This window comes from Rhinoraja longicauda, chromosome 10 (assembly GCF_053455715.1).
Source record: "Rhinoraja longicauda isolate Sanriku21f chromosome 10, sRhiLon1.1, whole genome shotgun sequence".
Classification (NCBI taxonomy): Eukaryota; Metazoa; Chordata; class Chondrichthyes; order Rajiformes; family Arhynchobatidae; genus Rhinoraja; species Rhinoraja longicauda.
In genome coordinates, this window is record NC_135962.1 from 1608501 (window position 1) to 1856000 (window position 247500).

At 48.0% G+C, this 247500-nt stretch overlaps 2 protein-coding genes across 6 annotated transcripts in view; both read left to right on the forward strand.

The window, feature by feature from the left end:
* The window catches only part of LOC144597716 (echinoderm microtubule-associated protein-like 1), a 253761-nt gene extending 221680 nt beyond the window's left edge, over window positions 1–32081 (forward strand). Inside the window, exons 10-24 of the mRNA XM_078407248.1 lie at window positions 2–47; window positions 1255–1365; window positions 2814–2909; window positions 4976–5110; window positions 6448–6547; window positions 8107–8261; window positions 9752–9877; window positions 12180–12311; window positions 14776–14843; window positions 18706–18794; window positions 20421–20518; window positions 22153–22240; window positions 24244–24339; window positions 28786–28916; window positions 30946–32081. Coding sequence (XP_078263374.1) covers window positions 2–47; window positions 1255–1365; window positions 2814–2909; window positions 4976–5110; window positions 6448–6547; window positions 8107–8261; window positions 9752–9877; window positions 12180–12311; window positions 14776–14843; window positions 18706–18794; window positions 20421–20518; window positions 22153–22240; window positions 24244–24339; window positions 28786–28916; window positions 30946–31071 — 1597 coding nt within the window. The 3' untranslated portion in view covers window positions 31072–32081. The remainder of the gene's footprint in view (window position 1; window positions 48–1254; window positions 1366–2813; window positions 2910–4975; window positions 5111–6447; window positions 6548–8106; window positions 8262–9751; window positions 9878–12179; window positions 12312–14775; window positions 14844–18705; window positions 18795–20420; window positions 20519–22152; window positions 22241–24243; window positions 24340–28785; window positions 28917–30945) is intronic.
* Window positions 32082–60069: 27988 nt separating this feature from the next.
* Window positions 60070–237496, forward strand: LOC144597118 (ena/VASP-like protein). Of its 5 annotated transcripts, XM_078406020.1 has the most exons (15): window positions 60070–60194; window positions 109638–109770; window positions 111253–111348; window positions 140324–140492; window positions 150257–150434; window positions 182987–183050; window positions 186127–186185; window positions 192376–192614; window positions 197488–197621; window positions 202937–203000; window positions 205382–205442; window positions 215552–215612; window positions 231959–232028; window positions 233202–233259; window positions 236857–237496. In XM_078406020.1, exons 3-15 carry the CDS (start codon window positions 111311–111313, stop codon window positions 236892–236894), a joined length of 1233 nt encoding a protein of 410 aa, XP_078262146.1. In that variant the 5' UTR covers window positions 60070–60194; window positions 109638–109770; window positions 111253–111310; the 3' UTR covers window positions 236895–237496. The 5 variants fall into 5 exon arrangements, with proteins under 5 accessions (XP_078262146.1, XP_078262147.1, XP_078262144.1 ...); XM_078406021.1 differs by lacking the exon at window positions 111253–111348; XM_078406018.1 differs by lacking the exons at window positions 109638–109770; window positions 111253–111348 and adding an exon at window positions 103749–103823 and having other exon boundaries at window positions 60079–60194.
* The last annotated feature ends 10004 nt before the right edge of the window (window positions 237497–247500 follow it).

Genomic DNA, 247500 nt, shown 5'->3' on the forward strand with positions numbered 1-247500 from the left:
TCACCATAGCAACCGGACAGGTCACGGGGATAACCAAGGATGGAAATGTGAGAGACCATTTTGATTCATCTCAGCTACATCTCATATAAAGTGAAATAGAACTTGGAGATCTGCAGTGCATGTCATTTGTGTAGGAGAATAACTGCAGATGCTGGTACAAATCGAAGGTATTTATTCACAAAATGCTGGAGTAACTCAGCAGGTCAGGCAGCATCTCAGGAGAGAAGGAATGGGTGACGTTTCGGGTCGAGACCCTTCTTCAGACTGAGATGCTGCCTGACCTGCTGAGTTACTCCAGCATTTTGTGATACCTTCAATGCATCTCATTTGGTGCTGTAACAATGACATTTCCAACAGCCCGTTATAGTAGAAATGTTGAAAAAAGCTAGGTGTTTCACAGAGTAAAATAACAGAAGCTACTTCAATTCAGTGTCGTTTATTGTCACGTGTATCGAGGTACAGTGAAAAGCTTTTGTTGCGTGCTAACCAGTCAGCGGAAAGACTGTACATGATTACAATCGAGCTGTCCCCAGTGTACAGATACATGGCAAGGGAATAACGTTTAGTGTAAGAAGTGCTGCTGCAAGAGTAGAGATTGAAGAGTGTGGAGCGATTGTAATATGTTATTTTTGGCCGTGCTTCTGCGGCCAGCACGTAAATGGTCACCTGGGTTGGGCGCCATCTTGGAAACAATTGACAGGAAGTTAAGGACAGAAATTTAAGACACAGGTCTACCACCAAATGTCCTCTAATGCGAACACAATCACGAGAGTGCACTTGGAATGCCCCCCCTGGAAACCCCCCTGGAAATGCGGTGCCTGGGCCTGGTGAGGCGGGCAATCTCGACCCCATCGGGACTGCCGCCACCGATCGGCGGGTTGAATTTGCCCCGTGCGGTCGGGGCTCTGGAACTCTGTTCCCACAGCCGACTTCCACGGCCGACTTTGCAGGCCGGTCTCTCGGCCCCTCTGCGGCCTAGGCGGAACGTTCCGGTTCCGTGAAGGCCGAGACCTTCTGTTGGGCCGGCAAAATGGATCGTACGGCAAGGCTGTGGAAGCAAGGATGCGGGACAATGGGCGGGGGACCTGTGTGATGGTGCTTTGTAATTAATATTTCGGACGGTCATTTTAACGGTGATTACACCAAGACCACATTGACGTTTCCAACGAGGGGTTGCTGAAGCCTGTCAGAGGGCCGGGGGGGGGGCAGGCTGGGCTGCAGGAAGGTGAAGCTGTCCGTGTTTTGCCTCCATAGCAAGCAGCTCCTCATGTGCGTATCTGGGACTCGGTCAGTTTGAACACGCTGCACACCATTGGAACAGGGTTTTTCGATCGATCAATATGCTGCATTGCCTTCTCCAAGTCGGTAAGTGTGTGAATGCGTTCATGGTCATAAGCCATTGGAGCAGAATTAGGCCATTTGGCCCATCACGTCTGCTCTGCCGTTCAATCATGGCTGATCTATCTCTCAACCCCATTCTCCGGCCTTCTCCCCATAACCCCTGACACCCGTACTGATCAACAATCTGTAATTCTCTGCCTCAAAAATACCTATTGACTTTTGTTTTGTGTTAGTTTGTGGTTGTGTGTGTAATTGCTTATTTTAGTTTAGTTTAGTTTAGTTTAGTTTAGAGATACAGCGCGGAAAAGGCCCTTCGGCCCACCGGGTCGGCGCCGACCAGCGATCCCCGCACACTAACACTATCCTACACCCACTAGGGACAATTTTTACATTTACCAAGCCGATTTCACCTACAAACCTGCACGTCTTTGGAGTGTGGGAGGAAACCGAAGATCTCGGTGAAATCCCACGCAGGTCACGGGGAGAACGTACAAACTCCGTACAGACGGCACCCGTAGTCGGGATGGAACCTGAGTCTCTGGCGCTGCATTCGCTGTAAGGCAGCAACTCTATCGCTGCACCACCGTGACCCCCCAGTGACTTGGCCTCCACAGCCGTCTGTGGCAAGAAATTCCACAGATTCACCACCCTCTGACTAAAGAAATTCCTCCACATCTCCTTTCTAAAGAAACGTCCAAAATAAATGCTTTCTATCTCCCGGCTGCAGAACATTTTAACTCCCCCTCCCATTCCCACACTGACCTTTCTGTCCTGGGCCTCCTCCATTGTCAGAGTGAGGCCCAGCACAAATTGGAGGAACAGCACCTCAAATTTCACTTGGGCAGTTTACACCCCAGCGGTATGAACATTGACCCCCAATTTTCGGTGACCTCTAACACGCCCTTCCCCCTCCCCTTTCTCCTCCACACCCCCCATGTCTTCCCCTCCCTTCCCCTGTGTGTCCCACCTGGACTTCTCTCCCCCCTACATTCCTCCCTCTGGCTTCACAATTTGCAACTCTTCAATCCTTTTGTCTCAACCTTTTTTTAATCCCTTGCCTTTGGTCCAACCATCTGCCTATCCACCCCCTTCCCTCCCTGGCCTGTGTTCATCTATTACCTGCCACGCTTTGTCCTGCCCCTCCTCTCCTCCAGCTTTCTCTTCCCCCCACCCCCTAGAATGTGTGGGCCAAAGGGCCTATTTCTGCGCAGTACCTCAAAAGTCTCAAGTAAAAACCTGCTGAGTTACTGAACAAAGGATCTGAAGAAGGGTCCCAACCCGAAACGTCACCTATCCATGTTCTCCACGGATGCTGCCTGACCCGCTGAGTTACTCCAGCACTCTGTGAAACGTCACCTATCCATGTTCTCCACAGATGCTGCCTGACCCGCTGAGTTACTCCAGCACTCTGTGTCTTGTTTTCCTGTAAATACTGGTTAATGCCTCTTGCTCCCCTGTTTTCTCTCTCTCAGAACGGAGGGTCCACACTGTGTGCTGTGGACGATTCCAATGACCACGTGCTCTCTGTATGGGACTGGCAAAAGGTGGAGAGACTCGGGGACATTAAGGTATGGCCTTTGATAATACTTCCTATTCCACATTTGAAGAGATTATGTCGTCAGGATTACATTTAAATTCAAGTGACATCAAGAGTTAAGAGTGTTTTACTGTTATGTGTCCCGAAACAGAACAATAACTTTCTTACTTGCAGCAGCTCAATGGAGACAGGGGTGGGGAGAGAGGGGTGGGGAGAGAGGGGTGGGGGGAGAGGGGTGGGGAGAGAGGGGTGGGGGGAGAGGGGTGGGTGGAGAGGGGTGGGGAGAGAGGGGTGGGGGGAGAGGGGTGGGTGGAGAGGGGTGGGGAGAGAGGAGTGGGGATGGAGGGGGTGGGGGAGAGAGGGGTGGGAGAGGAGTGGGTGGAGAGGGGTGGGGAGAGAGGGGTGGGTGGAGAGAGGGGTGGGGGTGGAGAGAGGGGTGGGTGGGGAGAGAGGGGTGGGTGGAGAGGGGAGGGGTGGGGTGGGGAGAGGGGTGGGGGTGGAGAGAGGGGTGGGTGGAGAGGGGAGGGGATGGAGAGAGGGGTGGGTGGAGAGGGGAGGGGTGGAGAGAGTGGTGGGTGGAGAGGGGAGGGGTGGGTGGAGAGAGGTGGGGGTGGAGAGAGGGGTGGGTGGAGAGGGGAGGGGGTGGAGAGAGTGGTGGGTGGAGAGGGGAGGGGTGGGTGGAGAGAGGGGTGGGGGTGGAGAGAGGGGTGGGTGGAGAGGGGAGGGGGTGGAGAGAGGGGTGGGTGGAGAGGGGAGGGGTGGAGAGAGTGGTGGGTGGAGGGGAGGGGTGGGGAGAAAGGTGAGTGGAGAGGGGTAGGGAGAGAGGGGAGGGGTGGGGAGAGAGGGGAGGGGTGGGGAGAGAGGGGAGGGGTGGGGAGAGAGGGGAGGGGTGGGGAGAGAGGGGAGGGGTGGGGAGAGAGGGGAGGGGTGGGTGGAGAGGGGAGGGGGTGGAGAGAGTGGTGGGTGGAGAGGGGAGGGGATGGAGAGAGGGGTGGGTGGAGAGGGGAGGGGTGGGTGGAGAGAGGGGTGGGGGTGGAGAGGGGAGGGGTGGAGAGAGAGGGGAGGGGTGGGGAGAGAGGGGAGGGGTGGGGAGAGAGGGGAGGGGTGGGGAGAGAGGGGAGGGGTGGGGAGAGAGGGGAGGGGTGGGGAGAGAGGGGAGGGGTGGGGGGTGGAGAGGGGTGGGGAGAGAGGGGAGGGGTGGGGAGAGAGGGGAGGGGTGGGGAGAGAGGGGAGGGGTGGGGAGAGAGGGGAGGGGTGGGGAGAGAGGGGAGGGTTGGGGAGAGAGGGGAGGGGTGGGGAGAGAGGGGAGGGTTGGGGAGAGGTGGTTGGGGAGAAAGAGGTGGGGAGGGATAGATGGGTCGGGAATTTAAAGCCACAGACAGCAGTGGAGGCCGTCATTGTATGTTTTTAAAGCTGAAATGGACAGATTCTTGATCCGTGCGGGTGTCAGAGGTTATGGGGAGAAAGCAGGACAATGGGGTTAGGAGGGAGAGATAGATCAGCCATGATTGAATGGGGGGAGTAGCCTTAATGGCCGAATGGCCTAATTCTGCTCCTGTGACATCTAATCTTATGCAGTGTCTTTGGTTGGAACGGCCATGCCATGGCTCCTGCCTGAGTGTAGTCCTCATCACAAGACAGCAGACAATAACGTGGGGACTTGAGGCAAGCTGCCATGGGGGGGAAGGCAAGCTGAATAACTGGCAGAAGCAATGGTGGGTCAAAGCAAGAGGCGGGCAAAGAAAGGACACAGAGTGCTGGAGTAACTCAGCGGGTCAGGCAGCATCTGTGGAGAACATGGATAGGTGACGTTTCACAGAGTGCTGGAGTAACTCAGCGGGTCAGGCAGCATCTCTGGAGAACATGGATAGGTGACGTTTCAGGACCCTTTCGCGATCAAAAAGGCACCTATCCATGTTCTCCAGAGATGCTGCCTGACCCACTGAGTTACTCCAGCACTCTGTGACCTTTTGTGCATTAAAGAGCATCTGCAGTTCCTTGTTTCTAAATGTGGAATAACAAAGTATTGCTCTGATGTAAACTGTATGCGTTGGACAATTAATGGGGACAAATCTTGTTCTTTTGTATCCTTGGCAGTGTTCAAACGAGCCAATTTTTGCAGTGGACTTCCACCCAACAGAGACGAACATCATTGTCACATGTGGGAAATCCCACATCTACTTCTGGACACTCGAAGGAGGCTCCTTCACAAAGAAGCAAGGGCTGTTTGAGGTCGGTTTCCAATACCGAACAGAAATCTGGAACAGCACAAAACTTGCAAATGAAAACAGTTTGAAATGTTTCATTTACTTTAGTTTAGTTTAGAGATACAGCGCGGAAACAGGCCCTTCGGCCCACCGGGTCCACACCGACCAGCGATCCCCACACACTAACACTATCCTACACCCACTAGGGACAATTTTTACATTTACCAAGCCAATTAACCTACAAACCTGTACGTCTTTGGAGTATGGGAGGAAACCGAAGATCTCGGAAAAAACCCACACAGGTCACGGGGAGAACGTACAAACTCCGTACAGACGACACCCGTAGTCGGGATGGAACCCGGGTCTCCAGCGCTGTGAGGCAGCAACTCTACCGCTGCGCCACCCTTTGTGAATTGGGCAGTAAAAAATAAAATGTCTCTCTCAAAAAGTGAAAGATGACAGAGTTTATGGGGAGAAGGCAGGAGAATGGAGTTAGGAGGGAGAGATAGATCAGCCATGATTGAATCAGCCATACTGTGTGCAGTTTTGGTCTCCAAATTTGAGGAAAGATATTCTTGCTATTGAGGGCGTGCAGCGTAGGTTTACTAGGTTAATTCCCAGAATGGTGGGACTGTCATACGTTGAAACACTGGAGCGACTAGGCTTGTATACACTGGAATTTAGAAGGATGAGAGGAGATCTTTATCGAAACGTATAAGATTATTAAGGGATTGGACACGTTAGAAGCAGGAAACATGTTCCCAATGTTGGGGGAGTCCAGAACCAGGGGCCACAGTTTAAGAATAAGGGGTAGGCCATTTAGAATGGAGATAAGGAAAAACTTTTTCACTCAGAGAGTTGTAAATCTGTGAAATTCACTGCCTCAAATGGCAGTGGAGGCCAATTCTCTGGATGCATTCAAGAGAGAGTTAGATAGAGCTCTTAAGGATAGCGGAGTCAGAGGGTATGTGGAGAAGGCAGGAACGGGGTACTGATTGAGAATGATCAGCCATGATCAGGGTGAATGGCGGTGCTGGCTCGAAGGGCCGAATGGCCTCCTCCTGCACCTGTTGTCTATTGAATGGTGGAGTGGACTTAATGGGCTGAATGGCCTCATTCTGCTCCTATTATGATCTTCGTCAAATAATTCCAGCTAGTACTCAGTTTAATAAGGCATTGTGAAATGGCAGGGCAAAGGTGCTAAAAAGATGATGCTAAGTTTGAACAATGTTCTCTGCCTACGCATTTCATCCTGGGCGGATACGTTTACAGACACAATATTCTGGATATTCGTTCTGATCTACTGTTCTAAAAGCAATCGGAACATAATTGTTATTCACATGTGTGTGTGCTTCTTCTTAGAAACATGACAAACCAAAGTTTGTTCTGTGCTCGACGTTTGCTGAGAACGGGGACAGCATTACTGGGGATTCAAGCGGCAATATTCTCATCTGGGGAAAAGGTGAGGATGCGTGGAGATTTGCTTTCCAAGTCACATTTACCTTCTGTCTCTCCTTTACTCCCAGGTTCAATTTCAGCAACTAAATCAGGTGCAAACCACCACAAAAGACAATCATTTATGAATAAACCTACTGTCAGGGAACCTACTGTCAGAATTCAGTGTGTATACTCCAACACTCTGTGAAACGTCACCTATCCATGTTCTCCAAAGATGCTACCTGACCCGCTGAGTTACTCCAGCACTCTGTGAAACGTCACCTATCCATGTTCTCCAGAGATGCTGCCTGACCCGCTGAGTTGCTCCAGCACTTTGTGAAACTTCAGGAGGAGGCCATTCGGCCCTTCGAGCCAGCACCGCCATTCATTGTGATCATGGCTGATCATCCACAATCAGTAACCCGTGCCTGCCTTCTCTCCATATCCTTTGATTCCACTAGCCCCTAGAGCTCTATCTAACTCTCTTTCAAATTCCAGTGAATTGGCCTCCACTGCCCTCTGTGGCAGAGAATTCCACAAATTCACAACTCTCTGGGTGAAAAGGTTTTTCCTCATCTCAGTTTTAAATGGCCTCCCCTTTAAGGAAGCCAGGCATTAGACAGTGGCCTACTGCCAGCATTTACCCTGGTGATTGTTTTCTGTAATGTTTAGAGAGATGCAGCTTGGACCCAGGCCCTTCGGCCCACCGGGTCCGTGCCGACCAGCGATCGCCCGTTCAACGTTATCCCACTTTCCCATCCACTCCCTGCACACTAGGGTCAATTTACAGAGGGCCAATTAAACTACAAACCCGCATGTCTTTGGGATGTGGGAGGAAACCCATGCGGTCACAGGGAGAACGTGCAAACTCCACACAGACAGCACCCGAGGGCAGGATCAAACCCGGGTCCCTGGCACTTTTAAACCTTAAGAAATGAAACAACTATTTTCGAAATATCGTGTCTGACTTGCACAACACAACTATATGCTAACAGTGATAATCCAGTGTAGGATGGGACTGCAGATGCTGGTTTAAACCGGAGAGAGATACAGAGTGCTGGAGTAACTCAGCGGGTCAGGCAGCATCTGTGGAGAGAAGGAACGGGTGGTGTTTCGGGTCGGGACCCTTCTTCAGACTGGGATAATCCTGCCCTGCTGACAATGTAACTTGCTGCACTAAACCCAACCAAGCCCACACACCACCTTCTCCAAATCAGTAGAAAATCACTGGTGTAGTAATGTTCCACTGCCAATTTTAATAAAACTATTGAAGAAACTAGGAACTGCCAATGCTGGTTTACAAAAAAAAATGCAAATTGCTGGAGTAACTCAGCGAGTCAGGCAGCATCTCTGGAGAACTTGGATACACCATGTTTTACTCAATGTCTGCCTACTTCGAAGAAGGTCTCTTCAGTCTGAAGAAGAGTTCCAATCCGAAACATCTCCCATCCATGTTCTCCAGAGATGCTGCCTGACCCGCTGAGTTACTACAGCACTCTGTGAAACGTCACCTATCCATGTTCTCCAGAGATGCTGCCTGACCTGCTTAGTTACTCCAACTCTCTGTGTCTATCTTTGCCTCAGGTACCAACCGCATTAGCTATGCCATATCGGGGGCCCATGAGGGTGGGATATTTGCCCTCTGCATGCTGCGTGATGGCACACTTGTAACGGGAGGCGGGAAGGATCGCAAGCTGATCTCCTGGGATCGCAACTATCATAAGCTGCAGGAGACTGAGGTGAGATGTCGGTGCTGTGATTGTCCATCGGTGCAGTGTTGCCATATGTACCCATTTTTGTGTACAGTTCAGTACAGGTATGACTATACATAATCACGATCATAGTAGCGGCACGGTGGTGCAGCGGTAGAGTTGCTGCCTTACAGCGAATGCAGCGCCGGAGACCCGGGTTCCATCCCGACTACGGGTGCTGTCTGTACGGAGTTTGTACGTTCTCCCCGTGATCTGCGTGGGTTTTCTCCGAGATCTTCGGTTTCCTCCCGCACTTCAAAGACGTACAGGTTTGTAAGTTAATTGGCTTGGTAAATGCAAAAATTGTCCCTATTGGGTGTAGGATAGTGTTAGTGGTCGGCGCGGACCCGGTGGGCCGAAGGGCCTGTTTCCGCGCTGTATCTCTAACCTAAACTAAACTAAAGTGTATAGTGCTTTATTATCACATATAGCCAGGTGCAGTGAAATTCCTTTTTCGCATGCAGTTCAGTAAACGTATGACTGACTATACACACGCACTGTCTTAGTTCAGTACAAGTTCTTAAGTGATAGAAGGAGAATTAGGCCATTCATCCCATCAAGTCTACTCCGCCATTCAATCATGGCTGATCTATCTCTCCCTCCTAACCCCATTCTCCTGCCTTCTCCCCATAACCCCTGACACCCGTACTGATCAAGAATATATCAATCTCCCCTTTAAAACTCCCCACTGACTTGGCCTCCGCTACCGTCTGTGGCAATGAATTCCACAGTTTCACCATCCTCTGGCTAAAGAAATTCCTCCTCATCTCCATTCTAAAGGCACAGTACGTCTGAGGCTGTGTTCTCTGGTCCTAGACTGTCCCACTGTAGTCCACCATTAAATCATTGAATATATTCCCAGCGGCAACTGCAAACTTGTATTAATAGACTCTTTAGAATTGTACAGATAATTTAATCAAGAAAACCAATATTAAATGTTGTACCATAGAACTGATCATCCCCGAGCAGTAATGGCTATCGAAGTGGGACTTTGAGATGGTATAGAGACTGCCATTACAGTGAGAAAGATGTGATGACATAAGACAGCTTTTTCCACACTCAGTACATATGATTTCATTAGAACACATGTGTCACGGTGGCACAGCGGTAGAGTTGCTGCCTTACAACGCCGGAGACCCGGGTTCCATCCCGACTACGGGTGCTGTCTGTACGGAGTTTGTACGTTCTCCCCGTGACCTGCGTGGGTTTTCTCCGGGATCTTCGGTTTCCTCCCACACTCCAAAGACGTACAGATTTGTCGGTTAATTGGCTCGGTATAAATGTAAATTGTCCCTAGTGGGTGTAGGATAGTGTTAGTGTGCGGGGATCGCTGGTCGGCGCGGACTCGGTGGGCCGAAGGGCCTGTTTCCGCGCTGTATCTTTTAATCAGTGAAGAGTGTATGTGATTTCATGCTTCTGCCAGGGAATACCACTGCCTGTGTTGAACTGCTTGTTATCTTCTTGTTGGTATAATCCAGGTCCCTGAGCAGTTTGGCCCAGTAAGGACAGTAGCTGAAGGAAGGGGCGAAGTGTTACTGGTCGGCACAACAAGGAACTTCATCCTACAATGCACTTTATCTGGAGACTTTCACCCAATTACCCAGGTACGGGCAAACGCCCTCAAATTATGTGTAGGAAGGAACTGCAGATGCTGGTTTACACCAAAGAAAGAGAGACAAAGTGCCGGAGTAACTCAGCGGGTCAGGCGGCATCTCTGGAGAAAAAGGATTTGTGACATCGAAACATGGAAACCTAGAAAATAGGTGCAGGAGGAGGCCATTTGGCCCTTCGAGCCAGCACCACCATTCATTGTGATCATGGCTGATCATCCACCATCAGTAACCCGTGCCTGCCTTCTCCCCATACCCCTTGATTCCACTAGCCCCTAGAGCTCTATCTAACTCTATTTTAAATTCACTGAAGGTCACCTCACCATCTGTCTCCTTTCTCTGTTCGTTTATTTATTTACTTATTTATCTATTTATTCATTTCCCTATGTTCTCTAAATCTCTGTAAAGCGTCTTTGAGTATATGAAAAGCGCTATATAAATAAAATACATTATTATTATTATTATCCAGTGAATTGGCCTCCACTGCCCTCTGTGCAGAGAATCCCACAAATTCACAACTCTCTGGGTGAAAAAGTTTCTTCTCACCTCAGTTTTAAATGGCCTCCCCTTTATTCTTAGACTGTGGCCCCTGGTTCTGGACTCCCCCAACATTGGGAACATTTTTGCTGCATCTAGCTTGTCCAGTCCTTTTATAATTGTATATGTCTCTATAAGATCCCCTCTCACCCTTCTAAACTCCAGTGAATATAAGCCCAGTCTTTCCCATCTTTCCTCATATGACAGTCCCGCCATCCCGTGGATTAACCTGGTGAACCTTACCTGGGTCTCTGGCGCTGTAAGGCGGCAACTCTATCGCTGCTCTTCGTAACAAAAGAAAATATTAATTTCTTAGCCAGAGGCAATGTAATTATTATAATACTCAATTCCCAGCTTGAATTTTTTTTTTCTACAGAGACAAAATATATATTTGAAAAATCAGCCTGAGGCTGAAGGGTCTCGACCCGAAACGTCACCTATTCCTGTCTGACCCGCTGAGTTGCTCCAGCTTTTTGTGTCTATCCTAGACAATAGACAATAGGTGCAGGAGGAGGCCATTCAGCCCTTCGAGCGAGCACCGCCATTCAATGTGATCATGGCTGATCATTCTCAATCAGTACCCCGTTCCTGCCTTCTCCCCATACCCCCTGACTCCGCTATCCTTAAGAGCTCCATCTAACTCTCTCTTGAATGCATTCAGAGAATTGGCCTCCACTGCCTTCTGAGGCAGTGAATTCCACAGATTCAGAACTCTCTGACTGAATTTTTTTTTCCTCATCTCCGTTCTAAATGGCCGACCCCTTATTCTTAAACTGTGGCCCCTTGTTCTGGACTCCCCAAACATTGGGAACATGTTTCCTGCCTCTAACGTGTCCAACCCCTTAATAATCTTATATGTTTCGATAAGATCCCCTCTAATCCTTCTAAATTCCAGTGTATACAAGCCTAGTCGCTCCAGTCTTTCAACATATGACAGTCCCACCATTCCGGGAATTAACCTAGTAAACCTACGCTGCACGCCCTCAATAGCAAGAATATCCTTCCTCAAATTTGGAGAGCAAATCTTCCATTGGGGTGTAAGCTGCCCAAGTGGAATACGAGGTGCTGTTCCTCCAATTTGCGCTGGGCCTCACTCTTACAATGGAGGAGGCCCAGGACAGAAAGGTCAGCTTGGGAATGAGAGGGGGTGTTACAATGTTTAGCAACCGGGAGATCCAGCAGGCCTTGGCAGACCGAGTGCAAGTGTTCAGTGAAACGGTGGCTGGATCTACGCTTGGTCTCGCCGATGTACTGGAGGCCCCATCGGGAAGAGTGGGTGCAGTAGATGAGTTTAGAGGAGGTCTACGTGAACCTCTGTCACCTGGAAAGACAGCCGGGGTCCCCAGATGGAGGTGAGGGAGGATGCTTGGTCTCACTCATGTTTCCTGTGTTCTTATGCATGTCCCAGTATATGAAGCACTTTAGGTAGACACCAAATGCTGAAGTAACTCAGCGGGTCAGGCAGCGTCTCTGGAGAGAAGGAATGGGTGACGTTTCGGGTCGAGACCGTTCTTCAGTCTGAAAAAGGGTCTCAACCCGAAACGTCACCCATTCCTTCTCTCCAGAGATGCTGCCTGTCCCGCTGAGTTACTCCAGCGTTTTGTGCCCACCTTCAATGTAAACCAGCACCTGCAGTTCCTTCTTACACGTGTGAAGCACTTTATATTGATCCATGTTTGTTTGTTCCTTATGTGACGTCTGTGTTTTCTTGCTGGACCGCTGTGGTTCTGACCTCTTGTTCCTTCACCAATGTGCGCAGGGTCACACGGATGAACTGTGGGGTCTGACCACCCACCCAAACCAGGAGCTGTTCCTGACCTGTGGATATGACAAACATGTGACTCTGTGGGACGCTGTTGGTCACCAACCCATATGGAGCAAGGTTATCGAGGTACAAACCGGCCACACCTTCTCTCCACAGTACTGCTGTCTCAGATAATCTACTTTAGTTTAATCAATAGCAGTCAATAGTCAAGTTTATTTGTCACATATACATAAATGTGCAGTGAAATGAAAGAGTACCCGCAGTCCAACAATAAGAGCAATAAAAATAAGCAATAACACACACAATCACAAACCAACACCAAACAAAAAGAAACATCCATCACAGTGAGTCTCCTCCAGTCACCTCCTCACTGTGATGGAAGGCCAGAATGTCTTTTTTCTTCCCCTGCTGTCTTCTCCCGCGGTCAGGCTGTTGAAATTGCCACGTTCCAGGCCGCGCCGGACGGTGATAGGTCCGCAGCGGGCCGACCCAAGCCCCGCTAAGTTCATTATTTCAGTTCATTGAGTTCAGGACTCTGTTTGGACTGGAAAGAGTGGTAAAGCAGGAGATTATTTGGAAAGTAGTTGTTTGATTTCTTAAGGTTTAAACGTGTCAGATACACGGGTTCGATCCTGCCTACGGGTGCTGTCTGTACGGAGTTTGTACGTTCTCCCCGTGACCTGGTTTTCTCCGGGTGCTCCGGCTTCCTCCCACACTCCAAAGATGTACAGGTTTGTAGTTAGTTGGGTTCTGTGAATTGCCCCTAGTTTGTTGGATAGAACTAGTGTACAGGTGATTGTTGTCATAGAGTGATACAGTGTGGAAACAGGCCCATCGGCCCAACTTGCCCACACCGGCCAACATGTCCCAGCTACACTAGTCCCACTTGCCTGCATTTGGCACATATCTCTTCAAATCTCTCTGATCCATGTACCTGTCTAACTGTTTCTTAAATGTCTCAACTACAGTACCTCCTCTGGCAGCTTGTTCCATACACCCACCACCCTTTGTGTGAAATAGTTACCCCTCGGAATCCTATTAAATCTTTTCCCCTTTACCTTAAACCGATATCCTCTGGTCCTCGATTCCCCTATTCTGGGCAAGAGACTCTGTGCATCTACCTGATCTATTCCTCTCATGATTTTGTACACCTCTATAAGATCAGCCCTCATCCTCCTGCGCTCCATGGAATAGACACAGCCTACTAAACCTCTCCCTATAGCTCACACCCTCTAGTCCTGGCAACATCCTCGTAAATCTTCTCTGAACCCTTTCAAGCTTGACAATATCTTTCCTTTAACATGGTGCCCAGAACTGAACACAATACTTTAAATGCAGTCTCACCAACGTCTTATACAACTGCAACATGACCTCCCAACATCTATACAATACTCTGACTGATGAAGGCCAATGTGCCAAAAGCCTTCTTGACCACCTTATCTACCTGTGACTCGACCTTCAAGGAACCATGCACCTGTACTCCTAGATCCCTCTGCTCTACATCACTACCCAGAGGCCGGCCATTTACTGTGTAGGTCCTGCCCATATTACATGCCTCCAGTCTGAGAAGCAACCTTCCACCATCACCCTCTGCTTCCTTCCATGGAGCCAATTTACTATCCATTCAGCTCTCCTTGGATCCCATGTGATCTAACCTTCCCGAGCAGCCTACCATGCGGAACCTTGTTGAATGCCCTGAAACGGAGCTATGAAATTCTTAAAACAAAATCAAAACTCACATTTCTGTTGGAAGGCCCTGTGTGGAAGGAGAGAAAACAATATTAATATTTGTTCAGAAATGGAGGAAGTTTAATGAATCTTATTAAGTCTGAAGAAGGGTCTCAACCTAAAACATCGCCCATGCCTTCTGACCAGAGATGCTGCCTGTCCCAATAGACAATAGAAAATAGGTGCAGGAGGAGGCCATTCGGCCCTTTGAGCCAGCACCGCCATTCAATGTGATCATGGCTGATCATTCTCAGTACCCCGTTCCTGCCTTCTCCCCATACCCCCTGACTCCGCTATCCTTAAGAGCTCTATCCAGCTCTCTCTTGAATGCATTCAGAGAATTGGCCTCCACTGCCATCTGAGGCAGAGAATTCCACAGATTCACAACTCTCTGACTGAAAAGGTTTTTCCTCATCTCAGTTCTAAATGGCCTACCCCTTATTCTTAAACTGTGGCCCCTTGTTCTGGACTCCCCCAACATTGGGAACATGTTTCCTGCCTCTAATGTGTCCAACCCCTTAATAATCTTATACGTTTCGATAAGATCCCCTCTCATCCTTCTAACTCCAGCATTTTGTGTCTATCTAGAGTGACAAAAAAATCTGTGCAAATTATATTTGGAGAATTATTAATGATAGAGATTCAGCTGGTCTTAACACAGCAGTGAGTTAAGTTATGGCTGTTGCACAGTTTAATTATCAGAAGACTGTAATTGTAAGGAAATGTTTGTTCAACATAAAATACTCCACCTACATAATTACTGTATATGTTTTAAACAGAGGTGGGAGTTCCAAGCCGAAGGCAATGTGGGATTGAATGAAAGATTGTGTGTGTTTGTGAAGTTGTTATCTCCAACCTGCAGGACCCTGCACAATCGGCCGGCTTTCATCCATCAGGATCTGTTGTTGCCATCGGAACCCAAACTGGAAGGTAAAAGTGAACGAGTGACTATCCTATGAAGAAGGAAGTGTCGCGACCCCAAACGTCACCCATCCTTCCTCTCCAGTCCAGGATGCTGCCTGTCCCCCTGAGTTACTCCAGATTTTAGAGTCTATCTTTTTAGATTTTTTTAGATTTAGAGATACAGCGCGGAAACAGGCCCTTCGGCCCACCGAGTCCGCGCCGCCCAGCGATCCCCGCACATTAACACTATCCTACACACACTAGGGACAATTTTTACATATTACCCAGTCAATTAACCTACAAACCTGTACGTATTTGGAGTGTGGGAGGAAACTGAAGATCTCGGAGAAAACTCACGGGGAGAACGTACAAACTCCGTACAGACGGCGCCCGTAGTCAGGATCGAACCTGTATTCGCTGTAAGGCAGCAACTCTACCGCTGCGCCACCATTATCCTCTCTGTCGGACTGAGCACTGCAAGGAACTGCAGGTGCTGGTTTACAAACATATAGAGACACAGAGTGCCGGGTTGCCTGAGCCACTGAATTACTCCAGCACTTTGTGTCTATTTCAGCATTGCCAATCGTTTTCTTTCAGTGTCTCTTTATTGATATGTTCACACCAAAAGAAAAACTGTAAAATTAAGTCTGCAACAGATTGTTTAGTTTAGTTTATAGAGTTTATACAAAATCATGAGAGGAATAGATCGGGTAGATGCACAGAGTCTCTTGCCCAGAGTAGGGGAACCGAGGACCAGAGAACATAGGTCCAAGGTGAAGGGGAATAGATTTAATAGGAATCCGAGGGGTAACTTTTTCACACAGAGGGTGGTGGGTGCATGGAACAAGCTGCCAGAGGAGATAGTTGAGGCTGGGACTATCCCATCGTTTAAGAAACAGTTGGACAGGTACATGGATAGGACAGGTTTGGAGGGATATGGACCAAGTGCAGGCAGGTGGGACTAGTGTAGCTGGGACATGTTGGCCGGTGTGGGCAAGTTGGGCCGAAGGGCCTGTTTCCACACTGTATCACTCTATGACTCTATTATTATTGTCATGTGTACCTTGTGTCGAGGTACAGTGAAAAGCTTTATGGTGCGTGCCATCCAGTCAGCGGCAAGACTACACACGGTTACAAACAAGCTGTCCACAGTGTACAGGTACAGGGTAAAGGGAATAATGTTTAGTGCAAGGTAAAGTCCGATTAAAGATAGTCTGGGGGTCCCCAGTGAGGTAGATGGGAGGATGTGTAGGAAGGAACTGCAGATGCTGCCTGACCCGCTGAGTTACTCCAGCACTTTGTGAAACGTCACCTATCCATGTTCTCCACAGATGCTGCCTGACCCGCTGAGTTACTCCAGCACTCTGTGTCTGTCTTCGGCATAAACCAGCATCTGCAGTTACTTCCCACACACAATGTTTCATGGCTTTGTCAATGGAAAGTTGCTCTGGAGCCCCATAGCTGAAGAGGAGCAGGCATCACAGGCTGTAAAGTGGGGAGCCAGGAGTTGTGGGATGGATGTCATGGTTGTCTGGGGGGTGCTGGAGTGATGGTGGATGCATTGCAATGGACTGCTGGCACCATTCTCACTAGGTTTCACTCCTCCATCAAGTCATCCCATGTTTTCAGGTAGGCACTTCTCTTGTGGGTGGCCGGGCTCCCAGCTTCCCCCGTCCCCATTGTCTAAGTCCAATTGTTCAAGCTGGAAAGGGCCCAGAAGAGATTTACGAGGACGTTGCCAGGACTCGGGGGTCTGAGCTACAGGGAGAGGTTAAGCAGACCGGGACTCTGCACCTTGGAGCGCAGGTGGGTGAGGGGTGAGCTTATCGAGGTGTATGATGGCAAATATAGAGTCACAGAGTGATACAGTGTGGAAACAGGCCCTTCATAGAGTCACAGAGTGATACAGTGTGGAAACAGGTCCTTCGCCCCGACTTGCCCACACTGACCAACAATGTCCCAGCTACACTAGTCCCACTTGCCTTTGTTTGGTCAATATCCCTCCAAACCTGTCCTATCCATGTACCTGTCCAACCGTTTCTTAAACATTGCGATAGTCCCAGCCTCAACTACCTCCTCTGGCAGCTTGTTCCATACACCCACCACCCTCTGTGTGAAAAAGTTACCCTGGTTCTGGATTCCCCCTGGTTCTGGATTCCCCCTGGTTCTGGATTCTGGTTCTGGTTCTGGATTCCCCTGGTTCTGGATTCCCCCTGGTTCTGGATTCCCCCTGGTTCTGGATTCCCCTGGTTCTGGATTCCCCCTGGTTCTGGATTCCCCCTGGTTCTGGATTCCCCCTGGTTCTGGATTCCCCCTGGTTCTGGATTCCCCATCTCTGGGTGAAAGACTCAGCTTGTCCCCATCTCTTCCTCTCATTGTATCATTTGTGTTGGATGCGATGAGCGTTGGAGGCTGGTACTTTAACTGGGGAGCTGTGTAGCAACAGTGGACCCTGGTGGCGATCCAGGGCATTGCTGACACAACTGAAATGAGAGCTGGGACCAAGGCCCAAGCCATCTCCCAGTTGCCAACCACTGTAACTCCCGTTCCCATTCCCACACTGGCCTGCCTGGCCTGGGCCTCCTCCATTGCCAGAGTGAGGCCACACACAAATAGAAACATAGAAACATAGAAAATAGGTGCAGGAGGAGGCCATTCGGCCCTTCGAGCCTGCACCGCCATTCATTGTGATCATGGCTGATCATCCACAATCAGTAACCCGTGCCTGCCTTCTCCCCATATCCCTTGATTCCACTAGCCCATAGAGCTCTATCTAACACTCTTTTAAATTCATTTTAAATTTTAAATGGAGGAGCAGCACCTCATATTCCACGTGGGTAGCTTACAAACCAATGGTGTGAACATTGAGTTCCCCAATCTTAGGTGACCTCTAACAATCTCTCTCCCCTTTCTCCCCAACACCCCCCTTTCAAACCCCAGTCCTCTGTGCCCCACCTAGACTTGCCGATTTCTCCCCTCCCTCTCCCCCTCCCCTACATTCCTTCCTCTGGCTTCACAATTCACAACTCTTCATTCCTTTTATCTCACACCCATTCTTTCATCCCTGGCCTTTGTCCATCCATCTGCCTATCGAATACCCCCCCTCACATGCCTTACCCTTTACCTGCCATGATTTGTCCTCTTTCTGTCCCCATCCCTCCCCACCCCTCTCCCCCTCCCCACCCCTCTCTCCCTCCCCAACCCTCTCTCCCTACCCACCCCGCTCTCCCTCCCCACCCCTCCCTACCCACCCCTCTCCCCGTCCCCACCCATCTCCCCCTCCCCACCCCTCTCTCCCACTCTCACCCTCCCCACCCCTCTTTCCCCCCTCTCTCCCTCCCCACCCCTCTCCCTCGCCCCACCCCTCTCTCCCTCTCTCCCCACCCCCTCTCCATTCCCACCCTTTCCCCCCCTCCCCACCCGTCTCCCTCCCCACCCGGCTGGGGTTAGGGCTGGGGCTGGTGTTGGGGCTGGGGTTGGGTTGGGGGCTGATGTTGGGGTTGGGGCTAGGTTGGGGTTGGGGCTGGGGCTAGGTTGGGGTTAGGTTGGGGTTGGAGATGGGGCTGGGGTTGGGGCTAGGTTGGGGCTGGGGCTGGGGCTAGGTTGGGGTTGGAGATGGGGCTGGGGTTGGGGCTAGGTTGGGGTTGGGGCTGGGGCTAGGTTGGGGTTGGAGATGGGGCTGGGGTTGGGGCTAGGTTGGGGTTGGGGCTGGGGCTAGGTTGGGGTTGGGTTGGGGCTGGGGCGGGGATGGGGGTGGGGTTGGGGGTGGGGATGGGGGTGGGGATGGGGGCTGGGATGAGGATGGGGTTGGGGATGGGGATGGGGTTGGGGATGGGGATGTTTGTCCAGGGAGGGTGGGCCATCACTGAGCAGTCTGCTTGATCCACAGGTGGCTGGTTCTGGACACGGAGACCAAGGACCTGGTGACGGTTCACACGGACGGGAACGAGCAGCTCTCTGTCATGCGCTACTCCCCAGGTACCCTCGTCCTACCCCTCCCCTCTCCCTCTTCTCACTGCTTCTGTCCATAGTGTGGCGCTGCTTTGCCAGACCAACCCTGAAACATGCCGGCACGGTGGTGCAGCGGTAGAGTTGCTGCCTCACAGCGCCAGAGTTCCGGGTTCCATCCTGGTCACAGGTCCTGCCTGTTGACACGTTCTCCCTGTGACCTGCGTGGGTTTCTCCGGGTGCTCGTGTCCTCCAACACTCCAAAGACGTGCAGGCTTGTAGTTTAATTGGCTCCTGGGAAATTGTCCCTGGCATGCTGGATACAACCAGTGTAGGGGTGACCGTTGGACTTGTGCAGACATGTGCGGACTTGTTTCCACACTGTAACTCTCAAATCTCACGGTTCAATGGTCCGTTAATTGCCACGTGTACCAAGGGGCAGTGAGGTTATTGTTTTGCATACACAACAGTAAGATTATTGTCATTATTGTCATATAGAAAAGCCCACTGAGTCCATCTGCAGGAGTCGCCAGGTTTTGGAGCCATTTTCCCGGTCCCAGTTGTAGTTTAGTTTAGTTTAGTTTAGTTTAGAGATACAGGCCCTTCGGCCCACCAAGTCCGCGCCGACCAGCGATCCCCGCACACTAACACTATCCTACACCCACTAGGGACAATTTTTACATTTACCGAGCCAATTAACCTACAAACCTGTACGTCTTTGGAGTGTGGGAGGAAACCAAAAATCCAGGAGAAAACCCACACAGGTCACGGGGAGAACGTACAAACTCCGTACAGACAGCACCCGTAGTTTGGATGGAACCCGGGTCTCCGGCGCTGCAGTCGCTGTAAGGCAGCAACTCTACCGCTGTGCCCCGTGCTGTAGTTGGCCAGACAGGCCCGTTGCAGCAGTGCCTCTGTCCAGATCGTCCAGTGGGCCGTGGTCCCCCCTCCTCGCCCGGCCACCTTCAGCCTTCCTGTCCCGGGTACGGGGGTCTCCCACAGCCGACAGTGAGGGCCGGAAGACCCCCCTCCCCAGGACAGGGTTCATTGTGATCATGGCTGATCATCCACATTTACAATTTAACTTGTAATGTCTACCTGTACCATGATAACTTAGTTAACCAACCTGATCTCCTGGTGGTTGAGCATTTCAACTCCCCCTCCCACTCCCAGTCTGACCTTTCTGTCATGGGCCTCCTCCAGTGCCATAGTGAGGCCCACCGGAAATTGGAGGAACAGCACCTCATATTTTGCTTGGGCAGCTTGCAGCCCAGTGGTATGAACATTGACTTCTCCAACTTTAGATAGTTCCTCTGTCCCTCTCTTCCCCTCCCCCTTCCCAGATCTCCCTCTATCTTCCTGTCTCCACCTGTATCCTTCCTTTGTCCAGCCCACCTGACATCAGTCTGAAGAAGGGTCTCGACCCGAAACGTCACCCATCCCTTCTCTCCTGAGATGCTGCCTGACCTGCTGAGTTACTCCAGCATTTTGTGAATAAATACCGTCGATTTGTACCAGCATCTGCAGTTATTTTCTTACACTATGATAACTTAGTTGCTCATTTTGAGAAGAATGCAGTATTTTTAATAATCACTAACTTTACTCAATTGATTCTCAGTGGTTTATTATTTCCTTGTGGTTTGCTTTACTCCTTAGAAGGAAATTACTTGGCTATAGGGTCCCATGATAATTATATCTACATCTACACAGTGAGTGAAAACAGCCGGAAGTACAGCCGAGTTGGGAAATGCTCAGTAAGTCATGTTTAATCTAAATACACGTCATGCCCGCTTATCTAATCTTGGAGATCTGCTCAACTATTGGACTTCTTTTATCTTTGCAATTTGCTATAAGAAGAATGCTTGCAAAACTCAGAAACATGTAGAAACAAGAAACTGCAGATGCTGGTTTAGACAGAAGGTCACAAGGTTGCCGGAGTAACTCAGCGGGCAGGGCAGCATCTCTGGAGAACATGGATGGGTGATGTCTGAAGAAGGGTCTCGACCTGAAACGTCACCTATCCATGTTCTCCAGAGATGCTGCCTGCCCCGCTGAGTTACTCCAGCACTCTGTGAAACGTCACCTATCCATGTTCTCCAGAGATGCTGCCTGACCCGCTGAGTTACTCCAGCACTCTGTGAAACGTCACCTATCCATGTTCTCCAGAGATGCTGCCTGACCCGCTGAGTTACTCCAGCACTCTGTGAAACGTCACCTATCCATGTTCTCCAGAGATGCTGCCTGACCCGCTGAGTTACTCCAGCACTCTGTGAAACGTCACCTATCCATGTTCTCCAGAGATGCTGCCTGACCCGCTGAGTTACTCCAGCACTCTGTGAAACGTCACCTATCCATGTTCTCCAGAGATGCTGCCTGACCCGCTGAGTTACTCCAACACTGGGGTTCCTTCAGAAATATGTACCAGGCATCAGCTAAAAGATTAAAATCGCCCCAAATTTCTGCGCAGCCTGACCCTGAGAAAAGCGTAAAAGGCAGTGATAAATGACTGGAACTTTTGTTCTGAAGATAAGGTGTATCAATTTGTTTGGACCGATGCATAATCTTCCCTTGCAGGTGATTGTAGAATCTGTTTCACAGAGGCAGTTAGATGTAAATATAACTGTCTTACAATGTACTCCAGCAGTGGTAAAGTAGCTGCCTCACAGCGCCGGAGACCCGGTTTCCATCCTGAAATACGGGTGCTGTCTGTACGCAGTTTGCACGTTCTCCCCGTGACCTGTGTGGGTTCTCTCCGGGTGCTCCGGTTTCCTCCCACACTCCAAAGACGTGCGGGTTTGTAGGTGAATTAAAGATTGTAAATTGTCCCTAGTGCGTAGGATAGAACTAGTCTGGCCTCTCTCCACTGGCTCCCAGTACAGTACAGTACAGAATCAACTTCAAGCTCCTCCTATTTGCATACAAAGTCCATCTCCAGGTCCCTCAGGTCGGCCGACTTGGGGCTACTCACTATCCCGCGGTCTAGGCTTAAGCTCAGGGGTGACCGCGGTTGCAGCTCCTAGACTGTGGAACAGCATCCCTCTCCCCATCAGAACTGCCCCCTCCATCCACTCCTTTAAGTCCAGGCTCAAAACCTATTTCTACTCCCTAGCGTTTGAGGCCCTCTGAGGGGGCGCTGTGAACTGTTTATGTATGTGCTGTTATGTTTGTGTGCCATTGTATGTTCGTTTCTTAGTACCTGAACTGATGTACAGCACTTTGGTCAACGTGGGTTGTTTTTAAATGTGCTATACAAATAAAATTGACTTGACTTGACTTGACTAGTGTACGGGGTGATCGCTGGTCGGCATGGGCTCGGTGGGCCGAGGGGATTGTTCCCGCGTTGTATCTCACAACTAAAACTACTAACTGTCCTCTGTTCCCCCCCCAGGGCCACTCCAGCTTCATCACTCACCTGGACTGGTCATTCGATTCTCAGTATCTCATCTCCAACTCTGGCGACTATGAGATCCTCTACTGTGAGTGTTACATTTGTGAGACAAAGTAAAATTTCATTCAATTTACAACTGTACATTCAGAAATCACATAACCAATACTGACTGCTCCAGCTGGTTCCTGAAATATTATAAACATCACAACGACCAGGAATGCATGCTATCCACAAATATTACACACACAAACATCCAGAGAGAAAAGCGATTGTCGGCACTGGGCCTGTACTCACTGGAGGTTAGAAGGATGAGGAGGGGACCTCATTGAAACACCGAATAGTGAAAGGCCTGGATAGAGTGGATGTGGAGAGGATGTTTCCACCAGTGGGAGAGTCTAGGACCAGAGGGCACAGCCTCAGAATTAAAAGACATTCCTTGAGGAAGCAGATGAGGAGGAATTTCTTTAGTCAGAGGGTGGTGAATCTGTGGAATTCTTTTCCATTGAAGGCCGTTGAGGCAAGTCAGTAGATATGTTTAAGGCGGAGATAGATAGATTCTTGATTAGTACGGGTGTCAGGGGTTATGGGGAGAAGGCAGGAGAATGGGGTTAGGAGGGAGAGATAGATCAGCCATTATTGAATGGCAGAGTAGGCTTGATGGGCCGAATGGCCTAATTCTGCTCCTGTCACTCATGACCTTATGACATAAGATGGTGTCGGAGTGTGGCAAGTCTTTGTGTGCTGGTCGTAGAAGCAGATCGGCCATCATCCACTGTATCCACAATCCATGTATTGTGGACAGCTTGATGTCATTCATGTACAGCCTTTGTACCTGTCCATGGTCTTTTAAATATTGTTATAGAACTTGCCTCAGCTACCTCTTCAGTTTAGTTTAGTGATACAGCTCGGATACAGGCCGTTCGGCCCAGAGTCCGCACCGACCAGCGATCCCCGCACATTAACAAAGTCCTCCACACTCAGGACAATTAGACCAAAGCCAATTAACCTACAAACCTGTACGTCTTTGGAGTGTGGGAGGATACCGAAGCTCTCGGAGAAAACCCACGCAGGTCACGGGGAGAACGTACAAACTCCGTACAGCCAACACCCGTAGTCAGGATGGAACCCGGGTCTCTGGCGCTGTAAGGCAGCAACTCTACCGCTGCACCACCGTGCGCCCTGGCAACTTGTTCCATACACCCACCACACTCTGTGTGAAAAAGCTGCCCTTCAGCTTCCTATTAAATCATCCCCCTCTCAGATTAGGAAAGGGGGAAGTAAAACGAGACCTGGGTGTCCTTGTACACCAGTCACTGAAAGTAAGCGTGCAGGTACAGCAGGCAGTGAAGAATGATAATGGCACGTTGGCCTTCATAACGAGAGGATTTGAGTATAGGAGCAAAGAGGTCCTTCTGCAGTTGTACAGGGCCCTGGTGATCCAACATCTGGAGTATTGTGTGCAGTCTTGGTCTCCTAATTTGAGGAAGGACGTCCTTGTTATTGAGGCAGTGCAGCGTAGGTTCACCAGGTTAATCCCCGGGATGGCGGGACTGTCATATGAGGAAAGATTGGAAAGACTAGACTTGTATTCACTGGAGTTTAGAAGGATGAGAGGGGATCTAATAGAAACATATAAAATTATAGAAGAACTGGACAAGCAAGATGCAGGAAAAATGTTCCCGATGTTGGGGGAGTCCAGAACCAGGGGCCACAGTCTAAGAATAAAGGGGAGGCCATTTAAAACTGAGATGAGAAAAAATCTCGGGGCTAGTGGAATCAAGGGATATGGGGAGAAGGGAGGCACGGGTTACTGATTGTGGATGATCAGCCATGATCACAATGAATGGCGGTGCTGGCTCGAAGGACCGAATGGCCTCCTCCTGCTATTTTCTATGTTTCACCTTAAACCTCTGTCCTCTGGTTCTTGATTGCCCTACTCTGAGTAAAATACTCTGTGCATCTACCCGATGTATTCCTCGTGGATAAAGATGATGACAAGATGTCTGTGGCGTGGAGATGCCGTGGTGAGGTCCATCTTCTGCTGAGTGCTGATTCCCTGCCCCTCTCTCTCTCTCTCTCTCCTCCCCTCAGGGACACCTTCAGCCTGCAAGCAAGTGGTGAGCGTGGAGAATGTCAGAGATGTGCAGTGGGCCTCCTACACCTGCACTCTGGGCTTCCATGTGTTTGGTACGTGACCCGCATCCCCCCTCCCCCATCCCAGAGCAAAGGGGGTACACGCCCCCGTGCTGGGGTGTGTAATGGTGGGGGGTGTAATGGTGGGGTGTGTAATGGTGGGATGTGGGGTGTAATGGAGGGGGGTGTAATGGTGGGGTGTGGGGTGTAATGGAGGGGGAAGGGTGTGTAATGGTGGGATGTAATGGTGGGGTGTGGGGTGTAATGGTGGGGGGAGGGTGTGTAACGGTGGGATGTAATGGTGGGGTGTAATGGTGGGGGTGTAATGGAGGGGGCAGGGTGTGTAATGGTGGGTTGTAATGGTGGGGGTGTAATGGTGGGATGTGTAATGGTGGGGTGTGTAATGGTAGGATCAGGGTGTGTAATGGTGGGGTGTGTAATGGTGGGGTCAGGGTGTGTAATGGTGGGGTGTGTAATGGTGGGGTCAGGGTGTGTAATGGTGGGGTGTGTAATGGTGGGGTCAGGGTGTGTAATGGTGGGGTGTGTAATGGTGGGGTCAGGGTGTGTAATGGTGGGGTCAGGGTGTGTAATGGTGGGGTCAGGGTGTGTAATGGTGGGGTCAGGGTGTGTAATGGTGGGGTCAGGGTGTGTAATGGTGGGGTCAGGGTGTGTAATGGTGGGGTCAGGGTGTGTAATGGTGGGGTCAGGGTGTGTAATGGTGGGGTCAGGGTGTGTAATGGTGGGGTCAGGGTGTGTAATGGTGGGGTCAGGGTGTGTAATGGTGGGGTCAGGGTGTGTAATGGTGGTGGTGCAGTAGTTCATTACCAGATTAGTAATCTGGACAAAACAGGACAAAATCATGGAAAAACTCCTATTCAACCCACGTCCCGGCTGCTGTGGAATTGAGTGCTCATGTTATCCGTGCCCCTCGTGACCTTGTGCACCTCAGTAAGGTCACCCTGCAGCCTGCTAGGCCCCAAACAAGATAGTCCCAGCCTGTCCAACCTCTCCCTGTAACTCAAGCCCGCACGCCCAGGGGACATCCTGGTCAATCTCGTCTGCACTGTTTCCATCTCAATGACTTCCCTCCCACGTGTGTGTGTGTGTGTGTGTGTGTGTGTGTGTGTGTGTGTGTGTGACCAGAATTACACAAAGTGGTCCGTGTGTGGTCTGACCAACAGCTTGTACAGCTGTACCACGTGGTGCCTACTTTTATACTCAGTCCCCATCCCAATGAGTGCAAGCATGGCAAAGCCTTCTTCACCACCCTGCCCAACTTCATCGCCACGTTTAGACAACCTGTACATACATATACACCGATCAGCCAAAACATTATGACCTGATGAGCCAAAACATTATGCCCACCTGCCTAATATGCTGTTGGTCCTCCGTGTGCAGCCCCATACGCAGCAGGGTGCGATGCACTGTGTATTGTGACACATTCCTCCCGTGACCACCATTAAAATTGTGCCAGTCGACCTTCTGTCAGTTCGGACCAGACGGGATAGCCTTCGTTGCCCTCGCGCATAGATGAGCCTTGGGCGCCCAACACCCTGTCTGTCGCCGGTTTGTGGTTTGTCCCTCCTCGGACCACTGTCGGTAGGTACTCACCACTGCTGACCGGGAGCACCCCACAAGCCTTGCCGTTTCAGAGATGCTCTGACCCAGTCGTCTGGCCATAACAATTTGGCCCTTGTCAAAGTCGCTCAGGTCTTTACTCCTGCCCATTTCTCCTGCATCCAACACATCAACTTCAAGAACTGACTGTTCATTTACTGCCTAATATATCCCATCCCTTGACAGGTGGCATTGTAACAAGATAATCAATGTTATTCACTTTGCCTGTCAGCGGACATAATGTTTTGGGTCATCAGTGTATATGTGTGTATGTGTGAGGATGTGTATATATACACACACTGAACTTTTATTTTCTCGTTTATTATATTGTTTACAGTGTACTATATTTACATTTTCTAATTTCAGTGCAGGAGTAAAGAGGTCTTTCTGCAGTTGTCCAGGGCCCTGGTGAGACCACATCTGGAGTACTGTGTGCAGTTTTGGTCTCCTAATTTGAGGAAGGACATCCTTGCTATTGAGGCAGTGGTTCACCAGGTTAATCCCCGGGATGGCGGGACTGAGATATGAGGAAAGATTGAAAGGACTGGGCTTGTACTCACTGGAGTTTAGAAGGATGAGAGGGGATCTAATAGAAACGTATCAGATTATGAAAGGACTGGACAAGCTAGATGCAGGAAAAAATGTTCCCAATGTTGGGGGAGTCCAGAGCCAGGGGACACAGTCTAAGAATAAAGGGGAGGCCATTTAAAACTGAGATGAGAAAAAACATTTTAGCCCAGAGAGTTGTGAATAGATGACGTTTCACAGAGTGCTGGAGTAACTCAGCGGGTCAGGCAGCATCTCTGGAGAATGTGGATAGGTGACGTTTCAGTTTGAAGAAGGGTCCTGACCATAAACGTCACCTGTCTGAGTTCTGCGGGGATGCTGCCTGACCCGGTTAATTAAACTGTGATCTTTAAAATCAACTCTGCTTTTGAATTTATAAAAGTTCATAAGTGATAGGAGCAGAATTAGGCCATTTGGCCCATCACGTCTACTTCACCATTCAATCATGGCTGATCTATCTCTCCCTCCTAACCCCATTCTCCTGCCTTCTCCCCATAACCCCTAACAGCCGTACTAATCAAGAATCTATCTATCTCTGCCTTAAAAATATCCGTTGACTTGGCCTCCACAGCACTCTGTGGCAAAGAATTCCACAGATTCACCACCGTCTGACTAAAGTACCTAAAAATAAAATCTTGGCTTTATCCAGTTTTTTTTTTAAGCTGCATTTTGTCTTATGAATGTTTTATTGGTTAGCGCTTCACTGCTTTGATTCTGAATTTCTTTCTAGTCCTTCTCTGGAATATCATTGCCTTTCACCAACTGTACCTTTTATCACGTAGTTACTCACTCCATTTAAAATGACCACCATAAACCCAACATGGCTGGTGCAGATCACAGCACAGGTTTGGCTGTGGAAACAAAGTACTGCAGATGCTGGTTTATAGCAGATAAACACAAAGTGCTGGAGTAACTCAGCGGGTGAGGGTTGGTTGTGCCCTGGTGCCAGTCTCTGAGGTGTGGTGTGAAGGTCGGGGAACCATGCACCATCTGAGATGCGGTTTAGAGATACAGCGCGGAAACAGGCCCTTCGGCCCACCGGGTCCGCGCCGCCCAGCGATCCCCGCACATTAACACTATCCTACACCCACTAGGGACCATTTTTACATTTACCAAGCCAATTAACCTACAAATCTGCACGTCTTTGGAGTGTGGGAGGAAACCGAAGATCTCGGAGAAAACCCACGCAGGTCACGGGGAGAACGTACAAACTCCGTACAGACAGCACCCGTAGTTGGAATGGAACCCGGGTCTCCGGCGCTGCATTCGCTGTAAGGCAGCAACTCTACCGCTGCGCCACCGTGATAGGGTCCTCACCAGACTGTGTATGGAGCAAGAAAATCCACCATTTGGAACCCAACCCACCGATACATGTGTCTTTCCAGCTCACAGTATCACTCATCAATAGTCGTGGACACAGCCCAGACCATCACACTAACCAACCTCCCTTCCATTCACTCCAGCTACACTTCACGCTGCCTCAGCAAGGCCAGCAGCACAATCATGGACCAGTCTTTCTTCCCAGCTGTTATCAGGCAACTGAACCATCCTCTCACCAACTAGAAAGTGGTCCTGACCTCCCATCTTCCTCATTGGAGACCTTTGAACTATCTTTGATCAGACTTTATCAGACTTCAATGTTATATCTTGCACCAAATGTTCTACGCTTTATCTGTACAGTGTAGTAATATAATACTTGATTGCAATCTTGTATAGTATTTTCTTTGATTGGATAGCATGCAACAAAAATGCTTTTCACTGTGCCTCAGTATAGGTAAGAATAATAAACTTGTTTAGAGATACAGCACGGAAACAGGCCCTTCGGCCCACTGGGTCCGCGCCGACCAGCGATCCCCGCACATTAACACTATCCTACACACACTAGGGACAATTTACAATTTCACCAAAGCCAATTAACCTACAAACCTGCACGTGTTTGGAGTGTGGGAGGAGGCAGAAGATCTCGAAGTAAACCTACGCAGGTCACGGGGAGAAGGTACAAACTCCGTACAGACAGCACCCGTAGTCGGGATGGAACCCGGGTCTCCGGCGCTGTGAGGCAGCAACTCTACCGCTGCGCCACCGTGACTGCCCAGTGTACCCTTGTTGTACCCTTTATCTGTACACTGTAGACGACTTGTTGTAATTGTGCGTAGTCCTTTCTTTGACTGGGTAGCATACAAACGATAGCTTTTCATTGTGCCTCAGTACAGGTATGAATAATAAACTAAAATACCGTAGATGAAGTTGGACCTTTGCATGGTGTAACTTGCAGTGATTTTCTTCCGCTGAGTAAATGCATGTGTTGTGTTTCAGGAGTTTGGCCAGAGGGCTCGGACGGAACAGACATTAATGCCGTGTGCAGATCAAACGACAAGAAACTTCTATCAACAGGCGATGACTTTGGCAAAGTGCATCTGTTTGCCTGTCCCTGTTCACAGGCCAGGGTATGACAAGTTTGTCCCTATTCAAATGACGGGTTTGTCCCTTGTTTAGATACTAACACACACTCCATCGTCTCTGCCTCAGAAGGCAGTGGAGGCCAATTCTCTGAATGCATTCAAGAGAGAGCTAGATAGAGCTCTTAAGGATAGCGGAGTCAGGGGGTATGGGGAAAAGGCAGGAACGGGGTACTGATTGTGGATGATCAGCCATGATCACATTGAATGGTGGTGCTGGCTCGAGGGGCCGAATGGCCTCCTCCTGCTCCTATTGTCTAAGTCCTTCCCCACCCTCGATAAAACCTTTGTTTAGAGACACAGTGCGGAAACAGGCCCTTCGGCCCATCGGGTCCTCGCTGACCAGCGATCCCCGCACACTAACACTATCCCACACCCACTAGGGACAATTTACATTTATACCAAACCAATTAACCTACAAACCTGCACGTCTTTGGAGTGTGGGAGGAAACCAAAGATCTCGGCGAAAACCCACGTAGGTTATGGGGGGAGCGTACAAACTCCGTACAGACGGCACCCGTAGTCGGGATAGAACCTGGGTCTCCGGCGCTGCATTCGCTGTAAGGCGGCAACTCTACCGCTGCGCCACCGTGCCGCCCTTTGCCACTGTTGTTTGAGTCTTGGCCCGTGACACTCACGCAGGTTGTCAGTGGCCAGAAAAAGATCGAGGTAGAAGCAGGAAGAGTAGTTACAGAATGGGCAAAGTGTAGTGGAGGTGTGTAATGGAGGTGTGTAGTGGTGTGTAATGGAGGTGTGTACTGGAGGTGTGTAAGGGAAGTGTGTACTGGAGGTGTGTAGTGGAGGTGTGGACTGGTGTGTAGTGGTGTGTAATGGAGTTGTGTACTGGTGTGTAATGGAGGTGTGTAATGGAGGTGTGTACTGGAGGTGTGTACTGGAGGTGTGTAATGGAGGTGTGTAATGGAGATGTGTACTGGAGGTGTGTAGTGGAGGTGTGTAAGGGTGTGTACTGGAGGTGTGTACTGGAGGTGTATAAGGGTGTGTAAGGGAAGTGTGTACTGGAGGTGTGTAGTGGAGGTGTGGACTGGTGTGTAATGAAGTGTACTGGTGTGTAATGGAGGTGTGTAATGGAGGTGTGTACTGGAGGTGTGTAGTGGTGGTGTGTACTGGAGGTGTGTAGTGGAGGTGTGTAGTGGAGGTGTGTAATGGAGGTGTGTAATGGAGGTGTGTACTGGAGGTGTGTAAGGGTGTGTACTGGAGGTGTGTACTGGAGGTGTGTACTGGAGGTGTGTAAGGGTGTGTACTGGAGGTGTGTAAGGGAAGTGTGTAGTGGAGGTGTGTAGTGGAGGTGTGCACGTCAGGTTTTTTACACAGGCAGGTGAGTTCCTGGAACACACTGCTGGGGGCGGTGGTGGAAGCACGTGGATATGCAGGGAATGGAGGGATATTCTTGTATTCACTGGAATTTAGAAGGATGAGAGGGGATCTTATAGAGACATACACAATTATAAAAGGACTGGACAAGCTAGATGCAGGAAAAATGTTCCCAATGTTGGGGGAGTCCAGAACCAGGGGCCACATTCTAAGAATAAAGGGGAGATCATTTAAAACTGCACAGTCTTTTACCCAGAGTAGGGGAATCGAGGACCAGAGGACACAGGTTCAAGGTGAAGGGGAAAAGATTTAATAGGAATCTGAGGGGTAACTTTTTCACACAAAGGGTGGTGGGTGTATGGAACAAGCTGCCAGAAGAGGTAGTTGAGGCTGAGACTATCCCATCATTTAAGAAACAGTTGGACAGGTACATGGATAGGGCAGGTTCGGAGGGTTATGGACCAAGTGGGACTAGGGTAGCTAGGACATTGTTGGTCGGTGTGGGCAAGTTGGGCCGAAGGGCCTGTTTCCACACTGTATCACTGTGACTCTATGAAGGGCCTGTTTCCACACTGTATCACTGTGACTCTATGAAGGGCCTGTTTCCACACTGTATCACTCTGTGACTCTATGTTTCCACACTGTATCACTCTGTGACTCTACTCTAACGTTGTTTTCCTTGCAGGCTCCAGGCCACATGTATGTTGGACACAGCAGCCACGTGACCAGCGTGAGCTTCCTGCACAACGACAGGCAGCTGGTGTCCACAGGTGGGAAGGACATGAGTGTGATGCAGTGGAAGGTGATGTAAACCTGACCTCCCCTCAGCAAGGGTGCTTGGGACTCCACAGCAAGAGTGACCTGTGTGGAATAATATTCGGTCAGATGTTCAAACTGCGACTAAACCAAACCCCAGGGAATGCCCGGCCCTTCGACAGGCCGCGAAATTTGGCGTTTCCCTCCAAAATGTCAAAGATCTTATTTAAACCTCAGGAAACCCCATCCTCTGCAAGGTTCCCAGTGCAAGGTGCGATAATGAGTGTGTCACAGCTCCCGAGAACAGACTCGCTCCTGGTCTCCACTCTGTCTCCGTGTTGTAACAGTTCAGGGTACACCGATGCCAAAGTGCAGTGTTGTTTATATTGTTGACTCCAGCACAATATCTGTGAAGACCACCTTTCCTTCTAAATGGTGAGAATAAGCTGTAACCATGCACTATCGATCGGCGCTGTCTGCAGTAAATGTCCTGTATTGATAACCTTTAGCAAACACACTGTCCAAGGTGACTGAAACCCAGGTTGGAGTTTGTACCCGATTGTCCATCTGTTACCACAGTGTGGGGATGCTGAGTGTGTGACTCTCTCATTGCTGCAAGCTGCTTTGCGCATTTACTCCCCTCTTGGCCCGAGTGAAACCACACATGTTGATTTACAGCAGCACTGGCTAACTTCAAGGAGAGAAGCCGCCTGCCTTCCAATGGGCGGCAATCCCCTCCCTTCACCTGCTCCACTCCCAGCTGTAGGTAGGTTGTGTGCATGGAAATGTCCCCGTCTGTAACGAGACTGCCTACACACAAGGAAAAGAAGTGGGAGAGCAGGTAAAGGGACTGGCGAGACGGCCCACACTGTCACCTAACGTTGAAACATACCGTTTACATTTGAAATGTGGAATTTTTTTTAAATTAAATTTATTGGTACATTGTTTTAACACTAAAGTTTCTATGGCTTGTTCTGTGACTCATTATTAATAAATTATAACGGCTGAAAGGTATCATTGTGAGTAGACGTCTGCACTTTTCTAACCTACACAAAAATGAACAAATATTAAGAATAAATTTCATTTTAATAAATTACCGTCTGTGAGTTTATTGGGTGTCTTGCAAATCTTGGCCGACATGGTCACCTTAGTTTATTTTTTAGCTTAGTTTATTGTTATTATTGCCACGTGTACCGAGGTACAGTGAAAAGCTTTTTTGTTGCACGCTATCCAGTCAGCAGATAGTGCGTGATTACAATCACAGTGTAAGAGATACAGGATAAAGGGAATGACATTTGGTGCAAATTAAACTACAGTAATGTCCGATTTCAGGTAGTCCGAGGGTCTCCAATGAGGTAGACGGGAGGTCAGGACCGCTCCCTAGTTCAGTTGCCTGATAACGGCTGGGAAGAAACTGCCCTTGAATCTGGAGGTGTGCGTTCTCACACTTCTGTACCCGTTGCCGGATGAGAGAGGCAAAGGGTGGCACGGTGGCGCAGCGGTAGAGTTGCTGCCTTACAGCGAATGCTCAGGTTCGATCCTGACTACGGGCGCCGTCTATACGGAGTTTGTACGTTCTCCCCGTGACCTGCGTGGGTTTTCTCCGAGATCTTCGGTTTCCTCCCACACTCCAAAGACGTACAGGTATGTAGGTTAATTGGCTTGGTAAATGTAAAAATTGTCCCCAGTGTGTGTAGGATAGTGTTACTGTGCGGGGATGGCTGGGCGGCGTGGACTCGGTGGGCCGAAGGGCCTGTTTCCGCGCTGTATCTCTAAATCTAAAATCAAAGGTCCTCCACAGAAGGGGAGGTGGGGACTTGGCTAGAAAAGCATCTTCCATCGCAGTCTTTCGTGAGTAAAGCTCCTGCCACAAGCTGTGCACAAAACATTGCAGCTGCAGGGTGAGGTTTTCAATGGCAGTGCGGATGTGGACATCATGGCCTCTGGATGCGAGAATCGCTGTTGTTCTGAATGTCGGTGTCCCTCCAGTCACAGTGGCTGAAACGCGCAAGATTGCATTGTTTAGTTCAGTTTAGATTATTGTCACGTGTACCGAGGTACAGTGAAAAGCTTTTGTTGCATGCAACCAGCCAGCACAAAAGGCAATACATGATTACAATCGAGCCGTCCACAGTGTACAGATACATGATAAGGGAATAACGTTTAGTGCAAGGTAATGCCAGTAAAGTCCAATCAAGGATAGTCTGAGGGTCACCAAAGAGGTAGATAGTAGTTCAGCACTGCTCTCTGGTTGTGGTAGGATGGTTCAGTTGCCTGATAACAGCTGGGAAGAAACTGTTCCTGAATCTGGAGGTGTGCGTTTTCACACTTCTATACATTTTGCCTGATGGGAGAGGGGAGAAGAGGGAGTGGCCAGGGTGAGACTGGTCCTTGATTATGCTGCTGGCCTTGCCGAGGCAACGTGAGGTGTAGATGGAGTCAATGGAAGGAAAATTGGTTTGTGTGATGGTCTGGGCTGTGTCCACAATCACTGCAATTTCTTGCGGTCTTGGATGGAGCTGTTCCCAAACCAAGCTGTGATGCATCCTGATAAAATGCTTTCTTTGGTGCTTCTGTAGAAGTTGGTGAGAGTTGTAGGGGACATGCCGAACTTCCTAATCCTTCTAAGGAAATAGAGGAGTTGATGTGCTCTATTGGTCGTTGCTTCAATATGGGCGGTCCAGGAGAAGTTGTTGGCGATATTGACTCCTCGGAATTTGAGGTTTTCAACCATTCTTGCTTCGGCACCGTCAGTGCAGACTGGGGTGTGTGTATCGCGTCACTTCCTGACGTACTCTGGGGCTTGCCCATTTCCAGGAATAGGAGAAGAGAGACTGAAAGTGTAGTTTATTATTATCACGTGTACCGAGGTACAGTGCAAAGCTTTTTTTGTTGCGTGCTAACAAGCCTGAGGAAAGATCAAAGATTTAATGATACTTCAGTAATAGTAGATGATGCTGTAGTAATAGTACTCTGGGACTTATGTGCAGGAACAGGAGGTGAGGGGTGCAAGGAGCGTGGGACCACACTGCACATAACTAGTGTTCATCAACTGTGGATCTTCATCACCAGAACCTACACGTCACAGCAGCTTCCACATGGTTACGTTTTACACGCGTGAAGCCCATATGACTCTTTCACCCACCCAGGGCCTGGCCGCTTTGCTGACTGTCTTCCAGCAACATTTTTTAGTTTAGTTTAGTTTAGAGATACAGCGCGGAAACAGGCCCTTTCGGCCCACCAGGTCCGCACCGACCAGCGATCCCCGCACACTAACACTATCCTACACGCACTAAGGACAATTTTAACATTTACAAGGCCAATTCACCTACAAACCTGCACGTCTTTGGAGTGTGGGAGGAAACTGGAGATCTCGGAGAAAACCCACGCAGGTCACAGGGAGAACGTACAAACTCCGTACAGACAGCACCCGTAGTCGGGATGGAACCCGGGTCTCCGGCGCTGCATTCGCTGTAAGGCAGCAACTCTACCGCTGTTCCACCGTTACTGCCCTTGGGTGAACAGGTGGCTATCAAAGGTGAGGGCTTTGTAAGTGTTTTTATTGCAGGGTCTGGGCATTTTCAGTGCTGCCAACTCTTGAGGTGAATGGACTTCTGACATTGGTGTTGGTGATAGAGTTCCAGAGTTTAGGCCCAGCAACAAACAGGCAAAGAACAGCCATCAAGATATTGTGATGACCATCTGCATCAATAAGGTGTTTTACTCTTGTTCTTAATATTGAAATAGAACAGGATAATACAGCGCAGGAACAGGCCCTTCAGCCCACAATCTCTATGACGTCGTTAAACTGATCTCATCTGCCTGTACATGATCCATTTTCATGTGTCTATGTAAACGAAAGACACAAAATGCTGGAGTAACTCAGTGGGACGGGCAGTATCTTTGGAGAGAAGGAATGGGTGACGTTTTGGGTCGAGACCCTTCTTCAGACAGAGTCATGGGAGAGGGAGACACAGAGATGTAAAAGCCTCTTAAATGCACTATCATAACTGCCTCCATCATCCCAGGCAATCCCTAGACCACTGGAATCTCTTCTGGGTTTGGGGTGACCAGACAAAAGGGACGGTTTACACCTTAACTGGAGGGGGACCAACATTCTGGCAGGCAGGTTTGCTAGTGCTGTAGGTATAGGTTTAAACTAAATAGCAGTGGGGGGGGGGGGGGAGGGGTTGACAAATTGGGAGTATAAAGATGGAGTTAAAGGGGAATTGAGTACAGGAAAAGTTTCAAAAGACTCCCGAATTAATGGGAAGAAATGTTCGAGAAGGAATAAGAGAGTAAGGTCAGGGGCAATAGTGACTGGTGTGAGAGGGGAGGTGAATACCGAAGTGAAAGTGTTGTATATGAATGCGCGAAGTATAAGAAATAAAGTGGATGAGCTTGAGGCTCAGTTAGAAATTGGCAAGTATGAATGTTGGGGGAATTACAGAGACATGGCTGCAAGAGGACCAGGGCTGGGAACTGAATATTCAGGGGTTTACGTCCTATCAAAAGACACACAGGTGGGCAGAGGGGGAGGGGTTGCTCTGTTGGTAAGGAATGAAATTCAGTTCCTTGTGAGGGGTGACATAGAATCAGGAGATGTAGAGTCATTGTGGAGAACTGAGGAATTGTAAGAGTAAAAAGACCCTAATGGGAGTTATCTACAGGCCCCCAAACAGTAGCCTCAATATTGGGTGCAAGTTGAATCAAGAGTTAAAATTGGCATGTCGCAAAGGTAATGCTAAGGTGGTTATGGAAGATTTCAACATGCAGGTAGACTGGGAAAGTCAGGTTGGTACTGGACCCCAAGAAAGGGAGTTTGTGGAGTGCCTCCGAGATGGATTCTTAGAGCAGCATGTTCTGGAGCCTACCAGGGAGAAGACAATCCTGGATTTAGTGTTGTGTAATGAACCGGATTTGATAAGGGAAATCAAGGTAACGGAGCCATTAGGAGGCAGTGATCATAATATGATGTTTTCATCTAAAATTTGAGAGGGAGAAGGGAAAATCGGAAGTGTCACTATTGCAGTTTAACAAGGGGGACTATGGAGGCATGAGGGAGGAGCTGGCCAGAGTTGACTGGAAAGAGACCCTAGCAGGGATGACAGTTGAACAACAATGGCAGGTATTTCTGGGAATAATACAGAAGGTGCAGGATCAGTTCATTCCAAAGAGGAAGAAAGATTCTCAGGGGAGTAAGAGGCAACCGTGCTGACAAGGGAAGTCAAGGACAGTATAAAAATAAAAGAGAAGTATAAAATAGCAAAGATGAGGATTGGGAAACTTTTAAAGAGCAACAGAAGATAACTAAAAAGGCAATACGGGGAGAAAAGATGAGGTACAAAGGTAAGCTAGCCAAATATATAAAGGAGAATAGTAAATACTTCTTTAGGTATGTGAAGAGGAAAAAATTAGTTAAGACAAATGCGGGTTCCATGAAAACAGAAGCAGGTGAATTTATTATGGGGAACAAGAAAATGGCAGACGAGTTGAACAGGTACTTTGGATCTGTCTTCACTAGGGAAGACACAAACAATCTCCCAGATGTACTCGTGGACAGAGGACTTAGGGTGAAAGAGGAACTGAAGAAGATTCACATTAGGCAGGAAATTGTGTTGGGTAGACTGATGGAACTGAAGGCTGATAAATCCCCAGGGCCTGATGGTCTGCATCCCAGGATACTTAAGAAGGTGGCTCTAGAAATCATGGACACATGGGTGATCATTTTCCAATGTTCCATTTCGGGATCAGTTCCTGTGGATTGGAGGGTAGCTGATGTTATCCAACTTTTAAAGAAAGAAGGGAGAGAGAAAACAGGAAATTATAGACCAGTTAGTCTGACATCAGTGGTGGGGAAGATGCTGGGGTCAATTATAAAAGATGAAACAGCGGAACATTTGGATAGTAGTAATGGCCTACTCCTGCACCTATTGTCTATTGCTGTTATTGTATTCCAGGTCCCCACCACCCTCTGTGTAAAAACAACTTGCTCGCTCCATCCATCCATCCATCCATCCATCCATGACTAAAACTCAGATCTTGTATATATATATATGTATATATGTATTTATATCTATTTCGGAAATTTTGAAATTTGAGATTTGGTTGTGGACATGTGGACCTACAGACAAAACTGTAAACCATAGCGCCACCATTTTAGCGCCACCTTAATCACCACTGTCCTGGTAACTGTTTATAACACGTTTTATTTAAATTGGTCTTATATTTGTTAAGTTAGAGAGATTCTAAAGTTTCAAAATGTCATTTCAAACCAAAAATGTCATTTCAAACCACATTTGTCAAAGTGCTGTGCGTATGACGTCACAGTGGGGCACGCACGGCCCGAACAAGATGGACGCCGTTAGTGAGGCCACTGCCCGGGATCAGTGGCTCCTCTCTCCCCCCCCCCCCCCCCCCATCCCCCCTCAGTCTCCCCCCCTCACTTCCCCCTCACTCTTCCCCCACTCTCTCCCCTCTCACTCTCCCCCCCCCCCCCCCCCCACTCTCACCCACACCGGGGGGGGGGGGGGCACGTCTCCGAGCAGGAGAGAGATGGTCGGACTGATGGTCCTCATCCATCCCTTCAACCCACGGCGTCCTCGAGTCCCCCCTCCCTCCCGCCCGGGCCCAGCGCCGTCACCGTTACCGCACACAGGCCGCAGCGCAGCGGGCAGCTTCTTCTTCTCCTCCTCCTCCTCCTCCTTCAGCGGCCGCTTCCACCGTTGGCCCCGTCGCGACTGCAGCAAGATGGCGGCCGCTCTACTCCTCCTCCTCCTCCTCCTCCTCCTCCTCCTCCTCACGCTCCGCCATCTTGTGCCCGCCCCGCCCCGCCGCGCCCCGCCCCGCCCCGCCGCGCCCCGCCGCGCCCCGCCCCGCCCCGCCCCGCCCCGCCGCGCCCCGCCCCGCCCCGCCGCGCCCCGCCGCGCCCCGCCCCGCCCCGCCCCGCCCCGCCGCGCCCCGCCGCGCCCCGCCCCGCCGCGCCCCGCCGCGCCCCGCCCCGCCCCGCCCCGCCCCGCCCCGCCCCGCCGCGCCCCGCCCCGCCCCGCCCCGCCGCGCCCCGCCCCGCCGCGCCCCGCCGCGCCCCGCCCCGCCCCGCCCCGCCCCGCCCCGCCCCGCCCCGCCGCGCCCCGCCCCGCCCCGCCGCGCCCCGCCGCGCCCCGCCCCGCCCCGCCCCGCCGCGCCCCGCCCCGCCCCGCCCCGCCCCGCCCCGCCGCGCCCCGCCCCGCCCCGCCGCGCCCCGCCCCGCCCCGCCGCGCCCCGCCCCGCCCCGCCGCGCCCCGCCGCGCCCCGCCCCGCCCCGCCGCGCCCCGCCCGCCCGCCCCGCCCCGCCCCGCCGCCGCCGCGCCCCCGCCCCGCGCGCCCCGCCGCGCCCGCCGCGCCCCGCCCCGCCCCGCCGCGCCCCGCCCCGCTCGCGCCCCGCCCGCCCCCGCCGCGCCCCGCCGCGCCCGCCCGCCCCGACCCCGCCCGCCCGCCCCGCCCGCCCGCCTCCAGTGGTCCCAGCCCACAGCCGCCCCGCCCCGCCGCGCCGTGCCGCCACCGAGTAGTCCTCCTCCCACCTCTGCCAGCTCTCAGCCGCCGTCCTCGAGTACTCCCAGCACGGCCGGGCCACAGCAACGGCCGCCACACTCCGGAGCTCCCTCACCCTCCTCCCTCATCCCTCCACGCACGGATAGTGGTAAGTGGCTTTCACCGCCAACGGGTTTGCGAAGGGGAGTGGGCGTGGGGGCCGAGTGGGTGGGAGTAGGAGGGGAGAGAGTGGGGGTGGAGGGGAGGGTGGGGGTAGGAGGGGAGAGAGTGGGGGTGGAGGGGAGGGTGGGGGTAGGAGGGGAGAGAGTGGGGAAGGAGGGGAGGGTGGGGGTAGGAGGGAGGAGACTGGGGGTGGAGGGGAGGGTGGGAGTAGGAGGGGAGAGAGTGGGGAAGGAGGGGAGGGTGGGGGTAGGAGGGGAGAGAGTGGGGGTGGAGGGGAGGGTGGGGGTAGGAGGGGAGAGAGTGGGGAAGGAGGGGAGGGTGGGGGTAGGAGGGAGGAGACTGGGGGTGGAGGGGAGGGTGGGAGTAGGAGGGGAGAGAGTGGGGAAGGAGGGGAGGGTGGGGGTAGGAGGGGAGAGAGTGGGGGTGGAGGGGAGGGTGGGGGTAGGAGGGGAGAGGGTGGGGGTAGGAGGGGAGAGGGTGGGGGTGGAGGGAAGGGGGGGAAGAGAGAGTGGGGGTGGGGGAGAGTGAGACTGGGGGTAGGGGAGGAGAGAGGGAGGGTGGGAGTAGGGCTGGGGAGGAGGGTGGGGTGGGGAGGAGGGAAGAATTGGGGTGGGGGTGGTGAGGAGGGAAGAGCGGGGGTGGGGGAAATGGGGTGGGGAGGAGGGAAGAGTGGGGGGAGTGGGGGTGGGGAGGAGGGAAGAGTGGGGGGAGTGGGGGTGGGGAGGAGGGAAGATTGGGGTGGGGGGAGAGGGATGCAGGCAGGGAGAGTGGGGGTGAGTGGAGGGGGAAGGGGGTGGAGGCAGGGCTGGGTGGAGTGGGGTGGGGGCAGGGAGGTGCAAGTGGGGTGGGGTAGGGGGGATGGAGTGGGTCAGTGGGGGGGAGGGGGGATTGAGTGGGGGGTTTGAGGGTGCTACAATACAGGAGAGGCTTTGGGTCCAGGGCTGACTCACTGACACCCTCTCCCCTTCCCTGTCCCCCCTCTACGAGGAATGGGCACAACGGGTCCACGGTCTAGTATATTACTAAAAATCTCATCTTTTATATATATCATAATATATAGATGTGCGGGCAAGTTTTCACCTCACCTGTCAGTGGTCATAATGTTCTGGCTGATCGGTATATATTTTGATATATACACATTTTGATATGCATATATGTATATATACACATTTTGATATATATATATATATCAATATATATACAACAATTTGAATGAAACGTGATACTGCACACTGCAGGTGAATGGTGAAAGATGCCCCTAAAATTGTTGCGCTATCGTTTTGGCTGTATTTCGGGAACATACACACACATATATATATATATATATATATATATATATGTGTGTGTGTGTGCGTGTGTGTATATATATATATATGTATGTTCCGGAAATACAGCCAAAACGGTGCGCGATAGCGCAACTATTTTAGGGGACCTTACTTACCATTCGCCTGTGGTGTGCAGTATCAAGTTTCATTCAAATTGTTGCGCTGTCGTGTACCGTTTTGGCTGCTTTCTGCCCAACCAACTGTTCAGGCGCTTTTGATTGCAACATGCGACTTAATTTAGTTCAACAAAGAAACTGATAAGTTACTAAAGAACCTTTAGTAACAACGGAACCCAACCCAAGGGTGGTCTGGTCTCCATTAAACTTTCCCCCTCTCACCTGATAGCGATGCCCTCCAGTGTTGGACATTTCCACCCTGGGGAAAATGGTTCTGACTGTAACTACTTTATCATTGGCCATTGTGCTGGCAGCACCACTGACCTGAATCTGACCTACACTAGACATACAACCATTGTGTCTGCAATAATATAGTCAGAGACGGCAGACTCTAACCCTTTATTCATGAACGTTGTTCCATTGTCCACTGGCCACATGCCTGAACCCACTGGGGAATTTCTCAAGCTGCAAAGACTCTGAGGAATGTCTCGACTTGTCCCTGTAAATAACATGGGGAAGTGTAGCTACAATGCAGCTTCAAAGGACCCAAGGATCACCAACATTCATCGCAACACCGCGCACATAAGACCACAAGACACATTGGAGCAGAATTAGGCCATTCAGCCCATCGAGTCTGCTCCACCATTCGTTCATGGCTGATCTATTTATCACCCCATTCCCCTGCCTTCTCCCCATAACCTTTCCCTGCCATCTATATACTAAAACTCTAGTTTGTTTGTTTGTTCCTGAACTGCAGCCAAAATGGTACACGATAGAGCGACAAGTTTAGGCCCACCTTACTCACCATCGGCCTTTTGGTGCTAATGGAAGAAGTTTAATTGAAATTGGTGTTATATTTTTTAAGTTATTCACATTTTAAAGTTTAAATCTATCTCCTAGGGAGGGAGGGGGGGAGAGGGAGGGGGGGAGGAAGGAGGATATGGGGGGTTGAGGGAGATGGAGTGGGGGGAGGGGAAGGGGGAGGGAAGAAGGGAGGAGGGAGGGGAGGAGGAGGGAGGTTCTGGTTGATTACTGCGCAAACACCTCATAAGTGGTTATCTTGTGCAGGGGAGGGGAGGAGGGAGGGGGAAGAAGGGGGGAGTGGGGGTGGAGGTGGAGAGGGTGCTGCACCAATGCAGGAGAGGTTTGGGCCCAACGGGTCCACTTGGTCTAGTAAACAATAAAGCAACGCATTCATTCCGATCATTAAATTCTTAAGGGATTGGACAGGCTAGATGCAGGAAATGTGTTCCCAATGTTGGGGGAGTCCAGATCCAGGGGTCACAGTTTAAGAATATGGGTGAGGCCATTTAGGACTGAAATGAGGAAAAAAAATTCACACAGTTGTGAATCTGTGGAATTCTCTGCTACAGAAGGTAGTGAAGGCCAATTCACTGGATGTTTTCAAGAGAGAGTTAGATTTAGCTCTTAGGCCTAAAGGAATCAAGGGATATGGGGAGAAAGCAGGAACGGGGTACTGACTTTAGATGATCAGCCATGATCATTTTGAATAGCGGTGCAGGCTCGAAGGGCCGAATGGCCTACTCCTGCACCTATTTTTCTGTTTCCATGTTTCTATGATATTCACCTGGTGATTTTAAGTTTAGTGGCCTTTTGAAACATGCTTCCTATTAAGAAAATATTCATGCACTTCTCAGGAAATAACAATAGATTTGTTAATAGAAACCGTAAGTGCCAACATCTAATGGAGTTTGACTCAGATGTTTGCAATAATTGAGTCCTTCATCTTACTTCTCCATTAGTGGAAGTCTCAGAAGCAAAGCAAACGCTGGCAATTGTGCAGCCCTTCCATTACTATTACTCTCACCAATATTGTGAGTTAATAAATTAATTTACATGGGATTGTTTGTTCGATAAAAGACCAGTACATTTCCACTTGTCAAGGTTGGCAATTCGTTTGAGTTTTATTTTTGGAAAACCAAGGACCAAAACGGATCTTAATCAAGCTAAGACCATGTCAGAAATTCAATCACCCGGCAAGAGTCAAGAGTGTTTTATAATGTAGGAAAATAACTGCAGATGCTGGTTCAAATCGAAGGTAGACACAAAGCGCTGGAGTAACTCAGCGGGTCAGGCAGCATCTCAGGAGAGAAGGGATGGGTGAGGTTTTCGGGTCGAGACCCTTCTTCAGACTGATGTCAGTGGAGGAGGCAGGACAAAGATAGGATGTAGTCGGAGACAGGAAGACAGTGGGAGAACTGGGAAGGGGGAGGGAAAGAGAGGGACAGAGCTCAACGCGCTGGTCCCCGACGGGGCTGTGGAGCTAACAAACCGTTCACTACATCGTGCTGATAGAACAAAGGACTCCGGTAAGAGCAAGGGCGGTGGGCTCTGCATCTACATTAACAATGACTGGTGCACCAACCACTCCGCAATAGAGAGCTACTGCTCCCCAGACCTGGAGTACTTACTGCTCAAATGTAGGCCATTCTATCTGCCGCGGGAGTTTACGGTGGTCATCATCATGGCCGTATACATTCCCCCACAGGCTAATTCTAACCTAGCACTAGCACAGCTACACTCGGCCATCAGTAAGCAGCAGGATGCCCACCCCAACGGTGCCTTCATTGTTGCAGGGGATTTCAATCAGGTCGACCTACGAGCCACACTCCACAAATTCCATCAGCATGTGCAGTGCCCTACCAGGGGCTCAAACACACTGGACAAGGTGTACACCAATGTAAAGGACGCCTACAGAGCTCTCCCCTGCCCACCCATGGGACAATCCGATCACCTCTCACTGTTTCTACTGCCCGCATACAAACCCCTCATCCGCAAGACCAAACCCACAATAAAGACGGTCAAAATATGGCCCGAGGATGCCACCCTACAACTCCAGGACTGCTTTGAACGCACCGACTGGGACCTGTTTGCACAACAGGCCACCTACGGTTCAGAGGTAGACTTGGAGGAATACACATCCACTGTGCTCTCCTACATCAACTGCTGTGTGGAGAATGTCACGGAGGACAAGGAGATAAAGATGTTCCCAAACCGGAAACCCTGGATGAACAAGGAGGTACAGAACCTGCTGAGGGCATGCAACAATGCCTTTAAATCTGGTGACACTTCAGCATACAGTGTTGCCAGATCACACCTGAGCAAAGGTATTAAAAGGGCCAAAGACACCCATAGGCAACGGGTGGAAGACCACTTCAACACCACGGACACCAGAAGCATGTGGCAGGGTGTCAGGGACATCACTGGCTACAAGAGCAGCCCTGCCTGTCCCCACAGCGATATGGCACTGACCAACGAGCTTAACACCTTCTTTGTCTGCTTTGAAACTGGCAAAACCACCTTGAGTGAAAGAACCCCAGCCGAGGCGGTGGGACAGGTCTTGCAACTGAACACACAGGAGGTACAACGTGCTCTGCAAAGGGTCAACCCACGCAAGGCTGCAGGACCGGATGGAGTTCAAGGAAGGGTACTGAAGGACTGTGCTGAACAGCTGGCTGAGGTATTCACCAGGATCTTTAACCTGTCATTATCTCTAGCTACGGTCCCCAAGTGCCTGAAGTCGGCTATCATAGTTCCGGTGCCGAAAAAAGCAAAGATCTCCAACCTGAACGACTACCGCCCGGTTGCCCTAACGCCGATAGTCATGAAGTGCTTTGAGAGGCTGGTCCTCTCACACATCAAATCCAGCATCCCTGACTCACTGGACCCACATCAATTTGCATACAGGGTAAATAGATCCACAGAGGACGCCATCTCTCTGGCTCTTCACACTGTCCTGACTCACCTAGAGAGACAGGGCACGTACGTGAGGATGCTATTCATAGACTATAGCTCCGCCTTCAACACGGTCATCCCCACCAAGCTCATCACCAAACTCCACCAGCTAGGCCTCAGCTCGTCATTATGTGACTGGATCCTGGACTTCCTGCTGGAACGACCGCAGGCAGTGAGAATGGGCCCGCACCTGTCCTCCACTATCACCCTGAGTACCGGCACACCACAGGGCTGTGTTCTGAGCCCCATGCTCTACTCCCTCTTCACACACGACTGTGTTCCTGCATTTGACACCAACACCATTGTCAAGTTTGCAGACGACACAACGGTGATCGGGCTTATCACCAACGGGGATGAAACAAACTATAGAGCGGAGGTGCAGAACCTGGCGGACTGGTGCTCGGATAACAACCTGTCCCTATATACCACCAAGACCAAGGAGCTGATCATCAACTTCCGTAGGTCACATAACGGGGAATATGCCCCGATCTCTATCAACGGGGACAGTGTGGAGAGAGTGTCCAGCTTCAAGTTTCTGGGCACTCACATTTCGGAGGACCTAACATGGTCCAATAACACTGCTGCGCTGGTCAAGAAGGCACAACAAAGACTGTTCTACTTAAGAACACTGAAAGAGTCTGGTCTACCCCAACAGCTGCTGACGACCTTCTACCGCTGCACCATAGAGAGCATCCTAACGCATGGCATCCCTGTGTGGTACCTCAGCTGCACGGAGGCAGAAAGGAAAGCTCTACAGCGGGTAGTCCATAGAGCTCAGAGGGCCATCGGAACACAGCTACCAGACTTGGAGGGCATCTACAACACACGATGCCTCAGAAAAGCCACCAACATCCACAAAGACTCTTCACACCCCTGCAACAGTCTGTTCGAACTCCTTCCATCGGGCAGACGATACAAGGCCTTCTACGCCCGCACCTCCAGACTCAGGAACAGCTTCATCCCCAGGGCCATAGCTGCTATGAACCGGTCCTGCTGAGCCGGATGGCCACAACGCATAGATCAACTTGCACTTTACCCTGTCTAAAAACTGTTACAATTGTTTCGTTTCGTTGGGTTGCTGTTAATTACTTAAATTATTGCATCGTATGGGAGGCGCATTCCCAATCTCGTTGTACCCCTGGGTACAATGACAATAAAGATATATTGTATTGTATTGTATTGTATTGTATCTGAAGTTAGAGAAGTCAATGTTCATACCGCTGGGGTTGTAAGCTGCCCAAGCGAAATATGAGGTGCTGTTCCTCCAATTTGCGCTGGGCCTCACTCTGACAATGGAGGAGGCCCATGACAGAAAGGTCAGACTGGCAGTGTTTTATTGTTGTGTGTCCCACGCGACAAGATGTGCTACAGTGATGTTTCTGGGCAGACACTGTGGTCCTGCAGTCATGAGCTTCAATGGTTCAATGGCTTCCTCATTTTCACATGTACCAAAGTACAGTCAGTTTCTTTTATCACATACAGATAAGCCCTTCAGTCCGTCGATTCTGCTCCGCCATTCAATCATGGCTGACCTATCTTTCCCTCTCAACCCCATTCTCCAGCCCTCTCCCTGTAACCTTTGATACCTTCACTCATCAACAATCTATCTATCTCCGCTTTTAAAATACCCAATGACTTGGCCTCCACCACCAGCTGTGGCAATGAAATTCCAGCGAATGCAGCGCCGGAGACCCGGGTTCCATCCCGACTACGGGTGCTGTCTATACGGAGTTTGTACGTTCTCCCGTGACCTGCGTGGGTTTTCTCCGAGATCTTCGGTTTCCTCCCACACTCCAAAGACCTACAGGTTTGTAGGTTAATTGGCTTGGTAAATGTAAAAATTGTCCCTAGTGGGTGTAGGATAGTGTTAATATGCGGGGATCGCTGGTCGTCGCGGACCCGGTGGGCAGAAAGGGCCTGTTTCCGCGCTGTATCTCTAAAGGGCCTGTCCCACTTAGGTGATTTTAAGGCGACTGCCAGTGACTAGGCTGTCGTCGACAGTTCGCCGAGGTGTCGTGGGCATGATCGTGAGGAGTCTTCAAAGAATTGTAGTGGATCTCAGTGCGTCGCTGAGAGATTTTCCGGATAGTAATTTCTCGGCGACAGCTGGCTTGTCGCCAGGTATCGTTGCTTATTGCGGGCGCTGTCGCATGCTGTCCCCAGGTTTGCTAGGTTGTCACAGATGCATTTAGAAGCACGTAATATTAAATTAAGTAAAGTCATTTGAAGATACCATAAAATACTTGTGTTTAACCAATTTATTTACCGTCAGGACATTTGACAGGTAGATTGGAGGCGACAGTTTGATGGTCAGGTAAGCGTGGGAATTTTTGCGATGTTTATGGCCATCAACCATTACATTTAAAGTAGGCTCCCAACCCAGATATGCAACCCAGAAACCAGATATGCATCTCCCGTACATTTTCAAAGAATGCCCACACTCCGCACAAAAATCCATTTAACCACTTTTAAAATTAAATTTCTTAATGCTGCTATTAGTAAACTGGAAGCCAATCCAGTTTATGCCTTGTTACCGTGAGGCTTGGTTTTCAAGTAACCCGGGCAAGATGTTATATTTCAAAACTCTCAAGTAATTACAGACTTCAGTGATTTCAGCGAATATCAGGACGCCGGAGAAGCATTGACAGCGTGGGAATTTTGCGATGTTTCCGAAGACGGTGTAATCTCGACCTGACTCGGCATTGTCGTGGTCATTGTCGTCGGGTAAAAGAAAATTTTGGTGATCTGCTACGACTTTGACAGTCGCCGGCAGTCACCAAAAACATCGCCTAAGTGGGACAGGCCCTAAACTAAAACCAAATTACAATCCCTGGTGATGTACATAATGCATGGGATCAGTCCACTGGGTCTCTATGCAAACGTCGCCACGTTTTGGTGCCACTTTGCAGTCGCATACAGGCCCGATGCAGCGGTGGCCTCTGTCCGGATCGTCCAGTGAGCCCTGGTCCCTCTCCTCGCCTGGCCACCTTCAACCTTCCTGCCCCAGGGACGGGCTCCTCCCACAGCCGACATTGAGGGTGCGGAAGGTTAGACCGCTACGCTTCCTTCTCACCGCCCCTCTGCCCAGTGTCTGCGGCCGTGGCCGACCCCCTCCTCTCCTCTCCTCCAGTCCCCAGTCCCCGGCGGCTCCCCTCTCCCGGATCCACGCTGGGCTTGTATAAGAATTGAGAGCTCCTGGGTAATAGAAGGATTGGGCCACAGCTGTGACTTTTTACACGAGTGCACACGACCCATGAGTAATTTCAGGAGTCCTCTGGCCCATCTGAAATGAAGCTGGCCTCATCAACACCAGACCTTCACATAAACTGCAAGTGAAGCCATTAGGTGGAACACGAAGCACTTGTGCTCAGCTTCTAAAGGCAACTTGTCCAGAGTCAAGAGTGGTTTATTGTCTTACGTCCCAGATACAACAATGACATTCTTACTTGCTTCAGCACAATAGAATATGTAAACATCGCACACTGTAAACAATGTAATAATAATAATAATACTACTAATAATAATAATAATAATAATAATACTCCTCTCTGTAGTTCAGAGGTTATTTGAGATTGTCGTGTTTAACAGCCTGATGGCTGTAGGGAAGAAGCTGTTCCTGAACATGGACGTTACAGTTTTCAGGCTCCTGTACCTTCTTCCTGATTGCAGGGGTGAAATGAGAGTGTGGCCAGGGTGGACACAAAGTGCAAGAGTAAAATCGAAGGTAGACACAAAATGCTGGAGTTAAGGTGGTGTGGGTCTCTGTTGCTGGCTGCCTTTTTGAGGCAGCGACTCCAGTAAGTCCCTTCGATGGTGCGGAGGAGCGGAGCTCAGAGCCGGTGATGGACTGGGCAGTGTTCACAGCTTTTTGCAGTTTCACAATGCTTGGGACACCACTGATTGAGTATCATGTTAAACCCAGTGCTCAGATGGTTTACTATATCAGAGGGAACTCCAGATTCTAGGCATGACTACTCTTGGACAATTGTCCCCTTTGAGGGAGTTTTCAGATGGTAAGGCAGACAAACAGTACTCAGTAAAGCAATCTTTACTTCAGACTTTAGAGATATAGCACGGAAACAGGCCCTTCGGCCCCCCCAGTCCACGCCAACCAGCGATCCCCGCACATTAATCCTACACACCAGGGATAATTTGACCATTTTACTGAAGCCAATTAACCTACAAACCTGCACGCCTTTGGAATGTGGGAAACCCGCCTCTCTGGCGCTGTGAGGCAGCAACTCTACCACTGCACCACCGTGACACCTTAATCATAACATGGTCTTACAAATTAGAGATAGGCCACTGCTGAATGATAATGTGCACATTTACCCAGAGGATAGTCGACCTTCTGGTCTCACTCTCACCACAGAGGTTGTGCGTATTGAGGAAGATGAATATTTCTAGATGATGAGTGATAGATTTATACTGGGACATGGGGTACAATCCAAAGTGAGTGGCAGAGCAAACATGGGCAAGCTCACTCCAGTTTATATTTTATGATCAATCGTTGCTTCATTCTGAGCTGGTCTCTTAGATTGATTAAGACCTGCCTGAGACCTGGGTTTTCCAAATAGAGTGGATGTGGAGAGGATGTTTCCACTAGTGGGAGAGTCGAGGACCAGAGTTCATAGCCTCAGAATTAAAGGACTTTCCTTCAGGGGGTTGTGGCTGTATGGAATGGGCTTCCGGTGGAAGTGGTGGAGGCTGGCTCGATTTTATTAGTTAAGAGTAAATTGGATAGGTATATGGATAGGAGGGGATTGGAGGGTTATGGTCTGAGTGCAGGTAGATGAGACTAGGTCAGGGAGAATGGTCGGCGTGGACTGGTAGGGCCGGACAGGCCTGTTTCCATGCTGTAGTTGTTATATGTTAAGATGAGGAGGAATTTCTTTAGTCAGAGGGTGGTGAATCTGTGGAATTCTTTGCCACAGAAGGCTGTGGAGGCCAAGTCAATGGATATTTGTAAGACAGAGATAGATTCTTGATTCAGATTCAAGATCAAGATTCAAGATCAATTTATTGTCACATGTACCAAAGAACAGTGAAATTTGAGTTAACATACAGCCATACTAAGTAGAATGTAACAAGACATAAAGGCACATAAAATAAAATTTAACATAAACATCCACCACTGGATTCCACATCCTCAACTTAGTGCAGGTGTCAGGGGTTATGGGGAGAAGGCAGGAGAATGGGGTTAGGAGGGAGAGATAGATCAGCCATGATTGAATGGCAGAGTAGACTTGATGGGCCGAATGGCTTTATTCTGCTCCTATCACTCATGAACATGAATAATTGGCCAATCTTGACACAGGGAAATGTCTTTTATAGAAAACACAAAAATTAACTTTAGCCAGGTCAGCTCCAATGCATTTTTGTTTATGAGATCACCTCAACCAGCAAATATCAAATACTCAAGATAGACAGAGTGCTGGAGTAACTCAGCGGGTCAGGCAGCATCTGTGGGGAACATGGATAGGTGACGTTTCACAGAGTGCTGGAGTAACTCAGCGGGTCAGGCAGCATCTCTGGAGAACATGGATAGGTGACATTTCACAGAGTGCTGGAGTAACTCAGCGGGTCAATAGACAATAGACAATAGACAATAGGTGCAGGAGTAGGCCATTCAGCCCTTCGAGCCAGCACCGCCATTCAATGCGATCATGGCTGATCACTATCAATCAGTACCCCGTTCCTGCCTTCTCCCCATACCCCCTCACTCCGCTATCCTTAAGAGCTCTATCCAGCTCTCTCTTGAAAGCATCCAACGAACTGGCCTCCACTGCCTTCTGAGGCAGAGAATTCCACACCTTCACCACCCTCTGACTGAAAAAGTTCTTCCTCATCTCCGTTCTAAATGGCCTACCCCTTATTCTCAAACTGTGGCCCCTTGTTCTGGACTCCCCCAACATTGGGAACATGTTATCTGCCTCTAATGTGTCCAATCCCCTAATTATCTTATATGTTTCAATAAGATCCCCCCTCATCCTTCTAAATTCCAGTGTATACAAGCCCAATCGCTCCAGCCTTTCAACATACGACAGTCCCGCCATTCCGGGAATTAATCTAGTGAACCTACGCTGCACGCCCTCCATAGCAAGAATATCCTTCCTCAAATTTGGAGACCAAAACTGCACACAGTACTCCAGGTGCGGTCTCACCAGGGCCCGGTACAACTGTAGAAGGACCTCTTTGCTCCTATACTCAACTCCTCTTGTTAGGCAGCATCTCTGGAGAACATGGATAGGTGACGTTTCACAGAGTGCTGGAGTAACTCAGCGGGTCAGGCAGCATCTCTGGAGAACATGGATAGGTGACGTTTCACAGAGTGGAGTGGGCTCAACTGGGGAGATCTCGAAAGAACCGCCAACAACCGAGTGAGGTGGAGGAAGTAAGAAGAATAATCCAGGAATATGACGTTGATTCTGCAGAAGCTGAATTTTCAATAAACCATTGTAGGGACACAGGGATTGGTCCAGACCATCGAACCCTCCGATTGGTAGAAGAGGTGAGGTGGTGCGCAGGTAAAGGAACTGGGCAGTCTCGTTTAGTCCTCCGAAGGAGACAGTAAGATTTATGGTTGTCTGTCGTTTGGTGCGTTGATTGTCACGGTTGTTAATGTTATAATAAACGTCTACCTCAACGTACTTCGCCTACGACTCGCCATCGTGGTGACCCCGACGTGATCACAGATCACCAACATGTCCCATCGGGAGGCATCGACGCCAAACGCAGTCGGCGTTCATCTGCCCCCGTTCTGGGCCCACCAACCACGCCTGTGGTTCGCCCAAGCGGAGGCACAGTTCCACCTCCGGGGAATACAGGAGGACGCGACCCGGTTCTACCACCTACTGAGCGTCCTGCCGTCGGAAACGTCCGCACGGGTCGCACAGTACGTCACCGACCCGCCAGAAACCGATAAGTATGCGGGCCTCAAGTCGCTGCTGCTGAAAACCTTCGGGCGCAGCCAACAACAGCGGGCCAGCACACTCCTGCACTTACCTGAGCTCGGGGACCGACCGCCGTCGGTCCTCATGACGGAGATGATGACTCTAGCGGGAGAACACACCAAATGCCTCATGTTCGATGAGGCATTCCGCGAAAAGATGCCAGAGGACGTCCGCGTAGTCCTAGCAGACGTTACTTTCGGGGACCCGATGGATTTCGCAGAAAAGGCGGACGCACTGGTCGCGGCAAAGGCGAGGCGCCCCGGGTCAGTAAATCGGGTTTCAACACAGGTGAGCGACCGACCGCGCGGCCAAGATGGCGCCCATCCTCCCGCCACTTTTCAAAAAACCCGCCAAGCTGCTACGTCTACGGCGGCCATTTTGAAACAGGCCCGCGACACAGAAACACACCAGCGCGGCTGGTGTTTCTTTCATAGAAGATGGGGAGCAGCGGCACGCAACTGTAGAAGCCCCTGCACATTCTCGGGAAATGCCTCGGCCGATCAAATGTAGAGGCAATCTCGATCGGCCAGAACCATCGCCTCTACCTGGCGGAGCAACATACGGGTACCGTTTTCCTCGTGGACACCGGGGCGATCGTCAGCATTGTGCCTCCATCCTGCCAAGAAGCGCGATCAGGTAAGACCGGCCCCCCACTCATTGCGGTCAACGGCAGCCCTGTCCGTACCTACGGAACACGGGACATGTCCCTGTCCTTTGGTTCCAGGACCTACAACTGGACTTTCATCATCGCAGATGTAGGCCAGGCAATCCTGGGCGCGGATTTCCTTTGGGCTTTCTCGTTAATCCCTGACGTCCGCGGGAAGACCCTGCAGCCGTCGTCCAGTAGTGTTGAATCCCCGCTCCTTCGGTTTCCGTGTCATCCAGCCCGACCGTCCAGGCCGTTACTACGACCTCCGACCCGGTTGCTGCGATACTCGCCGATTTCCCGGAGCTCCTAGTCCAGCGATTCGACACACCTGCCGCCAAGCACGGAGTCGTGCACTTCATCCCCACGGAGGGACCCCCTGTTTTCGCCCGAGCCCGACGCCTACCCCCTGATAAGCTGGCAGTCGCTCGCGAAGAGTTCCTCACTTTGGAACGGCTGGGTATCATACGCCCGTCAGACAGCCCGTGGGCCTCACCGTTGCACATGGTCCCAAAAGCATCTGGGGGGTGGAGACCATGTGGCGATTACCGACGTCTGAACGCCATCACCACGGCTGACCGATACCCGATCCCGCAAATTCAGGATTTTTCTGCCAGCCTAGAGGGTGCCACGGTTTTCTCAAAACTGGACTTAGTCCGAGGGTATCACCAGATCCCGGTTCGCCCTGCAGACATTCCTAAGACCACCACAATCACCCCGTTCGGGCTTTTCGAGTGGCTGCGGATGCCTTTCGGCCTCAAAAACGCCGCCCAGGCGTTCCAACGCCTCATGGATCATGTGGGTCGGGGTATGCCTTTTGTATTCATATATCTCGACGATATTCTCGTGGCAAGTCGGTCGGCTCACGAACACCGGTCCCACCTGCGCTCCATATTCCAAAGGTTGCAGGACCACGGTCTGATCCTACACCCGTCCAAATGCCAATTCGGACTATCCTCAGTAGATTTCCTGGGCCATCGGATCACACCGGCAGGTGCCGTTCCCTTGCCCGAGAAGGTGGCTGCTATCCGCTCTTTCCCCGCCACGACACTATCAAAGGGTTACAAGAGTTTGTAGGCATGGTGAATTTTTACCACCGCTTCGTCCCGGCGGCAGCTCGGATCATGCGCCCCCTTTTCCAATGCCTCGCGGGTAACCCCACCGAGCTCGTGTGGTCCCCTGCTGCCGACGCGGCTTTTGCAGCAGCCAAGCTGGCCCTCGCGAACGTCACCATGCTCGTCCACCCGCGCGCCTCTGCCCCCACTGCCCTCACCGTCGATGCCTCCGGCGTGGCGGTGGGGGGGCGTCTTAGAACAGCAGGTTAACGGCCTCTGGCACCCTTTGGCCTTTTTCAGCCACCAGCTTACTCGCCCCGAGATAGGTTACAGTGCCTTTGATCGGGAGCTCCTGGCCCTCTACCTGGCGATCCGTCATTTTCGCTATTTTTTAGAGGGTCGCTTTTTCGTGGCTTTCACTGACCACAAGCCACTGACGTTTGCTTTTTCGAAGGTTTCCGATCCGTGGTCGGCCCGCCAGCAGAGACACCTCACTTACGTTTCCGAATTTACCACCGACGTTCGGCACATTGCGGGAAAACTAAACGCCGTGGCGGATGCCCTGTCCAGACCGGCGGTTTCCCCGGTTGCCGAGGTAAGTTCCGGGGTGGATTTCCAGGAGCTCGCGGAGGCTCAGCGCCTGGAAGACACCCCCTCCCTGTACCCCCGCACCACCTCGGGGTTGCGGTTGGCACAGGTAGCCTGTGGTCCCACGCGTACTAAACTCTGGTGCGACGTTTCCCTGCCGCGCACCCGACCGGTAGTACCCACTTCCATGCGGCGCCAGGTTTTTGACACTATTCACGGCCTGACACATCCGTCCATACGGGCCACTTCGGCTCTGATTGCGGCTCGATTTGTCTGGCACGGGCTGCGGAGGCAGGTGGCCGCCTGGGCCCGCTCCTGAATTCCGTGCCAAACCTCCAAAGTCCACCGGCACACTCGGCCCCCCGTCCAGCAGTTCACAGTCCCAGCAGTCCGATTCCTCCACATCCATGTGGATCTCGTCGGCCCGTTACCCCACTCCAGGGGCTACACCCACCTCCTCACGGTAGTCGAGCGATTCACCCGGTGGCCAGAGGCGCTCCCGTTGTCCGACATCTCAGCAGCCTCCTGCGCGCGGGCTCTGGCGCTAAATTGGATTGCTCGTTTCGGCGTCCCGGACGTCATCACTACCGACCGGGGCGCCCAATTCACCTCATCCCTGTGGGTGGCTCTGACTCAGCTGTGCAGGTCCCGATTACAGCAAACCACCGCCTATCACCCCCAGGCCAACGGGACGGTGGAGCGGTTCCACAGGCAGCTTAAAGCCTCACTCACGGCCCGCCTGTCCGGACCCGACTGGGCCGACCAGCTCCCATGGGTTCTCCTGGGTATCCGCACGGCTCCAAAGGACGATCTCGGAGCTTCCTCGGCAGACCTGGTCTATGGCTCGCCCCTGCGGGTACCAGGCGACGTTCTCCCCCAATGTTCCACCCCCCCTCCCTCCATGCCAGCACTCTTAGCCGCACTCCGAGCGCGTGTGGGCTCCCTGGCCCCGGTCCCTGCTTCTCGTCACGGGGATCCCCCTTCACACGTCCCGCCGGCTTTGGGCGACTGCGAGTTCGTTTTCCGGCGCATCGATGCCCACCGCCCCCCTTTTCGGCCAGTTTACCAGGGTCCGTTCAGGGTAGTGAAGAGAGGCACAGTCACCTTCACGTTAGAAGTGGGTACACGACAAGAGGTCGTCTCGGTGTCCCGACTCAAGCCCGCCTATTTGGACCCAGACCAGCCTGTCACAGCGGCTCAACCTCCTCGCCGGGGCCGCCCTCCGGCCGCGGCTCCCGTACAGCAGTTTTCCCCCTCGCTGCCCCCGTTCGGGACCCCGCTTCCCCCGGTCTCTTTGCCACTGCCGCCTCCGGCTCTGGCAATTTCCCCTCCTCCCGCGGTGCCGGTTTCCCCGTCCCCACCCCCGACAGGGCCCTCCTCTCCGCACCCGCTCCGGTCGGGTGGTCCGGGCACCTGCCCGGTACCGCACCGAGGGTTCTGGGGGGGGGGGGTCATGTAGGGACACAGGGATTGGTCCAGACCATCGAACCCTCTGATTGGTAGAAGAGGTGAGGTGGTGCGCAGGTAAAGGAACTGGGCAGTCTCGTTTAGTCCTCCGAAGGAGACAGTAAGATTTATGGTTGTCTGTCGTTTGGTGCGTTGATTGTCACGGTTGTTAATGTTATAATAAACGTCTACCTCAACGTACTTCGCCTACGACTCGCCATACCGTATCCATTCCTCATTGAAATGCAAAGATTATTACTGTTACAATTTTGAATTCCATTTATCTTATTTTACTCTAGATTTTAGTTTAGTTTAAATTAGAGATACAGCGCGGAAACAGGCCCTTTGGCCCACCGTGTCCGCACCGACCAGCGATCCCCACACATTAACACTACCCTACACACACCATTTTTACATTTACACCAAGCCAATTAACCTACAAACCTGTACGTCTTTGGAGTGTGGGACGAAACTGAAGACCTCGGAGAAAACCCACGCAAGTCACGGGGAGAACGTTCAAACTCCGTACAGACAGCACCCGTAGTCGGGATGGAACCCGGGTCTCCGGCGCTGCATTCACTGTAAGGCGGCAACTCTACCGCTGCGCCACTGTGCGTTTCTTCAACGCTTTACATCTTAGGCCATCTTCATAATTAAGCTGCAGATTTTTATAACTTTGAGGATTTACTCTGGCCTTGATCTGTGTTTTAGATGTTGACAACATGCCGGAAAAAAATGCAAAGGATAAATTTGTTGTGAAGTATTTTTAGCCATTGGAATCATTCTAAGTTCCCATTGGACCCCCCTTCAGTTTATAATACTCATTGTGATGTCTGGTCTTGTTTGATTTCAAAATTGCTGAGCACAAATATTTTTAACGGTTACGTGGCTGGAGTTCTTGTTCAAGGTTCAGAATTGCAATTGAACCTGTTCCAGTGGCACAGCAGTGAGTGGTTTAGTTTAGTTTAGAGATACAGCGTGGAACAGGCCATTCGGCCCTCCAAGTCGCTACCTATCAGCGATCACCCCTTACACTAGCACTATTCTACACACTTTACAGAGGCCAAGTCACCTACAACCTGCACATCTTTGGTGTGCGGGAGGAAAGGGGAGCACCCGGAGAGGAATAGATTGGGTAGATGCATAGAGTCTTTTACCCAGAGTAGGGGAATCGAGGACCAAAGGACATAGGTTCAAGGTGAAGGGGAAAGGATTTAATAGGAATCCAAAGGGTAACGTTTTCACACAGAGGGTGGTGGGTGTATGGAACAAGCTGCCAGAGGAGGTAGTTGAGGCTGGGACTATCCCATCGTTTAAGAAACAGTTGGACAGGTACATGGATAGGACATGTTTGGAGGGTTATGGACCAAGCGCAGGCAAGTGGGACTAGTGTAGCTGGGACATGTTGGCCGGTGTGAGTGAGTTGGGCTGGAGGGCCTGTTTCCGCACTGTATCACTCTATGACTCTAAGTAGGTGCTATCCACACGCAGCAAGCCTACTATAATTCTCGTAGATGTCTTCACAACTGACTTTTCACTGATGGATACTCAATTTATTGGTCTCTCTTACCTGTAATTCTTAAATAATGTAATGACATTCGCAAACTTCTTATTTACTGAATAATTCCCAAATCAAGAGAGCTCTAAATTGCTCCTCACAATTTCCTTGTTTAACACCCTGGTGAAAGGAGATATATTTTATTCTAATGTCTACTCTTTTTTCCATCATTATTTTTTGTAACTGGCATCACATTCGATTAATTGTACATCTTGTTTTCAGTTTAATTTCTATCGCTGACAGGTTATGCCTCTTTCTCTACTATAAATCTGGATATAAATCCAGTTATTACATTGGTGCCTTCTACAATAATACCTGCGTGCATCTGTAATGGGGATTCATGGGCCCTCGTCATTTATCATACTCTTATTCTGCCACATGAAACTCTTCTTATTATCCATTATTATCCTTGCAATTGCTTTTTCACAGTTGATGGCATCTATTTGTTGCTTCTCTTCAAAAATATTACCTGGAGTCATACAGCATGGAACCAGGCCCTTCGGCCAAACAACGTTGGCCCACCAAGATGGCCAACTTGCACTTGTCTCACCTGTTTGGCCCATATCCCTCGAAACCTTTCCTATCCATGTGCCTGTCCAAATGTTGCGATAGTACCTGCCTCAACTACCTCCTCTGTCAGCTCATCCCATATACCCACCCAGAGTGCTCGTGTCTTCTCCACCCACTCTCTGCCTCCAACCTTCTGAACTTGTTCATTCGTAACATATGAAAATATTCAATCGACTACATGTTGTCACTTCCACAATACTGTGGCATGGTGGTGCAGCGGTAGAGTTGCTGCCTTGCAGCGCCAGAGACCCGGGTTCAATCCTGACCGCAGGTGCTGTGGGTACAGAGTTTGCACGATCTCCCCGTGACCACGTGGGTTTTCTCCGGGTGCTCCGGTTTCCCCCCACACTCCAAAGATGTGTGGGTTTGTAGATTAATTGGCCCCCTGTAAATTGCCTCTGGTGTGTCGGGAGTGCGTGCAATAGTGGGATATCATAGAGCTAGAGTGAACGGGTGAGTGATGGTCAGCGTTGGGTTGATGGGCTGAAGGGCCTGTTTCCATGCTGTATTGCTAAACTCTCCCATTTGGTGCAGACTGTGTTGGGTTTCTTCCTGAGCCTCCACTATTATTTTTTCATGTCCTTAATTGCCCCAGTCTGACACTCCTGTTGAAAGACACACAATGCTGGAGTAACTCAGTGGGTCAGGCAGCATCTCTGGAGAGAAGGAATAGGTGATGTTCTGACTGAGAGTCTGGGGAGAGGGAAACAAGGGATGTGATCAGTAAAACTAGCAGGACAACTAGGGTCGGGGAGAGATGGAGAGAGAGGGAATGTAAGGGTTATTGAAATTAGAGAAATCAATATTCATACCGCTGGGTTGTAAGCTGCCTAAGAGTCTCAACCCAAAACATCACCTATTCCTTCTCTCCAGAGATGTTGCCTGACTCGTTGAGTTACTCCAGCATTTTGTGTCTATGCTCGGTGTAAACCAGCATCTGCAGTTCCTTCCCACACACTCTATGCTCCTGTTGGTTCTTCTGATGGGGTTTTTTTATGGTTCCACCATCTACTCTTGCCTTTGCTTTCCGAATTTCCCTACCTTTCTGTCTCCTCTTCCCTCGCCAGTCATGTTCTTACTACCTTCATCCTGTGTGCTGCTCCCCCACCAACCCTTCTCTTGGGTGAATGGGCAGTGTAAGAAAGAGTGCTAATGTTTCAGGAAAATTGGAGGAACAGCACCTCATATTTCGCTTGGGCAGCGGTATGAATATTGACTTCTCTAACGTCAAGTAACCCTTGCTCTCCCTCTCTCTCCATCCCTCCCCATCCTAGTTCTCCGACTAGTTTCACGTCCTCCTGATTAATTTACTGATTGTATGCCTCGTTGTCACCTTCCCCTCAGCCAACAATGACCTTGAGCTCCGTCCCCTTTGATCTCTGGTTTTCACACCTTACCCTTCCATCGCTCTAGGTGTCCCTCTCCCCAACTCTCAGTCTGAAGAAGGGTCTCGTCCCAAAACGTCACCTATCCATGTTCTTCACAGATGCTGCCTGACCCGCTGAGTTACTCCAGCACTCTGTGAAACGTCACTTATCCATGTTCTCCACAGATGCTGCCTGACCCGCTGAGTTACTCCAGCATTTTGTGTCTATCTTCGGCGCTAATGTTCTGGAGTCGTGCATATCTGGGGTTGTTTCTTCTTGTATCTGAGGGGGTGGGTGGGGGGGGGGGGGAGCTGAACAAAAACTGCAAAGAATTTTAATTTATGAGATGTCAGAAAAAAACCTGGAGCAATATTTCTTTGATTTCACATTATCATTCCAGTTAAAGGTAGATAGACACAAAATGCTGGAGTAACTCAGCGGGTCAGGCAGCGTCTCTCGAGAGAAGGAATGGGTGACCTGTAGTATAAGAAAATAACTGCAGATGCTGGTACAAATCGATTTATTCACAAAATGCTGGAGTAACTCAGCAGATGGAGGCGCAGGCAAGTCCCAAGGAAGCAGATGTGGCTGTGGTAGCGAGTCTGGGTCAAGATGTGGTCGTAGAGTAGGAGGGCAGGAGAAATCACAGAGGGGGAGCAGCGAGAGAGCATGTTGCTAAACTCTCGTCGAAGAGAGGATGAGAACTTCTTCAAAGTGGACATACCTCGAAGAGAAATCGCAGTGGAGCAACCATGGAGGCGCAGGAATGGGTGACCTTTCGGGTCGAGACCCTTCATCAGACTTCTCGACCCGAAACGTCACCCATTCCTTCTCTCCAGAGACGCTGCCTGACCCGCTGAGTTACTCCAGCATTTTGTGTCTACCTTCAATTTGAACCAGCATCTGCAGTTATTTCCCGACACATCATTCCAGTTAGATTAGCAAAGATGCCAGGATTTGAAGACTTCTCAGCGAAATCTATAAAAATCAAACAGGGAGACCAAGTTATTAGCTAAGGTGGGGAATGGAATCCCCGCCCACTGAAAACCTCCAGGCGAGCCTGAGTTTTCCTCCTTTTCTTGCGTTTCAAGAGGATTTGTTGCTATTTTTGGTCCCCTCTCACTGAGGAAAATCTATTCATCGTGGCAGGGATTTGCTCATCGCCGGCTAGCGACTGAATCCGAGACTGTCGCATCTCCCTCACCGGTGTGTGTGGTGTGTGTGTGTGCGGCGCACCGCTCCCTCCCTCCCTCCCTCCCTCCCTCGCCCCTTGCAGCAAAGCCCCCACTCTCTTCACTCTCCTGCAAGCGGATGTGTCTGAGCTTGGAGGAGGGCGCACTAACTAACATGGCAACGCTGCAGCCCGGGCGCCGTCTGCCCCAGCACAGCAAATAATGCCTGCACACGCTAACAGGGAGAGAGACAGGAGACAGGGGGAGAGAGAGAGACAGGGAGAGATAGGAGAGACAGGAGACTGTGAGAGGGAGAGAGAGAGAGAGAGAGAGACTGGGAGAGGGAGAGACAGGAGACTGGGAGAGGGAGAGAGAGAGAGAGAGAGACTGGGAGAGGGAGAGACAGCAGACTGGGAGAGGGAGAGACAGCAGACTGGGAGAGAGAGGAGACAGAGAGACGGAGAGAGAGACGGAGAGATAGGAGACAGGGGGAGATAGGAGACAGGGGGAGATAGGAGACAGGGGGAGAGAGAGACAGGAGACAGAGGAAATAAAAAGAGCAAAGCATTTTTGAGAGTATGCGGGAGGGAAGGGAAAGCAGCTGAATAAAATCAGGACAAAAATATAGACGAGCAACGCATTTGAGAGAGAGGGGGGGGAGAGGGAGGAGAGAGAAGGGGAGGGAGGGGGAGGGAGAGGGAGGGGGAAGACTGGCGAGTAAAAATAAATTGCGGTGATATTAATTGTAGGCATCCATTGGAGGAGCGTCGGGGGCGCGCGTAGGGCGGTCGGGGGCGCGCGGGGCTGTGAGCCGGTGTCTGTGCTGAGCTGAGCTGAGCAGCGCGGGGGGTGGGGGGGGAGCGGCCACTGTCCGTGTGTCGGGACCGTCAGCCGGACCCGGACCCGGGACACAAGACACACTGCTGGAGATGAGGTGAGCGCCACCGCACAGCACAGCACAGCACGGGGAGGGATGGAGAGAGAGAGAGAGAGAGAGAGAGAGAGAGATAGGGGGGGAGAGGGAGGAGGGGACTGGAGGGGGGACAGGGGGCTGGTGACGAGGGATGGGATGAGAGGAAACCTGAAGCCGGGTTATAATGAGCCGGCAGCTGTCAGAGAGATGGAGGGGAGGGGAGGGAGGGGATGGGAGGGGGGTGGAGATGAGAGGGGGAGTGGGGATAGCTTGTGTCTATACATATAGAGGGGGAGTGGGGAGAGTAGGGGGGGGGGGGGTGCGGGTCGGTCTGCGGTGCGTGTGATGGGGCAGCGGGCCCATTCTGCACAGGGGACCGGCCGCGCTGCAGATGTGGGCAGATGTGCCCCGATGTAGGCTGGTGTGTCCAGGTGCGCCCAGACGCGGGCAGGTGCGGACAGGTGTGTCCAGGTACGGGCAGATGTGTCTAGATGCGAGCAGATGTGTCCGGGTGCGCCCAGACGCGGGCAGATGTGTCCAGATGCGGGCAGATGTGTCCAGGTGCGAGCAGGTGAGTCCAGATGCGGGCAGGTGTGTCCGGATGCGGGCAGATGTGTGCGGGCAGGTGTGTCCAGACGCGAACAGGTGCGGGCAGGTGTGTCCAGGTGCGGGCAGGTGTGTCCGGCAGCTCCCTCTCTGCCCAGATGTTGTGCCTTCAGTTGTGTTAACCTGCACCCAACCAAACCCACCGCAGTGCAACCGGTAGCAGTTTGCATTTTTTTACAACAGCTAAAAGAAAACAAAATGATAACGACTTTAAACGCAATGTGTGAAACAAATGACTTTGCAGAGCAACCGGTGACCTCGTAACTGTCGCGATTTATTTCACCACGACTCATAAACAAATGAAAAACACGGCTTTAAATGAGATGTGGGACACCGCCGACGTTTCCTGGAGAGATGGTCTCTTCCATGGCACGCTTGTATCAAGCTGTGTCCGAGACGCAGCAGTAAACCGGCGCTAACGTGGCCGCAATGACAGGACAGATTTTTGCTTTTGCAAAGGAGTGTGCAGACTGTGGCTCACATACAGTGCCCTGCATAATGTGCAGACTGTGTCTCTCACACACGGGGCCCTCCATAATGTTTGGGACAAAGACCCATCATTTATTTATTTGCCTCTGTACTCCACAATTTGAGATTTGTAATAGAAAAAAATCACATGTGGTTAAAGTGCACATTGAAAGATTTTAATAAAGGCAATTTTTATACATTTTGGTTTCACCATGTAGAAATTATAACAGTGTTTATACATAGTCCCCCCATTTCAGGGCACCATAATGTTTGGGACACAGCAATGTCATGTAAATGAAAGTAGTCATGTTTAGTATTTTGTTGCATATCCTTTGCATGCAATGACTGCTTGAAGTCTGTGATTCATGGACATCACCAGTTGCTGGGTGTCTTCTCTGGTGATGCTCTGCCAGGCCTGTATTGCAGCCATCTTTAGCTTATACTTGTTTTGGGGGCTAGTCCCCTTCAGTTTTCTCTTCAGCATATAAAAGGCATTCTCAATTGGGTTCAGATCGGGTGATTGACTTGGCCACTCATGAATTGACCATTTTTTCGTTTTGAAAAACTCCTTTGTTGCTTTAGCAGTATGTTTGCGATCATTGGCTTGCTGTAGAATGAACTGTCGGCCAATGAGTTTTGAGGCATTTGTTTGAACTTGAGCAGATAGGATGTGTCTATACACTTCAGAATTCATTATACTACTACCATCAGCAGTTGTATGTGAAGATAAGTGAGCCAGTACCTTCAGCAGCCATACATGCCCAGACCATAACACCCCCACCACCGTGTTTCACAGATGAGGTGGTATGCTTTGGATCTTGGGCAGTTCCTTCTCTCCTCCATACTTTGCTCTTACCATCACTCTGATATAAGTTAATCTTCATCTCATCTGTCCACAAGACCTTTTTCCAGAACTGTGGTTGCTCTTTTAAGTACTTCTTGGCAAACTGTAACCTGGCCATCCTATATTTGCAACTAATGAGTGGTTTGCATCTTGCAGTGTATTTCTGTTCATGAAGTCTTCTGCAGACAGTGGTCATTGACAAATCCACACCTGACTCCTGAAGAGTGTTTGATCTGTCGGACAGGCGTTTGGGGATTTTTCTTTATTATAGAGAGAATTCTTCTGCCATCAGCTGTGGAGGTCTTCCTTGGCCTGCCAGTCTCTTTGCGATTAGTAAGCTCACCAGTGCTCTCGTTCTTCTTAATGATGTTCCAAACAGTTGATTTTGGTAAGCCTAAGGTTTGGCTGATGTCTCTAACAGTTTTATTCTTGTTTCTCAGTCTCATAATGGCTTCTTTGACTTTCATTGGCACAACTTTGGTTCTCATGTTGATAAACAGCAATAAAGTTTCCAAAGGTGATGGAAAGACTGGAGGAAAGACTAGATGCTGAGAGCTCTCTTATATCTGCATTAAGGAGGCAATTAAACACCCCTGAGCAATTACAGACACATGTGAAGCCATGTGTCCCAAACATTATGGTGCCCTGAAATGGGAGGACTATGTATAAACACTGCTGTAATTTCTACATGGTGAAACCAAAATGTATAAAAATGGCCTTTAATAAAATCTGACATTGTGCACATTAACCACATGTGATTTTTTTTCTATTACAAATCTCAAATTGTGGAGTACAGAGGCAAATAAATAAATGATGGGTCTTTGTCTCAAACATTATGGAGGGCACTGTAAGTTCAGTCTGCAACAAGCCAGCTAAGGGCGTTGCAGTCTCGTCCCTGCTTTGAAGCAGTGGGTTGCAGTGTTTCAATTGAGTCAATGCCAACAGGTAGAGCAGGAATGCTGTTGGTAGAGGATTGGTGGATGAATCTACTGATGCTGACTGGCAGAGACAATCTGGGCACGAGTACTGTAGGGTCACACAACACGGAAATAGGCCCTTTGATCCAACTTGCCCATGCTGAACACAATGCCCCATCTGCGCTAGTCCCACTGCCTACATTTGGTCCATATCCCACTCAACTTTTCTATCCGTGTACCTAAATGTCTTAAATGTTGATATAGTTCCTGCCTCAACTACCCTCTCTGGCTGCTTGTTCCATATACCACCACCCTCTGTGTGAAATGGTTGTCCCTGAGGTTCTGTTGCCCTCTCACCTTAAACCTGTGTCCCCTGGTTCTTGATTCCCCTTCCCTGGGCAAAAGACTGTGCATTCACCCTGTCTGTTCCCCTTGTGCTCTTTTACACCTCTCCAAAATCACCCCTCATGATCATATACACACCTCTACAAGAACACCCCTCTGTCTCCTGCGCTCCAAGGAATGAAGTCCTCGCCTGCCCAACCTCTCCGTATAGCTCAGGACCTCAGAATTCCTGGCAACATCCTTGTAAATCTTCCCTGCACTCACTCCAGCTTAACGACACCCTTCACCGTACACTCACAATATGCATTGGCGTGAAAATCATTTGCTGTCTTTTTGAAAGAAGTGTTCTTGCTGAGCTGAACTTTTTAATACGAAGAATTGGTTTGATGGTGGAGATATATGAACTAGTAGATATTGTTAGCTGTGGAAGTTGTGTACCTCATAAAAGCTCTTCACTGGAATTCTCCGTGTTAGATTATTTAGAGAAACAGATTATCTAAGAAAAAAATTAGGAGACTAATGTGCTATATTGTTAAATATACTTTTGAACAATGTACTTGAATCTGTTACATTTACGATGTCATAATTGTGAAACCCCATTCATATTGACTGAAGAAGGGTCTCGACCCATGTTCTCCGCTGGGGAACAGGAACACACAGATGGTAACTTCAAGCAGGGAATCTTCCTTTGAGTAATAAGCTGGGAAGAGTACAGAGGAGATTTACGAGGATGTTGCCAGCACTCGAGGGCCTGAGCTATGGGGAGGGGTTGAGCAGGCTGGGACTCTATTCCTTGGAGCGCAGGAGGACGAGGGGTGATCTTATAGAGGTGTACAAGATCATGAGAGGAATAGACATTGTGAATGCAGTCTTTTACCCAGAGTAGGGGAATCGAGAACCAGAGGACATAAGTTTAAGGTGAGAGGGGAAAGATTTAATAGGAATCTGAGGGGCAACTTTATCACACAGAGGGTAGGGTGGTGGGTGTATGGAACGAGCTGCCAGAGGAGGTAGTTGAGGCAGGTACTATCACAACATTTAAAAGACATTTGGACAGGTACATGGAAAGGACAGGTTTAGAGGGATAAGGGCTAAATAGAGAGCTAGATAGAGCTCTTAAGGATAGCGGAGTCAGGGGGTATGGGGAGAAAGCAGGAACGGGGTACTGATTGAGAATGATCAGCCATGATCACATTGAATGGCGGCCCGAATGGCCTACTCCTGCACCTATTGTCTATTGTCTAAATGCAGGCAGGTCGGACAAGTGTAGATGGGGCATGTTGGTCAGCGTGGGTAAGTTGGGCCGAATGGCCTGTGTCCATGCTGTATGACTTTGTGTGTGTGAGTACTTCGTAATAGAAACATAGAAACATCAAATAGGTGCAGGAGGAGGCCATTTAGCCCTTCGAGCCAGCATCGCTATTCATTGTGATCACAGCTGATCATCCACAATCAGTAACCCGTGCCTGCCTTCTCCCCATACCCCTTGATTCCGCTAGCCCCTAGAGCTCTATCTAACTCTTTTAAATTCATCCAGTGAATTGGCCTCCACTGCCTTCTGTGGCAGAGAATTCCACAAATTCACAACTCTCTGGGTGAGAACGTTTTTTCTCACCTCAGTTTTAAATGGCCTTCCCTTTATTCTAAGACTCTGGCCCCTGGTTCTGGACTCCCCCAACATTGGGAACATTTTTCCTGCATCTGGCTTGTCCAGTCCTTTTATAATTTTATACGTGTATGTTAAATAATTGCATTCATTTGTTCAGATACCTGGAAACATATTTAATATATTTTATTATATATTTTAACAGCAATATATTTTATGCTCATTACCATCTTCTCTTTTACATTTTGGTGCTTTTTAGTTAAGTCCGTATGCTATGACCTAAGATGGCAATCTGGTATTTTGTTTACAAACCTGTGCAAGTGCTCCTGTAGCTCCTAATTAGGAAATGCATGGAAATGTTGAGGATTTATTTGCTTTCTAATCTTTCCTTCCTCCTTGGAGAAACGAAATAGTAATTTATCGGGAAAGAGTTATCAGTGCAATCTCCTCCCAGACTGGCAACTGCTCCGTCACCTCAGGCTATTCAAGGACAAACTGGACCAAATGGACCCGTTGGGCCCAAACCTCTCCTGCATTGGTGCAGCACCCTCCCCTCTCCCTCTCCCCCTTCTCCCCTTCCCCCTTCCCCCCTCTCCCCTCCCCTTCTCCCCCTCCCCCTCTCCCCCCTCTTCCCCCTCTCCCCCCTCCATTTCCCCCATTTCCCCTCATCTCCCCCCTCCCCCTCCTCACCCCCCTCACCCCTCATCCCACCCCCTTATCCACCTACACGATTTAGCAGTTTATGGAAATGTACTTTGTCTTTTCGGTCATTATGATTTAATTTGGTCTGTTTAATCCAAGGAATGTGACCACCAATGTAGACAGAGTAAATCCCCATAGACAAGCAATCCTAGTGACACAAATCCCTGTTGAAATAATTTTGAACGTAGTATATTGGTCAGGACATTGCTTTAGGAAGGAGATGAAGAGGGATTTCTCTGACTAGAGGTGGTGAATCTGTGGAATTTATTGCCATAAAAGGCTGTGGAGGCCAAGTCGGTGGATACAACAGCACCAGTAACCCGGGTCCACTCCTGATTAAGGATACAGTCTGTGCGGAGTGTAGAGATACAGGCCCTTCGGCCCACCGGGTCCGCGCCGACCAGCGATCCCCGCACATTAACACTACCTTATACCCACTAGGGACAATTTTAACATTTACCAAGCTAATTAACCTACAAACATGTACGTCTTTGGAGTGTGGGAGGAAACCGAAGATCTCGGAGAAAACCCATGCAGGTCACGGGAAGAACGTACAAACTCCATACAAACAGCACCCGTAGTCGGGATGGAACCCGGGTCTCCGGCGCTGCATTCACTGTAAGGCAGGAACTCTACCGCTGCGCCACCGTGACCGCCCGTGACTGTGTGGGTTTTCTCCAGGTGCTCCGGTTTCTTCCCACATTCCAAAGACATGCTGAGGTTAATTGGCTTCTGTAAATAGCCCCTTGTGTGTCAGGTAGAACTAGTGAACGGGATTGCTGGTTGGTGCGGGCCCGGTGGGCCGAAGGGCTTGTTTACACACTGTATCTCTAAATTAAAACTAAACTAAAATTAATACATTTTATTTTTTAAACTTCAGTCATTTTTTGTAATATTAAAAATGTTTAATTGTGGGAGAGACTAGGACCAATGGTCATAGTCTGAAAATTGAAGGGTGTTCCTTTAGGAAGGAGATGAGGATTTTTTTCTCTAGTCAGAGGGTGGTGAATCTGTGGCATTCTTTGCCACAGAGGGCTGTGGAGGCCACGTCAGTGGATATTTTTAAGGCAGAGATAGATAGATTCTTGATTAGTACGGGCATCATGGGTTATGGGGAGAAGGCAGGAGAATGGGGTTAGGAGGGAGAGATAGATCAGCCTTGATTGAATGGCGGAGTAGACTTAATGGGCCGAATGGCCTAATTATGCTCCTGTCACTTACGAAAAATTGTAAAACTTGGAAAGTGTAATTTTTAACCTTTTTGAGATGCCATCAGGTACTTTTGCAGTAACTGCACTGCCGAAAGATAATGCCTGAGTCTTCTTTGGCATTTTCCCTGCAGCCCTTCTTGAAAAGAGGCACAACATTTGCCACCCTCCAGTCTTCCGGCACCTCTCCTGTATTGAAGAGGGAAAATTCAACCAGGGCTCCCGCAATTTCCACACTAGTTTCCCGCAATGTCCTCGGATATATCTGATCAGGCCCTGGAGATTTTCTACCTTCAAACACGATAGTACCTTCAGTACTTTTTCGACGGTAACCCTGACTGCTCGCTAGATACTTCCAGTGACTGCTCCAATTTCCTCCATCCTACTGTCTTTCTCCTTTGTAAATACCGAGGAGAAATACTCATTTAGTACCTTGCCCATCTTCTGTGACTCCACACAGAGGTGACTGCTTTGATTCCTGAGAGGTCCCATTCTCTCTCTAGTTACCCTTTTCCCCCTTATGTATTTATAAAATCTTTTGGGATTGTCCTCAATGTTACCCGCCAGAGCTATCTCCTGGCACCTTTTTGCCCTTCTGATTTCCTTTTTTAGTTTACTCCTTAGTTCCCGAAACTTTTCCAGGGATGCACTTGATCCCAGCTGCCTATACCTGTCCCATGCACCCTTCTTGCTTTTGATTAATGTCTCAATTTCCCTCGTCAGTCAAGCTTCCTTACGTTTGCCTGCTTTGCCCTTCACTCTAACGGGGACGTACACATCCTGAGCTTTCTTCAGTACACTTTTAAAAACATCCCACTTGGCCGATGTTCCTTTCCCCTTAAATAACCTGCTCCAGTCAACTTGAGTGAGACCATCTCTCATACCCTCAAAGTTGGCCTTTCCCCAGTTGAGCATTTTAACACGTGGACCCTCTCCATCCCTATTCATAACTATCTTAAACCTAATTGCACTGTGGACACTGGTCCCAAAAGGCTCCACACACAATTCATTAACTTGCCCTTCCCAATTTCCCAATACTAGATCCAGCGTTGCCCACTCACGAGTGGGAGCCTCCACATACTGCTTAAGAAAACTCTCCTGAACACTTTTGAGGAATTGCACCTCATCTAAACCCTTCACGCTATGATTTTCCCAGTCTATATTGGGAAAGTTCAAATCCCCTACAACAACAACCTTATTTGACCTACAGCTGTCTGCAATCTCCCGGCACATTTGTTCTTCTAATTCCCGTTGACTATTTGGGGGTCTGTAGTCCACCTCCAACAAGATGATCATCCCTTTCTTGTTCCTCAGCTCCAACCATATAGCCTCACTAGACAAACCGTTGGTAATGTCACTTCTGAACACAGCCGTGACATCCTCCTTAACCAACAATGCAACCCAACAACAACCTCCCCTCCCCCTCACTCCACCCCCTCACTCCACCCCCTCACCCCAGGCCCCTCACCCCAGGCCCCTCACTCTTTTTCCCTCACATGTCTCTCCTGAAGCTCCTGTACCCCGGAACATTGAGCTGCCAGTCCTGCCCGTCCCTTAACCAGGTTTCAGTCATGGCTACAACGTCCCAGTCGCTCGTACCCACCTAAGCTCATATGCCTTACCCATCAGGCCCCTTGCATTAAGATACATGCAGTTTAAACCAACTCTCCTTCCTCACTCTCCGCCTTTCACCTGCCTATTCTGTCCACTAATCTTTCCCTCACCACCCTCCATACCAACTTCTAGCCTCTGTCCTGTACGAGATCCCACCCTCCTGCCGAGATTGTGATGCAGCAGCTTACTGAATGCACAGTTTAATTGTAATGAGGTGGCAGCTTGAAGCACTTCATGATACCACCATGTGACCGCTGTCTCAATACAATGACGCTGAATGTACACCCACACTCAGGCACTAAAAATAAATAGGATTTGTTCTTCATTTAGGGCTATCTTTATGTGAGCACGGTGATTTTAAATACAAGTTGCAATTAATGAGACCATGAAATGGAACTGGTGTCTGCTTTATGGTTTCACGCTCTTCAAGATTCATTTATGCAGTTTAAATAGTTGCAGATAGAAAATTAACAATTTTGTCGGCTTTACTTATGAGTTTAGTTTAGAGATACAGCGCAGGAACAGGCCCTTCAGCCCACCATGACCAGCGATCTCCGCACATTAACACTATCCTACACCCACTAGGGACAATCTTTACATTTTACACCAAGCCAATTAACCTACAAACCTGTATGTCTTTGGAGTGTGGGAGGATACCGAAGATCTCAGAGAAAATCCATGCAGGTCACGGGGAGAAGGTACAAACGCCGTACAGACAGACAGCACCCGTAGTGGGGATGGAACCTGGGTCCCCGGGGCTGTGAAGCAGCAACTCTACCGCTGCACCACTGTGCCACACCAAACATTATGTTGATTTTTTTAGTTTATGGCATCAAAATATTGCAACCATCTCGTTGTCTTCTGTCTTTTCCATGATATTGTGATTTATTTAAACATACATTTGGCAGTGTTTATAATCTGCACAGTTGCATCTATCAATGAAACATAGAAACATAGAAAAATAGATGCAGGAGTAGGCCGTTCGGCCCTTCGGCCATTGGAGCCAGCACCGCCATTCAATGTGATCATGGCTGATCATCTAAAATCAGCACCCCGTTCCTGCTTTCTCCTCACAACCCTTGATTCTTTTAGCCCTAAGAGCTAAGTCTAACTCTCTCTTGAAAACATCCAGTGAATCGGCCTCCACTGCCTTCTGTGGCAGAGAATTCCACAAATTCACAACTCTCTGGGTGAAAAAGTTTTTCCTCATCTCGGTGCTAAATGGCCTCCCCTTTATTCTTTAAATAACTCTAAAGAACTTTGATAGCTGAGAATTTTTTCATTGAAGCTATTTATTACACCGAGTTAAAAAATAACATATGCATGTCAGCAGAATAAGCACTTCAAAAGCACACGGTTTCCACCTTGTTAGACATGCTAATAGTTCATGTGTATAAAAGGGTGGGATATTCTTCAAATGGGCAGCAGAATAAAAGGATCTTTTGCAACATGCATGCAGTCAAACAAACTGCACTCAATCTGAGCCAGTGAACAATCAGAAGCCCATCAACCCACCCATGAGCTGCTGAACAGAACATTCCAGAAATGGGGCAGGATTTGACGAATGGAAAAGGAATGAAACGTTTACTTGATCCCCAGCACCATAAAAGGAACAAAGTCTAAATATCCAAGGCAGTAAAAGTTTGCAGGGGAAGAGCTTTAAATGGAAGTATCTCCTCACTCAGCACACACTGGAGAAGGGTCTCGACCCGAAACATCACCCATTCCTTCTCTCTAGAGATGCTGACTGACCCGCTGAGTTACTCCAGCACTCTGTGAAACGTCACCTATCCATGTTCTCCAGAGATGCTGCCTGACCCGCTGAGTTACTCCAGCATCTTGTGTCTGTCTTCTTTTACCGTAACATTTGCTCTATTCAGCGGCAAATACCTGTACTGTGACAAAAACAAAACTTGCTGCACACTTCACTTGTCTTTTCATCAAAATGGACTGCTTTTGATCATTTACAATAATTTACAGTAGGGTGCAGTATTTATACAATAACACATATTAGATAAAGACTGATATAACATAAACTACAAGTGAACAGATAGAAGCATGAGGGGGGGATCAAATATAAACTTACCGAATAGTTGGTCAGGGCCGTATACATAGAAACATAGAAACATAGAAAATAGGTGCAGGAGGAGGCCATTCCACCCCTCGGGCCAGCACCGCCATTCATTGTGATCATGGCTGATCGTCCACAATCAATAACCCGTGCCTGCCTTCTCCCCATATCCCTTGATTCCACTAGCCCCTAGAGCTCTATCTAACTCTCTCTTAAATCCATCCAGTGACGGCCTCCACTGCCCTCTGTGGCAGAGAATTCCACAAATTCACAACTCTCTGGGTGAAAAAGTCCCTTCTCATCTCAGTTTTAATAGAATAGAAGGGCCGAATGGCCTACTCCTACGCCTATTTTCTATGTTTCTAAGAATAGTGAAAGGCTTTGATAGAGTAGATGTGGAGAGGATATTTCCACTAGTTGGAGAGTCTAGGACCAGAGGCCTCAGAATTAATGGACGTTCCTTTATGAAGGAGATGAGGAGGAATTTCTTTAGACAGAGGGTGGTGAATCTGTGGAATTCTTTGCCACAGAAGGCTGCATTGGATATTTTTATGGCAGAGATAGATAGATTTTTTTATCAGTACAAGTGTCGGGGGTTATAGGGAGAAGGCAGGAGAATGGGGTTGGGAGGGAAAGATAGATCAGTCGTCAATGAATGGTGGAGTAGACTCGATGGGCCAAATGGCCTTATTCTGCTCCTTGAACTTATGAAGCAGGTGAACTTATTATTTAATTGTAGTTCTGAATTGATTGCGTTTGAAAATTTACAATAAAGTACTGCATTTACATCCTTGGTATCGACACTCATTTATAGACTACAAGTGGCCAGACTGAATGTACTGGTGATCAGATCATCAAATGTTATGGATTGTAAAATAATTCCTATGGATAGCAAATGGAATCCTACTATCTAAGAAAGTAGGCACATGGATTCCGATAATGTAAATAATATATATGTTATTCAGGTTAGTTTAGTTTAGAGATACAGCGCAGAAACAGGCCCTTTCGGCCCACCGGGTCCGCGCCGACCAGCGATCCACGCACATTAACACTATCCTACACCCACTACGGACAATATTTACATTGACCAAGCCAATTAACCTACAAACCTGTACGTCTTTGGAATGTGGGAGGAAACCGAAGATCTCGGGGAAAACCCACGCAGGTCACGGGGAGAACGTGCAGACAGCACCCGTAGTCCAGATGGAACCCGGGTCTCCGGCACTGCATTCACTGTCAGGCAGCAGCTCTACCGCTGCACCACCGTGCCGTTATGTTAGAAAAGTGGTCGACGGCAGTTCTGGAGGTGGGCTAGGGTTGTGCGGGTCGGGGGAAGAACCTGATGGTTGTGAGAGAGTCGCTGTTCCTGAGGCTGCTGGTGTAACCTCCTGCCCGACAGCAGCAGTGAGAGGAGGGCACAGTGGGGATGGAGGGGATCCCTGATGATACACGTTGCCTTCTTCAGGTAGCGCCCCGCGTGGATGGTTTCGATGGTGGGGAGTGCTGTACCTGTGGTGGGCCCGGCTGTCCACCATTCTCTGCAACCTCTTGGGTTTCTTGTGCATTGGAATCACCGCACCAGGCCGCGATGCAACCAGTCATGATAACGCCCACACCATCTCCGCACAGGTTTGTCAGTCTCGCACTGAACCTCTGCAAACATCTGAGGAAGTAGAGGCACTGCTTCTTCATGCTGGGCCCAGGACAAGTTATCCGAGATGTTTGATAGAATGGCAGATACACTCAATGGGCCGAATGGCCTAATTCTGCTCCTATGATTTATGAACTGCTAATTACATAGAAACATGAAACATAGTTGCAGGAGGAGGCCATTTGGCCCTTCGAGCCAGCACCACCATTCATTGTGATCATGGCTGATCATCCACAATCACTAACCCGTGCCTGCCTTCTCCCCGTATCCCTTGATTCCGCTAGCCCATAGAGCTCTATCTAACTCTCTCCACCGCTGAACCATCAATGAAATGTGCTGCATGGTCTCCCAATATCCCCATACTGATCAACGATTAGCTCCTTGGTTTTGTAGGAACATAACTGTAGATGCTGGTACAAATCGAAGGTATCACAAAATGCTGGAGTAACTCAGCGGGTCAGGCAGCATCTCAGGAGAGAGGGAATGGGTGACGTTTCGGGTCGAGACCCTTCTTCAGACTGATGTCAGGGGGGCAAAGATATAGGTGGAGACAGAAAGACAGTGGGAGAACTGGGAAGGGGGAGGGGAAGAGAGGGACAGAGGAACTATCTAAAGTTGGAGAAGTCAATGTTTATACCGCTGGGCTGTAAGCTGCCCAGGCGAAATATGAGGTGCTGTTCCTCCAATTTGCAGTGGGCCTCACTATGGCACTGGAGGAGGCCCATGACAGAAAGGTCAGACTGGGAGTGGGAGGGGGAGTTGAAGTGCTCAGCCACCGGGAGATCAGGTTGGTTAAGGCGGACTGAACGAAGGTGTTGAGCAAAACGATCGCCAAGCCTGCGTTTGGTCTCGCCGATGTAGACAAGTTGACATCTAGAGCAGTGGATACAATAGATGAGGTTGGAGGAGGTGCAGATGAACCTCTGTCTCACCTGGAAAGACTGTTTGGGTCTTTGGATGGAGTCGAGGGGGGAGGTAAAGGGACAGGTGTTGCATCTCCTGCGGTTGCAGGGGAAAGTGCCCGGGGATGGGGTGGTTTGGGTAAGAAGGGACGAGTGGACCAGGGAGTTACGGAGGGAACGGTCTCTGCGGAACGCAGAGAGGGGAGGGGATGGGAATATGTGGCCAGTGGTGGGGTCCCGTTGGAGGTGACAGAAATGTTGGAGGATGATTTGTTGGATCCGCTGGCTGGTGGGGTGGAAGGTGAGAACGAGGGGGATTCTGTCCTTGTTACGAATGGGGGGAGGGGGAGCAAGAGCGGAGCTGCGGGATGTAGAAGAGACCCTAGTGAGAGCCTCATCTATAATGGAAGAGGGGAAGCCCCGTTTCCTGAAGAATGAGGACATCTCTGATGCCCTAGTGTGAAAAACCTCATCCTGGGCACAGATGCGGCGTAGACGGAGGAAACCAACCAATGGTTTTGTTGAAATTAAGTTAGAGGGTGTTCTTGTGGTACCTTTCAAACAGTTGTATTTTCTAATATAGTTTCAAATATAGTTGTACCAATTTACAACTGGTTGCAGCTAATTAAAAAAAATTAAAACTACTTTGTAAAGATTTTAAGATTATGTTCAGGTGTCTCAGATAGTTTTGTTTAGTTACAGATACAGCACAGAAACAGGCCCTTAGGCCCACCGGGTCCGCGCCGACCAGCGATCCACTCACATTAACACTCTACACATACTAGGGACAATATTTTCATTTATACATTTATACCAAGCCAATTAACCTACAAACAAGATGCAAGATGCAATGAATTTATTAGGCAAGTATGTAAGAACCTACCTGTACGACTTTGGAGTGTGGGAGGAACCAACGATCTGGGAGAAAACCCACGCAGGTCACGGGGAGAACGTACAAACTCCGTACAGACAGCACCCGTAGTCGGGATCAAACCCGGCTCTCTGGCGCTGTGAGGCAGTGGAGGCCAATTCTCAGAATGCATTCAAGAGAGAGTTAGATAGAGCTCTTAAAGATAGCGGAGTCAGGGGGTATGGGGAGAAGGCAGGAACGGGGTACTGATTGAGAATGATCAGCCGTGATCATATTGAATGGCGGTGCTGGCTCGAAGGGCCGAATGGCCTCCTCCTGCACCTATTGTCTATTGTGCCACCGTGCTACAGTGAAGGCCGCAAAGTATTGACCCAGCAAGACTTGTTCATCCTGATTTCAGAGGGAAGTCAGGGAAAGCTGTCTGCAATCATCGTCCATGCCTGCTTCTGTTTTGCCTTTTGGAAAACGTAGAGAGATTAGACAGAATACACTGTCTCAGGCCCCACTGGTCAGAAAGGAACTGCAGATGCCGGGTTACACCGAAGATAGACACAAAGTGTCTATCAGTACCCTATTCCTGCCTTCTCCCCATATCCCTTGATTCCGCTAGCCCCTAGAGCTCTATCTAACTTGGAAAAAGTCATTGTTAATGCGGCAAATAGCGCAGCGGGTAGAGCTGCTGCCTCTCAGGGCCCAAGACGCAGGTTTGAAACTGAGCTCGGGTGCTGTCTGTGTGGAGTTTGCACCTTCTCCCTGTGACTGCGTTGGTTTACTCCGGGTGCTCCAGTTTCCTCCTACATTCCAACGACGCGCGGGTTTGGTAGGTTAATTGCCCCCTCAGCCAATTTCCCCTCGAGGGTAGGCAGTGGGTGAGAGAGTGGGACAATATTGAATTGGTGGAGGCAGTGATGAGAGAGTGGGACAATATTGAACTGGTGTAGGCAGTGGTTGGGAGAGTGGGACAATATTGAACTGGTGTAGGCAGTGGGTGAGAGAGTGGGACAATATTGAACTGGTGTAGGCAGTGGATGAGAGAGTGGGACAATATTGAACTAGTCTAGGCAGTGGATGAGAGAGTGGGACAATATTGAACTAGTCTAGGCAGTGGATGAGAGAGTGCGACAATATTGAACTAGTGTAGGCAGTGGTTGGGAGAGTGGGACAATATTGAACTGGTGTAGGCAGTGGTTGGGAGAGTGGGACAATATTGAACTGGTGTAGGCAGTGCATGAGAGAGTGGGTCAATATTGAACTGGTGTAGGCAGTGGTTGGGAGAGTGGGACAATATTGAACTGGTGTAGGCAGTGCATGAGAGAGTGGGTCAATATTGAACTGGTGTAGGCAGTGGTTGGGAGAGTGGGACAATATTGAACTGGTGTGATCAGGTGATCGATGGTCGGTGTGGACTCGGTGGGCCGAAGGGCCTGTTTCCATGCTGTATCTTTAAACTAAACTAAATATTTTGTCACATGAAGCAAGCCAACCTCATTTCCTACTGTAATCATACATGCATGTCCTCCACAGGCTGTAGTTAGAAACAATGCAGTTTCATCTGTTTTCTGGCCCAGAGTTGTCAAATGCACCTCATAGTCCAGAATGCACTTCATACTGACAGATTCTTGATTACCAAGGGTTTAGTTTAGTTTAGAGACACAGCGTGGAAACAGGCCCTTTCGGCCCACCGGGTCCGCGCCGACCAGCGATCCCCACACACTAACACTATCCTACACCCACTAGGGACAATTGTTACATTTACCAAGCCAATTAACCTACGAATCTGTACGTCTTTGGAGTGTGGGAGGAAACCGAAGATCTGGGAGAAAACCCACGCAGGTCACGGGCAGAACGTACAAACTCCGTACGGACAGCACCCGTAGTCGGGATGGAACCCGGGTCTCCGGCGCTGCATTCGCTGGAAGGCAGCAACTCTACTGCTGCACCACCAAAGGGTGTCAAAGTTTATGGGGAGAAGGCAGGAGAATGGGGTCGAGAGGGAAATATAGATCAGCCATGATTGAATGGTATGGCAGACTCGATGGGCTGAATGGCCTCCTGCTCCTTGACTTGCGAACCTAAGAGTAACTCAGTGTTCGCGACACTCGGCTGTAACGTACTCAGCTTGTTTCCAACTTCTTTCATCATTGCTTCCAAGCCGCAGAAGCTTTTATCCAGTTTATCACTCAGTTTCGCTATTGCTTCTAAAGTACTGGGATCAGCCTTCACCACAACCTTTTTTTGGAGAGGCTCTTGTCTCCATTCTTTGTAATGTTAAAATGTATAAAAGTATCAACACTTTGTATCAAAATGTATCAACACTTTAAAAAAAGTTATTCCGTGTCTTGAAATCTAGTGAAATCATGCTGCCACTGGAGACACTTGGAGTTCAACAGAGAATGAATCTTCAGTGGAAACAAGGAACTGCAGATGCTGGTTAAAAAAAAAGACACAGAGTGCTGGAGTAACTCAGCGGGTCAGGCAGCATCTCTGGAGAACATGGATAGGTGACGTTTTGGGTCGAGACCCTTTGGACTGAGGAAGGTCTGAAAAAGGGTCTTGATCCTAAAAGTCACCTATCCAGGTTCTCCAGAGATGCTGCCTGGTCACCTATCCATGTTCTCCAGAGATGCTGCCTGACCCGCTGAGTTACTCCAGCACTCTGTCCTTTTCTCATCTCTTCAGATCTCCGTGTATCTGTGAGCTGATCTTGAATTCACCGGCACACTTCCATGGCCTTACATCATCAATGATAAACTTGATCATTTAAGACCAATCGTTTCAAGTACTCCACATATGTTTCCTGTCAATAAGAGATGCCCACAGATAAGTATACGTGCGTTTCCTTTAATGCATTTCTGCATGCTGAGATGTGTGCTTTGCAGGCTGAAGTTACGAGTTTCATTGTTCCGTTCCGGTACATTCGTCAGTAGAACACCAAACTCCTGAGTCATCCTTCTTCAGTCGGTGATTGGGCATTGTAATCTCAAGATTGCACAAAACAATACCTCTCATCCTTTCCCCGAGAACTGAGGGCAGCACAGGAACAGGCCCTTCGGCCCGTCATGTCCATGCCGACCGACCATGATGGCAAGTTAAACTGATCCCATCTGCCTCCACATGATGCCTCTATTCCCCACACTTCCACGTGCCCATCTAAAAGCCTCTTAAACACCATTATGATTATGGTTTCTAAATTGACTGTGCTTTTTTTTCAATGTAGACAAAGATTATTTAATTTATAAATGCATTTAATGCCCATTAAGGCAGATTGCGTTTAATGTCCATGGTTATTATTTACTTCTCTTGTGAAGTGAACTTCTGCTAATTCCACTTCCAGGCAACATTTTAGTAAAGTAGTAAGTATTTTCTTGTGTTCTACTGCTCAGCAAAAAAATGTATGCTCCGTTCGAACTCTGTTCATGATGATCGAATGAATCAAGTAGTCAGGTCCTCTTCATTCAGACTGGGTGACATTTTGGATCTCGGCCTGAAACGTCACCCATTCCGTCTCTCCAGAGATGCTGCCTGTCCCGCTGAGTTAATCCAGCATTTTGTGTCCATCAAGATTTCTTGGTTGCATGCTTGGCATTTCAAATGCTCATTTTATCTAACATAATATCTGGGAAACAATGTGTGGCATCACATGTAATACAGGAGATGGGAGCCACTGGGCAAAGATTGCAGTTAATTAATCTTAACGACAACATTTACTCCAATTGATTTTATAAGCCAAATGAGTTAATAATTAGAACACTAAACTAATTATATTTTTATAATTATGAGCTGCAATATAAGGGCGCATGTGGGCGTTTTGTTTTAGGTGAATATGTGTACGGTAAATGTTTACAATTCAAGGAAGATCATTGCTGAAGAGGTAGAAACCAAGATACACCAAAGGGGGACATAGAGTCATAAAGTCGTGCAGCACGGAAACAGGCCTTTCTTCAGACTGAGAGTCAGGGGAGAGGGGGACACAGAGATAAGGAAGGGTAAGGTGTGATAATGTGATATCAAAGAGGATGAGGTTTAAGGAAAATGTAGAATAGGTTAGTATTAACTGGGGTAAGTTGACCACGAGACATACAATGTAACATTTAATCAGGAGGACAGTCAGACTGGTCGGAGAACTGGGAAGGGGAGGGACGGAGAGAGAGGGAAAGCAAAGGTTACTTGAAGTTAAAGAAATCAATGTTCATACCGCTGGGGTGTAAGCTGCCCAAGCGAAATATGAGGTGCGGTTCCTCCAACTTGCGCTGGGCCTCACTCTGACAATGGAGGAGGCCCAGGACAGAAAGGTCAGTGTGGGAATGGGAGGGGGAGTTAAAGTGTCCAGCAACCGGGAGATCATGTCATCGAGTCATCCAGTGATACAGTGTGGAAACAGGCCCTTCGGCCCAACTTGCCCACACCGGCCAACAATGGCCCAGCTACACAAGTCCCACCTGCCAGCATTCGGTCCATATCCCTCCAAACCTGTCCTAGCCATGTTGGTCTAGGCGCGTTCTACATATTCAAAGTCACTATTGACTCTGCAGAGGAGAGCATAGTAGGGGACTGAGAACAGTCCCTGCGGGATGGGGTGTTGGGGATTATTGTGGAGGCGATGTTGCCACCTATCCTCACTGATTGTGGTCAGTGGGTCAGAACGTCAAGGAGTCAGAGGCAGAGGGGGGAGCTGATTCCTAGATCCCCGAGTTTGGAGATGGCCTGGGCCTCCTCCACTGTCAGAGTGAGACCAAATGCAAATTGGAGGAACAGCACCTCATATGTCACTTGGGCAGCTTACAGCCCAGCGGTATGGATAGTGATTTCTCTAATTTCATGTAACTCCTGTATTCCCCCTCTCTCCATCGCTGCCCAACCCTCGTCTTGCCAGTTCCACTGTTTGCATCCACATATGATACGATTATTCATCTCCGGAGGGAGATTGGTCAGCCAACAGTCACAACACACAGCAAGGTAGACGAAAACTTGAAATTAAAAGTGAAAACAAAAAGAAAAAGACAAGCCACTGTTGTCTGGCTGCCGTGTGCACAGCACCTTCACCGGAACAAACAAACAAACACACAAACGAACACAGACTTATCCCCTGGGCAGAGGATTCTAAACTAGAGTCCCCTCCTTCCCCCACACTGGGTCCCCCTTTGTTATCCCACCGTCCCTCACGGCGATCCCCCCCATGCCGGGTCCTCATTCTCTTCCCGCCCTCCCCCCCTCACGCTCATCGAGGCTCACGCAGCCGCCAAGGCCCCGCCACCGCCAAGGCCCCACCACCACCGCCAAGGCCTCACCACCACCGCCAAGGCCCCACCACCACCGCCAAGGCCCCACCACCACTGCCAGGGCCCCACCACCATCGCCAAGGCCCCACCACCACCGCCAAGGCCCCACCACCGCCAGGGCCCCACCACCACCGCCAAGGCCCCACCACCACCGCCAAGGCCTCACCACCACCGCCAAGGCCTCACCACCACCGCCAAGGCCTCACCACCACCGCCAAGGCCCCACCACCACCGCCTGGGCCCCACCACCGCCACGGCCTCACCACCACCGCCAAGGCCCCACCACCGCCAGGGCCCCACCACCACTGCCAAGGCCCCACCACCACCGCCAAGGCCTCACCACCACCGCCAAGGCCCCACCACCACCGCCTGGGCCCCACCACCACCACCAGGGCCCCACCACCACCGCCAGGGCCCCACCACCACGACCAAGGCCCCACCACCACCGCCAAGGCCCCACCACCGCCAAAGACCCACCACCGTCAAGGCCCCACCACCGCCAAGGCCCCAACACCACCGCCAAGGCCCCACCACCACCGCCAAGGCCCCACCGCCGCCAAGGCCCCACCACCACCGCCAAGGCCCCACCACCACCTGGAACCCACCACCGCCAGGGCCCCACCGCCACCGCCAAGGCCCCTCCACCACCGCCAGGGCCCTACCACCACCGCCAAGGCCCCACCACCACTGCCAGGGCCCCAGCACCACCGCCAAGGCCCCACCACCACTGCCAGGGCCCCACCACCACCGCCAAGGCCGCACCACCACCGCCAGGGCCCCACCACCACCGCCAGGGCCCCACCACCACCGCCAAGGCCCCACCACCACCGCCTGGGCCCCACTACCACCACCTGGGCCCCACCACCACCACCAGGGCCCCACCACCACCGCCAGGGCCCCACCACCACCGCCAAGGCCCCACCACCACAGCCAGGGCCCCACCACCGCCAGGGCCTCACCACCACCGCCAGGGCCCCACCACCACCGCCAAGGCCCCACCACCACCGCCAGGGCCCCACCACCACCACCAAGGCCCCACCACAGCCAGGGCCCCACCACCACCGCCAAGGCCCCACCACCACCGCCAAGGCCCCACCACATCCGGGGCTCCCGTTGCTGTTGAGGCTCACGCTGCCGCCAAGGCTCCCATTGTTGGCACCGCCGAGGCCCCTTCGGTCCAGGCAGGCCTCACCGCCCGGCTTCACCGCGGTCCCCTGGGAGGCATGTGGAGCGAGTCGGGCCTACCGGGGCGTGTTCCGGTCGGCAGTGCGGTTGTTCAGAGGGTGGATCGGGCCTGCGTGGCTTCCCGGCACACCTGGCCACTTCGTTATCACCTCCTCCCCAGCCAACAATGGGCTCCACTTTACCTTGGCCATCTGTGCCGGCTATGATTTGTTTTGAGCCTTTTCGTACCTCTAGTTTCCCACCCCCGACTCGCAGTCTGAAGAAGGGTCCCGACCCGAAACGTCACCTATTCACGTTCTCCAGAGATGCTGCCTGACCCGCTGAGTTACTCCAGCACTTTGTGTGCTTTTGTGTGAACCAGCATCTGCAGTTCCTTGTTTTGTATGCCAGAATATATCTGGGCAGGTTTGCATTGGGTGCTGTGGATGTCAGTATTGTAAATGTACTGGGACAGCACGGCTAGTCATTGCTGAGTTACTCCAGCATCTTGTGTCTCTTCGGTGTAAACCAGCATCTGCAGTTCCTTCCCACACAGTTTGGAGATGGGTTTGGATGGGTTTATGGCATTGAAAGTTGAAATATTGTGGAGAAATAGGTGTCTAACATAGGAGTTTAGTAGGTGCCTAGATGTTCCAGAGATGAGTTTCGGGTCAGGGACCTGTTGCAATGATAAGCACATTGCTGACTTTGGTGGCTGGAGTTAATGTGTACTATCACTAGTCTCTCAAAGCACTTCATGACGGTGGTCATAGAGTCACTGGATGGTAATCATTGAGACACGCTGCCTTACTTTTCTTCAGCATGAAGGTCTATTTGAAGATAGACACAAATGCTGGAGTAACTCAGCGGGTCAGGCAGCATCTCTGGAGAGAATGAATGGTGACATTTCGAGTTCAGACCCTTCTTCATGCTGAGAGTGCTGAGACTGGTCTTTTTGAAGCAGGTGGGGACATTTGGAGCTTGACCACCTGTGTTCAACAGCACCTGTGCACTACATTATTCAGAGGTCTATGATGAGTTGTCCTATTTTTATTAAAGATGGGCACAAAGTGCTGGAGTAACTGAGTGGGTCAGGCACCATCTCTGCAGGAAAAGGATAGGTGATGTTTTGGGTCAGGATCATAGAAATGTAGAAAATAGGTGCAGGAGGAGGCAATTTGGCCCTTCGTGCCAGCACCGCCATTCATTGTGATCATGGCTGATCATCCACAATCAGTAACCCGTGCCTGCCTTCTCCCCATATCCCTTGATTCCGCTAGCCCCTAGAACTCTATCTAACTCTCTCTTAAATTCATCCAGTGAATTGGCCTCCACTGCCCTCTGTGGCAGAGATTCCGACACATTCACAACTCTCTGGGTGAAAAAGTTTTTTCTCACCTCAGTTTTAAATGACCTCCCCTTTATTCTTAGACTGTGGCCCCTGGTTCTGGACTCTCCCAACATTGGGAACATTTTTCCTGCATCTTGCTTGTCCAGTCCTTTTATAGTTTTCATTTTCATTTCATTTCATATATACAGCGCGGAAACAGGCCTTTTCGGCCCACCAAGTCCGCGCCGCCCAGCGATCCCCGCACACTAACACTATTAACACTATCCTACACACACTAGGGACAATTTTTACATTTACCCAGTCAATTAACCTACATAAAAAAGGGGGCGTGGCTGTGTTCTGCAGCTGCAGCTGTGGCTCACCGGCAGTCTCTCCGTTTTTTTTTTGTGTTTTTTTGTCATTGTTGATGTTAAATGTACGTTTTGTTTTATTTTTAATTCTGTGTATTTAGGGGGGTGGTGGGGGGGTTGGGGGAAACCTTTTTTTCAAATCTCCTCCTCAACGGAGATGCGACCTTTACCGTGTCGTATCTCCGTTCGCGCAACGGCCTAACATCGTGGAGTCGGCGGCCTCCAGCTGGGATCGACCTCAAAGACTCCGGTCGCAGGGCCTGGACTTACCATCTCGGAGGCTTCGGCCGTGGGCCCTGCAGACCGCAACATCGGGAGTTCGCAGGTCCCTGGCTGGCGACCGGCTTTTGGGAGCTCCAGCCGTAGCAGCTTCGACTGCCCCGAAGCGCGAGGTACGATCAACCCGCTCGCAGGCCCTTCATCACCCTGCGTGGCCCGGCCGCAGCACTTTACATCGCCCGGTGGGGGCTCAGGACTTTCATCGCCCTGCGTGGCTCGGCCGCAGCACTTTCCATCGCCCGGTGGGGGCTCAGGACTTTCATCGGCCTGCTCGGCTCGGCCCTGGGACTTTCCATCGCCTGGTGGGGGCTTCAAAAAGTTGGGAGCCTAGATCACCTCGTGGCACCGCAGGAGAAAAATGAGGAGGAGATAAGACTTTGCCTTCCATCACAGTGCCTAGAGCAATCACTGTGATGGCTGTTTTGTGTAAAAAATTATATCTGTGTGTCTTGTGCTTTTTAAATGTCTACTGCCGGACCCTGACGTGAGAGGACGCTGGCGTTGAGTATTCGCCGCTTTTCCGTCAGGATAGTTTGTCTGTTTGTTTCTATGTTAATTGTTTTTGTAAAGCGCTTTGAGCATGTGATAAGGCGCTATATAAAATAAATGGATTATTATTATTATTATTATTATACCTGTACGTCTTTGGAGTATTTATACGTCTCTGTAAGATCCCCTCTCATCCTTCTAAATCCAGTGAATACAAGCCCAGTCTTTCCAACCATTCCTCATATGACAGTCCCGCCATCCCAGGAGTTAACCTGGTGAACCTACCTCAATGGCAAGGATGTGCTTCTTAGGCTAGGAATACTGCTGAGGTAAACTGAGGTAAACATGGATTTCAAGTACGTTGTTTGTGTTTATATGTAAAGAGAACTGGGAATAACGTCACAAATTTATTTTTAATTAAAATAAAATGGGAAAATATTCTACGCAGGTGATGAGTAGGAAAGAGATGTGCTAAATATTTAAACAGACTGTGGAATATTTTGGCATGTCAAAATAATCTTGTATTAAAATAAAATGGGCATGTTATTATGAAATAATATTCTCTGATTGCCGGCCCCAATTATATTAAAGATTTTCATAACATGAATCATTATCTCTGACGGGTTTGCTCAAAGATAACCATGAAGACAATTTTGCCCAACCCATGCATAACTCATTGTGTGAATCTCTGTAATGCGGTGGATACGCCTGCAATGATACTGCAGTTGGAGCAAAGTCACTAATGCTGGAATGTGTGGCTGACACACAAGTAAGTTGTCTTTCTTTCATCGGTTCAAACTATCTGCAGCTTTTGGCACGATTGACCTTCTCGACGTCCTACTCCAACACCACCCCATCAACGTCCAGCTAGTTTGGATTGCATCTACTCTTTGGGAAGGCTCCGCTCTTTGAACGTCTGCAGATGTTCTACCAATCGGTGGTGGGCAGTGCCATCTTCTACGTTGTCGTGTGCTGGGACAGCAGGGCGAAGGCCGCAGACGCCATCAGGACTAACAAACTCATTGGGAAGGCTGGCTCTGTCCTGGGGATGGAGTTGGATTCATGGGAGATGGTCTTGGAGGGGAGGATGCTCCTCAAACAGCAGAGCATCCTCGACAATACAGCTCACCCCCTCCATGACACACTGGTCAACCTGAGGAGCACCTTCAGCAACAGACTGGTTCCACCAAGATGCAGCACAGAACGCCACAGGAGATCCTTCTTCCCTGTGGCTATCAAACTGTACAACTCCTCCCCCTTCTGTCGTGGGGTAGACTGTCCCTGCCCCCCCCCCCCCCAATCTTTGCACACCCCCAATCCTTTCCACTCATCACTTTAATTTCATGTTTCATGTATCTTGTGTTTTATGACTGTTGGCAGGTCAACTTTGCTCCAGGGATACCTAACGTTCTATCGTAGCTGCCCTGTTCCATTCTACCGTGGGCACTGAGGCATGACTTTTCTTCTTCTTGGAGTCCTCCAACAATCTGTCTTGGTCACCTTGGAGTACCTCAGTGGGTCAGGCAGCATCTCTGGAGAACATGGATAGGCGACGTTTCACAGAGTGCAGGAGTAACTCAGTGGGCCAGGCAGCATCTCTGGAGAACATGGATATGTGACGTTTCACAGAGTGCTGGAGTAACTCAGCGGGACAGGCAGCATCTGTGGAGAACATGGATAGGTGACGTTTCACAAAGTGCTGGAGTAACTCAGCGGGACAGGCAGCATCTGTGGAGAACATGGATAGGTGACGTTTCACAGAGTGCTGTAGTAACTCAGCGGGTCAGGCAGCATCTCTGGAGAACATGGATAGGTGACATATTTCTTTCTGCAGTTGTACAGGGCCCTGGTGCGACCACATCTGGAGTATTGTGTGCAGTTTTGGTCTCCTAATTTGAGGAAGGACGTCCTTGCTATTGAGGCAGTGCAGCGTAGATTCACCAGGTTAATTCCCGGGATGGCAAGACTGTCATATGAGGAAAGATTGCGAAGACTAGGCTTGTATTCACTGGAGTTTAGAAGGATGAGATGGGATCATAGAAACGTATAAAATTATAAAAGGACTGGACAAGCTAGATGCAGGAAAAATGTTCCCAATGTTGGGGGAGTCCAGAACCAGGGCCAGCACCGCCATTCATTGTGATCATGGCTGATCATCCACAATCAGTAACCCGTGCCTGCCTTCTCCCTATACCCCCTGATACCGCTAGCCCCTTGAGCTCTATCTAACTCTTTTAAATTCATCCAGTGAATTGGCCTCCACTGCCCTCTGTGGCAGAGAATCCCACAAATTCACAACTCTCTGGGTGAAAACATTTTTTCTCACCTAAGTTATTAATGGCCGCCCCTTTATTCTTAGCCTGTGGCAACTTGGTTCTGGACTCCCCCAACATTGGGAACATTTTTCCTGCATCTAGCTTGTCTAGCCCTTTCATAACTGGACAAGCTAGATGCAGGAAAAATCTACTATGACTTGCTGACTCTTGTACAAAATGCCCCAAACATACACCTTCTGTACTGCTCTTGCGGTTCATTCTTGTGTTACCAATCGTCAATTGTTTTAACTATTTTAAGTCATTTGTTTTGAGACTTTACTTTTTTTTTTAAATAACAAACAAGAAATGTTAATAGTTTCAGTATTTGTAATAGTTTTCAAAGATCTTAAAACTAAAGTCATTATCAGTAATCCTCTCTTGCACCTAGCGAGCACCTTGCACTTTACCAGCTGGCATCTAGGCTGGCACGGTGGCACAGCGGTAGAGTTGCTGCCTCACAGCCCCAGAGACTCAGGTTCCATCCCGACTACGGGTGCTGTCTGTACGGAGTTTGTACGCTCTCCCCGTGACCTGCGTGGGTTTTCTCCGGGATCTTCGGTTTCCTCCCACACTCCAAAGATGTACAGGCTTGTAGGTTAATTGGCTTGGTGTAATTTGTAAATTGTCCCTAGTGTGTGTAGGATAGTGTAAGAGCACGGAGATCGTTGGTCGGTGCGGACACGGTGGGTGGAAATGTTTGCTTCCGCGCTGTATCTCTAAACTAAACTGAACACCAAACATCTTTGAGACGTCCACACTCCAGCTCTGCTCTCCTGAACTGTCAAAACCATACAGAGGATAATCTGTTGGAGCTTTCTTTCAGACGTTATTATAAACCTCCTGTGAAGCAGCACGGGGCATAAGTTCTGTCCAAGGTACCATCTAAATTGCGGTATTTCATTGACTGTGAATGTTCCCCCACACACCTGGGGAGATTGCACACATTGCCCAACAACACAATATTGCATCAGGGCTATTAATATTTCACCCGCAGTTGCGAAAGACATGCACAATACCTCAGGAAAATATAGGAACCTATATTTATACAGAACCTTGTCTATCCCTCAACAAAAGAGAGTTTTGCAGAACATTCCTCAAATATCACCCTGAATATTGCAGTTATTATAACCAGATAGTTGTGGTGAAGGAAGTCAATAATCAGCGAGCCAGGTGGGTGTGGGTGCGTGGTTATCTGACTTCATGTGTAGTCATGCTGTTTGAGTGCAGTCAATGCAGCAGTGACTGAAGATATAGAACCAAGTTGCACAACTCAGTACAGAAATGCACGACTTGTGGCAGTAATTAAAGACCTTTGTCCAATGTCATTAAGTTAGAATTTACCGGGTCTGATCGCCCGGCGCGGGGGAGCTGAGATCCCCCCCGATACGGGAGCTTGATCGCCCCGACATGGACGGCCCAAATGCCGCCGGCTACGGGAGCCACGATATATGGAAGGATCGAGGCCCCCGACCGCGGGAGAACAAAGAAGGGAAGAGATGGAACTTTTTTTCGCCTTCCATCACAGTGAGGAATGTGGAGGAGTCACTGTTTTGGATGTTCGTGTTGAAATGTATTTTGTGTTCTGTTGCTTTTTATTGGTATGACTGTATGGCAAAACAAATTCCTTGTATGTTGCAAAACATACTTGGCTAATAAAGCATATTATGATTTTAGGCCAGAATCTAAGAGAATCGCGGCAGAAATAAGGAGGCAGATTATTATCTCAATGGTAAAGGGGGAAGTGCAACGAGACCTGGGTGTCCTTGTACTCCAGTCACTGAAAGTAAGTGTGCAGGTACAGCAGGCAGTGAAGAAAGCTAATGGAATGTTGGCCTTCATAACGAGAGGATTTGAGTATAGAAGCAAAGAAGTCCTTCTGCAGTTGTACAGGGCCCTGGTGATCCAACATCTGGAGTATTGTGTGCAGTTTTGGTCTCCTAATTTGAGGAAGGACGTCCTTGCTATTGAGGCAGTGCAGCGTAGGTTCACGAGGTTAATCCCTGGGATGGAGGGACTGTCATATGAGGAAAGATTGGAAAGGCTAGGCTTGTATTCACTGACATTTAGAAGGATGAGAGGGGATCTTATAGAGACATATAAAATTATAAAAGGACTAGACAAGCTAGATGCAGGAAAAATGTTCCCAATGTTGGGGGAGACCAGAACCAGGGGCCACAGTCGAAGAATAAAGGGGAGGCCATTTAAAACTGAGGGGAGAAGAAACTTTTTCACCCAGAGTTGTGAATCTGTGGGATTCTCTGCCTCAGAGGGCAGTGGAGGCCAATTCACTGGATGAATTTAAAAGAGAGTTAGATAGAGCTCTAGGGGCTAGCGGAATCAAGGGATACGGGGAGAAGGCAGGCACGGGTTACTGATTGTGTATGATCAGCCATGATTACAATGAATGGCAGTGCTGGTTCGAAGGGCCAAAATGGCCTCCTCTGCAGAGAAGGAATGGGTGACGTTTCTTCTGCAGAAGGCTCCGACCTTGGCTTCTGAGTGGCTCCTCTGGAAGGCATCAGAGAAGTGGACTTCTCGGTTCAAGACCCTTCATGTAGACTGATGAGAGGTCATGACCTGAAAGGTCACCTGCCCGTTCCCCTCCATCGATGCTGCTGGACCCACTGAGTTTCTCCAGCAACCCTCGCGCAATTGGAACTGCAGGCAACGACAACCTCTGGCCCCGCCTCTGTACACCACACCACTGGATTTGAAGCACGGGCAGAAGTTGACATTACTCCACCCAACCAAACCACCCCCATCCTCCTTCATATCACAAAGAGTGCGCAAAACTCCAATGGTTTCTTTCAACTTCTCTACATCGGCGAGACCAAACGCAGGCTCGGGGACCGTTTCACTCAACAACTTCGCTCAGTCCGCCTGAACCAACCTGACCTCCCGGTGGCTGAGCACTTCAACTCCCCTTCCCACTCCCAGTCTGACCTTTCTGTCATGGGCCTCCTCCAGTGCCATAGTGAGGCCCCCCGGAAATTGGAGGAACAGCACCTCATATTTCGCCTGGGCAGCTTGCAGCCCAGCAGTATGAACATTGACTTCTCCAACTTTAGATAGTTCTTCCGTCCCTCTCTTCCCCTCCCCCTTCCCAGTTCTCCCACTGCCCCCCCTGACATCAATCCGAAGAAGGGTCTCGACCCGAAACGTCACCCATTCCTTCTCTCCAGAGATGCTGCCTGACCCGCTGAGTTACTCCAGCATTTTGTGATACCTGTGGTTTATTTGAATGTGACTTTGGTTTCATAGTTTAGTGTATTGTCACGTGTGCCGAGGTACAGTGAAAAGCTTTTGTTGCATGCTAACCAGTCAGTGGAAAGGCTACACACGATGACAATGGATAAGGTCCATACATGTCTTTATTAGCACATTTTTGTTTGCAAAAATGGGCGGTCACGGTGGCACAGCGGTAGAGTTGCTGCCTTACAGCGAATGCAGCGCCGGAGACCCGGGTTCCATCCCGACTATGTGTGCTGTCTGTACGGAGTTTGTACGTTCTCCCCGTGACCTGCGTGGGTTTCCTCTGAGATCTTCGGTTTCCTCCCACACTCCAAAGACGTACAGGTTTGTAGGTTAATTGGCTTGGTAAATGTAAAAATTGTCACAAGTGTGTGTGGGATAGTGTTAATGTGCGGGGATCGCTGGTCGGCGCGGACCCGGTGGGCCGAAAGGGCCTGTTTCCGCGCTGTATCTCTAAACTAAAACTAAACGTCTTTTTTAGCACATTTTTGTTTGCAAATATTCTTTCCCCCAGCCTCTTCGTTTCACTCCAGTACATATACGTTACCCATAAATGACATCCAATTATATTTAACAAAGTGTTAATTAAAATATCAGCACAGAATTGCCCAGGAATTGTTCGAGGAAGGATGTGCTGGTGTTGGAGAGGGTCCAGAGGAGGTTTACGAGAATGATTCCAGGGATGACTGGGTTAACATATGATGAGCATTTGACAGCTCTGGGCCTGTACTCACTGGAGTTTTGAAGGATGAAGGGGGATCTCATTGAAACCTACTGAATAATGAAAGGCCTGGATTGAGTGGATGTGGGGAGGATGTTTGCACTAGTGGGAGGGTCTAGGACCAGAGGGCACAGTCGCAGAATAAAAGGACATACCTTTAGAAAGATGAGGAGGAATTTCTTTAGCCCGATGGTGGTGAATCTGTGGAATTCAATGCCACCGAAGGCAGTGGAGGCCAAAACATTGGTTATGTTCAAAGTGGAGATTAATAGATTCTTGATTAGTGAGGGCATCAAAGGTTATAGGGAGAAGGCAGGAGAATGGGGTTGAGAGGGCGAGATAGATCAGCCATGATTGAATGGCGGAGTAGACTCGATGGGCCAAATGGCCTAATTCTGCTCCTATGCCCATGGTCTTGTGATTGATATGTGAACAAGCAAGCAGAGAAATGAAGACAGAAAAGAACAAGCGTCTAAAGAAGGGTCTTGACCTGAAACGTCACCCATTCCTTCTCTCCAGAGATGCTGCCAGTCCCGCTGAGTTACTCCAGCTATGTGTCTATCTTCGGTGTAAATCAGCAGTTCCTTCCTACGCAAGTCTGTCCTCGTCGACTCTGTTTTGCACCTTTGTCGCTGAGCTGCAAGGAATCGTTTTACTGGTTTGATGCAAAAGTATCTCTTCTGTAGCACGATGTAAGACGGTCAAAATAAATGCGTTGCTTTATTGTTTACTAGACCAAGTGGACCCGTTGGGCCCAAACCTCTCCTGTATTGGTGCAGCACCCTCTCCTCCCCCCTCCCCTCCCTCCCCCCTCCCCTCCCCCTCCCCTCCCTCCCTCCCTCCTCTCCTCCCCCCTCCCCTCCCTCCCTCCTCTCCTCCCCCTCCCCTCCCTCCCCCCTCCCCTCCCCCTCCCCTCCCTCCCTCCCTCCTCTCCTCCCCCCTCCCCTCCCTCCCTCCTCTCCTCCCCCCCCCCCTCCCTCCTCTCCTCCCCTCCCTACACCAACTACCCCTCCCCCCCCACCATCTCACTCAACCCCCTTTATCCTCCCTCCTCCCCCCCTCCGCCCTCCCTCCCTAGGAAATAGATTTAAACTTTAAAATGTGAATAACTTTTTAAATATATCACCGATTTCAATGAAACGTCTTCCATTCGCACCAAAGGGACGACGGTGAGTAAGGTGGGCCTAAAGTTGTTGTGCTATCGTGTACCGTTTTGACTGACGGTCAGGAACAAACAAACAAACGAGAGCTTTACTATATAGATGGCACGGACAGCCACCATTTTAAATCTGTACCGAATAGAGTGGGCATTAAAGGTGGACTGGTGAAGGATTGTTTCGGTGAATGAGCAGCTGTCACATTAATGAAACTTGCTCGAGTGGTCACGTGGCGAGCAGCTTTACTCTGTCCACACTGCTGATAAATGCAGCATTCTGCATGAAGGCTGCAGGCATGCACTTGTGTGTCTTCCTGCACAACATCATATTGATGATCTACACACTTATGGATCAAATCACTTCTACATTTTACAGTTGTGCAGTAATTCCGATTGTTTTATGTGCCTCTTTGCTGTAAGATTTATCCTTTTTATTAGGCCATGTATCCAACAGAAGATTTCAGGTAGGAATCATGCTGTCTCAATGGCTTTTTATTACTAAACTGCCAAAGGCAGTAATGTTGTAATATTTATAGAAAGCAAGCAGAATGGCAGATCTTTTTCATTTATTTTTAAACTTGCTGGGTAGAATCAAAACCTCATGACCCGGAATGGATCAAAATTGATTCCACATTGAGCATCTGATTAATTTGCTCAAGTAGGCCTAATAATTTTACATTCAAAAGAACATATATTTTTCTTTGTCTTTCGGTGTGTTTTTCATGTTGCTTTCCATATGTAGCTTCACTGGAGAATGGAATATTTGATGAATTAGAAACAAGGCGAATCTGCTGGATGGCGATGAATGAATTCTTGCCTAAACAATGCAACATATTTTATGTTAGGATTCAATTTTAATAATTCTGTGTTCGGTTATCGGTAGTTCTCAGCTTGGGGGAAAAAGAGAGTAACATGTTTTTCACCATGTCATTATGAAGTTTAGAATATTGACAGCATATACTACACTGCAAATTGCCACCTCCTTTAGATTTAGATTTAGATTTTTTTAGATTTAGAGATTCAGCGCGGAAAGAGGCCCTTCAGCCCACCGGGTCCGCGCCGCCCAGCGATCCCCGCACATTAACACTATCCTACACACACTAGGGACAATTTTTTTTTTTTACATTTGCCCAGCCAATTAACCTACATACCTGTACGTCTTTGGAGTGTGGGAGGAAACCGAAGATCTCGGAGAAAACCCACGCAGGTCACGGGGAGAACGTACAAACTCCGTACAGACGGCACCCGTAGTCAGGATCGAACCTGAGTCTCCGGCGCTGCATTCGCTGTAAGGCAGCAACTCTACCGCTGCACCACCGTACCATAAATACAAACAGTCCTTGTAGTCAGCTGAAGATGCCCATCAGATCTTAAAATATGAGCTGTGATAACCAGAAGATCCTTACTCTCTTTTGGCCTAAATAGCTTCTACTGACTAAGAAATCTTCCATTTACTTTGTTACATCCCGTGCTGTATTTTGTGCCTTCGTTCTTACAGAAAATATTCATGACCTTGTAACATAATGCTTTTTATATTGATAGGAACTTATATTTATATGAATATATCTGTGCCTATTGGTATGTTACCAGTTTCAGACAGAAAAATTAATGATCTCTAGATAGTTGGTGCACAGATGATTCTGTATTAAATTTTCATCAGGAACTTGCAACGTAGGTCATGTTTTATAAATGTAAGGAACTCGGTGTATTTTGAATAAAATCAGTGTGGTGAATATATTCTCTTTTGACACCTGACAGGTCAATGTGCAAAATCCTATCAAAATTCTCAAACGTTAAATTATACTGTCTTTGAGCACTGCTTTCTTTAAAATTAGAGAAGACCTAATAATTTATAAGCAAGAAGATTTCAGTCATAATTAGCCATTTGCAGGTACAACCGTATAGTTACAGTTTCTGAGGGGAAATTACTTAGTTGAAGATAAACATAAAATGCTGGAGTAACTCAGCGGGACAGACAGCATCTCTGGAGAGAAGGAATGGGTGACGTTTCAGGTCGAGACCCTTCTTCAGACTGAGAGTCAGGGGAGAGGGAAACGTGAGGTTTCGACGGTGATGTAGAGAGATATAGAACAAACTAGACCAAGTGGACCCATTGGGCCCAAACCTCTCCTGTATTGGTGCAGCATCCTCTCCTCCCCCTCCCCCCTCCCTTCCTCTCCCCTTCCCTCCACCCCCTCCCTCCCTCCTCCCTCCCTCCCTCCCTCCCTCCCTCCCTCCCAAGGAGATAGATTTAAACTTTAAATTGTGAATAACTTAAAAAATATAACACCAATTTCAATGAAACTTCTTCCATTAGCACCAAAAAAGTGAGTGAGTAAGGTGGGCCTAAAATTGTCGCGCTACCGTGTACTGTTTTGGCTGTAGTTCAGAAACAAACAAGAGTTTTAGTATATAGACTAGAACAAGTGTGCCCGTTCAAAGCGGGCCCGATGGGCCCGTGCCCACACCCAGGGAGTGGTGGAGGGAGGGAGGTGTTGAGGATGGAGGGGGGGAGGGTGATGAGAGATGGGGCGGTGGGGCGGTATTTGTGGAGGGGGGAGAGAGTGAGGGGGGAGGGGGCCCGGGGGGGGGGGGGGATTGCGGGGAGATGTTCTTTCGGGTGTGGGAGAGTGGAGAGAAGCAAGGGGAGAGAGGAGAGGTGAGCCGGTGAAATCGCGTGCTTGCGCCGCTAACGGCGTCCATTGTTTTGGTGCGAGTGAGGAGATTCCGCGCATGCGTACTGAGCACTGCCGGACCGCAGCGCCCCCCTTCTGTCAAAACTTCGATAAATGAGGGGGGGCAGCACCTTTAGACCTCTGTAACTTAAAAAATATGCGTCCGAATTAAATAAAAATATCATTTTCCAGCAGCGAACCGCATGGTGATTAAGGCGGTACAAAAATCGTGGCGCTACGGTTCACCGTTTTGCCGGAATTGCCGTATTCAGCCGACATCAGTGGAATATATATACAACGCTACAAGATCTGAATTTTAGTAGTATATAGATAGATGAATGAAAGATATGCAAAAAAGTAACGATGATAAAGTAAACAGGCCATTGTTGCGTTACTCCTGCCTGTTCTGCCTATCTTTGGTATTAACCAGTATCTGCAGTTTTTTTGTTTCCACAAGAAATAGATTTATTTATTAGTTATCCTAAATGAGTGCCAAACAGTGAGACCATATTCTGAGAGTGTCTGGGAGTAACCAAAGCTGTTACTCCCGGAACATTATGGTCCGAGGAGACACGAGGAACTGCAGGTGTTGGTTTACAAAAAAGACATAATGTGCTGGAGTAACTCAGCGGGTCAGGCAGCATCTCTGGAGAACATGGATAGGTGACGTTTCACAGAGTGCTGGAGTAACTCAGCGGGTCAGGCAGCATCTCTGGAGAACATGGATAGGTGACGTTTCACAGAGTGCTGGAGTAACTCAGCGGGTCAGGCAGCATCTCTGGAGAACATGGATAGGTGACGTTTCACAGAGTGCTGGAGTAACTCAGCGGGTCAGGCAGCATCTCTGGAGAACATGGATAGGTGACGTTTCACAGAGTGCTGGAGTAACTCAGCGGGTCAGGCAGCATCTCTGGAGAACATGGATAGGTGACGTTTCGGGTCTGGACCACTCTCTAGTCTGAACAAGGGTCCTGGACCCACAACATCACCTATCCACGAACTCCAGAGAACCGATGCTGCCTTACAACATCGGAGACCCGGGATCAATCCCAACTACGGGTCCTGTCTGTACGGAGTTTGTACGTCTTCCCTGTTGCATGCCTGTGTTTTCTCCGGGTGCTCTGGTGCCATCCCATACTCCAAAGGCGTGCAGGTTTGTAGGTTCATTTGCTTTTGTAAATTGTCCCTAATGTGTGTAGGATAGTGCTAGTGTACGGGGATCACTGGTTAGGGCAGACTATGTGGGCCAAAGGTATGCAAAAAAAATAACAATGATAAAGGAAACAGGCCATTGTTAGCTGTGAACAAGGTGAAAACGAGCTACAGTTAATGAGACTCAACAAGATAACTTTGAAGCTGGGACAATGATTTGGGTGGGGGTGTGGCAGAGAGGGAGAGGATGCAAGGGTTACTTGAAGTTAGAGAAATCATGTGTCATACCGCTGGGTTGTAAACTGGCCAAGCGAAATATGAGCTGCTGTTCCTCCAATTTGCGTTTGGCCTCACTCTGACAATGGAGGAGGAATTTCTTTAGGCAGAGGGTGGTGAATCTGTGGAATTCAGTGCTCCAGACGGCTGTGGAAGCCAAGTCATTGGGTGTTTTTAACACTGAGATGAACAGATTTTTGATTTGTGCGGTTGTCAGGGATTATGGGGAGGAGGCAGGAAAATGGGGTTGAGAAGGAAAGATAGATCAGTCATGATTGAATGGCGGAGTAGACGATGGGCTTAATTCTGCTCCTAGAATGTAAGAACATTTGACTGACTATTGTATAATACCATTTTTTAAAGAATAAGCTAAAATATAAAAAGAAAGGGGAGAAAGATGAAATTAGTGTAATGGTTGGAGATGGTCTTGGATCATAACATTAGGATGTAGAATCAGGTTAGGAAGAGAAAAAAAATAGAAGGATAGACGTGCCTGGTAGAAGTAGATGCATTGGCCCTTACAGTAGGTGTACAATGGAGCAACATAAACCAAGAATTCTTCTTCTTCTTGGATGTGGCATGCACAGCCTAAAGTTGTAGGCCAAGGGTAGACATGTAGGGCAGGGCAGCAGCAGTTGCTGGGTGGATGGTCTTGATGCCACCAGGGACAAGCCTCAGTGAGCAGTCATTCACGGTGTGTGGGATGGTCTGGTCTGGATATCCGCAGTCACAAGCAGGGCTGTCTGTCTGTCTGTCATCCCCCACTTGTGCAGGTGATGGGCTGTTCTTGCATGGAGGGTGCGGATCTTGTTCAGGGTCAGCCATTGCTTGCGGGGGGAGGTCAAATCCCGATGGTTTCACAGTGGGCTCTGTGATGACCTCTCCGTTGTTGGTGTCGGCATCTTTCCAGTCTCTGCGCCGCTCAGTCTTGGGGTCAAAGTCTTCCAGGGAATTGGCTGAAGGCCAGAAGGGTTTGTGGGATTTCAGGCGCATGTTGGGCAGATTGTTCAAGTCGGCATGGATGGGAAGGTCAGGGTTAGCCTCGATGGTGCACCGATCCTTCAACATCCTCTCCCTTCTGCGTCTGCTGGGAGGGGTGATGTGAGAGAGGACAGGGAGCCACTGCAAAGCCAAGAACTAACGTGGGCTCATGAGAAGGGTTCACACTATGGGTAGCATTAATCGTGTTCTAAATTGGACAAATTAAAGATGGTCCTGAGGACGAGCTTATGGAATAGAGTCAGGACAATGTAATGGTGCTTTTATTGTCACGTGTGCAAAGTGGAAACGCGCAGTGAAATTATTTTCTTACGCACAGTCCAGCAGGGTATTGCCGTACCCAAGCACATCCCCGATTCACCACCCTCTGACTAAAGAAATTTCTCCTCATTTCCTCCCTAAAGGAACGTCCTTTAATTCTGAGGCTATGACCTAGACTCTCCCACTAGTGGAAACATCCTCTCCACATCCACTCTATCCAAGCTTTTCATTATTCAGTATGTTTCAATGAGGTCCCCCCTCATTCTTCTAAACTCCAGCGAGTACAGGCCCAGTGCCGACAAACGCTCATCATATGTTAATCCACTCATTTCTGGGATCATTCTTGTAAACCTCCTCTGAACCCTCCAGAGCCAGCACATCCTTCCTCAGATATTGTGCCCAAAATTACTCACAATACTCCAAATGCGGCCTTACCAGCACCTTATAGAGCCTCAGAATTACCTCAGCATTTCAGCAATTTGTATACAAGCCCTATTGAAATAAATGCTAGCATTGAGTTTGCTTTCTTTACTATTCTCCTACCTAATTTGAGGAAGCACATCCTTGCTATTGAGGCAGTGCAGCGTAGGTTCACGAGGTTAATCCCGGGGATGGTGGGACTGTAATTGGAGGAAAGATTGGAAAGACTGGGTTTGTATTCACTGGAATTTAGAAGGATGAAAGGGGACCTTATAGAAACGTTAAAAATCATAAAAGGACTGGACAAGCTAGATGCAGGAAAAATGTTCCCAATGTTGGGGGAGTCCAGAACCAGGGGCCACAGTCTAAGAATAAAGGGGAGGCCATTTAAAATTGAGGTGAGAAAAAATCTTTTCACCCAGAGAGTTGTGAATTTGTGGAATTCTCTGCCACAGAGGGCAGTGGAGACCAATTCACTGGATGAATTTAAGAGAGAGGTAAATAGAGCTCCGGGGGCTAGTGGAATCAAGGGATATGGGGAGAAGGCAGGCACGGGTTACTGATTGTGGATGATCAGCCATGATCACAATGAATGGTGGTGCTGGCTCGAAGGGCCGAATGGCTTCCTGCTGCACGTATTTTCTACGTGTCTCTGTGTCTCCGTGTCTCTTTATCTCCGTATCTCTCTGTCTCCGTGACTCCGCGACTCCGTGTCTCTGTCTCCTTGTCTCCATGTCTCCGCGTCTCTCAGTCTCCGTGACTCCGTGTCTCTGTCTCCGTGTCTCCGCATCTCTGTGTCTCCGTGTCTCTGTGTCTCCCTGCCTCCCTCCTTGCCCACCGTATCAGTGGTCATGGGCTCCATCCGCCCATTCTCGGGTCTTCAGGGGTTGGTCCAATTGATTGGCAAAGTATGGCGTAGAACTAACAGGGATCTGGTTATTTTAGATTTGTTCCAGTGTGCAACGAGACAGCATTAATTAATGATCTTAGTGAAGGATCCTTTAGGGAGAGCTGATTATAGCATTGTCGAGGTGCAAGGGTGAAGAGTGTTTTTGAGTGTGACTCGCAGTGGGAAAATGACTTTCAATTATATAGTGCACAGATTCAATTACATTTCTAGTCAATTATAAATGCAAGCCTTTTGTTCATTTGACTGGCTCTGTTCTGTGTTACTCTGGTAGTCGAATAGAAAATGTCCATTGGTTATATATCATCAATGTTTAACTCTTTAATTTTAATTATTAACTTGATCAATACCAGTATATGTCCAGTTTTTATTCACATGGCTAACCCTCCCTGAGGTAAAGTTAACTGACTGGTGTTTTACACAGAAAAATAGGTGCAGGAGGAGGCCATTTGGCCCTTTGAGCCAGCACCGCCATTCATTGTGATCATGGCTGATCATCCACAATCAGCCTTCTCCCCATATCCCTTGATTCCACTAGCCCCTAGAGCTCTATCTAACTATCTTTTAAATCCATCCAGTGAATTGGCCTCCACTGCCTTCTGTGGCAGAGAATTCCACAAATTCACAACTCTCAGGGTGAAAACGTTTTTTTCTCATCTCAGTTTTAAATGGCCTCCCCTTTGTTCTTAGACTGTGGCCCCTGGTTCTGGACTCCCTCAACTCTGGGAATTTGTTTCCTGCATCTAGCTTATCCAGTCCTTTTATAATTTTATATGTTTCTATAAGATCCCCTCTCATCCTTTTAAATTCCAGTGAATGCAAGCCCAGTCTTTCAAATCCTTCCTCATATGACAGTCCCTCCATCCCGGGGATTAACCTCATGAACCTACGCTGCACTGCCTCAATAGCAAGGATGTCCTTCCTCAAATTAGGAGACCAAAATTGCACACAGTACTCCAGGTGCGGTCTCACCAGGACCCTGTACAACTGCAGAAGGACCTCTTTGCTCCTCTACTCAAATCCTCTCGTTATGAAGGCCAACATGCCATTAGCTTTCTTCACTGCCTGCTGTACCTGCATGTTTACTTTCAGTGACTGGTGTACATGGACACCCAGGTCTCATTGAACTCCCCTTTTTCCTAATCTGACACCATTGAGATAATAATCTGCCTCCTTTTATACATTTTCATCATTTGTTCAATTCATTATTTTCGGGCCTGAGACCCGGGTTCCATCCCAACTACGGGTGCTGTCTGTACGGAGTTTGTACGTTCTCCCCGTGACCTGCGTGGGTTTTCTCCGAGATCTTCCGTTTCCTCCCACACTCCAAAGACGTACAGGTTTGTAGGTAAATTAGCTTGGTAAATGTAAGAATTGTCCCTAGTGTGCGTAGGGTAGTGTTAATGTGCGGGGATCGCTGGTCGGCGTGGACCCGGTGGGCCGAAGGTCCTGTTTCCGCGCTGTATCTCTAAACTAAATATTACTTCTGGATCACTACTAAGTTCTACATTTATGAAGTTGTCACATTTAATCCTCCAACCAGCACATGGAAACAAAATTGACAAAAAAACAATTAATGCGTATAAATAGGAACACAATTTTAATCAGTAAATATTTTGAACATTAAATACTAACTTGGTAAACTGCAGACAGGAAATCTGAAATTAAAATGGAGAATGTTGGAATGTTCAGCAGGCCGAGCAGCATCCCATGATGAAAGAAATAAAAGAAACTTGAGAAGCTGCTGATGGGTAGCCTGTGACTTTCTCCACAGCTGCTGTTTGTCCTGGTGTGTATCTCTATCTCTTTCTATTTCAGTTCAACTTCTCAGCATCTGCAGTTTGATATTGTCCTTGAACAGTGTATCTCGGTGGTACTGAATCGGTAGTGAGGAAGGCAAACGTAATGCAAGTCCATTTATTTCAAGAGGACTACAACATCACAACTGGGATGTAATGCTGAGGCTGTATAAGGGGCTGGTCAGACCGCAGTTGGAGTACTGTGAGCAATTTTGGGCACCATATCTGAGGGAGGATGTTTACAAGAATGATCCCAGGAATGAGTGGGTTAACCAATGATGAGCTTTTGTCAGCACTGGGCCTGTACTCGCTGAAGTTTAGACGGACGAGGGGGGACCTCATTGAAACATATAGAATAGTGGAAGGCTTGGATAGAGTGGATGTGGAGAGGATGTTTCCACTAGTGGGAGAGTCTAGGACTAGAGACCATAGCCTCAGAATTAAAGGATGCTTTTTTAGAAAGGAGATGAGGAGGAACTTCTTTAGTCAGGGTGGTGAAGCTGTGGAATTTATTGCCACAGTAGGTTGTGGAGACAATAAATATATTAATTGTCAATTAATATATTTAAGGCGGAGATTGACAGATTCTAGATTAGTACGGGTGTCAAGGACAATAGGGAGAAGGCAGGAGAATGGAGTGGGGAGGGAAATAGAGATCAGACAATATTGAATGGCAGAGTAGACTTGATGGGCCAAACTGCTCATAGAACCTATGAATTTACAGCTGCTTGCCAGACTACAGGATACAGCTCCCCATCTGCATCTCCATTTTGTACGTCTCTTTATTGAACTAACTGTCTCTGAAATGTAAACATTTTAAATATAAAGTAATCAAATTCTGATGAGATCTCATCACTCTTTCGTGATTTTAAAATGAACTTTCTGGTTAAGGGAACAAGCAGGCTTGGATGACATGCACACGACATTGCCCTTGAGAATATGAAGAAGAAACCATGACAAAAGAAATTGTGGTAACATAACTGTGAGAAGCATATTTTAGTGACTGTAGTGGGAGGGTTACAGGAAGCCTGCATAGGTCAACCACACTGAAAGATATATTTGTGCTTGCCCTTCTCAGAATAGTGATGTGCATTAAGATGCTGTCTGTGTAAGGACACTGCACAGACACCATGGGAAGCTTCCAAATGAACTCTCCATGAATATTGAAGGTATCACAAAATGCTGGAGTAACTCAGCGGGTCAGGCAGCTATAGAAATATAGAAAGCATAGAAAATAGGTGCAGGAGGAGGCCATTCGGCCCTTCGAGCCAGCACTGCCATTCATTGTGATCATGGCTGATCGTCCCCAATCAATAACCCGTGCCTGCCTTCTCCCCACATCCTTTGATTCCACTAGCCCCTAGAGCTCTATCTAACTCTCTCTTAAATCCATCCAGTGATTTGGCTTCCACTGCCCTCTGTGGCAGACAATTCCACAAATTCACAACTCTGTGCATGAAAAAGTTTTTTCTCACCTCAGTTTTAAATGGCCTCCCCTTTATTCTTAGGCTGTGGCCCCTGGTTCTGAACTCCCCCAACATCTAGAAGAGAGGGAATGGGTGACGTTTCGGGTCGAGACCCTTCTTCAGACTGATGCCTGTTGTGATACCTTCGATTTGTACCAGCATCTGCAGTTATTTTCCCACACATCTCCATGTGCAGTATCGGTGTCCTTGCTACCCAAATGTACCCCAGTAGCATTAGTGCTGCCTCAAACACTAAGGCGTGCAGCTCACAGAAATATCACTTCCAATTGTGAACTTTGCAAATCTGTCAGAAGGTGCAAGCCGAGAGGTAGAGGTAGAACGGTGATGTGTGAAAACCACAGGAGAGTGAGCTCACTCAAGCAAGCATGCATGCACTGCACCAGACTGTGACTGAAACATCCTGGGCTCCACAAAGTGGCTAAAATAGTCATGCTGGAGATCATTTTAACTTTGCGTTCATATTTTACTTTGCCACAATAACATATAGTTTGGGTTCATAGAAGTGGCTAAAATAGTAATGTTTGCGATGATTTAAATTGTGTTGCACTTGCTGCATTGAAAAATGGTGGATGATGCATTTTAATAATAATAATAATAATAAATGGTATTTGTCATATGTAGGTTGGCCCAGGGTCAACGGTACAATGAAATGTATTTGACAAGACAACGGGTCACCTCAGCAGTAATATTCCAAGGATAAATAAGATTAAAATGACATTAGTAAGGTAAAAAGACAATATTAAAAATAGGTAAAAAGACAATATTAAAAATAATCAACATACATGATGTGAAATGTGTTTATGAGTTCAGAAGCCTGATGGCCTGATGGTAGAAACTGTTCTTAAGTCTGGTGGTACGTGCAGCCATACTCCTGTATCGTCTGCCTGACGGTAACAAGGAGAACAGCCTGCGTGCTGGGTGGCTGTGGTCCTTGATGATGCTGCGTGCCTTCCGCAGGCACCGCTGGTAGAGAATGTCCTGAATGGCCAGGAGACAGTTGCCAGTGATGTGCTGTGCCGTCTTCACCACTCTCTGTAGTGATTTGTGGCTGTGGGCAGAACAGTTCCTGTACCAGACTGTAATGCAGCCCGTCAGCAGGCTCTCGATGGTGCATCTGTAGATGTTTGTGAGTATGCTGGCGTTCATGCCAAACTTCCTCAGTCTTCTCAGGAAAAAGAGCCGCTGGTGGGCCTTCTTTGTTATTGTGTCCGTGTGCAGTGTCCAGGAAAGGTCCTCAGTGATGTGCACACCGAGGAACTTAAAGCTGCTGACCCTTTCGACCTCAGCATCACCGATGTGGATGGGGAGGTGTCCACTCCCCTGCTGTCTCCTGTAGTCCACGATTTTAAAAACAAGGATAACTTGTTTGACACAAGGATAAAAGCACAGCTGCTTTTAAATAGTGAGTTGATCATATTGAATAGGGCATTATTTGAAATTGCTAAAACTAATTAGCTCAGTACACATCAACGCTCTCTATTGGTAGGTAAAAAGACTCGAGTGCTTAGTAGTGCACTGTTCATTTGACATTGCATTCTGCTTGGCACTGATATATGTGACTGTGATCAGTAATACATTAATACTACCCGTGGTGTAATGTAGGGGATAACCAAGCATGAGACCCTCACTCAAAAGGGGCATTTGCCTTGCATGGGCAAATGTGACCAGCTTGCATGGTGCATCTTTCACGACATGGAAGAATTTGGCCGAGAGGCCTGTTACTGCGTAGGAAGGAACTGCAGATGCTGGTTTACACCGAAGATAGACACAAAATGCTGGAGTAACTCAGCGGGACAGGCAGCATCTCCGGAGAGAAGGAACGTCAACCATTCCTTCTGTCCAGAGATGCAGGGCTGTTTCTGTGCTGTGTGACTCTAAAGTATGGTGACTCTAAAGGGCAGCACGGTGGTGCAGCGGTAGAGTTGCTGCCCTACAGCGCTTGCAGCGCCGGAGACCCGGGTTCGATCCCGACTACGGGTGCTGTCTGTACGGACAATAGACAATAGGTGCAGGAGTAGGCCATTCGGCCCTTCGAGCCAGCACCGCCATTCAATGTGATCATGGCTGATCATTCTCAATCAGTACCCCGTTCCTGCCTTCTCCCCATACCCCCTGACTCCGCTATCCTTAAGAGCTCTATCTAGCTCTCTCTTGAATGTATTCAGAGAATTGGCCTCCACTGCCTTCTGAGGCAGAGAATTCCACAGATTCACAACTCTCTGACTGAAAAAGTTTTTCCTCATCTCTGTTCTAAATGGCCTACCCCTTATTCTTAAGGGGTACGGAGTTTGTACGTTCTCCCCGTGACCTGCGTGGGTTTTCTCCAAGATCTTCGGTTTCCCCCCACACTCCAAAGACGTGCAGGTTTGTAGGTTAATTGGCTCGGAGTATGTGTAAATTGTCCCTAGTGTGTGTAGGATAGTGTTAATGTGCCGGGATCGCCAGTCAGTGCGGACTCGGTGGGCCGAAGGGCCTATTTCCGCGCTGTATCTCTAAACTAATTATTAAAAGGTATTAAAACTAATTATTAAAAACTATTATTAAAAGGTAGTAATGGTATTAAAAGTCACCCATCATTGAAACCCATTTAAAAAGAAATTTGCAAAAATCTAAGGGTTGAAAATGGCAGTGAGGGGTTTGGTAAACTGTGCATGTCAAACCCAAAATCATAAAATAAGCTGGTGGGAGTGTTGATGTAGGAAACATTTGGCAGCATTCATGCATTCATGTTTCAGTTCAAGTGGCCCTCAAATTTAAACATGTAATCCCGTTTATAGTGAATTTTTAAAGGTGCTAACTTCCGAAAAGGCGTTGGTGCAGCTGGCAGTGGCACTGTCTCACAGCGCCAGAGTCCCAGGTTCGATCCCAACCACTGGTACTGTCTGCGTGGAGTTTGTACATTCTCCTCGTGTGTTTCTTCCGGGTGCTCCGGTTTCCTCCCATGTTCCAAATGCGTGCGGGTTTGCTGGTTAACTGGCCTCCGTAAATTGTTCCCCGTGTGCAGGGAGTGGATGGGAAAGTGGAATAGCATGGAACTTGTGTGAACGGGTGATATTATTTAATAAGCATATTTTTAATATGCTTGTGTAACTGCTGACAAATAAAGTAACTCAGGAGAAAGAGGAAGTAATACTTATAAAAATATAAACTATAATAAAAGGAAGTAATTCTTTGTACCCCACCCTGTCTGAGCTATCTACAGAAAAACTCCTCCAAAGCTGTTATCAGTAAGCCATACTTTATTTTTTTATCACCAATCACCATGTTGACAGACTTTCCCTCTGCGTCTGAACAGCTGCCATCTACTGAACCAGAGTGCAAATGTAAAATTGCCATAAAAGATATGCCAAGCTAAATGTATAAATCACAGCAAAATGCAAACAGAAATTAACAATCACCATTATACATACCCTCTCACAAATTATTCTTGTCATCCAGGGACCCAAATAATTCTTCCAGTGAAGTATCAATTCACCAGCCCTTCCAGCCCAGAATGAACCCAGGAGTGAGTGGGTAAGTGCGTGATGGGCGTTTGACAGCACTGGGCCTGTGCTCGCTGGAGTTTAGAAGGTTAAGGGGGGACCTCATTGAAACTTACAGAATAATGAAAGGCTTGGATAGAGTGGATGTGGAGAGGATGTTTCCACTGGTGCGAGAGTCTGGGACCAGAGGTCACAGCCTCAGAATTAAAGGGCGCTCTTTTAAACAGGAGGTGAGGAGGAACTTCTTTAGTCAGAGCGTTGTTAACCTGTGGAACTTATTGCCACAGACGGCTGTGGAGGCCAAGGCAGTGGATATTTTTAAGGCAGAGATAGACAAATTCTTGATTAAAATGGGTGTCAAGGGTTATGGGGAGATGGCCGGAGAATGGGATTAGGTGGCAGAGATCAGCCATGATTGAATGGCGGAGTAGACTCGATGGGCCGAATGGCCTAATTGTACTCCTACAACTTGTGAACTTGTGAACCTTCCAATTTGGTATCTTGTATTCATCTTGTGCTGTCTCCTACAATAAAGTAAGCAAGTTTGGATGGCATGACTGCTGAGCCTGCCCCATCAGTCTGCATGGGTGACCCTAATTACAGTCATCCATCACTTTTAATTCATGACTTCATAAGTCGTAGGAGCAGAGTTAGGCCATTCGGCCCATCGGGTCTGCTCCACCATTCTATCACGGCTGATCTATCTTTTCCCGTTCTCCTGCGTTATGCCGCTAACCTTTGACACCCTAAGCTGCAGTAACTCAGCGGGTCAGGCAGCATCTCTGGAGAACATGGATAGGTGACGTTTCACAGAGTGCAGGAGTAACTCAGCGGGTCAGGCAGCATCTGTGGAGAACATGGATAGGAGACATTTCACAGAGTGCTGGAGTAACTCAGCGGGTCAGGCAGCATCTCTGGAGAAAAGGAATAGGTGACGTTTCAGTCTGAAGAAGGGTCTCGACCCTCGAAACCTCACCTATTCCTTTTCTCCAGAAATGCTGCCTGCCCCGCTCACCTGAACATCTGAAGAAGGGTCTCGAAGGGTCTTCGGTCTGAAGAAGGGTCTCGATCTGAAACGTCACCCGTTCCTTCTCTCCAGAGATGCTGCCTGTCCCTCTGAGTTACTGCAGCTTTTTGTGTGTATCTTCGGTTTAAACCAGCATCTGCAGTTCCTTCCTTTGATACCCTTCCTTAACCCTCTCAATTCCACCCTCATCACTTTGCTTCGTGCTGTTTGAACAACATCTAATGTAAAGTGGGTGAAGAGTGCGTGACCATCCAACAGCTCAATATGCAGGTGATCAGTTTTACCCCTCTCCTCACGCATTTATGATCGTAGTTTCATGTTGTTCCTCTGTTTCGGGAATAATGTTCAGTGCAAGTGACAGTCCAGTAAAGTCCAATTAAAGATGGTTTAAAGGTTTCCAGTGAGGTCGATGGGAGGTCAGGACCACTCTCTAGTTGTTGATAGGATGGTTCAGTTAACTGATAACAGCGGGGAAGAAACTGTTCCTGAATCGACTTTGACAACTTTACTCCACACCCTGTTACAGTTATCTGAAGAATGGTCTCCACCCAAATCTTCACCTATTCCCTTTCTCCAGAGATGCTGTCTGACCATCTGAGTTACTCCAGCTTTTTGTGTCTGTCTACAGTAATCCCCTTTGTACCATCCAGCCTGAGAAACAAGGAGCTAGTTCACAAAAAAAATAAGAGTGCTGGAGTAACTCAGTGGGTCAGGCAGCATCTGTGGAGAACATGGATAGGTGACGTTTCACAGAGTGCTGGAGTAACTCAGCGGGTCAGGCAGCATCTCTGGAGAACATGGATAGGTGACGTTTCACAGAGTGCTGGAGTAACTCAGTGGGTCAGGCAGCATCTGTGGAGAACATGGATAGGTGACGTTTCACAGAGTGCTGGAGTAACTCAGTGGGTCAGGCAGCATCTGTGGAGAACATGGATAGGTGACGTTTCACAGAGTGCTGGAGTAACTCAGCGGGTCAGGCAGCATCTCTGGAGAACATGGATAGGTGACGTTTCACAGAGTGCTGGAGTAACTCAGCGGGTCAGGCAGCATCTCTGGAGAACATGGATAGGTGACGTTACAGGTCAGGTCTGAAGAATGGTCACAAAGCAAGTTTCCGCATACAACTTGATGTTAATGTTGAGTCTGAAGAAGGGTCCAGACCCAAAACGTCACCTATCCATGTTCTCCAGAGATGCTGCCTGACCTGCTGAGTTACTCCAGCACTCTCTGAAACGTCACCTATCCATGTTCTCCAGAGATGCTGCCTGACCCGCTGAGTTACTCCAGCACTCTGTGAAACGTCACCTATCCATGTTCTCCAGAGTTGCTGCCTGACCCGCTGAGTTACTCCAGCACTCTGTGAAACGTCACCTATCCATGTTCTCCAGAGATGCTGCCTGACCCGCTGAGTTACTCCAGCACTTTGTCTTTTTTTTCTCTCCAACTTGATGAAAACAAAACGTTTAATATGTGCAGTCAAGAGTGTTTTATTGTCACATATATATTTCGGGATGGAACAGTGAAATTCTTGCAGCAGCTGCACATCATGTTTGCAAACGGTAAAGTAAGTAATCTGGAATGGATGCTGATAGAGCGTCATAGAGCGATATGGAGTAGAAACAGGCCCTTCAGCCACACTTGCCCACACCGCCCAACTTGTCCCATCTACACCAGTTCCACCTGCCTGCATTCGGCCCACATCCTTCCAAACCTGTACTATCCATGTACCTGTCTAAATATATATTTTAAACATTGTGATCATACCTGCCACAACTTCCTCCACAGGCAGCTCGTTCCATATGCCCACCACCCTTTGTAAAAAATATATATTGCCTTTGAGTTCCTATTAAATCTTTCCCCCCTCTCACTTAAACCTATGACCTCTGGATCTCGATTTAATGGATAGACTTCACAGTGGCACGATGGCACAGCTACTGCCTTATCCCAACTCTGGGTAAAAGACTATGCATTCACCCTACCCTATTCCCCTCAAAAATGTTCCCAATGTTGGGGGAGTCCAGAACCAGGGGCCACAGTCTAAGAATAAAGGGGAGGCCATTTAAAACCGAGGTGTGAAAAAACTTTTTCACCCAGAGAGTTGTGAATTTGTGGAATTCTCTGCCACAGAGGGCAGTGGAGGCCAATTCACTGGATGAATTTAAAAGAGAGTTAGATAGAGCTCTAGAGGCTAGTGGAATCAAGGGATATGGGGAGAAGGCAGGCACGGGTTACTGATTGTGGATGATCAGCCATGATCACAATGAATGGCGGTGCTGGCTCGAGGGGCCGAATGGCCTCCTCCAGCACCTATTTTCTATGTTTCTATGTTTTTCGATCCCGACTACGGGTGCTGTCTGCACGGAGTTTGTACATTCTCCCTGTGACCACGTGTGTTTTCTCCGAGATCTTTGGTTTCCCCCCACACTCCAAAGATGTACAGGTTTTGTACACCTCTGTAAGATCACCCCTCACCCACCAGCGCTCCAAGGAATGAAGTCCCAGCCTGCCCAGCCTCTCCCTCTAGCTCAAGCCCATCGAGTCCTGACAACATCCTCGTAAACTGTCCCAGTAAAAGCAGATTTCATTGCACATCCAGGGCTGACGGGCCTGGCGTTTGCTGGAGCTCTTTGCTTATGCTCCAGCTGTTTGGCCAACACATCACTTTGTCCGTGTGGGAGATGCAATCCCTTGCCCTGCGTTAAATAAACTCCACTAAACCATCTCCTGCTTTAAGCCTTGGCAGAGGATCAACGATCAACATCATTAGAGAGGCTGGCTATGGCAGTCCTGGATAGAAAAGGCAGTTGGCATTCATGTAGAAGAGAAATATTAAAATAACAGTTGCATGACTCTTTCTTTTTGGCTGAAGTACACAATGCCTACGTTGTTTTCCAGTATAGATTCTCATGATGGAGGCAGTTATTCATGGTTTTCTGTACGGATGCAGATTGAAAGTGGGAACCCCGATCTATCCTTTAGCATTGATCATCATCTACAACACAAATCCATCTGCCCAGCCAATATATTACCATCAGTCCACAACATGCAAAGGATAGAGTTTTGGGCACAGCAGTAGAGTTGCCGCCTTACAGCACCAGAGACCCGGGTTCGATCCTGACTGCGGGCGCTGTCTGTACGGAGTTTGTACGATCTCATCGTGACCAGTGTGGGGTTTTCTCCGGGTGCTCCGGTTTCCTCCCACACTCCAAAGACGTACAGGTCTGTAGGTGGGTAGGCTTCTGTAAAGTGTAAATGGTCCCTAGTGTGTAGGATGGTGCTATTGGTCGCTGGTCGGTGGAGACTCGGTGGGCAGAAGGGCCTGTTTCTACTACGTAAATCTAAAGTCAAGTCTAAAAGCTAAGAAATCCCACAACTAACTGATCAGTTCAGAGCTGTGCCATCTCTGGGCATGAACAATGAGGCATAGTGAAACAAGCAGAAAGAGGATGATATAGAGATAAGGAACTGCAGATGCTGCTTTACGAAAAAGAACACAGAGTGTTGGAGTAACTCAGCGGGTCAGGCAGCATCTCTGGAGAACATGGATAGGTGACGTTTCACAGAGTGCTGGAGTAACTCAGCGGGTCAGGCAGCATCTCTGGAGAGAAGCAATGGGTGACGCTTCAGGTCGAGATCCTTCTTCAGACTGGTTAGGGATGAGGGAAACGAGAGATATAGACGGTGGAGGCCAATTCACTGAATGCATTCAAGAGAGAGCTAGATAGAGCTCATAAAGATAATGGAGTCAGGGGGTATGGGGCGAAGGCAGGAACGGGGTACTGATTGAGAATGATCAGCCATGATCACATTGAATGGTGGTTCTGGCTCGAAGGGCCGAATGGCCTCCTCCTGCACCTATTGTCTATTGATGTGGAGAGATAAAGACTAATGAATGAAAGATATGCAAAAAAAGCAACGATGATAAAGGAAGCAGGCCATAGTAAGCTGTTTGTGAGGTGAAAATTAGAAGCTGGTGTGACTTGGGTGGGGGAGGGATAGAGAGAGAGGGAATGCCAGGGCTACCTGAAGTGAGAGAAATCAATGTTCATACCACTGGGCTGTAAGCTGCCCAAGTTCCTCCAAGTTGCATTTAGCCTCACTCTGACAATGGAGGAGACCGAGGACAGAAAGGTCTGTGTAGGAATGGGAAGGAGAATTAAAGTGTCCAGCAACCGGGAGGTTGGTTTGTGTGATGGTTTGGGCTGTGTCCACATTTCTCTGCAATTCCTCATGATCTTGGATGGAGTTGTTCACAAACCATCCCAATGCATCCCGATGCCTGTGATGCATCCCAATAAAATGCTTTCTATGGTGCATCTGTAGTAGTTGGTGAGAGATGTTGGGGACGTGCTGAACCCCCCTAAGCCTTAGAACATAGAACATAAAACATAGAAAATGTTTGGGCAACGCAATTCACACACATAACTATCGAGGGGTCCTCATTCATTTGATAAAACGGTTCTCTTAAAGTTGAAGGAGCAGATACAGAGTTCCTACAACGTCCCACCTTCTTATATCTGTGCATCCTGGAAACTCTCACGCTGTTTGGGAACTTGCAGTGGGGCAGCAAAGATAACCGTCAATTTTGCAAAAGTTGAAGTAATGTGGGGAACTTCAGCCAAAATGAAATAACACCATGAAGCATATAATAAACGATTCTGTGCATGCTCTGCGTTTGTATTTATAAATAGAAAGTTGCTTAAACCAGCTCAGGGTTTCTGTTCTTTTTCTTTTGCCTCAGTGAGTTTTAGCTCTTTGACATCCTGTTACTTTTTTTTGAACTTCCTTTTCCTGCTTGGTTGTGGGGACCTACTGAAGTTGGACCACCATGTAGACTAGCCCAGTAGCAGATAAGTGAGTGTACTATGTCACTGGAGTGTGTGTGATAATAACTAGCTCCTGGTGACAAAGAGAGGGAAAGGAAAACTTAACCATTCAAGATGCCAGCTGGGTAAGTAAATATTGAATTTACTTTATGAATAAAAATTATTACGTTTTCAGAAAGCAAACCCTTTGTTGTGCCAGATTCAGCATAATTTATAGATTTGATGCTCTGTAATGTTATTTTTTATCCTCAACATCTTCACCTATATCTTTGCTCTATCTGTATCTTTTCTATATCTTCACCTATATCTTTGCACTATCAGTATCTTTTCTCTATATCTTCACCTATATCTTTGCTCTATCTGTATCTTTTCTATATCTTTACCTATATCTTTGTACTACAGAAACATGGAAATATAGAAAATAGGTGCAGGAGGAGGCCATTTGGCCCTTTGAGCCAGCACCGCCATTCATTGTGATCATGGCTGATCATCCACAATCACTAACCCGTGCCTGCCTTCTTCCCATATCCCTTGATTCCACTAGCCCCTAGAGCTCTATCTAACTCTCTTTTAATTGCATCCAGTGAATTGGCCTCCACTGCCCTCTGTGGCAGAGAATTCCACAAATTCACAACTCTCTGGGTGACAAAGTTTCTTCTGTCTCTATCTTTACTTTATATCTTTACCTATATCTTTGCACTATCTATTTCTTTACACCTATATCTAGACTCTATCTTTATATCTTCACCCGCTGGAATTTAGAAGATTGAGGGGGGATCTTATAGAAACTTACAAAATTCTTAAGGGGTTGGACAGGCTAGATGCAGGAAGATTGTTCCCGATGTTGGGGAAGTCCAGAACAAAGGGTCACAGTTTCAGGATAAGGGGGAAGTCTTTTAGGACCGAGATGAGAAAGTTCACACAGAGAGTGGTGAATCTGTGGAATTCTCTGCCACAGAAGGTAGTTGAGGCCAGTTCATTGGCTATATTTAAGAGGGAGTTAGATGTGGCCCTTGTGGCTAAAGGGATCAGGGGGTATGGAGAGAAGGCAGGTACGGGATACTGAGTTGGATGATCAGCCATGATCATATTGAATGGCGGTGCAGGCTCGAAGGGCCGAATGGCCTACTCCTGCACCTATTGTCTATTTTGCTATGCTTCCATGTGTCAGACTGCATGCTGCCAGTTTATCAGCACTGGGTGGGTGTTTGGGATATTGTGATGTCGAGGCACAGACCGATGCTGGGCAACAACATGAATAGAAGTTATGCTCTCACTTAAGTGTGTGTGTGTGTGGGGGGGTATGTATGTTTGGGTGTGTGTATGCAGGTATATTTGTTTTTGTGTTTGGGTGTTTGTGAGTAGGTATGTGTGTGTGTTTGTGGGTAAGTTTGTGTGTATGTCTCTGCAGGTATGTTTGTTTTTGTGTGTGTTTGTTTGTGTGTGTGTGTGCTGGTATGTTTGTGGTTGTGTGTGCGTGTGTGTATGCAGGTATATTTGTGTGTGTGTGTTGTGGGTGTGTTTTTGTGGGGATGTTTGTGAGTGTGTGCAGGTAAGTTTGTTTTGTGCGTGTGCTGGTATGTTTGTTTATGCTTGTGTGTATGCAGGTAGACACAAAATGCTGGAGTAACTCAGCGGGACTGGCAGCATCTCTAGAGAGAAGGAATGGGTGACGTTTCGGGTCGAGACCCTTCTTCAGACAGGTATGTGTGTTTTGTGCGCGTGTGTGTGTATGCAGGCGAGTTTATTTTTGTGCATGTGCGTGTGTGCATGTGTGTGCATGTGTTTGTATATGTAGGTATGTTTGTTTTTGTGTATGCAGGTATGTTTGTGTGTGTGTGCGTGTGCATGTGTTTGCGTGTGTATGCAGGTATGTTTGTTTTTGTGTGTGTGTATGCAGGTATGTTTGTTTTGTGCCTGTGTGTGTGTGTGTGTATGCAAGTATGTTTTTGTGCATGCCTGTTTGTGTGCGTGCGTGTGTGTGCATGTTTGTTTTGTGTGTGTGCAGGCGTGTTTGTTTTGATGCATGTGCGTGTCTGTATGTGCGTGTCTGTATGTGTGTGCATGCAGGTATGTTTGTTTTTGTGTGTGTGCTTATGCAGGTATGTTTGTTTTTGTGCATGTGTGTGTCTGTGCTTGTGCTTGTGTGTGCGCGTGTGTGTGTATGCAGGTATGTCTGTCTTTGTGTGTGTGTGTATGCAGGTATGTTTGTTTTTGTGTGTGTGTATGCAGGTATGTTTGTTTTTGTGCATGCATGTGTCTGTGTGCATGTGCATGTGTGTGCATGTGTGTATGCAGGTATGTTTGTTTTTGTGTGTGTGTGCAGGTATGTTTGTTTTTGTGCATGTGTGTGTTTGTCCATATGTGTGTGTGTGGTGCGTGGTGTGTGTGAGCGTGTATGTGTGAGTGCCCATCGTTTACCTGACTGAGTCTTTGTTGGAGATGTACAACCTGCAGACTGTGTTGATGTGGCTGGAGCTGTTCCCAACCCTCACTCCCATACCAAGTTGATTGTGCACAAAAGGAACACAAATGGAACAGCACAGCGTGAGAGCAGGCCCTTCGCCCACAGTCTGTGGTGAACATGATGCCAAGCCCATCACATCTGCCTGCACATAATCCACATCCCTCCATTCCCTGCATATCCACGTGTCTATCCAAAGGTCACTATCATCACGCCTCAATCACCAACCCTTGCCGCACGTTCCAGGCTGTGGAACTGAGGCCCTCAGTGGATATTTGTAAGGCGGAGAACAATAGATAGATTCTTGATTAGTTCGGATGTCGGGGGTTATGGGGAGAAGGCAGGAGAATGTTGTTGAGAGGGAGAGATAGATCAGCCATGATTGAATGGTCTGGTTTGGCTCAGCCACCAAGCACGACATCCGGAGGCTGCAGCGCATCGTTCGATCGGCCGAGAAGGTTGTTGACTGCAACCTTTCCCCCATCGACAAACTGTACACTGCAAGGGCCAGGAAGCGAGCGGGCAAGAGCATCTCTGACCCCTCTCACCCTGGCCACAAACTCTTTGAACCACTTCCCTCTGGAAGGTGCAGCCACTGTCAAAGCAGCCACAGCCAGACATAAAAACAGCTTTTTCCCACGAGCAGTAGCTCTACTCAACAACCAAAAGTCTGTAGCCTCCTTTTGCTCTGGTATTTTAGATTATTTATAGATTCACATAGATTCACATGGTTAAATTATGTTTTATTCTTAATTGTTTACTATATGTTCGTAGTGTTATCCTTGCGAGCAGAGCACCAAGGCACATTCCTTGTATGTGTACATACTTGGTCAATAACATTTATTCAGTTCAATTCAATTCAGAGTAAACGGGCTGAATGGCCTAATTCTGCTCCTATCACTTATGATCTTATGAACACTGTCCTGCACATCTCCTTTAACTTTGCCCCTCTCACCATGGAGCTATGCTCTCCAGTATTTGATTTGTCCATCCTGTGAAAAAGGTTCTGCCTGTCTACCATATCTAAGCCTCTCATCATTTAAAATACTTCAATCAGGTCTCCCCCTACCCTCTGGCATTCCAGAGACATAATAATTGTGGTTTTAGGGGATGGAATTCATCAAACAGCCAATAAAAGCAGAAAGCATTTTTACATTTTATGGTCATGAATGCTCAATGGAAGATTTTTTTGAAAATAGGTGCAGGAGGAGGCCATTTGGCCCTTCGAGCCAGCACTGCCATTCATTGTGATCATGGCTGATCATCCACAATTAGTAAACCGTGCCTGCCTTCTCCCCATATCCCTTGACCCCGCTAGCCCCTAGAGCTCTATCTAACTCTCTTTTAAATTCATTCAGTGAATCGGCCTCCACTGCCCTCTGTGGCAGAGAATTCCACAAATTCACAACTCTCTGGGTGAAAAAATTTCTTCTCACCTCAGTTTCAAATGGCCTCCCCTTTATTCTTAGACTGTGGCCCCTGGTTCTGGACTCGCCCAACATTGCGAACATTTTTCCAGCATCTTGTTGTCCAGTCCTTTTATAATTTTATACGTTTCTCTCAGATCCCCTCTCATCCTTCTAAACTCCAGTGAATACAAGCCTAGTCTTTCCAGGCTTTCCTCATATGACAGTCCCGCCATCCCGGGGATTATCCTCGTGAACCTACGCTGCACTGCCTCAAATTAGGAGACCAAAACTGCACACAATACTCCAGATATGGTCTCACTAGGGTCCTGTACAACTGCAGAACCATCATTGGAAAATGACAGGAGGGAAATTCAGTCAAATGAATTAGTGCTAAATATCAATGTATCATCTAATTTGACATCCTTAAGGCCAACCTTAAAGTAATAAATTTCATGGTCTAGAAATGTTGTTCAATGTACTGCTCCATGTTAATGTGGTACAAGGTGGGTTATCTTGGTCAGCGTGGGCATGTTGGGCCAAAGGGCCTTTCTCCGTGCTATATGACTCAACGAGGTAGAATTTCATTCATAACAATACTGGCGTACTTTTAAATTACTGGCCCCTTTTAAATTACCCCCAAATCTACGGCTTTGCAGCTATTTATTTTGGTGTCTATGTGGCCTGTGGTCCCTTCAGTTTGAGTTGAAATCTCATCCTGGTGTGTGGCTTTTAGGCCCATACTAGACGACGTGGACCCATTGGGTGCAAACCCCTCCTGCAGGCCCGACAACCCTCTGTCCAAACCTCTCCTGCAACCCTCTGTCCAAACCTTTCCTGCAACCCTCTGTCCAAACCTTTCCTGCAACTTTCTCCGGCAACCTTCTGTCCAAACCTCTCCGGCAACCCTCTGTCCAAACCTCTCCTGCAACCCTCTGTCCAAACCTCTCCTGCAACCCTCTGTCCAAACCTCTCCTGCAACCCTCTGTCCAAACCTCTCCTGCAACCCTCTGTCCAAACCTCTCCTGCAACCCTCTGTCCAAACCTCTCCTGCAACCCTCTGTCCAAACCTCTCCTGCAACCCTCTGTCCAAACCTCTCCTGCAACCCTCTGTCCAAACCTCTCCTGCAACCCTCTGTCCAAACCTCTCCTGCAACCCTCTGTCCAAACCTCTCCTGCAACCCTCTCCAGCAACCCTCCCCCAACTGATGACCTGTGGACCCGTTGCCAGCCGGGGAGTCTCCCCCGGGGGTGGGGGCGGGCGAGGGGGGAGAGGAAAGGGGGAGGGAGCCACTCATCCCGGCCACGGGCGGCCATCGCGGAGTACAGAGTGACCCGTGGTCCCGTTGCTTTGAGCGGGAAGAAGCCCTGGCGGTCAACCAGCGCGCTTTGAGCGGGAAGAGCCGGCGACCAATCAGAGCGGCGGCAGCGCTCCCCCCCCCCAACGTGGGACCTGGAACAGCGACCAATCAGGCGTCGAGCGGGAGGTCGGAGCCAATCAATCGAGCCCACGTGGGGGGGGGGGGGGGAGCGGCAGGCGCCAATCAGGACGCGCCGGACCCCACGTAGGGGGGAGGTGGTAGAGCCAATCAAATGGCGGTCTCAAAATGGCGATCTCAAAATGGCAACCCTCCCCCAAATGCGCATGCGTGGATCCATGGTGACGCAAGATGAACACATAGGTATTACATCAATGGACCCCAGCTACAAAGGTGCGGACCCGTTGGGTTCCCATTGTGACATCAAGCAAGGAGTATTACTGCGCAGGCACGGCTGATGGGCAGGACAAGTGGGAGCGGTTTATTAAAGTTGCGCTATCGAGTACCATATTGGCTGTCTTTCGGGAACATACAAACAAATATACAAGATGAGAGTTTTATAGACAGACAGACAGACAGACAGACAGACAGACAGACAGACAGACAGACAGACAGACAGACAGACAGACAGACAGACAGACAGACAGACAGACAGACAGACAGACAGACAGACAGACAGATAGATAGATAGATAGATGTCGGCGAGAAGTGCATTAAAGAAACATTGTAGCATAACCTTCTGAAGATGGGTCCTGACCCGAAACATCACCTATCCATGTTCTCCAGAGATGCTGCCTGACCCGCTGAGTTACTCCAGCACTCTGTGAAACGTCACCTATCCATGTTCTCCAGAGATGCTGCCTGACCCGCTGAGTTACTCCAGCACTCTATGAAACGTCACCTATCCATGTTCTCCAGAGATGCTGCCTGACCCGCTGAGTTACTCCAGCACTCTGGGAAACGTCACTTATCCATGTTCCACAGATGCTGCCTGACCCGCTGAGTTACTCTAGCACTCTGGGAAACGTCACTTATCCATGTTCTCCACAGATGCTGCCTGACCCGCTGAGTTACTCCAGCACTCTGTGAAACGTCACCTATCCATGTTCCCCAAGGATGCTGCCTCACCCGCTGAGTTACTCCTGCACTCTGTGAAACGTCACCTATCCATGTTCCCCAAGGATGCTGCCTCACCCGCTGAGTTACTCCAGCACTTTGTGTCTTGATTTGTAAACCAGTATCTGCAGTTCCTTGATTTTATATTTTGTGGGCATTTTAATTGGAAAGTAAAGAGGTCATGATTGTCTATATCCAGGTAACATTCAGGACTCCAAAAGACCACTGTGCCTGAAGGTTTTGCTCAAAGTGCCACGCTCAAGGGAGGGTGCTCGGAAACGAGATCCATCAGGCCCGCCCCACATCCATTAGAAGCCCAATATAGGTGGAGATGAGAAAGGTGTTGCTACTTCTAATGTAACTGAGCACACAACTGTTGTCGTGCAGGAAGGAACTGCAGATGCTGGTTTACACCGAAGATACACACAAAATGCTGGAGTAACTGAGGCAGCATCTCTGGAGAGAAGGAAAGAGTAACTTTTCCGGTCGAGACTCTTCTTCAAATGCTATCCTTTGAGTATCACTTTCACTGCCTAGCGACAGAGTAATGTTTGTACTGATTTTTTTTTCTTTGTTGGCATAGCCTTTTCTTTTCTTCGCTCAGTCCATCTTATTGAAACATATAAGATTATTAAGGGGTTGGACACGTTAGAGGCAGGAAACATGTTCCCAATGTTGGGGGAGTCCAGAACCAGGGGCCACAGTTTAAGAATAAGGGGTAGGCCATTTAGAACTGAGATGAAGAAAGACTTTTTCAGTCAGAGAGTTGTAAATCTGTGGAATTCTCTGCCTCAGAAGGCAGTGGAGGCCAGTTCTCTAGATGCTTTCAAGAGAGAGCTAGATAGAGCTCTTAAGGATAGCGGAGTCAGGGGGTATGGGGAGAAGGCAGGAACGGGGTACTGATTGAGAATGATCAGCCATGATCACAGTGAATGGTGGTGCTGGCTCGAAGGGCCGAATGGCCTCCTCCTGCACCTATTGGCTATTGTCTATAGGCCTACGCGATCTCCCAGTTGCTAAACACTTTAACTCCTGCTCCCATTCCCACACTGACCTTTCTGTCATGGGCCTCCTCCATTGTCAGAGTGAGGCCCAGCGCAAATTTAAGGAACAGCACCTCATATTTCCCTTGGGCAGCTTATACCCCAGCGGTATGAACATTGACTTCTCTAACTTCAAGTAACCCTTGCTTTCCCTCTCTCTCCATCCCTCCCCCACCCTAATTCTCCGACTAGTTTCACTGTCTTTCTGATTAATTTTACTGTTTGTGTGCCTTGTTATCACCTTCCCCTCAGCCAATAATGAACCATTCTACATTTCCTTGATCATCGTCTGCTTGGATCTGGCATTTTCACACCTTACCCTTCCATTTCTCCAATCTCCCTCTCCCCTGACTCTCAGTCTGAAGAAGGGTCTTGACCCGAAACGTCACCCGTTGCTTCTCTCCGCAGATGCTGCCTGTCCCGCTGAGTTACTCCTGCATTTTGTGTCTATCTTCAGTGTAAACCAGCATCTGCAGTTCCTACACTTTTCTATCTTTTTACTGCCTTACAGGTTTTAGGTGTAATTTTGTTAAAGTTCGCTTCGGCTTAAAACAGACAACACACAATGGGTTAGGTGGACCAACACAAGCTTTACTCCATCAGCTGGCGGGAGTGTCGGGGGTACATGAGTCAAGTAAGCAGCAAGCACTGGACTCCCCCGACCTATCACTCCAAAGAGCAACGACTGGACCAGATGTTTTATGCTGTATAGATCAAAAAGACACGTTCCTAAAGGCATTAGTCCTGTAGTCAGTTAGCACCTTTCCCACAAGTCTGAGATTGTCTCTCTTATCAGTTAGCACTATGGTGTAGATCAAAAAAGAGCGATGAGTTGATAGGCAGGTACATCAAGTGAAGAACAGGGGAGACACATTCCTAAAGGCATTAGTCCTGGTCCCAATATGCTGTAGTCAGTTAGCGCCTTCCCGACAAGTCTGGGATTGTCTCTCAGTTAGCTCCACATTGTACATCAAAGAGCCAGGTACACCAAGTGAAGGGCAGGGAAGACACATTCCTAAAGGCACTAGTCCTGGTCCCAACATGCTGTAGTCAGTTAGCACCTTCCCACTAGAGAAAGCCTGCTAAAGGAGAAAAAAATACAAAAGTATTTAACCTTTTCAATTTTGATAGAAGTATGTAAACTTTTGAGAGGCATAGATAGGGTAGACAGTCAGAACCTTTCTCCAAGGGTGGAGATGTCCAACACTAGAGGACAGAGCTGTATATGCAGGGTATAGACGGATGTGAATCATTTACAGACAGATGAGATCAGTTTAACCTGGCTTCATACTCGGCACACACATTGTGGGCTGAAGGGCCTATTCCTGCTCTGTTCTATCTTCTATTTGTTATGTATACTTTATGTTTTCATGTGTTGTCAAAGTCTATGTGCCTGTGCTGTTGCTGCTGCGAGCTAGGTTTTCATTGTTCCTTTATCTCACTGTACTTGAGTGGGAAGAAATTTGGGGCGGTCACGGTGGTGCAGCGGTAGAGTTGCTGCCTGACAGTGAATGTAGCGCCGGAGACCCGGGTTCCATCCCGACTACGGGTGCTGCCTGTACGGAGTTTGTACGTTCTCCCCGTGACCTGCGTGGGTTTTCTCCGAGATCTTCGGTTTCCTCCCACGCTCCAAAGACGTGCAGGTTTGTAGGTTAATTGGCTTGGTAAATGTAAAAAATTGTCCCTAGTGGGTGTAGGATAGTGTTAATGTGCGGGGATCGCTGGTCGACACGGACCCGGTGGGCCGAAGGGCCTGTCTCCGCGCTGTATCTCTAAACTAAAAGAAAACTAAACTAAAAGGCATATGGTACGCTTGCCTTTATTGGTCAGGGCCTTGAGAAGAAGAATATAAGAAGATAACTGCAGATACTGGTACAAATCGAAGGTATTTGAGAAGAAGAGTCAGGAAGTCATGATACAGCTTCATAACATAAATGGTTAGACCGCATTTGGAGTGATGCATGCAGTTCTGGTCACCGCATTACAGGAAGGATGTAGGGGCTTTGGAGAGGCTGCAGAGGAGGGTGGCCAGAACAATGCCTGGATTAGGGGGTATGAGCTACAGGGAGAAGTTGGACAGGCTTGGATGGATTTTCTGGAGTGCCAGAGATCGAGAGGAGACCTGATAGAAGTTTATGAAATTCTGAGAGGCATTGATCGGGTACAGAGTCAGAACCATTGACCCAGCATGGCAACGTGAAAGACTAGAGGGTACAGCTTTAAGGTGAAAGAACAGGTTTTTTTACACAGAAAGTGATGGGCGCCTCAAATGCACAGCCAGGGGTGGTGGTGGAGTTGGATACGATAGTGGTTCATAAGGTCATCAGTGATAGGAGCAGAATGAGGCCATTCAGCACATCAAGTCTACTCCGCCATTCAATCATGGCTGGTCTATCTCTCCCTCCTAACCCCATTCTCCTGCCTTCTCCCCATAACCCCTGACACCTGCACTAATTCACAATCTATCTCTCTCTGCCTTAAAAATATCCACTGACTTGGCCTCCACAGCCGTCTGTGGCAAAGAATTCCACAGATTCACCACCCTCTGACTAAAGAAATTCCTCCTCATGTTCCTAAAGGAACGTCCTTTAATTCTGAGGCTGTGCCCTCTGGTCCTAGACTCTCCCACCAGTGGAAACATCCTCTCCACATGCACGCTATCCAAGCCTTTCCCTATACGGTGGTGTTTATATACCTTATTGATAGGCACATGGACATAGCACTACGGGTGCTCCTCAGCTTCCGATGGGGTAACGTTTTCGAGAAGCCCATCGGAAACCGTAAGTCGAAGGTATCGTACGTCGAAATGCATTGAATACGCGTGATCGCGTGGCTGGAAGCGAGTGGCGCCTCGCTACGGGTTGCTGCCGTTTGCACCATCGCAAGCCGAAACATCGTAAACCGGGGAGCATCTGCAAATGGACGGGCATGGATCATATGCAGGCAGAGGAAACATAGAAACATAGACAATAGGTGCAGGAGGGGGCCATTCGGCCCTTCGAGCCAGCACCGCCATTCATTGTGATCATGGCTGATCATCCACAATCACTAACCCGTGCCTGCCTTCTCCCCATATCCCTTGAGTCCACTAGCCCCTAGAGCTCTCTCTAACTCTCTTTTAAATTCATCCAGTGAATTGGCCTTCACTGCCCTCTGTGGCAGATAATCCCACAAATTCACAACTCTCTGGGTGAAAAAGTGTTTTCTTATCTCAGTTTTAAATGGCCTCCCTTTTATTCTTAGCCTGTGGCCCCTGGCTCTGGACTCCCCCAACATTGGGAACATTTTTCCTGCATCTAGCTTGTCCAGTCCTTTTATAATTTTATACGTCTCTATAAGATCCCCTCTCATCCTTCAGAACTCCAGTGAATTTAGGAGATTCCAGGAGATTAGTTTATCCTCGCATCGTGTTCAGCACAGACATTGTGGGCCGAAGGGCCTGGTTCTGTGCTGTTCTACTCTGTTCCATGTTGTGCTTATGACAATAAGCCCGACCTTGCCTACTTGAGTATGTGACCATGCATCAATGCCGTTGCAGAAGTTTGAATTGATAAGAGAGTGTTCTGTTTGAGTGCTGGTGCTTTGCATCTTGGATCAGCGAGTGAGATTGGTGCTTCTTACATTTGTGACATTTCCAGCAATCTTGACACTTTGTTGTTAGATTAGTAAAGTTCTTATTGCACTTCATTCCCCCTTTTTGAATGAATGATACTGTGTTATCACATGTGGCATACACCCAAGGTATGCAAAAAGTTGCCACTTAAAGGGCGCCGACAATGTTACAAAGTATTCCATTTAGTTCCTAATGGCCTGAGTGTAAGCATGCAGGTACAGCAAGCAGTGAAGAAAGCTAATGGCATGTTGGCCTTCATAACGAGAGGAGTTGAGTATAGGAGCAAAGAGGCCCTTCTGCAGTTGTACAGGGCCCTGGTGAGACCACACCTGGAGTATTGTGTCCAGTTTTGGTCTCCAAATTTGAGGAAGGACATTCTTGCTATTGAGGGAGTGCAGCGTAGGTTTACTAGGTTAATTCCCGGGATGGCGAGACTGACATATGATGAAAGAATGGAGCAACTGGGCTTGTAAACACTGGAATTTAGAAGGATGAGAGGGGATCTTATCGAAACATATAAGATTATTAAGCGATTGGACACGCTAGTGGCAGGAACCATATTCCCAATGTTTGGGGAGTCCAGAACCAGGGGCCACAGTTTAAGAATAAGGGGTAGGCCATTTAGTACTGAGATGAGGAAAACCTTTTTCACCCAGAGAGTTGTGAATCTGTGGAATTCTCTGCCTCAGAAGGCATCGGAGGCCGATTCTCTGGATGCTTTCAAGAGAGAGTTAGATGGAGCTCTTAAACATAGCGGCATCAAGGGATAAGGGGAGAAGGCAGGAACGGGGTACTGATTGTGGATGATCAGCTACGATCACAGTGAATGGCGGTGTTGGCTTGATGGGCTGAATGGCCTACTCCTGCACCTATTGTCTATTGTCCCACTTTGTTCACTTGGTGGACCCCCCCACGCTAGGACCCGTTTTGTTACAACCATGCCCAGTGTAAGCTGTAGTTCAGATCTCCTTCCACGACTCCGTGTCAAATGCAGAGCAGGATTGTCACGGAACTAATTACTTCACTGTGACTATAATGTAACATTGAACTATTGGATGCAAGAGAGCATGTTACCACAACCTGGATTGTAAAAAATGAAGAGTTGGCGTTGAGATATTTAGGACTGAGAAAGGGAAAATGTATTTTTTCACTCAATGTCTGGAGGGCCTGCAGAATTATTTACTACAGAAGCAGATGAAGGCTCAATCAGTGAATGTATACAATCTGCAGGTTGGTAGATTTGTAGATCAGGCTGGTGGAACTAGTGTAGATGAGGCATCTTGGATGGCAGGGGCAAGTTGGGCCAAAGGGCCTGTTTCCGTGTGCAGATGCTGGTTTAAACTGAAGATAGACACAAAAAGGATTAGGTGATGTTTCGGTGTCGAGATCCTTCTTCAGAACCGAAACGTCACCCATTCCTTTTCTCTAGAGATGCTGTTTGACCCGCTGAGTTACTCCAGCTTTTTGGGCCTGTTTTCGTGCTCTGCGACTCTATGACCTGTGACTATAAAAATTATCGGGCCTCAGGGAGTGAACGGGAGCATGATTATGCGACACAGGACATGATTGTATTAAATAGTGGAGCTGGGTCTTTCTGCCGCTATTTTCTGTATGTTTCTGTGAGTAATATTGGAAGTGGAAGTTCAAAGTAAGATATTATCGATACAAAGGTAGCCACTTAAGAAATCAGATTTGGTGTTTGGAAAAAGCTTCTTAGCCTGAAAGTGGAGGATGTGTCACGTGCAGGAAATGATGGCGCCAAGAGGAACGCTGTCAGCATCTGAAGGAGAAGAACGCAGAGTGTTGCAGGAAACATGTTCCCCAATGTTGGGGGAGTCCAGAGCCAGGGGTCACAGTTTAAGAATAAGGGAGTTGGCCATTTAGGACTGAGATGAGGAAAAACTTCTTCACCCAGAGAGTTGTGAATCTGTGGAATTCTCTGCCACAGAAGGCAGTGGAGGTCAATTCACTGGGATGTTTTCAAGAGGGAGTTAGATTTAGCTCTTAGGGCTAAAGGAATTAAGGGATATGGGGAGAAAACAGGAACGAGGTACTGATTGTGGATGATCAGCCATGATCACGTTGAATGGCGGTGCTGGCTCGAAGGGCCGAATGGCCTCCTCCTGCACCTATTTTCTATGTTTCTATGTAGAGGAAAGACACAAAATGCTGGACCGTGATGTTTTGGGACGGGACCCTTCTTCAGACTGCAGGGCTTGAGGGGCAGGAGGGGCAGGAGGACGAACCCTGGCAGGTGAACACAGGCAAGGGGGGGGTTGGATGAGGGGGTGATCGGCAGATGGCTGGACAAAGGCCAGAGATGAACACACAACACAAAAGGATGAGGGTGTTGTGAGCTGTGAAGATGGAGGATTGACGGGTGTGAACTGTTTAGGAATGTAGTTGGAGTGGGAGGAGAGGGGGGAGGTAGGTGCAAGGTCAGCCAGGACTCAGGGGAGGGCTAGTGAAGGAAAGGGGAGGGTTATGGGGCAGAAAGGGGTTTGTGTGTTTGTAGAGGTTGGACAATTCATAGATGCAGAATACACTCTGCATCCGGGGGCGGTCACGGTGGTGCAGCGGTAGAGTCGCTGCCTTACAGCAAATGCAGCGCCGGAGACCCGGGTTCCATCCCGACTACGGGTGCTGTCTGTACGGAGTTTGTACGTTCTCCCCGTGACCTGCGTGGGTTTTCTCCGAGATCTTCGGTTTCCTCCCACACTCCAAAGACGTGCAGGTTTGTAGGTTAATTGGATTGGTGTAAATGTATGTGTGAAATGTCCCTAATGGGTGTAGGATAGCGTTAATGTGCGGGGATCGCTGGTTGGTATGAACTCGGAGGGCCGAAGGGCCTGTTTCCACACTGTATCTCTAAACTAAACTAAACTAAACTCACCAAAGATTTTTAAGGGATGAGGTTTAAACAGAATGTGTTGCTAATGCGGGCTGGTTAGAGCTTGTGTCCTTCTTATTTATTCTCTGTAATGTAAGTAACTTCTTTCTGGTAGTTTAGTTTAGAGATAGAGCGTGGAAACAGGTCCTTCAGCCCACTGAGTCCGCACTGGCCAGTGTTCCCCGCACACTACTTTTATCCTACACCCACTAGGGACAATTTATTACCAAAGCCAATGAACCTACAAACCCGCACGTCTTTGGAGTGTGGGAGGAATCCGGAGATCCCGGAGAAAACCCACGCAGGTCACGGGGAGACCGTACAAACTCGGTACAGACAGTACCTGTAGTCGGGATGGAACCCGGGTCTCTGGCGTCGTGAGGCAGCAACTCTACCGCTGCGCCACTGTGCCGCCCATGTAGCTGTTTCAATCTTGCAGCAAAGTCCAGAGTAATTGTTCTGGTGGAGTCATTGATGTTATGCAAGTTTGTTGGTCATATTCAGCACCAGATGAAGATTAGGAAGACAACAAGGACCCATCAGGTCACTGTTCGACCGCTGCTTGGCATGTTGCTACAGATCAAGCGGGCGGTCACGGTGGCACAGCGGTAGAGTTGCTGCCTTACAGCACTTGCAGCGCCGGAGACCTGGGTTCCATCCCGACTACGGGTGCTGTCTGTACGGAGTTTGTACGTTCTCCCCGTGACCTGCGTGGGTTTTATCCGAGATCTTCATTTTCCTCCCACACTCCAAAGACGTGCAGGTTTGTAGGTTAATTGGCTTGTTAAATGTAAAAGTTGTCCCTAGTGGGTGTAGAATGGTGTTAATGGTGTTAATGTGCGGGGATCGCTGGTCGACGCAGACATAGTGGGCCAAAAGGGCCTGTTTCCACACTGTATCTCTAAACTAAACTAAATAGTTGGCCATTCATTGCTTAAAATATCATCGACAAATATTTTTCCACTTCTCTAAAAATAAAACTTTTGCTGATACTGGAAAATAGGATGCAGAAGATTACATTTCACGGAATTATGATTTTTAGAGTTATGTTTCCAGACTAGTTATGAGAGGAGTTATGAGGACACAGTCTCAACATGAAGATAAGAGCTTTCCCCCACAGCCATGTTAAAAATGTTCCTGAACATTGTGTTCAATTTATTATAAGAAACTGAACAAATAGAACAATAGAAAAATGTTATGACCAGTTGGAACAAAGTCTGGCAGACAATCAGGTTGTCAGTGATGTTAATGGAATAAACATTATCCCTGAGAATGGAAGTATTACACTTTAACAGGAATAATGAGGATAGGTGATCGTCCGTCATGTTATTGACACCTGTCAACTGTTCAGTGTGTAACTGCTCAGATTTCCCCACATGATTGAACATGGCACAAACCTTGGTGCCCCCTACATGAGGCTCAGTAGATTATCCCTGTACACTTGCTGCCTGAAGATCGGGGGTATGGGATACTCCACTGGGATACTGGTTGCAAGGAAAAGAATCTCACTGTTAGCAATTGGCATACGTGACAATAAAAAGCAAAGATATGAGAGAAACAAGATGAACCGCTCTGTTGAAATCGCCTATACTGAAGTGTAGTACGCAAAGGAGTGGAACGTCTGCCATTTTAGTAAGCAAAACCCGCCGTTCGCTATGCCTCTCGCAGTGTAATCAGTTTGTGTGATGATACCATAAAAATGAAGAATATATCTCATCTATTCACAGATTTTTGTTATTTTTCTTTTTAAATGTTTCTGCAAGTTTCTGCCAACTAAAATGGCACCATTGCCATACTACAGTTTTTCAGCACATCAGGCAGCATCTGTGGAGGACATGGATAGGTGACATTTCACAGAGTGCTGGAGTAACTCAGCAGGTCAGGCAGCATCTCTGGAGAACATGGATAGGTGACGTTTCTGGTCATGACCCTTCTTCAGACAAGAAGGGTCCCAACACAATATGCCATTAGTCCATATGTATAAGAAAATAACTGCAGATGCTGGTACAAATCGATTTATTCACAAAATGCTGGAGTAACTCAGCAGGTCAGCCAGCATTTTGTGAATAAATCGATGCTGCCTGACCTGTTGAGTTACTCCAGCATTTTGTGAATAAATCGATGCTGCCTGACCTGCTGAGTTACTCCAGCATTTTGTGAATAAATCAATTTGTACCAGCATCTGCAGTTATTTTCTTATACTACTGGTTGCTCCACTGCGATTTCTCTTCGAAGTATGTCCACTTTGAAGAAGTTCTCCTCCTCTCTTCGACGAGAGTTTAGCAACATGCTCTCTCGCTGCTCCCCCTCTGTGATTTCTCCTGCCCTCCTACTCTACGACCACATCTTGACCCAGACTCGCTACCACAATATCCTTCCTTTGTACCACCCCCGACATCAGTCTGAAGAAGGGTCTCGACCCGAAACGTCACCCATTCCTTCTCTCCCGAGATGCTGCCTGACCTGCCTGACCAGCATTTTGTGAATAAATGCCATTAGTCCATGTTCCCTAAGAAAGGAGGGAGAGAGAAAATGGGAAATTATAGACCAGTTAGCCTGACATCAGCGGTGGGGAAGATGCTGGAGTCAATTAGAATGAATGAATGAATGAATAAGTTTATTGGCCAAGTATGCATATACAAGGAATGTGCCTTGGTGCTCCTCTCACAAGTAACAAGACAAACATACAGTTAACAATTAAGAATAAAGCATAACCACATCAAAACAATAAGGATACAACATTATGGTCTAAACATGTGGGTGAAAATAAACCAGAGCAAAAAAGAGACTACAGACTTTTGGTTGTTGAGTAGAACTATCACTCGTGGAAAAAAGCTGTTTTTATGTCTAGCTGTGGCTGCTTTGACAGTCCGGAGTCGCCTTCCAGAGCGATGTGCTTTGAAGAGTTTGTGGCCAGGGTGAGAGGGATCAGAGATGATCTTGCCCGCTCGCTTCCTGGCCCTTGCAGTGTACAGTTCGTCAATGGGGGGGAAGGAAGGTTGCAGCCAACAACCTTCTCAGCTGTGCGAACGGATGTCGTGCTTGGTGGCTGAGCCAAACCAGACCATGATGGAGAAGGTGAGGACAGACTCAATGATGGCAGTATAGAATTGGACCATCATTGCCTGTGGCAGATTGTGTTTCCTCAGTTGCCGCAGGAAGTACATCCTCTGTTGGGCCTTTTTGACTGTGGAGTCGATGGTGGACCCCCATTTAAGGTCCCTGGAGATGATGGCTCCAAGGAACTTAAATGACTCCACAGATGTGACTGTGGTGTTGTTGATGGTGAGTGGGGGGAGGGGAGAGGGAACTCTTCGAAAGTCTACAATTAGTTCCACTGTCTTGAGAGCATTGAGCTCCAGGTTGTTGCGATGGCACCAGGACGCTAGCTGTGTCACTTCCCATCTGTAAGCAGATTCCTCCCCAAATGCAGGCAGGTGGGACTAGTTGGGAGGCACTGGCAAGTTGGGAGGCACTGGCAAGTTGGGCCGAGCGGCCTGTTTCTATCTCTATTCATGCAGAGAAATGGAGGCCAGTTTCCTTGCTGGGAATTGAGATCTGATTCACCGTTTGTTTTCCAGATATTTTGGTCTTATGCAAGCAGAATCAATTCTTGATGGTGTCGTTGCAGAATAAAGTTAAAATATTATTCTACAGATGCAAAATAACATAGATTAAACAGACCTTTTTCTAATTTGACCTGGACACACATAGCCTGTTTAGTTCAGGTCATACAACTATAGTACGATATGTTCTCTGAATGTTGCTGGATCATCAACACACACAACCTCGCAAGAAAGAGCCAATGCAAATTCCTCATGGACTCATTAAAGAAACAACCATCACAAGTAACCTACTTAAAAAGCTGTAAAAGAGAAATATAAATCAAACTGCCGCCTCTGGCTACAGGAGTCCCAATGGCCACAGTGTTGTGTTTCACATGGTAAACCTGCGGCCACATCGATGCTGTGCAGGAAGGAACTGCAGATGCTGGTTTAAACCGAGGATAGACACAAGATGCTGGAGTAACTCAGCGGGACAGGCAGCATCTCTGGAGAGAAGGAATGGGTGACCTTTTGGGTCGAGACCATTCGAGGCTGCTGTCAGATGGAATACAGTGTTCACTTAGAAAATAATTACCATAATTGATATGACATTTTATTCTTTAGTCAGAGGGCCGTGAATCTATGGAATTCATTGCCACACTAGGTGGTGGAGGCCAAGTCAATGGGTATTTGTAAGGTGGAGATTGACAGATTCTTGACTAGTACGGGTGTACTGGCAGGAGAATGGGGTTGAGAGGGAGAGGTAGATCAGCCATGAGTGAATGGCGGAGTAGATTTATTGGGTCGAATGGCCTTATTCTGCTTCTAGACCTTATGAACGTAAGACTGATGCGGTGATAAAATATTATTTTAATTTCTGAAACCTGGGATATAATTTGCAGCAGGGAACATAACACAAAAAACTGATCAGCATTGTGTCCTGAACACTTTTCTGAAGATGAATCCTTGAAGGGTCTCTCCCTCTGTGCCACCGTGCTGCACTGATTATCAGTTGCCTGATAGCAGGTGGGAAGAGACTGTCCCCGAATCTGGAGGTGTGCTTTTCCACACTTGCACCACTTGCTGGAGTAACCCAGTGGGTCAGGCAGCATTTCTGGAGAACACGGATAGGGTATTTTGGATCGGGACCCTTCTTCAGTCTGAAATGTCATGTGTCCATGTTCGCTGGAGATGCTGCCTAACCCGCTGAGTCACTCCAGCACTTTGTTTCTTTTTTTGTAAACCTTTCATCTGCAGTTCCTTTTTTTATCTTGGTTTATCTGTCCTGAGTCCCTCACTGTTCCTTCAAGCCCTGTCCATATTAGATCTGCCAATCCAAGAACTCTTAACAGCTCATTCTGGATCTCTGCCTGCCTATTCTGTCATGTGCCACATTTTTATAATTTGCATCCCTCTTTGCCCCTGTCTTCTTCATTTGTTCTTCTCCTCCACCTATTCTCTGCTTCTGTCTGTTCTTTCTGGACCTAAGTCTGTCTATTATGTCTCATTATGTGCTCTGTTTGTCCACAGTGTACACATGCATGATAAAGGGCACAACGTTTGTGCAAGGTGAAGTCCGAGGGTCTCCAATGAGGTAGATGTTAGCTCAGTTCCCACTCCAGTTGGTGATAAAATGGTCCAGTTGCCTGATAACAGCTGGGAAGAAACTGCCCCTGAATCTGGAGGTGTGCATTTACACGCTTCTATACCTCTTACCTGATGGGAGATGGGAGAAGAGGGAGTGAGCGGGGTGAGACTGGACCTTCATTATAGACACAAAATGCTGGAGTAACTCAGCAGGTCAGGCAGCATCTCTGGATAGAAGGAATGGGTGACGTTTCGGGTCGAGACCCTTCTTCAGATTGAGAGTCAGGGGAGTGGGAGGCACAGAGATATGGAAGGGTAAGGTGTGAAAACGAGACATCAAAGGCGACAAATTTCAAGGAAAATGTAGAATAGATCATTGTTAGCTATTTGAAGGTGACAACAAAGCATACAAAGATAAAACTCAACATTTTATGGTAGATAAGTATATTGATATTTTATTGTAGATCTGTTCTACATTTTCCTTGTCCCACATCCCCTTTGCTGTTTCGTTTACCAAATCTCTCACTGCCATTTTCAACCCTTAGATTTTTGCAAATTCCTTTTTATGTGGTTTTCAATGATGGGTGACTTAATACCGTTACTACCTTTTAATAACAGTCCCTCTCCCCTGACTCTCAGTCTGAAGAAGGGTCTCGACCCGAAACGCCACCCATTCCTTCTATGCAGAGATGCTGCCTGACCTGCTGAAGGTAACACACTGAAACATGAATGCATGAATGCTGCCAAATGTTTCCTACATCAGTACTCTCAGCAGCTAACTTTATGATTTTGGGTTTGACATGCACAGTTTACCAAACCCCTCACTGCCATTTTCAACCCTTAGATTTTTGCAAATTCCTTTTTAAATGGGTTTCAATGATGGGTGACTTTTAATACCGTTACTACCTTTTAATAATAGGTTTTAATAATTAGTTTTAATACCTTTTAATAATTAGTTTAGAGATACAGCGCGGAAACAGGCCCTTCGGCCCACCGAGTCCGCACTGACCAGCGATCCCCGCACATTAACACTATCCTACACACACTAGGGACAATTTACACATACTACCTTTTAATAATAGTTACTTTAGAGAGTCACACAGCACAGAAACAGGCCTGCATCTCTGGATGGAAGGAATGGGTGACGTTCCTTTTCTCCAGAGATGCTGCCTGGCCTGCTGAGTTACTCCAGCGTTTTGTGTCTTATCTTCGGTGTAAATCAGCATCTGCAGTTCCTTCGTTCACACTGGTCACTGATTATGCTGGTGGCCTTGTCGAGGCACAGTGAAGTGTAGATGGAGTCAATGGAGGAATTAAAACTTCGTTTTGTTTAGTGATACAGCATGGAAGCAGACCCTTCTGACACAGCTTGATCACTGAATTTCTCCAGCACTCAGGATGTCAGCATCTGCAGCTGCCTCGTCTATCCATTAGTCTTTTCTCCTTCTGTTACTTTCACTTGTGTTGAAAGACCTTGCAAGATGGAAGCTTACATCTGTGCAATGGTGTTGAAAACAAGCTGTTGTATCAATTTGTTCCCATCAGTCACAGAATGCATAACACAAGACACTAAACAATGTTTGGAATGCAAAGATTTACTGTTATGATATTTCCAGACATCCAGAAGATAAATTGGCCTTGTAGTATCTAGCACTTGTTGCTATTAATAAAAGTTTGTAAAGTCTATTTAAAAAATGTTATTTGTGTACATGTAATGCTAATTTAAACTTCACAGCACAGAATTGGTCCACGCAGTGTATATTTTGGGAGTTGTTCAAACTATGGCTCCAATAACCAGGGCAGAATGTACAGGCATATTTCCCGATATAAGGCACCATCCATAACCAGGGCACTTTCCTCCCGTCTTATGCAATAAGTAAACTTGCATTTACATAAGCGATTCTGTACTCAGTCCATGCAATCAAAACAGTGTGCAATCCCTAACGACCAAGCCGTCAATGGCGGCTCTGTTTACCCAGAAGGCCGTGCACCATAGAAAGTGCTCTGGATGCAGCCGGAAGCCACTGAGACAGTTAATGCAGTGTAAGAAAATAACTGCAGATGCTGGTACAAATCGAAGGTATTTATTCACAAAATGCTGGAGTAACTCAGCAGGTCAGGCAGCATCTCAGGAGATAAGGAATGTCACAAAATGCTGGAGTAACAAGAAGGGTCTCGACCCGAAACGTCACCCATTCCTTCTCTCCTGAGATGCTGCCTGACCTGCTGAGTTACTCCAGCATTTTGTGAATAAATACCTTCGAGACAGTTAATGCCATCAGTCTGAAGAAGGGTCTCGACCCGAAACGTCGCCCATTCCTCCTGTCCAGAGAGTTACTCCAGCATTTTATGTCAATCCTCGGTGTAAACCAGCACAGTTACCTCCTACACAATATTCTCAGTGTGTTTTTTCGGGCAGGGGATTGGGATGGCGATTCCTATCTACGTAAAATCCGACTTGTCTAAGAGTTCACTGAACCTAACACCTTATGTATGTATTTGCCCATCCGTGTACTGGGTATCAACACTATTGGGTATCAAATATCAATACAGATACAAACTTAAAGCTTAAAGAAAGTCTGTACCAGGCTTCCGAGGGGCATCTACTTCCAAAATGCTATCAAGCAGAAAATATGAAGTATGAACATAGGACAATACCGCACAGGAACAGGCCCTTCGGCCCGCAATGTCTGTTCCAAGCATGATGCCAAGTTAAACTACAGAATCTCCTCGACTTACGATGGGGTTACGTTCCGATAAACACATCGTAAATCGAAAATATCTTAAGTCGAAAATGCATTTAATACACCTAACCTACCCAACATCATAGCCACCTAACCTACCCAACATCATAGCCACCTAACCTACCGATCATCATAGCCACCTAACCTACCCAACATCATAGCCACCTAACCTACCGATCATCATAGCCACCTAACCTACCCAACATCATAGCCACCTAACCTATCCAACATCATAGCCACCTAACCTACCCAACATCATAGCCACCTAACCAACATCATAGCCACCTAACCAACATCATAGCCACCTAACCTACCCAACATCATAGCCACCTAACCTATCCAACATCAAAGCCACCTAACCTACCCAACATCATAGTCACCTAACCAACATCATAGCCACCTAACCTACCCAACATCATAGCCACCTAACCTATCCAACATCATAGCCACCTAACCTACCCAACATCATAGCCACCTAACCTACCCATCATCATAGCCACCTAACCTACCGATCATCATAGCCACCTAACCAACATCATAGCCACCTAACCTACCCATCATCATAGCCACCTAACCTACCCATCATCATAGCCACCTAACCTACCCATCATCATAGCCACCTAACCTACCCATCATCATAGCCACCTAACCTACCGATCATCATAGCCACCTAACCAACATCATAGCCACCTCACCTACCCAACATCATAGCCACCTAACCAACATCATAGCCACCTAACCTATCCAACATCATAGCCACCTAACCAACATCATAGCCACCTAACCTACCCAACATCATAGCCACCTAACCAACATCATAGCCACCTAACCTATCCAACATCATAGCCACCTAACCAACATCATAGCCACCTAACCTACCCAACATCATAGCCACCTAACCTACCCATCATCATAGCCACCTAACCTACCCAACATCATAGCCAGAGAGTTTGGTTTGACCTGCCAACCATCAAAATGGTTACTCTGGAAATAAAGAATTCTTAAACGTGGAACATTACATCATGCTGCCCACAGGCCTCCTCCATTTCCAGCGTGAGTCCACACCCAAACTGGTGGAACAGCACCTCGTATTCCACTCAGGTAGCTTACAGCCCAGTGGTATGAACATTGCGTTCTCCAATTTTAGGTGACTAATAGACAATAGACAATAGGTGCAGGAGGAGGCCATTCGACCCTTCGAGCCAACACCGCCATTCAATGTGATCAAGGCTGATCATTCTCAATCAGTACCCCGTTCCTGCCTTCTCCCCATACCCCCTGACTCCGCTATCCTTAAGAGCTCTATCCAGCTCTCTCTTGAATGCATTCAGAAAATTGGCCTCCACTGCCTTCTGAGGCAGAGAATTCCACAGATTCACAACTCTCTGACTGAAAAAGTTTTCCCTCATCTCAGTTCTAAATGGCCTACCCCTTATTCTTAAACTGTGACCCCTGGTTCTGGACTCCCCCAACATTGGGAACATGTTTCCTGCCTCTAACGTGTCCAACCCCTTAATAATCTTATACGTTTCGATAAGATCTCCTATACAAGCCTAGTCACTCCAGTCTTTCAACATATAGTCCCACCATTCTGGGAATTAACCTAGTAAACCTACGCTGCACGCCCTCAATAACCTATAATCAACCCTTCCTTTCTTCTTAAAACTAAAACCACCTCTAACTAAAAGAAGGGTCTCGACCAGAAACGTCACCCATTCCTTCTCTCCAGAGATGCTGCCTGTCCCGCTGAGTTACTCCAGCTTTTTGTATCTATCTTCATCATATCGTATACTCTTTTTACAGAGCCGCAGCGGTAGAGTTGCTGCCTCACAGCGCCAGAGACCCGGGTTCCATCCTGACTACGGGTGCTGTCTGTAGGGAGTTTGTACATTCTCCCCGTGACTGCGTGGGTTTTCTCCAGGTGCTCCCGTTTCCTCCTCTATTCCAAAGATTTGTGGGTTTGCAGGTTAATTGGCTTCTGGAAATTGTGTCCAGGTGTGTAAAATAGAACTCGTGTACAGGTGATCATTGGTGGGCACGGACTTAGAGGGCCGCAGGACCTGTTTCCACACTGCATCTCTAAACTCAACTGAGCCAAAGTATAAAAATAAATCTGAAAAAACGGAAATAAGAGCCAAAGATAATAGTAGATGTTGCAAATTTGAAATTAATGCAAGAAATGCCAATTACAGGCAGCAGGTCAAACAGCATCCTGTAGAACAAAGCTTATGTTTCAGGCATGGAAGGTATTACAAACTTGTAGTTCTCTCCATTTAAAACTGCCTCCACAATCTCTAAAGCCTCCTCTTTCAGAACCCTGGGATGCAGTCCATCCAGTATAGGTGTCTTATCCAGCATCAGCCCTGAAGAAGGGTCTCGACCCGAAAGGCCACCCATTCCTTCTCTCCAGAGATGCTGCCTGACCCGCTGAGTTACTCCAGCACTCTGTGAAACATCACCTATCCATGTTCTCCAGAGATGCTGCCTGACCCGCTGAGTTACTCCAGCACCCTGTGAAACGTCACCTATCCATGTTCTCCAGAGATGCTGCCTGACCCGCTGAGTTACTTCAGTGCTTTATGTCTATTTTCGGTGTAAACCAGCATTGCAGTTGCTTCCTACAGCATCTGATGGTGGATGGATAGTCAACAATATAGGACCTGATGCAGTCTCAACCCAAAACGTTGACTAGCCCTCTGCTTCCATGGATGCTGACTGGTCCGTTGAGTTCCACCAGCAGGTTGAAGAAATCTGGTTGCTTTATTTTGACCCCATGCTAATGTAAAGACATAAGGCTGTATCTCTAAACTAAACTAAACTCTTAGCTATCAGTGTAACCATTAATTACAGGCACACCACTGATTTTCCGGCACCCTTGGTTCCACAGCCTTGCGGGATTAGCTAGTATGCTGGGCCAACACAGGCCACGTAATAATAATTCAACCATACACCTCTGACCCACTAATTATGCACCACCCGTGTCTTTGAAGCAACATGGACTGCTGGAAACATAAATTAAAAACTTCACACTTCACAAAGAAGTAAACGATGAATGATTTCACGACTGGGGCACATGTCCTGAGAGACCGCACGTCACACAACGCTCTCGTGAGTTTGTCCAGACCAAAGAAGGTGCCAGAAAATCATGGTGGACCGGGTTATCATTTAATAGTGTAGGAAGGAACTGCAGGTGCTGGTTTAAACCAAAGATAGACACTAAATGCTGGAGTAACTCAGCGGGACAGGCAGCATCTCTGGAGAGACATTTTGGGTCTAGACCCTTCTTCAGACTGATGTCAGGGGAGAGGGAGATACAGAGATGAGGAAGTGTAAGGTGTGAAAACAGGACAAAGGGGATGCAGTTCAAGAAAAAAGTAGAATAGATCGTTGTTAGCTGGGAGACACCTCCTCCAACCTCATCTACTGTATCCGCTGTTCCAGATGTGGACTCCTGTATAAGGGCCAGACCAAGCGCAGTCTCGACGATCGTTTCACTGAACACCTCTGCTCAGTCCGCCTAAACCTACCTGATCTCGCGGTGGCTAAACACTTTGACTTCCCCTCCCATTCCCACACTGACCTTTCTGTCCTGGGCCTCCTCCATTGTCAGAGTGAGGCCCAGAGCAAATTAGAGGAACAGCACCTCATATTTCGCTTGGGCAGCTTACACCCCAGCGGTATGAACATTGGCTTCTCTAACTTCAAGTAGCCCTTGCTTTCCCTCTCTCTCCATCCCTCTCCCTTCCCAGTTCTCCGACCAGTCTTCCTGTTTCCAACTACATTTTATCTCTGTTTGCTTTGTTGTTACCTTCTCCCAGCTAACAATGATCTATTCTACATTTTCCTTGATCTCCATGCCCTTTGCCCTGTTTTCAAATCTTACACTTCCTTATCTATGTATTACCTTGACGTCAGTCTGAAGAAGGGTCTCGACCCGAAATGTCACCCATTCCTTCTCTCCAGAGATGCTGCCTGCCCGCTGAGTTACTCCACCATTTTGTGTCTCTCTTGAGCAATAGGTGGATAGAACTCATTAAAAGTTTATTTTGGAACCAGTTGGCTATGTTCAAGAAGGGAAGCAATAGCCTGGATGATAATTGATACAGATATGTATGTACATTAATATTTGATTATGGATATAGAGACATACAGCGTGGAAACAGGCCCTCCAGCCCAACGTGCCCACAGCGGCCAACATGTCTCATCCACACTAGTCCCACCTGCGTTTGGCCCATATCCCTCTAAACCTGTCCTGCTCATGTACCTGTCCAAATATTCTTTAAACGTTGCAATAGTACCTGCCTCTACTACTCCCTCCGGCACGTCAGTCCACACACCCACTACCCTTTGTGTGAAAAAATTGCCCCTCAGGTTCCTATTAAATCTTTCCCCCCTCAGCTTGACCCTGTGTCCTGTGGTCCTCGATTCCCCTACTCTGGGCAAGAGACTCTGTGCATCCAACCGATCTAGTCCCCTCATCATGTTGTACACATGATCTTGTACATCCTGTTAACAATGGCTACCAGTGCTAGTTATGTTAATAATAATGTTCGCATTAGAGTTGAGACAAGGAAAAGCTTTCTGGGTAAATGTCCTCTTCCAATCCGTTATCCCCTTCATTAAAATTGTTTTATATGGTTTGTGTTCATGGATGCAGAAGATTCAACCAGTTTCTACCATTCCATTTATGGATAAATAATTTATTTAAATCATTATGTTTGTCCAAGTTCAGTATCTTGGGAAAGTGAGCAAGGTGCACATTGAAGGTATTTATTCACAAAATGCTGGAGTAACTCAGCAGGTCAGACAGCATCTCAGGAGATAAGGAGTGGGTGACGTTTCAGGTCGAGACCCTTCTTCAGACCTCTCGACCCGAAACGTCACCCATGTTTTGCAACATACGAGGAATTTGTTTTGCCATACAGTCATGACAATAAAAAGCAACAGAACACACAAAATACATTTTAACATCAACATCCACCACAGTGACTCCTCCACATTCCTCATGCGTCAGGGCCATTCAAGCTCCCGCATCGGGGGGGGGGGGGGGGATCTCAGCCCCCCCGCGCCGGGCGATCGGACCTGGGTCGGGGCTGGTCGAAACCTTCTGCAGCTGGAGCTTCCCGACATCAGTCTCCACCCGAGACTGCGAGCTCCTCCACGGTGAAATCCGCAGGCCGGATTTCTCTATTCAATCAGAATACCCCCAGGACTCGAAGGCCGGAGCTACAGGGAGAGGTTGAGCAGACTGGGACTCTATTCCTTGGAGCGCAAGAGCATAAGGGATGATCTTATAGAGGTAGGATCCCAGAGAAGGGGAATCGAGGACCAGAGGACATAGGTTTAAGGTGAAGGGGAAAAGATTTAATAGGAATCTGAGGGGTAACTTTTTCACACAAAGAGTGGTGGGTGTATGGAACAAGCTGCCGGAGGAGGTGGTTGAGGCTGGGACAACATTGACAAAACAGGTAAATGGCTAGGACAGGTTTAGAGGGTTATGGAGGCAGGTGGGACCAGTATAGATGGGGCACATTGGTCGGCGTGGGCAAGGTGGGACTGTTCACTTGCTGTCGACTCTATGACTATGTATGCAGGAAGACGTTCATTTATTTTCATTAACCATTTTTTTCTCTGCTCTCACAGCTGCTGATTTTGTGATAGTACTTCCTCAAATGAAAACGTTGGTTAACTCTACATTATTTTGATTTGTTTTCTTCAAGTGGGACTCATCGTTGGTTTCCAGCCCTTTTTCCAGGCGGTGCTTTGAAATTCATTGCCACAATGTGCAGGGAGAACTGCCGAGAAACCGTTTAATTGCACTGACATGTTATCTGAGATATCTGACGTCTTGCGTCTCTTTCAGCTGTTCACATTCCCCCCCTTGTAATCCTAATCTCTGGTAACATTATGTCAGTGATTTGTTCAACACAACCCTTCAGCTTCTGAATCCCAAAATAGCAAACGAGTTATGTGATCCACACCCTATTTTTGTTCCTTATTTTAATAGTGAATAGAGTTAATTTCGTTTATTGTCACGTGTACAGTGAAAAACTTTTAGTGCGTGCTCTCCAGTCAGCGGAAAGACAAATGGACATGTGGACATATAGTGGTCATATTTTTAATTCTGTTAGATCTCAATGGGTCAGGCAGCATCGGTGGAGGTGAATCTCAACCCAAAAAGTCACCTATCCATGTTCTCCAGAGATGCTGCCTGACCCGCTAAGTTACTCCAGCACTCTGTGAAACGTCACCTATCCATGTTCTCTAGAGATGCTGCCTGACCCGCTGAGTTACTCCAGCACTCTGTGAAACGTCACCTATCCATGTTCTCCAGAGTTGCTGCCTGACCCGCTGAGTTACTCCAGCACTCTGTGAAACGTCACCTATCCATGTTCTCCAGAGATGCTGCCTGACCCGCTGAGTTACTCCAGCACGCTGTGTCCTTTTGTAGAGGTTTCTGGTTGGGTGTATCTCTATCCTTCTGCCAATTACCCCTTCCCCCCTTCCCAACCTGTATCCACCTATTGCTCAAGATTGACACAAAATGCTGGAGTAACTCAGCGGGTCAGGCAGCATCTCTGGAGAGAAGGAATGGGTGACGTTTCGGGTCGGGACCCTTCTTCAGACTGACCAGCATGTGCAGTTCTTTGTTTCTATATTCCACCTATCATTCGCCAGGCTTTGTCCTCCTTCCACCTCTCTTTTCCAGCTCCCCCCCCCCCCCCCCCCCCCCACTCTATCAGTCTGAAGAAGGGGCCTGACCCAAAGTGTCATCTGTCCATCTCACTTCACAGGCTATTCCATAGTGGGGGGTGAGGGAGGGGGACGGGGAAATTGTTTTTCAATCTCTTACCTTGCCGGAGATGCGATTGTTTTCCGGACCGTATTTCCGGTCGCTCTGCGGCCTAACATCGTGGAGCTGGAGGCCTTGCTCGACACTGACCTTGAGCCTCACCGCGGGGCTTGGACTTACCATCAGAGCGTGTGATCCCTTGCCTGGGATCGACGCTCCAATCTCGGCCTGCGGACACTAACATCAAGGAGCTCGGGTAGAGACCGAGGTCGGGAAGCTCCAAGAGCCGCACGACGTTCAACCAGTCCCGACCCGGGGTAGATCGCCTGGCGAGGGGGAGCTGAGTTCCCCCCCCCCCCGATGCAGGAGCTTGATCGGCCTGACGAGGAAGGCCCACCCCCGGCCACGGGAGTAAGATCGTCTCGTCAACGGAAGGTTCGAGGCCCCCGACCGCTGGAGGTTCGAGGCCCCCGACCGCTGGAGGTTAGGGGCCCCCGACCGCTGGAGGACAAAGAAGGGAGAGATTGAACTTTTTTTTGCCTTCCATCACAGTGAGGAATGTGGAGGTGTCACTGTGGTGGATGTTCATGTTAAAATGTATTTTGTGTTCTGTTGCTTTTTATTGGTATGACTGTATGGCAAGTCAAATTCCTCGTATGTTGCAAAACAGACTTAGCTAATAAAGTATGAGTGTGATTATGATGGTGTTTATGAGATGCTGGGTGCGTTCCTCCAGCACTGTGTGTAGTGCTAAAGGTTGCAGCATCTGCAGTCGCTGGTGCCTACATTAATATGTTTCTGTTTGGAGGCAAGCTGATGGAATGATTAGTATTGAGGATCAGGACAGCTCGAGTGATTATACAGAATGATTATATTTAGCCAGTGCTAGTGAATCACAATGACTTAGAGATGTGACTGTACATTGCTGTTTATTTCAGCAAAGCGTGATTGGGCATCGCAGAGCAAAGTAGTATAACAATATATCTGGATTATTTTAGTTTACAGATACAGCGCGGAAAGACAGACACAAAATGTTGCAGTAACTCAGCGGGACAGGCAGCATCTCTGGAGAGAAGCAATGGGTGATGTTTTGGGTCGAGACCCTTCTTTTGACCCAAAATGTCACCCATTCCTTCTCTCCAGAGATGCTGCATGTCCTGCTGAGTTACTCCAGCATTTTGTGTCTATGTTTGTGACCATTCTTCAGACTGATGTCAGGGGAAAGGGAGGTACATAGATAAGGAAGTGTAAGATGTGAAAACAGGACAAAGGGGATGGAGATCAAGGGAAATGTAGAATCGATCATTGTTAGGTGGGAGAATGTAACAACAAAGCAAACAGATTTTTTTTTAAGATTTAGAGATACAGCGAAGAAACAGGCCCTTCGGCCCACCGGGTCCACGCCGCCCAGCGATCCCCGCACATTAACACTATCCTACACCCACTAGGGACAATTTTTTAAAAACATTTGTCCAGCCAATTAACCTACATACCTGTACGTCTTTGGAGTGTGGGAGGAAACCGAAGATCTCGGCGAAAACCCATGCAGGTCACGGGGAGAACGTACAAACTCCGTACAGACGGCGCCCGTAGTCAGGATCGAACCTGAGTCTCCAGCGCTGCATTCGCTGTAAGGCAGCGTACCACCGTGCCACACTCTCTAAAATGTAGTTGGAGACAGGAAGACTGGTTGGAGAACTGGGAAGGGGGAGGGGATGGAGAGAGAGGGAAAACAAGGGCTACTTGAAGTTAGACACGTCAATGTTCATACCGCTGGGGTGTAAGCTGCCCAAGCAAAATATGAGGTGCTGTTCTTCCAATTTGCGCTGGGCCTCACTCTGACAATGGAGGAGGCCCAGGACAGAAAGGTCAGTGTGGGAATGGGAGGGGGAGTTAAAGTGTCCAGCAACTGGGAGATCAGGTAGGTTCAGGCTGGCTGAGCGAAGGTGTTCAGCGAAACGATCGCCGAGCCTGCGCTTGGCCTCGCCGATATGTTTGTTAAATGTTGACTTATGTAAGATCTTCACCGACGTGGATAATCCTCTAGAAAAGATTCCAGAGAAACGCACTGATGTTGAAACGAGCTGTATCCCCGCGTCCCTTTTTGAAGATGTGTTGGGTTGCTTGGATATAATGGTCACCCGTTCTTTCCTTGCAGTGAACAGAGCATCTGCCAAGCACGTGCCTCCGTGATGGTCTATGATGATTCAAGCAAAAAATGGATCCCAGCCAAACCTGGACAACAAGGCTTCAGTCGGGTGAACATCTACCATAACACCTCCAACAACACCTTCAGAGTGGTCGGCATGAAGCTACAGGACCAGCAAGTAGGTAGACATGATTCACTTCATCTTCACACACGCACTCTGTACCTCCGCCAAGAATTGATGATTGATTCCGAGAAACGTAGAAAACAGGTGCAGGAGGAGGCCATTTGGCCCTTCGAACCAGCACCGCCATTCATTGTGATCATGGCTGATCATCCACAATCAGTAACCCGTGCCTGCCTTCTCCCCATATCCCTTGATTCCGCTAGCCCCTAGAGCTCTATCTAACTCTCTCTTAAATTCATCCAGTGAATTGGCCTCCACTGCCCTCTGTGGCAGAGAATTCTACAAATTCACAACTCTCTGGATGAAAAAGTTTTTTCTCACCTCAGTTTTAAATGGCCTCCCCTTTATTCTTAGACTGTGTGGCCCCTGGTTCTGGAATCGCCCAACACTGGGAACATTTTTCCTGCATCTAGCTTGTCCTGTCCTTTTATAGTTGTATAAGTTTCTATAAGATCCCCTCTCATCCTTCTAAACTCCAGTGAATAATTCATTTACATTTGCAGCAATCCTGGTTGTGTTGGCACATTAGTTTGGAACTCCTCTCTAGAGGTTTGCACCCATTTTATGCTCCATTTGCACAGAAGATGTTTCGTACATGTTCATAGTTCATAAGTGATAGGAGCAGAATGAAGCCATTCGGCCCATCAAGTCGACTCCGCCATTCAATCATGGCTGGCCTATCTCTCCCTCCTAACCCCTTTCTCCTGCCTTCTCCCCATTAACCCTGCTGGCAACTATTTCCAGCCCAAATGGTAACCATAAGGAAAGAGTTTTATGTGCTTCTAGTGATGCATGGTTACCTTTTGTGCATTTACCTACAGAACACCCTCATACCTGGCTGTGGTTGTGCCTATCTATTGTAAGATTTTACTGAATTGTATGCAAAAAGGAAATTAATCTGTACCTAGGTACCTGTGACAAAGAAGTATCATCAAAAGGTTGGCACAGAATGCTGGAGTAACTCAGGCAGCATCTCTGGAGAGAAGGAATGGGGGACGTTTCGGGTCGAGACCCTTCTTCAGACTGATGTCGGGGGAGGGGGTGGGACAAAGGTAGAATGTAGTCACAGAGAGAATAGTGGGAGAACTGGGAAGGGGGAGGGGATGGAGAGAGAGAGAGAGGGAAAGAGAAACTATCTGAAGTTATACAATAGACAATAGGTGCAGGAGGAGGCCATTCGGCCCTTCGAGCCAGCACCGCCATTCAATGTGATCATGGCTGATCATTCTCAAGAGAAGTCAATGTTCATACTGCTGGGGTGTAAACTGCCCAAGCGAAATATGAGATGCTGTTCCTCCAATTTGCGCTGGGCCTCACTCTGACAATGGAGGAGGCCCATGACAGAAAGGTCAGATTGGGATCGGGAGAGGGAGTTGATGTGCTGAGCCACCAGGAGATCGGGTCGGTTAAGGCGGACTGAGCGGAGGTGTTGAGTGAAACGATCGCCGAGTGTGACAGGCCCTTTACTCTGTAAAGAATTGTCCCTAGTGTGCATGGAGTGGATGGGAAAGGTATGTAGGAAACAAAACTGCAGATGCTGGTTTAAATCGAAGGTAGACACAAAATGCTGGAGCAACTCAGCCGGTCAGGCAGCATCTCTGGGGAGAAGAAATGGCATTCTTTGTCTCCCGAGGTGCTGCCTGACCCGCTGAGTTGTTCCAGCATTTTGTGTCTACGTTCGAGTGGATGGGGAAGTTGGATAACAGAGAACTAGTGTGAATGGATGGTCGGCCTGGACTCGGTGGGCCAAAGGGCCTGTTTCCAGATGCAATGTTTAGTTCACCAGCACAGTGTCCTCATATTTCCAACGTTTGTAGGTTTTCCTCTTTTCTCTGCTCTATCTTTCACTCTGTGAAGCTTGGTCAAAGACTATTTTGCAGGGTAACACAGCTTCAAATGATTAAAAGGCTAATGGTGGCACAGTGACGCAAAGCTACTTACATCGTCAGAGACCCGGGTTCCATCCTGACCTCCTTTGCTGTCTGTGTGTAGTTTGTACGTTCTCCCCATGTTCTTAATTGACAGAACAAATCTTAATGAATTAGTGGAGTTGCTGCCTTACCCGGGTTCGAACCTGACTAGGGGTGCTGTCTGTACAGAGTTGTGTAGGAAAATAACTGCAGATGCTGGTTCAAATTGGAGGTAGACTCAAAATGCTGGAGTAACTCAGCGGGTCAGGCAGCATCTCAGGAGAGAAGAAATGGTTGACGTTTCGGGTCGAGACCCTTCTTCAGAAGAAGACCCGAAACCTCACCCATTCCTTCTCTCCTGAGATGCTGCCTGACCTGCTGAGTTACTCCAGCATTTTGTGTCCACCTTCAGTCTGTATGGAGTTTGTACGTTCTCCTGTGAAAACCACATGGGTTTTCTCCGGGTGCTCCGGTTTCCTCCCACACTCCAAAGACACACAGATTTGTAGGTTAATTGGCTTTGGTGAAATTTGTAAATTGTCCCTAGTGAGTGTAGGATAATGCTAGTGTACAGGAGGGTGACTGCTGCTGGGCACAGACTCGGTGGGCTGAAGGGCCTGTTTCCGCGCAGTATCTTTAAGCTAAACTAATCTAAAGCAGATCATTATGGAATATAACATCAGGTACACTGCTCCACTGAGACCACATAACCTGCAGCATGCTTCATTGAAGGTAATATTCTCATGTATTTAATATTTTTCAGCCTTAAATAGCAATTCAAAGACTGACTCTTCATTTCCAACCTCAACCCAACTCTTCAATCCCTAATGCTACTGAATCACAATTGTGTGAGCAGTTTTGGGCCCCGTATCTGAGGAAGGATGTACTGGCTCTGGAGAGGGTCCAGAGGATGTTTACAAGAATGATCCCAGGAATGAGTGGGTTAACATATGATGAGCATTTGTCAGCACTGGGCCTGTACTCGCTGGAGTTTAGAAGCATGAGGGGGGACCTCATTGAAACATACAGAATAGTGAAAGGCTTGGATAGAGTGGATGTGGAGAGGATGTTTCCACTAGTGGGAGAGTCTAGGACCGGAGGTCACAGCCTCAGAATTAAAAGGACGTTCTTTTAGGAAGGAGATGAGGAGGGATTTCTTTAGTCAGAGGGTGGTGAATCCGTGGAATTCTTTGCCACAGAAGGCTGTGGAGGTCAAGTCAGTGGATATTTTTAAGGCAGAGATAGATAGATTCTTGATTAGTACAGGTGTCAGAGGCAGGAGAATGGGGTTAGGAGTGAGAGATAGATCAGCCATGATTGAATGGCGGAGTAGACTTGATGGGCCAAATGGCCTAATTCTACTCTTATTTCTTATTATCTTATTTTCCTTGCTTAAGGAACACTCATATCCCAATTTAAGTAAGCTGATGATGTAGTTGACTGAAGAACGACACAGCGCTGGAATAACTCAGGGGTCAGGCAGCATCTGTGGAGAACATGGATAGGTGACGTTTCACAGAGTGCTGGAGTAACTCAGCGGGTCAGGCAGCATCTGTGGAAAACACGGATAGGTGACGCCTGGGGTCAGGACCCTTCTTCAGACTGATTGTGTCAATGGAGGGAAAAGAAATAGGGTTGGAGATGGGACTGACTCTTATCTGGTTGGCATTCTTTGCTTTATAAAGTATGGAAAGGTAATACCAAAGGGCAAAATGTAATTTTAATTTCAACAATGTCACAATCAGGAACATATTGATGAACGAATGAATGAATACTTTATTGTCACATGTGACAAGTAACAGTGAAATTCTTTGCTTGCAAACCCAAGGTATGAAAATAGTTGCCACATAAAGGGCGCTGACAAAGTTACAAAGTATCCCCTCGCGCCAGGTCTACTTTTGTTCTCCCCACCACCCCCGCCCCCCCGGTGGTCTCCCCACACCAGGTCCTCCTTTTTCCCTTCCCCCGGCAGCGGGGTCCTCACGTTGATAGTCAATGGAATGAACCAAGTGAGACCCCTGTCCTCTAGGCTTTAGAGATACAGCGTGGAAACAGTGCCTTCGGGTCCGCGCCGACCAGCGATCCCCGCACACTCACACTACCCCACACACACGAGGGACAATTTACAATTTACACAAACCAATTAACCTACAAACCTGTACATCTTCGGAGTGTGGAAAGAAACCGAAGCATCTGTAGAAAACCCAGGCAGGTCACGGGGAGAAGGTACAAACTCCCTACAGACAGCACCCGTAGTCAGGATTGAACCTGCCGCTGTGAGGCAGCAACTCTACTGCTGTACCACTGTGCTGCCCGAAACGTTTAACTTCCCAAAGACGGTGTAGGAAGGAACTGCAGGTGCTCCAGATTACTCCAGCATTCCATGTCTACTTCCCAAAGACTTACAGGACCAGAACCTTCGGCTATTATACCCTTGAGGCAAAAACTGATTCTTTGTCAACTATCATTACATAAATCACTTGTGCATAATTTTCACTGCAATTAATCTCGATATCCCTTCATAACTATCTACTCTGAAGGCCTATTTAAAAAATATTAATGGAGGAACTTCTGGTAATGTTTCAAACAGTGTCTTCAGGCTGTATGAGGCGCTGGTCAGGCCGCATTTGGAATATTGTGAGCAGTTTTGGGCCCCATATCTGAGGAATGATGTGCCGGCTCTGGAGAGGGTCCTGGTGGTTTATGAGAATGATCCCAGGAATGAGTGGGTTAACCAATGATGAGCGTTTGTCGGCACTGGGCCTGTACTCGCTGGAGTTTAGAAGAATGAGGGGGGGACCTCATTGAAACATACAGAATTGTGGCACAGCGGTAGAGTTGCTGCCTTACAGCGAATGCAGCGCCGGAGACCTGGGTTCCATCCCGACTACGGGCGCTGTCTGTACGGAGTTTGTACGTTCTCCCCGTGACCTGCGTGGGTTTTCTCTGAGATCTTTGGTTTCCTCCCACACTCCAAAGACGTGCAGGTTTGTAGATTAATTGGTTTGGTAAATGTAAAAAACTGTCCCTAGTGTGTGTAGGATAGTGTTAATGTGCGGGTTCGCTGGTCGGCGCGGACCCGGTGGGCCGAAGGGGCCTGTTTCTGCACTGTATCTCTAAACTAAACTAAACTAAATAGTGAAAGGCCTGAATAGAGTGGATGTGGAGAGGATGTTTCCACTGGTGGGAGAGTCTGGGACTAGAGGTGATAGCCTCAGAATTAAAGGACGTTGTTGTAGGAAGGAGATGAGGAGGAGTTTCTTTAGTCTGAGTGCGGTGAATCTGTGGAATTCTTTGCCACAGAAGGCTGTGGAGGCCGACAATGGGTAATTTTAAGGTGGAGATTGACAGATTCTTGATTAGTACGAGTGTCAGGGGTTATGTGGAGAAGGCAGGAGAATGGGGTTAGGAGGGAGAGATAGATCAGCCATGATTGAATAGCAGAGTAGACTCGAAGGGCCGAATGGCCTAATTCTGCTCCTATCACTTATGAACTTCTGCTTGTTGTAAAAACAAGGACATCTCAAAACAAATATTGGGAAGCCTTCACATTCTTCAGTTATGCTGTCATGAGATTGTAGATGTGTTAGCCACAACATTCTCTTTTAAACATGTGGTTGATGAATCGGTTACTCCCTAATATTGTTTGTTAGTTTAGTTTATTGTCATGTGTACCGATATACAGTGAAAAGCTTTTGTTGCGTGCTAATCAGTCAGCAGAAAGACAAAACATGTTTACAATCGAGCCGTCCACTGTGTACAGATACATGATAAAGGGAATAACGTTTAGTGCAGGGTAAAGTCCAGTAGAGTCCGATTAAAGATAGTCCGAGGGTTTCTAATGAGGTAGATGGTAGCTCAGGACCGCACTCTAGTTGGTGGTAGGATGGTTGAGTTGTCTGATAACAGCTGGGAAGAAACTGCCCCTGAATCTGGAGTAATGTGATTTCACATTTCTGTGCCTCTTGCCTGATAGGACTGGGTAAATGTGAAGTTGTATTTTCATTGAAGAAGTATAAACATTATAAAATGGTGCAACTTTAGGTCTGGGAATTGGCAAAGGTCACTGGAAAGTTGCCACTTCCCTTTGCAGTTGCAAAGCATGTTTATCTGAACAATATTTGCCAACGTCTTTATTGTTCTCTGTATTCTCGAATTTACTGTTGAATAAATTATCTAATTGAAATGTACCAAATAGTGGAAGGCTTGGATAGAGTGGATGTGGAGAGGGTGTTTCCACTAGTGGGAGTGTCTAGGACCAGAGGGCACAGCCTCAGAATTAAAGGACGCTCCTTTAGAAAGGAGATAAGGAGGAATTTCCTTAGTCAGAGGGTGGTGAATCTGTGGGATTCCTTGCCTCGCCTCAAAGGATGAACATAGCTCAACGAGAGGCAAACACACCATCATGATCCCCGTCAGTCAGTCTGAACAAGGGCCCTGACTCAAAACACTCCATCATGATTTTAGTTTAGAGATACAGTGCGGAAACAGGCCCTTCGGCCCACCGAGTCCACACCGACCAGCGATCCCCGCACATTAACATTATCCTACACCCACGAGGGACAATTTACAATTATACCAAGTGTACAAACCCAAGCCAATTAACCTACAAACCTGCACGTCTTTGGAGTGTGGGAGGAAACCGAAGATCTCGGAGAAAACCCACGCATGTCACGGGGAGAACGTACAAACTCCGTACAGGCAGCACGGAGTGAACCCGGGTCTCCGGCGCTGCATTCGCTGTAAGGCAGCAACTCTACCGCTGCGCGCCCTATGATCCCCCACAATCAGTCTGAAGAAGGGTCCTGAACCAAAACATCACCTATCCATGTTTCCCAGAGATGCTGCCTGACTAGCTCTGATACTCCAGCACTTTGTGTCTTTCTTTGTAAACCACCATCTGCAGTTCATTATTTCCACACTCTGTCATCACTGATTACTGCCATGAATTTTCAAGGCTGTGTTTCCCAGTCCCCAGTAGTTCTTGATTTGTCAGTTTTGGAACGGCTAATCCTTTTGGGAAAGGCCACAAAGGTTTTGCCAGTTTTTTAAGTCAACACAGTGGACCCTTTGGAATGTACCCAATGCCAGGCAGAAGATGGCCACCACAGCAACGTCCACTGCGTATAGATGACTCTTCCCCCATCAGTACACAACATATTAAAAATGGCAATCTATTTGTTGATTGTTGTAGAACCAAGGAACTGCAAGGAAAATGACATCAAGTGCCAGAGTAATCAGCAGGTCAGGCAGCATCTCTGGAAAGCATGGATACAGTTTCCATCCCAACCTAAAACATCACCTATCCATGTTCTCCAGAGATGCTGCCTGACCCACTGAGTTACTCCAGCACACTGTGTCCCTTTGTAAACCAGCATCTGCAGTTCCTTGGTTCTACAATCTGTGGTAGCAGCTGCGTTTTTAAAGAGATGAATCAATTGCTCATTCAACTATCATTCAACTATGGCCGGTCACGGTGGTGCAGCAGTAGAGTTGCTGCCTTACAGCGAATGCAGCGCCGGAGACCCGGGTTCCATCCCGACTACGGGTGCTGTCTGTACGGAGTTTGTACGTTCTCCCTGCGTGGGTTTTCTCCGAGATCTTCGTTTCCTCCCACACTCCAAAGACGTGCAGGTTTGTAGGTTAATTGTCTTGGTAAATGTAAAAATTGTCCCTAGTGTGTGTAGGATAGTGTTACTGTGCGGGGATCGCTGGTTGGCGCGGACCCGGTGGGCCGAAGGGCCTGTTTCCGCGCTGTATCTCTCAACTAAACTAAACTAAGTACCATGGTAATGGTGAGTTTAAGGGTGTTGCCAGGAACCATTGGCAAATCTAGTTTCGTTTTTCAGTTTAGTTTAGAGATGCAGTGAGGAAACAGGCCCTTATGGCCCACCAGGTCCACGCCGACCAGCGATCCCCGCACACTAACACTATCCTACACCCACTAGGGACAATTTTTACATTTACCAAGCTAATTAATCTACAAACCTGTACGTCTTTGGAGTGTGGGAGGAAACCGAAGATCTCCGAGAAAACCCACACAGGTCACGGGGAGAACGTACAAACTCCGTACAGACAGCACCCGTAGTCGGGATGGAACCCGGGTCTCCGGCGCTGCATTCGCTGTAAGGCAGCAACTCTACCGCTGCGCCACCATGCCGCACAAATGGTCTTATTTATTTATTTTGTGTCATCACACAGCTGTTTGCCAATCTTAGTGCCACGTCATTGGCCTCGGCAAGATCCTTTACAGTGCGTGTGTCATGCAGCATGTCACAGCTCAGGAGATGTTCCACATTCTGGAGGCCCTGTCCACACTGGCAGTCTGCCGCATCTTCAGTGCATCCCCACCAGCATGTTCGGTTTGCTCCTCCCCGTGCCTGTCCGCTGTCTGTTGAGACTGCACCAGGTTATCCACGGTTGGTCGGAACCTGCTGGGAGTTTCTCAGAGGAATCGATTGCCATGTGAGTGTCTTCCGGAGATTTCTCTCCTCTCTCTTCCCAGAGTTTGAGCCTTCTGGACGATGCACTGCAATCCAGGGGATGGACAGAAGAGAGGAAACTTCCGCGTGATTTCAAACGCTGAGGTAGCAGAGGGTGATCATGTAGGGGGGCATAGCAGGAGCATTCTCATCGCGGTCCCTGTCAGATTGTACAAGTATCTGGGAATCCTGCTACCACACCACACACTGTATCCAGTGGCTAGGGTGCCAAGCCAGGGAAGGCTGGCCCATCCTGCGGTCATGTGGTTACACCTGTGCCCACATTATCAGCTCAGCCAGACTGACTATGGTCCGTGAATCCAGGACCTCAAGGGCGGTAGAGTTGCTGCTTCACAATGCCGCAGACCCGGGCTGGATCCTGACCACGGGTACTGTCTGCACGGAGTTTGCACGTTCTCCCTGTGACCTACGCCTGGCCCTGTTTCCAAGCTGCATCTTTAAAGTCTAGAGAGTGTGAGTGCTATAACAGTGAATCTGGAGACCCCTGTTCCTCATACAAAATACATCAAGTACAGCAGGGCTCTTACAGCCCAAAATACATCAAGTACACAGGGCTCTTACAGCCCAAAATACATCAAGTACACAGGGAGGTTGGGCCATTATTATATTCCAACATCTGTTGGCACTGGGCCTGTACTCGCTGGAGTTTAGAAGAATGAGGGGGGACCTTATTGAAACATACAGAATAGTGAAAGGCTTGGATAGAGTGGGTGTGGAGAGGATGTTTCCACTAGTGGGAGAGACTAGGTCTAGGGATCACAGCCTCAGAATTTAAGGACGTTCCTTTAGGAAGGAGATGAGGAGGAATATCTTTAGTCAGAGGGAGGTGAATCTGTGGAATTCTTTGCCACAGAGGGCTGTCTAGACCACGTCTGTGGATATTTTTGAGGCGGAGAGATGGATTCTTGATTAGTGCGGAAGTCAGATGTTATGGGGAGACGGCAGGAGAATGTGGTTAGGACGGAGAGATAGATCAGCCATGATTGAATGGCGGAGTAGACTTGATGGGCCGAATGGCCTAATTCTACTTCAATCACTTATGACCCTAATAACATATAACGTGAGCATTTAACACTACCACTGTGCAAACCATGTATATTTCCACACTGTATCTCTAAACTAAACTAAAAGACGTGTGTGGGAACAGCTGGGAGTCAGAACTTACAGCTGCACCCATCGACTGATTGCCCCGGTTCCACTGCTGAGGCAGAGCACCCTGTGCTGAAGATACAGCTTGTTGCTTGTTTCCTTGCTGCAGAGTTATCAGAACTACCCTATTGCTCTGCATTCACTGCCACAAGGCGCCTACATCTCTCACGATGTCCTCTGCCATTTTGTCTTGTAGGTCGTGATCAATTACTCCATCGTCAAGGGGCTGAAGTACAACCAGGCGACACCTACGTTTCACCAATGGCGCGATGCCAGGCAGGTGTACGGCCTGAACTTTGCCAGCAAGGAGGAGGCCACCACCTTCTCAAACGCAATGGCTTATGCTCTGAACGTGCTGGGTGCCCAGGAGGGAGGTAGGTGGCATTGCTGTCCCCCACTAAGATGCACAGGTTGTGTTGACATCCATCTGCTGTTATTGTCAGGCTGCAATGCGGTCAATCAGTGGGTACGTGTCCACCCAGAGAGTTGTGAATCTGTGGGATTCTCTGCCACAGGAGGCCAATTCACTGAATATTTTCAAGAGAGAGTTAGATAGAGCTCTTAGGGCTAAAGGAATCAAGGGGTATGGGGAAAAAGCAGGAACAGGCTACTGATTTTGGATGATCAGCCATGATCACATTGAATGGCAATGCTGGCTCGAAGGGCCAAATGGCCTCCTCCTGCACCTATTGTCTATGTTTCTATGTTTCAGGTCTCTGAGATTGGATTGGGGGGGGGGGGGGGGGGAGAGATAGATCAGCCACGATTGAATGGCTGAGTAGACTTGATGGGCCGAATGGCCCAATTCTGCTCCTATCCCTTGTGACCTTATGAGAAGCTTTGAAGCACTGGTATTTTTAGTTATCTCCGCATGCAGACTTCCAACATGGTCTGTCGTAGCTGCAGTTCTGCTTCGACGCATCCAGGAAAGGCAGCGTATTTAACAAAGGAATTATTCAAAAGAGGACATGAAAGATTCAGGAGATAGACACAGAGCGCGGGAGTAACTCAGCGGGTCAGGCAGCATCTGTGGAGAACATGGATAGGTGACGTTTCACAGAGTGCTGGAGTAACTCAGCGGGTCAGGCAGCATCTGTGGAGAACATGGATAGGTGACGTTTCACAGAGTGCTGGAGTAACTCAGCGGGTCAGGCAGCATCTGTGGAGAACATGGATAGGTGACGTTTCACAGAGTGCTGGAGTAACTCAGCGGGTCAGGCAGCATCTGTGGAGAACATGGATAGGTGACGTTTCACAGAGTGCTGGAGTAACTCAGCGGGTCAGGCAGCATCTCAGGAGAGAAAGAATGGGTGACTCTGAGCGACTTTGACAAGGGCCAAATTGTTCTGTTCCAGACGACTGGGTCAGAGCATCTCTGAAACGGCAAGGCTTGTGGGGTGCACCCGGTCAGCAGTGGTGAGTACCTACCGACAGTGGTCCGAGGAGGGACAAACCACAAACCGGCGACAGACAGGGTGTTGGGTGCCCAAGGCTCATCGATGCGCGAGGGCAACGAAGGCTATCCCGTCTGGTCCGAACCGACAGAAGGTCGACTGTGGCACAAGTCACAGAAAATGTTAATGGTGGTCACGGGAGGAATGTGTCACAATACACAGTGCATCGCACCCTGCTGCGTATGGGGCTGCACACGGAGGACCAACAGAATATTAGGCAGGTGGCCATAATGTTTTGGCTCATCAGGTCTTAATGTTTTGGCTGAGAAATATCATGAACCACAAATAAGTGGGCAGGTATCACAAAATGCTGGAGTAACTCAGCAGGTCAGGCAGCATCTAGGAGAGAAGGAATATTCACACAATGCTGGAGTAACTCAGCAGGTCAGGCAGCATCTAGGAGAGAAGGAATGGGTGAACAAGTGGGCAGGGCAGCATCTTCGAACATGATTTTTCATTTTTTTAAACTTTTTATTTAAAGTTTCTTGATATATTTCTTTGTTATGATGATTTCAAATTGCTCGTAATTAATGAGTGAGTAAGGTAATCTGCAACAATGGAAACATAATGTTACAAAACAGCACTATTATTTACTCACTGGGATGTTGCCAGGACTAGAGGGTGTGAGCTACAGGGAGAGGTTGAGTAGGCTGGGTCTCTATTCCATGGAGCGCAGGAGGATGAGGGGAGATCTTATAGAGGTGTACAAAATCATGAGAGGAATAGATCGGGTAGATGCACAGAGTCTCTTGCCCAGAGTAAGGGAATCGAGGACCAGAGGACACAGGTTCAAGGTGAAGGGGAAAAGATTTAATAGGAATGTGAGGGGCAACTTTTTCACACAGAGGGTGGTGGGTGTATGGAACAAGCTGCCAGAGGAGGTAGTTGAGGCTGGGACTATCCCATCGTTTAAGAAACAGTGAGACAGGTACATGGATAGGACAGGTTTGGAGGGATATGGACCAAGCGCAGGCAGGTGGGACTAGTGTAGCTGGGACATTGTTGGCCGCTGTGGGCGAGTTGGGCCGAAGGGCCTGTTTCCACACTGTATCACTCGATGACTCTAATGTACAGTATAGTCCAAGCAATCGGAGATATCGTTGAGTTTCCTTCTTTTGCACCGGGACACGTTCGAGCCTTCTCAAAGATCTGCAAAGGCTGAAGTTAACAGTAATTTGATTCATTTGATTTCAGAGGATGAGCAGTTTTTTATGAACTAGTGTAACATTTGTACAGCATTAACGGCATTCATGTACAGAGGGATCTTGGAGTCCAGGTCCATAACCCCCTGAAAGTGGCAAGACAAGTGGAGAGAGTGGTAACCAAGGCTTATGGCATGTCTGCTTTTATTTGGAGATACAGCACGAAAACAGGCCCTTCAGCCCACCAAGTCCGCACTGACCAGCGATCCCCGCACACTAACACTATCCTACACGCACTAGGGACAATTTTACATTTTACACCAAGCCAATGAACCTACAAACCTCTTTGGAGTGTGGGAGAAAACCGAAGATCCCGGAGAAAACCCACGCAGGTCACAGGGAGAACGTACAAACTCCGTACAGACAGCACCCGTAGTCAGGATTGAACATGGGTCTCTGGCGCTGTAAGGCAGCAACTCTACTGCTGCGCCACCGTGCCACACAGGTCTGGAGGTCACGATGCAGCTTTATAACACGTTGGTTAGGCTGCATTTGGAGTATTACGTGCATTTCTGGTCACCCCATTACATGAGGGATGTGGATAGACAATAGGTACAGGAGGAGGCCATTCGGCCCTTTGAGCCAGCACTGCCACTCAATGTGATCATGGCTGATCATTCTCAATCAGTACCCCGTTCCTGCCTTCTCCCCATACCCCCTGACTCCGCTATCCTTGAGCTCTATTCAGCTCTCTCTTGAATGCATTCAGAGAATTGGCCTCCACTGCCTTCTGAGGCAGAGAATTCCACAGATTCACAACTCTCTGACTGAAAAGGTTTTTCCTCATCTCTGTTCTAAATGGCCTACCCCTTATTCTTAAACTGTGGCCCCTTGTTCTGGACTCCCCCAACATTGGGAACATGTTTCCTGCCTCTAACGTGTCCAACCCCTTAATAATCTTATACGTTTCGATAAGATCCCCTCTCATCCTTCCAAATTCCAGTGTATACAAGCCTAGTCGCTCCAGTCTTTCAACATATGACAGTCCCGCCATTCCGGGAATTAACCTAGTAAACCTACGCTGCACGCCCTCAATAGCAAGAATATCCTTCCTCAAATTTGGAGACTAAAGGGTGCAGAGGAGGTTTATCAGAAAGATGCCTGGATTAGGGGGCATTAACTATAGGGAGTGGGTGGACAGACATGCAGAGTTTTCTCTGGAATGCTGGAGACTGAGGGGAAACCTGATGGAAATACTTTGCACTTTGTCCATGGAACTGAGGCGCTACGATGCTGAGAACTATATTCTGCACTCTGCCTAGTTATAGTTATAGGAGTAGAATTAGGCCATTCAGCCCATCGAGTCCACGCCACCATTCAATCATGGCAAATTGCCTCCTACTCCCATTTTCCTGCCTTCTCCCCATAACCCTTGATACCCGTTCTAATCAAGAATTTGTCTATCTCTGCCTTAAAAATATCCACTGACTTGGCTTCCACAGCCTTAGAAACATAGAAACATAGAAAATAGGTGCAGGAGGAGGCTATTCAGCCCTTCGAGCCTGCACCGCCATTCATTGTGGTCATGGCTGATCATCCACAATCAGTAACCCGTGCCTGCCTTCTCCCCACATCCCTTGATTCCGCTAGCCCCTAGAGCTCTATCTAACTCTCTTTTAAATTCATCCAGTGAATTGGCCTCCACTGCCCTCTGTGGCAGAGAAATCCACAAATAACAGTATAACAGTATAACAGAACTTTATTGTCGTTCGGTATAAATACCGAACTAAATTTCAGCAGTCACAAGACACAGCAAAAAACAAAAGAACAGAACACAGAACACACGACCCCAACACAAACATCCATCACAGTGACTCCAAACACAAACATCCATCACTGTGATGGAAGGCAACAAAACTTCCACTCTCTTCCCCCCCCCCCGCACCCACGGACAGGCAGCTCGACCCCTACCGAGGCAAGGGGATGGAAGTCCCCGCGGCCGAGCCGCCCCGGGCACCGAAACGTCCCGCGGCCGCACCGGGCGATGTTAAGTCCAGCGGCCGAGCCGCGCCGGGCGATGGAAGGCCCCGCGGCCGCTGCTAAGTCCCGCGACCGAGCCGCACCGGGCACTGAAACGTCCCACGGCCGAGCCGCGCCGGCGATGTTAAGTCCCGCAGCCGAGCCGCGCCGGGTGATGAAGGCCCCGCGGCCGCGCCGGGCGCTGAACCGTTCCGCGGCCGAGCCGCACCGGGCGATGGAAGGCCCCGCGGCCGCGCCGGGCGATGGAAGGCCCCGCGGCCGCGCCGGGCGATGGAAGGCCCCGCGGCCGCGCCGGGCGATGGAAGGCCCCGCGGCCGCGCCGGGCGATGGAAGGCCCCGCGGCCGCGCCGGGCGATGGAAGGCCCCGCGGCCGAGCCGCACCGAGCGCTGAACCGTCCCGCGGCCGTACCGGGCGATGGAAGGCCCCGCGGCCGAGCCGCGCCGGGCACTGTTAGGTCTCTAAAGGATCCCCTCTCATCCTTCTAAACTCCAGTGAATACAAGCCCAGTCTTTCCAATCTTTCCTCGTATGACAGTCCCTCCAACCCAGGGATTAACCTTGTGAACCTACGCTGCACTGCCTCAATAGCAAGGACGTTCTTCCTCAAATTAGAAGACCAAAACTACACGCAATACTCCAGGTGCGGTCTCACCAGGGCCCTGTACAACTGCAGAAGGACTTCTTTGCTCCTGTACTCAAATCCTCTCGTTAAGAAGGCCAACATGCCCTTAGCTTTCTTCACTGCCTGCTGAACCTGCACCCTTACTTTCAGTGACTTCTGTGGCCTTCTGTGGCAATGTTCCACAGATTAACTACCCTCTGACTAAAGAAGTTCCTCCTCACCTCCTTCCTAAAAGAGCACCCTTTAATTGTGCGGCTGTGACCTCTACTCCTAGACTCTACCACTAGTGGAAACATCCTCTCCACATCCACTCCATCCAAGCCTTTCACTATTCTGTATGTTTCAATGAGGTCCCCCCTCATTCTTCTAAACTCCAGCGAGTACAGGCCCAGTGCTGACAAACGCTCATCATAGGTTAACCCACTCATTCCTGGGATCATTCTTGAAAACCTCCTCTGGACCCTCTCCAGAGCCGGCACATCCTTCCTCAGATATGGGGACCAAACGCGGTCTGACCAGCGCCGTATACAGCCTCAGCTCTTCCCCTTTGCTCTACCGATTGTGCTTGGTGTTATGTATGGTATTGTCTAATCTGATGGGATAGCATTCAAAACAAAGCTTCTTATTCTACTTTGGTACATGCGACAACAAATCTCAACCTCATCCACTGATGTTTCCAAATACACAGGACAAGATGTTAGAAATCCAAAGTGCCAAATGTCAACTTGCTCCCGGTGGTGATGGGAGGCTTATGCACTCACCTATGCTACTCCGATGTTGAGAAAGGCTAGGCAGACACGTCATTGGGGTTATCAAGTGGGCACCTACTTTCATCGACGTTTCGCTGATTGGACCCACGACGTCTCCAGTAGGCTCAGCAGTGCATTCTGGCGTCCCAGAACCACCCCCCTCTGCATCTGCCTAGCCGGCTTATTTGGGAGACCAGATGGGGTCTTTCCTCTTCAGCCAGAGCCACTGGCTACTGCGCTCTGCCACCCGTGATGTTTCCTTGATAGCCTGGCGTAGGGCTTGTCCGCTGATCCCCAGGTCCTTCATCAGTCTTACGGTGGATGTTGCCACAAATCTTTGCTCTCCAGCCTCCGCTGATCTGTGAGCACCATGATTCACTGCCATCTGGTGGTTAAACATTGAATGTGCATTCCCTTGAAAAACATGGACTGCATCTCAAGTGAACAATCTACCCTGTCAATTTTTAAAGATTTAAAATAGTGGTGCTGGTTTGTGACAACCTCACTGGTTGGTAATGGACGCCCCACACATCTCTGTCCTCCGTACAGCTGGCCAGCTCCTCTCTTGTCTTTACATATGCGTCTTCCATCAGCTTCCTCAGCATGGTCTTGTTTGGTGGTCTTTGGTCCCGTCTCCCACGGGTGGGACCCCACAGCACAGCCTTGCTTGCTGGTGTTTCAGGATGGCGGTGGCGATGACCAGCGAGCCTCATCCTTCTCCACCTGATCTTCTCAGCCAGAGGTGGAATCTTACCCTGTCAAACTTCATAAGGAATGGGCGGCACGGTGGCGCAGCGGTAGAGTTGCTGGCTTACAGCGAATGCAACGCCGGAGACCCGGGTTCCATCCCGACTACGGGTGCTGTCTGTACGGAGTTTGCACGGTCTCCCCATGACCTGCGTGGGTTTTCTCCGATATCCAGTTTTCTCCGATATCCAGTGGGAACCAGTTTCCTCCCACAGTCCAAAGACGTACAGGTATGTAGGTTGATTGGCTTGGTAAATGTAACAATTGTCCCTAGTGGGTGTAGGATAGTGTTAGTGTGCGGGGATCGCTGGGCGGCCTGGACCCGGTGGGCCGAAGGGCCTGTTTCTGCGCTGTATCTCTAAACTAAACTAAAAAAAATGGATCTGATGGATTTTGCTACATTCCCTTTTCTGTAATTACCAATCACAGGGAGACCTAACTGCGCAATATTGTGAAAGGCTACATATATATATATAGATATATATAGCTTTCAGGTGAATACATGAGTACACAACTTGGAAACAGGCCATTCGGCCCAACTTGCCCATGCTGACCAACATGTTCCACCTACACTAATCCCACCTGCCCACGTTTGGCTCATTATTCTCTAAACCTGTCCTATCCATGTACCTGTACCTAATGTTTTTTAAACATTTTATGGACACAGCATGAGAACAGGCCCTTTGACCCGCTGAGACCACGCCGACAGACTGAAGAAGTGTCTCGACCCAAAATGTCACCCATTCCTCTCTCCAGAGATCTGCCTGTCCAGCTGAGTTACTCCTGCATTTTGTGTCTATCTTCAGTGTAAACCAGCATCTACAGTTCCTTCCTGCACATATGGAAGTTGGCATGTTATATTACAGTTGTACAAGACATTGGTGCAGTCTGAAGAAGGATCTCGACTTGAAACGTCAGCCATTCCTTCTCTCCAGAGATGCTGCCTGTCCCGTGGAGTTACTCCAGCATTTTGTGTCTATCTTTGGTGTGGCCCCATCTACACTAGTCCCACCTTCCTGCGTTTAGCCCATCTATACACTAAATCTCCCATTTGTTTGTTCAGCCAAAACGGTACACGATAGCGCGACAATTTGAGGCCCATCTTACTCATCGTCGTCCCTTTGGTGCTAATTGAAATCGGTGTTAAATCTTTTAAGTTATTCACATTTTAAGGTTTAAATCTATCTCCTAGGGAAGGAGAGGGGTGGGAGGGAGGGAAGGAGGATAAGGGGGGTTGAGGGGGAGGGGAAGGGGGAGGGGTTGGAGGGGGAGAAGGGGGAGGGGGAGGAGGGAGGGAGGGGGAGGGGTTGGAGGGGGTAGGGGGGAAGGGGAGGGAGGGGGGAGGGGTGGAAGGAGAGGGGTGGGAGGGAGGGAAGGAGGATAAGGGGGGTTGAGGGGGAGGGGAAGGGGGAGGGGTTGGAGGGGGAGAAGGGGGAGGGGGAGGAGGGAGGGAGGGGGAGGGGTTGGAGGGGGTAGGGGGGAAGGGGAGGGGGGGGAGGGAGGGGGAGGGGTTGGAGGGGGAGAAGGGGGAGGGGGAGGAGGGTGGGAGGGGGAAGGAGTGGGGCAGGGGAGAGGGTGCTGCACCAATGCAGGAGAGGTTTGGGCCCAACCTCTAAACCTTTCCTATCCATGTACCTGTCCAAATGGCTTTTAAATATTTGTGGATATCGGGAAGCAGATAGAGTTGGGAACGATAATATTGGAGGCAGTGGAGAAGCCTTCATTTATCCATCAGTGTACAGTTGAAAGACTAATGAATGTCAATTATAAGGCACCAAGGCAAAGGAAACATTTCCCCTCCATATGTACACCTACTTATGAACTAGCATCGTTTATAAATACCATCAGTGCAGAAAGGACATAACACTCTCTTTTGACTGAAAATGAATTTCTACAGTAAAGATATTTTATTTTACCAAAAGTTTAAATTGGTGGCGCGGCGGTAGAGTTGCTGCCTTACAGCACTTGCAGCGCCGGAGACTCAGGTTCCATCCTGAGTACGGGTGCTGTCTGTACGGAGTTTGTACGTTCTCCCCGTGACCTGCATGGGTTTTCTCCGAGATCTTCGGTTTCCTCCCACACTCCAAAGACGTGCAGGTTTGTATGTTAATTGACATGGTATAAATGTGTAGGAAAGAACTGCAGATGCTGGTTTAAATCGAAGGTAGACACAAAATGCTGGGGTAACTCAGCGGGACAGGCAGCATCTCTGGAGAGAAGGAATGGGTGACGTTTCGGGGCGTGACCCCTCTTCAGACTGAGGAAGGGTCTCGACCCGAAAGGTCACCCATTCCTCCTCTCCAGAGATGCTGCCTGTCCCGCTGAGTTACCCCAGCATTTTGTGTTTGACTGGCTTGGTATAAATGTAAATTGTCCTTAGTGTGTGTAGGATAATGTTAATGTGTGGGGATCGCTGGTCGGTGCGGACCCGGTGGGCCTGTTCCCGCACTGTATCTCTAAGCTAAGTTGCCTTCTGTCCTAGAAGTCTTGTTTTATGGCACTATCGTCTATCTAGTTTTCTTCATGTGCTTTTAAATTCTTTTGCTCGCCCCAAAATGTTTTATAGTTTGACTCTTGCCCTCTGCCACAGTTTATCACGGCAAGTGACATGCGACGTTTGATCCTTCTTGAAAAAGACCTGACTTGTAAGCCCCTTCTCCGGTTTCTTGCCATCTGCAAACTGCCCCGTAAAATACATATATGGCTCATGAAGGCTGCTGTCAGCTCTTCCCCTCACTGACTGTCTGATTGGAAGGATGCAAGTCCAAAATATCCAAATAGCTCCATGATCCTGAGCTGCAATGAAGCCATTCTGAGTCATTCTCTTCAAAGTGGAAGAGTTGAGAAGGAGCTTGCCAAGCCTGAGATCTATCTCCGTGTGTGCACTCAAGCTGAGAGCTGGCAGAGTACTTAGTTCCTGGTGGATTCTACTACAGTTGGATCTGTCTTGCGTTGTAAATAGCCGGTGATCAGAATGAAATATAAAGAAACCAACTTATTTTTAAAAAGCAGTTCTGCCCAGGTGGTGAATCAGGGTGGGAACCACTCCCAGCAAATGCCAGTTCAACAAGTTCACAAGGACCATAAACGGAAAGTCAGCCAGATGATGATTTCCTTGCACAGTAAGTGAAGGACGCTTCCTGAAATAGTAAGTGAAGAAAGTTTTCTGCTAGGTCGACACAAAATGCTGGAGTAACTCAGCGGGTCAGGCAGCATCTCGGGAGAGAAGGAATGGGTGACGTTTTGGGTCGAGGCCCTTCTTCAGACTCAACCCGAAACGTCGCGACCCGAAACGTCACCCATTCCTTCTCTCCCGAGATGCTGCCCGACCCGCTGAGTTACTCCAGCATTTTGTGTCTACCTTCCATTTAAACCAGCATCTGCAGTTTTGTTTTTCCTTACTGACGTTTTCTGCAAGAGTGGTTGGGCGGAATAGTGGAGATATATAGATGATATTTACGCATTTTAAGCAAGTGTCTCTGTGATAAACCTAAACTTTAGAAAACGTTTTGGATTGCTTTTCCTCGTTTCTCGAATGTCGTATTTAGCTAGTTGCTGGTTTTATAAAGCGCCATTTTGTGGAAATAACAGGAATGCAGCATCATTATTTAGGCGTGAAGCACTTCTATGTTATCCAGGCACACACTGAATTGCAAGCCATTCGTTGCAAATAATGTTGATAATCAGAAATCCGATGAACTTACTCCTGGGCTAATTGTTTTATCCGTCTACTCCAATACGATTTCAAAAATTGTATTGCCACTGGCAGTCATCTTTACCTCGTTTTCATGGGTCTTTTAAATTTAATATCCACACAAATTTACATTAATGTTTACCAGGTAAATCATTAAATCCGGTTCCAAGAATGGACGGTGATATTCAGGCCAAAAATAGTTCCACTGCTGTTTGGTTCAGATGAAGATGGGATATGAATAATTCATAATCTTCCAGCTGGCTTCAGAGAGATCTTTAACCTGATTAATTTATGTGTTACCTCCACCAATCTACGTCTTGAAACCTGTCTGAGAATGTAGCGATCTAATAAAACACACTTGCCACTGAAATGGTAGACATTTTGAAACTTTGCAACCTGAATCTAACTTGAAAGTTTTAGAACTCATGAGAAATGTGAAAGCAAAGAACTGCAAATGCTGGTTTACAAAAGAAGGCACATAGTGCTGGAGTAACTCAGCGGGTCAGGCAGCATCTCTGGAGAACATGGATAAGTGACGTTTCACAGAGTGCTGGCGTAACTCAGCAGGTCAGGCAGCATCTCTGGAGAACATGGATAGGTGACGTTTCACAGAGTGCTGGCGTAACTCAGCAGGTCAGGCAGCATCTCTGGAGAACATGGATAGGTGACGTTTCAGGTCGGGACCCTTCTTCAGACTTGATTCTCCATGAGTTCCACGTTATCCCACTTTCACATCCACTCCTTACACACTAGAGAGGCCAACTGAGAGAGGCCAAATGAACTACAAACCCGCACGTCTTTGGGATGTGTGAGGAAACCGGAGCACCCAGAGGAAACCCACGTGGTCACAGGGAGAATGTGCAAACTCAACACAGACGACATCCAAAGTCGGGAAGAAAAACAGTATCAAATCTTTCAAGTCAAAAGCTCTTTGTCCAAACCACTCTCCCAGCTCCTAAACAGAATGTTCTGCAGACGACTGATGCAAGAATTTCAGCTCAAAGACCCTTCACCACAAAAGGTCAAATAAACAGCTTTCAACTTAAAACATTAAACAAAACATTAGGGTGGTGCAGCGGTAGAGTTGCTGCCTTACAGCGCCAGAGACCCGGGTTTGATCCCGACTACGGGTGCTGTCTGTACGGAGTTTGTACGTTCTCCCCGTGACCTGCGTGGGTTTTCTCCGAGATATTCGGTTTCCTCCCACACTCCAAAGACGTACAGGTTTGTAGGCTAATTGACTTGGTATAACTGTAAATTGTCCCTAGTGTGTGTCGGGTAGTGTTAGTGTGTGGGGATCGCTGGTCTGTGTGGACCCGGTGGGCCGAAGGGCCTGTTTCCACGCTGTATCTCTAAACTAAACTAAAAATTAATATTGCTTCCTTTTCTACAGATGCTGTGAGTATTTTCTCTTTTTATTTCAGATTTCCAGCATCTGCAGGTTTTTTCATTTAACTTAACACAGGTTCTGCCAGCACTAACGTTCCTCGCAAGTTGATTATTGTTTTCTAGACATGTCCCTGACATTTCTGGAAGTTGCTAAGCATACCGACATGGCTTAATCATTCTTGAAAGAAATGTGTGACAAACTATGGTGCTCATTTCCCCATCCCTTTTACGTTTAGGAAGGAGATGAGGAGAAATTTATTTGGTCAGAGGGTGGTGAATCTGTGGAGGCCAAGTCAGAGGATATTTTTAAGGCAGAGATAGATCGATTCTTGATTAGTACAGGTGTCAGGGGTTATTGGGAGAAAGCAGGAGAATGGGGTTCGGAGGGAGAGATAGATCAGCCATGATTGAATGGCGGAGTAGACTTGATGGGCTGAATGGCCTAATTCTACTCCTATTTCTTATGACCTTATTTTCCTTGCTTAAGGAACACTCATATCCCAATTTAAGTAAGCTGATGATGTAGTTGACTGAAGAACGACACAGAGCTGGAGTAACTCAGCGGGTCAGGCAGCATCTCTGGGGAACATGGATAGGTGACGTTTCACAGAGTGCTGGAGTAACTCAGCGGGTCAGGCAGCATCTCTGGAGAACATGGATAGGTTTCGTTTCATTGATCAGCCATGATTGAATGGCGGAGTATACTTGATGGGCCAAATGGCCTAATTCTGCTCCTATAACGTATGAACATGAAGTGTATGCAAATATTAATGCTAGGCTTTAGACTTTACTTTAGACTTTAGAGATACAGCGCGAAAACAGGCCCTTCAGCCCACTGAGTCCGTGCCGACCAGCGATCCCTGTACGCTATGTTCTATCCTACAAACGAGGGACAATTTACAACTTACCAAAGCCAATTAACCTACAAAGCCGATGAGGGAGGAAACCGGAGCACCCAGAGAAAACCCAAGTGGTCACAGGGAGAATGTTCGAAGTTGACATAGAAAGCAGCCACAGTCAGGATTGAGCCCGTGTCTCTGGCGCTGTAACGTGGCAACTCTACCGCTGCGCCACTGTGGCGGCCATTTTGTTGGATTTTGTCAAAGATTCGGGGATATGTGTGAACATCATTGCATACAACAGGAGAAATGATCGTGCAATTGTGTCATTTTGCTGATTGAGACATGGTAAATTCGACATGGTTAATGATAATGGAGCTGTTTTAGAAATCATCTGCCAATTCCACGCAGTGAATTGGAACAGTTTTAGCTTTGTTCTTTATAGTGTTATAACTGTTTAATGCCATGCATTGAGGTATTGCCAAACTGATATGTTTTCATGTTGTAACCATGGAGCTGCTGGTGGAGCTGCTGCCTCACAGCACCACAGACCCGGGCTCAACCCTAATCTCAGCTGCTGTCTGTGTGGAGTTTGCATGTCCTCGGGTTTCCTTCATGTGCTCCAGTTTCCCCTCACATCCCAAGGCTGTGCGTGTTTGTAGGTTAATTGGCCCTCTGTAAATTGCCCCCTAGAGTGTCGGGAGTGGGATGACATAGGGCTAGTGTGAATGGTTGGCATGGACTCGATGGGCCGAAGGGCCTGTTTCCATGCTCTATCTCTCAACCAAACTAAGCTGTAGAAAGCTTGTTGATGACTTCTGCACTTGATAGTATTTGGAATTTGCTTTTTGGTCAATGTTAAACGAAATTAAGTCTTCAATGAAATAATTTAAGCTTTTGTCAACAGCTGCCCGTCCATATTACATTGCTCACGAGAACGCATTTTTTGTTTCTGGATTAAGGGAAGCCATTTAGAATATTGGATATTTTTTTAAGCTCCCACTTAATTATTGGCAATACACTTAGGGCTTCGTTCCTGCCAGTGTATCGGTTACATTGATGGCTTATCTTTGCCGTTTGGGAGGGTTTTATGTCAGGTGTAGAGCAGCATTAGTAAACTAACCCTACCTGGCCACACCATGTTCAGCAGGGAGGACATCTGCCATTGCACCTGCTCCTGCTCCTGCCAATGTAGCCGGGCGCTCTTCTGCCGAATATTCTGTAGGTAACTGATGCAGCAGGTGCATCGTGAATCGTTTGTGTGGCTTGACCAATTAATGTTGAATTATTGTTGCTCAAAATCTGCGGAACCGGGAGGTACCAGATCTTGGGCGGGCATGGTGGCGCAGCGGTAGAGTTGCTGCCTCACAGCGAATGCAGCGCCAGAGACCCGGGTTCCATACCGACTACGGGTGCTGTCTGTACATTCTCCCCGTGACCTGCGTGGGTTTTCTCCGAGATCTCTGGTTTCCTCCCACACTCCAAAGACGTGCAGGTTTGTAGGTTAATTGGCTTGCTAAATGTGAAAAAGAATTGTCCCTAGTGGGTGTAGGATAGTGTTAATGTGCGGGGATCGCTGGTCGACGCGGACTCGATGGGCCTGTTTCCGCGCTGTATCTCTAAACTAAACTAAACTAAACTATCTTGCGGATTCAGTGTCCACCGGGCAATTCCCCGATGTGGAATTGTAATGTCTAACGATGGACTTCATTGAGAGGATCGGTTGCTATGGTTAGGAAGGCACTGCAGAAGCTGGTTTACACCAAAGACAGACACAAAATGCTGGAGAAACTCAGCGGGACAGGCAGCATCTCTGGAGAGAAGGAATGCTCAGAGCCTCAGAATTAAAGGACGTTGCTTTTCTTTAGTCAGAGGGTGGTGAATCTGGTGGTGAATTCTTTGCCACAGAAGGCTGTGGAGGTCAAGTCAGTGGATATCTTTAAGGCAGAGATAGATAGATTCCCGATTAGTACGGGTGTCAAGGGTTATGGGGAGAAGGCAGGAGAGTGGGGTTAGGAGGGAGAGATAGATCAGCCATGATTGAATGGTGGAGTAGACTTGATGGGCCGAATGGCCTAATTCTGCTCCTATCACCTATGACCTTATGAATGGGCGATGTTTTGGAGTCAATGAAGTGTCTCAACCCGAAATGTCACCGATTCCTTCTCTCCAGAAATGCTGCCTGACCCGCTGAGTTACTCCAGCACTCTGTGAAACGTCACCTATCCATGTTCTCCAGAGATGCTGCCTGACCCGCTGAGTTACTCCAGCACTCTGTGAAACGTCACCTATCCATGTTCTTCAGGGATGCTGCCTGACCCGCTGAGTTACTCCAGCTTTTTGCGGCTAAAAATAGTTTCTTGTATCTGATGGGCTCTGCATCAATGTAGTATCAACAACACAACAGAGCATTCAGCCACACAGGTCCTTTTGACAGCAGTGACTTGTGGGAACCTTACTGAGGGCAGCGTTTATTGTTGATGGGATTGTGTACCTTGGGATGTACCAGCGTGTATTGTTGGTGGGATACTTGCTTGTTCATGTTTTGATCTTTGCTGCTTCTTGTTCTAAAGGAAAAAAGTTTTTAAAACTTTTTCACCCAGAGAGTTGTGAATTTGTGGAATTCTCTGCGGCACGGTAGCGCAGCGGTAGAGTTGCTGCTTTACAGCGAATGCAGCGCCGGAGACTCAGGTTCGATCCTGACTACGGGTGCTACACTGTAAGGAGTTTGTACGTTCTCCCCGTGACCTGCGTGGGTTTTCTCCGAGATCTTCGGTTTCCTCCCACACTCCAAAGACGTACAGGTATGTAGGTTAATTGGCTGGGTAAATGTAAAAATTGTCCCTAGTGGGTGTAGGATAGTGTTAATGTACGGGGATCGCTGGGCGGCACGGACTTGGTGGGCCGAAAAGGCCTGTTTCCGGCTGTATATATATGATATGATATGAGAAGGCAGTGGAGGGCGATTCACTGGATGAATTTAAGAGAGAGTTAGATAGAGCTCTAGGGGCTAGCGGAATCAAGGGGTATGGGGAGAAGGCAGGCACCGGTTACCAATTGTGCTTGATCAGCCATGACCACAATGATTGGCGGTGCTGGCTCGAAGGGCCGAATGGCCTCCTCCTGTACCTATTTTCTATGTTTCTAAAGGATGTTTTAGACTTAAGACTGGACTTCAGAGATACAGCATGGAAACAGTCCCTTCGGCCCATCAAGTCCACGCTGACCAGCGTGTATCACCGCGTGCACGCTCACTGATCAGTCTGAAGAAGGGTCTCGACCCGAAATGTCACCCATTCCTTCTCTCCAGAGATGCTGCCTGTCCCGCTGTGTTACTCCAGCATTTTGTGTCTACACTATCACTATCTACATACTGGGGACAATTTACAGAAGCCAATTGACCTACAAACCTTTACCACCTCAGACAGCTGAGGAAATTCAGAGTGTCTCTGAGGATCCTTCATTGCTTCTACTCTGGGGCTGTAGAGAGCATCCTGTCCGGCAACATTACAGTCTGGTTTGGGAACAGCTCTGCCCAGGACAGGAAGGCCCTGCAGAGAGTAGTGCGTTCGGCAGAACGCACCATGGGAACTACACTCGTCCCCCTGCAGGACCTATACATCAGGAGGTGCAGATCAAGAGCAAGCAAGATCATGAGGGACCCCTGCCACCCCAGTAACGGACTGTTCCAGATGCTACGATCAGGCAAACGCCTCCGCTGTCACGCTGTGAAAACGGAGAGGATAAAACTGAGTTTCTTCCCACAGGCCATCAGGACTGTCAACCTTTATAATTCCAGGGACTAAATTTTGTCTTCTCTATATTAACTTTATTAACTTTATTTATATGCTGTAACTGTAATTCTTTTTTGTGCACAATCCGCAGGCATTGCCACTTTCATTTCACTGCACATCGTGTATGTGTATGTGACAAATAAACTTGACTTGACTTTGGAGAGTGGGGGGGAAACCGGAGCACCCGGAGAAAACACACATGGTCACGGGGAGAGCATCCAGACTCCGTACAGACAGCAGCTGTAGTCAGGATGGAACCCGGGTCTCTGGCGCTGTAGGGCAGCAGCTCTACCCGCTGCGCCAATGTGTGTCACCCTAAAATGTGTCCCTAATTTATTTTATTTTCATTCCTTTCACTGCTTGAATGAGACACTTATCCTCCACTACAGAGTTAACTGCTTGATTGAAGGCTAACTGAGAAGATCTTTGTAGAAGTCCATAAAATTGTTTGAGAGTTAAAATTTGGGTTTCTGTAGGCTGTGCGAGTTGACTGTGAACATACTATAATGGAGCTGTCAATTTAATTTATTACTGTCATTTTGCTGTTGAGTAATTCATCTTTTAATTACTTCCCTGCCTTTCACTTACTTTTTTTTTGTTCCAGAAATTATTTTTGTCTGTATAGCTAATTAAAATTATTAGTATAATTTATTCCTACATTACACTTCAGTCCCATTAGGAAATATGATTCAACGTGGTATCTTATATCATTGTTTGCAGGTACAATAACAACATTGAGAAGCATCTCAACAGGTATATGGATAGGATAGGTTTAGAGGGATACTAAACTGTGGGCCCAAACCTCTCCTGCATTGGTGCAGCACCCTCTCCTCCCCCTCCCCCTCCCCCCCTCCCCTCTCCCCCCTCTCCCTCCCTCCCTCCCTCCACCCCTCCTCCCCCCCCTGCCTCCCCTCCCCTTCCCCTCCCCCCCACTCCATCCCCCTCAACCCCCCTTATCCTCCCTCTTTCTCCTCCCTCGCACATTTAGATTTAAACTTTTAAATGTAAATAACTTTAAAAATATAACACCGATTTCAATGATCAAAACTTCTTCCATTAGCACCAAAGAGACGACGGTTGGTAAGGTGGGCCTAAAATTGTCACGCTACGTGTACTGTTTTGGCTGTAGTTCAGGAACAAACAAACAAACAAACAAGAGTTTTAGCATATAGATGGGCCGAATGCGGGCAGGTGGGACTAGTGTAGATGGGGCATCTTGGTCGGCATGGGTAAGTTGGGCCGAAGGGCCTGTTTCCGTGCTGTGTGACTCTATGACTATTGTCCTATATTTTTTTTTTTAATTCTATCTTATGATTTGTGTCCATTGTATTTGCAATTCATTGCTAAAGTCTTCATTAAATAGTGAGAATAAAGCACACTGTCCAGACAATCCAATTCTGCCGCTGCCAAGAAGTATCGGCACGGTGGCGCAGCGGTAGAGATGCCACCTTACAGTGAATGCAGCGCCAGAGACCCGGGTTCCATCCCCACTACAGGTGCTGTCTGTACGGAGTTTGTACGTTCTCCCCGTGACCTGCGTGGGCTTTCTCCGAGTTCTTCGGTTTCCTCCCACATTCTAAAGACGTAGAGGTTTATAGGTTAATTTGCTTGGTATAAATGTAAACATTGTCCTTAGTGGGAGTGGGATAGTGTTAATAAGCGGGGATCGCTGGTCGGCGCGGACCCGGTGGGCCGAAGGGCCTGTTTCCGCGCTGTATCTCTAAACTAAAGAAGCACATCATTCTCAGAAAGGAATTTGCACTAGGAGTGAAACTTGGTATGGTGCTGCATATAACATTATAGGCTGTCAGTGTTGTGAAATTAACTACCGCTGGCATGTTTTACCAACAAGCTTTGACCTGAAGCAACTATTCAGTATTATGCTGGCTCCACACATAAGTTTCTTTGACAGACACAAAATGCTGGAGTAACTCAGCGGGACAGGCAGCATCTCTGGAGAGAAGGAATGACTGACCACCCAAAACGTCACCCGTTTCTGCTCTCCAGAGATGCTGCCTGTCCCGCTGAGTTACTCCAGCTTTTAGTGTCAACTAGACCAAGTGGACCCGTTGGGCCCAAACCTCTCCTGCATTGGTGCAGCACCCTATCCTCCCCCCCTCCCTTCTCTCCTCAATCCCCTCTCCCTTCTCCCCCACTCCCCCCTTCCCCCCTCCCTCCCTCCTCCCCTCCCCCTCCCCTCCTCTTAAACTTTAAAATGTGAATAACTTAAAAATATAAGACCAATTTCAATAGAACTACTTGCATTATCACTAAAGTGACAATGGTGAGTAAGGTGGGGCTAAAATTGTTACACTATCGTGTACCGTTTTGGCTGAAGTTCAGTCACAAACAAGATAACAAACGAGAGTTTTAGTATATAGATGAATAGGTGACATTTCTGGTCGAGACCCCTCTTCAGACTGTGAGTCGGGGGGAAAGGGAAACGAGAGATGTAGACGGTGATGTGGAGAGATGTAGAACAATGAATGAAAGATATGCTAAGAAGTAACGATGATAAAGGAGACCCGATGACCAACGATGACCCGCTGAGTTTAAACCAGCATCTGCAGTTCCTTCCTGCACATATAAATTACTTTGGTTCCCTTTGAAATTTAAGAGGTTTGTCGTCTACACCCAATGCTGCCGTCATCCAGGCTGAGTTTTGGTTTCATTGATGGTGATCTAGGAGAGAGAGTTGCATGAATTATATTCATCTGAATTAAACAGCAATGTCCATAAATTGGTGGGTTGTAATCATATCAGTATTATTGTTTCATGACAGTATAAAGATGTTTCTATAATCTGCAATTCATTTCAATGAAGTTGAATGTTGTTAATGAGTTGTGTTGCTTTGAAGACATTTGTAACATGGATCTGCTAGGGATATACATTGGGCAGCATGGTGGCACAGCGGTAGAGTTGCTGCCTTGCAGCGCCAGAGACCTAGATTCATAGAAACATAGAAAATAGGTGCAGGGGGAGGCCATTTGGCCCTTCAAGCCAGCACCGCCATTCATTGTGATCATGGCTGATCATCCACCATCAGGAACCCGTGTCTGCCTTCTCCCCATACCCCTTGATTCCACTATCCCCCAGAGCTCTATCTAACTCAATCCTGACTACGACTGCTTTCTGTACAGAGTTTATACGTTCTCCCTGTGACCGCGTGGGTTTTCTCCGGGTGCTCCGGTTTCCTCCCACACTCCAAAGACGTAGAGTTTGTAGATTAATTGGCTTTGGCAAAATTGTAAATTGTCCTTGGTGTGTGTAGGATAGTGCTAGTGTACAGTGAGATCCCTGGCTGGTGCGGGCTTGCTAGATTGTGGGGCCTGTTTTGTGCACTGTATCTCTAAAGTCTAAACGTCTAAAGAATAATTTTAGAAAGGTAGATTTTAGAAATTTATGAAGAATTTTCAACGTGTTACAATTTATGAGGGGCTGTGAAAGCTGAGAAGACCCAAGGTTCCAGTGTTCTGAGCAATGGTCAGTAGATTTAAAACAGAACACAATGGAAATGGTTTTAGTGGAGAGGAAAACGGAATCTCTGTTCAGGCCGATGGCCTTTCATCAGAAATAGTACAAGCTAAAGATAGATAAAGTGTAAATTGCAATAAAACGAGGAAGGGGTGAGGAAATCAAAAGGAAAGATCTTTGAGGATGAAGAAGGGTCTCGACCCGAAACGTCACCCATTCCTTCTCCCCAGAGATGCTGCCTGACCCGCTGAGTTACTCCAGCACTCTGTGAAACGTCACCTATCCATGTTCTCCACAGATGCTGCCTGACCGCTGAGTTACTCCAGCACTTTGTGATACCTTTGTGGATGAAGGGCATTTTTAACACAAGGGTTTATAATGTAACGTGAAAGGGCGAATAATAGATCGCAGAAGATCAAAGAGTCAATGTACTGGAATAGTTATCCAAAATTACTAAGTGGGGGACTGTGTTTGCTGAAACGGTGATTGTCTGATCTCATGGAAGTCAGTATTGGGATGGAAGGATTTTCTCGTCAGAAATTAGTTTGGTTGCCCGAGCTGAAGGAAGGTCCACCACTGATTTTTCCGACACGCTTGGCTCCGGAGCATTGACGCGTTGTCCGTGTTGCCGGACCAACAGAGGTCACGGCCTTCGAGAGGAGTTGGGGGAGTCCAGAACCAGGGGCCACAGTTTAAGAATAAGGGGTAGGCCATTTAGAACAGAGATGAGGAAAAACGTTTTCAGTCAGAGAGTTGTGAATCTGTGGAATTCTCTGCCTCAGAAGGCAGTGGAGGCCAGTTCTCTGAATGCATTCAAGAGGGAGCTTGATAGAGCTCTTAAGGATAGCGGAGTCAGGGGGTATGGGGAGAAGGCAGGAACGGGGTACTGTTTGAGAATGATCAGCCATGATCACATTGAATGGTGGTGCTGGCTCGAAGGGCTGAATGGCCTACTTCTGCACCTATTGTCTATTGAGTCCAGCGGTACCGGAACGTTCTGCCTAGGCCCCTGAGAGACGGGCCCACAAAGTCGGCCGCGGAAGCCGGCTGTGGGAACGGATGTGCCGGCTTGGGCCGGGCAGGAGTTCCAGAGCCCCGGCCGCACGGGGCAAATTCACCCCGCCGATCGGCCGCGGTAGTCCCGATCAGAGAGAGATCGGCCGCCTCTCCCGGCCTACGCACCACATCTTTAGAGGGGTGAGGGGGCTTCAAGCGCACGCTCGTAACTTTATCGAGATTAACGGAGTTGCCAGACCACCGGTGGCTGGTAAATGCGGGGGGGATCTGCATAAAGATTCAGAATTGAAGTGGGATAGAGAATGAAATAAATAGATGACTGAAACCTGAGAGTCACCCGGTACACTGGGCAAGCAGTTTCCTCATCTATATTTAGACATCTCAACGCCTAAGTGCAAATGTGAATTGTTTTCTCTGGAGGGTTAAAGGCTGAGGGGAGACCTCTTTGAAGTTTAAAAAATGTGAGATGTAAAGATAGAGCAGAAAGGTCAGAGTGGAAATGTCCAGTATGTGCGGGCGAAGCTGTCAGGACAGTGGGGAAGGTTTCAAGTGATGTGTGGGGCTGGTTTAATACACAGAGTGGTATAACCACTGAACAAAAGTTTCACTGTACATTTGTGCATGTGATAGTGAAGCGCCATTGACCGCAAGGAGGGGTTTAGTTTAGTGTCGTTTACTTTAGAGATACAGCGCGGAAACAGGCCCTTTCGGCCCACCGAGTCCGTGCCAACCAGCAATCCCCGCACATTAACCCACTAGGGACAATTTACATTTATACCAAGCCAATTAACCTACAAACCTGTAAGTCTTTGGAGTGTGGGAGGAAACCGAAGATCTCGGAGAAAACCCACGCAGGTCACGGGGAGAACGTACAAACTCCGTACAGACAGCACCCGTAGTCGGGTTGGAACCCGGGTCTCCGGCGCTGCATTCGCTGTGAGGCAGCAACTCTACCGCTGCGTCACCGTGACCGCCCAGGGTGATGGAAGCAGATACAACAGTGGTGTTTAAGAGGCAATTAAACGGACGCATGGATATGCAGGGGATGGAGGCACATGCAGGCATCTAGCGCGCAACAAACAGCCTTTCATATCCCACAGCACACGTGAACGACAACAAGCTAAACTCAACCACACAGGCAGAAGGGCTTAGTTGAATTTTGTATAATGTTCATCACAGACCTTGTGGACTGAAGGCCCCTCTCCTGTTCTGTATTGTTCTCTGTTCTAATGCTGGAGAGATCCATGTGACCAGCAGCAAATATACTGCAATCAATGGGGAAATGGTCATGGATTACTGCCTCTGCTGGGAGTGCCTCTTTAGTCTCTGTTAATAGACGGTGAGAGGCTTCAGATCTCCAGAGATGAGATGGTTCATTCTTTAGGAAATGATGGTTAGATGTTCAGTGATAGAGTCTTAGACCGTGGGTAGCGGTAAAGTTGCTGCCTCACGGTGCCAGAGACCCGGGTTCCATCCCGACTACGGGGGCTGTCTGTACGGAGTTTGCACGTTCTCCCCGTGACCTGCGTGGGTTTTCTCCAAAACTCCAAATAAGTGCAGGTTTGTAGAATTGTAAATGTAGAATTTGCTTCAGCAAAATTGTAAATTGTCCCCAGTGTGTGAATGTTAATGTTGGTGTGTGGGGATCGCTGGTCGGTACGGACTCGGTGGGCCGAAAGGCCTGTTTCCGCGCTGTACCTCTAAACTAAACTAAAGTAAACTAAACTTAAGCAGAAGGTGTTTTGTGGAGAGGTGCAAGGGTTGGCTTCTAATGCCTGCAAGGTGCAGGTCATTTTGCCAAACGGCAGACTCCCACATCCTGCTAGCTCGGTTTAATTATCCTATTGGGACTGATCTCCACACGACAGATTTCACGGTGAGTGAGGGAAGAGGAAAAATTGAAACAAAAAAATCATTATTGTATTCATGTGTAGTCTTTTCATCAACTGGATAGAACACAAACAAAAGCTTTTCACTGTACCTCAGTATACATGACAATAATAAACTAAATAAACGAATAAATTAAAATTCAATGAAACTTTATTGTCACACGTACAGTGAGATTCTTTGTTTTGAATAAAATCTGGTAAAATCATACTCTAGATAAGCACATTCATAGATGAGTAAAGAAGTTCAACAACAATTGTAGTGTAAGAATATACAGTGTAGTGTTGGTGGTGCAGCGGTAGAGTTGCTGCCTTACAGTGAATGCAGCGCCGGAGACCCGGGTTCCATCCTGACTACGGGTGCTGTCTGTACGGAGTTTGTACGTTCTCCCCGTGACCTGCGTGGGTTTTCTCCGAGATCTTCAGTTTCCTCCAACACTCCAAAGACGTACAGGTTTGTAGGTTAATTGGCTTGGTAAATGTAAAAAAATGTAGGATAGTGTTAATGTGTGGGTATCGCAGGTGGGCGCGGACCCGGTGGGCCGAAGGGCCTGTTTCTGCTCTTTATCTCTAAACTAAACTAAACAAAAAAAAGTAGACTTCACCAAAGCAGTACACAAATATTCGGCACGTTTTTGGCAGCAATTTCGGCCCTTCAAGATTCAGAGTACGTAATAGTGCAGAATCTTATCTTGGCTTAAAAGCCTGTTGTCCATATGCATACCAACCTCTGTGTGAAGAAGTTAATTAGTTAGTTTAGTTTATTGTCATGTGTACGGTGCAGTAAAAAGATTTTGTTGCGTGTTATCCAGTCAGTTTTAGTTTTTAGTTTTAGAGATACAGCACAGAAACAGGCCCTTCGGCCCACCGGGTCCGTGCCGCCCAGCGATCCCCGCACACTAACACCATCCTACACACACTTGAGACAATTTTTACATTTACCAAGCCAATTAACCTACATACCTTTATGTCTTTGGAGTGTGGAAGGAAACCGAAGATCTCGGAGAAAACCCACGCAGGTCACGGGGAGAACGTGCAAACTCCGTACAGACAGCACCCGTAGTCGGGATGGAACCCGGGTCTCCGGCGCTGCAAGTGCTGTAAGGCAGCAACTCTACCACTGCGCCACCGTGCCACCCAGTTGAAAGACAATACATAATTATGATTTACAGTGTACAGATACATGATAAGGGAATAACGTTTAGTGCAAGGTAAAGCCAACAAAGTCCGATCCAGGATGGTCCGAGGGTCACCAAAGAGGCAGATAGTAGTCCAGCACTGCTCTCTGGTTGTGGTAGGATGGGTCCCTTTTAACTCTTTCCCTTCTCACAAACCTATGTCCTCTACATTTTGATCACCCTTCCCTGGGAAATAGATTGTGTAGATTTTTCTTATCTATCTATGCCCCTCATAATGTTACAAGGTGATCCCTCCAGCTCAAATGCTTCATGGAATACAGTCCTAGCTTGTCTAACATCTAATTTATATACTAAAACTCTCATTTGTTTGTTTGTTTGTTCCTGAAGTACAGCCTAAACGGTACACGATAGCGCGACAATTTTGGCCCACCTTACTCACCGTCGTCCCTTTGGTGCTAATGGAAGAAGTTTCATTGAAATCGGTGTTATATTTTTAAAGTTATTCACATTTTAATGTTTAAATCTATCTCCTAGGGAGGGAGGGGGGAGTGAGGGGGGAGGGGAGGGGAGGGGAGGGAGGGAGGGAGGGAGGGAGGGAGGGAGTGAGGGGGAAGTGGAGGGAGGGAGGGAGAGAGGGAGGGAGGGAGGGAGGGAGGGAGGGAGGGAGGGAGGGAGGGAGGGGATGAGAGGGGAGTGGGGGGAGGAGGGAGTGAGGGTGGAGAGGGTGCTGCACCAATGCAGGAGAGGTTTGGGCCCAACGGGTCCACGGTCTAGTTGTCTATAAATCTATAACTCAGGCCCTCGAGTCCTGCCAATATTCTTATAAATCTTTGTTGTCTTATTCTGTGGCTCAAGTTCACTTGAGATGCATAATTCGGATTCTCTCAGTGTTATTACGAGATAGCTATTCGCTGTAAAAGCTATAGAAAGGCGTTTACGGTGGTGCAGCGGTAGAGTTGCCGCCTTACAGCGAATGCAGCGCCGCAGACCCGGGTTCCATCCCGACTACGGGTGCTGTCTGTACGGAGTTTGTACGTTCTCCCCGTGACCTGCGTGGGTTTTCTCCCAGATCTTCGGTTTCCTCCCACACTCCAAAGACGTACAGGTTTGTACATTAATTGGCTTGGTGAATGTAAAAAAAATTTTGTCCCTGGTGGGAATAGGATAGTGTTAGTGTGCGGGGATCGCTGGTCGGCGCGGACACGGTGGGCCGAAAGGGCCTGTTTCCGCGTTGTATCTCTAAACTAAACTTAAGGAGCTGAGGAGGAATTTATTTAGTCAGAGGGTGGTGAATCTGTGGAATTCTTAAAGCAGAGATTGCCAGATTCTTGATTAGCAAGGATATCAAAGGTTACAGGGAGAAGGTTGAGAGGGAAAGATAGATCAGCCATGATTGAATGGCGGAGTAGGTTTGATGGGCCAAGTGGCCTAATTTTACTCCTCTAATTTATGAATTTCCTCGTTAATCTGAAAGAAACAGATAGACCATTAGTTGATGTTGGAAAATATGCGCCTGTGGACTTGAATAGCTGGAACTTCAGGTTGAGTCTGATTAATTTTGTGGTTTAATGGTATAGTCAGATGAGAATGTGATTCTGAATGGTTATGTTCAATGCCTTTAACACAATCAATGAACAGATTCACCAGTGATAGGAGCAGAATTAGGCTATTCGGCCCATCGAGTCTACACCACCATTCAATATCTCTCCCTCCTAACCCCATTCTCCTGCCTTCTCCCCATAACCTTTCATTCTGAGACTGTGCCCTCTGGTCCTAGACTCTCCCACTAGTGGAAACATACAGATTAAAAGGACGCAGGGCATTCCTAAATCTACTCTTATGATGTATTTTATTTAATCTGAATATAGAATTTCTTCAGAAAACTACAAGTGGTGAAGAAAGACCTTTTACTTTTAACTTAACGCCTTGTTGAGGATGTTGCCAGGACTAGAGGGTGTGAGCTATAGGGAGAGGTTGAGTAGGCCAGGTCTCTATTCCATGGAGCGCAGGAGGATGAGGGGAGATCTCATAGAGGTGTACAAAATCATGAGAGGAATAGATCGGGTAGATGCACAGAGTCTCTTGCCCAGAGTAGGGGAATCGAGGACCAGAGGACAGAGGTTTAAGACGAGGGGGGAAAGATTTAAAACGTTTTTTACATAAAGCATAGTGGCTGTATGGAACGAACTGCCAGAGGAGATAGTGGAGGCAGGTACCATAACAATATTAAAAAGACATTTGGACAGGTACATGGATAGGAAATGTTTAGAGGGCTGTGGACCAAACGCGGGCAGGTGGGACTAGCGTGGATGAGGCCTTTTTGTCGGCGTGGACAAGTTGGGCTGAAGGGCCTGATTCCATGCTGTATGACTCTGACTAATTGCTAGTGCTACTCAGGAGAGTCTGAAGTAGATGGGCATGGGGGCAGGATCCACTAGAGTAGTGCAGTGGGTGGGAGGTTGGAAGTTGTTTTTAATTTAGTTCAGTTTAGGGATACAGCGCGGAAACAGGTCCTTCGGCCCACTGGGTCCGCGCCGACCAGCGATCCCCACACATTAACACTATCCTACACCCACCAGGGACAATCTTTACATTTATACCAAGCCAATTAACCTACAAACCTGTACGTCTTTGGAGTGTGGAAGGAAACCGAACATCTCGGAGAAAACCCACGCAGGTCACGGGGAGAACGTACAAACTCCGTACAGACAGCACCCGTAGTCGGGATGGAACCCGGGTCTCCGGCGCTGCATTCGCTGTGAGGCAGCAACTCTACCGCTGCACCACCGTGACCGCCCTAGTTGAAGAGGGCATGGGTTATAGACATAGTCTACATGCACTCTTCAGCAAAGCCCTTCACTAGGTTCCACATGAAGCAAAGCTCTGGAAAGTTAGATTGCTTGACAGAAAGGGAGAGATAGCTAACTGGGTTGTTTCATGGAAGGAAGCAGTGGGTGGTGGTGGAAGGTTGTTTATCAGACTGGAGGCCTGTGACTAGTGGTGTGCCTCAGGGTTCGGTGCTGGGCCCGTTACTGTTGGTCCCCTGAAGCAACGATCTGGATACGAATGTTCAAGGCCTGATTAGTAAATTTGCAGAGGGCACTAAAGTAGGTGATCTGGTAGAGAGTGGAGATGGCTATCAAGAACAAAGGGCGGTGGGTAAATGGAACGAGTTGCCCCAGGACATAGGTTAGGCAGGTATTATCACAACGTTTCAAAAAGGCACTTGGACAGGTACATGGATAGGAAAGGTTTAAAGTAATATTGGCCAAACACGGGCAAGTGGGACTAGCTCAGAATGCACATCTTGGACAGCATGAACAAGTTAGGCTGAAGGGCCTGTTTTTGCTCTGTAGGACTCGTTAACTCCTGAAGGAGCTAAATGGAAATTTAAACTACAACAAAGTTTTTAACCATCTTACATGACTACCGATCATCTTAAACCGATCATCTTACAGAGAGCAGGAGAGAATAGCCCAACCAAATCAGTGTTTGCTTGGCATACCTGGGCAGTCACGGTGGTGCAGCGGTAGAGTTGCTGCCTTACAGCGAACGCAGCGCCGGAGACCCGGGTTCCATCCCGACTACGGGTGCTGTCTGTACGGAGTTTGTACGTTCTCCCCGTGACCTGCGTGGGTTTTCTCCGAGATCTTCGGTTTCCTCCCACACTCCAAAGACGTACAGGTTTGTAGGTTAATTGGCTTGGTAAATGTAAAAATTGTCCCTAGTGGGTGTAGGATAGTGTTAATGTGCGGGGATCGCTGGTCGGCGCGGACCTGGTGGGCCGAAGGGCCTGTTTCCGCGCTGTATCTCTAAACTAAACTAAACATAACTGAATATAAATTATTTACTCATTAGAGTCTCAAAGTAATTTGTCAATGATGAGAAGGGAAAATTTTGCTTTGGAAATAGAAGTGACTGGAAGTTTAAGTGTGCAGCAGTATTTTCCACTTAATATTATATGAAGAGATATTGGTTACTGCTGGGGGGGGTGAGTGTATGCAGGAGAATTTGCCCCACTCCAGAAACTTAACCAAACTGATTCTGATAAATGTTTCCCCTTGATTGCAACAAAGTTTAGCCAGAGTCATAGAGTGATACAGTGTGGTAACAGGCCCTTCATAGAGTCACAGAGTGATACAGTGTGGAAACAGGCCCTTCATAGAGTCACAGAGTGATACAGTGTGGAAACAGGCCCTTCATAGAGTCACAGAGTGATACAGTGTGGAAACAGGCCCTTCATAGAGTCACAGAGTGATACAGTGTGGAAACAGGCCCTTCATAGAGTCATAGAGTGATACAGTGTGGAAACAGGCCCTTCATAGAGTCACAGAGTGATACAGTGTGGAAACAGGCCATTGAGCTCAACTTGCCCACACTGGCCAATAATGTCCCAGCTACACTAGTCCCACTTGTCTGTGCTTAGTCCGTAACCCTCCAAACCTGTCCTATCCATGTACCTGTCCAACTGTTTCTTAAACGATGGGATAGTCCCAGCCTCAACTACCTCCTCTGGCAGCTTGTTCTATACACCCACCACCCTTTGTATGAATAAGTTACCCCTCACATTCCTATTAAATCTTTTCCCCTTCACCTTTGAACCTATGTCCTCTGGTCCTCGATTCCCTTACTCTGGGTAAAAGACTCTGTGCATCTACCCGATCTATTCCTCTCATGATTTTATAGGGTGGTGAATCTGTGGAATTCATTGTCACGGGTGGCTGTGGAGGCCAGGTCATTGGGTATTTTTAAAACAGAGATTGACAGATTCTTAATTAGTAAGGATGTCAAAGGTTACGGGGAGAAGGCAGTAGAATGGGGTTGAGAGGGAAAGATAGATCAGCCATGATCGAATGGCGGAGTAGTCTCGATGGGCCGAATGGCCAAATCTGCTCGCTAGACTTATGAAGTTGGTCAATGTACAGCAGGGTCTCAGTGTATTTCCATGCATCTGCTCACAGCAATGCCTTGACGGGCTCAGACAGTCCCCACGGGTGATATAGCATTTTCTGGGCAACCTCCAGCCATCGACTGTGCCTGGGATGTGCTGCCTATTAATGTCAAGATCAGTGTCGTATTAGCTTCAAGGTCATTTTCAGTAGCCGCATCTGATCCAGCCTATTTTGGAATTGACTGTCCAATGGAGTACGAGGGTGTTCAGTGATACTCTCTATTCCAGGAAAAGGCACCAGCTCTAACTTTCCTTCAGAGAGCAGTTTGAACTTTCCCCAAAGAGCAGCTGATTATGTTCATCTTCATAAATCATAGGAGCAGAATTAGGCCGTTCGGCCCATCGAGACTACTCCACCATTCAATCATGGCTGATCTATCTTGCCCTCCCAACTCCATGCCCCTGTCTTCTTCAAAAGGGTCGCGACCCAAAATGTCACCAATTCCATCTCTTGGGTTTTAAAGCTATGAGACTGTTCTGATGATCCAAAGTCAAACTTCAGTCCAAATGTAATAACCAGGAACTGCAGGTGCTGATTTACACAAAAGGTCACAACATATCTCTGGATAGAAGGAGTGGGTGATGTTTCGGGTCGAGACTTTTCTTCAGAAGAAGGAAGTCTGAAGATAGGTCTAGACCCGAAACGTCACCCATTCCTTCTCTCCAAAGATGCTGCCTGTCCCGCTGAGCTACACCAGCTATTTGTGTCTGTCTGTGGCGTAGTGGGTGGCTACACAGGGGGATAAGTTGGTTAAAAAGACACATGGGATACCTGACTTCATGGTGTTCTCACCATATTAAATAAGCAAGAGGATTTATACCTCACGCTGCCTCGGCAAGGCCAGCAGCACAATCAAGGCCCAGTCTCACCCCGCCCACTCCCTCTTCTCCCCTCTCCCATCACTGCCTCGGCAAGGCCAGCAGTACAATCATGGCCCAGTCTCACCCCGCCCACTCCCTCTTCACCCCTCTCCCATCAGGCAAGAGGTACAGAAGTGTGAAAACGCACACCTCCAGATTCAGGGACAGTTTCTTCCCAGGCAACTGAATCATCCCACCAACAACTACAGAGCCGTCCTGAGCTACTATCTACCTCGTTGGAGACCTTCAGATGAGCTTTGATCGGACCTTACTGGCTTTATCTTGCACTAAACGTTATTCATGTTATTTCCTTTAACATGTATCTGTAGTGTGATCGGCTCGATTGTAATCATGTATTGTCTTTCAGCTGACTGGTTAGCACGCAACAAAAGCTTCTCACTGTACCTCGGTCGACAGGACAATAAACTAAACTAAACTGAAAAAAAAACACGTGTATTACCAAGGCACACCTTCCATGGGCAACATGCTGGAAAGTGAGCGGACTATGGACATACTTGAGCAATGAGCGGACTATGGACGGGTACTTGTTGGCCAGCATGGCCCTGGTGGGCTGAAGAGTATATGTGTGGGGATCTCTGATTGGTGCCGACTCGTTGGGCCGAAGGGCCTGTTTCCGCGGGAGGAAACCGAAGATCTAGGAGAAAACCCACGCAGGTCACGGGGGGAACGCACAAACTCCGTACAGACAGCACCCGTAGTCGGGATGGAACCCGGGTCTCTGACACAGTAGGGCAGCAACTCTACCGCTGTGCCACCGTGCCGCAAGGAAGCGGAGAAGAGAAACGGCTGAGGAACATGAAATGACGAAGGGCATGATTAGTGTAGATAGAAAGAAACTTCATGCTTCAAGCTTCATCTTTGCATAAGCATGCCTTGTGCAGAGAGGATCAGGAATGAATTTGGTGTCAGGTGGAAAATATTGCCAGAAATGCTCAAACATGTTTACGGTTTTGTCAAAATTCAATGCTACATCCATAAATGTGGTGCACAAATGCAATCGGAATTGACGGATCTGAAGAAGGGTCTCGACCTGAAACGTCACCCATTCCTTCTCTTCAGAGATGCTGTCTGACCCGCTGAGTTACTCCAGCATTTTAGTGTCTATCTTCGGTTTACACCAGCATCTGTAGTTCCTTCGTACACAATAGGATCTGACAGCTGGTTTGATACCGGCTTTTTAAAGCTATGAGACTTCTCCTGATGAACTAATATCAAACATCAGTCCAAATGTAATAACCAGGAATGGAATGCAGGTGCAGATTTACACAGAAGGACACAAAGTGTCTCTGGAGAGAAGGAATGGGTGATGTTTCAGGTCGAGACCCTTCTTCAGAAGAAGGAAGTCTGAAGAAGGGTCTCGACCCCAAAACGTCACCCATTCCTTCTCTCCAGAGATGCTGCCTGACCCGTGAGTTACTCCAGCATTTTGTGTCTCTCTTTGGTCTAAACCAGCATCTGCAGTTCCTTTCAACACAAAGGACACAAAGTGTTGGAGTAACTCAGCATCCCTGGAGAACATGGATAGGTGACGTTTCGGGCAGGGACCCTTCTTCAAAGTTACTCCAGCACTTACAATCATAGAGTCATAGAGTGATACAGTGTGGAAACAGGCCCTTCATAGAGTCACAGAGTGATACAGTGTGGAAACAGGCCCTTCATAGAGTCACAGAGTGATACAGTGTGGAAACAGGCCCTTCTTAGAGTCATAGAGTGATACAGTGTGGAAACAGGCCCTTCATAGAGTCATAGAGTGATACAGTGTGGAAACAGGCCATTGAGCTCAACTTGCCCACACTGGCCAACAATGTCCCAGCTACACTAGTCCCACTTGTCTGTGCTTAGTCCGTAACCCTCCAAACCTGTCCTATCCATGTACCTGTCCAACTGTTTCTTAAACGATGGGATAGTCCCAGCCTCAACTACCTCCTCTGGCAGCTTGTTCTATACACCCACCACCCTTTGTATGAATAAGTTACCCCTCACATTCCTATTAAATCTTTTCCCCTTCACCTTTGAACCTATGTCCTCTGGTCCTCGATTCCCTTACTCTGGGTAAAAGACTCTGTGCATCTACCCGATCTATTCCTCTCATGATTTTATAGGGTGGTGAATCTGTGGAATTCATTGCCACGGGTGGCTGTGGAGGCCAGGTCATTGGGTATTTTTAAAACAGAGATTGACAGATTCTTAATTAGTAAGGATGTCAAAGGTTACGGGGAGAAGGCAGTAGAATGGGGTTGAGAGGGAAAGATAGATCAGCCATGATCGAATGGCGGAGTAGTCTCGATGGGCCGAATGGCCAAATCTGCTCGCTAGACTTATGAAGTTGGTCAATGTACAGCAGGGTTTCAGTGTATTTCCATGCATCTGCTCACAGCAATGCCTTGACGGGCTCGGACAGTCCCCACGGGTGATATAGCATTTTCTGGGCAACCTCCAGCCATCGACTGTGCCTGGGATGTGCTGCCTATTAATGTCAAGATCAGTGTCGTATTAGCCCACACCGGCCAACATGTCCCAGCTACACTAGTCCCACCTACCCACGTTTGGTCCATATCCCTCCAAATCTGACCTATCCATGTACCTGTCTAACTGTTTCTTAAACTTTGGGATCATCTCAGCCTCGACTACCTCTTCTGGCAGCTTGTTCCATACACCCACCACCCTCTGTGTGAGAAGGTTACCCCTCAGGTTCCTATTAAATCTTTTCCCCTCACCTTGAACCTATGTCCTCTGGTCCTCAATTCCCCTACTCCGGGCAAGAGACTCTGTACATCTGCCCGATCTATTCCTCTTTGTGCCTCTTGATGTGTAAACCAGCATCTGTGGTTCCGTGTCTCTCCAGGTAATTCCCACTCCCACTCATCAGCGTGATAATGGATCTGACCAATTTGAAGGAAGACTCCAGGAACTTTGACCTCACCAATCAGATACGCGAGACCTCCACGCGAGATCTCCACATGAATGTCCACCACCTGCCCTTTATTACCAGAAATACCACCATTTTAAGACTGCAGACTTGTTTTCTATTTTACCCTGACGTTGGAATACTCCATTGAATTACCACTAATGGAGATGGAGATTAAAATGTTCATCTGCTCTTTCAGGTCCTACAGTGCAACGTCAGGTCCAGAATGGGCCCCCCTCTGAAGACCAGGATGCTCAGCGGAGGTAAACAAAAACATTTAGATTATTGTAGACAGCGTTTTCATATTTTATATTAATTGCAATGCTTGTTTAAAAGTATTATTTTGTATGCAATACATGTATAAATTGATTACTCTGTACGGAAGGCTTGTTATTTTTGACGGTGGCACAGCGGTAGAGTTACTGCTTTACAGCGAATGCAGCGCCGGAGACTCAGGTTCCATCCCGACTACGGGTGCTGTCTGTATGGAGTTTGCACGTTCTCCCTGTGACCTGGCATGGGTTTTCTCCGAGATCTTCGGTTTCCTCCCACACTCCAAAGACGTGCAGGTTTGTAGGTTAATTGGCTGGGCAAATGTGTGTAAAAAAAAATTGTCCCTAGTGGGTGTAGGAGAGTGTTAGTGTGCAGGGATCGCTGGGCGGCGCGGACCCGATGGGCCGAAGGGCCTGTTTCTGCGCTGTATCTCTAAATCTAAAAAAAATCTAAAATCTATTTTTAAATACTATTATTTATAAATTGAATATTTTACAAAAAGGCTGAATGTTTCTCAACTACCACCAAGCACGGTGGTGCAGTGGTAGAGTTGCTGCCTTACAGCGCTTACAGCGCCAGGTTCGATCCTAACCACGGGCGCTGTTTGTACGGAGTTTGTACGTTCTCGCTGTGACCTGCGTGTGTTTTATCTGAGATCTTCTGTTTCGTCCCACACTCCAAAGACGTACAGGTTTGTAGGTTAATTGGCTGGGTATAAATGTGAATTGTCCCTAGTGGGTGTAGGATACAGTGGATGTATCCTGGTGGATGTAGGATACAGTGGGGACCGCTGGTCGGTATGACCTCGGTGGGCCGAAGGGCCTGTTTCTGCCCTGTATCCAAAATAAAACATTGGGCCACTACTATTAACAATAGCAATATTTAACGCTGCTGCAGATTGAGAACTGTACTACTGACGGGAAGAGATTAGAGTTTATATATACACATTTTACAAGTTAACTAACTTTTGTTGATTTTACAATATGTAAAATTTGAAGCACAAACTGACCACTGGGTTTTTTTAAAAGATTTTTAATTGGGGAAAAAAATTGTTTTCTGAATTTGTCACATTCCAGCACAATCATCTCATTTTAATATCCAGCTGTGGAAGCTAATATTCTTCTTATTATTATAATAATTATTATTATTATAACAGGTCCTTCAGTCCCTGAATCTTAAATGATAGAGTGTAATTCTACATACTTATTCAGCATGTCCCCTACAACTCTCACCAACTTCTACAGATGCACCACAGAAAGCATTTTATCAGGATGCATCACAGCTTGGTTTGGGAACAGCTCCATCCAAGACCGCAAGACATTGCAGCGAATTGTGGACGCAGCCCAGACCATCACACAAACCAACCTCCCTCCCATTGATTCCATCTACACCTCACGCTGCCTCGGCAAGACCAGCAGCATAATCAAAGACCAGTCGCACCCTGGCCACTCCCTCTTCTCCCCTCTCCCATCAGGCAAAAGGTACAGAAGTGTGAAAACGCACACCTCCAGATTCAGGGACAGTTTCTTCCCAGCTGTTATCAGGCAACTGAACCATCCTACCACAACCAGAGAGCGGTCCTGAACTACTATCTACTACATTGGAGATCCTCGGACTGTCTTTGATTGGACTTTACTGGCTTTACCTTGCACTATACGTTATTCCCTGTATCATGTGTCTCTAGACTGTGAATGGCCTGATTGTAATCATGTATTGTCTTTCCGCTGACTGGTTAGCACTCAACAAAAGTTTTTCACTGTACCTCGGTACACGTGACAATACACTAAACTAAACTAACTAACATATTGGTCTATGGAGTAGGACTGAGTTACATCTGAAAACTGAGTGAAGAACCATGGTACTTTGCAGTCTGCTTTAGTTCCCAGCCTTCCACTGATGTGCTGATTATTTTCCCTTTAGCTGTGTGAGTTGTTTAGGGCCCAAAGCCAACTATTCACTGCAGAAACCTGTTTAACGTGGCCACAGGATTGGGAAGCTGGCCACCTGAGATTACAGCCAGCATCTAAATTCACATCACAACAAACGGATTAGCTCCAACTAACCGTCCAGGCAGAGAAAATGTATCGACCCGAAACGTCACCCATTCCTTCTCGCCAGAGATGCTGCCTGTCCCGCTGAGTTACTCCAGCATTTAGTGTCTGTCTACTGCAGGCTGTATGTGTGGAGTTTGGGGTCAAACAGACACATTGTTCCAACACATGGAATAAACGGAACCGCGGCACGGTAGCGCAGCGGTAGAGTTGCTGCTTTACAGCGAATGCAGCGCCGGAGACTCAGGTTCGATCCTGACTACGGGTGCTGCACTGTAAGGAGTTTGTACGTTCTCCCCGTGACCTGCGTGGGTTTTCTCCGAGATCTTCGGTTTCCTCCCACACTCCAAAGACGTACAGGTATGTAGGTTAATTGGCTGGGTAAATGTAAAAATTGTCCCTAGTGGGTGTAGGATAGTGTTAATGTACGGGGATCGCTGAGCGGCACGGACTTGGTGGGCCGAAAAGGCCTGTTTCCGGCTGTATATATATGATATGATGATATGATATGATGAAATTGAGGAGCTGTCTGGCGGGTTACCAAATCTTTTGTTTACTCCATAATTCTCTTTTCAGTTGAAAACTTAAACTACAGATACTGGAAATCTAAAACAAATAAAGAACAGAAAACTGTTGGAAATACTCAGTAGGCCAGGCCAGATGTATGGAAAGAGAAAGTGTCGGTGTGTCGGGTTAGTGAGCCCTCATTATAACTGATAAGGGCTCATTTAGAGCGGCATGGTGGCGCAGCGGTAGAGTTGCTGCCTCACAGCGAATGCAGCGCCGGAGACCCGGGTTCCATCCCGACTACGGGCACCGTCTGTATGGAGTTTGTGCGTTCTCCCCGTGACCTGTGGGGATCGCTGGTCGGTGCGTACTCGGTGGGCCGAAGGGCTTCTTTCTGCGCTGTATCTCTAAACTAAACTAAAACGAAGTTATGTAACTGGGCTCACTTTGAGGTAATGTTTATTTATTAATAAAACTGTCCCTAATTTTTTTGGAAAAACTTCTTTAGGCAAATGATGGAACAACGTCACGAGCAGATGGAGAGAGATCGGCGAGCTTCCATGTCTGGTGAGAGGTTTATTTCACTGGTGCTGGTACAGATCCTAAACTTCAGTGCTTTGTGATAAAATTGTACAGCCCCAGAAAATGTGCAATGTTTTCATTCAATATTATATATGGACATGAATGAATGAATGAATGAATGAATGAATGAATGAATGAATGAATGAATGAATGAATGAATGAATGAATGAATGAATAATGAATGAATGAATGAATGATACTTTATTGCCGTATGTACCTAAAGTAGGTGAAATGTTATGTTTACCATACAACCTAGGTTTAAGGGGAAGGGGAAAAGATTTGAGGGGTAACTTTTTCATCGAGTGGTGTATGTATGGAACAAGCTACCAGAGGAGGTAGTTGAAGTTGAGACTATCCCAACATTTAAGAAACAGTTAGACAGATACATGGATAGGACAGGTTTAAAGGGATATGGGCCAAACGCGGGCAGGTGGGACTAGTGTAGCTGGGGCATGTAGGTCAGTGGGGGCAAGTTGGGCCAAAGAGTCTGTTCTACGCTGTATCACTCTATGACTACGTGACACAGGATGGCGGAGTAGACCTGATGGGCCAAATGGCCTAATTCTGCTCCTATCACATGACCTTTTGTCTGCAACCCTTTATATGCTCAAGCGATTTCGAGGGGCGAGGCAACACAACTTGAGGGTGAGACACATTACAATTGAAAATTGGCATCCGACAGAGGTGTGGGATGCTGATGGAAGTCCAGGTGAATGGTACACAGTTACACCTGACATTAAGCAGTTTCATTAGTCATCCTTTCATGAATTTAAATCTTTTATTGTTCTGGCTTTGAGGAGAATAGAAATATTCATAGAAAACATAGAAAATAGGTGCAGGAGGAGGCCATTTGGCCCTTCGAGCCAGCACCACCATTCATTGTGATCATGGCTGATCATCCACAATCAGTAACCCGTGCCTGCCTTCTTCCCATATCCCTTGATTCCACTAGCCCCTAGAGCTCTATCTAACTCTCTCTTAAATTCATCCAGTGAATTGGCCTCCACTGCCCTCTGTGGCAGAGAATTCCACAAATTCACAACTCTCTGGGTGAAAGATTCTTCCGGGGCCGGTGCCAAATTGCACATACTGCCTGGTGGAAACCATGCTGTTGAATTCTGTGGATTCTTTAAATGGGAAGAGGGGCTGCAAATAAGCTGGTGGGAGAAACGAGGGCTGGATACAAATACAAATGTTATTTCTTTCTATGTTCCACCAAGGAGGTCGTGAAGCTAAAAGTGTAAGTGCACAGTAGCAAGTCAATATTTATAGGTTTAAGCCAGATTCTCTGTCCTATAAATACCATCAGTATTGGTACGTTACAGAGGGATGTTAGCAGTGCCAGTCTTCCTAAGACAGTGTGTGCTTTACACCATCAGGGCAGAAGAGTTAGTCAGCCTTAGATAGGGGAGGTCATAAGGTCCCGTTCCTGCCTTCTCCCCTTATCCCTAGATTCCGTTAGCCCAAAGAGCTAAATCTAAACTCTCTCTTGAAAACGTCCAGTGAATCGGCCTCCACTGCCTTCTGTGGCAGAGAATTCCACAGATTCACAACTCTCTGGGTTGAAAAGGTTTTTCCTCATCTCAGTCCTAAATGGTCGACCCCTCATTCTTAAACTGTGAGTCAGTGATGCCTTGCTTAATATGAATCTATCTTGCCCGGCCATTAACATTGAATTGAATTGAATTAAATTGAATTGAATTGAACTGACTTGAATTAAATTGAATTGAATTGAATTGAATTGAATTGAACTGAATTGAATTGAATTGAATTGAATTGAATTGAATTGAATTGCATTGAATTAAATAGAACTGCAAAAGATTCAGTCCTTTGGCAAAAACACAGTATTGTGTATCTGGATCTAGGTAAGAATTTTACAACTGAATATTGGCATAAAAAGCACTACATAGAAGTAGCAACACATGTTACTCTATGTTCAGAATGGGCCATTTAACATGTGATTCCATAAGCAAAAGTTGAAATTGGTGACAATATACACATGTCCTTAATTGATAGAACAAATCTTCATGAATTAGCGGCCCGGTGGAGCAGCGGTAGAGTTGCTGCCTCACAGCACCAGAGTCCCGGGTTCCATCCCGACTACGGGTGCTGTCTGTACAGAGTTTGTACGTTCTCCCCGTGACCTGCGTGGGTTTTCTCCGGGTGCTTTGGTTTCCTCCCACGCTCCAAAGACATGCAGGTGTGTAGGTTAACTGCCTTTGGTAAAATTATAAAATGCCGCTAGTGTGCAGGATAGTGTTAGTGTCCGGGGGGATCGCTGTTCGGAGCGGACTCAGTGGGCCGAAGAGCCTGTTTCTACACTGTCTCCCTAAAGCCTAAACCAAAATGAACACATTTTGTTATAACTACTAAAATAATGTAGGACCCAATATGTAAAAATGTAATATATGAAGCGGAATTGGACAAGGTTTCTGTGCAAAATCAGTACCTCTCCTCCCCTGGGCCATTACCAAAGAAAGGTCATATGGTCATGTGATAGGAGCAGAATTCGGCCCATCAACTCTGCTCCGCCATTCAATCATGTCTGATCTATCTCTCCCTCCTAACCCCATTCTCCTGCCTTCTCCCCATAACCCCTGACACCCGCACTAATCAAGAATCTATCTATCTCTGCCTTAAAAACATTTATTGACTTGGCCTCCACAGCCTTCTGTGGCAGAGAACTCCACAGATTCACCACCCTCTGACTAAAGAAATTCCTCCTCATCTCCTTCCTAAAGGAACATAGCCTTAATTCTGAGGCTGTGACCTCTAGTCCTAGACTCTCCCACTAGTGGAAACATCCTTTCCACATCCACTCTATCTAGGCCTTTCACTATTTTGTATGTTTCAATGAGGTCTCTCCTCATCCTTCTAAACTCCAGCGAGTACAGGCCCAGTGCCGACAAACGCTCATCATATGTTAACCCACTCATTCCTGGGATCAATAATCCATTTCAAAGGGGTAATAATCAATGGATATGTGGGATACAGAGAGAAACGTGTGTGCGTTACTCCACTGTTCAAGAAGGGAGCAAGGCAAAAGATGGGAAATATTGGCTAGGAAAATAACTGCAGGTGCTGGTTCAAATCGAAGGTAGACACAAAATGCTGGAGTAACTCAGCGGGTCAGGCAGCATCTCAGGAGAGTAATGGGTGACCTTTTTGTGACTAAGAAATCGATGCACCGTGGCCTACTCTCCATTCATGTTACGATGCTGATTAAGTTCTCAACTCGTGTGCAAGGGCCTGTTTAGAGTTTCTACTCTAGACGTCACCCCTCATCAGCTCATACTCATACTTTATTAGCCATGTATGTTTTGCAACATACGAGGAATTTCATTCGCCAGACAGTCGTGCCAATAAAAAGCAACAGGACGCACAAAGTACACTTTAACATGAACATCCACCACAGTGACTCCTCCACATTCCTCACTGTTCAATCTACTTCCCTTCTTTGTCCTCCCGCGGTCGGGGGTCGGGGGTCGGGGGCCTCGAGCCTTCCGTTGACGGGACGATCTTGGTTCCCGTAGCCGGTGGTCGGGCCCTCCACATCGAGGCGATCAAACTCCCACATTGGAGGGGGATCTCAGCTCCCTGCCCTTTATTCACCCCCTTCACCTCAGGCCCACAACCCTGGGCATCCTTGCCATCTCCTTGCTAGCTCCAGATATTGCTACCATCAGCGTGCACCACAATAAAGATTTATCACATCGTTCAAGGCAAGGAAGAGTTTGCATCCCGCAAAAACAGCAGATGCTAATTTTTTATTTCTTTTAAAAAGAGTTCAAATTGTCTCCATTAACCAGAATTCATAGATCTGAAGAAGGGCCTCGACCCGAAACATCAACCATCCCTTCTCTCCAGAGATGCTGCCTGACCCGCTGAGTTACTCCAGCATCTTGTGTCTCCCTCCCATGTCAATATTAAGCCTGTTTCTTTACTTTTAAAAGATTGTTCCCAACTCACGGAGTGCAATACCTCACTTTTACATCCCATGATTCTACACACATTAAGTTTAGATACACTTTCACCTACAAGAGAGATATCTCATTTAAAAGTGGGATGTTTTTCCCATAGAAAGTAAATACCTACAGATTGTGGGGGTGAACATGCAGCCATCAATCCCATGCCCTCTGTCAGCATGATCTCCATCTTTGATTTATAATTATGGAACATTTTAAACTTTTCTTTTCTGTTTTGACTTCTAAGATGTTTCACTTATTGTTTCTTCTCTTCTTTTGCTTCTGTTGCTTAGTTTCTACCCTTGAGTTCAAGGTTGAGCCCTCTCCTTCTCACAGCCCGTCTCCTCCACCCGAGTACAGTACCTACACGGTGGCCAGGATGGCGGCAGCTGCCCCCCCTCCTCCCTACGCCAGGGCCGTTTCCCTCGACTCCGCCACCTTCACCGACGAGCCTTGTCTCTCCCCGTCCAATGGGCCTTCCACTGAATGCCCGTGCCTTCGATCCTCGACATTGCAACTCCCCACGTCCCTCAGCTCCGCTTTCTCTCCTGTGCAACCAAACCCCAGGACCAGCAGGCAGCGAGTTAGACGCATCCCGCTCGCTCTGATCTCCGCCCCCTTCCAGTCCTCCCCGTTGCCAGCTCAACCTGTCCGCCATTCATCTGCTTCATCTTCTCTCCCTCCATCCCCCCACCTGAGGGCCCCCTCCCCTTTCCACAAGCCTGGTGCACCCCAGCCCACTCTTCCCATTATCCATCCTTTGACCCATCTGCCTGTTGGGAAGATTAAAAGGCCGAAGGGTCAGGCGATTCGGGTAGCTCCACCCCACGCCAGCCAGGAGGGTCAAGATGAGAACCATTTTCAAGCCTCAACCAGCTCCTCGTCCCGTCACCCCACAAGAAGAATCGATACCGAGGGTTCCAGCTTAGAATCTGGTCAGGTACCAACCTCCAGTGGTCCATGCTGTCCCTCTGCTCACCGCCAGTTGTTTGCGTTATCATCATTCCCACCTCAGCAGCTTCACAAGGCCGCCCCGCTCTGTGTTACATCTCCACCATTTCACGCTGCCTTCTCTCGGGCACCAATGCCCAAGAAGACCCCTCTTCCTCCGACATCTATCACCTCAGCCTCTGTACCCCGGTTGGGTAAGTGGTACACTGGCATCAGGCCTCCGTGCTCTGGCATGTGCTGATGGCATCTCCTTTGACTTTCTGCCTATTGCTGCGCTTGAATGTGGCATCTTTTAGTTTTTAGATGTTTACTGACTTGTGTAAGATTTTAAAGGACTGGTTTGTACTTTGTTCAGTTTGATATTATTTACGATACGATACAATAGAACTTTATTTCTCCCAGGAGGGAAATGAATTTAAATGAAAGATTTTACAGTTAAGATATCTTTTAGCCAGCACACTGTGTGTTCTCTCCCTTTTCGTGTATCTGACAAAAATCTGGAATCTGGATTCTGATCACGTTATTGTAATATCTGTTACAATAACTACCAAACAGGGTTGTTTAGCAATTACCAAGCATTGGCAGGTTCGTCCAGCCTTATAGAAACAAGGAACTGCAGATGCTGGTTCATCAAAAAAGTCACAAAGTGCTGGAGTAACTCAGCGGGTCAGGCAGCATCTCTGGAGAGAATGAATGGGTGACATTTCGGGTCGAGACCCTTCATCAGACCCATTCCTTCTCTCCCGAGATGCTGCCTGACCCGCTGAATTACTCCAACATTTTGTGTCCCCCTTTGATTTAGACCAGCTTCTGCAGTTTTTCCTATGCTATTTTTTTTTGCTACTTTTGATGCTTTATTTGAATGTAGGTAGAGAAGAAAGATTCAAATGTTTAGGTGACAAAATAAAGCACGTTAATGAATATTTTCAACATCGATCATGTTAGTCCTTTAAAATAGCGCTCGTTAGAAGGGAAGGTACAGATACTAACCACCTTTGTCAAAAATAAGTCGTGCAATACATTAATGGAATTAACCTTATTACTATTATTTTAATCAATAATATTGAACATATCGGATAACTAACCAGAGAAGTGAAGATTAAATTTTAGCAGCATTGAAGCATTAACAATGAATAAAACTTGATGTAATATTTGTCATTTATTTTTTGCGTGTGAGAAGGTTTGGGCCATGTTGCATGGAAGTGAGATTCTTGGGATGGATGAACCCCTGACTAAATGTCTTTTTATTTTTATTCCAGCTGGTCCTGTTGGCCCAGGAGGGCCCCAAGCACAGGTGACCTGCTCGCCACCGCCCCCTGCTGGGGGCCCTGCACCACCTCCACCTCTGCTGGGGCTAGCACCAGTCTCTGGCAGTGGCCCTCCTCCCCCTCCTCCACTGCCGGCTGGGGGAAGCGTTGGAGTCAGGGGTGACGAGGGGCACCCGACATCGGGGCTTGCCGCTGCCCTGGCAGGAGCCAAACTGAGGAGGACCAGCCGGGTAGGAGCCTTGCTTTCATCACCACCACCTGTGCTCCGTGAAAAACGACTCGAAAAATCCATGTCATAAGGTCGTAGGAGCAGAATTAGGCCATTCGGCCCATCAAGTAGGGCGGTCACGGTGGCACAGCGGTAGAGTTGCTGCCTTACCGCGAATGCAGCGCCGGAGACCCGGGTTCCATCCCGACTACGGGCGCTGTCTGTACAGAGTTTGTACGTTCTCCCCGTGAAGGGTTTCTCCGAGATCTTCGGTTTCCTCCCACACTCCAAAGACGTGCAGGTTTGTAGGTTAATTGGCTTGGTAAATGTAAACATTGTCCCCAGTGGGTGTAGGGTAGTGTTAGTGTGCGGGGATCGCTGGTCGGCGCCGACCCGGTGGGCCGAGAGGCCTGTTTCCGCGCTGTACCTCTAAACTAAAGTCTACTCCGCCATTCAATCGTGGCTGATCTATCTCTCCCTCCAAACCCCATTCTCCTGCCTTCTCCCCATAACCTCTGACACCTGTACTAATCAAGAATCTATCTATCTCCGCCTTAAAAATACCCATTGACGGTCTCCACAGCCTTCTATGGCAAAGAATTCCACAGATTCACCACCCTCTAACTAAAGAAATTCCTCCTCATCTCATTTCTAAAAGAACGTCCTTTAATTCTGGGGCTGTGATCTCTAGTCCTAGACTCTCCCACTAGTGGAAACATCCTCTCCACATCCACTCTGTCCAAGCCTTTCACTATTCAGTATGTTTCAATGAGGTCCCCCTCATTCTTCTAACCTCCAGCGAGTACAGGCCCAGTGCTGACAAACGCTCATCATATGTTAACCCACTCATTCCTGACATCATTCTTGTAAACCTCCTCTGGACCCTCTCCAGAGCCAGCACATCCTTCCTCAGATATGGGGACCAAAATTGCTTACAAAGGTGTGTAGGAAGGAACTGCAGATGCTGGTTTAAACCGAAGATAAACACAAAATGCTGGAGTAACTCAGCGGGCCAGACAGCATCTCTGGAGAAAAGGAATAGGTGACGTTTCGGGTCGAGACCCTTCTTCAGACTTCAGTCTCGACCCGAAACGTCATCTATCTGTGTTCTCCCGAGATGCTGTCTGACCCACAGAGTTACTCCAGCTTTTTGTGTTCATCATTAGAATAACCCATGGATACCAGGATCTGCAGATACTAGTTTCACGATATGTGGATATCTCTTGAATGCAAATTTGTTTTAGTTTAAACAATAATTGACTACATTTCAAGAGTTAGATAGAGCTCTTAATGATAGCGGAGTCAAGGGATATGGGGAGAAGGCAGGAACGGGGTACTGATTGTGCATGATCAGCCATGATCACGGTGAATGGCCTACTCCTGTACCTATTGTCTATTGTCCATTGTCTATTTCTAAATGCCTTCCAAAAAATGACACAACGTGCTGGAGTAACTGAGGCAGTAACTCGGGAGAACATGGACAGGTGACGTTTCGGGTCAGGACCCTTAAGAGTCATACAACGTGAAACAGGCCCTTTTTTTCCAATTACTCTGGTTTCGTCCCCCATTGTAAAGATGTACTAGTTTGTTGGTTAATCGGCCCTCTGTAAATTGCCACTAATGTGCAGGGAGTGGATGCGAAAGTGGGGTAACATAGAACTTAGTGTAAACAGGTGATCAACGGTTGGCTCTGGGCCGAAGGGCATGTTTCCATGCTGTATCTCTACAGTAAAACTTAAACTAAAATAAAACTCGGAAAGTCAATCATGGAAGTGAGTACAACAGCTATTAATACTTGGTAATGTAGGATCACAGTTCTCTGTAACAGCAGCAGGCTGAAATTTTCACTACAGGGTAGTATATCTGAATGATGACCAACGTGGCTAAATATATAAAGGGAAATCGAGGAGCTAAAATTAATCTTACATATGAAGGCAACTTGGGCAACTTGGGCATGACATCAGCGATCTATTCATTTCAAGCAGCATTTCTTCCCACTGAATTTAATGGAACTAACCATTGGACAGAGTGTATAAAGGTTCATCACTGCATTACAGTGCATTACAGTCACGGTGGTGCAGCGGTAGAGTTGCTGCCTTACAGCGAATGCAGTGCCGGAGACCCGGGTTCCATCCCGACTACGGGCGCCGTCTGTACGGAGTTTGTACGTTCTCCCCGTGACCTGCGTGAGTTTTCTCCCAGATCTTCAGTTTCCTCCCACACTCCAAAGACGTGCAGGTTTGTAGGTTAATTGGCTTGGTAAATGTAACAATTGTCCCTAGTGGGTGTAGGATAGTGTTAATGTGCGGGGATCGCTGGGCGGCGCGGACCCGCGCTGTATCTCTAAAGTAAACAACAACAAAAAATGACCACACCTGATCAACCCTGGCTGGATATGAACTTCCTCGCCAGAGACGTTAATATTAGTTGACAGTTTCAGGTTTGAGATACAGTGGAAAGAGGCCTTTGGCCCGCCGAGTCTGAGCCGAGCAGTGATCACCCGTACACTAGCACTAGACAACACATTAGGAGCAATTTACAGAAGCCAATTAACCTACAGACCCGCACGTCCTTGGAAACGGGAGCACCCGGAGAAAACCCACGCAGGTCACGGGGAGAACGTGCCAACTCTGCACAGACAGCGCCCATAGTCAGGATGGAACCCGGGTCTCTGGCGCCGTGAGGCAGCAACTCTACCGCTGCGTCACCATCATAATCCATATCCCTCTATTCCCTGCAATTCCATGTGCTTATCTAAAAGCCTCTGAAACACCACTATGGTATCTGCCTCCACCACCTCCCCTGGCAGTGCGTTCCAGGCCCCCACCCCCCTCTGTGTAAAAAACACTTGCCCCGCGCATCTATATACTAAAACTTTCGTTTGTTTGTTTGTTAGTTTCGGAACTACAGCCAAAACGGTACACGATAGCGCAACAGTTTCAGGCCCACCTTACTCACCGTCATCCCATTGGTGCTAATGGAAGAAGTTTCATTGAAATCGGCGTTATATTTTTAAAGTTATTCACATTTTAAAGTTTAAATCTATCTCCTAGGGAGGGAGGGGGGATTAGGGGGGGTTGAGGGGGATGGAGTCGGAGGTGGAGGGAGGGGGGGAGGGAGGGAGGATTAGGGGGGTTGAGGGGGATGGAGTGGAGGGGGGAAGGGGGGAGTGGGGAGGGGGGGAAGGAGAGGATGCTGCACCAATGCAGGGGAGGTTTGGGCCCAATGGGTCCACTTGGTCTAGTCTCCATTAAACTCTCCCCCTCTCACCTGATAGCGATGCCCTCTAGTGTTCGACATCTCCACCCTGGTTAAAAAGTTCTGACTGTCCATCCTATCTAAACCTATTCAGGAAAAGAGTTCTCTCTCATGCCAATGAGGTTGGTAATTGGCCAAAAAGCTGTTGTTGATCTTGCAACTCTCGACTGTATCCACAGAAAGCTTGTCCCTTGTGGTTCCTGCTCATTATTATTGAAGTCTGAAGAAGGGTCTTGACCCGAAACGTCACCCATTCCTTCTCTCCAGAGATGCTGCCTGACCCGCTGAGTTACTCCAGCTTTCTCTCCCTACCTTCGGTTTAAACCAGCATCTGCAGTTCCTTCCTACCCTGTGACTGAATATCACTGTCCAACATTGTTTTATTGAGATGAGGCCAGGAGGATTGCTGCATTCTTTAATTGCCCACAGGAACATAATAAGAGCAGCAAGCTCAAAGAATTTTTAATTCCTCGTCCTTACTAAACCCCTGCGTAAAACAATGCCGATACAGTATGATAAAGTTACAGAGGTAGAAGAAAGACTGGATTATCAAAGGTAAGGGAATCAAGAACCAGAGGGCATAGGTTTAAGGTGGGGGGGGGGAAGATTTAATAGGAATCCGGGGGTAACCTCTTTGTACAAAGAGTAGTGAGTGTGTGGAACGAGCTGCCAGAGGGCGGTGGCGCAGCGGTAGAGTTGCTGCCTTACAGCGAATGCAGCGCCGGAGATCCGGGTTCCACCCTGACTACGAGTGCCGTCTGTACGGAGTTTGTACGTTCTTCCCGTGACCTGCGTGGGTTTTCTCCGAGATCTTCGGTTTCCTCCCACACTCCAAAGACGTAAAGGTTTGTAGGTTAATTAGCTTGGTAAATGTAAAAATTGTCCCTAGTGGGTGTAGGATAGTGTTAATGTGCGGGGATCGCTGGTCGGCGCGGACACGGTGGGTCGAAAGGGCCTGTTTCCACGCTGTACGACACTGTATTAACATCTTTACTCGGTCGGAAAACTGAGCTGTTTTTTTTAATCACAAGCCGAATCTTTATCAGTATATCAGTATAAGGATTGCTTTTGGTGAAGTTCATAGCTGTAGAAATTGTACAGTTTGCTGTTTCCCTGCAAATGATCATTGGCGCCCAGCTGCATCGCCCATCCACGCCCCTGTCGGACGAACCTGAATTTCTAAACTGCTGTCCTCAGTTTTGTACTCAAGTGTGGAAATTGTCGGAATTGTATCACGGAGGTGTTACGGCGGTCACGGTGGCGCAGCGGTAGAGTTGCTGCCTTACAGCGAATGCAGCGCCGGAGACCCGGGTTCCATCCTGACTACGGGTGCTGTCTGTAGGGAGTTTGTACGTTCTCCCCGTGACCTGCGTGGGTTTTCTCCGAGATCTTCGGTTTCCTCCCACACTCCAAAGACGTACAGGTTTGTAGGTTAATTGGCTTGGTAAATGTAAAAATTGTCCTTAGTGGGTGTTAGTGTGCGGGGATCGCTGGTCGGTGCGGACCCGGTGGGCCGAAGGGCCTGTTTCCGCGCTGTATCTCTAAACTAAACTAAGAATTGATGTTAATAATATGTAGGAAGTGTGGATTGTCTCAAAATGTCACCCCTCGTTCTGCTTTCTGAAACACCATTGCAGCCTGAAGAAGGTTCTGGAAGTTCGAGTCCGGGGGGAGTTTCTAAAAGTGAGGCCAATCGGAACAGCTGTGGAGGAGCGTCGTCAGGAGGAGGGGGGGGCCTGATGGATGAGATGAACAAACTGCTGGCCAGACGGTAGGTGCTTCACCCACGGGCAGCAGACCCTAATCCACTGGGCCTGAGACACAACCTGGAACAACAGCACCTCATGTTCTGTATTCCACAACCTGGGGCCTCAGTCTAAGAATAAAGTCCTCTTTGATTTCAGTATAGGAGTAAAGAGGTCCTTCTGCAGTTGTACAGGGCCCTGGTAAGACCGCACCTGTGTGCAGTTTTGGTCTCCTAATTTGAGGAAGGACATCCTTGCTATTGAGGCAGCGCATTGTAGGTTCACCAGGTTAATCCCCGGGATGGCGGGACTGTCACATGAGGAAAGATTGGAAAGACTGGGCTTGTATGCACTGGAATTTAGAAGGATGAGAGGGGATCTTATAGAGACGTATAAAATTATAAAAGGACTGGACAAGCTAGATGCAGATTTTTTTTTCCCAATGTTGGGGGAGTCCAGAACCAGGGGCCACAGTCTAAGAATAAAGGGGAGGCCATTTAAAACTGAGGTGAGAAAAAACTTTTTCACCCAGAGAGTTGTGAATGTGTGGGATTCTCTGCCACACAAGGCAGTGGAGGTCAATTCACTGGATGAATTTTTAAAGAGAGTTAGATAGAGCTCTAGGGGTTAGTGGAATCAAGGGATGTGGGGAGAAGGCAGGCACGGGTTACTGATTGTGGATGATCAGCCACGATCACAATGAGTGGCAGTGCTGGCTCGAAGGGCAAAATGGCCTCCTCCTGCACCTATTTTCTATGATTCTATGTTTCTACTTGTGTATGAAAGAACTGCAGATGCTGGTTTAAACCAAAGATAGTAATTTTTTGCAATTCATTTATTTTCTTCGATTCATTTCTTGAGTCTGAAGAAGGGTCTCGACCCGAAATGTCACCCATTCCTTCTCTCCAGAGATGCTGCCTGTCCCACTGAGTTACTCCAGTATTTTGTGTCTATCATACACCTCTTGATAGACCCAAAATTCTGTAGTAACTCAGCGGGACTGGCAGCATCTCTGGAGAAAAGGAATGGGTGACGATCCGGGTCGAGACCCTTCTTCAGACTCACAACATCACCTATCTAGAGATGCCGTCTGACCCGCTGGATTCCTCCAGCTTTTTGTGTCTTTCTTCAGCTTGAACCAGCATCTGCAATTCCTTCCCACTCACGGGCGGTCACGGTGGCGCAGCGGTAGAGTTGCTGCCTTACAGCGACTGCAGCGCCGGAGACACGGGTTCCATCCCGATTACGGGTGCTGTCTGTACGGAGTTTGTACGTTCTCCCCGTGACCTGCGTGGGTTTTCTCCGAGATCTCCAGTTTCCTCCCGCACTCCAAAGACATACAGGTTTGTAGGTTAATTGGCTTGGTAAATGTAAAAGAAATTGTCCCTAGTGGATGTAGGATAGTGTTAATGTGCGGGGATCGCTGGTCGGCGCGGACCCGGTGGGCCGATGGGCCTGTTTCCGCGCTGTATCTCTAAACTAAACTAAAAATATATTTGTTGGGCTGATTACAACCCAGTGGTTGATTTCTCTAATCTCAAGTAACTCCTGCATTGCCCTCCACCATCCAAGTTGTCTCACCAGTTCCACTGATAGCACACTTGTATACCTCTTGTTATCTCACCTTCCCCAGCCATCAAGGGGCCATTATGTGCTCCACCCTTCCTGAGCTCATCTGGTGCCAGCCCTGATTTATTCTGGCCGTTTCCCGCCTCCAGGGTATTTTCACATTCCACCACCTCGGGTTTCAGTCTGGTGAAGAGTCCCGACCCCAAACATCAGCCGCTCCTTTCCTCCAGAGACTCTGCCCGACCCGCTAAGTTACTCTGGCTTTTTGTCTTTCTTTGGTATAAACCAGTCTTTCCAGGTGAGACAGAGGTTCACCTGCACCTCCTCCAACCTCATCTATTGCATCCGCTGCTCTAGATGTCAACTTCTTTACATCGGCAAAACCAAACGCAGGCTCGGCGATCGTTTCGCTCAACACCTTCGCTCAGTCCGCATTAACCAACCAGATCTCCTGGTGGCTGAGCACTTCAACTCCCCCTCCCACTCCCAGTCTGACCTTTCTGTCACGGGCCTCCTCCAATGTCATAATGAGGCCCACCGGAAATTGGAGGAACAGCACCTCATATTTCGCCTGGGCAGCTTGCAGCCCAGTAGTATGAACATCGACTTCTCCAACTTTAGAGAGTTCCTCTGTCCCTCTCTTCCCCTCCCCCTTCCCAGATCTCCCACTGTCTTCCTGTCTCCATCTATATCCTTCCTTTGTCCCGCCACCCTGACATCAGTCTGAAGAAGGGTCTCGACCTGAAACGTCACCCATTCCTTCTCTCCCGAGATGCTGCCTGACCTGCTGAGTTACTCCAGCATTTTGTGAATAAAAACCAGCATCTGCACCTCCCCTGTAAACTCTAGCCCACGCCTATACGGCAGTGAAATATCATCTGTTTCACTTCCATCTGCACCTCCCCTGTAAACTCTAGCCCACGCCTATACGGCAGTGAAATATCATCTGTTTCACTTCCATCTGCACCTCCCCTGTAAACTCTAGCCCACGCCTATACGGCAGTGAAATATCATCTGTTTCACTTCCATCATGCAAGTTGTGCATGTTGAGTAAATCATTGGGATCCAATATCAAGGAGAGTCGCGGAATATTCACATCCAAGATGTACAGGACACCAGTAAACTGCAGGCACCTTGCCTCATACACCTGTTTGAATTATGCGTTTTTAGAATAACGTGTTTTTAAATTTAAAACTAAAGCCTAATTTACATGCTCGGAGTTTTGAAACGATGAGGTCAGATTTACGCCCACGTCAATGTTTAGTTTACGTGTTTTTGAGATGGGCGCAGCTTTTGAGGAACGTAGCCCCCGTGTAAAACTCGAGGTGCCTGTCCAGTATGAGGGGCAGTCTGTAACGGCAAAAACGGATAACACTGCGACACTCTGGAATCAAAGGGTGCAGGAAAACCAGTGGTGGACCGTCTCACCATTTCAAATGAAAATGGCTGAGAAAGACAGTGAGACATAGACATGGAAAATAGGTGCAGGAGGAGGCCATTCGGCCCTACGAGCCAGCACCGCCATTCATTGCGATCATGGCTGATCATCCACAATCAGTAACCCGTGCCTGCCTTCTCCCCATATTCCTTGATTCCGCTGGCCCTTAGAGCTCTATCTAACTCTCTCTTAAATTCATCCAGTGATTTGGCCTTCACTGCCTTCTGTGGCAGAGAATTCCACAAATTCACAACTATCTGGGTGAAAAAGTTTCTTCTCACCTCAATTTTAAATGGCCTCCCCTTTGTTCTTGGACTGTTCTTGTTCTTGGACAGGGGCCCCTGGTTCTGGACTCCCCCAACATTGGGAACATTTGCCCTGCATCTAGCTTGTCCAGTCCTTTTATAATTTTATACATCTCTATAAGATCCCCTCTCATCCTTCTAAACTCCAGTGAATACAAGCCTTTCCAATCTTTCCTCATATGGCAGTCCCGCCATCCCAGGGATTAACCTGGTGAACCTACGCTGCACTGCCTCAATAGCAAGGACGTCCTTCCTCAAATTAGTTGTGTAACGTTGTGCACTTGACATGTTGTTAGTGCTAGACACACAGCTAATTGCATCATGGCAGACAGTAATTTGTGTGCTTGTGAACCTGATTCTGGGCACTGCCTACACAACCAGCACCGACTGTTGCTTTCAGCATTCCTTGCAACTCCGAAGGGTTTCTCTCGTCCCCCCCCGTCCCCCCCCCCCCCCCCCCGCCCCTCTCCAAAAACTTCATTTCTATCCATTATTTTTTTCAGACTCTTGCACTACACTGGCAGAGAATTCCACAGATTCACAACTTTCTGGGTGAAAATGTTTTTTTCTCATCTCAGTTTTAAATGGCCTCCACTTTATTCTTAGACTGTGGCCCCTGGTTCTGGACTCCCCCAACATTGGAAACATTTTTCCTGCATCTAGCTTGTCCAGTCCTTTTATAATTTTGTACGTTTCTGTAAGATCCCCTCTCATCCTTCTGGCTCCTTGCAGTTCTCCTCCAACTTAAAGAAAACTTGCAGTAAATTGCCCCAACTGTGTAGAGATTGGATGAGAAAGTGAGATAGTTCATGTGATAAGAGCAGAATTAGGCCATTCGGCCCATCAAATCTGCTCTGCCGTTCAATCATGGCTGATCTATCTCTCCCTCCTAACCCCATTCTCCTGCCTTCTCCCCATAACCCCTGACACCCGCACTGATCAAGAATCTGTCAATCTCTGCCTTAAAAAATATCCAATGACTTGGTCTCCTCAGCCAACTGTCTGTACGGAGTTTGTACGTTCTCGCCGTGACTTGCTTGGGTTTTCTCCGAGATCTTCAGTTTCCCCCCACACTCCAAAGACGTACAGGTTTATAGGTTAATTGGTTTGGTGTAAATGTAAATTGTCCCCAGTGTGTGTATGCTAGTGTTAGTGTGTGGGGATTGCTGGTTGGTGCGTCTCGGTGGGCCGAAGGGCCTGTTTCCACGCTGTATCTGTAAAGTAACCTAAACTAAAAATCTTAAGAGTGAACGTTTTTTTAAAGCTACAGATACTGGAAATCTAAAACAAATAAAGAACAGAAAACTGTTGGAAATACTCAGTAGGCCAGGCCAGATGTATGGAAAGAGAAAATGTCGGTGTGTCGGGTTAGTGAGCCCTCATTAGAACTGATAAGGGCTCATTTAGGGCGGTCACGGTGGCGCAGCGGTAGAGTTGCTGCCTTACAGTGAATGCAGCGCCGGAGACCCGGGTTCCATCCCGACTACGGGTGCTGTCTATACAGAGTTTGTACGTTCTCCCCGTGACCTGCGTGGGTTTTCTCCGAGATCTTCGGTTTCCTCCCACACACCAAAGACGTAGGTTAATTGGCTTGGTAAAAGTAAAAATTGTCCCTAGTGGGTGTATGATAGTGTTAATGTGCGTGGATCGCTGGTCGGCGCGGACCCGGTGGGCAGTAGGGCCTGTTTCCACGCTGTATCTCTAAACTAAACTAAAATAAACTGATTCTAAGAGTGGGGGAACACTTAGGCAGGAGAGAGATTTGCAAAAAATACTGAAAGGGGGTGGTGATTCAGAACGATCTGCCCGCTGTTCTTGCCAGCGCTGAGTCATGTTTGCTAAGAGAACACAACAGGTGTGTAGATATTGTCCATAGGGATGGGCGGAGGGCATTTCCATTCCTCGCACAGTCATGCTTGAGCAGTGGGAAATGTCTCGTAAGAAGCACGACAGTGCATGATTCAGCAAGATTCATTATTATAACCGCCGCACAAGGACTAAATTGTGATTTTTTCTCTCTTTTGTTCAGGAGGAAAGCTGCCCAACAAACAGATAAACCAAGTGACAACAAAAAAGAAGAGGAAAGCCAGAATGTGTGTAATCAGTTTTGTAAGATCGTTTGTTTTCACAGCCTGGTCACACCGAGTCCAACTCTCATACCCTTTGCACTAGTCCTCTCCATCCACCAACCACCCATTCATGCTCAGAGAGAGTGGGACAGCATGAAAGCAGGCCCTTCGGCCCAACTCGCCCACACCGGCCAACATGCCCCATCTACCCTCCTCACACTCGCCTGCACTTGCCCAATATCCCTCTGAACCTGTCCTATCCATGTACCTGTCTAAATGTTTCTTAGACATTGCAATAGTCCCTGCCTCAACCACCTCGTTCCATACACCCACCACCCTTTATGTGAAAACGTTACCCCTCAGGTCCCTGTTAAATCATTCCCCCCTCATCTTAAACCCGTGCCCTCTGCTTCTCAATCTCCCCTACTCTGGACAAAAAACTCTGTGCATCCACCTGGTCTGTTCCTCTCATGATTGTACACAGTAATATAAGATCACCCCTCATCCTCTTGCGCTCCAAGGAATAAAGTCCTAGCCTGCCCGACCACTCCCTGTAGCTCAGATCCTCCAGTCTGCATCCTACAGTAATCCCCATTTTGTAAAATGCTCTCCACATTGCCATCAACTTGCACCCAGATTCTACCTTTCACCTGCGCTCGAGGGCAGTTTACAACGGCCAATTAACCCACGTGTCAATTGATGGGGGGGGGGGGGGGGGGGGAGTGACCGAATACTCAGAGAAGATCCACACATGGGCGTGAAGAGAACGTGCAAACTCCTCACAGACAGTGGCTGAGGTCAGGATTGAACCTGTCTGTAGAGCTGTGAGGAGCATGTTGTGCCTGTCATAGTTAATTATATTTGAGTCAGTGAATGCTGCAAATATGAAGGCATGGAATATGGGTCAGTACAGCACAGGAACGGGCCCTTCGGCCCACAATGTCTGTGCCGTACAGGAAACTAAGTGAAACTGATCTCATCTGCCTGTACATGATCCATATCCTCTATTCCCTGCACTTCCATGTGCCGATCTAAAAGCCTCTTAAACACCACTATCGTATCTCCCTCCACCACCTCCCCTGGCAGTGTGTTCCAGGCCCCCACCCCCCTCTGTGTAAAAATAAACTTTCCCCACACATCCCCATTAAACTTTCCTCTCTCGCCTGATAGCGATGCCCTCTAGTGTTGGACATCTCCACCCTGGAGAAAGGTTCTGACTGTCTACCCTGTCCATGCCTCTCATAATTTGATGTAGAAACAGAGAAACATAGAAAATAGGTGCAGGAGGAGGCCATTTGGCCCTTCGAGCCAGCACCGCCATTCATTGTGATCATGGCTGATCATCCACAATCAGTAACCCATGCCTGCCTTCTCCCCATACCCCTTGATTCCACTAGCCCCTAGAGCTCTATCTAACTCGCTTTTAAATTCATCCAGTGAATTGGCCTCCACTGCCTTCTGTGCAGAGAATTCCACAAATTCACAACTCTCTGGGTGAAAAAGTTCCTTCTCACCTCAGTTTTAAATGGCCTCCCCTTTATTCTTAGACTGTGGCCCCTGGTTCTGGACTTGCCCAACATTGGGAACATTTTTCCTGCATCTAGCTTGTCCAGTCCTTTTATAATTTTATACGTCTCTATAAGATCCCCTCTCATCCTGCTAAATTACAGTGAATACAAGCCCAGTCTTTCCAATCTTTCCTCATATGATAGTCTCGCCACCCCGGGGATTAACCTGGTGAACCTACGCTGCACTGTCTCAATAGCAAGGACGTCCTTCCTCAAATCATTCCATCAAGTCTCCCCTCAACCTCCGACGTTCCAGACAATTGTATTTCTGCATTTTTGACTTGTTCTGGCTGCACTGTCATCTCTAATTGACAGTGGAGTACATATTTCTGCAGTGCTTGAGAATATTCTTAAGTTTTTCCGCATCTCAGTCCTAAATGGCCGACCCCTTATTCGTGCACTGTGACCCCTGGTTCTGGACTCCCCCAACATCGGGAACATTTTTCCTGCATCTAGCCTGTCCAAACCCTTAATAATTTTATATGTTTCAATAAGACCCGCTCTCATCCTTCTAAATTCCAGTGAATACAAGCCCAGTCAACCCATTCTTTCATCGAATGTCAGTCCCGCCATCCCGGGAATTAACCTGGTGAACCTACACTGCACTCCCTCAATAGCAAGAATGTCCTTCCTCAAATTAGGAGACCAAATCTGCAGGTGTGGCCTTGTAGGACAGCAGTAGGACCTATACTCAAATCCTCTCCTGTGAAGGCCAACATGCCATTAGCTTTCTTCACTGCCTGCTGTACCTGCATGCTTACTTTCAGCGACTGATGTACAAGCACACCCAGGTCTTGTTGCACCTCCTAATTCCATTGCTACCATTATTTTATCCAGGAGGACACAAGCCTCTCACCTTCATCCAATTCACGAGGACCGGGTTTGCAGAGTTCAACAGGTAAAGTCAATCATCTGTCTTCCTAGAACTTTAAGGCATGTTAATGACTTGAAGGGTAGGATGTCACAAACCTTTTGGAAATGTTGCTATTACAGAATCGGCACAGATTTTGCTGGGGAGTTACGGTGTGGCTGTGCCAGTTTAGGTTAGTTTACTGTCACGTGTACTGAGGTACAGTGAAAAGCTTTTTGTTGAGTGTTAACCAGTCAGTGGAAAGCACTTACAATCGAGCCGTCCACAGTGTACAGATACAGGATAAAGAATTACATTTAGTGCAAGATAAAGTCCTGTAAAGTCTGATTAAATACAGTCCAAGGGTCTCCAATGATGTAGACAGCTCTCCAGTTGTTGATAGGTTGCCTGATAACAGCTGGAAAGAAACTGTCCCTAAATCTGGAGGTGTGTGTTTTCACACTTCTGTACCACCTACCTGATGGGAGAGGGGAGAAGAGGGAGTGGCCAGGGTGCGACTGGTCCTTGATTATGCTGCTGGTCTTGCCGAGGCAGCGTGAGGTGTAGATGGAGTCGATGGAAGGGATGTTGGTTTGTGTGATGGTCTGGGCTGGGTCCACAATTCGCTGTAATGTCTTGCGGTCTCGGATGGAGCTGTTCCCAAACCAAGCTGTGATGCTTCCTGATAAAATGCTTTCTGTGGTGCATCTGTAGAAGTTGTTGAGAGTTGTTGAGAAGCTCGCACCTGTGTCCAGAAGACAGAGGTAGCCGAAGTCTGGACACTAATACGCAATGCATCGTTTACTCCTGGCATTGACCCACGACTGTCTCCTTTCCAACTTTGTTGAGCGGTAGTTCCTCATTTTGTTGACACTCATTCTGCAGGACACAGAGTGCTGGAGTTGCTCTTGTATGTAAAACACCAGAACTCAGTGAAGGCCTTGAGAATGTCACCGTTATTGATTTGCTGTCAACTGTCTGAGAAACTACCCGTGCCACACATACAAGGGAACATTCACAACTCTGGAGCCACCTTAGAAACAAAGACACAAAGTGCTGGAATAACTCAGCAGCTCAGGCAGCACCTTGACCCCGCAGAGTTACTCCAGCACTTTGTGCCTTCTTTTGTAACCCAGCATCTGCAGTTCCTCGTTCCAACTCTCTTGTTGATTTCTGCTTTGCTTTGGTGGATATATTAATTATTGAGATGAGTAAGAGTCCCTTTTGGACTTTCGTTGGTAATCTTCACACTATTTCCATGTGTCATCTAAAGTTTCGCAATGTGCTGCACTTTGCATTTTCTATATTGAGTTGCATGTTCTGTCCGCTGCCAGCACCCAAATCCATTGCCCACCTTTGGCTTCATCTGCAGTTTTGTTGACTCTGCATTGAGCTCCAGAAAGCAGGTTGTTTATGATTCACTGGATATTGCTTGGGAGGCACGGTGGCGCAGCGATAGAGTTGCTGCCTTACAGCGAATGCAGCGCCGGAGACCCGGGTTCCATCCCGACTACGGGTGCTGTCTGTACGGGGTTTGTACGTTCTCCCCGTGACCTGCGTGGGTTTTCTCCGAGATCTTCGGTTTCCTCCCGCACTCCAAAGACGTACAGGTTTGCAGGTTAATTGGCTTGGTAAATGTAAAAATTGTCCCTAGTGGGTGTAGGATAGTGTTAATGTGTGGGGATCGCTGGGCGGCGCGGACCCGGTGGGCCGAAGGGCCTGTTTCCGCGCTGTATCTCTCAACTAAAGTAAATAAACTAACTGCAGCAGTTCAGTTGTGAGGAAACGTAGAAAATAGGTGCAGGAGTCGGCCATTCGGCCCTTTGAGCCAGCACAACACAGGAGAGACCGGAGAAGCTACATCTGTTCCCCCTGGAATGGAGGAGGTTAAGAGTGGAATTGATTGTATATAATATTATGGGGGGTATTAACGGGTTGGACTGCAGGAAACCTGTCTCCATATGAGAGGTAGATAAATCTAGACAATATAGATTAGTTTAGTTTAGACACACACAGAATGTTAGAGTGATTCAACGGGTCAGGCAGCATCTCTGGAGAAAAGGAGTCGGTGAATGTTTTTGGGTTGGGACCCTTCTTCAGACTGAAAGTAAAGGAAGGGTGGGGTGAAATAAATGAGTTTATCTTAGAGATACAGAGTGGAAATAGGCCCATTGTCCCAATGAGTCGTTGCCGACCAGCGGTCACCCACCCACTAGTTCTATCCTACACACAAGGTTAATTTACAGAAGACAATTAACATGCACGTCTTTGGAGTGTGGGAGGAAACCGGAGCACCCGGAGAATACCCACGCGGTCACGGGGAGAACGTACAAACCCTGTACAAACAGCACCCGTATTCAGGATGGAACCCGGGTCTCAGGGGCAGTGAGGCAGCAACTCTACCGCTGCACCAAACATAGCGGACATGGATGTAGAGTAAAGGTGGAACAGATTTAGAGGGAATATGAGAGGGAATATTCTTCACGCAGAGGGTGGTAAGTACCTGGAATGTGCTGCCTGAGAGAATGGTGGAAGTAAGGTCGCTGACAGCTTTTAAGAAATGTCAAGAACATTGGGTGGAGTTGCTGCCTTACAGCAAATGCAGCGCCGGAGACCCGGGTTCCATCCCGACCACGGGTGCTGTCTGTACGGAGTTTGTACGTTCTCCCCGTGACATGCGTGGGTTTTCTCCTAGATCTTCGGTTTCCTCCCACACTCCAAAGACATGCAGGTTTGTAGGTTAATTGGCTTGGCAAATGTAAAAATTGTCCCTACTGGGTGTAGGATAGTGTTAATGTGCGGGGATCGCTGGTCGGCGCGGACCCGGTGGGCCGAAAGGGCCTGTTTCCGCGCTGTATCTCTAAACGAAACATTTGAATTAACTCGGCATAGAGGACTATGGACCAAGTGCTGGCTGATACAATTAATATGGAAGGGTGGCAACTGGATAGCATGGATGAATTGGGCCGAATGGCCTGCTGCCATGCAGTACAATTCTATTGCTCTTCAACAACTCTATTACTTTTGCGCTTTCTCTACCGGCTGAAATCAAAGTGTTCTCTTGTCTGATGGCCAATGTATTTATGCGCACGTGAAAGTTGCTAATGTGAGGAGAAAGAGATTTTCTATCACCTGCAACACTTCGATTTAACTTGCATTTAATCCCCTAAAGTACAACAATTGTTCTTTCTTTTGGAAGAAGGGCTCATTAAAACACAAACAATTACAATTTTGAAAAAATGTTAAACAAAATAGAAGGGCAAATATAACAACTTATGTGTGGGAACGAACTGCAGATGCTGGTTTAAACCGAAGATAGACACAAAAAGCTGGAGTAACTCAGCGGTCCAGGCAGCATCTCTGGAAGGGTCTTGACCCGAAACGTCACCCATTCCTTCTCTCCAGAGATGCTGCCTGTCCCGCTGAGTTACTCCAGCAGTTTGTGTCTATCTTCATCTCAGCAACAGACTACTATGGACTTTGCTCGACCAGGTTTGCACGGCCCAATTATTCTTGCACCATCATGGTCTGGTTTATAGGTTCATCAGTGATAGGAGCAGAATTAGGCCATTCGGCCCATCAAGTCTACTCTGCCATTCAATCATGGCTGATCTATCTTTCCCCCCTAACCCCATTCTCCTGCCTGGAGACAAGGAATATTAAAGGAATATATAATTAGTATATAAAATTATGGGGGGGTTTAATAGGATGGATTTTAGGAAACCTTTCTCCATATGAGAGGTAGATAAAACTAGACAACATAGATTAGTTTAGTTTAGAGATACAGCGTTGAAACAGGCCCTTTGGCCCACTGAGTCCGCACCGATCACGTGTGATTACCATGGCTTGGTAAAATCATGTAATGAATGGTTTGATGGTAATTGTCAATCTAACAATGTCTCTTGGCTCTAGGTGGGAAAGTTCGACGTTTACTTATTAAAAAATCTAAGGAATAAAACACTCCAGTTGGTCAAAGATTAAATACATGTTCCTAAATTTATACATCATAGGAGCAGAGTTTGACCATTCTGCCCATCAATTCTACTCTGCCATTCCATCGCTGCTGATCGATCTCTCCCTCTCAACCCCATTCTCCTGCCTTCTCCCCATAATCCCTGACACCCGTACTAATACGGAATCTGTTCATCTCCGCTTTAAAAATATAGCCAAAGCCTTGGTCTCCACAGCCGTCTGTGACAATGAATTCCACAGATTCACCACCCTCTGACTAAAGAAATATCTCCTCCCCTCCTTTCTAAATGTAGGTCTTTTCATTCTGAGGCTGTGCCCTCTGGTCCCAGACCCTCCCACTCGTGGAAACATCCTCTCCACATCCACACTGACCACTAGATCGTGCAATACAGCTGAGAGAGGTTGCAATGTGGTTGCAGTGCTGAAAGAGAGAAGCAGTGATTACAATGTTATGGTTCACCACCACTTATGTTGCTGCAACAGAAATGACAGTGTAGGAAAATAACTGCAGATGCTGGTACAAATCGAAGGTATCACAAAATGCTGGAGTAACTCAGCAGGTCAGGCAGCATCTCAGGAGAGAAGGAATGCGTGACGTTTCGGGTCAAGACCCTTCTTCAGACTGATGTCAGGGGGGCAGGACAAAGGAAAGATATAGGTGGAGACATGAAGATAGTGGGAGAACTGGGAAGGGGGAGGGGAAGAGAGGGACAGAGGAACTATCTAAAGTTGGAGAGGTCAATGTTCATAACACTGGGCTGTAAGCTGCCCAAGTGAAGTATGAGGTGCTGTTCCTCCAATTTCCGGTATGCCTCACTATGGCAGACTGGGAGTGGGAGGGGGAGTTGAAGTGCTCGGCCACCGGGAGATCAGATTGGTTAAGGCGGACTGAGCGCAGGTGTTGAGTGAAGCGATCGCCGAGCCTGCGCTTGGTTTCGCCAATGTAAATAAGTTGACATCTAGAGCAGCGGATGCAATAGATGAGGTTGGGGGAGGTGCAGGTGAACCTCTGTCTCACCTGGAAAGGCTGTTTGGGTCCTTGGATGGAGTTGAGGGGGGAGGTAAAGGGACAGGTGTTGCATCTCCTGCGGTTGCAGGGGAAAGTGCCCGGGGATGGGGTGGTTTGGGTAGGAAGGGACGAGTGGACCAAGGAGCTACGGAGAGAACGGTCTCTGCGGAACGCAGAGAGGGGAGGGGATGGGAAGATGTGGCCAATGGTGGGGTCCCGTTGTAGGTGACGGAAGTGTTGGTGGATGATTTGTTGGATCCGCTGGCTGGTGGGGTGGAAGGTGAGAACGAGGGGGATTCTGTCCTTGTTATGAGTGGGGGGAGGGGGAGCAAGAGCGGAGTTGCGGGATGTAGTAGAGGCCCTAGTGAGAGCCTCATCTATAATGGAAGAGGGGAAGCCCCGTTTCCTGAAGAATGAGTTCATCTCTGATGCCCTAGTGTGAAACACCTCATCCCGGGCACAGATGCGGCGTAGACGGAGGAATTGGGAGTAGGGGATAGACTTTTTGCAGGAGATGGGGTGGGAAGAAGGGTAGTCAAGATAGGTCAGCTCAGGATCTCTACATTGTGAGCACGGAGTCCTTGTGCAAGTCCCACAGATGTGCACCTGCAGGAGCAAGACCTGCAAGGCAGTGAAGTGTACGCTGCAAGAAAGGATTCGGCTGGTTAGTTTTGTTCTCAATCACTGTAGACGTGATAGTCCTGTTGGCCTCTCTCTGTGTCCCTGCTTCTACTGCCTCTGGAACATGGATAAGCATGGGCGCTGGCTGGAGTTGTGCTGGATTTTTAGTTTAGAGATACAGCGCGGAAACAGGCACTTCGGCCCACCGGGTCCGCACCGACCAGCGATCCCCGCACATTAACACTATCCTACACACACGAGGGGCAATGTTTACATTTACCAAGCCAATTAACCTACAAACCTGTACGTCTTTGGAGTGTGGGAGGAAACCAAAGATCTCGGAGAAAACCCACACGGTCACGGGGAGAACGTACAAACTCCGTACAGACAGCACCCGTAGTTGGGATGGAACCCTGGTCTCCGGCGCTGCATTCGCTGTAAGGCAGCAACTCTACCGCTGCGCCACCGTGACGCCAATATACCGCCTGGAGCCGCGCTGGAGCGGACCTGGTCAGCGGCCGACGGGAACGGGAATGAGCCCGGCAGCCCCAGTGACCGCCAAGATGGAGGGCGGGCCGGACGAGGATGGCCCCAGCGGCAGACGGGAGCGGGAATGAGCCCGGCAGCCCCAGTGACCGCCAAGATGGAGGGCGGGCCGGACAAGGATGGCCCCAGCGGCCGACGGGAACAAAGACCCGCGGGCCACGTGCAGGGGAAGCTGGGAAGCCCCGAGGACCCGAGAGTCATGGGGGCAGCGGCTGGTGACGACGGGCACGCGAGGAGGGGGCCAGCAAGAGAGGTACGACCTCCATCACCTGCAGGGTCGGCTGCAGAAGCCCCCCTGGGACACACAGCACAGGCCGTGGCACAGGAGAGGGACACCAGGAGAAGGCCAAGAGGCTTCCTGGATCAGGGGCACGCCAGCACGTCTAACATGTGGACTGCACTCTGAACTGTTTTCAGCTGTTTTTAACTTTAAACTAGACCAAGTGGACCCATTGGGCCCAAACCTCTCCTGCATTGGTGCAGCACCCTCTCCTCCCTCACTCCCGTCTCCCTCCCCCCCCCTTTACCCCCTCCCCCCTCCTCTCTTCTCCTCCTCCACCCCCTCTCCCCCTTCCCCTACCCCACTCCATCCCCCTCAACCCCCCTCATCCTCCCTCCTCCTCTCTCTTCCCTCCCCCTCCTCCACCCCCCTCCCCCCCTTCCCCTCCCCCTCCTCCACCCCCCTCCCCCCCTTCCCCTCCCCCTCCTCCACCCCCCCTCCCCCCTTCCCCTCCCCTACTCAATCCCCCTCAACCCCCCTTATCCTCCTTCCTCCTCTCCCTTCCCTCCCCCTCCTCCACCCCCCGCCCCCCCCTCCTCTCTTCTCCTCCTCCACCCCCCTCCCCCCCTTCCCCTCCCCTACTCAATCCCCCTCAACCCCCCTTATCCTCCGTCCTCCTCTCCCTCGCTCCCCTTCCCCTCCCCCTCCCCCCTTCCCCTCCCCCACTCCATCCCCCTCAACCCCCCTTATCCTCCGTCCTCCCCCCCTCCCCACCCATCCCCCCTTCCCTTCCCCTGCCCCTCCCCCCACTCCATCCCCATCAACCTCTTATCCTCCCTCCCTCGAAGATAGATTTAAACTTTAAAATGTGAACACCGATTTCACTGAAACTTCTTCCATTAGCACCAAAGGCACGACGGTGAGTAAGGTGGGCCTAAAATTGTTGCGCTATCGTGTACCGTTTTGGCTGTAGTTCAGGAACAAACAAACAAACAAACGAGAGTTTTAGTGTATAGATCGCGCCAAAACTGTGGCCACTGTGCATCTGTGGTTTAGTTTAGTTTAGTTTAGAGATACAGCGCGGAAACAGGCCCTTCAGCCCACCGGGTCCGCATCGACCAGCGATCCCCGCACATTAACACTATCCTACACACACTAGGCACAATTTACATTTATACCAAGCCAATTAACCTACAAACCTGTACGTCTTTGGAGTGTGGTAGGAAACCGAAGATCTCGTAGAAAACCCACGCTGGTCACGGGGAGAACGTACAAACTCCGTACAGACAGCACCCGTAGTTGGGATAGAACCCAGGTCTCCGGCGCTGCATTCGCTGTAAGGCAGCAACTCTACCGCTGCGAGGCCATGACGGCCCTTTTGGTTGTGCAAAAGAATATCACTGTGCTGTGCATACGTGACAATAAAGATCCATCGTTGAATCATTGAACCATGAAACCATTAAACCATTGGCAACCAGGGCCATTGAACTATTGAACCATTGGCAACCAGGGTCATTGAACCATTGGGCCATTGAACTATTGAACCATTGAACCATTGGCAACCAGGGTTATTGAACCATTGAACCATTGGCAACCAGGGTCATTGAACCATTGGGCCATTGAACTATTGAACCATTGAACCATTGGCAACCAGGGTTATTGAACCATTGAACCATTGGCAACCAGGGCCATTGAACCATTGAACCATTGGCAACCAGGGCCATTGAACCATTGGCAACCAGGGCCATTGAACCATTGGCAACCAGGGCCATTGAACCATTGGCAACCAGGGCCATTGAACCATTGGCAACCAGGGCCATTGAACCATTGGCAACCAGGGCCATTGAACCATTGAACCATTGGCAACCAGGGCCATTGAACCATTGGCAACCAGGACCATTGAACCATTGGCAACCAGGGTCATTGAACCATTGGCAACCAGGGCCATTGAACCATTGGCAACCAGGGCCATTGAACCATTGGCAACCAGGGCCATTGAACCATTGGCAACCAGGCCCATTGAACCATTGGCAACCAGGGCCATTGAACCATTGAACCATTGGCAACCAGGGCCATTGAACCATTGGCAACCAGGGCCATTGAACCATTGGCAACCAGGGCCATTGAACCATTGGCAACCAGGGCCATTGAACCATTGGCAACCAGGGCCATTGAACTATTGGCAACCAGGGCCATTGAACCATTGGCAACCAGGGCCATTGAACCATTGGCAACCAGGGCCATTGAACCATTGGCAACCAGGGCCATTGAACCATTGGCAACCAGGGTTATTGAACCATTGGCAACCAGGGCCATTGAACTATTGAACCATTGAACCATTGGCAACCAGGGCCATTGAACCATTGAACCATTGGCCACCAGGGTTATTGAACCATTGGCAACCAGGGCCATTGAACCATTGGCAACCACGGCCATTGAACCATTGGCAACCAGGGTTATTGAACCATTGGCAACCAGGGCCATTGAACTATTGAACCATTGAACCATTGGCAACCAGGGCCATTGAACCATTGAACCATTGGCAACCAGGGTTATTGAATCATTGGCAACCAGGGCCATTGAACCATTGGCAACCAGGGCCATTGAACCATTGGCAACCAGGGCCAAAACATGCCACATGATCAAAGTGTCATGATGGTGAGATTTGAGAAAATTCTTGCCAGAGAAAAGAAGTAAATAAGAGTTACTTGAGGTTACCATTTGATATTTCGTTTAGTTTATTTATTTATTTATTTATTTGATATTTAGTTTCGTTTATTGTCACGTGTACAGTGAGAAGCTTTTGTTGTGTGCTAACCAGTCAGTGGAAAGACAATACATGATTACAATCGAGCCGTCCACAGTGTACAGATACATGATAAAGGGAGTGAGGTTTAGTGCAAAGTAAAGTCCAGTATAATGGGCCTAAAGATGGTTGAAGGGCCTCCAATGAGATCCAAGGACCGCTCTATAGTTGGTGATAGGATGGTTCAGTGATTGGAACATAAAATGGTATTGGAGAGTGCTAATGGAATAGGTGCCAACAGAATGTCCTTTGGAAAGTACAGTCGGACATGTTTATGAGCACAAGCATGTCCCATTCACTAGATCTTGCACCTTTCAGGTAAAGTAGAGTGTGGGCCTGTCTAGCTGCAACATGATGGAGCAATGTAATGTAAGCAGGGGCCATTTACTTAGTGTTCAGCCCAAAGTATTTTCTACCAAGTTCATTTGCTTCAAATAGGAAACATGGATTTTGAAGGTAGACACAAAATGCTGGAGTAACTCAGCGGGTCAGGCAGCATCTGTGGAGAGAAGGAATGGGTGACGTTTTGGGTCGAGACCCTTCTTCAGACTGTCGGGGTCTCGACCCGAAACGTCACCCATTCCTTCTCTCCAGAGATGCTGCCTGTCCCGCTGAGTTACTCCGGCATTTTGTGTCTATGGTTTAAACCAGCATCTGCAGTTCTTTCCTACACACGTACCTGTCTAAATGTTTCCTAAGCGTTACAATAGTCCCAGCTTCAACCACCTCCTCCGGCAGCTCGTTCTGTACACCCACCACCCTCTGTGTGAAAAAGTTACTCCTCGGGTTCCTATTAAATCTTTCCCCCCTCACCTTAAACCTATGTCCTCTGTTTCTCGATTCCCCTAATCTGGGGGTGTCTGTGAATTTATAGTAAACTAATGGTCTTTGTCTTGAGAGGCTTAACATCAGAGGCATCTTTGATTTGGAAAGATCTATTCAGACGTACCAATTTGTTCATAAAGATGCATCTTTTTCAACAGATGCTGGGAAAAAACCATGGGAAAGAGCCAACTCAGTGGAAAAGACAGGAACTATTTCAAGGTAAGAACTTCAGAGAGAGGTGTTATTTTGAGATAATGAAGCAGTTACTTTTCAATAGTTTATGAATAAGGTTTCAAGGTCAATTTATTGCCACATGAACCAATTAAGGTGCAGTGAAATTTGAGTTACCAAACAGCCATACTAAGTGAAAAGCAACAAGACACACAGCCGCATAAAGTAAAATTTAACATGAACATCCACCACAGCGGATTCCACATTCCTCACTGTGATGGAAGATAATAAAGTTCAATCAGCTTCCTCTTTGTTCACCTGCGGTCGGGGCTGTTGAACCGTTTGCAGTCAAAGCCGACAATCCGAAGCCCTCACGTCAGGATGATCAAAACTCCCCGCGTCGGGACGGTTGAAACTCTCTCCGCGGCATGGAGCTCCCGAGTCGGCCTCTTCTTACCAGAGACCGCGGGCTTCACGGTGTTAGAGTCCACAGGCCCCGCGGTTGGAGCTCTCCACAGTCGATCCTCGGCAAAGGATCGCAGCTCCACGATGTTAAAGTCCGCGCCGCGCCCATGGCTTGAAGCGCCGGGCCGGTCTCCGGGAAAGGCCGCCAACTCCTCGATGTTAGGCCGCAGTGGGGACGGAGATACGATACGGAGAAAAATCACATCTCCGTCGAAGTAAGAGATTGAAAAGTTTCCTCCAACTCACCCCCCCACCCCACCCACCACATAACACAAACCAAGAAACACTAAAACATACTTTTAACACAAATTAAAATAATAAAACAGTAGAAGACAATAAGACAGACTGTTGGCGAGGCAGCCAGTACTGGTGGCGCCACCTGGTGGATAAATATGGTGCATATTATTGAAGTCTGCAAGTTGAGTTACACTCGGCATTGATAGGGCAGACAGTCAGAACCTTTTTCCCAGTGTGGAATAATCAAATACTTGTGAGCACAAGTTATTGTGAGAGGGGCAAAGTTTAAAGGAGATGCTCGGGACAACGTTTTGACACGGAGGGTGGTGCGTGCCTGGAACCTGTTGGCAGGGTTGGTGGTTGAAGCAGATACGATAATGGCATTTAAGAGCCTTTTGGATAGGCATATGGATATGCAGGGAATGGAGGGATATGGATTATGTGCAGGTGGATAGGAGATGGTCTTGGCATCGTTCTTCCACACAGATGTTGTGGGCCAAAATGCCTGGTTGGTTTAGTTTAGAGATACAGCGCGGGAACAGGCCCTTCGGCCCACTGAGTCCGTGCCGACCCGCGATTCCCGCAAATTAACACTATCGTACACACACTAGGAACAATTTACACTTGTACCAAGCTAATTTACTTGCATACCTGTACGTCTTTGGAGTGTGGGAGGAAACCGAAGATCTCGGAGAAAACCCTCGGGGAGAACGTACAAACTCCGTACAGACAGTACCGGTAGTCGGGATGGAACCCGGATCTCCGGCGCTGCAAGCATTGTGAGGCAGCAACTCTAACGCTGCCTGTTCTTGTGCTGTACTGTTCTATGTGTAAATTGTGTACACATCCATTCTGGATAAATACAGAGGGGACATTTGCAGACCGGTGTCATTTGGACCTAGCAAGCTAACTCAATTCTGGCACAGATTATTCTGAGAGTTGTGTTGGCACAGTGAGTTAGAGCTCTGGAGATTTGACCATCAGGAAAATAAAGAACAACATCTTGTTACAGAGTGGCGCGGTGCTAGAGTTGCCGCCTTACGGTGCCAAAGACCCCGGTTTGATCCTGACCACGGGTGCTGTCTGTATGCTGTTTGCACGTTCTCTCCGTGACCACGTGGGTCTTCACCGGGCGCTAGTGCCTGGTGATCGCTGGTCGGCACAGACTCCGGGGGCCAAAGGGCCTCTTTCCGTGTTGTATCTCTAAAGTCTAAAGTCTCCTGTAAAGCAGTTTCCTCATCTGAGCTTGGATGGGTTACAGTAATGGAGATGATATTCCAGTCGACATCTAACTGGGGACTTCAGCAGAGATTCACTCATGTTGCCCGGATGTGGTAACAGGGGAGATGGACACAAAAAGCTGGAGTAACTCGGCGAGTCAGACAGCATCTCTGGAGAGGAGGAATCGATTACATTTTGGGGCAGACTCCAGACAGGTGTTTTTGTTTTTTAGAAATGCAGCTCTAAAACAGGCTTTCGGCCCACTGAGTCTGCACCGACCAGCGATCCCCGCACATTAAAACCATCCTACACACATTCGGGAAAATGTGTACGTGGTTATATTGTACATGGAAGTCAGGGAGCACTCCGTGATCTGTTCGGCATAAGGAAACACGAGCAACGTTTCACCTCACCAGGGCTCAGGGGAGAAGGCAGGAGAATGGAGTTGTGGGAAAAATGGATCAGCCATAATTGAATGGTGGAGTAGATCTGATGGGCCAATCCTGCTCCTATAACTTGTGAACCATAATAATAACATCTTACTTTAAAAAAAAGTAATAAAATCATTTGAAGATACTATTATTTTGAGTTAAGTACAAGACGTGCGTGTGGCACGGTGGCACAGCGGTAGAGTTGCTGCCTCACAGCGCCAAAGACCCGGGTTCCATCCCGCCTACGGGTGCTGTCTGTACGGAGTTTGTTTTCCGCCTTGACCTGCGTGGGTTTTCTCTGGGTGCTCCAGTTTCTTCCCACACTCCAAAGACATACAGGTTTGTAGGTTAATTGGCTTGGTATAAATGTAAATTGTCCCTAGTGTGTGGGATAGTGTTAATGTGCGGGGATCGCTGGTCAGTGCGGACTCGGTGGGCCGAAGGGCCTGTTGCAGTGCTGCATCTCTAAACTAAACTAAACAAAGTATTTTCCATGGAGACAAAAGAGTTCCCCCATTTCGACTGCTAGTACCCACTGCTAGTCAATAACTGATTAACTCATGTAGTGTACAAATATTTCACAACTGCTTCTTACAGCTTGCAGTCCCCATTCCTGGTACATAGAAACATAGAAACATAGAAAATAGGTGCAGGAGGAGGCACCTATTTTCTATGTTTCTATGAGCTATCTTTATGGAAGGGCAGGGTCAGGGTATGATGTTGCAACTCCTGACGTTGTATCCCAACTGTTTCACATCGTTCACCAGCTGCAGATAGTAGATGGAAATGACCAGATGCAAATTAAATCACTGAAGCTCAGCTACAAGTTTATATTTTCACCCGGATATCAGAAATAAATTTATCCCCTGAAAAGGAGCAATGAAAACGCCTTGGCCTGAGATCCTTCAGACTTTGTTCTCTGCTGCTAGCAAGATGGAGCTACTATTTAAGACACTGGGGTAACTCAGCGGGTCTTCATCTCCGGGGAACAAGAAAAGGTGATGTTTCAGGTCGGGACCCATCTTCAGACCCACTGAGGTCGTCCAGCACCTTGGGTCTTCCCGTGAATATGCTATCCCTGTTACCGGTAAAAATCCTGAGTGATCAAACTAGTCTCCTGTCCTTTTCTCATGTTTATAAGGTCATAAGGAATAGGAGCATAATTAGGCCATTCGGCCCATCAAGTCTCCTCCGCCATTCAATCATGGCTGATCTATCTCTCCCTCCTAACCCCATTCTCCTGCCTTCTCCCCATAACCTCTGACACCCGCATTAATCAAGAATCTATCTATCTGCCTTAAAAATATCCACTGACTTGGCCTCCACAGCCTTCTGTGGCAAAGAATTCCACAGATTCACCACCCTCTGACTAAAGAAATTTCTCCTCATCTCCTTCCTAAAGGAACGTCCTTTAATTCTGAGGCTGTGACCTCCGGTCCTAGACTCTCCCACTAGTGGAAACATCCTCTCCACACCCACTCTATCCAAGCCTTTCATTATTCTGTATGTTTCAATGAGGTCCCCCCTCATTCTTCTAAACTCCAGTGAGTACAGGCCCAGTGCTGACAAACGCTCATCATATGTTAACCCACTCATTCCTGGGATCATTCTTGTAAACCTCCTCTGGACCCTCTCCAGAGCCAGCACATCCTTCCTCAGATATGGGGCCCAAAACTGCTCACAATATTCCAAATGCAGCCTGACCAATAGGCAATAGACAGTAGGTGCAGGAGGAGGCCATTCGGCCCTTCGAGCCAGCACCGCCATTCAATGTGATCATGGCTGATCGTCCCCAATCGATAACCCTTGCCTGCCTTCTCCCCATATCCCTTGATTCCACCAGCCCCTAGAGCTCTATCTAACTCTCTCTTAAATCCATCCAGTGATTTGGCTTCCACTGCCTTCTGTGGCATAGAATTTCACAAATTCACAGCTCTCTGGGTGAAAAAGTTCCTTCTCACCTCAGTTTTAAATGCCCTCCCCTTTATTCTAAGACTGTGGCCCCTGGTTCTGGACTCGCCCAACATTGGGAACATTTTTCCTGCATCATGTTTCTATAAGATCCCCTTCCATCCTTCTAAACTCCAGTGAATACAAGCCTAGTCTTTCCAATCTTTCCTCATATGACAGTTCCGCCATCTCAGGGATCAATCTCGTGAACCTACGCTGCACTGCCTCAATTACAAGGATGTCCTTCCTCAAATTAGGAGACCAAAACTGTACACAATACTCCAGATGTGTTCCTGGTACTGGGTCCTGGTAAGACCACATGTGGAGTATTGTGTACAGTTTTGGTCTCCTAATTTGAGGAAGGACATCCTTGTAATTGAGGCAGTGCAGCGTAGGTTTCACGAGATTGATCCCTGGGATGGCATATGAGGAAAGATTGAAAAGACTAGGCTTGTATTCACTGGAGTTTAGAAGGATGAGAGGGGATCTTAGAGAAACATATAAAATTATAAAAGGACTGGACAAGCTAGATGCAGGAAAAAATGTTCCCAATGTCGGGGCGAGTCCAGAACCAGGGGCCACAGTCTTAGAATACAGGGGAGGCCATTTAAAACTGAGGTGAGAAGGAACTTTTTCACCCAGAGTGTTGTGAATTTGTGGAATTCTCTGCCACAGAGGGCAATGGAGGCCAAATCACTGGATGGATTTAAAAGAGAGTTAAATAGAGTTCAAGGGGGCTAGTGGAATCAAGGGATATGGGGAGAAGGCAGGCATGGGTTACTGATTGTGGACGATCAGCCATGATCACAATGAATGGCGGTGCTGACTCACAGGGTGGAGTTGCCTCCTCCTGCACCTATTTTCTATGTTTCTATGAGCTATCTTTATGGAAGGGCAGGGTCAGGGTATGATGTTGCAACTCCTGACGTTGTATCCCAACTGTTTCACATCGTTCACCAGCTGCAGATAGTAGATGGAAATGACCAGATGCAAATTAAATCACTGAAGCTCAGCTACAAGTTTATATTTTCACCCGGATATCAGAAATAAATTTATCCCCTGAAAAGGAGCAATGAAAACGCCTTGGCCTGAGATCCTTCAGACTTTGTTCTCTGCTGCTAGCAAGATGGAGCTACTATTTAAGACACTGGGGTAACTCAGCGGGTCTTGCATCATCTCCGGGGAACAAGAAAAGGTGATGTTTCAGGTCGGGACCCATCTTCAGACCCACTGAGGTCCTCCAGCACCTTGGGTCTTCCCGTGAATATGCTATCCCTGTTACCGGTAAAAATCCTGAGTGATCAAATCGCTCATCATATGTTAACCCACTCATTCCTGGGATCATTCTTGTAAACCTCCTCTGGACCCTCTCCAGAGCCAGCACATCCTTCCTCAGATACGGGGCCCAAAACTGCTCACAATATTCCAAATGCAGCCTGACCAATAGGCAATAGACAGTAGGTGCAGGAGGAGGCCATTCGGCCCTTCGAGCCAGCACCGCCATTCAATGTGATCATGGCTGATATTCTCAATCAGTACCCCGTTCCTGCCTTCCCCCCATACCCCCTGACTACGCTATCCTTAAGAGCTCTATCTAGCTCTCTCTTGGATGCATTCAGAGAATTGGCCTCCACTGCCTTCTGAGGCAGAGAATTCCACAGATTCACAACTCTCTGACTGAAAAAGTTTTTCCTCATCTCAGTTCTAAATGGCCTACCCCTTATTCTTAAACTGTGGCCCCTTGTTCTGGACTCCCTCAACATTGGGAACATGTTTCCTGCCTCTAACGTGTCCAACCCCTTAATAATCTTATACGTTTCGATAAGATCTCCTCTCATCCTAAATTCCAGTGTATACAAGCCTAATCGCTCCAGTCTTTCAACATACGACAGTCCCGCCATTCCGGGAATTAACCTAGTGAACCTACGCTGCACGACCTCAATAGCAAGAATATCCTTCCTCAAATTTGGAGACCAAAACTGCACACAGTACTCCATGTGCCTTATACAGCCTCAGAATTACATCCCTGTTTGTGTATACAAGCCCTCTTGCAATAAATGCTAGCATTGAGTTTGCTTTCTTTACTAGTGATTTGGCAAGTGCTGAATATGTGGTAGAGTAGTTGCAGACTTAAGCTTGCCTTTCGAATACCTGATATATTGATTTTCTTAATCAAATTACAGTTCAAATGGAAAAGTGTGAGTAAAATGTGGAAACAAGACAAATAAAAATGAGGAACAAATAGTATCACAACCACAGGGAGTTCAGGAAAGGGAGTGATCAGTTAGATAGGTAAATGCAGAAGCAAGGAACTGGTTGACAAAAGGAGATACAAAGTGCTGGAGTAACTCAGCGGGTCAGACAGCATCTCTGGAGAACATGGATAGGTGACGTTTCACAGAGTGCTGGAGTAACTCAGCGGGTCAGACAGCATCTCTGGGGAACATGGATAGGTGACGTTTCACAGAGTGCTGGAGTAACTCAGCGGGTCAGGCAGCATCTCTGGGGAACATGGATAGGTGACGTTTCACAGAGTGTTGGAGTAACTCAGCGGGTCAGGCAGCATCTCTGGAGAACATGGATAGGTGACGTTTCACAACAGAACAGGTGACGTTCCAAAACAGAACATTGAAATTCTTGCTTGCAGCTGCACAACAGATATGTAAACGTAGTATTCTGTAATCAATACAATAAACAAAACTAAATTTAGTATATATATATATATGTGTATACATATGTACGTACACACATACAAACACACATGTAAAATGTGTATATATGTGTGTATGTGTAATATATGTGTATATATATATATATATATATGCACACATATATGTGTAAAATGTGTATATATATACATACACACACACACATACATATATGAAAACCCTTGGTCTGAGATTTTTCAGACTCTGTTCTCTGTTGCTAGCAAGACAGCTACAATTTAAGTACAATTTAATGTATGTGTGTATATATATATGTATATGTATGTATATATATACACACACACATTTTATTGTGAACATTACCAACACCATGTATGCAGTGAACAGCAATGAATCTCAGCACCGAAGTTAATAATAAACCATTACAAATGTCAGCCTACATGTGTGTCTGCAGTCATCATTTAGACAGGGTTTGGTGCTGGGCCCGTTACTGGTGTCATCCACATCAATGATTTGGATGAGAACATACAGGGCAAGATTAGCAAGTTTGCTGATGATACAAAAGTGAGTGGTTTTGCAGATAGTGAAGATGGGTGTGAAAGATTGCAGCAGGATCTGGATCGATTGGCCAGGTGGGGGGAGGAATGGTGGATGGAATACAGAAAAGTGTGAGGTGGTGCATTTTGAGATGTCGAACAGGTGCATGGTTCCTTGAAAGTCGAGTCACAGGTAGATAAGGTGGTCAAAAAGACTTTTGGCACTTTGGCCTTCAAAGTATTGAGTATGGACATTGGGAGGTCGGGAGGTCATGTTGCACTTGTATAAGTCGTTGGTGAGACCACATCTAGAATATTGTGTTCAGTTCTCGGCACCATGTTTAGATTTAGATTTTTTAGATTTAGAGATACAGCGCGGAAACAGGCCTTTCGGCCCACCGGGTCTGCGCCGCCCAGCGATCCCCGCACATTAACACTATCCTACACCCATTAGGGACGATTTTTACATTTACCAAGCCAATTAACCTACGTACCTGTACGTCTTTGGAGTGTGGGAGGAAACCGAAGATCTCGGAGAAAACCCACGCAGGTCACGGGGAGAACGTACAAACTCCGTACAGACGGCGCCCGTAGTCAGGATCGAACCTGAGTCTCCGGCGTTGCATTCGCTGTAAGGCGGCAACTCTACCGCTGCGCCACTGTGACTGCATGTTGTAGGAAAGATATTGTCAAGCTTGAAATGGTTCAGAAAAGATTTACGAGGATGTTGCCAGGACTAGAGGGTGTGAGCTATAGGGAGAGGGTGAGTAGGCTGGGTCTCTATTCCATTGAGCGCAGGAGGATGAGGGGAGATCTTATAGAGGTGTACAAAATCATGAGAGGAATAGATCGGGTAGATGAACAGGATGGTAGACACAAAATGCTGCAGTAACTCAGCGGGCCAGGCAGCATCTCTGGAGAGAAGGAATGGGTGACGTTTCGGGTCGAGACCTTTCTTCAGACTGAACAGAGTCTTTTACCCAGACTAGGGGAATCGAGGACCAGAGGACATAGGTTCAAGTTAAAGGGGAAAAGATTTAACAGGAATCAGAGGGGTAACCTTTTCACACAGAGGGTGGTGTGTGTATGGAACAAGCTGCCAGAGGAGGTAGTTGAGGCTGGGACTATCCCATCGTTTAAGAAACATTTAGACGGGTACATGGATAGGACAGGTTTGGAGCGATGTGGACCAAGCGCAGGCAGGTGGGACTAGTGTAGCTGGGACATTGGGCAAATTGGGCCGAAGGGCCTGTTTCCACACTGTATCACTCTGTGACTCTATGAAGGGCCTGTTTCCACACTGTATCACTCTGTGACTCTATGAAGGGCCTGTTTCCACACTGTATCACTCTGTGACTCTATGAAGGGCCTGTTTCCACACTGTATCACTCTGTGACTCTATGAAGGGCCTGTTTCCACACTGTATCACTCTGTGACTCTATGACTCTAAGTGGACATGTACAATATGGCCCAGAAATGGCTGTTACCTGCAACAACGTATAAATGGTACAACAAATTATTATGCAGAAAAATTGCATGGACACAAAGACAACAGTACAAAGAGAATTAATTGGGAACTTGATGAATAAGTTTGCACTCATGAAATAACGTCTAAACATTTGTGCTGATAAAAGGTCAAGAAATACTTCCAAATCTCAAATTTCACCAAATGTAATTCTCAAAAGAATGTGTCTATGTGTTACTCAATAAATACCTCCAAATTTCAAATTTAATCAAATCTAATTCTCAAGGGAACGTGTCTATGTGTTACTGTACTTTTAATTATAGTTGTCATAATGAAGTTATTAAATTGCTGATGGCTTGTTCTCTAGTCAGTTCCATGGTATTAGATGCAGAGTAAAGACAACCCATGCATTCATATTGGAAACATAGAAACAGTAGAAAATAGGTGCAGGAGGAGGCCATTTGGCCCTTCAAGCCATTGTGATCATGGCTGATCATCCACAATCAGTAACCCGTGCCTGCCTTCTCCCCATATCCCTTGATTCCGCTAGCCCCTAGAGCTCTATCTAACTCTCTTTTAAATTCATCCAGTGATTTGGCCTCCACTGCCCTCTGTGGCAGAGAATTCCACAGATTCACAACTCTCTGGGTGAAAGGGTTCCTTCTCACCTCACTGTTGAAGTATGCATTGCAGATGAGCCAATGCTGTCTAAAATATCTAAGGAATGTGCAGTGAAAATGCTTCACATTCTTGCTATTCCTGTTTGCTGGCTTTTAAATACGGGAACATAATTGCCGAGCTGTTAGACTTTAATTATTCATGGAATGCCAAATGAATGCAGCACATGATGCTAATACTGGACCATTAATCACAATTGAATGGGGAAACTGGGACATTTGTAGTAAGCGATCATTGCGACAGGTAGCTCCACTTTGAAAGCATTCAAACGGCAGCAGTCTGCCTGACAGCCAGCTGTTGTGCCATTTATCCACTGACTCTAAGCAGGTGGAACAACTCTTTGACAGATGTGTAGGAAGGAAATGCAGATGCTGATTTACACCAAAGATAGGCACAGAATGCTGGAGTAACTCAGCGGGACAGGCAGCATCTCTGGAGAGAAGGAATGGGTGACGTTTTGGATCGAGCACAACCAAATATGTAAACATAGTATTTTGTAATCAATATAATAAACAAAAAGAAGTTTATATATGTATACATACATACACACACAAACACACACACATATATATGTGTGTAAAATGTGTATGTATGTATGTGATATATACACACACATCAGCCAAATGATCAGCCAAAACATTATGGCCACTGACAGGTGAAGTGAATAACATTGATTATCTTGTTACAATGGCACCTGTCAAGGGGTGGGATATATTAGGCAGCAAGTGAACGGTCAGTTCTTGAAGTTGATGTGTTGAATGCAGGAGAAATGGGCAGGAGTACTTTGACAAGGGCCAAATTGTTATGGCCAGATGACTAGGTCAGAGCATCTCTGAAACGGCAAGGCTTGTGGGGTGCTCCCGGTCAGCAGTGGTGAGTACCTACCAACAGTGGTCCGAGGAGGGACAAACTACAAACCGGCGACAGACAGGGTGTTGGGCACCCAAGGCTCATCGATGCGCGAGGGCAACGAAGGCTATCCCGTCTGGTCCGAACCGACAGAAGGTCGACTGTGGCACAAGTCACAGAAAATGTTAATGGTGGTCACGGGAGGAATGTGTCACAATACACAGTGCATCGCACCCTGCTGTGTATGGGGCTGCACACGGAGGACCAACAGCATATTAGAAGGTGGTCATAATGTTTTGGCTCATCAGGTCATAATGTTTTGGCTGATCGGTGTATATATGTTTGCACACATTTTATTGTGCTCAGTACCGACACCATGTGTGCAGTGAACAGCAATGAATTTCAGCACTGAGGTGAAGAAGGGTCTCGACCCGAAACGTCACCCATTCCTTCTCTCCAGAGATGCTGCCTGTCCCGCTGAGTTGCTCCAGGGTTTTGTGTCTATCTTCAGCTCTTTGAAGGAAATCCCTCCATGGCAGCCACAGGGAATGGGTGGGGATAACAGCCCATGGGTCTTCCAGAGAGATGCTCCCTGACCAAGGAGAGGATAAGATTCCACCCTGTAGTCACGGTGGATGCAGGTCGGAGCACGTATTCAGCTGACCTACAGAAGCCAGCATCTTTAGAGTGTGGCACAGTGGCATAACGGTCGAGTTGCTGCCTCACAGTGCCATAGCCCCTGGCTCAATCCTGCCCTCGAGTGCTCTCTGTGTAGAGTTTGAACGTCCTCCATGTGACCGCGAGCATTTTCTCCTCTCACGTCTCAAAGACTTGCGGGTTTGTAGGTTCATTGGTGTCTGTAAACTGCCGCTAGTGTGTAGGTGTGGATGTGAAAGTGGGACAACATAGAACTAGTGTGAGCGGGGGATGGAAGGGTGGCGTGGACTCAGTGGGCCGAAGGGCCGCTTCCCACGTTGTATCTCTAAACCAAAAACTAAACTGTACAGAGGCTTGGCAACATTTGCATTTTTGCTAAATAAAAATTACAATCGAGAGCTCTTTTAAGTGGGGCCACTAAATCATGCTCTTTTGCTGACTTTCAGTATGATGAATGCCATGTTAATCAGAGTTAGCCACAAGATTGTTTTATCTTTCAAAGAAGGCTCAGTTTAGTTTAATTTAGTTTAGAGATACAGCATGGAAACAGGCCCTTTGGCCCACCGAATTTGCACCGACCAGCGATCTTCGTACACTAGCACTATCCTACACAGTAGCGACAATTTACAATTCTTACCAATGCTGATTAACCTACAAACCTGGACTTCTTTTGGAGGAAACCCACGCTGTCACGAGATGAACGTACAAACTCCGTACAGACAGCACCCGTAGTCAGCATCGAACCCAGGTCTCTGGCGCTGTGAGGCAGCAACTCTACCACTGCACCATGGCGGCACGGTGGCGCAGCGGTAGAGTTGCTGCCTTACAGCGAATGCAGCGCCGGAGACCCGGGTTCCATCCCGACTACGGGTGCTGTCTGTACGGAGTTTGTACGTTCTCCCCGTGATCTGCGTGGGTTTTCTCCGAGATCTTCGGTTTCCTCGCACACTCCAAAGACGTACAGGTTTGTAGGTTAATTGGCTTGGAAAATGTAAAAATTGTCCCTAGTGGGTGTAGGATAGTGTTAATGTGCGGGGATCGCTGGTCGGCGCGGACCCGGTGGGCCGAAATGGCCTGTTTCCGCGCTGTATCTCTAAACTAAACTGAACTGAACTAAACCACCAATTCCAATTTGTTCCAATTTCTGTTGCTAAATAATTAACAAGCGACACATTGATGGTGGAAGTGATTGGTCTGACATCCCATGGGCAGAATGTATATTAAAAAACGGGAGAAACACTTCAAAATATGCAAAGGTGATGATGATGATAATACTTTATTGTCACATGTACCTAGGTGTAGCGAGAATCTTTGTATTGTATACAATCCAGCACAATCATACATAAGTACAAAGGTGCCCAATGGTGGTGTAATATTAGACGTCACTGAGACAGTACACAAGGAGTCGACACGTTCCTGGCGCCACCAAGTTTCAAAGTTCTGAAGTGCGCAGAGTCTTATCTTGGCCTTAAAGGCCTGTTGTCATGGCGACACCGATCATCTCCTCCGCCCGCCGCCATCTTGAAAACGGCCTTTTGTCCAGCATCTGACTCCCTCCACCCTCCTCCCCGGTCTTCGTAGTCGAGTAGGAGATGAACCTCGGATGTCTCCAGGTGGGTTCCCGGTACCGCGGTGAGCCGGTGAGCCAGCCCGGCTGTCACGGTGTGACCACGGCTCGCTGGGACCTTCTGCCGCCCTGCCTCGCAGGGCCACTTGGAGCCTGTCATGCATGATCAACACCACAAAGGACTGTGGAAAACCCAGCCAAATTTCTAGGTATATATTTCTTAAATATTGATGTTGGAATTGCACTCAATCTTTTCTCTAATTCCGTTCCATTGTTTTAGAAATGCATTAATGATGAAGCGACTTGAAGCTAAGAATGTTGAGCAGTCTCATCTTTCATCCTCTAGGTACAAATAAAAGCAGCACCCTCACACCCCTTCAGTTTGTTAATTGATGGATGTGCATCTCCTTGCCAACTGCAGGCTGAATATCTACAAAGAATAATCGCATAATTGCATTATTTAACAGCTTACTTCAACTTGCACTTCCCTGACAATGTGTTATTCCCTGTGTGCGTCCAACCTGAAAATTACGTTCTGGTTTTGATATACTAAAGAATGTTTCTATTAACTAAGGTATACAAAATATTCCATGAAATTAAATGAATAGCAAGGCTCCATCGATATCGCAAATAGCATGAAAGGATTTGCACTTGGAAGAAACCAAAATTTCAATAATCCTAAAAAAGACACAGAGTGCTGGAGTAACTCAGCGGGTGAGGCAGCATCTCTGGAGAACACGGATGGATGACATTTTGGGTCGAGACCCTTCCTCCGACTTCTTAAACAATCGTACACTAGCTTCACTAGCTTTCTTCACTGCCAGCGTGCAGGTACAGAAAGCTAATGGCATGTTGGCCTTCATAACGAGAGGATTTCAGCATAGGAGTAAAGAGGTCCTTCTGCGGTTGTACAGGGCCCTGGTGAGACCACATCTGGAGTATTGTGTGCAGTTTTGGTCTCCTAATTTGAGGAAGGACGTCCTTGGTATTGAGGCAGTGCAGCGTAGGTTCACCAGGTTAATCCCTGGGATGGCGGGACTGTCATATGAGGAAAGATTGGAAAGACTGGGCTTGTATTCGCTGGTGTTTAGAAGGATGAGAGGGGATCTAAAAGAGACATATAAAATCATAAAAGCACTGGACAAGCTAGAGGCAGGAAAAATGTTCCCAATGTTGGGGGAGTCCAGAACCAGGGGCCACAGTCTAAGAATAAAGGGGAGATCATTTAAAACTGAGGTGAGAAAAAACATTTTCACCCAGAGAGTTGTGAATTTGTGGAATTCTCTGCCACAGAGGGCAGTGGAGGCCAATTCACTGGATGAATTTAAAAGAGAGTTAGATAGAGCTCTAGGGGCTCGTGGAATTAAGGGATGTGGGGAGAAGGCAGGCACGGGTTACTGATTGTGGATGATCAGCCATGATCACAATGAATGGTGGTGCTGGCTCGAAGGGCCAAATGGCCTCCTCCTGCACCTATTTTCTATGTTTCTATATACTCAGTTTATAAACCATCTTCCCACTGACTGAAATTTCAAAAGACAGCATCGTTTTTGTATATGAGCACATAACCTCAATCAGTTCAAACAGTTCAGTTTCACCTCAGTTATCTGCTCTGGTTGAGGGATTTTTTAGGGCACAGGAACTAAAAGCACAAGGAATTAATGTTCAGCAACATATTGTGGAATGGTGACAGTTGTGGAAAACCTTAAGATCAAAATGATTCCTACAATCATCTCCATAAATCCCACACAATTTATTAGCCTCTTGGGCACTTTGCTAATCGCATTCCATGTGATGCTACAACTGAAAAAGCAAGAGTCAAGAGTATTTTATTGGCAAACTAGACCAAGTGGACCCGTTGGGCCCAAACCTCTCCTGCATTGGTGCAGCACCCTCTCCTCTCCCCCCCCTCCCCCTCTCCTCTCCCCTTCCACCCCTCCCCCTCCCTCCACCCCCTCCCCTCCCCCATCCCTTCCGCCTCGCCCCCTCCCTCCCCCTCAACCCCCCTTATCCTCCCCCCCTCCCTCCCAAGGAGATAGATTTAAACTTTAAAATGTGAATAACTTAAAAAATATAACACCGACTTCAATGAAACTTCTTCCATTAGCACCAAAGGGACGACGTTGAGTAAGGTGGGCCTAAACTTGTCACGCTATCGTGTACCGTTTTGGCTGTAGTTCAGGAACAAATAAACGAGAGTTTTAGTGTATAGATGTCCCAAAATGGAACAATGAAATTTCTACTTGCAGCAGCACAACAGATATGTAAATGTAGTACTTCGTAAAAACCACTGATTAACAACAAAAAAAGTTCAGTATATATAAAATAAATAACCAGACAGATAAATAGACAATAGTAGACAAATAAACAGACAATAAAAGGGTTATTTATTAGCTGGGAGCAGATTTAAAGGCATTAGAGCTCAGAGCTATCTAGATGTTTTGTACATAGATTTAATGAAAGTTAAAATGCAGGTAAAATAGGGATGTACTGTGTAGAAAGCAACTGCAGATGCTGGTTTAAACAGACGATAGACACAAAAAGCTGGAGTAACTCAGTGGGACAGGGAGCATCTCTGGAGAGATGTTTTGGGTGGAGACCCTTCTTCAGATTGAGTGTCAGGGGAGAGGGAAACAGGAGGTATAGACAGTGATGGAGGGAGATACAGAACAAATGAATGAATGATGTGCAAGAATGTAACGGTGATAAAGGAAACAGGCCATTGTTCTGTGGTCGCGAGACTGGGTTAAAACGTGGTCGGAGAGCAGGAGGAATCACAATAGACAATAGACAATAGGTGCAGGAGGAGGCCATTCGGCCCTTCGAGCCAGCTTTAATGTGATCAAGGCTGATCATTCTCAATCAGTACCCCGTCCCTGCCTTCTCCCCATACCCCCTGACTCCGCTATCCTTAAGAGCTCTATCCAGCTCTCTCTTGAATGCATTCAGAGAATTGGCCTCCACTGCCTTCTGAGGCAGAGAATTCCACAGATTCACAACTCTCTGACTGAAAAAGTTTTTCCTCATCTCCGTTCTAAATGGCCTACCCCTTATTCTTAAACTGTGACCCCTGGTTCTGGACTCCCCCTACATTGGGAACATGGTTCCTGCCTTTATGTGTCTAGGGTTTAGACCAGCATCTGCAGTTCCTTCCTGCACACTATTCCTAATGTCCTCATTCCCCGCAGGTGTATAAGAGTATTTCCATGAAGAGGATATCAGACCACTGTCAATACAGTGTTTTCAAATGCAAATACTCATTGCAGGAATGATTCGTAAGTAGAGAAGGAGTGGATGACGTTTCGGGTCGAGCCCCTTCTTCAGACCCGAAACGTCACCCACTCCTTCTCTCCAGAGATACTGCCTGCCCCGCTGAGTTACTCCAGCATCTTGAGTCTCACTTGGGTTTAAGCCAGCATCTGCAGTTCCTTTCTACATAAAACGATTAACATTCTCATTTTCACTGGTGGCTTTTCTGTTGACTTGATTTCTAAAGATGCAAGCACCTAAAATGATCGGATCTAGATGTGTGTTGACTGTGACGTGATGTATCTGCCCACGTTGGTGGGGATGATGTTCCCCTGCCTCTTGCAGCTGTGCAGTTCTGCATCACGCAAGCATTAAGTTGTACAGAACTCCACACTTCAGGCCTGCGCTCTGCTTTACCCACAGACAGAAGGCAGGGAGCAGCTCGACCAATGACCTGGCCAGCGATGCCTCAGACTTTGATCGATTGAAGCAGGTAGGTCACGCACTACGCACAGAGTCATCCAGTCACACAGTGCAATGTCAACAGAGAATATTTACCAGGATGTTGCCAGGACTGGAGGGTGTGAGCTACAGGGAGAGGTTGAGTAGCCTGGGTCTCTATGCCATGGAGTGCAGGAGGATGAGGGGAGATCTTATCATCGTGGCTGTCCCTCGAGGCCGAGGGTGATGGTCTACATTCCAATGTCAGAATGAAGACGCCTTTGCGTGTCTTTGTTGATGTTGCACTCCAAGAAGCACGCTCTCCTTCACAAATCAATCAACTCATTCCAATGGCAAGGGAACCAAGAGGATTGGAGCTGTTGGATCTGTTGCAGCCTTCATCCGCCTTCACAGCCGCTGAGTTCAAGATAACTTTGTCCGCCTGGTCTGCCGTTGAGGTCTTGTAGGTTGGATGGTTCTTAGTCTGGACCCTCATCCTCGACCTTACCGCCATGGGTAGCCCCACCAGAAGCTAGTGTTTCCCACGGCATCGCTCTCTGAATCATGGAGGCACACAAGCCTCTTCACCACAACAAGGTGAACCATCCGAAGAGGGACCTTATAGAGGTGTATAAAATCATGAGAGGAATAGATCAGGTAGATGCACAGTCTCTTGCCCAGAGTAGGTGAATCGAGGACCAGAGGACACAGGTTTAAGGGACAATAGGAATCGGAGGGGTAACGTTTTTCACACAAAGGGTGATGGGTGTATGGAACAAGCTGCCAGAGGAGGGGCTTAGAAACAGTTGGCAGGTACATGGATAGGACAGGTTTGGAGGGATATGGACCAAACGCGGGCAGATGGGACTAGTGGAGCTGGAACATTGTTGGCCGGTGTGGCAAAGATGGGCTGAAGGGCCTGTTTCCACACTGTATCACTCTATGACTGTACGATACTAAACAGGCCCTTCGGCCCAACTTGCCCTCACCGACCAACATGTCCCATCCACACTAGTCCCACCTGCCTGCGTTTGGCCCAGATCCCTCTAAGCCTGTCCAATCCTTGCAAAGAGGCTATGCTGCATTAAATGTTTATTATGCAATATTTATATTTTTAACCGTAAGAGTAAAGACATATTATTTCATGCTTTCTCATCCTGTTTATTTAATGTACAAAAAGGAGCCTTTGTGTAAATAAGCTCTCATTTTTATAACATACCCACAGGAAATACTGGAGGAGGTTGTAAGGGAGTTGCACAAAGTGAAAGAAGAGATTATAGATGGTAAGCATTATATTTGTTCGTGGCTGGGATAAAAAGTTGCACTAAAGCATGTGAGGATGGTCTCATTTATAGTGTTTCTTTTAACGTGTTTAAATGCCTTTACAATTTACATCTCGATCATTGCACCTGGTCTGAACTTCCACAATTTCTACAACATAGAAATTATGATACTCGTGTTTTCAAACAAAGCGCACTGATATTTCACTGGAGCCCCTGAGTGGAGCATCTGTGAAATGGAGGAGGACACAGAGTGCTGGAGTAACTCAGCGGGTCAGGCAGCATCTCTGGAGAACATGGATAGGTGACGTTTCACAGAGTGCTGGAGTAACTCAGCAGGTCAGGCAGCATCTCTGGAGAACATGGGTAGGTGACGTTTCACAGAGTGCTGGAGTAACTCAGCGGGTCAGGCAGCATCTCGGGAGAACATGGATAAGTGACGTTTCACAGAGTGCTGGAGTAACTCAGCGGGTCAGGCAGCATCTCTGGAGAACATGGATAGGTGACGTTTCACAGAGTGCTGGAGTAACTCAGCGGGTCAGGCAGCATCTCTGGAGAACATGGGTAGGTGACGTTTCGGGTCAGGACCCTTCTTCAGTCTGGAAATGGACCTCTTCCATTTGCCAAATTTTAAAACTGTCATTGTCACAAATACTACTTCATTGGATTCATGAGATGGGAGGGATGGGGGGGCGTTATGTGATGTGAAGTGCAATAAAAAAAAGACAATGTTTAATATTTTCATTATTCAATATGCATTGCAGAACATATAATCAAACAAAATAATGCTGGCAACCTTTTTGTCATAGAGTCACAGTGTGGAAACAGACCCTTCAGCCCAACTCGCCCTCACTAGCCAACAATGTCCCAGCTACCCTAGTCCCACTTGCCTGCGTTTGGCCCATATCCCTCCAAACCTGTCCTATCCATGTACCTGCCCAACTGTTTCTTAAACGATGGGATAGTCCCAACCTCAACTACCTCCTCTGGCAGCTTGTTCCACACACCCACCATCCTTTGTGTGAAAATGTTACCCCTCAGATTCCTATTAAATCTTTTCCCCTTCACCTTGAACCTATGTCCTCTGGTCCTCGATTCCACTACTCTGGGCAAGAGACTCTGTGCATCTACCCGATCTATTCCTCTCATGATTTAGTACACCACTATAAGATCTCCCCTCATCCTCCTGCGCTCCATGGAATAGAGACCCAGCCTACTCAACCTCTCCCTATAGCTCACACCCTCTATTCCTGGCAACATCCTTGTAAATCTTTTCTGAACCCTTTCAAGCTTGACAATATCTTTCCTATAACATGGTGCCCAGAACTGAACACAATATTCTAAATGCGGTCTCACCAACGTCTTGTACAACTGCAACATGACACATGACATGATGTGACCACTGAGGTCTCTCCCCCACCCTGACCATCATGCTGTCGTCCTGCTGAGTTTCACTGCCTGTGTCACTTGATATCACCTTCCCCACAGCCAACAATGGACCATTGTGGGCTCCACCTTTCCTTGCTCCTCGCCAGCTATGATTTGTTCTTTTGCGTATCTTTCATTCATTTGCCCCGTGTACATTTTCATATCTCCTCTTTTCCCTCTCCCCTGATTCTCAGTCTGAAGAATGAATGAATGAATGAATGAACCCAAGGTATGCAAATAGACCCACACAAAGGGCGCCGACACAGTTACAAAGCATAACACAGCAGGTCCTCCTTTGTCCTGCCCGCCCCCCCCCCCCCTCAGTGCTGTTCCCCCCATGCCAGCACCTGTTTCCTTTATCATCCTTACTTTTCTGCATACTTGTCATCCATTTGTTCTATCTCTCTCTCCATCACCATCTATATCTCTATATCTCTTGTTCCCCTCTCCCCTGACTCTCAGTTTGAAGAAGGGTCTCCACCTGAAACGTCACCTATTCCTTTTCTCTAGAGATGCTGCCTGACCTGCTGAGCTACTCCAGCTTTTTGTGTCTCTCCCGGGTCTTTGTTCTAACCCGCCGGTGGTTCCTCTATGCCGGGTCTTCCTTTCTCCTTTGCTTCCCACCCCCCACCCCCTCTCGGCAAGAAGGGTCTCAACCCAAAGCATCACCTATTCCCTTTTTCCAGAGATGGTGCCTGACCCGCTGAGTTAGTCCGGGGTTTCATGTCTATCTACAGAGGCTTGACCATGTTAAATGCAATCTGCTCGGTGCCAGATTGTATTTAACATGGACAATCACGGTGGTGCAGCGGTAGAGTTGCCGCCTTACAGCACTTGCAGCGCCGGAGGCCCGGGTTCCATCCCGACTACGGGTGCTGTCTGTACGGAGATTGTACGTTCTCCCCGTGACCTGCGTGGGTTTTCTCCAAGATCTTCTGTTTCCTCCCACACTCCAAAGACGTACAGGTTTGTCGATTAATTGGCTTGATAAAATATTTTAACAAAATGTCCCTCGTGGGTAGAGGATGGTGTTAATGTGCGGGGATCGCTGGTCGGCATGGACCCGGTGGGCCGAAGGGCCTGTTTCCGCGCTGTATCTCTAAACTAAACTAAACTAAAGCTCTATCCTCGCCTAACCTCAGCTCAACCATTAGTGATCAACCTAGCCCTAGTGAGACCGCACCTGGAGTACTGCGTGCAGTTTTGGTCTCCAAATTTGAGGAAGGATATTCTTGCTTTTGAGGGCGTGCAGCGTAGGTTTACTAGGTTAATTCCCGGAATGGCAGGACTGTCATATGTTGAAAAACTGGAGCGACTAGGCTTGTATACACTGGAATTTAGAAGGATGAGAGGTGATCTTATCGAAACATATAAGATTCTTAAGGGGCTGGATAGGCTAGATGCGGGAAGATTGTTCCCGATGTTGGGGGAGTCCAGAACAAGGGGTCACAGCTTAAGGATAAGGGGGAAGTCTTTTAGAACCGAGATGAGAAAACATTTCTTCACACAGAGAGTGGTGAGTCTGTGGAATTCTCTGCCACAGAAGGTAGTTGAGGCCAGTTCATTGGCTATATTTAAGAGGGAGTTAGATGTGGCCCTTTTTGCTAAAGGGATCAGGGGGTATGGAGAGAAGGCAGGTACAGGCTACTGAGCTGGAGGATCAGCCATGATCATATTGAATGGCGGTGCAGGCTCGAAGGGCCGAATGGCCTACTCCTGCACCTATTTTCTATGTTTCTATTATTAAGGGGTTGGACACATTAGAGGCAGGAAACATGTTCCCAATGTTGGGGGAGTCCAGAACCAGGGGCCACAGTTTAAGAATAAGGGGTAGGCCATTTAGAACGGAGATGGGGAAAAACCTTTTCAGTCAGAGAGTTGTAAATCTGTGGAATTCTCTGCCTCAGAAGGCAGTGGAGGCCAATTCTCTGGATGCTTTCAAGAGAGAGCTAGATAGAGCTCTTAAGGATAGCGGAGTCAGGGGGTATGGGGAGAAGGCAGGAACGGGGTACTGATTGAGAATGATCAGCCATGATCACATTGAATGGTGGTGCTGTCTCGAAGGGCCGAATGGCCTCCTCCTGCACCTATTGTCTATTGTCCATTAACGGCCAACCTTCCTGTTTTTCAGCCACAGCTCAACAATTAACGGCCAACTTTCCTGTTTTTCAGCCATTAGACAAGAATTGAGCAGAATCAGTACGACATAATGGACTTTGCACTTGAGGATGGGGAAAGTCCTCGGAGGGATGTGGGAAGAGGAGAGACAGCTGTGTGGAGGACAGTGTGGAAGATGACTAGAAGCTATGCACTGAATGTCACAGTTGTTTTTAAAACCTTCATTGAATAGTGGACTCACCGTACACTGCTGTTGCCTGCCCAGGGTCTGCTTCACATGAAAAGTCTTAATAATTTTCCAAAACAACAAAAAAAAACTTTCAATGATTTTTAATACAACTTGTGAATCTTATTTTCTAGGTTTTACAAAAAATTGCACATCTGTTTTATGTTAGCCTTTGTATTTTTTATTAGGTTATTTAAAGATTTACATTACTTCTAGATTGTGTTTTTAGATAAAACCTTACACACACACACGCGCACAGACAAACGTTTTGCATTTTGTAGGTGAATACTTCAGTTATTTCTACCAGCAGACATTACCACAGTATTGTTAACTCTGTATTGAAAGGTCTTTGCCAACAGAGAGCCTTGTAACACCAACAAACAGGCAGAAACTTGTATTAGTTATGATATGACAAAGGTAACTGATTTCTCAACCAATCTTACAAACCTTATTAAAACAAGGTATGACAATGCAAAGCAGTGTCTGTGTCCATGTTAGAATGAAAAGGGTACAAAGTTATTTGTTATCCAAACATTATCGACATAGAAGCAAGCAGCAGTGTGTCCCTACTCCATGCAGTCAACATGTTATCCACAGTGATGCCACAGAAAATTAGAAGCTACAAAACAAAATTCCAGGTAATTAAAGTTTTCACAAAATTGCCTTTGTATAGAAATACACCGATCAGCCAAAACATTATGACCACTGACAGGCAAAGTGAATAACATTGATTACCTTGTTACAATGGCACCTGTCAAGGGGTGGGATATATTAGGCAGCAAGTGAACAGTCAGTTCTTGAAGTTGATGTGTTGGATGCAGGAGAAATGGGCAGGAGTAAAGCGACTTTGACAAGGGCCAAATTGTTATGGCCAGACGACTGGGTCAGAGCATCTCTGAAACGGCAAGGCTTGTGGGGTGCTCCCGGTCAGCAGTGGTGAGTACCTACCGACAGCGGTCCGAGGAGGGACAAACCACAAACCGGCAACAGACAGGGTGTTGGGTGCCCAAGGCTCATCGATGCGCAAGGGCAACGAAGGCTATCCCGTCTGGTCCGAACCGACAGAAGGTCGACTGTGGCACAAGTCACAGAAAATGTTAATGGTGGTCACGGGAGGAAGGTGTCACAATACACAGTGCATCGCACCCTGCTGCGTATGGGGCTGCACACGGAGGACCAACAGCATATTAGGCAGGTGGGCATAATGTTTTGGCTCATCAGGTCATAATATTTTGGCTGATCGATGTATAACAGCTGTGCTTAAATGGAGCTGAAATGATTAAGATAGACACAAAATGCTGGAGCAACTCAGTGGGACAGGCAACATCTCTGGAGAGAAGGAATGGGTGACATTTCGAGTCGAGACTCTTCTTCAGACCTGAAACGTCACCCTTTCCTTCTCTCCAGAGATGCTGCCCGCCCGTGAGTTACTCCAGCATTTTGAGTCTATCTTTGGTTTAAACCAGCATTTGCAGTTCCTTTCTACATAAAACGATTCAGATTCTCATTTACACCATCGGCTTTTCTGTTGACTTGATTTTTACAAATGCAAGCACCTAAAATGATAGAATGTAGATGTGTATCACAAAATGCTGGAGTAACTCAGCGGGTCAGGCAGCATCTCTGGAGAGAAGGAATGGGTGATGTTTCGGGTCGAGACCCTTCTTCAGACTGTCCCGAAACGTCATCCATTCCTTCTCTCCAGAGATGCTGCCTGACCTGCTGAGTTACTCCAGCATTTTGTGATACCTTCGATTTGTACCAGCATCTGCAGTTATTTTCCTACACAGAATGTAGATGTGTAACTACTCTAACTTGATCTATCTGCCCACGTTGGTGTCTCTCTGCGTATAGAAACAGCAGCAGCCAAAGACTTAGTTAAAAAAAAAGAAATGATTTTTAAAAGGACTTGTAAAACATCACTGAAAGCTGACATGCTGATACAGCAAAGGGTTGTAAAGGGCCAGCTCCTGGCTGTGCTGTTCTATATTCTATCTTTAGGACTGAGATGAGAAGAAATTACTACACTCAAAGGTTGCTGAAAAAGTTTAGTTTATTGTCCCGTGTACAGAGGTACAGTGAAAAGCTTTTGTTGCGTGCTGACCAATCAGCAGAAAGACAATACATGATCACAATCAATCCATTTACAGTGTACAGATACATGATAAAGGGAATAACGTTTAATGCAAGGTAAAGCCAATAATGTCCAATCAAGGATAGTCCGAGGGTCACCAAAGAGGTAGATAGTAGTTCAGCACCGCTCTCTGGTTGTGGTAGGATGGTCCAGTTGCCTGATAACAGCTGGGAAGAAACTGTCCCTGAATCTGGAGGTGTGCGTTTTCACACTTCTGTACCTTTTGCCTGATGGGAGAGGGGAGAAGAGGGAGTGGCCAGGGTGCGACTGGTCCTTGATTATGCTGCTGGCCTTGCCGAGGCAGCGTGAGGTGTAAATGGAGTCAATGGAAGGGAGGAATCTTTGGAAATCCCTACCTAGAATGCTTTAAATCTCAATCAATGATTGTTTCCAAACGTGAAATCGATCGATTTCTGGTGATCGGTGGAATCTTTTACCTGGGGATCGGGGAGTGAGTTGGACAATCAGCCATGATCTTGTTAAATATCATCAAGGGCCCAGTGACTGAATGGAGTATTCCAGTTCCTGTCCTTGTATTGCTTTGAACTACAATTGGATAGAACTCTCTGTTGGATGATATTGCTGTTGTTTTATGTAAAATATTGTTTATTTTCAATAATGCATAATTAACGTCACAGGTAATGACGTTAATTTTAACTTTAAATAGTCCACACCATGAGGTGAAATATAATGCAATCGATGGAACTTCAAGATCTACTGTATGTGTGGAGTTTGCACGTTCTCCCTGCAACCAGGTGGGTTTCCTCCGGGTGCTCCGGTTTCCTCCCACATCCCAAAGACCTGCGGGTTTGTAAGTAAATTGGCTTCTGCAAATTGCCCCTGGTGTGTAGTTGTGGCTGGGACTATCCCATCGTTCAAGAAACAGTTGGACAGGTCCATGGATAGGACAGCGTTTGGAGGGATATGGACCAAGCGCAGGCAGGTGGGACATTGTTGGTCGGTGTGGGCGAGTTGGGCCGATTGGCCTGTTTCCACACTGTGTCACTCTATGGCTCCAGGACTCCAAAAGTGGAATAACATAGAACTAGTGTATCGTCGGTTGGTGATCGGTGTGGACTCGGTGGGCAGCAGGACCTATTGCCACGATGTATCCCTAAAGCTCTAAAAACAAAATTCATATTCACAAGATATGCTGGGATTCAAACATTATTTTTTTAAATGGTATAATTTAAGTACATAATGAAGTCTGTTTAGTGTTGTGCATTTTTCTATGTTTGTGTTTTAGCGGTTCTTTCTGACTACATAAGGAGCTAGGAGGTCCTTCTGCAGTTGTACAGGGCCCTGGTGAGACCACATCTGGAGTATTGTGTGCAGTTTTGGTCTCTTAATTTGAGGAAGGAGATCCTTGCTATTGAGGGAGTGCAGCGTAGGTTCACCAGGTTAATCCCCGGGATGGCGGGACTGACATATGATGAAAGAATGGATCGACTGGGCTTGTATTCACTGGAATTTAGAAGGATGAGAGGGGATCTTATAGAAACATATAAAATCCTTAAGGGATTGGACAGGTTAGATGCAGGAAAAATGTTCCCGATGTTGGGGGAGTCCAGAACCAGGGGGTCACAGTTTAAGAATAAGGGGGTTGGCCATTTAGGACTGAGATGAGGAAAAACGTTTTCACCCAGAGTTGTGAATCTGTGGAATTCTCTGCCACAGAAGTCAGTGGAGGCCAATTCACTGGATGTTTTCAAGAGAGAGTTATATTTAGCTCTTGGGGCTAACGGAATCAAGGGATATGGTAGAGAAAGCAGGAACGGGGTACTGATTTTGGATGATCAGCCATGAACATATTGAATGGCAGTGCTGGCTCGAAGGGCTGAATGGCCTATTCCTGCACCTATTGTCTATTGTCTCTGATCCCTCTCCAATACCTCTCTGCTGTTGTCCAGCAGAATGGGATCCCACCTCATCTTGTTGTGTGGTTTCCCAGCTAATTGTCTTTGTGCACCTGCAGTGATCTATTACTGCACAATTCAATATTGCTACTCTTGGAGAAGGCAGAAGGGCTTGAAGGGTCTGCTCCTTTTAGACTTTAGAGAACTTAGGAATGCTGATGATTAGACAAGATTGTTTCTCTATTCTCGTTATGTCACATTGATTTAGAAAATAGGTGCAGGAGGAGGCCATTTGGCCCTTCGAGCCAGCACCACCACTGATTGTGATCATGGCTGATCATCCACAATCAGTAACCCGTGTCTGCCTTCTCCCCATATCCCTTAATTCCACTAGCCCCTAGAGCTCTATCTAACTCTCTTTTAAATTCATCCAGTGAATTGGCCTCCACTGCCTTCTGTGGCAGAGAATTCCACAAATTCACAACTCTGGGTGAAAAAATTCCTTCTCACCTCAGTTTTAAATGGCCTCCCCTTTATTCTTAGACCGTGTCTCCTGGTTCTGGACTCCCCCAACATTGGGAACATTTTTCCTGCATCTAGCTTGTCCAGTCCTTTTATAATTTTATACATTTCTATAAGATCCCCTCTCATCCTTCTAAACTCCAGTGAATACAAGCCCAGTCTTTCCAATCTTTCTCCTATGACAGTCTCGCCATCCCGGGGATTAACCTGGTGAACCTACGCTGCACTGCCTCAATAGCAAGAATGTCCTTCCTCAAATTAGGAGACCAAAACTGCACACAATACTCCAGATGTGGTCTCACCAGGGCCCTGTTACTGAGACCCTGCAAAATCTGAGGTTGCAACATTGCTGTGAAATAGTCTACCAAAGGTTTGATCTTGCAAACTCAACAACTATAGTTTTAGTTTTTGGAGATACAGCATGTAAACAGGCCCTTCGGCCCACTGAGTCCGTGCCGACCAGTGATCACCCATACACTAGTTCTATCCTACACATGAAAGACAATTTACAGAAACCAACTAACCTACAAACCTGCACGTCTTTGGGATATGGGTAGAGTTGCCAACTGCCCCATATTAGCTGGGACATCCCTTATATTGGGCTAAATTGGTTTGTCCTTGGTCCGCCCTTGCCCCGTATCCTGTAGGCCCGGACACTGTAGGCCTGGACACTGTAGGCCCGGGGGGCGCTGTAGGCCCGGACACTGTAGGCCCGGACACTGTAGGCCCGGGGGCTGCTGTAGGCCCGGACACTGTAGGCCCGGGGGCTGCTGTAGGCCCGGACAGTGTAGGTCCAGAGGCCCGGGCGCCGCCTAACGAAGGTTGCGTGGCAACCCGCCTCCTGGCCCGGGCGGCCGCCATTGGTGGAGCGGGAGCACGTGGCCGCTGGCTGGGTGAGGTCAGGTAGGGCGCGAGGCGGTGACGTCACCTTTTGTCCTTTATTTGGGAGTGAGAAAGTTGGCAACCCTAGATGTGGGAGGAAACCAGGGCACCCGGAGAAAACCCTCGCAGTTACAGGCTGAACGTACAAACTCCATACAGACAGCACCGGTAGTCAGGATCAAACCCGGGTCTCTGGCGCTGTAAGGCAGCAACTGTAACACTGCGTCACCCAATCCCTGTGCTGAACTGTTCTATGTTCTATATAAAGTCACAACGTAAATATAAGTTATTATTCTAGCTTACCTCTCCCTTAACCTACTACCTTGTTAATAGTCCTACATGTCCTATTTTGTTTTAAAAGGAAGCATAATTTGGTCTGCACATTACATTAGTGGCACGGTGGTGCAGCCACCGGTAGAGATACTGCCTTGCAGCGCCAGAGGTTCCATCCTGACAGGGTTCCATCCTGACTATGGGTGCTGTCTGTACGGAGTTTGTACGTTCTCCCCGTGACCTGCATGTGTTTTCTCCCACATTCCAGGAGGTCCAGGTTTGTAGGTTAATTGGCTTGATGTAAACGTAAAATTGTTCCTAGTGTGCGTAGGATAGTGTTAGTGTGCAGGGATCACCGGTCGGCGCGGACCCGGTGGGCCGAAGGGCCTGATTCCGCACTGTATCTCTAAACTAAGCTAAAAACCTCACCAAAGGTATCACAAAATGCTGGAGCAACTCAGCGGACAGGCAGCATCTGTGGAGAGAAGGAATGGGTGACGTTTCGGGTCGAGACCCTTCTTCAGTCTGGAACACAGGTCACAGGGAGAAACTAACCATCAAATTCCTGACTACTTTTTCCAAAATACAGCTCGATAACATTAAAGTACTTTAAATTAGTCTATCACACTAGTCGATGATAGAAAGTAAGTTACACGTTAAAATCTATGGGTAACCTTTTGCAGCTAACGCAAAAAGCTGCAAGGTGTACACTTCCAATATTGTGCAGGAATAATGAATGAAAGATATGTTAAAAAGTAACGATGATAAAGGAAACAGGCCATTGTTAGCTGCGGCCTAGGTGAGAATTAGGATGGAATCAGGGGCTATGGGGAGATGGCAGGCACGGGTTACTGAGTGTAGATGATCAGCCATGATCACAATGAATGGCGGTGCTGGCTCAAAGGGCCGAATGGCCTCCTCCTGCACCTATTTTCCATGTTTCTATGGTTCTATGGACAATGAGACTCAACAAGATGTCTTTGAAACTAGTGTGACGTGGGTGGGGGAGGGACGGAGAGGGAGGAGATGCAAGGGTTATTTGAAGTTAGAGAAATCAATATTCATACTGGTGTGAAAAAGTCCCAAGCATCTTACACCCCAGCGGTATGAATATTAATGTTTCTAACTTCACCTAACCCTTGTATCCCCTCTCTCTCTGTCCCACTTCCAATATCGTGACATTCATCTTACAGCTATTTCTGAATTAATAGAATTACAGATGATAATTTGTCTCATTGTCTGGCAAGTTTTGATTTTTGTCTCTGCCCAGTATTTTCTCACACCTCATTCATTGGATGGCGTACAATGTTAAAGTGTTGAGTTGCTGGAGTGATGTTTCATCCAACATTATGTGAACAACATAAAGGTTCAGAAACCTGAAACCGTGAAAACAACAGATGCTGCCCTCGATTCCAGCTCATTACCTTCGCACATCCACGTGGGAATCATCTACGTTTATTTAACAAATAACATCGTCTTTGAAGTCAGACAGAAAATGCTGGAGTAAATCAGCGGGTCAGGCAGCATCTCAGGAGAGAAGGAATGGGTGACGTTTCGGGTCGAGACCCTTCTTCAGACTGAAGAATTGTCTTTGAAGTCAATTTATTAGATCCGTTTTAAAGGGGAAGTGTGGGTGCAGGAAATGTGTCTTTAAAGAAGTATAGCTTATGATCTCTAAATTAATAATTAATAGTGTCAGTTTGAGTGCAGCACTGTGATCTTAATCTGTTATTATCACTGTCACGTTGTAGAAACAAGGAACTGCAGATGCCGGTTAATACACAAAAGGACACAGAGTGCTGGAGTAACTCAGCGGGTCAGGCAGCATCTGTGGAGAACATGGATAGGTGACGTTTCACAGAGTGCTGGAGTAACTCAACGGGTCAGGCAGCATCTCTGGAGAACATGGATAGGTGACGTTTCACAGAGTGCTGGAGTGACTCAGTGGGTCAGGCAGCATCTCTGGAGAACATGGATAGGTGACATTTTGGGGCGTTTGCAGACTGATTTGTTTGTAGGAGTGGGGAGAGGAAAGCTGGAAGAGTGGAGAGGTAGGACAAAGTGTTGCTTGCCTGCCATGCTTTAGCCGGCCTCTCCCTCTTCCCCCCTCTCCGATAATTAGTCTGAAGGATCCCGACACAAAACGTCATCTATCCACATTCTCCAGAGATGCTTACTTTACTGAGATTTTACATCAAAGATCTACATAGATTGTAGATTGTACAGATGTGTAAGATTGTTGTTACACGGTCTGACCATTTCTATAACATTCGAGTTATCGAGTCACACAGCACGGAAACAGGCCCCTCAGCCCAACTTGCCCACGCACACCAAGATGCCCCATCTACTTGAAAGAATGTAATGACTGGGCTTGTATTCACTGGAATTTAGAAGGATGAGAGGGGATCTTATTGAAATATATAAAATTCTTAAGGGTTTGGACAGGCTAGATGCAGGAAAAATGGTCCCAATGTTAGGGGAGTCCAGAACCAGGGATCACAGTCTAAGAATAAGGGGAGGCCATTGAGGACTGAGATGAGGAAAAAAGTTTTCACCCAGAGAGTTGTGAATCTGTGGGATTCTCTGCCACAGAAGGCAGTGGAGGCCAATTCGCCGGATATTTTAAAGAGAGAGAGTTAGATTTAGCTCTTAGGGCTAACGGAATCAAGGGATATGGGGAGAAAGCAGGAATGAGGTGCTGAATGTGGATGATCAGCCATGATCATATTGAATGGGGGTGCTGGCTCGAAGGGCCGAATGGCCTACTCCTGCACCTGTTTTCTATGTTTCTATGTTTACACCTACCTGCGTTTTGTCCATATCCCTCTAAACCTCACCTATCCATGTAGCTGTCCAAATGTCTTTTAAATGCTGTTATAGTCCCAGCCTCAACTACCTCCTCTGGCAGCTCGTTCCATGCACCCACCACCCTCTGTGTGAAAAAGTTGCCCCTCAGATTCCTATTAAAGCTTTCCTCTCTCACCTTAAACCTATGTCTCAGTCTGGTTCTTGATTCCCCTACTCTGGGTAAAAGACTCTGCATCTAACCTATCTCCTTGAAGATCTTGTACACCTCTATAAGATCACCCCTCGTCCTCCTGCGCTCCAAGGAATAGAGTCCCAGCCTGCTCAACCCCTCCCCATAGCTCTGGCCCTCGAGTCCTGGCAACGTCCTCATCAAAAGACATTGCACGTCTTCGCTTGTTTTGTTAACCTCACCCACACATTGGAAGTATGTCAACTAAACGGGGACGTGCACGAGGTACCACAAATATGTTCAGGCGGGACCTAAATCAACAGCGCCACTAATTCCACAATAAACCACTGAGTCTCTTTAACCTGATCAACAACATGTCAATATCTTACACCCATAGTGACTAAAGACAGCTCACTCCTTCAGTGTAAATATTTGCACTTGATATCACTAAATGTGCGTTTGTTAAGGATTAAATCATTTGGAAACACAGAAACATAGAAAATAGGTGCAGGAGGAGGCCATTTCGCCCTTTGAGCCAGCACCGCCATTCATTGTGATCATGGCTGATCATTCACAATCAGTAACCCGTGCCTGCCTTCTCCCCATATCCCTTGATTCCACTAGCCCCTCGAGCTCTATCTAACTCTCTTAAATTCATCCAGTGAATTGGCCTCTGCTGCCTTCTGTGGCAGAGAATATTTCAGCAGAAATATTCTTAATGGGCACGTTGTTTTAAAATAACCATCATTCCTGTTGCTCTGGTGATGTTGGCTTGGTCTGAAGAAGAGTCTCAACTGGAAATGTCACCCATTCCTTCTCTCCAGAGGTGCTGTCTGACCCGCTGAGTTACTCCACCTTTTTGTGTCTGTCTTTGACTTGGAGACAGGTCTGTTACCCTTGCCTTGGTAACAGGAGGCAGCAGATGCAGGAAGCTGGATTAAACCCCCAACACTCTTCATATTCGGGCCCCCAGCCCCACAGTGCTCTCACAATGGAAAGCTTTTCATGCACTTTAGTTTACATCTACCTTCATTTAAACTCCATCAACCAACCTTTAGCTTTACAAAAGGGTTTTAGCTGTAAGCTTGAGACCCATCATAGACCCATCAATGGTGGTGCAGCGGTAGAGTTGCTGCCTTACAGCGAATGCAGCGCCGGAGACCCGGGTTCCATCCCGACTACGGGTGCTGTCTGTACGGAGTTTTGTGCGTTCTCCGAGACTGTATCTCTAAACTAAACTAAACTAAACAAGGGTCCAAGGATCTCCTTGGAGATCCCCCGTGTCCAGCACTCTCCTCTTCCCATGGAAACCTCCTCTGCAATAACAGGAGATGCAATATTTGCCCGTTGAAACGGAACATCGAACAGTGCAGCACAAGAACAGGCCCTTCAGCCCACAACAGCTGTGCCAAGCATGATGCCAAGACCGCCTCACTAATCCGCCTCACCCTATCCATATTCCTCCATTCCCTGCATTTCCATGTGCTTATCGAAAAGTGTTTCAAGATTCAAGATTCAATTTATTGTCACATGTACCAATTAAGTACGGTACAGTGAAATTTGAGTTACCATACAGCCATACTAAGTAAAAAGAAACAATACACACAGCCACAGAAAATAAAATTTAACATGAACATCCACCACAGCGGATTCCACATTCCTCACTGTGATGGAAGGTAATAAAGTTCAAACATCTTCCTCTTTGATCACCCGCGGTCGGGGCTATTGAACCGTCCGCAGTCGGGGCGATCAAAGCCGACAGTCCGAGGCCCTCACGTCGGGACGATCGAAACTCCCCGTATCGTATTTTTAAACGCCACCGTTGTAT

Coding starts and splice junctions, on each gene's coding strand:
- LOC144597118 (XM_078406018.1), top strand. Junction 103,824..140,323: donor ATGAACCCAGGAGTGAGTGG/GTAAGTGCGTGA, acceptor CTTTCCTTGCAG/TGAACAGAGCATCTGCCAAG. Junction 197,622..202,936: donor AACAAACTGCTGGCCAGACG/GTAGGTGCTTCA, acceptor TCTTTTGTTCAG/GAGGAAAGCTGCCCAACAAA.